General features: G+C 38.7%; 15 protein-coding genes and 1 long non-coding RNA gene across 22 annotated transcripts; 10 read left to right on the top strand and 6 right to left on the bottom strand.

Annotated features, from left to right (window-relative positions):
- The first annotated feature begins 8,373 nt into the window (after positions 1 to 8,373).
- Positions 8,374 to 35,255, top strand: c1ql4b (complement component 1, q subcomponent-like 4b). The gene is made up of 3 exons (XM_008410128.3): positions 8,374 to 8,885; positions 9,723 to 10,807; positions 32,114 to 35,255. Exons 2-3 carry the CDS (start codon positions 10,268 to 10,270, stop codon positions 32,291 to 32,293), a joined length of 720 nt encoding a protein of 239 aa, XP_008408350.1. The 5' UTR covers positions 8,374 to 8,885; positions 9,723 to 10,267; the 3' UTR covers positions 32,294 to 35,255.
- Positions 35,256 to 38,942: 3,687 nt separating this feature from the next.
- On the top strand, positions 38,943 to 54,137 carry smarcc2 (SWI/SNF related BAF chromatin remodeling complex subunit C2). Of its 2 annotated transcripts, none has more exons than XM_081607230.1 (26): positions 38,943 to 39,097; positions 40,982 to 41,101; positions 41,194 to 41,279; positions 41,447 to 41,522; positions 41,929 to 42,021; positions 42,173 to 42,242; positions 42,334 to 42,403; positions 42,768 to 42,843; positions 44,158 to 44,402; positions 44,956 to 45,080; positions 45,192 to 45,245; positions 45,687 to 45,724; positions 45,880 to 46,010; positions 46,548 to 46,619; positions 46,730 to 46,843; positions 46,935 to 47,088; positions 47,175 to 47,291; positions 47,580 to 47,642; positions 47,725 to 47,983; positions 48,816 to 48,977; positions 49,062 to 49,123; positions 49,777 to 49,897; positions 49,983 to 50,146; positions 50,239 to 50,373; positions 51,033 to 51,396; positions 52,227 to 54,137. In XM_081607230.1, the coding sequence occupies exons 1-26, from the start codon at positions 38,987 to 38,989 to the stop codon at positions 52,289 to 52,291; spliced, it is 3,147 nt and encodes a 1,048-aa protein (XP_081463356.1). In that variant the 5' UTR covers positions 38,943 to 38,986; the 3' UTR covers positions 52,292 to 54,137. The 2 variants fall into 2 exon arrangements, with proteins under 2 accessions (XP_081463356.1, XP_081463355.1); XM_081607229.1 differs by having other exon boundaries at positions 41,441 to 41,522.
- A 968-nt stretch (positions 54,138 to 55,105) lies between these two features.
- Positions 55,106 to 58,962, bottom strand: myl6 (myosin, light chain 6, alkali, smooth muscle and non-muscle). Its single transcript, XM_008410130.3, has 6 exons — positions 58,813 to 58,962; positions 58,605 to 58,632; positions 56,944 to 57,087; positions 56,578 to 56,751; positions 56,371 to 56,448; positions 55,106 to 55,472 (listed from the first exon to the last, which is right to left on the bottom strand). The coding sequence occupies exons 1-6, from the start codon at positions 58,813 to 58,815 to the stop codon at positions 55,444 to 55,446; spliced, it is 456 nt and encodes a 151-aa protein (XP_008408352.1). The 5' UTR covers positions 58,816 to 58,962; the 3' UTR covers positions 55,106 to 55,443.
- Positions 58,963 to 59,555: 593 nt separating this feature from the next.
- On the bottom strand, positions 59,556 to 64,449 carry tsfm (Ts translation elongation factor, mitochondrial). The gene is made up of 6 exons (XM_008410134.3): positions 64,300 to 64,449; positions 63,936 to 64,088; positions 63,723 to 63,851; positions 63,507 to 63,629; positions 62,584 to 62,665; positions 59,556 to 60,240 (listed from the first exon to the last, which is right to left on the bottom strand). Exons 1-6 carry the CDS (start codon positions 64,345 to 64,347, stop codon positions 59,852 to 59,854), a joined length of 924 nt encoding a protein of 307 aa, XP_008408356.2. The 5' UTR covers positions 64,348 to 64,449; the 3' UTR covers positions 59,556 to 59,851.
- endou (endonuclease, polyU-specific) lies at positions 61,672 to 72,996 on the top strand. Of its 2 annotated transcripts, XM_008410132.3 has the most exons (10): positions 61,767 to 61,791; positions 65,814 to 65,888; positions 66,001 to 66,114; positions 68,132 to 68,254; positions 70,841 to 71,006; positions 71,097 to 71,302; positions 71,755 to 71,868; positions 71,959 to 72,065; positions 72,177 to 72,319; positions 72,794 to 72,996. In XM_008410132.3, the coding sequence occupies exons 2-10, from the start codon at positions 65,831 to 65,833 to the stop codon at positions 72,906 to 72,908; spliced, it is 1,146 nt and encodes a 381-aa protein (XP_008408354.1). In that variant the 5' UTR covers positions 61,767 to 61,791; positions 65,814 to 65,830; the 3' UTR covers positions 72,909 to 72,996. The 2 variants fall into 2 exon arrangements, with proteins under 2 accessions (XP_008408355.1, XP_008408354.1); XM_008410133.3 differs by lacking the exon at positions 68,132 to 68,254 and having other exon boundaries at positions 61,672 to 61,791.
- Positions 72,997 to 78,657: 5,661 nt separating this feature from the next.
- LOC103465377 (neurogenic differentiation factor 4-like) lies at positions 78,658 to 84,261 on the top strand. Its single transcript, XM_008410135.3, has 2 exons — positions 78,658 to 78,858; positions 81,976 to 84,261. Exon 2 carries the CDS (start codon positions 81,982 to 81,984, stop codon positions 82,981 to 82,983), a length of 1,002 nt encoding a protein of 333 aa, XP_008408357.2. The 5' UTR covers positions 78,658 to 78,858; positions 81,976 to 81,981; the 3' UTR covers positions 82,984 to 84,261.
- Positions 84,262 to 90,738: 6,477 nt separating this feature from the next.
- Positions 90,739 to 132,504, top strand: LOC103465378 (zinc finger protein 385A-like). The gene is made up of 8 exons (XM_008410136.3): positions 90,739 to 91,213; positions 111,040 to 111,185; positions 117,249 to 117,359; positions 126,698 to 126,872; positions 127,334 to 127,642; positions 129,891 to 130,078; positions 130,157 to 130,243; positions 130,334 to 132,504. Exons 1-8 carry the CDS (start codon positions 91,201 to 91,203, stop codon positions 130,553 to 130,555), a joined length of 1,251 nt encoding a protein of 416 aa, XP_008408358.1. The 5' UTR covers positions 90,739 to 91,200; the 3' UTR covers positions 130,556 to 132,504.
- Positions 132,505 to 135,765: 3,261 nt separating this feature from the next.
- Positions 135,766 to 139,992, top strand: LOC103465379 (G-protein coupled receptor 84-like). Its single transcript, XM_081607228.1, has 2 exons — positions 135,766 to 136,068; positions 138,816 to 139,992. The coding sequence occupies exon 2, from the start codon at positions 138,823 to 138,825 to the stop codon at positions 139,945 to 139,947; it is 1,125 nt and encodes a 374-aa protein (XP_081463354.1). The 5' UTR covers positions 135,766 to 136,068; positions 138,816 to 138,822; the 3' UTR covers positions 139,948 to 139,992.
- An 8,945-nt stretch (positions 139,993 to 148,937) lies between these two features.
- On the top strand, positions 148,938 to 153,289 carry LOC103465380 (G-protein coupled receptor 84-like). Its single transcript, XM_008410138.2, has 2 exons — positions 148,938 to 149,016; positions 152,113 to 153,289. Exon 2 carries the CDS (start codon positions 152,120 to 152,122, stop codon positions 153,263 to 153,265), a length of 1,146 nt encoding a protein of 381 aa, XP_008408360.2. The 5' UTR covers positions 148,938 to 149,016; positions 152,113 to 152,119; the 3' UTR covers positions 153,266 to 153,289.
- A 9,110-nt stretch (positions 153,290 to 162,399) lies between these two features.
- Positions 162,400 to 170,549, top strand: LOC103465383 (G-protein coupled receptor 84-like). Its single transcript, XM_008410143.2, has 3 exons — positions 162,400 to 162,669; positions 167,057 to 167,260; positions 168,610 to 170,549. The coding sequence occupies exon 3, from the start codon at positions 168,617 to 168,619 to the stop codon at positions 169,802 to 169,804; it is 1,188 nt and encodes a 395-aa protein (XP_008408365.1). The 5' UTR covers positions 162,400 to 162,669; positions 167,057 to 167,260; positions 168,610 to 168,616; the 3' UTR covers positions 169,805 to 170,549.
- A 2,429-nt stretch (positions 170,550 to 172,978) lies between these two features.
- On the bottom strand, positions 172,979 to 186,786 carry stat2 (signal transducer and activator of transcription 2). Of its 2 annotated transcripts, XM_008410141.3 has the most exons (24): positions 186,509 to 186,785; positions 185,930 to 186,071; positions 185,688 to 185,832; positions 185,276 to 185,371; positions 184,859 to 184,951; positions 184,667 to 184,745; positions 184,456 to 184,535; positions 183,930 to 184,081; positions 183,682 to 183,840; positions 183,464 to 183,553; positions 182,853 to 182,912; positions 182,698 to 182,718; positions 182,518 to 182,611; positions 182,273 to 182,320; positions 182,113 to 182,196; positions 181,900 to 181,998; positions 181,681 to 181,816; positions 179,125 to 179,177; positions 178,793 to 178,878; positions 177,403 to 177,539; positions 177,115 to 177,303; positions 176,580 to 176,634; positions 176,284 to 176,375; positions 172,979 to 173,960 (listed from the first exon to the last, which is right to left on the bottom strand). In XM_008410141.3, the coding sequence occupies exons 2-24, from the start codon at positions 186,058 to 186,060 to the stop codon at positions 173,743 to 173,745; spliced, it is 2,397 nt and encodes a 798-aa protein (XP_008408363.1). In that variant the 5' UTR covers positions 186,061 to 186,071; positions 186,509 to 186,785; the 3' UTR covers positions 172,979 to 173,742. The 2 variants fall into 2 exon arrangements, with proteins under 2 accessions (XP_008408363.1, XP_008408364.1); XM_008410142.3 differs by lacking the exon at positions 176,284 to 176,375 and having other exon boundaries at positions 173,816 to 173,960; positions 186,509 to 186,786.
- Positions 186,787 to 189,428: 2,642 nt separating this feature from the next.
- apof (apolipoprotein F) lies at positions 189,429 to 193,207 on the bottom strand. The gene is made up of 2 exons (XM_008410140.3): positions 192,904 to 193,207; positions 189,429 to 191,856 (listed from the first exon to the last, which is right to left on the bottom strand). The coding sequence occupies exon 2, from the start codon at positions 191,817 to 191,819 to the stop codon at positions 190,539 to 190,541; it is 1,281 nt and encodes a 426-aa protein (XP_008408362.1). The 5' UTR covers positions 191,820 to 191,856; positions 192,904 to 193,207; the 3' UTR covers positions 189,429 to 190,538.
- Positions 193,208 to 201,036: 7,829 nt separating this feature from the next.
- LOC145551716 (uncharacterized) lies at positions 201,037 to 205,244 on the top strand. 2 transcript variants are annotated; one of them, XM_081607226.1, is made up of 6 exons: positions 201,037 to 201,250; positions 202,118 to 202,232; positions 202,311 to 202,404; positions 202,511 to 202,555; positions 203,473 to 203,545; positions 203,629 to 205,244. In XM_081607226.1, exons 2-6 carry the CDS (start codon positions 202,122 to 202,124, stop codon positions 203,645 to 203,647), a joined length of 342 nt encoding a protein of 113 aa, XP_081463352.1. In that variant the 5' UTR covers positions 201,037 to 201,250; positions 202,118 to 202,121; the 3' UTR covers positions 203,648 to 205,244. The 2 variants fall into 2 exon arrangements, with proteins under 2 accessions (XP_081463352.1, XP_081463351.1); XM_081607225.1 differs by having other exon boundaries at positions 203,470 to 203,545.
- Positions 205,245 to 206,018: 774 nt separating this feature from the next.
- On the bottom strand, positions 206,019 to 213,714 carry c1galt1lb (core 1 synthase, glycoprotein-N-acetylgalactosamine 3-beta-galactosyltransferase 1, like b). The gene is made up of 4 exons (XM_008410144.3): positions 213,042 to 213,714; positions 212,669 to 212,931; positions 208,575 to 209,239; positions 206,019 to 206,836 (listed from the first exon to the last, which is right to left on the bottom strand). Exons 2-4 carry the CDS (start codon positions 212,883 to 212,885, stop codon positions 206,546 to 206,548), a joined length of 1,173 nt encoding a protein of 390 aa, XP_008408366.1. The 5' UTR covers positions 212,886 to 212,931; positions 213,042 to 213,714; the 3' UTR covers positions 206,019 to 206,545.
- Positions 213,715 to 215,028: 1,314 nt separating this feature from the next.
- Positions 215,029 to 227,095, bottom strand: os9 (OS9 endoplasmic reticulum lectin). Of its 3 annotated transcripts, none has more exons than XM_008410147.3 (15): positions 226,882 to 227,094; positions 226,315 to 226,497; positions 225,043 to 225,106; positions 224,320 to 224,396; positions 223,846 to 223,944; positions 223,393 to 223,594; positions 223,043 to 223,192; positions 222,794 to 222,912; positions 221,479 to 221,527; positions 221,231 to 221,313; positions 220,933 to 221,136; positions 220,050 to 220,245; positions 219,520 to 219,687; positions 219,048 to 219,157; positions 215,029 to 217,412 (listed from the first exon to the last, which is right to left on the bottom strand). In XM_008410147.3, the coding sequence occupies exons 1-15, from the start codon at positions 227,047 to 227,049 to the stop codon at positions 217,275 to 217,277; spliced, it is 2,010 nt and encodes a 669-aa protein (XP_008408369.1). In that variant the 5' UTR covers positions 227,050 to 227,094; the 3' UTR covers positions 215,029 to 217,274. The 3 variants fall into 3 exon arrangements, with proteins under 3 accessions (XP_008408369.1, XP_008408370.1, XP_008408371.1); XM_008410148.2 differs by having other exon boundaries at positions 221,231 to 221,310; positions 226,882 to 227,093; XM_008410149.3 differs by lacking the exon at positions 219,520 to 219,687 and having other exon boundaries at positions 226,882 to 227,095.
- Positions 227,096 to 227,895: 800 nt separating this feature from the next.
- LOC145551717 (uncharacterized) lies at positions 227,896 to 231,195 on the top strand. The gene is made up of 3 exons (XR_014087603.1): positions 227,896 to 228,741; positions 229,764 to 229,912; positions 230,840 to 231,195. It is a non-coding gene; the product is annotated as an uncharacterized LOC145551717 (long non-coding RNA).
- Positions 231,196 to 231,766: the final 571 nt, after the last annotated feature.

Genomic DNA, 231,766 nt, shown 5'->3' with positions numbered 1-231,766 from the left:
AAAAGAGTGAAAAGACGAGGAAAGAGACACCAAGTCAAGTCACACAAGTAGGCCTGTCACGATAACAAATTTTGCTGGACGATAAATTGTCCCAGAACTTATTGCGATAAAAGATATTGTTGTTTTGAGACCATTTTCATGTAATATGGTAGTAATAGTGGCGTAATAATGCAAGAGCACATTCTCAAAGATCAATAAAGTTTCCAATGAACATTTAAACACTGGAATAAAGAAAACAACAAAAATAATAAATAAAATACATTATGAAGTCAGTGTAAACAAAATAATCTTTCAAAAAAAAAGGGATAGTTGAGAGCAAAGCAACAGACTGAAAACTTTTATCACTCAGCTTTTGGTAAAAACAGAGAAACGATAAATCAAGCAACGGAAAATGATTGAGTTTCTTTCAATTTATCATGAGATTAATTTGTTTATTGTTTATTGTGACAGGCCTACACACAAGACCAAAACTGAAACTCAGTTGTGCAGTTTTTATACTCTCAGCATAATAAAGTTTATCCAGACTGTCGTGCTAATATAGAGCTCAACTCAAGCATTGTTCAAGCCTGTATCTTTCTGTGTGTGTGCGCGTGTGTGTGTGTGTGTGTGCGTGCGGGCGGGCGTGCATGCGTGTGTGTGTGTGTGTGGGTGAGTGTGCGCGTGTGCGTGTGTGTGTGTGTGTAATGTTGGGGTGTGCGTGTGTGTGTTTGTCATTTAGCTCGTGTGATCATTCTCTGCCTTTGCCATGTTGGAGAGATCCAGAAAGCAGATTTCCTGATGGGAACAGCAGGTTCTGGGACAGACTAGAGCTTTAATTAATGCTCAGTGTGGGGTGGAGAATTTCTGACACTGCGGCTCAGTAGGGATTCACCGGAAACATTTGATGCAGCACTGCAGAGTTTTATCCTTATAATGCTACTTTTCTCTTATTTCTGTCCAGACAAGGTGTCAGTCATCTCAATGTAATCATTCTGCAACTGTATTTCAGTGAAAGTGATTTGAAGTAGCTATATTATACAAATATTTTTGACAATATGGTTACTTTATGAAGTAATAAACTATTTTTCTAAAAGAAAAAATGGGAGCAGAGGAAATAGCTTAAATAAACCGCCATATGGCTTTTAACAACGTAATGAGAAAGCAACACATACGGTTATTAATTGAAGTTATAAATCATTATTTACCCATGTAAGAGGGCTTATTTAACCTTGATGTGCTGGCAGAATTAAGATGTGGATTTCAGGGAGGAAAGCCACTCTGTATGCTTGGCCATACTGTGGAAGGACACAGATGTGGGAGGGAAGAAAGAAGAGTAAAACCTCGAGTCAGAAAGGGCTGGAAAGGGAATCTATACAAACTGAAAAGAAATTCTGGTGAAAAAAAAAACTAGTTTTAAAGCAGGTAAGAGAGGTTGGAATGAAGAGGCGACATTTATTAAGAAGATGGGAGAATGGGCCAGGAAGAAGAGGGGGTGTGTTTGTATGGGAGGAGGAGAAAAGGAGGAGGAGGAGGAGGAGGAGGAGGAAGAGAGGAGGGCAAGACGGCGAGGGTGGAGAGCGCAAGACAGATGACAAATTGTGATTAATAGATGGGGTCCGGGGCAGCAGTGTGGAGCTCAACTCATTAATAGAGAGAATTAGAGAGGCTGTGCAACTCAATCTGCACACTGTCACTCGCAATCAAGGACCATAATCAGATCTGCACGCAGACAGAGGTACATGTCCCGGAGGAGCGCGGTTCATGCACGTACACACATTTTTCCCAACACTTATCAGGAACGCTCACTGCTGCATTCCCCATACTGAACATTTAATCCTCTTCTCGTCATCTGCTATCACAGTTTTAGCAGTAAATTCGAACTTTGAGAGCTGCAGGAAGACTTGTTTGTTTTTCTGAAATGACCACAATTTAGACATTCTTAAAAGTGCATTAATTATTAGGGATACCACAACAAACAAAATAAAAAAAAATAAAAAAAACCTTTTCTTACTTTTAGTTATAATTTTAAAAAGAGTTTTATTATGTTGCTGTCATGCATTGAGAAGCTGATGGTCAGACGATGAGTGAGTAAAGGAGGTAACGCTGGTACACTATGAAGGTAAACTAATAAATGAATAAATGTAACTCATGCTTTGTCCTAATCTTTTTCTTTAAATCATACTAAAAAATAAATTTATATTGACTATATTGCCAGGGAATCTCAGTTTGGGAAGAAACCAATTTATAGGGATGATCTGACTCCAGCCAAACTACAACCTTTATGGAGTCACTGTAGAAAAGAAAACAAAAATTATGAAGTATGAAGACGACATAAGCTTCATTACCGATACGAACATGCACAAAACTTTGTGTGTATTCTGCTAATGTAGAAAAAACACAATTTCACCGTTGCAGTGTTTCCACAAGTAAAGTCAAACGTGGATAAGTTTGTTCATGAGATAAGCCAATGAGAAACACGCCTCATCATCATTATACAACCACTTCCTGTTGTGTTCTTCTTCATGGAAACATCCAGCTGTTGATCATGTGACTCGTGTGATGTGGAAAAAGTGTTTCCATTGCAGTTTTGCAAAATAAACCAATTTTGATTCAGCCAAAAAACACCTCAACCTAAAACCAAAACTTTTTATTGAAAAATGTTTTTTTTTTTTCAAAATTGCTGCGTTTCCATTAAGCAATTTATTTATTTGAAATGTCAACTTGTGCAATTATGTGGCCGATGGAAGCACAGCTACTCATTTTGAGCTCGCTAAAATGGCTGAGTCAAAAAAAGCTTTTAAGGCTGTGAGTCAGACTAAAGCAGCACCGCTGTTGACTAACTCAGTATTTTAGTTTGAAAACTATAACATGGTAAGTAGAAATAAAGTCAAATAAATCTGTCAAGAGATTTGTTACTTAATGGCTCCAAAACAATAAAAAGTCCAACTGAACTCAACCTAAGTCCTTAACTTGAAAAGTCAAGGATTTATTGATTCTTCTTGGAGTTTATGCAAAAAAAAAAAAAAAAAACAACAGTAATTTATGGATCGCATGACAAACAATAATTTGCAGATATTACAATGTAAAAAAACAACAACCAACAACTCACATAGCTGTCCAATTAACCCTTTCATGCATGAATTATGATCCTTTCTCTCAGGATTTTTCCCCAAATTTTATTTGGATCTTCTTAAGGCATAAAAAAACGGTAGGACATTTTTTTTATTTTATTTTATTTAGGTGATCAATTGTAATTTTTTCCAAATACAAAGTTATTTGAAAAATACATCAGTAGTATTGTTCTTTAGGAGTTACTTGATGTCACAATATTTTTTCTACCTGCAAGAGTCGTCTACAGTAGAAGGAAGGACCGGGTCGGTTGGCATGCTTTTCTGTCTGTCTGCCATATTGGATTTGACAAAAATAATTTCTTGTATTTGCAGCTGATGGCCAGTAGTTGATAGTGTATTTTATGATGCATTAGTGTCCACTTCAGTGGTCTGTGTGCATTTATAACATTAAAATCCACAAGAAGCACAAGAAAATGACTTTTAGACAGCTGTCCACTGTAGTGACCACTATGCATGAAAGAGTTAATTTTTCCCCAAGCTATACATTTTCATGACAAAATATAGCATGTGTTCTGCACAGATGTCCTGTGAATATTTACAAAAGAAAAATCTGCTACGTCCTTTTATTCCTTAGCAATGTTTTTGATGTACGACTTGGTGTGCAAAATGGAAACTTCTTGTGTATTTAGACAGTTTAATGTGTTGGATTCCAAGTACTAATTAGACAAATGTGGTGAAATGACTCTACTTGATTTTTAAATAAGTGCGTATTAATCCCACAATCAAATCAATCAATGTGCGAGTCATCTAAAAATAAATGACTATAAAAATCCTTTTATTTCTGAAAACTTTACCTAGATAATTAACGGAGGAATAAAAGTTGAGAAAACGTCTTTTATGCACACTTTCATACAGATGAATTTACAAGGTCTTTCAGGACTTTGCAGCAGCCGTGCTTTATAAACACATGGAACCCAATGAAGGAATTATGTATTTTTCAAAATTCCTGCTTATGTTTGTTTTTTCCCCCCAGTTAAAACAGACTTTGAGTCAGTGTGGGTTAAATGCAGCAGCCTTGTTGAACCTGGAATCTATCTGGTTACTTTGGTCCTCACAGCTCAGCGTCCTGTATCCTCCTGTAATAATCATATTTATGCAGCTCAGAGACCTGAAGGTCAGAGAGCTGGAGGATGGATACCAGAGTGAAGGGCAAAATAAAATATGTAACATGTAACTGGGTTAATAAGCAAAGACTTAGTAATATATTTCATCTAAAAATTCAGAGTGTGTAAAGCATACTCAGCATATTCGTCCTGTAAACTTGATTAAACTCAAAACAAAGAGCAGACAGGAAGACGATGGAAGCCGAGCCACACATTATCTCTTCACAGCTTATTCATTCATCCGCTTACTTAATATTTCATGAGGTCCTAAAAAACTCATTCTCTCTAAATTGTCCTTCCTTCTGAGCAATTATAATTTGAATGCAGGGAACCTCTTGGTGTTTAACCATCGTGCCGAAGCCACATGCATAGTATATGTGCATGTGAGTGCGCTTGAAGAGGCACAAACAAACCCAGGCAGAGGGTTTATAGCAGAGATGTCATATTCATGAACACAGAAAGTCCTCCAGCCTTTATATATTTCATTTGCCAGTTTTGTGAAATAAATAAAAAATAAAGCAAGGACCACATAGTTTCCCTCCATCTGACAAGCAGTAGTTATTTTCTATCTCCAAATGCAAATGTGACCAGAGGCTTGGCATCTGCCTGAGGGCTCAGTAGGCTGACAGTATGCATCCTAGGGAGTGATCTATTGATCCATATTCAATATCTGCTACACTCTCCTGCTCAGTAAAGTTGAAAGATGAATAAATAAGGAGCAGAACTGACAGAGCGCACACGTATACTAACACTGAGTGGCTAAATGGTTTTACTGGTCTCTTTTTGTGTGTAAATGAGTAACACGTCCTACTATGTAGAATCAGAGGCAGAGCAGCTGCGTTTCATGTGCTGCGGTTTGAAAAAGCCTTCATACCTTTAGAACTTTTTCTCATCCTCTGACGTTACCGCCTCGATTGGAGGCTTGATTTGAATTGTGGATATGATAGACCAACATAACAAAACTGGTGATGTTTTTTAAAATTTTATTCATTTAGTGCAACTCTTAACATAACAAACTCTACAACTTCATACTCTAAATCTATGCGTTTACAGGAAACTCTTAATAAAATCCAGTGCAACCATTTATGATTTGCAGTGATTTAATTAGAGTTCATCATTGTGTAATTTAATCCAAGTATAAATGCTAATATTCTGTCTAGGTGTGTTTGTGGACATTCATGAACCAACAGAAGACCAGGAAACACAAGGCAAGGCAAGGCAAGGTAATTTTATTTATATAGCACATTTTCAGCAACAAGTCAGTTCAAAGTGATTTACATGAATTAGAAGTTCTCAACAAAACAATGTGAGGTGAAAACCTTCATCTGCCCTGAACGCATCACTCCCATGACATGCAGAAACATGATGGTAGCATCATTATGCAATCAGGATGCTTTTCTTTAGCAGGAACTTTAGGAATATTATTTACAGATAAAACATTTTACTAAAAAAGTATTGATTGAGGATATAAATGATTGAAGTGCATAAAACTTTTTGATTGGAAACTCTTATTCATAAAGAATGAGGGCAGAATTGGCTCTTCTGATTGCAAAAATTGGAGGTTAAAACATGGTCATGTGTTAGAATGGCCCAGTCAAAGTCTAGACTTAAATTTTGTTGATAATCCACAGGAAGCTTGGAAAACTTCACTGTGGAATGTGATTGAAAAAGCTAATGCATAATTCAGATGCACTCGTTTATACATTTTATACGCAAATAAAATTTAAGACCTTGCATCCTTTTCCATCCACTTCACAAATATGACGTTATGTTGGTCTGTAATATAAAATCTCAATTAAATAATTTGAGTTTTGGGGTTTCAATTTGCAAAAATGAATTGAAAAGTTCAATGGGTGTGTATTTATTTTTGCAAAACGCTTTTTATCAGCCTGGTGGGGAGAGATGAAAGACGCTGCAGGGTTACCAAGAGGACAACATGGAACAATGTCCACTCTGAGGATTAATTAATTTAGCTCTAAATGTACAATCAGGCAGAGGGAGAGAATAAGAAAGAGACCATGTAGGAGGAGGTGGAAGGAGGGGAGGAGGAAGCGGGGAGTTGTCACTATCAATACATCTTTCATCACTAACGAGGTCTGAAAGCTACAAAAACACTGAAATTGACGGCAAACCCTGAGAACAACCACTCTCCTTCTTTCTTTTTTAATGTCTTCACCTGCCTACACGTACTCCAGCTTTGTGCTCCTCAGTCTTTTCACACGTGCCGCTCTTCATCTCCTCCACCAGCTACATTTTTTTTTCCTTCTTGATTTTTTTTTTTTTTTTTTTTTTTTAATATTCAGCTAATCAAGGCTCCAGTTCTGGAAATGATAATCTGCAGAATGAATCGATGGACTCTGTTACACGTAGATCATTAAAAAGAAAGGGGACAATTCAAAATTTAACAATTTGAAAAAGCTAAATTTAAATACCCCAAAGTAGCTGACCGATGACGTGTTTCAAATCTAACTATAAGCACTGAATTTTATTTTTTTTAACTTAATGTTGAAATAATCTCTTCTAGCCATCAGTGATAGTGATAGTTGAAGATTAAAAGCTGTTTTCTTACAGTCGAGACCAAAGGTATTTACACCTGTAGCAGATTATTGCAATCTTTTCATTTGACCAACATGTTTCTTCTGAATGGAAATAATAATAATATGGAGTGGAAGAGATCTGCAGAATGAGATACTGATTAGGGTGATGATACAGAGGCCTTCTAACTCTAAGATGAATTAATTAAAAACAATGAAAACTAATCAAGAGAAAAGTTTGACTGGTGTGAGACCAATTGAATGTTTTTCACTGCAATAGATATGAAGTATTTCAGACACGCCTTTTCTTTTTAAAATTTAAATGAAAACTAAGGAATTTTGTTAAAACTGCTCTGCCCTTTACATTGTCTGATCATATTTTTTTTGAGAGAAGACAGTCCAATCTCAAATCAGAAGCAAACTTTTTGCAAATTTGCCCGGAGTTTGAATTTCATTTATTTATTTATTTCGAACAGACATTAAAAACAGTCAAAAAAGACTGTCTACTGGCTGCTTGACTTACAGTCAAGTTAATTCGTTGACTTCCGGTTTATCACTCGATTGGCTGCCACCTATTGGCAATTCAGCGTCATTTCATCACAAATTAAACCGAACACCGGGAAAATTTCTCCATAATGTATCCATATAAGAAGCTAATACAGGTGGGAAAAAACAGTCAAATAACATCAATTAACAGCTATATACACATTATTGGTACAATTTTTAAATATTAATTTTATGCTGGGGGAAATCAACTGACAACCTTTCAATTAAAGTGGACATCATGTGATATTAACTAACATTTGTAACCAATGCTGGTTGGTTATTGTTTTACTGTTCTGGAAAATGATTCCAGAGTGAATGAATGAATGAATGAATGAATGAATGAATGAATGAATAGGTTTTAACTTCTAATTTTCTTGACTGAAAGTATACTTCCTGCATTTTAATGTCATTTCGTGAGTTAATGTTTATATTTATTTTGTAAGGCAGTACATGACCTAGCAGGAAAGTGATGGATATTACATTTAAATCATATCAGGATGATTAAAGTGGCTGTGCGTATAAAAACGTCTGCTACAAATGTAAGAATTGAAAAAAAAAAAACTAGGTGTAGCTAAGACGGAGATGCTGAAGGGGGAGATAAGGATGCTCTGGTAGCAGAAGAGACTGAAGAAGCGGAGGGTTTTCTAAGAGAGCTCAGGGACAAAAGAAAGTAAAATAGGATGCAGCTGGAACATAAAAATGAAAGAAAAAAATGTTTCTGATGAATGGGACAGGAGCATGCAGAGCTGAGGAGTTGGAGACAAGAACCGTGTTTTTCATTACAAGCACACTGAACAAATATTAGAAAATGGTAAAAAAAATATATATGAAAGCACGATAGTTAAACAGCAATATTTTTATATCATGTCAGGGATTTCTCTGTGATTGAAAACAAGTCGGATAAAAAGAGAGATTAAAGTGAGCGTGAAAGCGTTAAAGAATGAATAAATTCAACATATTTAAAGAGAAGTGATAAAATTGGATTAGAGAATTAATTAATGTAGTTATTTGATTTGTGAAAAGGTCACATGCAGGCTGAGACGATGAATCTCTGTGTGTGAGAGAGTGTGTGTTACACGGAGAGGGTGGGGGGAGCAGGATAGTAGGCAGATGATGCCGAGGAGAGAGAAGCAGGACAGAAAATACAACAAGTGACTGAACTGTTGCTCTGCAAATAAACTGACTGCGCGCCGGCATTTACGCACATCTAAAGTCTGGAAAAGTGACCTATCAGAGCTCGCACGCATTTTTCTGTCTTTTTCAAGGACTGTATAGAGCTTAATTAAACCATATTATTAGATTTATTTATTTTTTTCTCTCTCTCTCAATCTGCTTGAGTTTGGACTCAGGGTGCAGAACTCATGGATGAGACGGTCAAAGTTTAAATGCTGCGCAGGATTCTGGTTGATTCGAGCTGAGTTTGGACCGAAGCGCAGCAACTTCGAACCGATGCCCCGGTGAAGGCGGCTCAGTTTTCCGGAGGATTTTGGTCCGGGTTTGGAGCGGAAGCGGCGTTTTTCACCGTGAACCCCGCAGAATGAACACACACTGAACTCCGGGGCTGAAACGCAGGCGGGGAAAGCAGAGTTTTGGTAAGTCGGTTGGTTGATTTGTGCACGACTCTTTCAAAAGTTTTGCTTTAAATCACTTACTCTCTGATTCACCCGTGAATGCGCCAAAACCTGTAAAATAAAGTAAATCATATTAAGTTTTATTGCTATTAAAACCTGACGCAGTTAGTGGAATAAAAAAAATAACACTATATTTCTGTTTACTTATGTACTTAAAATATTACTATATTGTCGAACTGAAAGTTGTCTTAATATCATCATTATTTGTGTTATTATTATACGTTTAATCTAAATAGAATATTTGAATGCTTTATGATCTCTAAGTCTATTTTTAATGCAGAAAACTGTCAATTAAGTGCAAAACAATTTCCATTTTCGCATGCATCTTTTCCCGTGTTTGCATTCCTGAGTTGATTATTGTCACTTTGCTGCATGCTTCATTCCTCCTTTAAGTTACGAGAGTCACTTGATTTGATGCATGCATTAAAATGTTTCATGCTCCTTGTGAGCTTCTTTTCACTCAGTTTCCATTCTGGAGATGCAACCCCTTCCTCATGATGATCACCTCATAGCATGTACTTTTATCTTTCCCTTTTTTTCTCCCTAAAGTTGTAAGAGAATCCCTTCCCCATGATGTGTGTAATAAGATATTTCCTACTTCACTCAAACTACTTTTGAAAGAACAGATTCAACTCCCATTCCTCAGATTTAACCCCCTTTCTTTTACTAGCCGTAATAAATCTGTGGTGTGAATGCAAGACCAGATTTCTGGAATAAATTCTTGAACGCGAGCGGGAGAAAAATAAAAGCAGTCAGATTTATCCGCTTCCTTGTTCTTCTCTTCTCGTTTCTGGACAGACAAGCGAGGCGCCTTTCCCTGAATGTGGAGGGTGAGATGAACTCCAGTGGGAATTTTGAAGACCCCACCTGACAGCTCCTCCCTGTCTGAGAAACTGAAGGATTTTCCACTGGAGCGTCCACAGCCACAGAGCAGGGAAAGAATAAAACCCCTTAAATTTAACATTTCGTCAGCTGTGAATGTTTTGCGACGTATCATGTGTTGTTTTAAATTGGATAAGAGTCACCAGACCATGTGAACCAGAGAAAAGGGAGAAACAAAACGGATGTACAAATGGGGAATCTGTCATTCCCTCCCCTCTGAGTACTGACATTCCTCTACTCGTCTGTGACTCTTAGAATCCTTGAAAAGACTAAATTTCTTCCCCCTGTCAGATAACATCCGACGTTGTGTCTGACGCTTTCCCCTTTGAGTAGCTTTCTGACCCGAGGTCAGCCTGGCCGGCACAACCATTCCAGCCAAAGGGGAGGAGGACTTCCTCACGCTGGCCGCCTCACGGCTCAGCCGCAAGAAACGAGTCATTGGGGCTGGAGTCGGAGTGGCCATGGTCCTGGTCCTGCTGGTGGCCATTCCCCTATTGGTCCACACCACAAAGGGGGCCGGGTCCGGAGGTGGTGGCACACACTATGAGATGCTGGGGAGCTGCAAGATGGTGTGTGACACGTTGAGCCCCCCTCAGGGAGAGCTGACTGCCGTCTCCCCGCAGCCTCCGGACTTCCCAAACCGGAGAGGCAAGCAGGGGTTTAGAGGAAGCCCCGGACTTCCTGGTCCTCCAGGGCCTAAAGGTCCACCTGGAGAGCCTGGTAAGCCCGGTCCGCCAGGCCCGCCGGGTCCTGGTCCAGGTGGATACGGTTCCTCCGTTTACACTCCTAAAATCGCCTTCTACGCCGGTCTGCGGAAGCAACACGAGGGGAACGAAATACTGAAGTTTGATGACGTGGTGACCAACGTGGGGAACTACTATGAGCCGAGCACAGGCAAGTTCACCTGTCCTCTGCCCGGCATCTACTATTTCACCTACCACGTCCTGATGAGAGGCGGCGACGGGACGAGCATGTGGGCTGACCTGAAGAAGAACGGACAGGTGAGAGTCGTACAAGTGTTCTCTCTCCTCAAATGAGACTCTAATTATAAACACAGAAATGATTCTAGTGACACACTTTTACACACATTTACGCACAATCACCAACTGATTTTTTGTTATAGTCATGGACAAAGTGGTGGCATGCGCTTGTATTTAGCCACCTTCACTGTTTTATCCCTAAATAAAACCAAGCACAACCAGCTAGCTTCAGAAGTCAACAAATCAGTGGATAATCCATCAAAACTTAAAAGTTTTAAACGTAGCGGCGACGAGCCTGCCAAAGTGGCAGTACCGTAACTCCGCCACAAGTTGCGCTATCTGAAAAATTCAAATTCAAAATTCTGAAAGGAGAGACGTTGCGCTTTCCAGCCCATCTCAGGTTATGACAGTAATTTCACCCCCGCTGTAGCAGTGAGTGAAATTAATCTGAGGGGCAATCTTTTAATAGACGGTAAATTGCGAAAATAACTTGCTAGATATTAAAAGTTTCAGTTGTTATGGATCAATGGGCAAATATATATTTACTCACAGGACATTTAAAGAACTGCGTACAATTAAAATAAGTAAATATATACATTTTAATTTAGAACATACATTAAAATGGATAATCCATTCTAGTGAGCCTTGCACATTTTTACACACATTTACACACAATCACAAACTTTGATATGTTTTTCTGGGATTTTTTGTAATAGTCATGGACAAAATGGTAGATCATTATAAAATAGAGGAAAAATCTATTTTATAATGCCTCCAAAGCAGGTCTATGGTAACTTTGGAGGAGCTGCAGAGACCCACTGCTCATATTGAGGAATATATTGACTTGACATCCATTAACTACACAACCCCATTTATTTTTATGGAAGAGTGGCAAGATTGTTAAATCATTGACAGAAAATCAAAAGTAGTTAATTGATCAGTTTGCCTTAAACCTCCCTGATGACTCAGTCCTGATCCTGGTGGTGGCAGCGTCAGACTGTGGGGATGCTTCTGTTTTTCCAGGGACAGGGAACCTAATCTAGAAGTTTTATACGGGGGTAGAGGTTCTCTTACTTATAGTCTGGACTGATGGCCCAGTCAAAGCCCAGGCAAAAAAATTAACAAGAATAAGAGGCTGTTGTTCACTCTCTACAAAAGGTTAAAACACAGAGGCCCAGCACAAACACATGTCACACTTTTTAAATTTTGACTCACAAATATGATTTCAAATCATGTGTTGGTTTATTGCAAACATCCGCCACCCCCAATCCAACAACAAAAACAAGATGTTTGTGGTTGTAATATGTAAAAAGGTCCAAGATGTCCTGATACTTTGTCAAGGTACTGCAGGCTCAAAAATGTGAAGTACTCTTGCAAAATACATCAGAAAGCTAAAGTTCTTTTTGCAAATTTGCCCGGAGTTTGAATTTCATTTATTTATTTATTTCGAACAGACATTAAAAACAGTCAAAAAAGACTGTCTACTTCAGTGTTCTTGCAAGTTTCAAAGTTAGAAATGTAGTTACTTTACTAATATCAGAAATATTTGCTCTAAAAAACTTTAGAAGATATTAGAAACTTACTCTAAAAGGCTAAATGTATTAAAAGTCTAATGTTTGAACAGAACTGCTCCTCTGCTTTTTGGGATGGTAACCAAATAACATGAAAAACAAATGTTTAAAAACTCAAAAAAAAAAAAAGGTCTGACGGGTAAGTTGCAAATAACACAACAAGATAATGACTATGTAGGAAAATTAAGTATTTAACAACAGGTTTTATTCAAAAGCTACCTTAGAAAGAAGCTTTTTTTTTGCACAACTTACAAACAAGGGAAGAGGAACGGAGTGACAGCCAAGCGATCAAGAGGATAACAGTCCTCCTCGTCTCTGTGGAACGAAGCCAAAATGCAACAGCTGGCTATTGTCCTCTGAGGGACTCTGACTTTAGCACTAATAAATAAACAAGTACAAATGCCTGGAAAACGCCTTCCATCTGGAGAACAGGGACAAGCTTGAAGTACTAAGCCTTCAGTCGGATTTTGACGTGTGTGCTGCACTGAAAAAGCAACGGCCAGGGGATTGCAAGAGAGAAAGAAGAGAAAGGAAATAAAAAGAAAGAGATGCTTTGCGTTAGCACAAGTGTTCACTGGTGTAACGTTTTCTGTACATAATTTACACGGTTCATGGACTAACAGCGTACAAGAAGACACCATTCCTGCACCAGATACATATGTTCAGTCAGATGATTTATTAAATCCACACTCCGAAAGATGTTAAAAAATGTGGATGCAGTCAGAGAATTTGGCAGCCGACGACCTAACACTGGCGAGAACGATTTTGTCGATTATCATCCCTCCAGATACGTGAATAGAAAAAAGATTTCTATTTTCAGCTTCATACTGCAAGTCCACACCTGTTATTTAAAACAACAAAAACACATTTTATTTGAGAACCTATGCTAGATTTTCAAGAGTTTTATTTGTCCAAATCTTGCAGAGATTTATAAAATCATGAGCTGGAACAGAGATCTCACTCTCTGGTCGCTCGTCCTTTATCGTAATGTTAAGGTCTTTCTCCTCCATAATTGTTCTGCAGTCAAGATTAAATAGAGAAACGACAGCATGTAAGAGCTGTTTGAAACGACACCAAAGCTGTACAACAGTATGAGTCCTTGTGCTGTAAATAAGACAAAGCTTTATTCTCTTTTATCTTATATATTGCAGCATATATGGAGAAGTTCTGGTTCTGGTTACATTTCAATATTTCAGATCCAACTCATTTTAATATCAGGCAAAGATGAGCTGAGTAATAACCAATGTTTTCAACTTTAGATTTTATGTACTAAAAAACATATCCAAACCAATTTGATCATTTGTGAACACATAATTTCCCACCGTGTTAAACTATGACTACTGTTTTTTCCCCCCTCTATTTTATTACTTCCAGACACATAGAATCAAGAGACCACTTTTAATAGAATCTGTCTGTCAACATGCAGTAGGCTAAAGACTCGCAGTAAGATCCAGGAAGCCTCAAACGAACCCAGAAGAACATCTAAACTCACTGCAGGTCTCAAATGCTTCAGAAAAGGTCAGTTTTCATGATTTAATCAAAAACACTGAGCAACACTGGACTGGCCCGTCTCACATTTGGCAGATTAACAATCATCAAGTCTCCCAGGAAAATAATCTGAGAGGCGAAACACTTTTGTATGTTAATTAAAGAGACCACTGATTCTGCTCTCAAGCAGAGAAGACCTGAAGGAGTTCTGATCGGTTTCTGACCTGAAGCTCACCTGGGTTCTGCAGCAGGAGAATAATCCAAGGAACGTCGACAAGTCCACATCTGAATGACCCAAGAAAGCATCAAGGTCTTGGACTGACGTATTCAAAGGATCATAATCCAACTGAGAGTCCGTAGCATTATGTTAAACGTGCTATTTTTGTTATATATAAAAGAAAACTCCAATATGAATGACTTAAAACAATGATGAGAAGCAAAACGGGTCAGAATCTCTACGGTTCTGTAAAAGACTCACTGCCAAGTGGTTGTTTGGTCGTTAGGGGGCGATTACTCTTTCACATAGGGTAAAGTTGAGTTGGATAGATTCTTTTTTCCTTTTCAGAAGCAAAATAATTTAAAAACTGCTTCTTATATGTCCACAGGTCACCTTAATCTGGCATTAGAATTAGTTTTCATGACATGAAATGCTTAAATGTTACAAAGAAGCAAAAGAAATCTCTAGGGTGGCAGAAACCTTTTCACAGCACTGTAAGTTATCATAGTTTTAAAAATGGGTTTATTTATGAGCCAGAGGCAGATTTTTCAGGCTCTTGGTGGGTTCGTCTCAAAATTATACTGTATTTGTAGAATAAAAACTTCATCTTACCTTTGTCGTTACTCACTAAGATGAAACCTGGATGTTTGCACAACTTTGTAACAAATAAATAAATAAGTAAAACATTTCCATTGTTTATCTGAGTAGGTCGGGACCATTTAATTAAATTTAATAATTTCTGGAGGTGATCACATCACAACTTATTTAAACTCTGATTGATAATTTTGTGAATTTAATTTAGTATTTAAAGTGTCTGTTTTGACTGAATAATAACCCAAAGCGTCTTGCAATTATATATGTTGTCATAATTGTGTTGAACTTTGGAGAAAAAAAAAAGGAAATTAGTAACTACTATTTTTATATCACACCAATACACCAAAAGAATCAATTTTATAATTTAGACCTGGAGATGTCTCAGCATAGTATCTTCGAATTTATCAGCTTAAAAATATACATAAAAAGAAAAACACAAAGTTATGGTTAGTTTGTCTTGGGTCAAACCCTCCTGAACTTCTCTGTTTTGAGGTGATCTGCTAACAAAGAGCTACAAAAAGCAAGATAATGTCAAGTTTGCTGTATTTTTTAGTGTGATTTGTGTTCCCCAAATGCAAAGATCAGCTCACTGTGCATATTTTATGTGACTGACCAAGTCCATAAATATAGTTATTCTCTTATTTCATTGCTTTTGACGGAACGAACAGGAAAAGTAAAGAGGACGGACGGCTAAATGCCAGATATAATTGGGGGTCTCGGTTAGTTGCGTGTCTGCTCTGACATTGTCATTCCTGTCTCCTCCTGCTGTTAAATCTTTCATTGCCTTTAGATGAGATCTTCTCCCCTTCACCTGTGCCCTCCTTTACGCACACATGCACACACGCAGGCACTCACCTCCTACTGTCCCCGTCCACACTGTCTATTGACTCCTTCCCCATTAATTATTTTTCCATCAACTAAATTATTTAACTCAATTTATAGCTGAACCTGGCTTACAGGTTCATTGCAGCTGCTGCATATTCCTGTGAACAGAGAAGTGTTCGTGCAGAACAGTGAAGTGACTCTGTGGAGACATAATTGTTTAATCGCCAGGCGAAGGCACAGCTTTCTTTTTTTCTTTTTTTTAAAATAAGTTATTGTGTTAGCTTATAGTAGGATTTGTATTTATAGGATGTCTTTGTTTTAGACTCACCAAACGGTTGTTATTCCATTTACTATCTCTCCGAGTGTTGGCAAGCAAGAACAAGTGTTATGCAGATCGAAACAGAAAGAAATTAAGCTCCATTTGGAAACATCAGCTTCTGTATTGAATGTGTGCTCTTAATGATGGGTGTTTGAATTGGGATATAGGGCGAAAAATCTATAGTTATAGTTTAAGCTAACTTAATCATGATGTCATTTTTTTTTCACAAAAGTTCAGTGTCCTGTAACGCTGAACAGCCAGACACAGAATGTTGATTTTGTCTTGGACATTTATCTGATTACAACCATGAAATAAAAAAATTAAAAATAATGTAATTTTTGCCTTGAGGAAATTAACCCACCAGGTTGTGTCTCATATCTGGATTCTACTTAAGCATATTAGCAGACAAAATCCTGTAAGTAAGTTAAACGCATCTAAGTTGTTCTTTCAGGAACTTAGATTCAGAATTGTTGGAGAGAAATGTTAATTCAATTTACTTTACTCAATCTTCTGTTCATGGAGATAAACAACAAAACACAAAGGTTGGAGGTTCACATCATCCATCCATCCATTTTCTTGCACCCTTTTTCCCTCAGTGGGGTCGGGAGGGGTACTGGTGCCCATCTCCAGCCAACGTTTCGGGCGAGAGGCGGGGTACATCCTGGACAGGTCGCCAGTCTGTCGCAGGGTGTCACACTCACACCTAGGGACAATTTGGAGAGGACAATTAACCTGACAGTCATGTTTTTGGACTGTGGGAGGAAACCGGAATACCCGGAGAAAACCCACGCACAGGGAGAACATGCAAACTCCATGCAGAAAGACCCCAGGCCGGGAATCGAACCCAGAACCTTCTTGCTGCAAGGCAACAGCTCTACCAACTGCGCTATTGTGCAGCCGGTTCACATCATATTTTGCATAAAAACAAAGTCACAGGCGGCTTAGTTAAGACTTGAGGCCTAAATTACCAATATGTCCTCCCAAAGTTGACCTGCGACCTGCTGCTCACCTGCACTCACATTCAGCTCGCCCCTAAATGTGAAAAGCTGCATCTCTTTCTCAGAAAATTATTCTAATTTTGCTACTAAAATATACAATGTAGATCTTCTGTTTAACCCTAAAAAGAGCCTCCCTTCAATGCTCCACACCTTAAAACCTGCATCGTTCAGTTTAAAGTCTTCAAATATGTGAGGTGAGCTCATGAGTGCATTGTGCATAACGCTGCTCCCAGTGGCCTCGCCACATGCCTCGGTTTTGGACTCGACATCCAGGGCAGGAATGCTTACCTTTGTGTTCTGGTTTTTCCAGACGACGAGGGAAAGGTGCTGGTGTGCTGCACATCCAAGTCAGAGTTTGTGGAAGTGTGGGAGCGGTCTGTATGTCATGATCTGAGTTATGACCCTGCTGATTGGATAGTTTTTTGCTTAGACCTTCATAAAGAAGCACAGCAGAGCACAAGATGCTGGTTTTTACCAGGCTAATCCTTAACATGCCATAAAATTAATACAAAGTGGCTTTCAGACAACAAACCAAGGTTTCAGAGCCAGCTACACTAAGCCTGGAAATTTGGGAGCAAAGCTGAAAATGTGTTTGAGGAAAGCGGCCTGCAAACCCAACTCAGTCACAATTGACCAAATTCAGTAAAGTATTCAGACAAACCTGCGAAAGGATACCGTAGTTGGGTATTTTAAAAGTAAATTCTACCAAACACTGATCAAACCAATGTAAACTTATGAATTTAAAACATTTCATAAAAAAATCTCAAATAGAAAGTGGAAGTAGTTTCAAAAGTCCTAACTGACCAAAAATGGGAAAAAGAAATTTCAGACTCTTTAAGTTATGGTTGCTTTTATGCAGTGTCTGTAAATATTTGGTTTCAACTATAAGTTATAGTTGTAGTTTTTTTTGTGATCAGTAACTCACATCTTTCTTTTGTGTATAAACCAGATTTAATGCAACATCTAACATTAGCATAATAGGTATAAATTAGTGTAGAAGGACCAGGGGCTTATTTTATGCATCTGTTTCATCTTTTTTCTTACATTTAGCAGAAACAGCAGAAAAGATTTTGGATGCTAAAAATGCTCCAATACACTGAATAAAATTAGGGAAATGATTATAGTTTTTAGTGCCTGTGTGTGTGCCGCGTCTTTCACAGCATGTAAGGATGGATGTGTGAACATGTGTGTATTAGCTCAGAGCAGTTGTCAGGCTGATACGCACTGTTAATCAATGTCTTGTCAAAGGGAGCTGATAACGAGACACATCCCATGGCGAGATCACTGCAGGGACAGGGAAGCTGCAGACGAGAAGTCTGACATAAAGAGGAGCGGGTATTTACAGGACGGCCATTTTTTTTTACGCCGTGAGGAGTTGAGGAGCAAGAAAAGCAATTTGGTCGTAAATATAAGGGGAAAATGGATATATCAAGCCCCTGTCTCAAACACTTGCTAATGAATCACGGAGCCGATGTGCAAGTTTACAACTCATTTGCTTGATTAAGCGCTCAGTGAATTGAATCTTTTTTCCTCAGTATGTCTTATAATTCATAAAAAGATTGGTGTTGAGGTGGATGACCTTTTCAATGGATATATAATTCACGACCAATATGTATTTTGCCCTTTACAGTGAGGAACGTGGAGGGAGAGTATGAATATTTATAGCTGGTCCAGAATCGGTGAACCTGGTCAGCTGGTCAGTCTGCAGGTGTGGAAGGACTTATGGAAAAACTGGGTTTTCACAAGAGCACACTGTAAATAAGAACACCCCAAATCTACCCGATAAAATTAAGGCAACACATTACAAAAAATATTGTTGATTCTGGACAAGCATCATATCCAAACAAGTCCAATATAACAGCTTAGAAATGTAAGTTAAATGACAGATAAGTGCGATCAATAATGTCAGAAGCAAAGTATGAAAAACTACCAGGCAAACAAAAAGAAATCTGAAGTAATTTATTGAAACTGGAACTTTGTGTTTTCAATATTGTAAGAAAACACAAGAGCACTCAGCTACTGGCTTTTTACTTAAAAACAGTCTAATGTTAGGTTAAATTCACTGACATCATGGACCTAAACAAAATTATTTTGTTTTATTTATTTGGTTTTTAAACACTTTAGTTTCATATTTAAGTAAATAACTGTCACAAAGTTAAGTAAGTAACTGGGGTTGCCAGGTATCAGGCTGAGCTTTGGTGGGGTTGCTAGGGGTGCCTGCTGATTTGTGACGTTACATTGCGGAGGTTTTTGAAACAGCTCATTTTCCAGACACAAAAAGCATTAACTTATTGCTAAAACCAGCTGGGTGGTTTGTTTTGAAGTAGTAGAAACCCAAATGGAAGTACAAAAATTTGCAAAATGTAAATTTTGCACAACATCTCCTCTTTAAAGCTGAGTTTAAGCGCCCTTCGGAGGGAGTTTGTTTCAGCCCATTGTATTCTCATTCCTTCAGTCATGATCCATCCATCCTGACTACAGGGTTGAGTCAAAACGTAGATGGACCATTAAGTCAAGAGCTTTGCTTTTGTTGCCCCAAGGGAGCAATCGACCTTTATGAACCACGGCTTCGCAGTAAGACAAGATGACTCTCCTTCTGGCTCCTTCACTCTTTGCTCTGCAACAGTGCATGTTGAAGATGAAGGCCTGAAGACTTGAATGGAAAAAAAAATCAACTACAAAAAGCAGATATGAGAACCCGACGTTCTCAGTCCAGAAACCTTCCTCTCCTCGATTATCAGTGAGAACAGAACAGCCCAGGTGGAGTTTAACCTGCACAGGCAGCAAGCTTTCTTTTTAGTGTTATCATGCAGAAACATCGCTTGGTTTGGACATACACGCACCCATTACTTCCACTGAACGCTCCATAAAATGTATTGAGAAAAATGGATTTGAACCTTGTCTAATTCCACGAAGCACCAATTGACTCCTGTGAGTCTGTGAAGATAAAGATCTGGTCCGCTGTCCCACAGCAAGAGCGAAATCCACACCATTCCTTCTGAGTCGCATGAGCAGTTTGTTTTGCTTCCCAACGTCTGGAAGTAAAACATATCTGGGAGGCAGAGAAATGTGATTCATTTACAGTTTTTACTAAAAAAGAGTTTGGTGGCAAAGACTGAGGTTTCATGCTGTAAAACAACAAGAAAAAGAAAGGCATAATGTTAATTAACCATATTTTCCACAGGTAACAAAAGGTTGGATTTAAAATGGCTACCTATATTAAGGAACCTGCAGAACATGTCTTGCTTTTATGTCTTTTTAATCCTCAAAAAACACGAAAGCTGAAACCAAACTTGGCATCAACCAGGAAAAGCCTGGTCTTCTCTAGAAGCACCATGGCTGTATTCTCCATATAGTCATTAAATATTTCCCTAAAACATTGCTTAGCGTCGCCACAATTAGCCGTGTTCAGATCAAACTCTTCGGTTTGAACAACAGTCTCTTAGGCTATATTTGAATGTGTTCATTTAAGTGTTTGAGCACAAGTTATAGCCTCAGATAATATACGTATTTTAAATGTTTCTCTTTGGATTTATGCAATACTATTGGTGTCCAGACTGAAGAGGCAGACGTGAAAACTGTTCCAGCTTCGTTGTGGTTTGAATGAACAATCTGTACATCATTGTTCTCTTATGTATATCTTTAAATGCGAGGGTTTAACCTGAGCAGCTACATGAGGTAATTAATGAGATCTTTGAGCTAATTAGATAATTAAATAAAGCACTCAATAGTTGTGCTGATGACAGGCTTGGACTCAATTAGAAGGGAGGAACGGCTCGCCACCAGACAGCAGGTTCGATGCTACTGTGTGAGGTGGAAGCCGCTAATTAGAGTCTGAGTCAGACAAGGTGTCAATATGAAAGCACTTCATTAGACAGTTTTAACTTTATCTTATTTTGGCATATTTCAGCTGCTTTTTATTCTGCTATCTGAGTCTTTCCAGAATAAATCATATACTTATCGTTGGTATACGATTACATGGGAGACACAATGTGATATAAAGGCGTAAGGAGATTATTTCAGACCTCATTTCTTGCTTATAAAAAAAAGAGCCTCCTTTATATCCTGCAGGTTTACATCTCTGTCCTATTGTCTTCCTGACCACACACATTCATGCTCATGCTCACAGCTATTATTTGACTATATGTTTCCCTTTTAATGGCCGAGGCCATTATATTCTGCAGACCAAAAGGGCTCAGCTGGTTGTTGGCTGTGTTTGGCCTTTGCCTTTGTTGTGCCTTCCTGTTTGCCTCCCCATTATATCATTGTTCCTCCTCATCAAGGAAACAGAGGTTTGTCTCATTTATAAGCAGCAGAGTGTCACAGCGCTGCTGACATTTTCAGGTTGAACAAGAAGAATTGCAGAAAGTTTAACATTTTTTGAGACTACAGTATGTAAATGTGATTTAGAATGATGTTAAATGTGGATGTTTAATTAGGATTTTATGTGATGAACGGCATTTGCTCTGTTAGTTAAATTAGGGTGGTTTTTTTGTGTCTAAATGCGGCGTTTGTGTCTACACACAGGTGATTTGAGGGACACATATTGGTAACGGTGTTACCGACACAAAATCCCAATCCAAGTAATCCACACATGCACAGATATTAACACAAATAAATAAATAAATAAATAAATAAATAAATAAATAAATAAATAAATAAATAAATAAATAAATAAATAAGTAATTAATTTGGTTATGGGTGACAAAAGGGCAAGCACTGATCAAATGAAAATATGAGATGCACCGGAAGCAAGTAAACCATGTGAAAGTGTAGAGGAATACAATTATGTTAATAGTTAAACATAATCTTGTTTGGCTGATTTCCACTATGGTATGCATTTATCTAACATACATTTACTGTGTCATTCTGACCTAGACATGTGGAATAACAATCACTGAACTGTTGTAAACACGTATCCAGCCAAATGCCAAAATGTCCCACCTGTGGACGACTCCGGGAAACTCCGATAGCCTTTCAGCCAAATGCGAGCCAAGAGATCTGCATCAACCAAAGGAAGAACTGGAAAGTAGGGCTGCACCGATTGCAGTTTCCTGGTCGATTACCGATTACTTATCTTTTAAAAAGCCTAACTTACCGATTTCGATTTTGGCCGATATATTTTTTTTATCTGAAATGTTGCTTAATATATCAAGAAAGTTGCTGAATTGGCAACTACGGGGTGACTATTGCTAACTGTAAATGTGCAGACATGACCTGGTTGGCCGGTTTGTCAGTCAGTCCTCTCACAGGAGGAAAGAAAAGCACACCGGTTGACCTTTGCCGAAGGTTGATAACATCGGTGGATAATAACGGCTTCACATGTAAAGATCGGCCGATCACTGATCTCCCAAAATTGCACTCCTAAACTGGACTGATTGAGAACAGCACATCCACATACAGGGACAGACTTGAGTATAAATGCGCCCTGCTCTCTGCGAGAGTTGAGGGTTTCTGTGAGAATATTGATAATGTGATTTGTGATGCAGGAGCGCCCAGAGCCCTCCAACTTTGGCCCGAATGAAGCAGACATAAACGGAGTCTGGTGTGATGTTTTGTTTTGTTAATAGCAACCTTTACCTCTCCAATTAAAGTCAGTAATTAGAAGACAATTCTTTGGCCTCTCACTGGTGGCCATTAAAAAGGTTTCTCATTACTTTTGAACCTTGTTGTTGCTAAACATACATATGTCATTGGTCACAGACTGATTGAATATCCCAGAGAGCACCGTTGGGGCAATGGCCATGAAGCAGAAAGAATTACATTTCAACATAATCCAGACACGATCAGGATCTTGAAATGTTTTGGCAGAGCAGACAAAAAATATAACAATATTTGCCAAAGAGCAAATTATCTTTCATAGAGCACTTCAGAAATACCTGAGATCAGCGGGTGCCGTTGCTTAAATCAAATAAATTGATAATGCATTCAGCAGCCATGGACTGTCTGCAGAATCACTGTAAAAGACTCCACTGTTGAAGAAAGAGCTGAAGGTCATTTGAAGGTTGTTGCTGAACATTTGGACAAGGGTTTATGAAATACTGGGAGAATATCTTGTAGAAACAGACAAAACCATGAGAGAAGGAAAATGACACTGCACTTCAGCCAAGTTTTTTTTTTTTGTGCATTTTGGTCCTCGGTGTGAATGAAATTTACTGAGAAAGCTTTTTTACCGGTATGTGGGGTCACTGTAGCAAAACAATGACCCAGACAATCAAGTCAATTCTCAGTTGGTTTAAGAGAAAACATACTAAGCTTCTGAAAGGTCCAGCTCATCACCTGATTTGAGTGCAATCAAAAAAATATGGAAAAAAGCTAAACCAGAGAGAGCAGGAGACGCCCCCCCAAAAATGTAAAAACTTCAAGAGAGTTTGTTGGGAAGACTGGTACAAAATCTCACCTGTGCAATGTTGAAAAATAAAGGCTTTTCTATGAAGCATTACGCACATTTCAGGTATCCTGCTTTAATATTTACCTCCCATCTCATTACATTTTACAGTGTGACTTACTTGGGTTGGTGGAAATTTCATTTCTATATCACCATTGAAAATATATATTTTCCCCATTGCATGTCAACTTCTGTACTACGTGGTGAAAGAAATATTATATGTACATATTTAGAAAGAAGTTCAGAACAGAGGGTTGGCTGAAACTGGAGAGCTGTAGGTAGACCAACCGGAAAACCCCCTTTATATCCAATTAAGCCCTCTCCTCTTCCCTCAAAGGTTTCAGTCTAGAGCCAATTAGAGACTTTCTAATCAACATCTTGACACCTTGGGTCTTGAGTGTCATGGCAAAATATTAGCATTTAGTATGCCAATTAGTGTGTGAGTCAGCAGTGCAGGAATAGGGTTATATGTCGACCTGCATAATAGAAACAGCTGGTAAGGAGGCAGCCATTTAAAAAAAAAGAAGGAAAAAGGCCATTTCAATTGCCCTTCCTCTTTCTCCCAGTTCACGCTTAAAGGTCCCTCAGGTAACTTTAAGAGACCCTGTCTCCATCGCTCGCTCCGCTCCGAGAGGTCTGTACATCACAGTGAATGAATCCTGTCAGTTTTATTACCAGCGGATCAAGGTGCCACAGCAAAACAAAACAAAACTGAAAAAATAGGGCCTTACATGGAGACCTCCATCCCCCGACCTCATTTATACCCAATCCTACTGTGAAACAGGCATGCTTGATCAGTTCCTTAGCTCCCTCTCCATCACCCATAGCCTCTCTAAACTTTGGATTTGTGTACTTGAATCTTTGTCTATACAAACCAAATATTTCTTTATTATATATATTTTCCCCTGCAGGCTACTAAAAGTGACATCAATCTGTTTGTGAAATATATTTAAAATAAATTTGTCACACGAAACGGTCGGGCTCGGTCGGAAATACAGATTTTACCAGACATTTATCCTTGTCAAATAGATATTTCTACGCTGTCACTTTTTTTTTCGTCTCTCACCCCTCCTCCCCACTTCGCCCATTTAATGTTGCCCATCTAATGAAAAGTGTTGGCAGTGTAATCTTCTCTACTGTCTCCTGGGTCTCCCCTTCTTCCCCGTAGTAGCAGATCAAGTCAGAACGGCGTTGGCCCAACAGACAGAAATTCTCTCCCTTGTCGCTATCAATCTCCACCGCTGTTGACAATAATCCTGATTTGCCTTTCCACTCTTGCTTTCACTCCCGAAGCCCCAGTGCCTTCTCCTGCCCACTTTAAGAAAACAAGATTTCACTCTGATTGGTACTGACAGCTGCACCTTCGGACTCATCTGTGCAGGTTTCATTGTTTCGGCACACGGGCGTTATGGTGCAAGAAATTGATACATGTCCTCTGGCAATGGGTTAAACACTCACATATGAGACGCAATTATTTAAACAAGCTTATGCTTTGCACGTTTAAATTAATCACCAGAGTAGAAATTTATGTGCACATTTTGATTGTTTTTTTTTTCTTTTTTATTGTGCCAAAAACTTACACAGATTTTTATTTTGGGGTCGAAGACTGTTTCTTGTGAGGGATGAGAAAACATTTAAAAAGAAAATAATAAGGAATTTTTGTCATAGGGTTCTTTGCAAAAGTATTTATACTTACATTTATTATTATTATTATTATTATTATTATTATTATTATTATTATTATTATTATTATTATTATTATTATTATTATTATTATTATTATTATTTCAACATGTTAGAAATACCAAATTTAAAGTATTTTGTTGGGATTGCATAAGGCAATGTAATCTGCAGAAATCTGTTTTTTTTTGTTTTTTTTTCCCCCATTCTTGTGTTCAGCCCATTTTAGCCTAATGCCTCCAAGTAAAATCCAGCATAAGCAGCGTTCTCATAAGTCTACTAGTTATTACACAGAATCTGTGTGTCATTTAATCTCAGGATAAGTACACAGCAGTTTTTTTTTTTGCATAGCACATTTCAGCCACATGGCAGCTCAAAGTGCTTTACAAGATCAAAACACGACAAAGCAACCAACCGTGAAACGAGCAACAAACAGCAACAAACATTTTGTCAAATGTTAACATTTGTGAAGGCTGCAGGGGTTTGTCAGAGAATGTTGGTGAACAAACAGTATCGTTATGAACAGGGAGCACAGCAGACAGGTCAACAACAATGTTGTGGAGAAGTTGGTTGACCAGGCAAGATGACAAATAGTCAGAGAATCTGTGAAGAAGGTAACTCTGGAGGACCTGCAGAGCCAAAAACTCAAGTTGGATAATTTCTCACCAAGCACTAATTTTGCTCTTTTTATATCAGAGCTTTGTAAAAAGTATGAAAACTTGAATATAAGAGAAAATCTGTGACATGAGTAGGAAATTGCTGTTCATAGACCCTCTACATTTGGTATAAATGAGTGGAAGCTATTTTACAATAATATAGATATCAATGTCTACATTTGCAAACCTGCTTGAGAAATACCCCCCTAGACTCGCCTATGTAATTGCAGCAAAAGGTGATTCTACAAAACGCTACCTCGGCAGGTCAAGAATAAATGCACACCGCACTTTTCAGAATCTTATTTCTAAAAACGACAACCCCCGCCCCAACATTTTCCAAGTTTACAGTTGTGACATAACGCGTTGGGAAAAACTTGTAAATACCTTTTAAATGCCCTGTAGCTTTGAATTTCAAACCAATTGAATTTAGAGGGTTTTGTTTAGTACCAAAAAGTTTTCAGAAAGAAAACATGACAAATTTAACAACTGCAGGGGTCTCGTCATGCTACTGCAAAATGACTTAATGTGAGATTAAGACAGTGTATCTTAATCACACTGTGTCAACCGATGGTGACCACAGCTATATCCTAAATGTCAGACTCTTGTAAATATGTGTTTAAAACGTCCGAAGAGGAGGATGTGTTCCCTGGGTCACTGTACTTACAGAAGGAGAGAGGGACCATGAATTAATCATAAACACACCACAATAAATGTCAGCATCTCCACTGTCTGAACAGAGGCTGAACAAACCTGTGTCTTCTAAGGAAGTCAACCATAAGCCATAAATAACATTGTGTCCTTTTGGCTGGCAAATATAATTAGCTGACGTTCATATTTAAAGGCCATTTCACTGAGGTAGTGTGAATATCACTGCGGCAACATTTATTGGTTTGTACGGGTTACTCAAAGCATGATTTACGGTACTATTGTTCATTTCTACATGCATTGTATATATTGTAGGCCAAGCGAGGGTTAACTGGAGTTTTATGTAAATTTCAGAGTAACATCCAGTTGGGAGATCCAGTAGATTCCCTACATGCTGGCTCTTCTCTCTGAGCCATCTACAGATTTTTTTTAGCCTTCAGATCCTTTAAGTGATCAGTAGAGGCTTTGTTTGAGTGGTTTGATGCAAAGTTATTAAACCTGCTGTTTGATCGACCTCAGTGTGGAGAAACACATCATAATTCTGATGGACAGTCGAGTTAAGTGGTAGTTTTCTAAATAATTTTTGAAATTTTAAAACCAACCCTGTGAAATTTAGATATTAGTTTAAATCATACACCTAAACCAATAATTAGTCATTTCTGTCACAGATTTAAACCTAAATGATTTTTAACCCCTCTCCTTTTGAACTTGTAAAATTCTTATCCTTTATGGTCGTTCTTCTTTTTCTTGCATTTTGAATTAAATTATTTTCTTTACATATATGTTTATGTTGTTTTTTACAATATGTTCGATAAACTCAAACTCATTGACGAAAGAAGTTTTATTCTGATAGAAAATGATGCATTTCTCAAGTAAATATATTTTTGTGTGAAAAATATAAATACATTAAAAAAAATAGTATGCCATAAATTATTCATATGATTCCCAGTAATTACAGTATTACAGTAATAAAAACCTTCCTATAATTGTCACAATCCACTCATATTTTGACGATTTATCACTGGTGATGAGTTTAACGTTTTTTAACCTTTACATAACCATAATCTTACAATTTTCTATCAGGGTCATGTCAGGACTCTGGTCTGGCCACTGCAAAACATTAATACAATTAGAAGAAATATGTTAAAACATTATTTTATCCCTCGTCCTTGGGTCATTGCTGAAGTCATGGGCATCTTTTTCCGTATGAAACGTAAAGATCTGATCGTTCATCTGTTTGCACCTGCGTTGGGTCGACAAACAACAATTTACAGTTATTTTTAAAAATATATTGAAAGTCTACAATATATAGTGGTTTTGCCTCCAGTTGATACAATTGAAGGTCGCTCAGTAATTTGGTTTGATCCGTCTTCATAAGAGACAAATGGCCTCAACTGGAATTAGAACCAAAGCCAATAGAAAAATGTAACTAATGCAATTAAATACACAAGATTTGAACATTTTTACCACTGTGGGATTGCTTGCATAAGCGAGATTAACAAGTAGGCAACAGTTTGATTTTTGTAGGTAATAATGGAAATAGGCAGGGGTAAAATGGTAACACATAAATAAAAATTGGGGCATGAAATGGTGATGGGGTGAACTGACACAATTTGCTGATAAAATTCAGAGAATCACATAATATTGTACCTTTATGTTCTCATATCCAGTGGGCCTGCTGTTTGCCCATTAGAGCGTTACGCAGAGGTAACTGGGACCAGTCCACAGAACTGGTCATTATACGCTCCGTCTCAGGATTTAAAAGTTCGAGTTATCAAACTCACACATCAAATGCAATGGTTTTAATAAATAGTCAATGCAATTTGCTTTGTCTATAAGTGGTTTTGACGTTCTTTGTTCATCAGTGCACTGTTCTCAAAGCTAGTTATATCTGGCTGACAGCCTTTAGCTCAGCTGACAGTGCCGTCTGGGGAATTTCGCCATTCAGCCATGCAGACAGATGTTGGATGTACAAGTTGTCAGAATCTTCTTGTTGTTGTTTTTTTGTTGTTTTATTTTTCTAAAACCTATTAGGTTTCCTTCGGGGAGCTGTTCATTCACTTTGGAGCATGGCACACTTGCTCTTTAAAGCAACAAAGAGCCACGAATCCTGCACATTTTGTTCCTCAGGTGTTCGCTTGAGATTCACAGAAACAAAAGGAGAAGAAGAGCCACTTCATCCAGTGTGTAGTATCTCATCCTGGCCTCCCGCTCGTATTTCATCGGCCCGTTTGACCACTGCTGCCTAGCCTTCTCCCCCATTTATTGTGATTGTATGGAGTTATTGAGGAGTTGAACCTATTAGGCGGGGATCTGCCATGGCTGTCAGACTACCAATTACTGTAGCTTGCAGCCATGTATAGCCTGGCTTAATGCATCTGGACAATATGGGAGGGGTGAGGGATGTTGCAAGGAGTTGGGGGGTGGGAGGGAAGTAAGGGAGGACGTCTTGGTATTTTGGGGGTCGGGTAGGGTTTCTCTGGAGACCTGCTATAGTAGCGTGTCGTTAATCAATCCGATTTAGACCGGACAGGGACACACTTAGTCGCTGCTCCCGCCAACACTGGCATGGCGGGGGAGAGGAAACGCGTGCGTGACCTGCATCTTATTCCGATGCGCGGACACAAAAAGATGGATAGATGGGCCGAGAATGAAGAGAAAAGGATCGGGTGGGGAAGGAGAGAGGGATGATGGAGCGGGTGAGAGGTGTGGTGGGGGAGACAACAATTAATGGAGAGATGTGAGCTGAATTAAAACAAAGGATATGTATTGATTTATTTCCGTCTTTGGGAACGAAGCAAACATGTTCACCTTGTTGCTGTTAAAAGAATGTTTTTGGAAAAAAAACATAAATACGTTCAGTTGTATTGAAGAAAGGCGACAAAGGTGGGATGTGAGGGGGAAAAATAGCTATTTTGGACTTATTTGATTTATCTTTCTGATCACATGGGAAGCTTGATGACTGGTGGAGATGATGAACCATATCCTCCATCAGACTGAGACCCAGAGGAGGAGACAGAGGATGGAGTTGGGGCATTGTATTTGCATTCATTAATATGTATGCAGATACATGCTTTATTCTCCACTGTTTGTCTGCTCGGGTAGTTTGTTACTTGGCCAGTGAAAGCTCAATTTATTATAAGATTTGCTTACTGATTGTAAAAACAGACTTCAGTGAGGGTGGATGAAAACAGCACCTTCACATTTTTAACTACAGAATTGATAAAGAGGCTGATGTGCAACTTTATATCTTTACTGTGGAACTGTTCTCTGGAAATATACAGCAGAAATTGTGTTCATGACTTTGTTTCGAGCTTATTTAACTACTGCGACATTCATTCTTGTCATTTCTCAAGACAGGGGCCACAGCTAAATCACTGAAACATTGCAGTAACAATGTAAACTGTTCTGTAAATATAGCCCTCATCAGAAGACTATTCAAAAAAGAGGGGCTTGCCAGGGGTGTTTGGTTGTTGCTTCACAGTAGGTGATATGAGGGTTTCGTATCAGTCAAAATTGATAATTATTGATTAGTTTTTTTGTTTGTTTTATACAGTATTTGAGATACTGAAAACTGGTGATGTGAACTTTTCTCTTTTATTCACAGTTTTCACTCCATAGCGTTGTTTTTATTATTATTATTATTATTATTATTATTATTATTATTATTATTATTATTATTATTATTATTATTATTATTATTATTATTATTATATATTTTTTAAGCAGTTATGAAGTAAAATCTTAAACTGCTGCTGTTTCTCAGCAAGTAGTCGCTAGGCAACCACAAGCTACTCAACGGGTTGTTGCTGGGTAACCAGAGTGACTGAGTTAGTTGATTCCACCAGTCTTGCTTTGCAGTTCTGAATCTGAGGTCAGTGAATATTTTGAATATTCTATTATCTTATGACAGCGATGATCATGTCTCTACTGTGAGACATATTATTGTTTTACAGTCAAGCCCTACTTCACATGTATCATTTACATATTTTACCTAAACTATGCACTAATAAACACCATAACACTTTGCTATGGTGTCCAAATAACCTAAAATTATAGCCCCACATTTTAAAAGAACATTATTCATGAAGTTCTGGTTTATGTCTGGTTTCTCTCTTGCAAACTTTGGTCTGATCATGTTTTCTTTTTTAAGAGAGCAAAAGGCTCTTAAAGCTCCAGTGAAAGTTGTAGAGTTTCTTTCTGATTGTGCTTTCACTTTAATTGAAGCTGCTGTAGGCCCTGGCTGGGTAGCAATGTCCCTATGGTGATAAGATTGTGATTAATATCAATTAATATTTGGGTATCCATCCGCACATATTTCATTTTTTTCTCACAGAATTTTTTACTTTAAAAGGTGTTTTTAAAGTTATAATTGTTTATATGACGTGAACAAATTTGAACTTTTTTTTTTTTAATTTATGTTAAATATCCATGTACTCATATACAGTTGTTGATTACTTTATTCCAAAAACTTTAATAATAATTATTGCTATACAAAACATTAATTTGGACTCAGAATAAGTCCAACAAAGTCTGTATGAGCGATGAGATCATGCGTGCCAGAAGGATTTGCTGTGTAAGTTTTAAATGCCTGATAAATTATCTGATATGTCCCCTGACACCTTCATCCCTCTGCAATCCCCCTCTGCTACAGGTGGATCAGCTGTGAGAGCAACAATCCTCTGGGGAAAAAATTGATACTGACTAAGAATGTGCTCTCAGATGGAGGTTCGAGGCCAAAGATCACTGAACATCTCATTTATCTACCCAGTGAGCAGGAAGGGATCAGCAATGATGACATTAGCCCCAGATCACAGAATGAGCAAACTGGACGCAGCATCTTCCAAATAAACTGAATCTCATGGTTGATTGTGAAATAGTTGTCTTTTACAACAATCTTCCTGTAGAGCTTTGCTTTTAAATAGAAATATAAAGTCAAAATGACAAATCTCACCACACTTTAAAAGCTAAATGAGCCCCTCAGAGGTCTTGGCATTGTTTGAGTCGCAAGAAAAGAGATCCACATTTAAATTTAACATAAACAAATGTGCTTTCCAGGATCAGAAGCTTAGTGGTATACTGGTTCATGAACTCCCAGTTACGGTGTCTGTTTAGGATCATTATTCCTCTGTGGAATTGTCTTTTTCCACTTGGTCCTTGTGTTGCTCTGCTAACCAATTCCTTATCATCCGAGGGTAAAAGTTAGAGTTTGGGGTTTGAAACAATTGAGTTGTTATTGCTGTATAGAAGTACCAAAACTGAAAAGCATAACCAGAGTCGAGGCTCTGGAATGGTTCTGACATCATTCCAATTAGATATATTTGTTTAATAAATAGATCAAAGCAGGAAACCAACCAATTTGTATTGAATTTACACATGCTGCCAAAAACAAAGTGATCAAATCTAGAATTGTGAAGCTTGCTGGTGGCTACAATAGTATGGTTTAGGTGCAGTGAGCTAAGGGGAATTTATCCAAATCTTAGTGGGGGTGTATGTATATATTTGGACCAATATGTATAATTTTAGTTATGTGGAAATTATACAAAATCTACCATGATCTCGTTGAATCTCATTGTATGTTGTATAATCATCTAGAAGTGAAAAAGAACAAGATTAATGCATCATTGAAATCTATTAATTTAAGTGCTATTTAAGATGAAGATGAGTGCATGTAATGAAGAGGTGAGTACTATATATTCAATAGCGTTGCGAGGTTGTTGAATATGTGGATTAATTTGTCTGAATAAAGTTTCATAATTGAAAATGGGACCTAACTGAATAGAGAAAAGAGGATTTCCAACAAGAAATCAAGATTCTTATGGTAAAAATACATGAAAATAAATTAAATGAGCAACATGTAAAAAAAACCCAAAATAACTGATGGGTTTTCCCTTTGCTTTTAATCTTTACTTCGAGCCTTGATCTACGTTCTTGTCTCTATGCCAGGTGAGAGCCAGCGCCATCGCCCAAGACGCAGATCAGAACTACGACTACGCCTCAAACAGTGTCATCCTGCACCTAGACGTGGGCGACGAAGTGTGTGTTCAGCTGGACGGGGGCAAAGTTCACGGTGGAAACACCAACAAATACAGCACCTTCTCTGGCTTCCTCATCTACCCCGACTGACAATATAATCCCACCTCCTCCCCTTTTACCCTGTGATCGAGCAAAGAGTTTCCTCCTGTTTCTTCATCTAACACATCCTGCCATCCATTTATCCTCTCTCCATTTAATGCATATAGTGACATCATGACAACAGAGTTAAAGAAAGCTTGTGGAAAAAGAATATAATGTACATATATCAGACAAGATTGACTCATGATGCATACACCTTTTATGATCTTTAATAAAAGGCCATGTACAGTATGCGTAAGCATGGCTAAAATAAATCATCGTCACCTTTACTCCAATCATTTTGCTGTTTACACGTTATTGAACTTCAGTTTTTGCTCCAAGACAAACCAACTGAAATGATCTCTGAATGTAGACTGTCAATCCGGGCAGAAGTATTCGGCTGCAGCCTCTTGCCCTCACTGTGAGATAGATTTCCATTGCGACTGTAGACACAAAACAAGAAAAAGGCATGAATATATTGATCGCAGCTGATAATTCAGCACACCTCTCGATTATAACGCTGTGTGTTGTATGTCTGTGTTAATGCCTGTGCGGAAGCATACGAGTGTTTTTTTGCCCTTTGGTTCTGTGGAAGTGTAAAAGCATCCTGTTGTTGTTGGTGTAATTTGCACAGAAAGGGGGAAGGAGGGAGTGGAGCTGCTGGTAACAGTCCCTCAACACACACAGTTTATCAATACCCAGGTTTAGCTTCCAGATTGATTCCTGAGCCTCGGAGCAACATCACGTTGTGGTAACAAGCTGAGATTTCCTCTGAAGCCCATGCTCAGTTACACATTAAGTTTACGTCTACAGCGTGTCGTATTGATCGAAATGTGCTCGTTTGCTGTTTTTTTTCTCAATGAAATGAGATGAAAAAAGGTGGATAATTGTGATGTCATTTTTGATACAAATTTACTTTCTTCTCAACTTAACTTACTTCATTTTTTTTCCACAAATGCAGATTTTAATATGTTGAGAATCAGCTGCCCAATTTCTCTCGTCAAAATTTAGCAGCGTTCATCTAATTGTTTCCTGTCACACTTGGCTTTTAAACTTCGTCGATACATTTCCAATAGGCTTGAGGGCAGCACTATTCCTAAACTTTAATGTTTGCATACTTTATTCATTCCAGTTTGGTTTGGGATGCTGGACCACCCAATTATGTCCAATTTTAGCCATCTAGCTGGTAATTTACCATAAAGTTAAATAATTTGGAGGATATTCTTAATTTTTTTCATCTACTTGGCGCAATTAGCAGCAAAACAGACTTCAGTATGATGATGCTTCGACCGTGTATTAAGGTTTGAAAATATAACTCTGACGCCTTGATACACACCTCTCAGTGTCACCAAACTGCTCCATTTTTGTGATATCTGACCTCAAAGACTCTCTAAAGAGGGTATTTGGCTTGTTTATGTGGGCAGATGCGAATTGTTGTCAAGCTTGAGCATACTGATTTAAGGGAAAGTGGTTCTTGTTTTCTTGTGGACTGTCACAGTCGTAATTCAGCATCTTCCGATACATAACGAGCTCCGGACTCGATAGGTCTCAGTATTGTTCCTGAACGTTCAAACCAATTTCCTTTCATGTGAAAATTAAACACAAATGGGTGTTTCAATGAGACACTGATAAACCCTGGCAGTTTGCTAAAGGTTGCCCTTCTACAAGATGTTAAAAAAACTAAAAAATACTGTGTAAAGGGCGTATTTTAGCCTACATCCACCCCTTTGAGGCCTGGGATAAACAGCAAAACAGACGGCATGCCACATGTGAAGTTTTCCTTCCAGCCATGAATCATGCAAAACCACTTGAGTGGCATCCTGAAGCGCACTCAAACACATAGCAAGCTGAAAAGGAGCATAATCCTCTTAAAACACACGTCATGGAGGTTCTTTACAAAGTGCCAGAGCTCCTTGAATTAAGAGAATAGAGCAAGAAAGGCTCAAACCTCTTCCTTAGCTCGGCACAGAAAGATGGTTACAGTGAGGCAGGGATGAGCCTTTACTTTAAAATGTGTTTTTCATTATTTCATTGTAAACGGACACATATTAAAATGTTTTTCTTTTCAAAATGCAGCTGACTGTTGTTGACTATTACTGCCATTTGCCATAAGTTTAGGTTCTTCGTGCCTTACATATATTTTTTTCCTTTCGAATACATTTCTTTCCCTTATTAAAACAAAGATATGTGCAGAAGTTGATCCACAGGATGCAACAGAAACAGAGAGGGATTTCATATTTTCAGCCACAGGTAGTCCTTATGAATATTAAGCAGAAGAATGCTACTATGAATCTTTGTTTTATAACTAGAAGAAAATAAGTCCTGTAAACGTTGGAAAAGGGGATAATTATCTAAGGAGAGACAGAAAAAAAAAGCTATTTATAAGGCAGTTTATTTTTGCATCCATAAAACAAGGATGCTTACCCCTAAAAAAAATTCTGTGAAGAAATGCAACTCTCACTTGTAAACACAGTGAAGGAAAGAGTTTATAATTATGCCTAATAATTGACCTCAATACTGTAAATGTATCGTATGCCTTCTTGTCCCAAATATAAAGCATGACTCGTCCCTCATGTGAAATTATCCGTTCATCTCATAAATTTCTTGCTGTAACAGAAAAACTCCGCCGACTCCAGGATTTTACACCTCCAGTTCCCCCGTCTGAGGCTTTCACAACACCTCGATGACATGCTGCATCTCACTGTGTGTGTTATTACCGGAACTATTACCTTTGATTGGAAAAAGTTTGAATAATTGTCACTGTGCATTTGCAAGCTGAGTTGTGTGTTTTACTTTGTTACTGTGATCTGCAGTGTTTCCCCCCTTCTACCCCTGAAAGACCATAAAATACAATAAAAAAAAAGGAAAATTCTAAAATATGTCACTGTAACTAAGTCCAACAAATGGCTTCCCGGGTTTTATTATACACTTTTATTATTTATTCTGGGGGAAAATAAAGAACCATGTGGTAAAATCTGTTGTGAAGCGGTAACATTTTTAAAGTAACATTGCATTTTTAAAAAGAAAAGAATCAAATAAACTTGATTTATCTTACAGCAGAGCTTAAATATTAATAATTTACTACTTTGACAACAAAGAGCAGGTAAGTACAAATTCATTTTTACAGTGTAGAGCAGTCAATACTCACAAGTCCTACACAGAAGTATTAATGAATAGTCGTGCATTTTCTTTCTTTATCTGATTTACCTGAAATGCACAACTTTCTAAACTATGCAGCATTTCATTTAATTTTTCATTATATCCTTTTTTTTACATTTACGTGGACTTGCTTGGATAAAATGTAAACAAAGAATTAAGAAATATCCTCTTTGTTCCTTTTAGAAACACATTGGTGTATAGTGTGCTGAGTACATTCTGTCACAAAATGTAATCAAAGTAAAAACAAATAACATAATAAATGAAGCTAAAATGTTTTATTTTAACAGTCTAATTAGACTCTGGCCTAATTATATCATTTTTGCTATACCTCTTCAAGGTTTGCACAACTGGTTATTAAGTAGGTTTTGATGCCTTTCTCCCGCCCCTAAGAACTTAAATCACCACTTATAAACCTTGTAATACCTCGTTATCTTTGATTCTAAAACGGGTTTGATGATATTAATCATGCAAGTGGGATAAAAAGGCAAAATCAGAAGGAATCTGTTACCATAGCTAATTACGAAATCAGTAAATTACATTTCATTCTGTTGTTTTCTGTAAATTCACACAAATGCCATAGAAAATAAAAGACGTACACTAAAATATTGTGAGGGACTAGAAAGGCTTTTCTTTTCATAATCACATTAAGTAGGTCATTAAGTTAATTAATTGAAAGATTTCTAGTTTTGATGTTGATTTTTCATCCAAATTTCATAAAATGTGATAACATTTGACTCTGCTTTGATACTTATTAAGATTTATGGTCTCCCTTGCTGTGTATCAAGGAAGTATGAGAACTCAAAATGTAAAATATACAATCTTCTATTATGAATACAGAACAATATGATGATGCAGTAAAAACAACAGCTTTACTGTTAAAATGAGAAAAATGTTTAGAGTGAGCTGAAGTATTTAGAATATTTTTCCATCATGTAGCAAATTCAACAGATGCTGTAGTGACTGTAATACCAGAAATAATAATAATAATAATAATAATAATAATAATAATAATAATAATAATAATAATAATAATAATAATAATAATAATAATAATAATAATAATAACAATGAGCTTATCAGTTGGTGGAAAGTTTGTTGAGTTTTTGAGATGCTATTAAAAATGGATCCACTTGACGTATCTGCAGTCTGGGATTCATTAGAGGCAAACATATCATTATGTTTTTATAGCAAATCTGAAGTATTTTCAGTAAATTGAAATAAATAATAAGCCACATAAATTAAGTCCTTTTGATGTTAACCACACCGCTTTGATTCAGGTGAAGCATCACAGATTCTGCTCTGAAATCCATTTTTTATTAGAGAGCTGAACACATTTCTGAGACAAATATTAAATGTCAGAACTACAACTATACAGCAACCTGTGAGAAGGTGACTCTCCCATTAAAATGTGTGTTTTCTCTATTTCTGCTGGCTCCGCCGTCGGGCTGCCTGACCGGCCTGTGAAAATGAACACTGGAACATAAAAAAGGGAGTTCTCGGCTAACCAGAGTAAAAACAAGGAGATGGATCTTTAATTAAAGGTGAGAGGTAATACTATTCTGGGCGAGGGGTTTCTTGCAGAATGTGGTGTAGATGACTGTTTTGAGAAACGCTGGACTGCAGCCTCCCCCCACCCCACTTCATCCTAACCCCCTCACCCCTTTCCTCTGAGTCCCAGCGCTCCCTCCCCTGCACATTCCTACGTTCAGTTAATTGGACAGGGAGAGTGGGCTGAGGAGGGAAGCGTTCAGGCCCATTAGCAATCCTCCTGTGGAAGGCTGAGCCGAGAGGATCACAGACTCACAAATAGGAGGATTAAAATAATCAATAGGCTCCTCTCTCTCTCTCTCTCCTTCGGCACAGACGACGGGTGGACGGCACACACACACACACACACACACACACACACACACACACACACACACACACACACACACGCACACACACACACACACACACACACACACACACACGCACGTGCGTGCACTTATACAGATATGCTCACACACGTTCAAGAGCAAATACAAACACACCAAGAGTCTGAGGAATACTCGTTCAAGGAGCAATTCTCTGCTCTCAGTGTTGTCTCTGGATTTTCACAAATTAGTCTGGGTCATATAAAACTCACAAAACGCATGCAGACACACACACACACACACACACACACGCAGACACACACTCACACATATACAACTATTGTCTGTTAATGAGGGTTAATTTTAACTTCTGACTAAATGAGAACCACTGAAAAGGTCAGAGACATGAAAATAGTCTCACATGTCAGCCAAGTTCTAGTCTTTCTGCAGTTTTTTATTTATTATTTTAACTTCCAATGCTTAGAAAGGCTTAGCTATGTGGATAGGAGCTGAACATAAAGCTTTTAAATGTATTAGTCTCATGTAAATATCGGGACATCTTCCCATGTTTTTTTTTTTTCATCTCGAGGTGAGTCTTATTCATTAAATTTTTAAGGAACTTTCTTTAATGTGTCGGTCATTATTATTATTATTATTATTATTATTATTATTATTATTATTATTATTATTATTATTATTATTATTAGCAGTGATGGTTTTGAGCAATTTATATATACATATATACATATTTACAACTATTAAGAACTATGGAATTTTTTTTAAACTATTTCTCTATCTCACCGTCTCACTCAAAAAATACTCAAAGGGTAAAGATAGAAAGTATTATCTTAAATAGTGTATAATAAACTTACTACCTTCGTATCAGAATAATTGCTTTTCTTTATTTCTTCTAATTGTTCACTTTCACAGGCTTTATTACCAGGCTGTAGTGAGACAACTTGCTTAATTTTTGTTGGGAAAATAGAAGAAACCATCAGAATTAACAATTTTTTTTTTATTTCTTAATGACTTCTGAAGAAAAAATCCAAATAACAAAATGTGCCCCAGAGGGAAAAACAAAAGAAAACAAACAAACAGACAAAAAAAAAAAAACCTCTTGAAATGTCATTTTATAGATAATTATGTGAATCTATTCTAGAGGATTTTCACAAATTCCTCTAATTCTTCCTAACTGCAGCCATGGCTCATGTAATTATGTGAAAATTTATTCAAAAACAGTTAGTTGTAGTTCCACTAGTGTAATAAAACATATGTTTATATAATTGTTTAAACTATTGTACTTATGGTTCCAGCATGACATTTTATTCTTCACAATTTGTTTGCTTTTAAAGTATTATGACAATTTAAAATGTCAATTCCCAGCTGACCGATGCAGTTACAATGCTGAAAATGTTCTTAAACACTGTTGCTTATTTCAGTTCTAGACATACAATTAGCTTTAACCTTTCTTATTAATTTTGTAAAAGACCCGAATATTATCAGCATACTAACCGTGTTCTGGAAAACTGTAATTTGCCCCCAAGACGCGCAATTAAAAATATTATCTGCACAACGCTGCCCCCTGCCGATCTCTCCCTGTCATCACAACCTCTGTGTCATCCACCAGATGCAGTAGCCGGTTCTGTCCGCTGGGTGGCAGGCAACGTCGACTGGTTGTCTGCAGGCAAAGATGGCGGTGCGGAAGAAAGACGGCGGCCCGAATGTAAAATATTTTGAAGCGTCTGACACCGTTTCCCAGTTTGATAATGTCCGCGTCTGGCTGGGAAAGAATTATAAAAAGGTACTGAGCGCACGTTTTATAAGCATGCACACGGGGCTTTCTTTTTTCTGTCACCCTTAAACGTAGAGCAGAGGCAGTGACAAAGAGAGGAGGGAGGGTGCTGCTGCTGCGGATGAGCATCCAGCTGTTTGATTCACAAAAGGATGCTGAGCCAACAGATGCAGCAGATGCAACCGCAAACTGTGGTGTCTGTGTGCGTTTGGGTAGCTAAACGAATGAAAGCCATCACAAAATCTGACCCGAGAGGGAAGAATTTATAAAGATAAAGGTGTCTTTAGCCAGGCAGACGGCAAGCTAGCCAGCTAATCGGCTAACGGTTAAAGCAGCTCGGATCCAGATGTTGGCTCTGTGGCGCGCCTCTGTGACTGAAGTCCTGAACTGGGCTTGATTACAGAGAGCAGCTTTCTGCTTTGGACGAAATGAAACTGAAATAGTATTAAAGCGGTGATTTTTTTATTTTTTATTTTATTATTTATTTATTTTTCTCTCACCAGATATCCAATCACATCCCGGTGTAACGTTTTCACTGATGAACGTAAAAGCGCTGGAACTTCTACACTGTAAAACTAGATAGGTTGTCTCAATTTGATAATCCAGACACGTTGGTGCTGTATCTCAACTCAAACAGTTTTATTCTGTAAAAGAATTAGGTACTTTTCAAATTACTTCATCCTGTTATCCTAATGGATAACAATCCATTAGGATTGTTATAGCATTTAAAACCTGGACTCCTGGCGTGATTTCTATAATTCAGTGTACACAAAAATGAGCAAAGCTGTAGCAGAAATAAAAAATATATCAATGAAAAACATTTACAACCATGAGATCCACTTAAACAGAATATGTGTAGAGCCATAGAAGCTACATGAAAAAATTGGCTTGGTTTACCCTAGGAAAATTATTATTATTTTTATTAAATAACAATTATTATTTTACTTACAAAGGTTTTATAATATAGGAAATCATTAAATTGTTATAAAAAGTGCATTACTGTTTTTATAGAAAAGATAAAAGAAACATAGTTTGAAACCAAAAGGCAAACAAAGAACTTTAAACATTCTTTATCAGGTTAGTGTCTTTCTTTGATAGACATGCTTTGTATATAAACAGAGTGCATAAATATACCTCCCTCTTTGTATTTTTATGTTCATATTATATTATAGGCCCCTGCGACACACAGGTTAGGGGATTCAAGTTAGATAAAATACAACTTTGATCCAGAATCTCAATATTATTTTTAATACTAGAATAAATATAGAAAACCTTTGCTGTCATTCAACAAAATAATCCTTGTTGCAAGTGCAGTAAAAATATGAAGTCCACATTCAAAGTGCTGTTTGTTTCTACTATAAGTAAAAGAAAAAATAAAAACTATACTAACTAAAGAAAAGCATGAAATGTTCAGGAATTTTTATTTTCCCCAATTACTTGATGAAGATCAGACTTAGCTCAGGCTGGAAAAGTAGGTGCCCATGTATACAATTAGTTAATACCTATCAGTATATACTGTAGATTGTTGAAAAAATAAACAAACTTTTGATTAATTGAAAAAAAAAAACAGTATCATCAGATAAATTAAAGTTGGTTTTGTGGGACCAAACGGTCAACATTTGTGCTCTGTTTGTGTCCCTAACAAATAGATTATTATAGATTATAGATAACAAATAGATTATTGTAGATTGTAGATAACAAATAGATTATTAATGACGCTTCAGAGGAGATGGAACAAGCAGTTACACAATCATAACCTGATCATAGATTTGCTGATATAACGCATACAAACAAGGGCTGCCCTAAAATATTAAGTTGTTTTAAGAACAAAACATGACAATCTTTTAAGCAGTTGCACACTATTGAGACATTTCCTCTCTTTCTCCTCTTCAGTACATCCAGGCTGAGCCTCCCACTAACAAATCTCTGTCCAGCCTGGTGGTCCAGCTGCTCCAGTTCCAGGAGGAGGTTTTCGGCAGACATGTCAGCAATCCTCCCCTCACAAAGCTGCCGGTGGGTTCATTTTCTCTCCCTGCTGAGATCTCTGAACAAACACTCTTCAGGGCATTGATTCGCACTCAAACTTTTGTGTTTTCTGCGTTCAGATGAAATGTTTCCTAGACTTCAAGTCAGGCGGGGCTCTGTGCCACATTCTGGCTGCTGCCTACAAGTTCAAGAGTGACCAAGGATGGTAAGACTTTCTTTCCACCTGACTTTATTATTATTATTATTATTATTATTATTATTATTATTATTATTGTTGTTGTTTATTTTTGTTTAAAGTTTCACAGCTGAGTTGGATTTTGCCTTTCTTGCTGTTTCGTGTGTAACTCCAGTCTAATTTCCTGGTAGGCGCAGGTTTGACTTCCAGAATCCGTCGAGGATGGACCGAAATGTGGAGATGTTCATGACCATAGAGAAGTCCTTAGTGCAGGTACTAATCTTTACTGATAAAACTAATTTCTTGGACATGCAATGTGCATTAGTCAATGGTTTTATTTTTAATCTAATTTCGTCCAATATAAAAAGAGATTCAATTTTTTTAATTATCGTATTTTGGTCAAATTTTCCTCGCTTTGGGCAACAGATACACGTAAGAATTAAAAAACATTATTTAGGAAAGTTAAATGTCTCTACATTCTTTATCACATTTGACACACTGAGGATGGCTCTGCTGAGCTTCAACGATGGAAATAAGGAAACAAATTACAGCAAGTCTGCTTTAATATTCTAAAACTCAAGATCACTCAGAGGAAAACATTACTAATAAAAGGAGGAACCACTAATTGTTTATATGTAAATGTTTGTGAATTTAAGTTTTGTGTCATAATTCGCTGCAGAACAACTGTCTGACTCGACCCGTCATCTACCTGAGCTCTGACATAGAACCAAAGCTGCTCGGAAAACTGAAAGACATCATCAAAAGACACCAGGTGGGCTTTTTGTTTGTAAACAAATTTTCAATGTAACCATTTTTTTTATCAGTGTAGTAAAGCATTTGTCGTGCTTTTTCACGTCAGCCCAGCTTTTCTTGCGCCGCCCTCTCTGAATTAGCGTCGGCTCCTCTTTGTGTCGTCTTTTCAGGGCTCCGTGACTGAGGACAAAACCTCCAGCTCCCACATTGTGGTGCCTATTCCTTCCAGTCTGGAGGAAGGTGAGGTCTTGATAGGTGTGGTGTGTATTTGTCAAATCTTCTTCGACGTGCACAGGTTCTGCTACGACGTGAATTGATCTTCTCTGTGCAGAGGAGTGGGTGCGTCCTGTGATGAAGAGAGACAAGCAGGTTCTGCTCCACTGGGGATATTTTCCAGACAGGTTTGTTCTGGATTCATGTGTCTGGATCATAGTGTAAAAAAAAAAAAAAAAAAAAAAAATAGCCTCATTTGTATTTTTCTGTTGATTATAAACAATTGTAATTTATTTTTAGTGACACTGTCGAGCTTATTGATTACAAACAAGTGAATAGACTCTTGCTTTTAAAATGGTCACTAGAAGTTAGAGCAACAAAGTTTCTGTAATTTTTGTGACACAACTGCGGAACGTCTTTAAGTTCCCAACCCGCCTCCTGTGTTTGCTCCTAAACATTAAGCTGACACGTCGTTGCTGTTGCAGTCGTCTCTCGCAGGCCTGACCATGTTATTTGTTCCCTTGGCCCGACTTTGCTCCTCTCGTCGTTCAGCTATGACACCTGGATCCCGGCCAGTGAGATCGAGGCTGCGGTGGAGGATCCTCCCAGCCCAGAAAAGCCCAGAAAGGTCATTTGCTTCGTCCTGATTTATTGCTGTTCATTTTAACGACCTTTTAAAAAAGTTCTTCATCTTAAATTAGGAATGAAAACTTTTGTAAAAGTGCTTGGAGGGTTTTACGTTTTGCCACTAACGTTATTGTGTTTCACTGGGATTCTGCGTAATAGAGCCACATGAAGTAGCATGCAATTATGTGGCAGGAACACGATTCATGGTTTTCCCCTTTTTTTACACCTAAAACTCAGAAAAATGTCTTTTTATTCTACCATCCTGCGTCAGCACTTTTTTTAAAACCACCCAGCTGCAACCTGTTTCAGCTGCAGGTCTCTGCACATTTAGAGACCCGTTCTTTGCAGATCTGCCTCAGTTCAAGTGAGGAAAGAATCTCTGAATTTTAATTTTGAAATCTTATACAGATCTGGACATTAACTGTGCCGTTCTAACATTTGAACTGCTTTAAACTGAACCGGTTCGTTGTGGTTCTGGTTGCTGGCACAGGAACCTCTGGTCAACTTTCAAGCTTATTGTAGCCTCTAATAGGTTTTTGCTGTATGTATTTAGCTCTGTCTAATTCTGACCAGCTCCTCTATCCCTGCTAAAAAAAAAAAAAAGAAAACCAATCCCATAGCATGATGCTGCCACCAACATGTCTCCAGATCAGAGACACGGTTTGTTCAGGATCATGGATAACAGCATGGATAACAGTTTTGGTTTGAATTGGTGCCAAAAATCTTCCCTTTTCATATGAATAATCAGTGCTGTGAAACTTTGTATAATATTTTATAAACTAACTCTGCCTTAAGCTTCTCCTCCCTGACCTGCTGTGGTCTTCATGATGCTGTTTGTTCACTGATGTTCTCTAATGTAGCTGGATTTACACTGAGATTAAATTACCTTCACTTGAATGTTATTAGCTGACCAGGGGGATTTTGGTCAAATTGTCCTTGCTTTGGGCAACAGATACAAATAAGTAATAAGTATAAGGGATTTTGAGTAGGCTGCACTGCATATTATTTAAGGGTTTCGCAGTACAGGTTGTGTGAACAAAAAAATGCAGGCCACACTCTTAAAACGTTTATTTGTTTTAAAAAAATAAATGAATGAAATCCATCTTTTCCATTCCTTCTGCTTGACAGTTACACTCTACTTAATGTTGCTCACTCAGATGATATTTCAATAAAGTAAATTTATGCCTCTAGCTGCACAAAATATTAAAAAAGTAAAATGGGTGCAAGTCACTCTGTGTCTGAAACAATAAGCAGAAGTATTTCCCTCTTGTTTGTTATCTGCTTACTGAAAATGTTTGAATATTGCCATTGACAGGTTCACGCAAAGTGGATTTTAGACCTCGACCAGTACAACGAGTGGATGAACGAGGAAGACTATGAGGTGGGAGACGGCTGTCCAAAGAGGAAGAGGATCTCTGCCAAGACGTTGACTGATGAGGTGACGACACCAGATGAGCGAAGGGACAAGAAACCCGGCAGTGCCAAGAAAAGAAAGCGATCGCCGTCACCTTCACCAACCCCTCCGCCTCAAGAGAGCAAGAAAAAGAACACCAAAAAAGGGTAAGAGCTCAGGTTTGTTCGATTCGTTTAACAAACAAACCAACAAGTCGCATCCATCCTTCTGTCTGCCTGTCCAATTCAGTTTCATTTCACTTTACTTATAATTATTCATAAAACAAACAGACGTGGTTCATATCCAGAAATATTCAGTCACGTCAAACCAATACAACAAGACCTATTGTTTCAAGCATTCAGGTTGGACTCCATTTATTATAAAACGCAGTCAAAATCTTTTACTGGTTGTAAAAATGTTTATATATATCAGGAAGCCCTGCTGGTTTTATAAAGTAATTGACTTTGCCGAAACATCCTGTGTTTATGCACTCTAGAGATTTTATTTTATTTTTCCAGATTCACACCAAAGAGTAATTTTTTTAAGCTCTGCCACTGCTGACATCTTCTGAACCAAATTTATGAGTAAGAATCTGTAAAACCTTTCAGAAAATGGCTCAGAAAGTCAACATTTATCACAAAAAAAAACCCTTTTCAGTCACTTACACGCACTGTGGGGATACACTGGGTGGTGAACAGGTGTTTTCGTGTGTGTTGCCAGGCCGACGACCCCGTACACCAAGTCTAAACGAGGGCAGAGGGAGGAGGAGCAGGAGGAGCTGTCCAAGGATCTGGATGAAGCCTCACCTGCTCCTGCATCTGAAGAGGGAAACACAGCAAAGACAAGTATATTGATATATTCATTAAAATTTTAATAGATTGTTGGAAAACTACTATGTAAGCTTTTTTATACTGTCAAACATTTCAGTGGATTAATTTCTTGCTGTCTGCCTGCAGACAACACCAAGAAGGACTCTGAATCGACCCCAGTAAAGGGAGGCACTGACATGGGTATGGATGATAAAACATATATACACTATTTATCTGTAAATCTGCAGTAGGTAACTTTTTACAGAGCAATATGTCTTTACATATTGTGTTAAAACTGTCAGTATGTTTAGCCAGTACATTATGAGACACACAATCTGTGAAAAAATAAATAAATAAAACAATCACACCTTTTTTGGCTTCTCCCTCCAATCTGCAGAAACGTAACGCTCCTGGCCAGAAACAACCAATCAGAGCCGATTTTTTTTTTTATCCGTCTCGACAGTTTAAAAAAAAAATGTAGAAAACACATTTTTATAGAAGTTACCTGCTGCAGCTTTGAAAAATATGTCAGAGCAAACATGACTTTTTAAATATTACTGTAGAGGTGTTTGCAGAGCTTTGTGCTGCTGAAGGTATTTATTAAAAGTTTGCCCTTCGTCTTTTTACATGTGATTTCAACAGACGAACAAGAAGACGAGTCGATGGAGACAACAGGAAAGGTATCGTTAATCTAACAGGTTTAATTTAAAAGAAAATATGCTGAAATGTGTTGAGGTGTAGTAATTTAATTTTAACCAAACTGAAATATTTTTGTTTAATTTTTGTTTCTTAATTTGTTTACATGACTGTTTAAGGAAATGTGTGTTTTTAACAGGAAGAGGAGGAGGGCAGCCCCAGTGTGAAGGGCGAACCGGTGAAGAGCTCCGACCTTCATGAGGACAACGTGACGGAGCAAACTCACCACATCATCATCCCCAGCTACGCCGCCTGGTTCGACTACAACAGGTAACAGCATTTACGCAGTGACTTCATTTGAAACGTCTCCAAAACGCGATTGTAACGTGAGTTTAAGGAATTACAGTGGTTTGACGCTTTATTTCTGAATATTTTACAGCATTGCAGCCATGCAAAGAGTGAGAGATAAAACATTCTTTCCTTAATTCATTCCCAGTGGATTTATCATAATGTTTCAATAACTCATTTATGCCTCTGCAGACCTTGAAAAAAGTGATATTGCCTTTTGATGGCACAGATGATTAATGAAGAGGATCAGATAAAAATAATAGAAGTTGATTAAATGCTGCTATTCAGTGTTGTATTTTTCTTGGATACAGAAAGTCTTGTTGACTGAAAGCTGCTGTTTGTAGGATCTTCATCGGGTTTTGTTCACAACTTTCAGAAAATCATTGATTTGTTTGTGGTCTCGCATATCGAATGAATGTTTGTTTGCTGTTCCTACTGATTCAGCAAAGATTAAAGTAGAAATCATATCTGGCTATGGCTGAGAACATCACATTGACTCTGCTCTGATTTCTCTTGCAGTGTTCACGCCATCGAGCGGCGAGCCCTGCCCGAGTTTTTCAACGGGAAGAACAAATCTAAAACCCCCGAGATGTAAGCATTTGATTGGTGCACAACACAGAGTGACTAGTCAGGCGTTTGGAAGCTACTGTGGCTGTTTTAATGCAGTAGCATGTCTCAGTTGTCTCCTTTTATCCCTCTAGTTATCTAGCATACAGGAACTTCATGATTGACACCTATCGACTGAACCCTCAGGAGTACCTGACCTCCACCGCCTGCCGCAGAAACCTGGCAGGAGACGTGTGTGCCATCATGAGGTAGAGTGGGGGTTGATCTTTATCCGTCCTTCGGCCGTTAATCTAAACTTTCCAGCAGTGGAGGAAACGCCACGTGTCTCCTGTTCTGCAGAGTTCATGCTTTTCTGGAGCAGTGGGGACTGATCAACTATCAGGTGGACTCAGAGAGTCGGCCCACGCCAATGGGACCCCCGCCGACCTCTCACTTCCACGTCCTGGCGGACACTCCTTCAAGTCTGGTGCCCCTGCAGCCCAAAACATCCCAGGTTTCTAAATACTCACATGTAAACATGCAAACGGAGATTGCTGGATGTTATTTTATATTCTTGCTCTTTCACTGCAACCTCCTCAGACCCCCGCCACCCAGCCGATGATATCATTCCCAGACAAGGTGAAGGAGAAGCCCACAGATCTGCAAAACTTTGGGCTGCGGACCGACATGTACAGCAAGAAGACTGGATCTGCTAAGGTGAACACAAGAGTGGTTGCTTATAACGAGGGCTGAAGTGATTATTGAAACAATCATCAACTAATTTAGCAATCAACTAATCATTAACTGGAGTATACAGACTCAAAAAAGGCCATTTTTGAGATAACATTTGCATTTAAGAAGAAAAACTGCAGCTTGTAAATATGTCCTACCTAAAATTCCTCAAGTAGCACAGTTTTAGCTTCACAACTCATGCACAACTCTTACTGTAACCCTTATTGTATGTCTGGCACGCAAATAAATTTGTGGTGATATTTTTGAGTGCAGAGCAAGAGTGGAGCGAGCTCTATGAGGGAGTGGACAGAGCAGGAAACACTACTACTACTTGAGGTATTTGCAATTTGCTGACACTATTAGGCACAATTCCTCTGTGGATACAGCAATGGCTGAATGGCTATCCCGCGTCTCTTAGGGGCTGGAGATGTATAAGGACGACTGGAACAAGGTCTCTGAACACGTGGGCAGCCGTACACAAGACGAGTGCATCCTGCACTTCCTGCGGTTGCCGATCGAAGACCCGTACTTGGAGGAAAGCTCGTCTACTCTGGGCCCCCTGGCCTACCAGCCCGTTCCGTTCAGCCAAGCAGGAAACCCCGTCATGAGCACCGTGGCCTTCCTGGCTTCTGTAGTTGACCCACGCGTGGCCTCAGCTGCGGCCAAATCCGCTCTCGGTGAGAAGCAGCTTCTTTTGAAAATTTCATGATGAACAGATATCCAGTTATGAGCAAAGCGTGATGTTTTGTTGTGTTCTTTTTCACCATCATTGTAAATATGGACGTAAGGTTTTAGTGCATTTCTTAATCCAGAGATTTAAACATTTATCAATAATGACACTGAAAGGGGACCCATTAGGCAAAATTCACTTTGTTTTTTTACTTCCATTGGAGTCTCAGCTGCTTCTAAGAATAAGAACAGCCCAGGCGCTTAAAAAAAACACCCAGCCATTTTCTGGCCATAAGTTAATGTTTTTTTGGTGTCTGGAAAACAAGTCATTTCAAAAACCTCCCAATTGTTGAGTCACAATCTATGGTCACTGCACCTTTACCTAGCAACCTCAGCCAAGCCCAGCCTGTCACCTAGCAACCCACGCTGAGCTTCAGGTCATTTGGTCACCTGGTTTTACTGCTGTATGCGCCGTACAATGGCTGATGGGGAAAAAAAAGCGTTTTGTTGTTGCCTTACCATTCATAAACCCCTTGCTGCATTCTTGCTGGTTTTCCAGGAGGCTCAACTTCTGCTTTTCATGGATGTATAATTGTGCATCTGTTTGCTGTTTCAAGTGCGAATGCAAACGTTGAGATGGGGGTGCGTGGTCAGCAGCCGCTTCTTTGGATTTAAATGAATGATTTTATGCAAATAATGTGATGAACATGCTTTGTGAAGCCCATACACCTATCCTAGCCTTTTCAAGCTCACCTTTAACTAAAGCACAATGTGCCACCTGTTTTATTTAAAGTAAACAACCTGAAGTCTTGACAAGAACAATGTGTCTCTCCATATTAGAGGAGTTCTCCCGGATGAAAGAGGAGGTTCCTGCAGCGCTTGTCGAGGCTCACGTACGGCGGGTGGAGGAAGCGGCGAGAGTGAGCGGCCGACAGGATCCCCTGTATGGCCTGGAGGGAAGTGGCATCGCAGGGACCGGCCTGGAGGAGGGAGACAGGCCCGGTAGGAAGAAAACACAAGAAGCTGGAACAAAAACAGCTGCAACGATTGCAACGATGAATAAACAATTCTTATACTTCTCTTCAGATGAAAGCAGCGATGAAAGCAAGAGTGACAGTCATTCGAGTGAGGAGAAAAGAGATGCTAAGGTATCGTGCTTGCTCATTTGAAAGATTGCAAATAAAATCTAATTGTGTTATTTTGATCATTTTCTTGTGAGCCGTAGTGCAGCTAACTTCACTGTAGGTCTGAAACGATTAATCGTGACAAATCAATGATTGAAATGTTGATTAATCGTCAACTGGAGTCTGCAAACTCAAAAAAGGCAATTTCCTAACAGAACAACACGGTCAGAACTGCTTTGCATTTAAAATAAAGGAAAAAAGTCTTTATCTGTAAATATGTTTTCTCAAGTGGCATTGTTTTAGCTTGACTTGGTTCAAATTCTGAAAAAAAAAAAATCTCCCGTTAAGCACTTTTTCTATTCAATTATTCTTTGATTAATCCAGAAAGGGCTGAGCTCGTCACGTATGTTTTAGCTGCAGATCCAAATGATCAAGAGTTCACTAAAGGAATGCTTTATTGTTGCATTTTAGCCAATAAAATGTTAATTTTCTTATTTAATAAATGAGTTGAATTGCCTTTTATTTACATCTGTCAATGTATTTATAACATTGTATCTAAAAGGCTTAAGTGGTTACATGAAAAATCTCTAATTTATTTGATTAATCAAAATAATCTATAGAATAATCGATTATTTTAAAAAAAAAACAGCTGAACCTACTGTTTTTCTTTCACATAGGAGAGCAAAGATGGAGCGATGGAGGAGGAAGAGAAGCAGGTGGAGAATGGGAAGAAAGAAGAAGAAAGAGGAAGAGAAGCTGAAGGCGAGAGAGAGGCAGATAAAACAGAGCCTGAGATGGGTACGCAAGGTTTTATCTCTGAGATGTCAGATGCATAAAAGCCCGATTAAAGCTCAGACGTTATGCTTCTCTTCTCTTCTCTCAGGTGATGGTGAGAAGGAGAAGGATGCTAAGGAGGGGACAGAGGAGGGACAAAGAGAAGGAGAGATGGAAGGAGAGAGGAAGGCTAAAGTTGAGCGCGATGTGGGAGAGGGAAACCTGGCAACTGCTGCCGCCTCCGCGTTAGCAGCTGCTGCCGTCAAAGCCAAGGTGAAGCTCAATTTATCACTCCTGCCTCTTCAAGACACTCTTTCTTATTCTTTACCTCCTAAAAAGACAGATCCCCTGCTCTGTGTTCACAGCATTTAGCTGCAGTGGAAGAGAGGAAGATCAAATCGTTGGTGGCTCTGCTGGTGGAGACCCAGATGAAGAAGCTTGAGATTAAACTGCGACACTTTGAAGAACTGGAAACTATCATGGACAGAGAGCGGGAGGCTGTGAGTGCGGGAACCTGGGATATGTGGTCCTGTTAAACAGCACACAGTTTTATTTATAGTCCAAATATTGTTTCACCAAATAATCTAACGCTACGTTCAGACTGCAGCCTGAAGGGATTCAAATACGATTTTTTTTGCTCTTACGTTACCTGCACCTGATTTTTTCGTGAAATTCTGAACAACACAGATCAAATTTTTATAAATGTAACCCAAACCTCTTAAATTTGTGGCTCTAAATATGATCTGATCTTTTCAAATGTGACCTGTGTCTGTAAGGCCAGGTCACATTCATCAAACGTCACTAATCTGCATTCTGAACAGGGTGGAAACAACAACCACGGCAGACAGTAATGAGGATTAAGTGGTTAATGTTCGTGCTCCGGTTAGACAACAGCCTTAAAATCACAAAATATGCTCCACCATTAGCATCCATGTTTACTTCTGCAAACACTGAGCATGCTCTTTTCCTGATGTTAGCGCGTCCTCCACTGCAGATGCGAGATTCTTTCAGGTTGTTTGCAAATCACACAGGAGATCCTATATAAGTTGATTATATTTAAAAATATGACTGACGATGAATAAAAAAATTTTTTAAAATATGATTTCACAAAAAAAATCTGAATTGAGCATCATGCACTAAGTTGTGTTTGTGTTTTCAGCTGGAGTACCAGCGGCAGCAGCTGCTGGCTGATCGCCAGTCCTTCCACATGGAGCAGCTGAAGTACGCTGAGATGAGGGCCCGTCAGCAGCACTTCCAGCAGATCCAGCACCAGCAGCACAGCCAGGCCGGAGGCCCTCACTCCAACCAGGCGGCCTCGGCTGCACCGCCTCAAGGCCCCAGTGCCAGTCAGCCAGCTCCCAGCACACCAGCTCCACAGGCGGCCCCCAGTCCTGCCCCACCAGCTTCTTCTGCCCCGGCCCCCGAGTCCCAACCTGCAGCAGGCACTCACACGTCATCTCCCTGCCCCTCAGGCCAGCCCCCGGCGCCTCACTCCAGCTCCAGCACTACACCCGTACACCACGGTGAGTTAAGAGGTGGAGCTCATTGATCACATTTGTTGTTACTCAATACAGTTATAGCAGGAATTCACAACAACACTTAGAGTTTTTGCTGTGGTATTCTGGCATTTGCTAGCTGGATTCCATCGGCTAACTCACTCACTCTTTGGTTACCTAGCAATAGCCTGTGGAGTAACTTATGCAGCAGCAGTTTAAGGTTTTTGCCACTGTGCATCATAACTGCTTAAAAATAAAAAACACAATGGAGTGGTGTGAAAAATTGTGGATAAAACAGGAAAGGTCACGTCACTAGTTTGGCAGCATTTTCCATATTTAAAACAAATAATTGATCAATAATTATCAATAACCACTTATATGAAGTGATCTTTTTCAGTCATATCATTCTGCCGTAATAAAACTTGGATTATGAAAACTAAATTATAAAAACCTGCATTTTTGTGTTATATCTACATTTAAGAATGTTAACTGCTTTATTGTAATTTTTAGCCAAAGTTGTTAAAAACCATAGTGGAAGACCCAACGAGGTTGCAGGCCCTAACACCAGAGGAATCTCTTGAATTAAATCAACCTTCTTCTTTGCTGTTGATCTTGAATAAGCTGGATAGTTTTAGGTTAAAAAGATGGTTATAATTTGCTCCGCCCACCATAATAAGCTACTAGTCAACATCTCACTGACTGAGCATGGTGTCTGAATGATGCCCATCTCAATAAACACAAACATTATTGTTTTGATAACTTTTGTAAAAAGAGAATGAGTCCAACTTATAAATAACACAATGCTTTCCACCTGAAGTCACAGCTGTTATATTTTTCCCCTCCTGCTCCTCCCACAGAGCCCAGCGCTCCTCACCAAGGTGAGTCACTCCACCCGTCAGCTCCTGTTCCTGCACCACAGTGAGAAAAACACCCATAAATTGCCTGCGAATCCAAATGACTGACCATTTTGACGCCTGCCGATATCTGAAATGAAGAAGTCACCAACAGATGGATGAGAAGACATTTCACATGTTTAGTTTTTGTTTTTCTACAAGGCAATCGATGTGAAGATCAAAATGTAAATGAATCCACCTCTTTGTTTGAAAGTAAGTCGTTTTAAAACACAACTGACTCTCTTAAGGGAAAACTGATTTTAATCTTTTGCTGCTGACCAAAAGGCAGCGAGGCGAGTTCACGGTAAACACCTTACTCAGCTTCGCCAACGTGTCAGAGCGTAGGAGAACAAAAGCTTCCTGTTGTTTCATTTAATGTTCTGCAACATTTTGCGATAGCTCATGAAGCCTCATAGTTCATCCAGTGGCCCTGCCTCCTTGTACTTTAGGTACGTTTTAAAAAAACATACATGTATGTAAAGGAAAAGCACTTTTCTCCTTGAAAGTCTCACCGAAAGACTTGAAGCATCTGTCGTATTGAACTCTAGCACTTATATCTTTGTTTTGTGGTCTTAAATACTTCAACCAACAGGAAGTTTCAAACTTACTCATGGTTCTTTAGATCCACTTGTGTTTACGTCGCGTGGATAAGTCGTGTCTACAGGGTTGAACCTGAAGGTTACATGACTGAGAGTCTGTAATGAAGGAAGAGATTTAAATCGCTAAATTAGCTGATCTAAGCTGTTAAGGAAAGCGTACTGTAAACTGGATTATCTGTTACAAACATCTATTTTGTATCCAGTTATGATGCTGTGGAAACTTAAAGTACAGCCTGAAGTCCTGAAAAGACTTTTCTTTGATTTTTTTTTTCTCGTTTAAACTCCCATCATGCCAGCAGGACTTAGAGTAAAACCTTTCAGTGTGGATGAACTCTAAGCATCCAGTCAAAAAATGTTCACTTATAGCAACTACATGCAAAACAGTATTAGATGCTGTGTTATGTAAACCAAAATATTTTTTCTTTTATGATGGTTGCTTGGGATTGCATATGGGATTTTTTTGTTGTTGTTTTTTTTAACAACTTTTGTTTTTTCATACAAAACATTGGAAGAAACTCCAATGCTGTCAAAAACAAGGGAACACCTTAAAACTCTCTAGCAGAGAATCCTTGAAATCCGTAACAGTGTTTTCACTTTATATCCTGTCGATTTTTTATATTTTTTTACATGTAATTTTTCCATATTTTTCCTTTGATATGTCAACATTGTAACTGTATATTATTATCTTTGTAGCCTGTATCTACCTTTGCCATCTTCGTGTGCGATCTGGACTGTTTTTGCCGGATCTGTCAGAGACGTGACTGTGATCATGTGTGCCCACGCCATTAAGACTTGTAAACAACATTACTTTTCAGTTGTTTAATTTTAATTTTTTTATTAAGTGCCATCAGTCGTGTGATCACCAAGTTTGGAAAGCTTAAAAAAGAACAAAAAACGTTTTTGCTCCACACACTCAACACGTCACATCAGTGTCATGATATATAATCCAGTCAGATGGTGAACGTTTGCAGTTAATGTCCATCTAGCCAGTATTGCAGTCCTCACCTCCGCCGTGAGCATAAATGGACATCTTTTATCTGTGTTATTACTACATTGTGTGAATTTTGTGATATGAAATAAGTGTCAGCTCAGTTTCTGTATGTTTTTCACTTCGCTCAAGGTAGCAGCAAGTGCGGTATTATACAGTAGACATGAGTTGTTTTTTTTCCTCTGTAAATCATCACATTAGTGCTGACAGTTTATTAAAAAAAAAAAAACACATCAGGACTGGTTTAATTACGAAATGTTTGAGGAAAAAATAAAGATGTGAAGAGGAGTCATTGTGTGGTGTTTTTTTTGTTTAATGCAAATACTCATCACATTTAAAACTAATGATTTTTCAATTTTGTTCATTTTGATGCTCTTCCAGTTTTCAAAAATAATATTAAGCGAACTCAGAGCAAGCAGGCCTCGTTCATATTCAAATACATACAGTAGAAATGTGCAATGTGCAAAATGTGCAAAAAAAAATTTTTTTCTCACTACATGATTTAAGATTAGACAAAACTCATCTCGTTTTAGGTTTAGTTTTATTTAGGATTACCAAAATAATTTCTGTTCGCTAAGTACTTAATCTTTTATCACTTCCATTCAATCCTTTCCGTTTAAAGGTTTAATTTCCTTGCTACCAAGGATTTTATTTATTTTGTAGAATTTGTAAAATGAACCAAACTTGTGGAGGTTCTCAATCATTTCTTGACATCTTTGGATTAATTTAATTGTGTCGCACAAGAAATGTTTAAGGCGTTGCTTTACAATACATTCACATCTGTGCCTCGATTTAAATGTATAATCCAATTCAGTTTTATCCAGTTCAACAAAATTAATTGATCTAATCTGATCAAGATGCATTTAGCATTAGTTCAGAAAATAATATGGATAAATTTAGTTTATGAATTAATGCTAGCTTAAAAAGTTTCTGGGTTATTTTTATAGCAGCAGCTTCTCATCCAGATCAAGTTTTATTCAGCTAGATGTATTTTTGATATATTTACATGGATTATCTCTTGACTGAGCAGGCTGAACAAAATAGGCCTGTATTTGTATTTGGCAAAACACTAATAATTACTTTATTGCAGCATGATCTTACATTGTACCAGCATGCATTGAGTCAAAGCTACTTTGAAAACCTCCTCAGACAATTTTAAAGAAATCACAAATCCATATCCCCACATTTCATCAACAGAATCCATTTTACCCAACTTTAATCTATTTTTAATTTCACTTACAAAACTTGGAGGCTAATTAAAACTTTGCAAACCATTTTATTCCATATGTTTAACGCAACAAGTCTCATTATCATATCCATCCAAAAGAAAAGAACAACACATACGCTGGCTGCCAGAGATGATGAAGGTAAACCAAAAAGAGGAGTTGTACCACTGATTGTGCCTGCAAACGTCAACAGGAGTTAGGAATATGAGGTTTTCACATTAGACAGGAAAAGGCACACAAAAAAAAAGGTTCAACAGCAACAAAACAACAATGTTGGAGGTAGAATGACGTGGATAAAAGAGAAAGACGAGACAAACGGCACAGAAAATATTCAGGAATAAATTTAAAGATGGAGGCGTCTGACGTCCTTAACCACTCATCACCACCCTGACGAGTTCTGCAAAGAGACGGGAAGAAACTTGGCGTCACTATGACAGGAGCACACTTCATCAGCATCACTCAGTGGAGAAAAAAAAAAGCTTTCTCCAGCCAACACACCAAAAAATAATGAGTTATAAAACAACATAACAAAATATGCAATGACCAGTGAGGGAAAAAAAACCCCGCAAACAAACAAATGCAGTAATCTTTACAGTTTTAACAAAACTGGCAGTGAACAGAGAATAAAACGTATGGTTGAGTGGTTTTTCTTTCCTAATTCCTTTCGCTTGTTGTTGGTAAATTAGATTTTACTTTATCTTTATGGTCAACAGGCCAGCAATATTTAATACTGTCGTGTAAAAAGTAATTTTCCTCTTCCATTATGTTTGACATGACTGAGATCATGCCTGGGTTTGGTCGTCTGCTTGCCTTCAGTGCAGGATCAGCAAGAAAGTATTTAAAGTGTACTTGGTTACAAATGTGAAATTTATCAAGCAACATAAAAATCTAAATCTGTGAATGTTGCACTTTCCTTACTGCACATTGCAGTAAGCAATGTTTCACTTGCTTACTGCATTTTTTAGGAGTCAAAAAATATTCCACATATTTTTTGACTCCTATAAAATGTCCACTGTGGGATAAAGATGTCCACTGTGGGATAGTGTTTTGTTGTTGTGTATAGTTTGAAAAAAAGCTAAAGAAAACCCCCAAAAGGATAATTACATTAGAAATATATATATATAAAAATAGGCCTGCCATTACATTACGTTCACCTGGATGGTGAAACTATACTGGTACTCAGACAACACTTGCATAGTAACATTTGCTTCAGGAAATACTAAACAGACTGTGAAAAGTGTGTGTTTTTATGCCTGTATTTTTTGCACGATGCATTTCTTATCCATCAGATTTACCTTCATAATTAATGCAGCCATTGGCATCTTCATGCCCTGCTAAAAGTGTCTCCACTTCTTCTTCTGTCATCTTTTCACCTGAAACACAAACGTAAAATTCAAATTGAGAGATTCGTTTGAAAAATAGACACTAAGTGTTGACCTAAACACAAACATCTGAGCTGTACAGAGAAACGTCAAGCCGAGCTTTTCTGCTGCAGGTCTTACCCAGAGTGGTGAGGACGTGACGCAGCTCTGCTCCCATCACTGTGCCGTTTCCCTCCTTGTCAAAGACGCGCAGGCCTTCGACAATATCTTCAAAGGAGCCCTGGTCCTTGTTCTTAGCGATGGCGTGAAACATGGGAAGAAACTGCTCAAAATCCAGCAGCTTGTTGTTCATCTCTGCAGGCGGTAAAAAGAAAGCAGGAGGGAAACTTTTATATTCCAGAAATGTAACACAAAGCAGATTTTTCCACAAGTAATCTGGTGAAATTTAAAAATAAAATGATCCAAAACGGGCCAAACATCCGAGTTATTATTCCATCTGGATTTTTACATTCCCCGTTTGTGCGACTGGTGAAATTAGATGCTTGCCTTCCGTTTTGGGGTTTCCGAGAATTTTTAGCACCTCTGCGTTGACCGGGTTCTGTCCCAAGGCTCGCATCACGTCGCCACACTGACTGTAGGTTATTTTCCCGTCACCGGTCCGGTCAAACAACAGGAAGGCCTCCTTAAACTCTGAAAAGCGAAAAAGAGAAAGAAGTGCGGTTCAGCTAAACGGCACATGCTAAGCTCAACATCTGTCGGTGACAAACCATCCAGGCACAAAGAAATGAGAGCAAAACATTCAAATGTGTCCGAGGGCCATAGATAAATTATTGAACAAACTTCTTCAGCTTCATTTGCCTAAAGTTGTTCAGACATCCAGTTAGTGCTGCATCTCCATAGAAGGGGCAGTGCAGAGTCTGCTGGTTAGATAGGTCATATCTGAGCTGAAAAGCAAATAAGCTCCACACAACTACGCAGATGAAATGTCCCTAAAAGAACTGAAGTAAGTTTCCTGTTGGTCCTTTTTTAAGTATTTGGAAGAAGTGAAAACGATAGAAAATGTTTTAGTATTTCCCGATAATGCCAGCTTGCATTTGCAGACTTGGCCATGACTTGGAGTTGGTCTTTTATACAAAGAAGTGTCTATTTAGTGGCAGTTCTGTAAATCCACATTTATTACTGGGGACCCAAAACTTGGTACATTTATAATTGATAGTAACAAAAGTTGTATGAAAATGTACTTTTTCATGCAAGATTTAGGTGATTAGACATGTATGACACACTGAATTATGAATCTGTATGATATAATCTCTTTAGCTGGCCTTTGTTTACTGTGATGAACTGGTGACCTGTTCAGCGTGCGCCCTTTGTCTTTAGCGAGAAGAAAATGAAAACCCATGCTGTTGGTTGATGCACCTACTGACTGAAGTCAGAAAAGTTATTAGTTTTTATGCATTTAGTATAAAAGCAAAAACAGATACCTACTGGTGCATCTCTAGAAGTAGTTTTCATCTCAACTTCACGACCAAACTTATTTTGAAAAAGAACACAAGCCACATGTGTTTTTGTTTTGCAGGAAAAACAACATAATCATGTTCATCATGCTTTATGACCGAATAAAGGACGAAAACTTTTATTCCAGCAAACAGATAAACACGGAGAATATTTCGCCAATGTTTGGGTTTTTAAGTTTGAACATATATTACAACAGAATCTGAGCTAAAATTATACAACTCTATAATTTAAACCTACATTTGTATTGTATGAGAGTTATTTAAATACTATTTCAAACATAAAGTCTCAAAAGATGCTAGCACATGTATCACAGAGGCCTGTTAACCTTCTGCATTTTTATAACTTGTTGAATATCAACACACATTTTTGAATGCGTATCTGTGTGACTGTAACCACATCAGTGACTTCATGTCTTGGTTCACACCCTGATGCACACAAATGCACTCCCATGCAAACTACCACACAGTTCTTCAGCAGACTGTTAATGATGTCAAAACAAAACAACTTTTCCAGGTCTAGAAAATGACTCCGTTCATCGTTATTTACCTTCAGGGCTCCAGTAGTTTGTGGGGAGCTACAGGGTCAAGATTTATAAAGTTTTTTTTTTTTTTTTTTCAAATCTGCGCTGCATCACACCACATCGTACAACATTTAACCATTAAAAGCCAAACTATTCATAACTATGAACTCACCAATGATCTGGTCTTCTGTGAAGTCAGACTGGCAGAGGCAGATTTAAGATAGACGAGACAACGAAGGATAGACGTTAAAAACATGGAGTAAAGCAGGCTACCATTAGCTAACCTGCTTTATATTTATTCCACATTTTACAACCTTTAGAAACGAATTAACAAAATTGTATGCTATAAAACATGAATCCAGAAGAAAATCTTTACTCACCATGTCTTATTTTATTTTATTTTGGTGTTTCTATGACGAGGATGTCAGTCTGCGGAGATAAACGGACAGCAGCAGCTAACCAGTTTGGTAGGTACGCCCCCGTTGACGTCACACGTCTCAAACTGAATCAGCCAATCACATTGCAAGAATGTCAGAATATTTGACATATTTTGTGGCTTTCAACAGCAGCTTCGAACCCTGGGCAAAGATTGTACTATGCACATTATTATGCCACACCCTGTTAATATTCACACATTAATGTCTATTTCTTCATGTTTTAATAGGAAATTAGCTCGTAGCACTTCTCAAAAACAAAGAACTAGGAAATTCAGAATCACCCCTTGACAGAAGTCTTATTTTTCAGCCTCAGTAGTGGAAAAATCTGTATCTTAAAAGGACGTGTTATGTAAAATCGACTTTTCTCTCATTAAAAATCACAACTGGAGTATTGCTTTAATTCTTTCATGAATCTTTCAGAAATCCTTGATTGTCCGGTGGGGTCCATTGGAGGGTGCCCAAACGCTTGCTGTCTCAAGTTCTCCTCGTTGGAGCTGCAGTCTCCAGCTGAGCTTCAGACAGCCCTTCCCTCACTCAGCTCCACCAAACACCAGGTGGAACTGAATCTGCTGAACTTATATAAACTACTTTTCAGTCCAACGCTCCAAAGAATGGTTGTGAACAGCATACATTGACCAGAAGGTGGAGTGTTGGAAAGAGCATGAACTCCTTAAAGAGACAGCGACCAATTTTAAGTACAATTTATTTTTAAGTCATATTTGCCATTTTAAAGCACACTACTTGATTGTGGTATGGAAAATACACACTGCTGCCACTTTAACATTGGCAAAAAACAAACAAGCATGTTTTTAATAAAAAAAAAAAAGTACTTGAACATTTACCGTTTTAAAGTTTGTTACATTTTCAACTTCATCACCTTCAATGCCTTTTAGTCATCACATTTGTCACACCATTCTGTGACTCCGTCTCTTGCACTTCATCTCTGTACATGAAAAACACAGAGACATGTTATGGGAACTCCTCATTGCTCCCCTAGTGTCTCTCCACACTGAAATCGGACAAAGTCCAACACTCGAGCCTGTTGACCCTTGAGGAACTGTGCCACAGTCCTAGTGGGGTCTCCCAGAAAGGTCTGAGGCAGCAGCCGTGTCTCAGATTCACCACAAGGCAGGTCGTCCTCGTTCCCTAGAGACAAAGGGGCCTCCCCCACCACATGCTGGCCGAGTTTACGACCTAAAGTATCTCGTTCTTCATCCTTTCCACCCTGGAATACGACCAGTGCGCCGTAGCGGCCCAATGTCACCTCCGTCTGACCGCTGATGTTGCCATGTACGTATGAGCCTATGTGCCATTCAGCAGGGACTCTCACGGTCACTGCCCGCTTTAGAGACATGTTCTCACCAAGACGTCCTAAGAGGAGCAGAAGATACCCATTTAATGAATGATAATACTTCTAAAACCTTTATACATTTCTAACCAATATCATATTTTCTGAAGTACAAATCCAATTTTAGCAATTCCTACTATTGAACTGGGAGCTGGAACTAGTCACAAGCAGAAAACATGGTCAAGTAATCTGTTCAAATCTGAGTCGAGTTACACAAACACATTATTCATTAGTAATTAATTTATTGAATATGACTGCAGCACTCTGGTTTTAGTTCATAATCAGGCTGAAATAATCAGGTTGTGGACCAGGCCTTTAATTGTAATATTGCAAATAACATTTGAGCGTTTGTTTCCCCACAGATGGAGAAACCTTCAATCTTGAAAGAACCTTCCTGAAAAGGTGGTAAATATGTGGACTTCTTTACACAAAAACTGTTGATGTGCAAAAAGTTAAACTTTTCTTTTGACAGAGTGATTGTTATTTTTTAAATCAGCTTTAAGTCTGTTTTAATTAAATGTAGCATGGTGCATATTTTGAATTTAAGAGTTTACTTCCTAACCCAAAGAGGATCTAATTGATGAGGGAGCTCGATCCAAAATACTTTGTAAATGCATATTTTTCCCCTTCAATATTTTGTCTGTTTTTACTTTGTCATACTTAAACGTTTCAGATTAAACCAACAGCAGTTTCCAAATTATAATCGCATTTTTAAACCAAGAACTAGATGAAGCAGCCTATCTTTATTTGAAAAAGAAATTGTCGCCTAACCATATTACATAGTTGACAACACAGTTTTAGGCCATGAACTAAACCAGGAAAATAGGTTAATAATAATAATCAGTTCTTGATTTTTTCATGATGAGATACAGCTTGATACATTACAGGCTACTTAAGACTTTGCAGCATTTTGTTAAGCAATTACAAAATGTTATAATTTTATTACACATTACTTTTGCACGACATGGGAATTTATCTTGTAACAACAACTGACTGCTGCAGAAATATAGCCAGAGTTTCCCTGGCAGGCCACCAGGATTTTCTTGTGCCCCACCCTGCTTAGCATTGCTTATTTATTTAATTTCTTTTTAAAATGTTTGCATTTTTTAAGATTTTATAGTTGGTGTTCAGGTGTTAATCTTCCAATCTTTCAATAACACATAATTACCAAGGGATATTTTTACATTTCCTGTCAACTTTAAACATTTTTTAACTCAAAAAAAGGACAGGCTGCTGGATGAATGACTCCCATAGGATTCAACCACCAGGCTAAGCAAGTTTTCTGGGAAAAACCCTGAAAAATGTTACAATTACATAATTTTGTGACATTTGATTTTGTAACAGTCTTCCATAGCCCGTCCTAATAGACTGACTTGGACATCTGGCCAGTCAGGTTAAGGCAGAAACGATACTAACTCAGTCTTTATTCAGCCCTTCATCAATAGGAGTGGCAGACAGGAGAAGTCAGGTGGATGAAAAGGAACAAATATTCGTGACAATAGAAGAAGGAGAATACTTTTGGGAAGAAGCTTTAATCCAGTGAAACCTATCAATCTGCCGAGTTGACAACACTGGTAAATTACCCCTGTAAAGGGGTTTCTCTATAAAAAAAATGCTGAAATATGCTGTTATATTTTAGCAGAATTATTTTGATTAGCTTGTGGAGATCATATTTATTTTTTGTCACTTGGTGATAAATTTCACCACTAAGTAATTGAAATCCTTTCTCAAATTTGTTTGACTAAATTAGAAATCAGTAATTTTTAATGTTCAAAAAGTAAATTTTGGTTTTACCTTGAAAAGCTTTTTTTTTCTAATTCAGAGATAACTTTGCATGAGTTCAGGTAAATAAATTAAAATTTAATGAGGTATATATATATATATATATTCTAAGGTTAATTTTGATTCGTCTTAGAATAAATTATTTATTTATTTTCATCACATCTTCTAAAACACCTGAGGAATGTTTGTCTTTTTTTAATTTTCAGTACTATTTTCTAACATTCAAAATGCACATATGAATTACATTTGCATACAGTTTTTAAGATCAGAATCAATGTCACTATTTGTTTTTAGTCTGTAATGTTGCCATTAAAAACTTCCACTTTGTATGTATGATATGGGAAGAACAAAAAATAAAAGATTTCTTCAAAAAGCAAGAAAATCCAAATACCAAAACTGGAATTTAAAGAGTTAAAATTATCCAAAATGTATCAGTGTCTGTAAAGCCTGTAGCCCTGTAAGGGTTAAATTAAAGAACCTCATTTTTAATGCTTTTTTACAAGATGAAGCAACATCACAGAGCAATAAGGTAGAGCACATCTGAGCTGGGATATAAATATATAAGCATGTGTTTGTTTACTGACCTATTGTGAGAGCCAAATGGTCAGCTAGTGAAGATCCTTCTCCCACACTGAGTTTATTCAGCTCGTCACCAGACAGGACACTCTGAAAATAAAAGAAACAAACAAACCAGTCTGTTTTACTGGGATTTATGTGAAACAACTACTACACAAAGTTATGCATAGCTGTTAATTCTGAAAAAAATGTTTCCTGTCTATTTTTAGCTTTTTTTCCCCCTTGTACCGTGAAGAACCTCAAAAAGTATGTGTGCATTAGTTTAAAGTCCCTACATGGCTTCTATAAAATTAAACAGCAATGCTTATAGCTTATTGGCCAACAAAAACCAGATTTGTGAAAGGTAATGTCAACAAATTTCTCCACCCAAGCTATGAATTTCTGTACCTTTCAGGTTACGGATTAAAGAGTGCTCCATGACATATTAAAAGTTACGTAATGCTGTAAAACTCTCCACAGTTTTATCCCTGCCTCTGCTGTGTTACTCTGTCTTTGTGATGCGGTCTTATTTATGTAGCGGTTTCAGAGTAAAATGGAATAAGATTTCTTCTAAGAGTTTTATTTGAGTAAAAACAAAAAATAAAACCATGCAGATTATGACAAAATACATCGTCAGCTCTAGTCGTTACAGGAGTAAATGCAGTAAAGTTAAATTGGTACATATAGTTTTGCAATAGACTGTTCAGGTTTGGCATCTTTGCACCATTAGTTAGTAATAAAAGTTTGATAAATCAGAAACTCTTTCTCCAGTCCCTCAGTTCATGTCTTGGTTTTAAAAAGGCACAGTTCTTAGTGAATGCTGTGGCACATGACCATTGAAATTTAAACAATTAAAATCCATTACATTATAAATTGTTACAGGAGAACATAACCGTCTCCCCAAATTGTTATGGCCAGGAACAACAAGTGTGTAAGTAAACGATATGTTAACCTTTAGGTATCCTGTCGGGTTTTGATTTTTATCCTGATGGTGTGCCAATGTGGCGAGAGTCGCATCCTTCACCAGCTGCTGAAATTTCTCATTACGGGCAACAAAGTCAGTCTCACAGTTCACCTGCAAAAAAAAAACAGAAATAAAGCACAAAAAAAAAAGTCCAACAAGCAGGGGATAAAACCTGCTGGTACAGTAGATCTCTGCTGCCCTTACCTCCACCATCGCTGCAGCTTGCTTCCCCACAAACAGGCCGATCAGACCCTCTTTGGCTTTTCGACCCTCCAGCTTGCTGGCTTTGCTCCAGCCTTCTTTCTGGGCCTGCTCATGTAGCCAGCTTTCAGCCTGGAGGTTCAGCAGCACAGTCACACATTGTTCCTCCACCAGTCAGTATTAGAGCCCCCATCCCCTCTAGAACAGACAACACACCTGTGCCATGTCATTCTCAAACCTCTGCAGCGCTTCCTTGCATTTAATGAAGGTGTAGCCGGTGCTTTTCCTCAGTTTCAACAGCAGGGCTTTGTCTGCAGCCAGCAGCTGACATCCTGAGTGCAAACTCTGCACAGGCTGACTGACGCTCACCTGAACCACACAAAGGACAAACACGCAAATACTACTATTCAATGTTCACCCTTTTTAACAATTACAGGAACATAAAATCCCAGTAATGGTAAAATGAGCCACTGGAACTGACCCAGGGAAAGCCAGGAAGACAACAGTCAACCATTAACGACAACAGCTCTTAAAACACGGCTGAAGCTAAAAGTGAAATGAAGAAGTTTAGTCTGCTCACCTTTACGGCTTCTCTTGTAACAGCTCTAAATAAAAAAGCTAAAGACATGATTAAAAACTGGAAAACACAGCTCTCTTATGAAAGCTTACAATGTCATTGAAATCCACGCTGTAGACGGAAGGAAGCCGACATAGAACAAAAAAAAAGTTACAGACCGGTACTTTTAATTAGCGCCATCTACAGGCCTGGAGTTTAATATGCAGCTGCTCCTAATCTGCTACCCGCAAGTTCAGCGAGTTCACAAGAAAGAAAGAAAGAAAGAAAGATAGAAAGAAAGAAAGAAAGAAAGAAAGAAAGAAAGAAAGAAAGAAAGAAAGAAAGAAAGAAAGAAAGAAAGAAAGAAAGAAAGAAATTTGTCTAATGAAATAGAATCGACTATTCACATCATTTCTTATCTAATAGAAATACTTGCCACAACATTATACAATCAAAAGAAAAAAAATAAAACTATTATGATTATATTTAATATTTTAGTTAATCCAACCTTTCACATCTACCGTGACTTGCCACAAATAAACAACTTTTCACTTTATACCTTCCTAAATCATGCAGGTATGTAATTTAATGCATATCTGCTTTAAACGGCTTTCCATTGAAGCCATTTATCAGAGTTGCTACAAGTAATATAAACTAATATAAATGGGACTGAGATGTACTTTACTTGTCTTTTCTCCCTACCCACTCTGAATGAATAAAGTAAAAAAAAAAATTAGTAGAAGAGAATAAACAGATAGTTACACTAAAACTAATAATACTATAGTTTATGATAATAAAATAAAAACTACAATAATAATAATCAACTTGTAAAATGTGTTATTTAAAATGAATGAAAAAAAAATTATTTTAAAGCTGCAGTAAGAATCAAAACATCGGTGTTTTCTGCCCACACCTAACGGAAAATTTCCTTTGTAGACATTTGTGCAAATATTTCATTATGTCAACACTAAAATGTTCCATTGATCTGGAACCCAGTGTGTAGAACATGATTGCCCCATAATGTTTACAAAGGGCCAGCTAACCTCAACGTGATCAGGGACGCTGCACCGACAACTCCATGTTTTCATGTTGGATGGACCCTGAGAAGTAAAACATCTGATCAAATTGATTTGATAAAAATAGAAAAAGGCTCATGACAGATACTGATTTCGCTGTACTTCATAGTGAATATGCTGCCATAAGAGATCAATAATTTAAACAATAATTTTTATCAAAATGTTTTTGAAATCCGACAGGTGTGCACTTTCACACATGAGAGTAATATCTGAATTATACATATTTCCAAATGTGTTACCGTATTCAAACATTCAACAGTTTTGACTACTTTAGTATGTCTCAGCATACAATCTACAGAACATAAATAGGATCCATGACTCATCAGAAAAAGTTTTCATATGACCATATCTAGATTGATATGATTGTGACTGGGTTGTGTTCATGAGGCTCCCTCTGGATTGGCTGAGATAAAACTGCTATAAAAAGATGGATGTGGTAACAGCTGGGTCACCTTGTTTTAGGGGGCTGCTGATCCAAGATGAAAGTCGCTGCTATCCTTCTCCTTTGCATGGCCCTGTTCCACCAGGGACACAGCAGTAAGACTCTTTCCTTCTTTCACAGCATCACTTTACAATGAGCATCTTGAGCCGGTAGCATGTGAGTGAAATGTTGCAGTCGGTGTTGTAAATGCTTCTGGTGTGGTTTCAGACTCATGTCAGGGCCGGTGCGGGTCTGGAATAGACAGTAGTTACTCCTGTCAGTGCAACACGGCTTGCGAGAGGTACAATGACTGCTGTTCCGACTATTACACACTATGCAAAGGTAAGTAGCAAAACCAGGTAAAACCTACTAAAATATAACACTGTTTTTTGTAAAATGTAAATTCCTATACAGCAGGGCCGTGCAGAGACCACTAAAGGGGCAGGTGCTCAAAAATAAAAAATAAAAGGGCACATCTAACCTCATTCTAGGACAGAATATTAACAAAGCCACTCAGCTTTCAGAGTTTAATAAACTATGATAAATTACAAAATTGTGAGATATACAATCAAAGCTAAAAAAATCTCTACATAGAGCATAACACTATGCTATATTATTAGTAATTTATTTCTGCAGGTCTATTTTGTTATAGAAAAGTATTGCAATATTCAAACCCGCAGTTTAGCAAGATATGTAAATCAGAGTTAGACCATCAGACATATTTTGTCTTTACAGAATTATACTATGAAAAATATAAACAAGGGCACAATGCAACGTTTTAGTGACTGTAATCTATAAAAAAGAGCTGCCTGTTTGCTACACTTGCAGTGGAGATGAAGATGGTCCATTCAGGACAGCAGAGCTGCATCAAACTTTAACATGGAACTGCAGAAAAAAAAGAAAAGCAAATATTGAATTGTTAATGCATGTCACCATGAGAAAAGCCTACTGAGTTTTGCTTATAAAAAATCTTGCTTTAAAATTAAAATCACACATTTTTGTCTCATGAAGTGAAAAAAGTATTTACAAAACAAACTTATTTGCGCATGTCAGAAATCTTTTCTTGCTATTCTAAGTTTTTGTTTGACTCAAAGTTTTGCTTGTGATTCTCACATGACATCGTGAGCAGGGCCCAAAATCACAACAAAAGATTTTTGATGTGTGCAAATAAAAGTTTATGTTTGGCAAATAACTTTTTAAGTTCACGAGACAAAAATGCGTAATTTAAAAAACGTTTTTTAAACAAAAGAAATCATTACAATTCCAAAAGTTTTGATTACAATTTTATTTTACTTAACTGAGATTAGTTTTTTTCTTTCATTGAATAATTGGGAAAAAAAAATTACTTTACACTCTGCAAACCAGACCCTAAACTTACTTAAAGTCTGGGTTGAGTTTTTTCCCCTTCATTAATGTCACACTTTTATTACATTCATTATATTTATCATGGTAATTCAGGGTGAGTTATTTTTAATTCTAAATGAATATCCTTGTTGGACTTTTATTTAAGTGCTATTCTCCTTCAAGATACGTTTACCTAACGCTAGAATAAATGAAATGTACATTATGCAGCAAAGGAAATTAGAAGACATATATCCATTATGGTGTTGATCGGTTTTGGACGGGCGATGTGCCCTTATTGCATAAGCAATACTAAAGAATGACTCATATCATTAACGACACAGGGAAGAAGGTTTTAGTTATCTTGCTTTACTAGCAAAGTCGTTAGCTAGCAACTAGCTAATAGCACAACAACAGCCTAATGTCTGTAGGATAAAAATACTGAATCGATAGATAAGAACAGTTTTTCCTCACCTGGCTGTCTCCTCCTGCTCAGTAGTTCTTCAGAGAAAGGCAGACGCAGAGGCCTGTCAGTGTCTGTTGTATTTCATTACCTCTCTGCTTAAACCGCTACTTCGTGCTGAAGCAGAAACGATACTTCAACGTTTTCCGTCATCTGACAAGCAGCAAGTCTACTCCACTTTATTCACCAAAAACATTTTTTTTAATTCACCAAAAACTGTTCTGTAATTGGAACGTTCGCTACGTTGAGCTCCAGTTAGAGGCCTTATCTCACTGCACGAGAGGCAATTGCGTCATGTGTCACGGGCAAAAGGTCAAAGGTAACAAGGTGACCGGAGGGCTTATTATGTTGTATAAAAAAAAACCCAACAAAAAAACAAATAATTTTAGTACATATTATGTGTCAGAAGAGGGCTTAGGAAATAATAATACCAACAAAAAAAAACAAAACAGCCAAAAGGGCACTTGGCAAGGAGCAAAGAGGGCAGGTGCTCAAGCCCCCCTACCCACTCCCTCTGCACGTGCCTGCCTATGCAAACCTTTCCTCTGCTCCCAGAGGCGGCTCTGTCTTGTAATGGCAGGTGTGGTGAAAGCTACAACGCACAGAACCCGTGCCACTGCAACTCCCTGTGCCCCCAGTACAACAACTGCTGCAGCGACTACTCCACCCTCTGTGATGGTAAAACCAACAACACTTCAGCTGCTTCTTAACACTTCCCACTCCACATGATCCCATCAGAAGTTAGTCATTTGTTCATATTTATGGGAGTGCTTTTGTGATTTGTTTTTTACACTTGCTAAGTTTCACATTTAGGAAGCTCAGTGTATTACTCTGCATTTAAACAAGTTATTGCACCTAAACTAATTAAATTGTTTTCCTGTCTTGTAAATGTACCCCGTTTTTAAGTAAAGTAAATTCAGCTGTGTTGTTTTGGCACATATCTTTCTTAGTTTTCTCATAGAACAAGTGACTGGTTTAACAGATTTATATACACTGTAAAACGTTATTAGGAGAATAAAGACAACTCTACTGAGTCTAATTTTTGTTACGTTTAGCAGTGAAGTTCAAAGACCCTACTCAATCATTTAATAAATTACTTATTTTAAGTTAATTCAACATAAAAAAATTATACTTTCTTATCGTTTTTACACAGATAAATCTAAACTCACCCATTTCTACAGCTCTGAATTATAAAGACTGCGTTGAAATCGATGTAAAATGTGGGAACTGCATTTTTCCATTACTGACAAATATGTAAATAAAAATATGAAACTTTCCTTTAGCTGTAGTTGGACCCACATCTTGTAATGGCAGGTGTGGTGAAAGCTACAATGCCCTTGTCACTGCAACTCCCAGTGCTCCCAGTACAACAACTGCTGCAGCGACTATTCAGACTACTGTTCAAGTAAGACCAGCAGTGTTTCTCCTCGCTGTTAAAGGCTCTTTGCTGCCTTTACTCGATCAGTTTCTGTCTCTCTGTAACACCTGGTTGTTTTCCCATGACTTCAGCTAAACCTGTTCCTCAGCAGTTTGTTGGTGCATTTTTGATTTGCTGTTCAGAGCACATGCCTCGCAGTATTTTTATTTCATCTGTCAACCGCAAGATGCTTTTTTAGCAGATAATCATAGCAGATACATGGAGACTCAACATTTGTTGCACAAAACTGCAAGACAAAGTTTTTCAGTTTGGGGGGAAAATTTGGGAAAAATATCAGAAGTAGATCATTTATTGGTTGTTAGTGGCGCTTTTTATTTACAGTTTGCTAAGTTAAGAGTAAGGTAAGCACCTTTGAGTACCCTAAAAAGCTATTAAAGTTTGAATGTTATTATTATCAAATTAGCGGAAACTAAAAGGATGGTGCTTAGCCTTTACAGAGAATTAATGCTTACTTCCCATAACATACCCTAGAAATTAGGACATGAAAAAAGACCATCTGTTCCTGCAAAAAAAAAAACTGAATATATTAATGTGAAAAAGTACGTACTTTCTTACATAGTTAATTCTTTTTGTCAAATTAAAATTTTGCAGGTCAAACAAATATTAACCTAAATAAATATAGTATGCTGATATGTTTTGGGTGGTTGTTGACTTGATTTATAGATCTGTCCATGGTGAAATATGCACAACAATGTAGGTAAGAGTGAAGTGAAATTTCTCCAGAATAGAAATAAAATCCTTAAAGTTAGTTGACAGGACAAATAATTGGTTTTATCTCCCATAATTTGTGTATCTACATTGGGTCTTTCACCATTATTTATATGAATATTTCCCGAGCTCTTTATTCGTTTTTCTCAGAACTGACCAGTAGGGGTCAGTGTTCAGCCTTCTTTGAGCTCTAAATTCACCTTGTTGTCTTTACCTGTTCAACACGTCGTTCTTGTCGAAAGTGCAGTCTAGGAGACGATAAAAAATAAACAGAAAACTTTTTATAGTAGCAGACCCAAAACATTTTTGACACAATACGCCTTTCTTTAAAAAATTCAAGTATACAAAGCCTTTATTAAAGTTCAGTCCCATAATTATTACTTTTTGGATTATTTTTCTTGTGACACTTTGCGTGAGTTAAAATTGTTTTGAGAATGATTGTTGAGCAAGAGAAAATTAAGCTTTTAGAATAAATCGTTTTTATATTTTCAATTGAAAAAAAGTGCTATAGTGGTCATTGACTTAGCAATTTTGGCCCGAGTGAAAAAAAAAATCCTATTACTCTATAGACAATAACTTTACCTTTGAAAGACACTATTTTCCTTTCCAAAACTCAAATATTTCCCTCAGTTACCCAAAAATACTTAATCATTTTTATGATTATGTAAACCTTACAGTGATCTCTTTTGTTTGAAAGGTGCCCAAATTATTTATACCCCATGGTAGATTTAGATGTGATGGCAAATACTCTGGGCTAATTGTAAAGAATGAAGGGATATATACCAGTGGAAAAACGCAAAAACTTGTCAGCAAATATTAGAAGCACTAGATTGCTGCAAAACCAATAAAGACTTATTAATAACTGAGAACAGTTTAAGTAACATATGACATGTTGTTTTTGGTCAAAATGCAAATAAAAATGCATAAATTATTCTATGTAATAATTGCACCCCTTATGTATAATATTATCATCTTTTACCCATCTAATTTTATATCAGAAACATTTTAATTGAATAAAATAACTTTCATCAAAATTTTCTGGAGTTTTGAGGATTTATCTGTTTAAAAGCAGCTGGATAAATAATGAAAGTGAAAACTTTTGTGTTTGTCGTGTCCAGCTGGTGATTCTGGTGCTACCATCACTGACGCTGAGATCAAGTCTCTGTCTGAGACGCTTTTCGCCCTGGACACCAACAAGGCCTCGGCCTCTCAGCTGACCCTTGACCCCCAAGCCCTGGTGGCTGACTCCCAGACCGGCTCCCAGTCGGATCTCTCTTCCAGACCGTGAGGACCTTTATGCTTCTCAGCTAACCCGTAGAAGTCTTTCTGGAGATTTCTTTTGAAGTGTAGCTGTTTTGCTTTTTGTGCTCTCAGGTTGTACAAGTACGTGGATGAAAACACCCTGTTCTCCCGCCCGACCTATGCAGCCCTTCTGAATCTTTTCGACAACTACAAGAGGATCACTGGACAGGCAGAGAGCTTCACCTCTCAGCAGCTCACCGAGCAGGACACGTTCCTGAAGGAGACGATGTTGAACACCCAGCTGGGCAGAGAGCTGTTTGCTTTCCTTTACACCAAGGGTAATGTGGTCATGTATTTAAATTACAATACCTTGAAGAAGTACCGTATTTTCCGGACTATAGAGCGCACCTTACTTATAAGCGGCACCCACAAAGTTAAAAAAAACAACAAATGGGAACGTACATATATAAGCCACACCGGGCTATACGCTGCTGGTAGTATCTCCGCCGCTCTCGATTTTCCACAAGTAAATCTGCTATTAAGGATGCAGCCCTGCGTCTCCAACACCGAACCTTGAGGTATCATGGTACCATGAGGTACCATGGTTCGATGTTGGAGTCAATAAGAGACATTGGGATTAGTGGTTGTCATGTTAAAAATGCTTAAACATTACAAATACTTTTGCTTGGCTCTCTTCCTTCATAGTCTGATCTCTAATTAATCAACTAATTTTGTCTTAAAAAATGCCATGATACGGTTTTCATGACACATGGGGTCTCTGCATTTGAAGGTGTTTATAAATCAGAGGCAGAGTTCATTGAGGACCTGAAGAACATGTGGTTTGGTCTCTACTCCCGCTACAACGGCGCTATGGACTCCAGCGGTTTTGAACACATCTTTGCAGGTTTGAATGAAGCAGACCTCATTTGAATGCTGCAGTCACATTTAATTTAAAAATAGCTTTTTTAAAAAAACAAAAGTAAAATATCTGCAGGTGAAATCAAGGGAGGAAAGGTGTCTGGTTTCCACAACTGGATCCGGTTTTATCTTCTTGAGAAGCAAGGGGAGCTGAACTACTACAGCCACAGCTTCAACGGGCCTGTGAGCATCCTCCATCCTCCATCCTCCATCCTCCATCCTCCACTGACAGTGACTGAGTTAAGCTGTGTGTCACATGCTAAACAGATATCTGTTCATTTCTTTTCCTTGCAGTGGTCTGGCTATCCTGATGTTTTGGGACTGCAGTTCCACTGGGACGGCTACTACAAGCAGGTGGGCTCTGCAGTGATTGGCTGCAGCCCTGAGTTTGATTTTGCCCTCTACAGCCTTTGCTACATTGCTCGGCCTGGGAAATAGTGAGTAGCTTTGCAAACACATCGGGATCCTTCAGACGCCACTACATTTTATAATTTCTCAGCCAGAAACTTTATGTTTTACTGGGATTTTGTTTGATTAACTAGCACAAAATCGCTGTGAAATTGTGAAGGTATAATTTTGTTTGTTTATCACATAAAATCTTGGACAAAATATGTAAGAAATCGACTGGTATTAGGAATCTTCCAAGACTCAGTACCAGTGAGGTGAAAATGCAGATATCAGAACCAGTTGTACCAGAAGAGCAGGGAGTCATTTTAGGATGTGAGAAAACTAAACTCGTTATTTGAAAGTATTTTGGGCTCCTTTATAAGCTGCATTAAGATTATCTAAGAAATTTTGTTCATTGAGTTAAAATACAACAAAATAATAATAATAATAAAAAAATCATATAAAATCCATGATTTCTTTACATGTGGACATTTTCTGATGGTTTTCATGTTCTTCCTTCTCAGTTGTTACCTCAGTCTGGGAGGAACACAGCTCATCCTACAAACTTACACCTGGGACAACTCTTCCTATGGAAATGGAAAGAAGTACATCGGCTCAGCCTATCCCGTATCGATGTAAAAGAGAAAAGAACTGAAGTGGAAATTACCACAGCGTTACCATTTCATTCTCTACATGCCGCAATAAAGCAAAAAGTCATCTGAAAATCCGATGCCTTCTGTATGTTTTCCTGATGCTCAGTGTGAGAATAAATCTGCAGCAAAACCCTTTTTAGAGCAGCTCAGGGCTGCATGAGAATGCGGTTCTCTCCCAGTGGTACAATTTCTCAGTGCCTAATGGGGCAAAAAATGGGCGTTTACACACCCAGAGAGGGCACAAAGCTGACACCAGCCCTGCAGTGGCAGGGGCAGGGGCATGCGTGTATTGTGCAGCTTCTCATTGTCTTATGTAAGAGCAAAACAAAGCATAAAAAAAGCTGTACTTGTGCTATGAAATGAAGAGACAAAAAGACATTAACAGATTTTATTCTGCTTGACCTGCTCTGAACAGAAGCACCAGCACAAACCTGTTCTTATCAGCTGTCTGTGAAGCTGTGTGTGTGTGTGTGCGTGTGTGTGTGTGTGAATGGCTGCATCTCTGTGTGCATGACCAGCTGGACTGGGGGTTGATTTTGCTCTTTCACTCATCTAGGGTGACTAACAGGATAAATTCTGGTCTGCCGACAGAACAGGGGGACACACTTGCTGGCCTGTTTAAAGAAAGTATTACAGGAGATGGATCTGCCACTGATCCTATTGTCCGCCGGTCTGTGTGCATTCACGCAAAGTAAAAAAGAAAAAGAGCACGAGAGCAGTTATTTTGGAGGAAAACTCAAGCCAGCAGTGATTCAGCCGTTCGGGCCTCACAGGCAGCAGGACAATAAAGTCAGTTTCGATATTTTGTCAGAGCATATTACATTTTCTGAGCTGGTGGCTGGAAATTGGAAGAGTAAATCTTCTCTCTTTTCACACTGGACTCCTTTTAGAGCCCCAATGGAATCAAATTAAATCATGGAGTGGTAAATAAAAGGAAAAAAAAAGGATTCAATTGTGTCCTTTGTCGCTCACACAACTTTATAATCAAATTATAGCTGGCCACCCGCCAGCGTGTCCTCGCATCTCCCCCAATGGGTTTTCTCCCTGCAGATCTCGTGAACCACCTGACTTTTGTTTTGTAATTATATTATCCCGCACTCTTTTTTTTTTTTTAGCGTGTTGTGGCTAATGGCTGAGCGGGGCTATCCCAGCTGCACATGCAGAAACAAAGCTGCTTATGGGGCCAGACAATGGAGCCATGGAACAGGGACGCCTGAAGGCGGTCATCCAATGAGCACGCACAACAGGGGGGCTCGCAGAGGGTTTAGGAAAGGGTTAAGAGGGTTTTCAGGGGTGATCGCAGAGGAGGGTGTCAGTTTAACCCAGGAGTCGGGGGGCCTTCAATGAGATGGTTAGTGGAGGGACACATGGTCAACATCACCTCTGTCTCCCCAGGGTCGGCGCTTGGCTGGAGGCTGGTTCAAGTTTGGCTTAGATGCTGGCCATTTCTAAAGTTGATGAGAGACCATGAAATACAGAGCAACGTTCATTCTCTGCCGCTGTTTTGTGAGCTTTCCAAACAATTTGGCTGAGCTGACCATATTGTCATTGCTCTCACCAGTGGATACAGACATATGCGGGGAGACGGAGAGAGATGCGATTGGTCTGCTGAGATGACCTTCGCACTGTCATTCGAGGCTGCGGCTCTTGTGTTGCAAAAAGCCTTTCAAACTGCTGCTCATGCAGCATATCCTCGACTGCTTACAGAGCCTTTGGAAATGTTTTCGTGCTCCTGTAAGCTTTACCGTAGTTTGTGGCGTTACAGCTTCAGGTCTAAATGTATTTAAACAGTTTAACAGAAAATATTGCATGAGTTTATGGGGTAGGAGTTCAAAAGTTTCTCACTTCCTCCTACTCCTTTTCGAGCTTGTCAAGATTACTATGGTACAAAAATATGTGTCTTTTGCATTCCTTGCTCTTGTGTGCGATTTTATCCTACTATCATGTTTGAAATAAATAAAATAAAACAATGTTTATGTGGGGGAATATAGCTCCTAATTGTGGAATGCAGGTAAAGACTTTCTATTTAAAAGATATACATTTTGCATTTGTTTTTGGCTCTTTAAATCAACATGTTGTTGAACAACCTTGAAATTATAGCTGCACATCTTTTAGACGAAGGTTGGAGGCAACATTTGTTGCCTCTTCCTTTCTGTGAAACATTTAAACCTCGAAGTTAGACAGAGAATGTTGATCTGGGCCGTTTCTTTGTAGGTTTGGTTGAATGTTTAGTGCAGCAGTCAAGCCAAGTTAAGTTTATCTGCATAGCTCATTTCAGGAACAAGGAAGCCTGAAGTTTTGTACATCATAAAAATATAACGTAGAAACTAGTTAGGAAGAAGGAATAAACATTACATTTTGTCAAATGAAGTCATGGTAATCATCAAGCAAATAACCATCAAATATATTGGTCGACGTTCCAGTTTTTATTAATCAGATACAACTCTAAAGTCCTCAGGATTCTGCAGTTTCCCTGAAACAAATTATCACTCGTTACCAGGCCTTTGCATAACTTCACTACATACTCAGGAGGAAATTAAAGCATTAAATCGACTTTCCTGGAGCAAGGATGCATCTAAAAGCGTGCAGGATTGTTACGGACTGGAGTTGGACACCTCTGGTCGTCAGTCTCCTATTATCTCAAACACAATCTGCTTCCCCGTGTTGCTGTGCCCCTTACTTGAGTGTTGACGATGTTGTCAACATATCTCTCTTTTCCATGAAAGACCAAGTTTGTGGAAAGCATAACAAATAATTGCCATGTCAACAAATTGTCCCACCTGGGCTGTGGACCTGTGCAGCTCCTCCAGAACTGCCTCTTGTCTGCTTAATCTGTCATTGTTGGTTCAAGTGGACGGTCATGTCTTAGTGTGGTTCGTAGCTTTACCAAAGTTTTTCTATCAATAGATGATGCATTGCTCCAATGAAATCTCACCAGAATCCTTGAAGCTACTGAAGAAAATAATCCCCTCTGCCTTATGGTGCCACTGCAGTGTTTGCTTATATTTTACATATTTAGAGGTATCACAGTAAAGACAGATGGATATAAACGTAAATTTTCTCTTTCAATGTGTGGAAAATTTATTATTTTATGTTTATGATATAAATTCATGTAAGTTCCCCTAACAATTTGAGGGGCATAAATACTTCTGCGATACTTTTTTTTATTGAGAGCGGTCATATCTGCACACTGCTGTACCCTCCGCGCAGTTTGTCTGGCTTCTCTCAGAGGATTTCCAGTATGACAGATGGACGAAACCCACTTTCCCCCCACTGTCACACTCAAACACTCTGGGAATTAACAGGAGGGTCATGTTTGTGTGTGTGTACTGAAGTGAAGTTTTATATGTCATTCAATTTCAGGAGATAAACTAAATTCATATCCTGAGAAAGGTAAGGAAAGGACGAAGCAGCCGAGGGAGAGCGGACAGGCATCTGAGCCACAGACAGAGTGGGCCATCTGCAGCAGGACTTCGTCATGTGTGGACACCGAGGGAGAACCGGGGGACTTCACGGTAACAGCTCCGCTCTCACGCAGCACCTGTGGAGCCTGATGACTAAACTCTAAAGTGGGTCTACCTGGAAAAAAAATCAAAAACAAACAAAGGTAAGTTTTGAAACCAAAACTAGTAGATGTATATGTTCTGATGCAAATAAAAATTAACATTAAAACCCATGAAGCAAGCGTGTGCGGTGGAGGCACTGAGCCTCAGCCATCATGCTCCCCTGCCGCTTCGTCTCTGGGGATGCAGACGCCGGGCTCTGCTATTCCCATCTCAGGCTGCAGGTGTGGAGTACGACAGGAAAGGATGCAGGGGGAGGAGCGGCGGGCGAGGTGGTCGGCTGGGGAATGAGACAGGAGAGCGTAGTTCTCATTTATGGACCAAATCGTTACCCAGCAAGTCTGTCACGCATTTCAGTGTTCTCACGTCTGGCACACATAGTCACTGTTTTGACTTTGAATCAGGATTTCAAACCCAAAAGTTGTTTTACTCAATGAACAATTTCCTGAAAACAGAGAAAAAAAACACATTTAAAAACATTAAAGGTTTCAAATGTTTTACCAAACATTGAAAAACTTGAAGCAATCAAAACAAGTTCTTATTGTTTACAATATTCCTGTTGTAAATAGGAAATTAGTTGTACATTTCTCAACGTCAATTAGGTTATACATTAATTTAATGAATAAAAGTCATGTGATTTTTAAAGGGAAATGAACCATTTGGTTAAAAAAACTCAACGTTTGGGAGTTAAAAAGGACTTTTGCAAATTATATAGAATTTTCTTTGTTCTAATCAGTCGATATTTAAATTCAACTGATCGTGCATTGCACATCCACTCAAAAGGATGTTCACTGAAAACCAACCGGATTTGAAATAACAATTTTGTTTAAGGCTGTATCCACATAATAACCATTTCCTTAGTCAAAGTGTGAATGTTGACCATCTTTTTCTAGCTGCAAGTTGAGATAATATAATGTTGGGTAAACAGCTGATGTTAACTAAAGTTACAGTTTTTATAGCTTCTTAAAAAAATCAGGATAATCGGCAATGCAAGAAATTTGGATCACACAAACCTTTTATTTTTGAAATCAGACGTCATGAAACATTCATCAATTATAGCATAATTCTGATATCTAGTTGAATGATGTTTGTTTGAATATGTTGGATTATTCTCGAAGGTATTGTGTCTTGAAAAATGGTTCTTCTGAACTCTGACCCCAAATCAAAAAGCCAGAAAGGATGTTTGCAGGTGGGAGCATGATGATCTGGGTCTTACTTAGGACATTTGGTTGGAGAATTGATGGAAAAAATGGCCCCAAACACAGCTGAGAAAACATCTGATTCCTTCCAAAGAAATAACGTAAACAAACTTCTAGAATGTTAATGTCACATAAACTGAACATCCAGAGGAAGGAGCCCAAGAACCTTCAAGACTTTAAGGTAGGTGAGTCAAACTCACATGACATTTTATTCCCTTTCATCCCAATTTTGAATGGTTTGATTGATGCACAAAGACTGAGAAAAAAAGCTTAAGAGCGCAATGCTTATTTGGTTTATGTTTTAATACAGTAAAATTGAGCTTTCAGGAATCTATTTGAATGTAAATTGTGGTTATGCATGTTCCACATTTTTGAAAGTAGATTTCTGTGCTTTAGAATTTCTCAAAGAGTGAACCATTTCTCAACTAAAGCCTTTTATTGACAATGTTATAACGCTCCAAGCCCCCCCACCCCTCTCCCTCCTTCATCTCTCCTTCACTGCAGAGAGTCGGGGGTCCCTAAAGTCATATCGGCCATAATTGCGCGTCTCATGCGCCTATGTGGCCCTTCTGGTCAGAGCAACCCCTCAGGGAGAGAAATGAACTTGTTCGACAGTCCATCTCCGCACTGCATTGGGATGGATGGAGCAAACACCTGCTCACACGCAACTTCAAGCTGTCACATACAGTTAGGCTCAGACTGCTGAGCGCGTCTCCCCTCAGCTCAATGCGGCCGCGCTGCGGATTTAGCGGCCGCCCTCGCAAGGCAACAAAAGCCTGGGCCTCTCCTGTTTGTCTGTCTGCACAGCACAACGTCGGAGAGCTTTTGCGCAACTCCCAAAGACACAAGCACATAAACCGACACACGCATGCACGACGAGTGGAGCGCCAGGGGGTGGAGAGGGCGGGTGGGCGATGGGGGCGCGTTGAGCCACGGGCCGGACACGCGCGATCTCCAGCGCGTTAAAAGGAGTTGGGTGGGAGGAGGAGCTTGACGTGGAAGCTAAAACCAGGAGCCCCTGTGGAGTGACCCGCACAGTGAAGGGCTGCTCTGCTTCAGGTCACAACTTTAGCGCTGACTGATGTGCGCAGACCGCAAACTGTGATCCGGGATCAGAGCAATAAAAAAAAAAAAAGGCCTGAAAAACTTCCTTAAGAGGGACCCGAAAGTGCAGGTAGGCTTCCAAATAATACTTTAAAACACTCAGAATTTATAAAGTTTATATCGTGATTAGTATGTTTGTTTTCATTTGAATTTGCGCTAACATCATGCAGAAAAAAGAAGAAGAAAGAAATACGAGGCGAGAAGCTTTAGTAAAATCGATGGAAAATCTGCATCTAAGGTTTAGTTATTTCGCATTTACCAAATACGACACATAATAGCCAAAATGCCTGTTTTAATTCAGCCGGAGCCCTCTGTTAGGCCAGTGATCTGGAGGATGTCAATGTTTCGCTTAATCCTCGTGGTCGCCGCTTCATCCACTGAGTAAATCCTGCGCTGCCCCAGTTTGAAGTCCTGTCAGTGACTTTATCTCGCTGCAGCATTACCAGTTCACAAAATGACCGGGATTAGGCTGACCCCGAGCGGGGTGGTGGGGGCAGAGTGTGACAGAAGACAATGGATTCGTTTAAAAACACAGACAATCTACTAATTTAGAGAATATTTCGTATATTTTAGGTTTTAAATTGAGTTTCGGGCAACTAGAGGCACCTATGGGCAGGGAGGGTGGAGCTGTCCGGTGCTGAAACAGGGCATTGCAGATTAAATGTTATCTTTTATGCAATGGATAGTTACTATTAATTATTGAAGTAATTAATTATATTAATTATTTAGGATGTTCTTCTATAGGAGTACAACCTTTTTTTTTAGATATTTCACAAACATTTTAATGAATATTGGCCTATAAGCTATAAGATAAACAAATTCTCCTTAATCTGTTCTAAATAAAATGAAGTTATTAAGATATTGCTTAGTAGATGAATATTCAACTACCTACCGATGTTCGTTTAATTTGTGTATAAATAAACTGAAAGGTTCATCCTTGTTATCTCAACACAGGATCATTTATAGTTGTTTAAAGGCAGAGATGGTCCCTGTCAGTTCGGTTTTGTTTTGTTTTGCTGAGCTCATTTCAGTCTACATATATCAGTACATCATTTCACTCCACAAATCATTAAAACTAAATTTACATAATGATGTACGAGATCTGGTGATGGACTCTAAATGGGAGTCCATCACTATTTAAAGTTGTGAACCCAAAAAAACAACTACTTCACACATCGTCTTTCTCAAATAATAATATCCAATGTCCTTATAATCACTTATATCACTTATATTAAATATAATAAAATCCAAACTGAAATGCACATTTACTTCAGTGCAGTTTTATTAATAAACTTTTAAGATCATTTGTGATTTTTGTAACTTCTTGAAAAGCATCCAGACAGAAAGAAAAACATCTTATTTGTTCAATATGGAGAAAATGATAAGGGTTGAAATTTAAATGTTTAACTACATTTTGTTTTACAAAACATCCACCACGACATTCATGTTTTAAAAACATCTAAGAAAGTGTTGCATTTTAACTGTGTTGTGTAACAATATATGTTATCTCATAAACAGTATTTCTACTAGTATGTGTAATCTGTGCAAGCAAACCAGATTTCCTTGCATTGCTTTTGAGTTCTAGAAAATGCAAGAGAAATTAAATTCTCTGCAAAAGCAATTTCAGTTTCTGATCTGTTGACATGAGTATCACTATTTGGATGGGAAAGCAAAATTGTGCACTGAAAATCTTTTTCTTGGAAAAACCAACAACATGAGCTGCATAAGCTCATAGTATTAACTTAGTAGTGGTTGAGTTCTAAGAAAAAAATATAACATAATGCATAAAAACAGGCCCATAAACAGATCCATGCAGAGCTGCTTGAACTGCACTGGTTAGAAATTACAATAATCTGACTTTACTTGGGACGTTCTTCCCTAAAAACAAACATTTAAAAAAGAGTTTTACCAATAAATACACACAAAAAAACATAAATATTCATAAACTTTATAAAAAGACAGCAATTTAATTCCCTACTGTCTGACATTAAATCATAATCTTTTGCTTTCCCGGGTCAGTTAGAATTAACAGCATTGATTTTATTTGCTAAATGCCAGAATAATGAGACAGATAAAAACAACAACTTTTGTTTCACTTTATTCAAATTCAGAAGCTTACATACGATGCCTTTAAATAATCTGAGAAATCCTTTATCACGGTTTAACAGGTTTGTAAGGCCGAAAATATGTCTGAATAACATTTCATTGATAAAAGTGTTGAAAAAGCCTTTTTTTTTACAAAAGTATTAATGCAAATGCAGTCAGACCATAATTTTTGTAGACATGAAGAAATACCAAATGCTAAATGTTGAAATTGGAACAAATTGGTATTTTAAATCACCAACAACTTCAAGTAATCCATGTTTCAGAGCAGAAATCTCAAATCTAATTCCAAGAGAAAAGTTATGTAGATTGTTGAAAAGATCAGTGCGAGGAACAGCCTACAAAACTAAGAGTTGGAGTCGTTCTGTCAGGAGGAATTGACCAAAATTACAGCAAATTATTGTAAGATGGATAATCAAAGTCACAAAGTCTAAATGGAAAGAAGGTAATGCATGTAAACTTTTGAGCTTGAAGTTAGTTGGTCTCACAAAAATATGTCTTTCTGTATTCTGGCATTCAGTAAGCATGACCTATTTTGGGGGTAGGTGATATTGACTTCAGGTTTTGTTAAAATATTCTGTGGTACTATTGCGATAAGGATGAAAACGTTGATAAAAAAACAATTTTTGAGTTTATTCTTTTTAATTGTTTGGCTTTGACTGCACGGCACAAAAATAATCTCTTGAGAAACATTTGCAACGTGCTTCTTTAGGACACAAGTCATATTTTAAAAGTTTGATTTCTATCTCTAAGCTGCTCACAGTGAGGAGAGTGATTTTTAAATTTTCTGGAATTCTCATCGAATAAACGGAGAAAATAGTCAAAAATAACAATTATGATATTATGGACAGTTTTGGGCGGTTTTACATATCATTAACTGGAACTTATCACGACAATGATAAATCAGAATTATTATCATAATAAGAAATTTATCACAATAAATGATAAACAGTACAATTAATTTATAACATTAAAAGTTTGGTGAAACTTTTAATATTTGGCCAAACATTAAAAGGTTTAAAATGTTTGAATATTTGTAAACCTGTGCAAAAGCATATGTGGTTGACAAAGCTCTTGTTTGCAGAACATCATGATGATTAAGCCATATGTGAGACTAGCAGAGGGAGAGGAGGTCATCAGCCCCCTGCAGTGGATGGATGGAGATGTGAGCTCACCGGACGGGAGCACCTCCGTCCCAGCGCACCACTACGGCGCCGGCGTGGCGTCCCAGCAGAACAGAGAGATGGGAAGTGAAGATGCAGAGGAGGACGAGGAGGATGCAGATGAAGGACTGGAGGATGAAAATGAATCCAGGAGACGTGGGCCCAAGAAAAAGCGGATGACCAAAGCCCGGCAGGAGCGCTTCCGTGCCAGACGCATAAAGGCAAACGCCCGGGAACGCTCGCGCATGCACGGCCTGAATGACGCTCTGGAGAACCTGCGCAGCATCATGCCCTGCCACTCCAAAACGCAGAAACTGTCCAAGATTGAGACGCTGCGACTGGCCCGCAACTACATCTGCGCTCTGTCCGAGGCCCTGGAGGGAGGGCTTTCCACTGAGAGCAGGGCTTTCATGGAGACACTCTGCAAGGGGCTTTCTCAGCCCACAACCAACCTGGTTGCCGGATGTTTACAGATTGGATCAGGCTCCAGTGCTGGGATGAGACCTGAGGACAGACTTGGAGTCCGTCCACCACCTAATCCTCTGGGAGGCATGGTGGGGTACACCTCCCCAGGCCTGCCAAGCCCCCCGTACGGCACCTACGACACGGCTCACATGCTTCACCTGAGAGCCATGAAAGGACGGCAGAGCGAGAACCATTCTCCACCGGAGTATAATGCTGGAAGTGTGGGAACCCCTCCGTATGACGGCCCCCCCACTCCGCCTCTGAGCATCAGCAGTAACATGGTGCCCAAACGGGAGCCTTCCCCCCACTACCCACCACCTCCGCACCAGTACTCCCCCTCCAACGTGGACCAGGTTCTCTATCAGACTCAGACCAGCTATGATGTTCACTTGGAGGGTCCGTATGACTCCTACCATCCACCGCACATGGTCCCAAGACAAATAACCTCAGTCTACAGAGACTGAGACGAATCCAATGCACCACCTCATGAATCACTCCAACCTGACTGATTCCAAGCAATGAACCCTTCATGACCTCTTTAAAAGGGATCTGTTATGCAAAATTCACTTTTTGCACATTTTTATACTTCCGTTTGAGTCTCAACTGCTTCTAAAAACAGCCAGAGCGCTTAAAAAACCCCGAAACAAAACATTGATACATTTTTTTGACAATAATGTTTTTTTGGTGACTGGAAAATGAGCCGTTTCAAAAATGTTCCCATTTTTGAGGCACAGTGCATCATTACCTAGCAACCTCAGCTGAGTAAAGTCCATTACCTAGCAACCCAAGCTGAGTTCAGCTGGTTTCACTGCTGTACAATGGCTTCTGGAAAAGACGAGTGTTTTGTGGCTGACTTACCATTCATCAACCACATATTGCATCCTTGTTGGTTATGCAGAAGCCTCTACCAATGCTTTTCAAAGTTGTACAGTTGTATAGTTAGTAATCTGTTTGCAGCCATTTTCACATGTGAGTGTAAACAGAACAAGGCAGACTAAAGTTTAATTACCTAAGAATGATTTTGTTCAGAACATGTGATGAACATATTGTGTATAACCCATAGACCTTTCTCATCATGTTCAAGGAAGCATAATAAGTCACCTTTAAGACTGACCAATCTCTTCATGAAGAACTACTAGGATAACTTTAGGTTTTTACAAACACAAGGTGCATTTGCACAGTAGATTAGTACTGCTAAGTATGATTAGAAAATACTTGACTGAAACCAATACAATATCTCCCAAACTGATTACCAAATGATCAAAGGAGTGCTCAGGTCCTCAGCTGATGCTTCAGCCATTTTGACCAGATGTTCTAGTACTGTACAGTAAGCACTTCTAATTTTTGCTTAGGTGACACGAGACCTGCTGCATAAAGTACGTTTATTTATTCTGTAATTTAATACCGTGTATATGAAGTTTGTTTTTTACTTGCATACGTTTTGTCAATGCTTTTATTTGTTTGCTTAGTTGATCCTATTAAGCTGTTTTTGTGTCCAGTTTCCTTTTTTGTGAACTGTTTTGATGTTTTGCACTAAAACACATCAAAAGGTACATTTCTCAACATGATGTTCTTGATTTTTTATTTTTATTTATTTTTTTGTGGATACTAGAAGAAGAAACGCATACAGTTCTCAGGTTGACAAAGCAGCCATTTTACATTGGATTTTGTGTTATGTATTAGACTTATTCACTCTTGTTTCTATTTGGAAAATGTATCATTAAAATATTTTTGAAAAATTGTTCAACTCTGGATCTTTCATGGGTAGACATGCACACATTAATCTCTGCCATATTTGGGCTTTAGAAGATCTACTTATCTGTTTTGCTCTGACTTTATATTATTTACTTGCCAGTTCATGTTTCATCAGACGTACTTTGAGCTAATTCAGAAAACTGGTTGATCATTGGTTGATCAAATGATTCACACATTTACCTACACAAGAGAAATTCAGGATTCACTTGGCAGTAATTGACCAATTCAAGACATATTTAGAAAAAAGTATAATTAAATGTATAGAAATATGCTTGACATATTGTGACAACTTGTTCATTCAGTTTCCATGTTAAGATTTATACGGCAAACGTTTGATTAAATGTTGTGGAGGTTGAGACTATTGAACAGAGACCTATATAAAATTTGATCAATATGATTTATGCAATTGAAAATGTAGGAGAAAGCAGAGAATTTTACATTTTCTCATGCATGTGGATATAAAAAAATATTTGCAACTTGTTGAAAGAATGAGAAACTTAGTTTTTGATGTTCACAGGCGACAAGAAGATTTTAATATTGAACAAGTAGTTTTGAGAATTTCAACTCATGAGAAGTTCATCAAAGCGACTGAGAAAAACTGCAACCTGCAAAGCGCTTTTTAGTCATAACTCAAAATACTTACGTGACAAGTTTCACGGTTATTTACTTATGAATATTCATACATTCATACACGGACATGGAGGGAGTGAGATGATTTGGGAGTGTCTAACCATAATCCAGGATGAAAACAGAAAACAGCAAGACAGACAGACAGACAGAGATATATCTCTCTCCTCTCTCATTTTTCTCTGCAGCTCTGTGGTTTAGCTGCCCTAATCCCAGGGTTGTCTCTTAATGAAGCCTGGATGCGTGAGGCTGGATTGTAAGATAAAGATTTTATGATTAACGTGTCTACCCGCCTGTGCAGACTTTTCTCCTCACCGGCTCCGGGTCAGCGTAATCCCGTCCTGACATCGGACCACAAACTAAATACTCACATGAATACAATTGACTTCACACAGAGAGAGCCAGTGTTGGAGCCAAGAGAAAGAGTGGAAAGCGTAAAAAGGGACGACAGAAATAACAGATCTGATCTGAGAGCGTTGGTGTCGGTCAGTATCAATGACCACCCACCGAGAGGTCAATGAAAGAGGTCACAAGGCCACACCGGGTCAGGGCTCAGTGGTGAGAATGGTCACTCATAGCATCGTTACTTTTTTCTCATCACTTACTTTGTATTTTTGTGCAGAGTTGCAGCAGCTCATCATTTTAGATCAGATATTTGTAAGTATGATGTCAGAGGTTGCATTATGGGAGACATTTTCCTAATCCCGATAAACACACTGATGAACATCCCACTCCTGATCCGTGTGGGGAGAAATATATCGCTTTGTTTTCACAAGGATTAGTATAAGCCTCTGTGTGCAAGAGTGTATTTGTAAAGCAGAAAAAAGCAGGGACTGTGATGAAGGGAGCGGATGAATAACAAAAGAAGGGCATCTCTCCGGTCAACGGACACGCAGACACTCACAGACGTTTAGCTCTCACATGATAAATGATGGATTTGATAAAGCGCCGTCTTTAGAGCAGAAAACATTTTAGAAAGAAGAAGACAAAGAATCATCTGGAGCCCCAATAAACCTTTTTGACCACTGACATCTAACACAGTTTGATGAAGGAACATAAAATGATTTGGTTGCACTGAAGATCTTTATTGCTCGTATCCTTCATCAGCTGCTCTACATTCTCCTCATAAATCTCTCCTGGTTGACCATTGTCCGTGTCCTCAGTGTCCGTTTTTACGGTGCATCTGTTGCTTTGCTGTTTCCAGTCAATTTGTTCCTCTTTTTCCTGTTTTTTTTATTCCAGATCATGTCTTTGCTGCAGTTTTCTAACATTCTAACATCACATCCCTTACCATCCTGTTCACTCTGCATGGTTAAATATGGGCCCTCATCCAGTCTAGTTAGTGCCTAAAAGAACCAAACCTCTGTCACATCAAAATTTTCTCCATTAGAAACAAATTGTAAAAAAAATAAAAATAAATCTGATATAAAAGAAAAAGAATGCTTCAATTATATTCATTTTACCAGGGTTTTTATGAATACCAGCACCTGTGCCACCAATTATTTAAAAAAACGTGCTTCCTGCTCTTGAAGCGTCTGCATGTCAGCTGCGTTTGTTGCGGTATGCACAGGTTTGTCTGGCATCATGTTCATCTTACATGTTCACGCTGCCGGATGTGCTGTTTGGGATAAAACACAGCTAAGCTGATGATCAGGGCTCAGTGTCTGAACGTTTCCATTAATTCACTAATCCTGATGAAGAGGGGCAGTCAGCGCTGTTTGCTGAGGCTCAGCACTGCAGTGTCTGACAGAGCGACAGTTTTATTTCATGTCAAGAAGGGCAGCTGTCGAACAAAGAGGAAGACGAACACCGCCACCAAGTGGTGAGTACTGTAAATGCAGAGTAGTTTAGGATTTTGACCACTAGGTGTCACTGTTAGACCACATTCCTGAAGCGCTGACGTCTCCTGAAAACATTGAAGTATGTATGGTGTATCATCTATTAAACATGATCAGCTGAAAAATCTAAATGTGCAAATTAGATATTCCAGTAAGATGTTTTTATATCTCCAGCAGCATATTCACACAAACACATATTAAAAAAAAAAGACACATTTGGTGGGAAGTCATCTTTTAAACACCACATGCCTTCAGAGCGAGGGGGGATTTTGGAATGAAATTAACCTATTTGCATGTAAACTGGCTGATGGAGTTTGTTTGGATCGGAATAATCAGGCTAATGAAGATACCTGGGGACTTCGCTTCATGAGAAATCTCCATGCTGCCCTCTCTATCCTGCGAGCAATCATATCTGTAATTATTTACTGTGAAAGTACATGAAGCGGGATTAATCAAGGAAATCTGACTGATTAAATCTTCAAAGGCAGCAGTGATGCGCAAGGGCTACCAGGGACAGAGGGGTGTAGTCGGCGCTTTTATCCTTGACGTGGAAAAAAGGGATGAGAGTAACCAGGCGGTTCTTTTCAGGAGCCTCGACGTACTTTCAGAAAAGTCAGCCACAGTTTGAGGGAGAACGGGTCATCTGAGTTGAATGTAGTTGATAACTAATGAGAGATACTGGAGACAAATGTAATACTTTGGCTATTCAAGAATATTGTAAAAATAAAGTTGTTGAATTTTGGGTTTGTAGTTGCATTTTTAACATTTTCTATTAGAAAATGAGAGATGCAGAAATATAATGGTTAATACTTAATAGTTCATGGGTACAGGATTTGAGTCTGCTTTTCTCCAGAGTCCCCTGAAAATATTTTGATGGACTTTAGATCAGTAGCAGTATGAGCTAAAAGCGGTACCTCTTCAAATTATTTGTATTTTTATCACCTTGAAAAGCTATCCTCAAAGAAATAGTTTTATTTTTACACTTTATTACCAACAACATAAATAACATGAATTAATTAGCTTTAAATACTAACCCATGGGTTAATATTCAGCAAATATTAATATTGGATATAAAAAGCAGCTCTAGGCATGATGTGTTATTTTATCTACAATGATTTAACTAGAATTGCTAGGATATTGGGCTTTTTTGTAGTTTGATTTGATTCTATTTTCATTATTATTGTGTTAGTTTGTTATTTTGGTTAGATCAGTCTTGTTCCTGTTTTCTTTAGTTCAGTCCTTCCTTAATGACTCTAGTTTTGTTATGTTTAGTTTGCTTTACTGCTAGATTCATTTTCTAGTCTCTTGTGTAATCTCCCTCATCTCCATGTGCCACTTTCTCTTTCTCTCTCCCTCTCCTCACTTTGCTTTCTTATTTCTCTCCCCTCACACCTGCAACCCGTTAACTAATCAGTCCAGGTCCATTGTTTCAGCATTCAAGCTCCCAGTACTTAAGCACCTCTTTCTCAGTCACTCCTCGCTGGTTCCTCCCATCTCTTCTTTCCCTGCTCTACCCCGTGTTCTGCCCTGGCTCCTTGTAATTTTTATAAGTTTGTTAATTTTTTTGTAGGTTTGTTTAAATTAATACTCCACACTTCCACCTGCTGTATTTGGGTCCACTCAACAAGAATACAACATGACAATAACTAGACATCGTCTTTGTGTTTTCGTCTCTTACTGAAATAAATGATTAGGAATCAGACCTTTGCATCATTAATACAGTAAATCCCTGATTACATATAGTTAAAACGCTTTTTTCTCTAAACTGTTTGGTTTTTCTGTAATATTCTATGATTTCTTCTGGTGGTGAGACAAATTTCCCTGCAGGGATGATAATAAAGTCAGTGAACTTTGAAAGTCAATCTTAATTAGGTCAGTTTTCATTTCATTTCTCATTTCCTTTTTAAATTTATGAAATAGCTCACTCAGTGGAAATTAAGAAATTAATCTTTTAGATAAAAAACTAAATGAATACATTTCTCTGTTCTTACAGAAAACGTATTGGACTTTACAGGAGCTTCAAAGGGCATCTACTGTTTTAGAGACGCTAACAAAATCTTTGTATCTGTAATCTTGTGATTAAAGGAGAAAACGGAAACAGAAACTGTTTGTTTCTGTTCATTTAAAAAAAGAAATAGCACTCCAGCACATCTGGTTCTAAAACTAATGAGCCATTAATTAAAAGTTATGGGACTGTTTGTGAACTCTTAATCAAGATTTATCAAACGGAAAAGAGTTAGACAGATAATTATTAGAATTATATTGTGGGAAGATTCATAGTTTTTCAGTGAATCTTAAAACAGCTGCAATAAGTGACAGTCACTCAAAATGTCCAGCTTGTCTTGGTATTTTCTAAGAAGATAATTTGTTAGTTTAGATAAACAAAAGTCCCTGGAAAGGGTATGTTTTTCAAATCACCTCAATCACCTGTTTTATATAAATTTATATTTGATATGCATCAAGTATAAAGCCGATCTACACATATAACCCAATGTAGACAGAATAATAAAGATTTATCAGTATCCTTTGTGTATTCAGCTGTCATATATATGTCAGAAGTTATGTCACGGCTCTGCATTTGAAGGGCGTAAACACTGCCGGACCACATATAGATCAGAGACACAGAGGAATGTAGCGTCCTGCAAAGCCTTACAGATGTTATGTTGCGTATTCATGTAAAAGTTTTATGACTGAGCGAGAGACCAAATTGTTTGGAGAGAGCAGCGTGGTCAGCTGTCTTTACACCAACAATGCTGTCAGGACATAAACATGTTTACAAGCCTATTTAAAGCCCTTCTCCGTTTTAGCCAGAAAAAATTGGTTCATGGAACATTACAGTAAGATGTGGTTGAGAGATAGAGCTATTTATGCTAATGGTTGGGTAAGGCTTTGGGAAATTTATGCAAGTGTGTGCAATTAGTTTTTAAGTGATAGAGACACATCTTTGTGTGTCTGTGTGTTAGTGTGTAACTGTGTCCCCTGATGAAATGTGCTTACTGCTCCAGTTCGCCGTCCTTCCCGGCTGTCCCTGAACCTAACCTCTACGCGGCACGTTGCCAGACGGAGCGGGTGCATCTGTTTTCTGGGAGTTCGCATTATTCAAATGGAATAAAAGTCAGGGTGTGTGCCTGGAATAAAAGGGGAATATGAGTTTAAATGGATGCATTGTTAAAAGTGCAATGGGAGTCTGGCATGTCCAGCAGGACAATTATCACCATTTACACAAAAGGCCACTGTTACATGTTTATATTTCTGTAAGATTAACCACATATTTATTTCCCACTTTGCGTCAAAGCAGAGAGGAGCTGAGGCCGTCCTGTATATCAGAATTAGATTGACATTTACTCGACGTTGCACCATTTCACCTCGGCTCTCGTCTTCTGCTCCTTCACTCTCTCCTTGCCTACCTCTTTAAAATGACACATGCAAGCACATTTCAGATATCTGATCTGAATCTACACCTTAACTGGCAGCGAGGAGGAATTGACATGTGGGGACGGAGAACTCCCACAGTATCAGGTTTACACGGTTTGTGGGGACTGTTTTAATGTCAAAGTTGTGCATTTAATTTTCAGCGTTGCTTTATGTGTGCTAGTTTCGCTTACAGTCCAGCTTCGTGTGCTGATCCTGTGCTCCATGTTTCAGTTTAGTAAAGCCTGTGTGGTCCTGCAGAAAGTCTCCTCACCTTTTTAGTCACTAAAAATTCATCAAATCAGATGATAAAAACTTGTTAGGCTGCAGAATTTGCCTGGAAACTCAGAAGAATTACAGCCTGCAGTTCATCTCTGTGTCCACCAAGTCATTTTTGCATTTTCTTCTTCAACTGAAATCTGTAAGTCTAGTTTCAGTGACTCAACATCCCTCCTGCACCCAGTCTGCAATCCCTATTTTCTTTGATCTGCCATCCGTTGCTGGGTTTTCCCTCCTCCGTTCAGCCCCTCCTTCCCCTTACATTCCCTCTCTCTCGCTCTGCCTGTATCTCCCCCCTTCCACAGTTGTCCTCACATATTAGGTTCCCCTGTCCTAAGAAGCAGAATTAGCCTGGAATCTTGTGCACTTGTTTCCTTCAATCCTAGGAAGGAGGTGACGGCATGAAGGGAAAACGAGAGGGAAATACAGACTCTTAAGAGGCTTTCAGACAAACTTAAGGAAGGAGGATAAATTGTGTGAAAGGAAGATGAACATGCAGATGCTTGTTGTTTGATGCGGCTTCATTGAAGGCATGTGGCTGCCTGCACACAGTGTTTCCCTCCACACTCTCCAGCCGACTGGTGGAAGATCTGCATTCATGTGGCTGAGTGCTACATGATTTATCCACCCAAAATAACGTGAGAATACTTTCTTTGCTCCACTCTACGCGGACGTATCCGTACTACTTTATGCCGGCTGACGCACTGAGTTCTGGAGCTGGGGAGAACGGATCTAAATCAGTCTGAACAACGTGAGGACCTGAGGCAGCAGATGTGGGGCTCAGGTAAGGCTAAGAAAGCACCTCCAGGTAGCAGTACCTGTCCTTTGATCACTTTAGAAAGAGCTGAGAGGCTGCATCAGCTGGACTCCTCTCATAGCTGACTTTTTTCTGAGCAGAACCAAAGAGCAATTGACATAACACGAGAGTTCGGGCAGTTGTCGGCAAACATCGGCGTGTAACACAGGTCTGTCCCCTTATTCCTGTTCTGGCCAGCGGGTTTGATGCAGTAAAAGGAGCGATGGAGAGAAGGAGGGGGATTCAGGGAGGCAAGTTTTATCTGTACACAACTATTGGCTCGGCGGTGTAAATTGGTGGCGGCAGAGTCATGCTGAGAGGATGCGTTTCTTCACCAGGAACAGGGAGGACGGTCAGAGAATATCGAACCACAAACAGTTTGAATCAAATGTGCTATAATGGTCCTGTCAAAGTCCAGACCTACACTGAATCTGTTGCGAGACTTGAAAAGTGATGCGCGCTGACTCTGTTCAGTTAATCATACTTCCCCTTTAAAAACATGTTTTTTTGTGTTGGTTTATCACAGAAACTCCCAATACAATCCATTGAAATTCCACAGACTGTGACGAACATGAAGGAGTATGAATATTATCTCAAGATACTGTATTTCCTGACATTCACGCTGTCCCTCCTGCAGCTTTACAACAGAAATATCATGCACACATACAGAGAGCCCCAGGTGGTGGAAGCAAAAAGTCAATAATACTGCTATTCAGTGATGGCATTCTGCCTGAGGACGACATGTAGCTGAAATCACCAAAACAACAAGAATTTCAGTCTGTGTGCTTTTGTCTTGTTGATGAAAAGATGTCTGGTGGCGCAGAGCTAAGAAAAGTTTAAAAAAATCAAGATTTAAGATTTTAGAACTAAAATATGGAAACCTTAAGAGTTACTTAAGATTTTAATGTCAGCAGTAAAGTTTTGTTACCTACTATTAATGTGATTTCATGTATCAAGGTAAAATCATCTAATCATAAGATTTTTTTAGGATGGGATGGTAAAGATAATTTTATTTATATAGCACATTTTTAGCAACAAGTCAATACAAAGTGCTTTACAGGATTTAAAAGGAAATAACAAACCAAAGGAAAGAGCAAAAGAAGAAAAAGCTAATAATGTTGATCCAAAGTGAATAAATTAGGCAGGTAGTCAGAGCTTAATTAGTTTATTCTTTTAGAAATGTAGATAAAATTCACAATAACACTGCACAACAAAAAAGGGTATCACTTATTGTTTTTATTTACATTATGTAAAAAACGTTACATGTTTCTTGATAATCAGCAACAGAAGATGTGTTATACTTTCTCTGCAGCTTTTTAATTGATTGTTTCCATTGATTATTTGACAATGACCTCCAAGTGTTTGAGGTGTGAAGACCTCCATGCCGTCACCATAATCCTTAGCTCCTTCCACCAGCTTTATATCTACAAGACGAGGCATATTGGTAAAAATAAATATATCTAAGCAGCATGTATCTATGTATTACTTAAGTCTGTTAGTACTTGAATACTTTGGGGTTTAAATATAATCTTTTTAATGCATCTAGTTGTCATAACTTCTACAGTCCTTTTTTGTTTGAATGTGCTTATAAGGTGATCAACTTATAGATATATTTTCTTCATATCCAAACAACTCTCCTCAACTGAACAATTTGTTCTATGTGTAACAACATGAGACAAACCCCATGGAAAACTGTGAATCAGTTTACTTTGCTAAAGAAAACAAATCATAGAGACTAAATCTAAATGATCCTTTCGTCTCCTCAAATTAAAGCACTTTAACCTGTTTGTAGCTGATTATAACACATGCTTAAAGCTACTTCCTTGGGAGTTACACATCGAATGAAGACATCATTTAGCTTTGGCAGGACTCTCATCTGGACTCTCTGCTAGCGGCTGAAGCTAATTTTAGTTTAACAAGGCTGTCGACACAGTTATGGCCTCTTGGGGCAGATTGAGGGAGTGAGAGGATGGCAGAGGTCACAATAAAGTAATCCTGGCTGCACAGCTCACAGCCAAAAATTAGTCATTACACTCTGACTCAAAATGTTTGGACTCAACATGTTGGATGTTTTTCACAACCCAACATTTTTCTTTTTCTTTGGCATTTTTTTCGTACAATCCCTCATACCTGACAGTTTGAGAACACACAACAATGTTCAGACGTAATGAATACTATGAAGAAGTATTTGCTCCGTTACAAACTTCTTATGTTTCTGCGTAATTTGTTTAAATATAGTCTGACAAATAATATAAAAGCAGTTTCAAAATTATTCCATTTATTAAGGAATCATAAACCTGTACATGAAGAAGACGAGGTTCAAGAAAAGTAAAGTTACTAACATCAATTAGTCTGTAAAGTGTTTTAAAAATATATTCCAGAAGCTTTGGGATTCAAAGAAAAGTGGATCCATTCACCACAAATAGACAAATCATGGAAAAGTAATGAATCTTTGCAGAAATACACAGCCAACCAAACTTACTTCTAGAGTGTAACAACAATTTGCCCAGGAGGTCACAAGGTCAGAGTTCATGATTCTTAATAATAAAAAAATGGGAACAACAAAACCTCGCAATTATCTATAAAATTTCTAGATGGCTCCCAAGACTTTCAGACCAGCAACAACTGGAGCATTTTAAAGTGTAGTTTTTCTTTTCTTGTGCCTGTTTTTTTGTTATTGTGCCTGTGTTGTTGTTTTTGCTTTTCTTCTAATTCATGAAAGGACTTTAAACGAACTTGTTGCTGAAAAACTGCTTTATAAATAAAACTTCTTTCTTTTCTTCTTCTTGAGTTATGTAACGAACCAGCTGTTTACTGATTTAATGTCGCTCCCTCAATTATCTTCTTAACTTTATTCTAAAATTTAGACACAATAACTGAAATATATCTTGATAATATTTCTGTATTTTTAAAAGCTCAAGCCGTCTTGAAGAACACATTAAGTGAGCTCCAGAAAATGAAGAGCCTTTCATTATGACTTTGATGAAGCCCTCAGACCATGACTTTTTCCTTTGCATATATTTGAATAATAAAAGCTTATTAGAGCTTCAAAGACCACAGTGTCGTGAGCTGTGTAAAGTAAAGGCTTGCAATAAATTTTTATAATTAACAGCCTTGTAAACATCTGAAAACTTTGCTATAAATCCCCAATGGAGCAACACCCAAACGCTCCCGCAGACATGCAGGGCGGTTTGCAACATGAGCCCAGTGGTCTGGTTTCATCCTCCCATGGTGACATCCATTAAAGTCATGCTGCGCCTGACCCTGCACCCTCAGACAGCCATATTAGCACCTGGCCTATTGGCTACAACAATACACCTGTCTGCATTATGCAGGCCGACTCTACTAATGAGGAAACCTTATCAGTCATGAGCGCCGTCCCAGGCTTGAACAGATGGGCTGACGTCGAGCTGCTGCAGGCCTTTCGGATGTCCTCATTCACAGAGAAGGTTTTTTAAAATCTGATTTATATGACACAAAAACACAAAGTAGTGTATAACTGTGAGCTGGGAGAAAAATTATTTAAAAAAAATAAGAATTAAAGCTGAAGTACGTAACTTTTATTAAAAATATATGTTTTTTGTACATATTTGTTAAAATTATCATTATGTGGTGATAGTGTAATATAAAACAAACATTTTGTAAAAAAAATAAAATAAAAAATCTAGCTCCTCTGCCTTCTCCCAGTCCTCCCAGTACTAACTGCAGAAAAACACCACTGAGTCAGGAACAACCAATCAGAGCGAGGAGGAGGGTTTTAGCCTTGTCAATCACCTCATGCTCAGCTCATCCCGCTTGCTCTTTGCTAAGCTAAACTGGTTCACTACAACATAGCTTGCCAGAAATGCTAAGACTAGTTAGCATAGCCACCAAACAGTTTTCCTGTCAGAATAAGTTGTTTTTCCACCATTAGCTCATTTAGCATCGTTCAGGAGGATGATTGACAGCGCTAAGGCCCTCCCCCTGACTCTGATTGGTTGTTTTTGACCGGTGCAGACTGCAATAGTCACATGGGGAGGAGATTATCTCTCTCATATTATATTGTCACAACGTGGTGACAATTGTAAATTTTAATCATTTGCAAAAGTTACAAACTGCAGCTTTAATATTCAGTCTCACTGAACCAATATTTTAACCTTCAACTGCGGTGCTCCAGTTGTAATTCTGGCTGTAAATTCCTGCAGGACAGATTATTGTAGGATTGCTCTGTATTTTGTTGTCTCTGCTGAAGACGAGCGTTCCCACAGCATGATGCTGCCGCCAACGTTTCACAGAGGGGACGATGTGTCCAACATTACTGCAAATCTTCTATGAAACATATTTTCAGTCTCAGTTTGCTGTTTGCATATGAAGTCTGTCCAGCACTTTGGTCAGTTTTGTTGTTTTAAAAATGCTTCTGAATAAATCTGGCTCGGCTGCAGACGTATCCTGGACCTCGTGGTTGATTCTCTGATTGATGCTGCCTCTTCCCAGCCTGTCGGTTCAAGTGGACAGACACGTCTTTGTCTTTCTGTCAGGCTCTTTCAGATGATGGATTGAACTGTGCTTTGAGATCATAAAAGCTTGGGAAACTATTTTAAACTCTAATTCTGATTTAAATTTCTCCACAACTTCATGTCTGACCTCTCTGTTGTATTTCTGTCTTCTTAATGATGCCCGTTCACTGATGTTTGCTAACGAGCTTCTGAGGTGTTTAAAGAATAACTTCATACTGAGATGAAATTACACACAAGTGGCTATATTTACTAACAAGGTGACGTTAGAATTTGTACTTAGGGATGTGAAAAATATGATTCAATCTGTGTTTGCTTATAATAAAGTAGTTATAATGTGACCAAATTCTTTTGGCACTGCCTCTTTATTTTACGGACATACTTGCTGTCAGTAAAACTCTTATATTACCTGAAGCTGAGGCTTTTGTGACACTCTAATGTGGTTTATAAAACCCTTAAACATCCATTAGCATAGAGTTGTGCTTTTATTAGGCTGCATTGTTCTGCTTCACGTTGCAAAAGATGTGCATGCAAAGACTATTTGAGCTCATTCGGCAGCCTTTGCCTATGACTGTCAAGCAGCTGTCAGCATTTCTCTTCATCCTGCTGCTTCACCACATCTTCCACGTTTCCTCGCCCAAAACGTCCATGCAGGAGTCAGTTCGCATTAACCTCAATCTCTCCTCACCTCCACACAATGTTTCATTGAGTCTCTGAAGCTGTCAGTCTGTGTTGCACCTTTGTGTCTGCCTCCCTTTTTTGTTGTCCTCACACAGCTTTCAGTGAACTCTGTCAACGTTTTCTTTTCTTTTTTTTTTGTTGGGGGGAGACGAATATGCCTCCAACCTAAAAGTCTAAAGACAGGTGGACACCAGTGGAAACATCCAGGATTATAGAAAGAGAGAGAGAGAGAGGATGTTGTCAGAGCCGGCTTTAATGCACCTGAGAGACGAGTGAAAGGAGGATGGGTGTGCAGCGAGACAAGGATGCATGAGTGAAAAATGACCTGTAGTAAACAGCAAAGAAACGGTGACAGAGAGAAAAAGAGAGCAGAAATGACAGCCGCATTATCACTCTGCCTCCTGATTCAAACACCACAAGTAAACGCTCTGCTCTGGCTCGTCTCATTGGCTGCACCTCCAGCCAATCGTAGCTCGGGAATGCAAGGTGCCTTTAGGTTATACCCAACCCCAAAATATGAGGGAGAGACAGAGAAAGGCATGCTGTAGTGCAGAGGTTCCTCCTGTGAGCCGAGCCTCCGTGTTGCTGGTGTTCCTCCTGCATCACAGAGAATAAATTACAGGCTTCCTTGCAGCAGCTTGAGTGCATGTTGTGTTGCAGCTCAGGCTGCTGGGTTTCCTCCTCTGTCAACAGCTGGCTGAGCCGGGTGTCGAGATCAGAGGCAGAGCGAGCTTCTTTCAAGGACGAGGAGGACGAAGAGGGGAACGAGGTTAGGGGCTAGAAAAAGTGAAAGTTGTGATGGTGATTGGGCTTTTCCACCTTGAGTTGTACGAGTCAGAGATGTAGGGCTCCAAAGTTTTGAGTCATCCCTTTAGCAGACTGAGGAGTGGAGGAGTGAAACGGGAAGACAACGTGGGAAACAGAAGTGGAAGGATTCAGGATGATCCTGGGTAAGACCGCATTTCAGAGCTCTTGCTTCTTTGTGCCGCTATTGATCTGATTGACTGGCTTCTCGCTGGCACACAGCTTTCCTTCAGATTGGTCACTTAATTTGGCCATTTTATCCATCTCGTTCTACAACATTTTTAGGAATTTTTACCTTCTATGAACTGCATGGTTTCAAGATTGTGGAGTCTTTGGAGAATGTGGGCATTGTTTTCTTATAGGTTGGGGTTATAATCCGAAGTTTCTCCTGTGATCAAAACACATCAAACCTATTAAACCTATTAAAACCGGTATTACACCAAATTTAGTTTTTCCAAATGTGAGCCAAATAGGTTCATTTCAACAACATGCTCTTTATCTGAGTTATCTCTCTTCTGTTTTCACTTTTGACGAATGAAATGAGCTGTTTCACATTTTAACGCCTAAGCCTGCTGTGGAACGGTTTCCTTATGTTACCACATATGGAGCTGTAACTAGAAACCCGCTTCCTGTGGGTCTTCATGTCAAGAACGTCACGTTTTGTGGACATTACCTCGTTATGTCTATTAAAAGAGGGATGTCACATGAAATATCATGTTTATATCATGTTTTAATGTTATTTCTTCATCAAAAACATACCTGGAGTTTTCTATGGCAAACATTCAGGGTGCTTAAACGCTTACTCTCACAAAGCGCCGCCTATTTCCACAAATCCCCTCCTTGGAGTTGCAGTCTCCAGCCAAGCTTCAACCTCACAGAGCCTCTCAACTCAGCTCCTCCAGACTAGCGACAGCAGCAATTAGCAGGGCTTATAATACAAACTACTTCTCAGTCCAACGCTTCTGAGAACGGTTATTAACGGCATCATGGAGCAGCATTGTTGAGATGACGTTTTGTAAAGATCAGGAGCTTCTAAAGGAGATGGAATCAAATTACAAAGTCAGATTTCCTATAAGTCGTGTTTGATGTATGCAGCGTTTTATTAGCTGAAGGAAACGTAATTACTTGATTAGTACAAACAAAAGTTTCAGAGTGAGGTCACAAATTGACCCTACAGACATCCACTGTATGATGATGTATGGTAGAAAGACAGACGGCTTCTCTTTCAAAGAAAACATCCAATCGGCCAAAAACCTTGTTAGCGACTCAATATGATCACATGGAGATTTATTAGAAAAATCACAAATAGTTCAACATTTCGGTCTAAAGAAGAAGATGACTTGTAGTTTTTATCACGTAAAGTGACTTTAACCTTACACTGAAAATAAAAGGTGAATTTAGGTTTTGGAATGACTTAAGTCTAAATCCAACAAATCAACTGTGAGTGAAGAGGACAAGAGATGTTCACTTTGTGTGAAACGTGGGAAATGTGCTGCCAATATCTTAAAAAGAATAAAAGCTGAATGTGAATGAAAAACTGCTTCAGCAAACTACGAGTGAAGAATCTGACTTTTCTGCAGAAGAAAAACGGTGAAGTCAAACATTTTTAGACAAGATTGGCTGCTAATGTCATAAAATCTTGAAGAAAATTTTACCTCAGTAGTGACACGGACAGTCAATGCGTCACGTTTAATTAGCAAGGACTCAAAGGAAGATTGTTGATGAAAGGAGGTTAAATGATGACATGCAGCCTCACTTCCTGTCAGCGGTCAGACACTTTTAGACCTCCATCACACCATTGAACATCAGCATCGCATTTTAATTAGGCATGAAGAAATGTCAGTAGCGTCAGCAACAACATTCTACTTCCTGTTTTCATTTTGCAGCTTAAACCAACCATTCCATACCCATGTTTTTAAACCATGATGCATCAGGGAATGTGTTCATAATATCTATTAAATATGGAGGTAGATGTTACTTAAAATGCAAAAACAGAATTTTATTCAGTTGTTTCTTTTAATCTGAAGTGTTAAACTGAATCATTATTCATTTTAATTCTGATTTCCATCTGATTCTCATATAATCATCGTTATATAACCAAATGGTGTTACAGTAGACAATGAGTGGAACATAATTATTTGTGAAAAAGGGTGAAAAAGTTACTGAAACTACAAAAATATGAAGGAGTTAAAATGACCCACTATACTTTCTGTGTTACAAACACAAACTTGTATGATTTTTTTCACAGCTTTGTCCCTTATATATATATGTATGTATATGTATGTATATGTATATATGTATATAAACTTTCGATGCAAGCTCCAGAAATGTTTGGGGAGAATCTTTTAAATATTGAGTCAAAAACAGCTTCACCTAAACTCACGTATTGATGTCGTCAACTTAAGACTCGCTATTACAGCATTTCTTTCTTCACTTTTTATGCTATAATCCCATGACAGTGTAGATGCAATTTTTAATGCATATTTTTGTGCAAATACAACTCAATTACCACAGTAATAACTAAAGTGATACCGTTATGTTGCCTTATGCAGACTCTCTGTTTGCACCGAGCAACATTTACTAACTCCCACATCCAAAATAATTCTTGGGTTCCTTGAATATATTTTCTGAATATTTTACATAATTATTATTACACAAGATGGCTTTAATCAGTGTTTTAAACTCTCATCCCAAGTTGGTCTGGGAGATACAAGGATTCCTCAAACATGCAAGAAGGAATCAAAACAACACTTCACTATAACATGATGCAAACTTAAAAAAAAGTCACATTTTTCAAAATAAGTAAAGGATGCAAATGAGAAAATGTTGGGGAAATCGCCTTAGGACAGCTGAAAGTTGATCTAAAATTGGTTTAATCCAAGTGTTAGCTTAGGCAACCAGGTGATTGCAGCTTTTATTTTTCCCATTTTTCTCAGCAACACATTTATGTTCAATTATAGTCACTTTATTGGCTGATTTTGGTTTGATGCATCACAAAACCTGGTATTTCTACAGGGTTACGTAAACTTTTACATTCACTGTCTACACATGGAAACATGAAAATATAACTTGCGATAAAGAGGGAAGCAATTTAACATTATACACATATGAATGCAGACAAGTTGGGTTTTGTGTAACAGAGTTAATCATGATTGTCCTCTTTATTGCATCGACAGCATTCAGTGTGAACCAGTAGTATCTCTAATTTATAATCCATATCATTGTGATCACAGTGGAGCCGTTCACTTTAAACGTCTCATCTTGTCAGTGTATTAATAATCATAATAATAGTAATAATGAGTCCAACGTGCAGCTTCTCAGTAAATTTGATTAACTGCAGTGACCTTGTTCCGCGTAGGTGTTCGCTGACTAAATATTTGCTTTATTCTCAGCCCCACTCGGGTCTTCCTGTGATCTGGCTTTAAGCTCCAGCTCGCGGTAATCCCCTTCCCGGTGCGGAGGCTTTAACTCTGCGTGTATTATAAACACTGAACAGACAAACTCGTGAACCTGACAACGTGGGTAGGTGGAAGTCCGCGCACCGTATTATTTTCCTTTTAGAGTTAGACGCAGGCACCAAAATAGCATCAATGACATTGACTGCAAAGATGGAGGGATGAGCGCCTCTCTCCACGCCGCCGTTTTATCATTCCTTGCGTTCCGCTAATCCTTCCTCATCCATCTATTGCTTTGATGAAAGGAAAATATGAAAAAGGTTGAGACTGGGAAATTTGTGCCGAAGCTGGCTCCCTTGATGCAAAGACGAGTGGAGCTCAGTTTAGTAACTCGTGTGATTTTTTTTATGATGAATATTTCAGACCCATGGGTTTTTATTTATTTAAAAGTGAGCCGAAGCTTCCTCCAGTCTGATGCAAAGACCTCACTCAGCAGTATGTGAAACTTCGCTGCTTGCATCACGGTTTGCTGAACCAGTGTGTCTCTCTCTCTCTCTCTCTCTCTCTCTCTCATACACACACATAGACATTAACACATCACAGATTGCATAAAATATGTTTCCTTGTGTTTGTTTATTTACAACCGGCGCACAGACACACATGCATTTCAAACAAATAAGTCCTCGTCTCGTAAATGTCCCCTGAATAAATCGCAGGTACACGTTGTCCCTGACAAACAGGGTGACCTTTAGACCAGGGCGATGCAACGAAGGGTGAAAAGTATTGACATTTGAATTGGAGAAATGCGCCCGTCGCTCTGCATGTCTGACAAACCGGTGAACATTTCAGGCGTCTGGGAAGCTTGAAATTTGTGCAAACCGTGACAAGCTGGTCAAATACGTCAGATAAGGGAAGGTCAAATCAAAATGCCAAACATGCAGACGACATACAGGTAACATAATCCTACACCAATTCTGATACCGCAAATCTAAATCTAGAGCAGCCTCTTACCTATCTGTTACCTCGTTAGTACATAAAAATGACGTCATTTGATCTCAGTTTACATGCCGCTGAACTGTTAAGCCCAAAGGATTGGGCTAGAAAACGTGAACACACAAAAGCTTGAGGATGAAGTTTTGGAGATGTTCATGTCACTAAACAGGAACTGGCTTCACAAAAGACTGGCAAGAAAGAAATTATTTTTTTTAAAGAAAAGCAATAGGAAAGCCTTTCTGCAGTTTGAGGCAAGCCGGGTAGAGGACGCAAGAAACTTGTGGACACTGGAATAAAACTTGTAAGAAGCTGCAGAAAAGTTAAATCTGGGGTGGAGTTTTCCAACAAGAACAACCCAAAACTAAACACACAGCCGGAACTGCAGCATACCGAGCACCAACGCTCCTGAATAAAACGGCGTGGAAACGATGGCTGGCTGGATTGTTTCAAAGAAAGTGTTAGGGATGTAATTTTTTTATGCACATCTCCTGTCACATTAGATTCACTCTTATTTTGCTCTCCTCTCGTCTGCTTTCCTTATTTTCTAGAAAGAGTGTGATTTCAAGGTCAAGTACAAGAAATCAGCTGGAAATTAGAGAAAGGGATTTGTTTGCTTTTAAATTTAAATTTATTACAACAAATTGCAATTTTTTTTAACCATTTAAAGAAAAATGTGCAAAGCAGTTAGGCTTGTGGATAAATGGATGTGAAAACGACTTTGGGTGAAGAAGCTGATCGTTTTCTCACGTTCACCCTGTCGCTGTGTTGTCACTGCCAAAACGCTTGTCAACATCCTTTTTTGTAAGCCGACTATGACAAGGTGTCACGTGGCGCCATGTTTACACACCTGTAAAAACAGCAAGAAAAAAAAAAAGCTGCTGGTGCGACTCTGCTGGAGCCAGGAGGGAATCCTCCACCTTTATTTATCGCTTTTAGGACCAGAGTTCATATGGATTGAGTCACTTCTGAATATTCGAGTACAAGTGGTGCAAAATGAATGTTTTATATTTGCAAACGCAAGCACGACAGCTGAGAAAATTGTCATGAAGATTTTATTTATTCACTTAACTGCCTGAACATTTAGACATGTCTGAAGACGACAAGTCTTGACTCGTCTGGATGTTAAAGGTAGCTGGAGGACACCAGTGTTGACATTTTTTAGATAGAAAGTATGCAAAGCCTTTTGTCTCGCTTCAAAACTTTTTGCTCAAAATATATTTGTGGTCAGCTTTAAAAATACACTCCAGTAAAATATATATTTACTGGTTTGCTTATTGCTATTGTGTGCTCTCTGTTTATCCAAGGCCACTGTTTGCTCTTTTTGCACACGGTTTCTTTTGTGTGCATCGGTCTTGTATAACCTCTCCAGCTTACACTCCCCGGTTTCTATAGGTTCACATCTACAGATAAGTGCTGCCCTGCTGTTCCCAGCAGGTGTGCGGGTTGTTTGACAAAAGAAGCAATAATGCAGTGCTGGTTGTTGTGTTGACACGGCGGAGCTCTTGGTGATCCTCTTTCTGCTCGACGTGGCTGCGTGACAAAAGATGCGCCTGTTTGCTTTAACCTGCAAAACTTTACGTAAAAATCCGAGAAGTAAATCCGTCCCAGATTCCGGGCGTTTCAGCATTTTTAAGATGTCGGAATGGCAGACGAACCCGAGCCCTTTTTATGTTCAAGCCATCAACTTGAGCTCAGTAAAACTGATGCAATTAAAACGCTGCATTACTACAATAAACACAGATGGCTGAAGGTCTTATGAGGCCATTAAATATAATTTGATATGGGTCCCTTCCCTCCTTTAAACTCATTATTCACCACCAACATTAGCACCAAGTATACTCCACTAGAGGAAAATTAAGCATGCAGAAAGAATGGTTGGTTTTCATATAATTCGGTGCACAGGCGGTACTGCGGTGGGAATGCCAGGAATTTGGAGGACGTAGGTTTCACAATGATCTTGGAACGATTGGGAAACCACACACAATCACACAGCCTCCAGCTAGACAAAATACGACCTCTGACAAAGTCCATCAAAAGGCAGAAAAGCGTCCTAACGCGTCTATGAGGCCTCGTCTATTTTTGGCGACCTTCATTAAGTGTTTTCTGACAAAACGGTTCGATGCTCCAGGCGATCCAGGAGGACCGGTTTCTGCCAAGCGCACCACTTAATGGCTGGTCGGCATATTTACCAAAATATAATAAATGTTCTGAACTTATACCTGACCTCTAAAAGTGTTCAAGGTTCCAACTCATTTAATGTCAAAGTGGCTTCAGTTTCCAGACTCCAATTCTCAGTGGTTTCTCTTTCCTCGTGAAGTCCATTTTTAGAGTTGGCTTTGAATTTAAGGCCTTTCTGTGGAGATCTGCCTTTAAATACACTTTAAATGTTGTAGACTCAACAGATTGACAGCTAGATGAAGAATTTATGGATGCAGATTTTACAGAATAAGATGAAAAAGAATAGAAATCTTCTCTTGAACTCATTTTGATTTGAGTCAAAGGTTTGAGAAACCTGCTGTTTTGTTGAACAAGAATCAAACTCACAACCTTTCGATTGTCAGAAAACTACTCCATCAACTAAACCATAATCACCTGCAACAAGTTTAGATCAGACTGTATCTTCTAGGTGCTTATTTATTTGTATGTAAATTGTTTGTAATAATAATTTGCTATGAAGGACGAAAATCAATAAACTTAAAGGACAAAAGCTGGATAAAAAGCCCATTTTAAAAAATGTTTAAAAAACATTTTAGTCCCAAATAAATCAATCAGCTCTGCATTTAGCAGTTTCAAATTTCACATAAGAAAGACGAAGAATTTCCTTCGGTAAACTTTGTTCATTACGTCTTTCTTGATCATTTGGTTCAATCTCAAAGCCTTAAAAAGGTTTTGTAACCTTTCGGCAACATTATTAGTAGCAGATGTTCCTAGTCTGCTACTAATTTCTCGAGATCAGAGCAGGCTGTGATAGTTTAGGTCACTGTATTTCCTCAGACAAATTCTGTTTCAGTCATTGTTTAAAGGTTAAAGTCAGGCGGCTCTTTGGTGTGGTAAGAGGAATTGAACTCGGCTAAAAGGAGTGGATGTTATTCAAAATTAATTCATGATTCAACCAGGAAGGCAATTAACCTTTCCTAGCTGGTAGGTTTGAATAACTTCTTCCCTGTAATAAATTCAGTCACAGTTTGAAAACTGCCTTCCGTATTCACTCAGGTTAGAGTTAGGCATTAAAAATGTAATCTAAGATATTTAAGTCCAGAAACAAGAGAAATCTGTAAGAGTGGTAAAGGTTGTTTACGTCACCGTTAGTGGAAATATGAAATCAGATCTGCCCACGAGGAACAAAGCCAACATGAAACAAAGTAGTTCATGCATGACATTGTGTAGTGGACATGACAAAGGTTAGACAGAGGTGTTGACTGGACAGCTTTCTCCGCTTCGACAGCGCTGCATGTTGTTCTTTAAAAAGACGCACCGGGGACTGGGACTGCCTTCAAGGCAGCTGGCGTCCGTTCTGTACATTAACCTGCAGGTTAACAGCCTGCTTTACCTGCGCCGCTAACCTTGGACTCACCTCGAAATATGCGGCTCTCTCTCTCTCTCTCTCTCTCTCTCTCTCTCTTCGCATGCTTTCCCGCTCGTTCCACCTCATCTCCCCCTCCGCGTCCAGACCTCTTTTTCTCGCTCGGTTGATTCCAGCCACTCAACATACCGTTATTATGTCTCAACCAGCTCCTGCTTTTCATCTGCAGGTTCTGAATGACCGGTTTTTACAACCTAATGATGCTTCAGAACAAGAAAACGATAAAAAAAAAAAAAAGAATTAATAAAAAATAAATAAAAAGACGCGGAGGAATATTAAGAACAAGACAATCTAGAAATGATGATGAGAGCGGTGCTAAAAGCCTTCGGGGCCAAATAGAAACATTTCTTTAATTACCAATTTTGCATAAAATCAGAAAGTCGACTGGAAAATGGACTGGCTAATCTTGTGAGCACACGCACACATTTCCAGAGAAGGACGACTGGAGCGAGTTCTCTGGGAGCCGGCATTTAAGTTGGGCTGCTGGAGTGCAGAGCATCTATCATTAAAACAAAGTGCAGTCTGGAATCAAGCGCTTTCTCCTTCACCGGCACTCGGCTCCCATCTTCACTCTGTCCTTTCCTCGCCGCCTCTCGATCTCACACAGAACAAAACTCAACATTTATCACCCCAAAGCGCATAAGTTACTCTTTCTAAAGCACCCAGCTTCATTCACATTCCAGAGGTTTGTGTGTGTGTGTGTGTGTGTGTGGTGTGTGTGTGTGTGTGTGTGTCTGTGTGCAGAGAGCCGACACACGGCCGTCCATCCCCCGCCTAGGTTGAAATAGCTGCCTCTGACTTGAGGGTATAAGCTGAGCTGCAGTAAATTGGATTTCATGCTCAGTCCTTCGCAGTTGCAGCAGCAAGCGACATTAAGAAAGAACCATCCTCCACCGCGAAAGGTTAGGAGCCTCAAACACAGCTGCACTGCATTTGTACCTCGCACTAGAAGCGGGTTTGTGTGACAAACAGTTCGGAGCACTTGATTTGCTCACGAGGGGGTTATAAATGTCAGCTGTCAAAGTGCGTCGACGAACAGCTCAGCACTGCTGCAGCAAAACTAGAATCAAGAGTCGTAAATCACAAACATACAAATGATGCCATCTGCCACCAAAATGTGCAATCAACTCTTTTTGCTCAATTGTTCATTATTTTCCTTCATGAAACCGTTTTGGGAAGACAAACAGAGTCGTCACGTGGGTTTCTGGTTAACAGACTCACTCCCACCCTGCCGCAGTGACAGTAAGCGGGGCATTTTGTAGGGGGGGGAGGCTAATCCACCGCAGACTCTCATTTCAGAGTCATCTTTGCACAGCAGGCCATTTAGATGCAGATGTGCCTCTGCTGCCATCGTCGAGCTGACAGGCCTGTAACCAAACGTGGCTTAAAATCTTTTCTGTTTTTCTTCTTTTTTTTTTTTTCTTTTTTTTTTTTTTGGAGCAAAGTCCGCCATGTTTCTGACTTGAATTTTATTTCGGTAGTTCTGTCGGCGGTCCATCCTGAAGCCGTCGTACAGCAGGGAGACGGACGCAGCCAGGGAATGCAGAAAGGCTCCGAGGACGTCTCTGGCATTGGCGTTACCTCTATGATCATTAAAGCTAAATTGGCTAAATGAATTGCCAATTTAGGAGGCCTTAGTCACATCCAATGGATTGTGTGTGTGTGTGTCTGCAATGCAATGTAGCTTGGGAAACTGAAAAAAAAAAAATCTGTTTATCTTTAGTTTTCTCTTCATTTCTGACCAAACACCCTTTGATCACAACTCACAAAAAAATTCAATAAGCCATTACACGGGCATTGATCTTTTTATCACCCAAACATTTGCATTAGAAAAGGGAAAGTCGGTGAGATGGCATTCGTTTTCGTGTAGTGAAGGAGCCGTGGATAGTGGTGCCTGGATTTATTGAGTTTGGCAGCTCTTTAACACTTTAACGCTCCTCAGAATGTGTCCAATCAATGCTCCCACCCCTCCCGGCGTGTTTGCTGCTGAAGAGTCACGCCGTTTCGCTTATCTGATGTCATTGTAAATCACTCAGAAGGAGGGTAGGTCAGGGGGGGACGGCGCTGCCACGCTCGCACACACACCAAACCGAGCGGCTCTGCGATGGTGCAGAACTGTAAAGAACCTCCCTCCAGTGCAAGTGTCTGCATCTTAAATATAGATTTATAATAGAAGACGGGCTGTGACCTTTCACTTGTAATGTAGCGTAAAATGAGCTTCAGATTTACCAGAAGCATGTCAGGAATAAGCTTCATTAACCCGAAGGGAAACAGTGATGATGTCGGTATTAAACCTCACAGCTGAAACATTACAGACGAACCGCCTGAATACAGTTTAGATTAAACGACCACCTGGGTGAGCTGCTGTTTTAAACGCGCTGCAAGCTGATCTAAACACAGTCGACTGCAGATTTCCACATTCTGCTGAGCAAAACATATTGAGGACAACATTTTGGGAAGTTCTGTTTTAGGTACATACAAAATATCCTATTTATGCTCAAAATTAGAAAATGTGCTAAAAAGAGATACTTACAGATGTATATCTCAAAAATAATTCAATATTTTTTTCACTCATTTCAGAGAGTGAAATTCATGTATTAAATAAATTCATCACACATTGAGAAAAATATTTCAACAATATCATGTCTTGTAATGGTTAAGATGCTTATAATGTTGTTTCTGGTTCAGGAGTGATTTGACTTTAGGAATGATTATCCCTGTGCACTTTTTCCTTCCACTCAACTTTCTAAGAATATGTTTGGATACAGCACCTGCATTAGCTCTGACCTTTTGTGATTTATGTGATGTGGAGGCTGTCAGTTCCTGCCTTATGGACATCTTTCAAACCACGCTGTCTTCAACCATGGTGGTGTCCTGCTGACCCAGACTGAGGGACCATTTAGAGGCTCAGGAAACCTTTGACATAATTTGCTGATGAGGGTGTGACACAAAATGTTTCTCTTTCACAATATTTTAATTTTCTGACACACTGAATGTTGGGTTTTTATCATCTGTTGGCTCATTACCATCAAACTGTATTTGTGTGCTTCGTTATCTGAAATATTTGACTAAAATACATCTTTTAAAAGTATTTGAGATGTACCTGTGCATACTCAGTAAGAAGAGACACAACATTAAAAAAGACTAAACTTTCTCATTTTAGGGTAGCTGGGATTACATTAATGTCTTGAGATGTTGAGACAGAATGAGACTGACTGACTTCACAGTTTGGATGACGATCTCAGGCTTCCAGGCTTCACACTTTTACTCTTAAATTTAGTTTAATCAGAACACTTAACTTCAGATCTTGCGTTAACTTTTAAGTTGCATGTTGTGTGTCACTCCATTTCGAAAAAAGGCACATTTGTACAAATGTTAAAAAGGCCAAAAGTAATCTGCCATCCCTGCTGACAATGATCGAACTGCGTGTGTAGTATTTTTAAAAGGTAAGGTCCCAGTTATGGACAGCAGAGTGAGGGACACACAGACTGATAGAAGCTGGACACTATTAAATTGCCCTGCGTCAGGCTGAATATTACATATTAAATCTGCCACACTCCACAGAATAATGTGTTACTCTCACACTTTACTTAAGCCTGTCAACATCCATCGCTGGTATTGATCCACCTGCTGGCATTTCTGGTTCTGCAGATCTGAACAGATTTGTCAAAGTTCAGGAGTTATTACTCTGTAAAAATGCCTGTAACATTAGTTATTATTGCATATAAAGTCACGCCGCGCTTTTATATGCAAAAAAAAGATGTCCCTTTCTGGGAACGTGGTGACGTCTAACCTTTTGCCTACATGATCCCAGACGCTTTGAATTTTGTATTTTATTTCCCCGTTATGCTCAAAGCTCCTAGTACAAATGTTTCCTAACATCCTGATTTATTGCACAGTCAAACAGGGATGTTCCCTTCCTGAGTTTGAGCATTTACAGCGGATTGTCAAACTCATTTTCATTTTGGTTCATAAGAAGATCATGAATCCTCAAAGGACCAGATGATAAAATGACCCATTAACAAACTGTTAACATACAAATGAATTGTTATCTCTGCATCTGATGAATACTTGGCAGCAAATTAGACTTTGATTTGATTGATAAAATGAATTTTGAAGCACACAAATGTTGCTCAAATGTTACGTGGCCCTCTAGACAAGAGGGCCACGTAAAAAAATGATGGGTGTAAATTTGATCATTTTGTTCCACAGAAAAATCCACAAATTGCTTTGTGAAGCACTTTGGTCAATTAGGCGACTGAACATTTCAGATTTCAGACTTTAGTAGTTTTGGCACCAATTCATTCCTGCATCAGGGATGTTTAATATCAACTAAAAATGAGATGCAACACAAATATCCAATAACTAATAAATTAGAAATGAGCTCTATATTCATTTCAATGATGGTTTATGATCATAGCTTATCAATATCCGAACCACCAGTAGAAATAAAATAATTTGCAATGGTTACATACATTGGAAGAAAATGGAAGCAGGTTGAGACACAAAACGGCATCACCACAAGCAGGGTTTCCCCTCCAATTCCTGCAAGTCTTTATTGTTGCCGAAACAAGGAGCATCCTCTTTTGTCATCAACATTTCCAGCTTTTCTGAACACAAAATGTTGAGTATTCATCATAAAATGGCAGAATTAAGCAATGCTGACTGTCTATAATGACCACAGAAAACGTTACACCGAGTTCTTTGACCGATTATCTACAAAATCCAGAAAAGAAACATTAGAACAACTGTGAAAAATGTAGATGAACAAAACACAAGAATCGGTGCTGGGCTGAGAGGGCGAACAAGGGAGCCAGAGGCAGGTGGAGTAAGCGACCATGAAATGGAAACAGAAAACAGAGCTTGGAGAGAAGGAGAGAGAGAGAATTTGAGTATAGACTGATATCTGCAGCGGCCCAGCTGCGAGGCTTAAGGAGCTTAGCCCTCCTGCCCGTCACAGCAGACTCCTCAAGAGCAGCGTTCACTGCCACTGAGCTACTGAGAGTAAAGTGAGCAAGAAGCGAGGAGAGGAGAGGTGAGGGTGGGAAGAGGTGGAGAAGATGATGGAGTGGGTTTAGAGCAAACCCACTCCATTTTAAACACCGAAGGAGAAAAACAAATGAGTTCTGAGTTGTTTTGCATTCAGCATCAGTCAATAAAGCTTAATTCAAACTTTGGTCTGGGGGCCATTTGTGGCCCTTGGACTAATTTCTCTGTGCCGCCCCCTACTGCAATTCAACAATGATACAGATTTGTTTATTAAACGTTTTGTTTTTAATCAGGGTAAAATTATTACCAACACAGTTTCTTTACAGTGGAAAATGCTATGAATAACACAAAATATTCATATTTTTACAATGAAACTTTTACAGCACATTTATCTACAGAGTTTTACTGAAAAGCCGACCTCTGCACCCAAATCGCCTTGTACTTGATTTATTAAATTTGGCTAAATGAAGCAAGTTCTTTGAAAGAAAAGTGACCCAAACCGCATTGATATACCAGAGATTAAATACGTTCAATTAAGTTTAAACAAAATTAGAAAACTACATGCATTTCTTTTAATGCAGCAAAGTCCTTTGGATCTGTGATGAATACAAAAAAATAACAATAATGCTGTAATTTGTGATTTTTTTTATTGTTGGTCCATGAGTCCTTTTGACTTGATGATTTTTGCTTGTGTGACAAAAGTTTCTTTTGGAAACAATTATTGAAAGCCAGGCTGGATGATTTAGACAGAAAATAAACAAAAGTACTTTTCCATAATCTTGTTTTCTGTTTCCGTGGTGATATAAAGGGGCTTAGATGTATTGATTTACATCATCTAAGCATGCAATGTTTTGCTTTCTTTTCTATCTACAACAGGAAGTGTAAACCGACCGGCGCCGGTCCCTGCCTTCCTCAGGAACCCACCTGTCCTCCCGCCGCCTCTGGACATGAAGCCTTTCCTCCAGTTTCCCCTGGAGTCGCCTCATCCGGCCAGCATCGGCCTCTTCCACAACTTTAACGCCGTGAGTTCTCACACACCAGCATGTGGACACAGCGATGTGTCTTTGAATCACTACCATTTAGCTCAAAAGGCGAGAATGGACGAGAATTTAAAGTTTGGATGTTAATAAAAATGGACAGGAACAACTTCTGGTACTTTTAATCAAAATAGAAATTGCTTTAGCAATATTTATAGAGGAAAACACACAAATTGCTATTGGGAGACTATGAGATAAAACAATAAACCACCCAATTAACACTATGCTGCTGGTCGCCTACTACAAATAATTTGAGAATAATTTGAGTTTGTTTTATTAAAGGCTCAGTTCTCATCAGCTCTACTGCAGACTGAATGTAATCGTGTTTTTATGAAGAAAATCTGAACACCAGTTCAGAGACAAGCACAGAACAAGACAAGCATTTTAAAACCATTTATTCAGACTTTTTGTCCATAAGCAGTTTCGTTAAAACTTAAGAGCCCACTGCACTGAACCCCATTGAAAACCTCCTGGTTATTCCTCCAAATGTTGATTTCTGAGCTCTTCCTCAGTTAAAACTTTAGTTCTCTTGTTTCTAAATAAGCATGAACTTGTTTTCTTTGCATTATTTGAGGTTTGAAAGCACTGCATTGTTTTAGTTGTTTTGACCAATTCTTGTTTTCTGAGCTACGTTTTTGCTAAGAAGTTCAGAGACATGCTGTCAGTAGTTCATAGAATAAAAGAGCAAAGTTCATTTTACTCAAACATCATATAAAAAGTGACATCAGAGAACTGATCATTTTAAGTGGTTTTCCAGAGCTGTAAAAAAGAGATACCAATAATGCAAACAAAACCCAGATGCTCTTGTTTAAATACCTGTTTAAATACGTCAAATCAAATTTGGTGTCAGTTTTGATATTTTGACTTATGGCTCTCCACCAGAGCGTCATTCCATTCATTAAAGGGAAGCAGAAACGCCTATCATGAATTTAAATGTTCATTTCACAGCACACACCTTTTCATTTGCTTTATTAAAAATTGTAATGCAAGCCTTAGATTTGGGAATGACATTAAGAGTTCAACATGTTGAAAAACCACTGGGAGATGCTAATTGTTGTAGCGCTAACTAAGTTCAAAATAACGCAACTTTCACTATTTTACGATTTTAAACACTCGAGGAATTCATTCACAAATAGGGATGGTGCATTACTATATCTACCTCTGGTTAAATGAGACACAAACCATCAGAAGCTACTAAATACCTGCAGCTTTCACTGTTTTATGTCCGTGGCAGCCATGCTGAACTCCAGGCTGCAAAGGTTCCCAGTAGGACAACCAGCAGCTTCTATGTTGTCAGCTCTACTATCACGTTTCTGAGTCCAATGAGATGCACCATATATAGCTTTTATGCTGAGAATATTAGGTTGTACAGTTCAGATATCATGACAGTAAAGTTGGTCTCAGTGATAAAGTAAAGGTCTCTTTTTGAAGGAATGTGGCATTTTGGAGCATCTCCAGTTCAACATCTGAAACATTTAGAGTGAACTGGAGTTTTCTAGACTGAACAGAGGTTTTTTACAAAGTGTGGAGACAAAAAGGAGAATTATCCCTTCTTATTTTACATCAGCTTAGACTGCAGCATAAAGACCTGAATGAACTATTCTACATTGATCGAAGATTCTGTAAAACCTGAACCAGAGTACAATTCAGACAAAACCTGACTCTAGCATCATTTACGCCCTTCAACAATAACCTAAAAGAACATCCTCTGTTATTTCTGCAGCAAGTTGGAGGAAATGCTGATGTTATGGAAACATTAATTTGGTGTCTCTGATTTTCTGTGGTCATGTATTGACACAGAAATACTCAATAAATCTCTATGTTACTGACAGACATATGTTGAAATATATACATGTATAACAAGAAGTGAAGAATACTGGATTTTAGATGCCCGAGAAGGCAACAATGAGGTTTATAGGTTTTAGGTTTATAATCCAGTCTAATAATTGATATTACCCAACTTTGTCACATATTTGGGCTGAAGAAATCCTTCCTGTCTTCAAGAGACTCAACGTAGACACAGCAGCTGAAAGCTCTCAGCTTCACATCATTATAGGCTGAACCAACGACGCCTTAGAAATACCATCTCACTCCTAGCAACCAAAAAGTCAGACTTAGAGAGATTTGCTGGCTGAGGTCACCTGACTTACACAGATCCCCAAAACACTAACTTGTAACTTTGCCAATGTTCCAGACTTTAGGTCATTTTTTTCATAAGCCATAATTAGACAAGTTTATGGAATAATATTAGTTCCTAGCCATGTGGTTCAATTCAGAGTATGAGATTCATGCTTCGGGCCCGCAGTAAAAGGCTCCCCAGAGACGCAGTAATTGCTTCAAGCATTCCCTTGTCCCTTTGCACTTAGGTTAAAATATGTACAGTGAGTCTGTCCCCGTCTGTTTGTGTCATTAACTCTTCACTTGCTCTGCAGGGCAAACGTCCTAGAGGTGGTTGCACAATTTACAGTTTAGTGCATTGTTTGTGTTTGTGTTTTATTTATACCAAGGCGGGTTTTTCCCAGCGGGACAATAAAGCCCATCTTATCTTGTTGTACATTGTGTCATCTGAAATGATGGGGGTGACAGCTGTTTTTCTATTCAGCACAGCCGGTTTCAGCGTGATTGAAAAGAAGCACAGCCGAGTGGTTTGCTGCAATAAAATGAGTTACAGCTAATCAATCGAATAAGAGGCACAGGCTGTGTTCTCCGCAGTCAGCGTTTTCTGCGGCTCCTTTTCATTTCCAGATTGGGTTTCATGTGAAGGTCAAGCTGGTCGCAAACAGAGATGCATAAACACAATATCAGTGTTCTCATCTGCATGCACTCCGACAGAGCGACCCCTGCAAAGCTTTGTGATTCATCCTGCTTCGTTGACGACATTTAGGGTGACCACTAGCGTCAAAGTGCCTTAATTCAAGTCATTTTCTCTTTGTGCTGGGAAAATATGCAAAGTCTATGATTTTGCCGTCCTCAGCTACATATTTAAAACGTAACATCTAGCCTGAGGTTTGGCTTTAGAGGTTACAGAGAATACTTGGTGTTTGTATGGAGGCAAACGTAAAGTTTTTCTCTTCTTTTTGAAATCATTAGCTGGAAAGTCTGCAGTCTCAAAACAATTGTATCAAATTAACTTAAGACAAAAAAAACAATTTATTACAAATTTCATAAAAACGATTTACCAGTTTTATTGTTCATTAGGGCTGCAGCGATACACTAATCTCACGATACAAGACGACATATGAAATTATGTTCACGATACGATATATATCACAATATTCAGCAAATTAAACAATTAGATATATTTTTAGGATTTTCTGAAAGATTTTAGAGGGACGGAGTGATTTTGGTGACATTTTGCGGCTGTTTCATAGACTTGGATTAAATTAATTGAACTGATGGTGTAATAAATGTTTTGTTCAAATGTTAATTGTGTGGTTTTGTGTATCTGATTATGCAGAAAAGGAACATTTTTGTCTTATTCACCTATATTTAATAATGTAACTTATCTATTACATTATTAAATTAATTGTAACTGTTTTGTTACATGTCATTTTTAATCTACATGTGCAACTGGGTAAAAAATGTCATGTGTGATAGTTGTCATTTAATTCATGTGGATTTGACATAAAACTGAAAATAGGACTTAATGTATCAATACTCGCAGATAAAAAATCGATACTTAAATATCAATAAATATCATAGAATCGATAAAATTACACAGGCCTACTGTTAATTATCAATTTTACGACACTTGCTCATGATCTTTAACATTAATGCACTGATCAATAAAGAATGTTTCTTAACTTCATATTTTCTGCTTGAATCATACCGTCGTTACTTTGACAGAATGTAATTTATTTTGATTTGTCTGTGATGTAGAAATAAACTTAAACTGTCATTAAAAAACACACAGATGAATGGAACTAAATACTCTTATTTTAGCTTCTTATAAAGGGGAAACTGACTTTATTATGTCATCCTCACAAAATGAGTTTCATTACTTCAATGAGAAAGCAACTAATCTCAAGATGACACAATAAAAATCTAATCCTAAACTGTGACATTTTTTGATGATCTCACAAACTGAATTACTCTAGAGTTTTTCCTAAAGAGATCAAAGAAGAGAATAAGGTAAAATGCCAGAAGTCAGGATCGTTACCTGAAGAGCAGACTGAAGATGACTAAATCTTTAATGCGCCAATGCAGTAAATGAGTTCAATCTTATTTAATTTAGGATTTACAACAATTAAAACTAAGTAATGTCAACCAATCCAAGCGCCTCATAGTGAAAAATGCGACACAAAGCGAACAGGACAGAGTGCAGGTGCAACAAAAGCTCCAGTGTATGAGAGAGTGAAAGAGGAGACAAGGAGTAGATAAAATAAGTTAATGAGGTCGTAACAGTGGGGACAGGTGCACAGATGGAAAACCTGACGAGAACAGGTGGCCAAAGAAGTGCAGCGAGGAGATGCAATGCGGGAAACATCAATCAGACTGTGGACAAAAGTAAGAAACAGAGTATGTGTGTCATTGTTCCGCGCTCGCAGCTACTAAACCTGAATTAAAAACATGAATGCAGCAGCAGTTTCTTAGAGTGAATTTGACTCTTTGGTGCAGATGGACATGGTTGCTTCGTCCCCACAGTGGAACAGGCAGCAGCCTGTTGTTTGGATAAACACTTGAACGAATAGTCTTGTAAAATTACTATTCATGGATGCTCAATGTTCAGTCTGATTGAGTTTGGCCCAGAGAAAAATGGGCAAAAACAGAGCAAACAGGTCTGCTATGCATCCAGAACCAAACACGGAGAAGCAGCATCCAGCTTCTCTGTGCCTCTAATCTGAAAGAAAGTTCCAGAAAACTGCAAAAATGTTTAAACACTGAATTCCTTTAAATCCTTTGTTTAGCCTTGCCTTTGATTAATAATAACTGGAACGTCAATAATTTTGTCTGTAGTAACTTCTCTCTATTTTCCTTTACTGTCCCACAGCATTGTTCTTATTTTTCCTTCTTATGTTTTTCTCCTGTGAATCACTTTGAGTTGCTGCTGAAATGTGCTACACGAATTAACAGCCTTCCATAAATAACACAACTACTTCTATAGATATCTTGAAGGTATTTGCAGTTTATTGAACCAACGTTCAGGATTTCAGACCAATTACAGAGCTCCTGAAACTGCCCGAGGCTCCATGGTGCAAATGATCTAATATAGCAACATGCATTCAGCGTGAGCCGGAGATGATAGGCTGAGTAAAACCTCAATGTACTGTTGGCTGTTTAACCAAGGCAACACCCAGATCTGTGGTTGTTCAAACCCCACCAACAGGTCAGGGCGCTCAAACGAGTCGGCTGGAAAAGAATGGCAGGAAAACCCTTCAATGAAAATAACAGGCCACATGTATGCACTTCATTTAGAAATGACTGGGTTAGACACTTTAATTTTAGGTTATAGCACAATGTTTTAAATATGGAATGTATTAAAAAAACGTGCATGTCTTTACATTTTCTGTGGGTGTTTTCTTCATTCCACTGTTAATTTTTTTGCACTTTTTATCCACTTTTCTCATAATTTCAGTCACAAAGGTGCATTTTATTTTGAATTTTTTTTTTTTTACAAAAATTCACACGTGTTGTGTGCTCTATTTGTATCTTTGTATTTTTATGATGCAAAGCACTTTGAAATGCTTCCTTGCTGAAATTTGCTATACAAATAAAATGAGTTTTTGACAAAAAAAAAAGAAAACTAAATGTTTGGTACATTAATCAATATCACCAAGAACTGTTGGGGTTGTAATCAGGGCTCTCTGACTCTGATGTGAATGAAAAAGATTGCTGACGTTAAATCACTGATCGATCTCCAGCTCTCTGTTAGACCTGCTTTCCTCCTCTGCTGCAGCTTCCCCTGTCGTTCACCTTCACTCTTTCAACTCCTGTCCACATTTCCTCAGTGGAAGCTTTATGTGCTCTAAAGGAGGGATGAACGACGCCGTCTGAATTTGCCGTGTGCTGCTGAATGTTTGATGCGACCTCTGACTCGTCTCTCCTCAGATGGACCCGGTCCAGAAGGCTGTGATGACGCACACCTTCGGGCCGCCTATTGTGAAAACAAAGAGGCCGATAATCTCCTGCAACGTTTGTCAAATACGCTTCAACTCAGAGGTATGAAAGCTTGCACTGTCCGCAGAGCCTTACAGAAGTATTCACACTCTTTAAGCGTTTCTAACTTTGTCACAATAAAATCACAAACCTATGTTTAGTAATGATTTTATCTGATAGACCAAGCCAAAGTAGTGGATCATTTTTGGTTATCTTGTATGTAAAAGAAAAAGTGTGAAATGTATTTTCACTCAGGCGCTCCTCGGTAAACAAAAAAAAGAACAAAAAAACTGCAGAACTTTTGACTGCGTCTCTACCACATCTAGGAACTGAAACTTTAATCCACTCTCATTTGCAAAATAGCTGAAGCTACATTTGATTGGATTCCCTTAAATTCAACTCTTGCCTGTATTGGATTTAGTTCTGGACTTTGATGAAAACTTTCCCATTAGAGCTCTGGCTATGTGTTCAGCATTCTTGCTATGCTGGAAGGTTTTTTGTAGATTTTAATAACTTTATTTCAGAGGTTTGTTGAAGAAAAGCATTCTCACACCATTGTCCTCCATGTTTTCCCTCATGAGTGGTTGTATGACTAGGATTCATTGTGACATAAACAGTATTTTGCTGAATATTACGTTTTAATGAGGCCCCTAAAAACCATGCAAAACGGCAATAAAAACTTAATTTAAAAGTTGTTTTTTCCACTATTGAGGCTATATTTATTTGTGTGAGGTGATGCTTTTTTTTGTTTTTGCTTTTGCTCACCAAATGCTTGGCTGACTTCAGATATCTGAGGATGTCAGGCTGAGAGTTTGGAATAATTAATAATATCCAGATGGCATTGCTGCTTGAAAAAGAGAAGTTGTTTTCAAAATAAATATTACGTCACATTTGTAAATGGCTGAAAATCATAATTAAAACAATCTCACAGATGTGCTGAAATCATTTGCATTTAGAGAAAACAGGATGATAAGAGTTTATCCTGTATGAAACGATGATTCAAAGCATTCAGTTTAATTTTTAGTAGTCAGGATGTTTATTTTTTGAAAACGGTCAGCCGTACTTGAAGGAAGAAGAGTTGCTGAACATCCACCGGTGGACCATCATGTACCGATATTTTTCCAAATCCTCTTAGGGTCACTGCACCAGAGCTTCATTTATTTAAACGTTGACCTAACGCATAAATTCTCAGAATCCTGTGTAGGCCGCTGACTGACAGCACAGCCGGGGAAAGTGAAAAGTCTTTCTCGGTTCTAATTTTAGCTTGTTGCGTTGGGGACAGAAATCCCTGCTTGCTTAACTTGCGCCAGCGTCTGGGGGAACCTTTCCTTTGGCCGACAAGTGGCATCAGCATGTAATGTGGAGAGAGATAAAGTCAGGCAAACAAGTTTTACATATTTCAGAGGCTCTACATTAGAATACCTCCAGAGGCTCTTGACTTCAGCAACATTTCCTAAAGAGTTCATTGCAACCGTGTGAATATGACAGTACTTGTTTGTTGTGCGTTATGATGGGATTTTAATGGACTGTAAGATGTTTGAGGGTTGGTGTGAAGCAGGAGGAGGAACCGCAGCTCGTCCTCCAGGTCACCCCGGTGCTGATCAGGCACGTTTTCTGCCTTTCAGTTTTGACAGGCAGGGCTTTGCTAACACGGGGCAGAGGCACTGAAACTAAAGAGGCCTGAAGTCATGAAACTTTAGATGAAAGATCCGAGTGTCCCCATTAAGGAGGCAGCAGCGTTAACCGAAGATGAAAAGCAAATAACTCGTAATGCAAGGCTCCAAAACCTACTGCTTGACATGACTGACATGAGCTGAGTCCACTGGACTGTTTATAGAGCGTAGCGTTAGTGGTCACACGTAAACAGGGGAAGCTTCGTGTTCTTCACCGCACTTCTTTACATGACGAAAACTGATTTTGTAAAAACAAATTCCTGATTAGCACAGAACTTTTGATCAAGGTGACAATGTTACTTTCAGAAGACAGTACTGTAATTTAGCATGTTCTAAAGATTTGAATGTGACAGTATCTTTAAAGGGGGCCTGTGACATTTTGCGTGTTTTTATACTTTCGATTGGGTCTCGACTGCTTCTAAAAACAACCCAAGTGCTTAAAATCAACTCTCAGTAATTTTTAGGCTATAGGTTATATCTGGAAAAAAATTTCCTTTTCAAAAACGTCCCTGTTGTCAAGTAACAATCGACAGGCACTGTGCCGTTACCTAGCAACCCAAGCTGAGCTCCAGGACATTTGATCAGCTGGTTTTATCTCTGTACAATGGCTGTTGGAAAAGACAAGTGTTTTGTTGGTGACCTGCCATCCAGATACATGACTGCATTCATGCTGGTTGTGCAGGAGGCTCTACTTCTGCTTTTCTAAGATGTACGGTTGTTTAACTGTGCATCTAATTGCAACTATTTTCATGTTGTGAGTGTAAACGTTGAGTTGGGGGTGTGGCCAGCTGCAACTTATTTTGATTTAAAGTAATAAGAGGTCCCAAAACATTTCATTATGAAATTTCACATCTATGAATGTGCAAAAAATGTGATGAACATGATTTGTTCAGCCCTGATATCTGATATATCCTGTTCAAGGAAGCATAACAAATCACTTTTAAGACTATGAGGGGATAGTTCCGATTTTCTAAAATGAGGTTCTGTTAAGAGCTTCTAAGCAGTAAGTATCTTACCTGCAGTAACTTTTTTAGGGTCTTTACTTAGCATAGATATAGATTTGTTGGCGCCAAATGCAGAAGCATGCAGCTAGTCTGATTGGGGCCAAGACCAAAGTAGACTGATTGGTCTTAATACAACTCCAGTTTTGAGAACAACATGGTGGTTTATCTAAACCTTATTTGTGAAACCATGATCACATTTGTATTTGGGGATTCCCAGTCTGGCTAAGCCAATAGGACAAAAGAAGCAAAGACGCCATTAAAAGATCACAAAAACAGATTCCCTCAACACCTTGGCTGAAAAGCAAAACATTTTAATCATCATAACGGAGAGTTCGTTTTTTGTTCTCCATGTCAATGGTTCTTTAAAAAAAAATACCACTAGAAGTAAGGTCAATGCTCTTCTGTCTTTGACAACTACGGCTTTAAGAGATGGAAACATCTTGTATTTATTATTTGTTACAGTAACCTTTAACCTCAGCATGAACAGGAATCAAACAAACACCTAATATACAGCTTTGGCTGAAAATAGGATTCTTTTCTTGGGGTCAAGTGTGAAGAATTTGTCCTCTAAACTAAGTTGTGTGTAAAAGAGAGCGAGTCATTTGAAGCTTAGCCCTGTTCTCTCCTTAAGGAGGCATCAATTATGTGTCCCTCTTGTGCAGACCTGCATGTTCCCACATAATCTACAAGAGTCTGGTGTTCTTGACAGGAGAGTACTTTTATTCACACCAGCCTGTTTATGTTTACATTCTTATCCATTGAGTTCACTTAGTACTCATGTATAAAACAGATCCTTGTGGGGGCTTCTTGATGGCCGCGTGTGAAGTCTTAAACTGAAGCACCTGTTCGTCCGCGCCGCTCTCGTAACGCTGCGTGCAGCGTCTGCTCTGCTGCAGCGCTACAGCTCCTTCCACAGAAACCTGAGACACTGGGAACTTAAAGCACTGTGGACATTCTTTAATAATGAACGGACGCTCTGCTTTCAGTGCAGTTCTTGGCTTACTCACCGTAGTGGGTGTTTGCAGCAGTTTAAAAGCAGACACGCGCCTTATTTTTCGTCATGGCGTTAAATATTCAATACAAAACATGGAGATATTTTTGAGCTTGAAACATAAATAAATAACCAGAACTCACTTGGATGCTTAGGGCATAATTTAGTTTAAAACCCACTTTTCTTCTGACACAGAATGAGTCACACCAGGAAGGCACGATGATGTTAACACTGCGTCACTAAAGACTGGTACCGCAAACAGATAACTGATTGTATTCTAGACCTAAAAGTTTTTTTTTTAAATGGGAATACATAAAATTGATGCATGTCTGTTTATTTTTGGTACAGAAAAAGGATATCGGAGGCATTTTTGCAGCATTTTTGCTCCTCAATAGATATTTTGGATTTAAGTGTAGCAAAAAAACTAAAGTAATAGTTTGTGCTGTGGCTACTACAGGTCGAGCAGGAAGTGACAAAACCTGTTGTTTATAAAGTATAAACTCAATGAGATAAGAAAATGCTTTACTGTTTTGTTTGTCAGTACAAAACAGCTGCTGATAAACGCAGACCGCCTTATTAAACCAATCGATATCCAATCTCTCTAAATGCAACTATTACCTGCAGTTATATCTCACTTCATCTTTGTGTTTTTCTTAAGTGATAGAGAGAATATCAGACAATGCAGTCAAAACATTTCCCCTTCTCATCTGTCTACCATGTGCAGCACCATCATTCCCACTTTCATGCAGCAGTAGCTTGAAATGACAAGTTACAGTAAAAAACAAACAAACAAAAAAAACCTGTTGGACTTGGAGTGGTGTGACAGAAAATGTCCTAGGAATTGACAATCCTGACAGCTGGAAATAAACCCTGATGAGTAAAACTTGGACTGATTAGCCCCTCGGTTAAGGTGAACCAGCCGGACTGCCTTTAGACGAAACATGCAGCTCAGTCCTTAGCACAAGTTACAACACCTACCAGAATGCTGCCAGACTTTTATTATTTTAAATTAGCTTTTGTCATAAGGGGTCAGTCAGACGGAGCTCTGTTAAATCAGCAGGGTGCTGGTTTGATAGATCTCCAAGCGACCACTATGTTTCCTTTTTGATCACTGTGAATCAACACCCGATTATGAGGTTTCAAACATAACATCACTGCTCCTCATCAACGTGGCTCCCTTGTGCTTATGACTAAATTCATCAAAACTAATATAGATATTAGAAGAGACATTGCTGAGCAGCAGAAAAACAAAACTTGCACAATTAGTGATGCCTGATCCTTGTGTTGATGTATAACAGAAGTATTGGCTGCAGAGTGAAAGAGGTCAATTGCCTAAGCGAGGCATTTGAGAGGCAGGTGCTTTACCCGCATGTGTTGTAATTATAACACTGCAATTCATTGCAGGCCACAGAGGACAGATTAGCCTGCTAGTGTTGAGCTCAGCTCTGCTGCAAGGTTGACGTCACAGTGTGCTGCATTAGCCATCGTCACCGCGCCATGCCGGACTCCTCTCGCTCACCCCTTCCTCTCTCTCTCTCTCTTTCTTCCCGGTCTGCTCCATGTTTCACTGCCTGTTTGATAATGTTTTAATTTCCCTCATCAGTTTTCGTCTTACTGCCTCTCCCTTTGTCAGGGTCCGCATTGTGCACCGTCTCCTTCTCTCCAGCTTCTTCCCACCCCCTCTTCCTGTCGCTGCTGCTCGTCTTCAGCGCAGTAGATTTGGCTCCTCAGCCCGCTCTATCTGCTTTCTGTGCCTTTGTCGCTTTGGAGATAAAACATCAAAGCACATCCTGCTTAGCAAGAAGAAGGATTTTAGTAACATTTTCTCGCTCTCATTTTCTCCTTAAATCCCTTTTCTTGTTCCTCGGTCGTTTAAATATTCCTTTGCGTGGCTCTGTCTGGCTTGTGACTATACGCTGGGGAAAGAATTTTATATTTTGTCCCCTTTAGATTTTATTAACATCGTCACTGAGGACATCAGTTGATACGTGGCATCTAATTTCTAACTCTGGAAATGTATGATTTCATTAACCTGCAAATGAAGGCCATCAGTAAGAGCCGGACGGAATCCACCATCTTCAAAAACAAATTATTTACGCGTGCCAACATCCTCATATTGTTTCCTGCTTGAATTTGACTCATTTGTGGAAATAAAATCTGGTGTTGTTGTACAGCTCGACTTTACCTCATGCCCATTCAGCTCTCCATGCAATAATTAATGGCCTTGTTCACAAATTAAAACGTGCTTTTCAGTGCTGGATAACTCAGTACTTACTGAAAACCTCTAAAACTGATTTGCAAAAGTTTTCAACAACACAATTTATCTGAAGCACAGTGAATACTCAAGCATTTTACCAAGTTTAAGGTTAGATATTTTAGAAATGTAATTAAATTTGACTCACTTGTAATTTCTCATCAACAAAAACATAAGAAAAGAAGCTTTTAATTTATCGGCCAAGGTTTTATTCGCCATCAAAAATGGTTGCTTGAGCAAGGCTCAGTATTTTTGTTTTCTCCTTTCACTTGAGGATGAGAGCTAAACTAGTTTCTTCATACGTTGTATGATATATGTGGAAGGACAATAATGTGCTTTTCAATCTTTTTTTCCAGTCACTAAAGGTCATTAAAGATTCATGGTGTGTGAGTGAGCTCCAGTGCTGTTATGCCACCTAAAGAGCTGATTCAGATTCAGCAGCTTCACCTGTCCTCTCTGTGGCCGTGAACTGTCTGAGTAAGCAGATCACGCTAGGATGAAGCGAATTTCGTTCCCAAATCAGACAGTGGCGCACAGGCTGAGTTAGGCTGAAACAACGCAGAGGAGAAGCAGGATGAGACTAAAATTATGGAATAATATTATGTCATGAGAATTAGAAGGAGACCTTTTCAATTGGTCTGACCGCAGCTGATTATTGTCTTGGTCTGAAAATCTGTTTAAATATGGATGAGCAGAAGTCCAACTTGCTGGAATTTGATTAATTCATTATTTCAAAGTCCTGTGAACAGTGAACTGAATCTGTTCAGTAAGTGTCAGGATCATATTTTGCCCTAATAATTGTACATTGGTGGATAACGCTGGCTTCACGTTAAGGAAAAAATATGCACACCTGGCTGCAGAAAGTGAACTAACACACAAAAAAAATGCAACGCTACAAATGCAGGAGAAAAGGAATATTGTATATTTTCTCCTCTGTAGCTTTTGCATGTCGAGTCGCAGGCCTTCGTGGGTTTGGCTAATTGCAGGGCTTCAGCGAACAGAAGCTGGGGGAGTAGAGTTACTCTAGCAGAGCTATATCTGCCGATCTGTCATCGCCAATCAGGATGAGGGCTACACTGGTAGCCATCACTGGTAGTTAATACCTCAGACTTACGGAGGCATCTTGGACATGTCCCAGATGTCCTCCTTGCTTAGAGTCCCCAACACCTTTGACGTGCTTTATTTGGGTCCCTGAGCTGTGTAATGGATATAATAGGAAACAAGTATAACTGTATGTGTTGTCAGGCAGAAAGGGAGTATGTGTGATTCTGCTGTGTGACAGAGCTAAGATTTAAGTCAGCACTAAATAAGACTTACTTGAAACTCACCAAACAGTAATGATTTGTGGTGTGACTAAAAACTCACTAAAAGTTTCTTAGACTTTAGTGACTTCCATCGATTCACGTTGTCAGGCCAGAACAGATCGCCATTCACACCAGGCAGACGAACACAATCACGAAACCAGAGACGCTCTAATTTTAACCAGAAACTGTTTTACTGTGAGGAAAGGCTGCTAACCGCAGCACGACTGTGAGGCGCTACGGAAACCACAACTTCAACTTATCTGCCACAACAAATACATTTTCTTAGCCACTAACGCGCCATCATGAAGGGACATGGCTGAAAGTAAAGCTAGTCACATACTCTTGAACTTCTTGACATTTTTTCAGGTTACAACCACAAACATAAACGTATCAAATATGTACCATGTTGGAAAAATGTTTATTTGGTTATGTTGGTTTGGTTTATCTGTTTTTTGACCTTGTTCTTCTAAATTTAGTCTATTTTCAGAATAATATTACATGTTGATGGTTGATGTGAAACTTGCACATTGCAGCATTTACAGTATGTAGAAAGAATAAGTTCCTGTTTCAGACCAGGACTGTCTGCAAAAACATCCACCTTTCATCCATGCAACAAGCGTAAAAAAAATATTTTGGAAATATATTTAAGATTTGTTCCTTTGTCAGAAAATGCTATAGTTGCAGCCAGTGGTATTTCTAAAAGTATTTATTCAGGTTTGCTGAATACAGATACAGACTCTGAGTTTGTCTTTATAAGACCTGTTGAAAATAATAATGTTTCTTTTTTTAGCGTAATATTTATGCACTACCTTGTATTGTTTTCTTACATAAACTCCCGTCAAATTACACTAAAGCTTGTGGAAATAATGAGGATTATTTTGAAAAAGTGTAAGCACTACGAAAACTTTACTTTCCAGAACATTGAATTGAAAGAATGTGAGCTTTATGTAAACATGTTGCTGTATGAAACAAACAAATAAATCATTTAGGACAAAAAACAGTTTCCACATCACAAACTTTCATATTTCCACCAGTTCTTTTTTTTTTTTACTCTTTAGCTTGAACATCTTTTGCATTGGCAGTCGGATGCCGACTGCTGCTGGCAGAACCCATTTTAGATAATCTCTGCACTCAATAATCATCGTCAGCTCACCACTGTAGTTTGGTGGCAAAGGAGGACATAAAAATGCAGAAGCTAATCCTCACTGACAGCCTCATCAGCACATCATGCCAGCTTCGGCCGTCACCAGAGAGACGCTCAAACCGAGGAACAACTCGGCGCCTGCAGTGGACAAAAACAGGGTTCACAGGAGGTCACAATGAAAAATCAGATTTTCTTCCCCCTGTTGTTTAAATGCATCAAACTCCCACCATTTTCAGTGTACGAAAGCATCAACCCACAGCAGGCACTTTGATGCACTTTGCTGAGTTTGATAAAACTTTGATAAAGGTTACGGACAAAGACTGTGAACCATAAAACAGAATAGTCTTTTTATTCCTTCCTTTGCTCTTTTTAGTAAGAGTATCTAGAAGAACTGGTTTTGATCGGTGCATCTTTAGTTGGGGAACAGAAACACTTTGATTAGCAGAAGACGATTAGATTTCCATGTTTTAATCTGTTTTAAAATCAAATGTTTGCATCAAATCTTCACATCTCCACAATGTTGCAGTTTTATTTCTGATCTCTTGATTTTCCTTTTGTTTCTGCCTCCAGTTTTTCAGCCAATCTGTTTTTTTGCAGACATATTGCATTATCTCTACAGCCATGCAGAGATTATTTTGTTTTGTTTTTTTGATTTCTCATTTTCCACAGTTCTCTGTTTCTGAGTTTTGTTCTGTACCGTCTTGACTGAAACTGAACTGTTTTTTTGGACCGGATTGTTTCTGGTGGTTCCTCTCCTTGTTCCTTCATGAGATCTTTTTCTAAACTAAAGATTTTAAATTTTACTTGCATTTTATGAAGACCACATATTTCTGTCTGTTTTTGAGCCATTTGTTTAGGTGTATCATAGTAGTATGACTGAAAGTCTTGGTGGTTTTTACAACCATACCTTCTGACTGAGGCGTAATCCAGTTAAATCTGAGTGTCTGGTTAATATTGATGTCAAAAAAAGAAGCTAAAAAATATTTCAAATACATAATGCAATAATGCCATGTATATATATATTTAAACAGAGTCAAGCAGAGGCGCACTATAAAGGAAACCGCCACGCTCGAAGGGTGAAGGGCATTGAGACGTCAAAGACATCGCGTCTCCAAGACGGAGACAAACCTCAGCCTCCATCCTCGCCCTCCCCGCCCGGCCTCACGCCGTCCAGCCCGACGTCTGACCCCAACCCCAACAAGCAGGGTGAGACTGTCACGTAAATCATGGAAGCTGATGGAAAAATTGGTCAAAAATCAAATAATCTGTTGAACAAAGTGAATATTTATGTCACTTATTTTAAAAATTCAGCTCAGTGGCTGCTAGTTTTACAAATAATTTATGTTATTTGTGCTATTTTTACCTGCACACCTGCTATAGAAATGTTTGGTTACACAATGAGTCCTGGAAACGAACCCCGCCAAGCTCCATCATGTAAACATGTCCTGTCACAGTGGGCTGGTCAGACCTGCTGTTTGCACATCCAGCTGGAGTCTCACTGCCGTCTATTTGACCTCAGGGAAACAGCAAGCGCAGCACTACTGCTGGAGGCATTGCATGGGATGTTTTTTTAGACTTTTATATCACGTCTGGATCATCGCCGTATGACTCATGCTTGGTTTTGCGATAAATAATTCATTGACTAGAAATATTTCTGCTGCTTACAGATGATCCTCAGGCCTGCCCCAGCCGAAAAGACTCACCCTTGACCCCTAGCCACCTCCCGACAACTCAGATGAACTCGGCAGACGCAGAGTCGTCTGTCGGCACACCTCTGCCGTCCTCTCCCTCCTCCTCGGCAGCCCTCAGCGGCTCCTCTGGGGACCCGGCGGCGGCTGCTCTACCTGACACCCCCTCCCCGGCACCGAGCCCGACTTCAGGAGAGTCAGAGGAAGAAAAAGCCAAAAAGCTGCTATACTGCTCTCTCTGCAAAGTAGCTGTTAATTCCCTTTCACAGCTGGAGGCGCATAACAAAGGTTGGTCCAATCTGCAGAAGCTTGACTAGATCACAGAGACAACTGTGGGAACTTAACCTCTTCAAAATGCAAGTTCAGAGCTCTTAGAAGAAAATGGAAAACTGATAAAAGTGTTTCTGTGCCTCTTGATGTGAAATTCTGAAATGAATAAAAATCCCACAACACACTGAATAAATAAGATGAGTCCTAATGAGGCTCAGTTCAAGCAAAACCTGCCTTTTTGGAAAAAAAAAAAAAAATCACGTATTAAACATACTTTTCATCGATCCTACATTTATGTATTAAAGCTGCAGTGTGTAAAATTTTACAAAGGTTTTTAAAACTGTCGCCGCATCGAGATATTATGAGACAATCGGTGAAAAAATCAAGTTCCTACTCATCCTCTTCCTCACAGAGCTACTATTGCCATCTGAAGAAATGCACAGCTCCCGGTCAAAACCAGCCAACCAGAGACATGAAGACGGTCTCAGTTCTGTCAATCAATCTCATGTACTCGCTGCTAAATGTGCTAATGGCGGAGAAACAGTTTACCGTTCCAGAAAACCATTTATCCGCTGTCATTCCTGGTAGGCAATGTTGTGGTGAATCAGCTGTAGCTACGCAAAGACAAGGGGGGCGGGGTGAGCACAAGAGTGATTGACAGCACTAAGACCCTCCTCCTGGCTGTGATTTGTTGTTTCTGAGTGAGTATTTCTGTAGTCAGTGATGGGAGGTCTGGGAGAAGGAACTCCGTTTTTTCACAAATTACTGTTACGACATTATGATCAATTAAAATAAAAATATGAAAAACATTTTTTACTAAAGTTACAAACTGCAGTTTTAGAAATATATTCCCATTAGTCTGATGTAATGTCATATTTTCATTGGGTATGTAAAGTGTGCAACATCTGCAAACGCACAGCAAACAGCAGAATGTGCTGCAAACACGTGGATGATGCAAAACACAAAACCACAAAGCAACAGAAAAACGCAGCACACAAGCAGAGGAGACAGAAGCAAAAACCTACAATGAAAACAAACACAAATAAAAATGCTGCTTCAGGTCTGGAGTCCTTCGGTTTTGTGGAGTTTGCAGGATTTCATACCTACTGTTGTTTTTACTAATTGCGGCGTTTCTGCTCTTCTTATTTCATGTGTTGCAACATTTTGTTTGTGATTGCATCGTTTTTTGTTTGCAGCGTTTTCCTGCTGCATTTGTTTTTGCACCATTCATGTGTTTGCAGCTCATTTTGCCTTCTGCTTTGCACTTACACCTGTTCGCAGTGGGTTTCACTTTGTGCTGCACGTCGGCCACTGTAGCTGAAAGCAGAAAATCATCACAATTAACAGAAACAAAGGCTTGAAAACTTGAGTTTATGTGTTTATCTATATAAAAGTATTTCATTTAGTGAATTTTCTTTTGGGAATAAAGTTCATCTTTCAGTAATATTCTGCTTTATTGAACATTAAACTTTAAAACTAAACTCACTCGCTTCGTGTATTCAGACAAACAATCTCACATCTAAAACCCGACTCCTCCGTCCTCTGTAGTTTCATTCATTTCAGCTGAAACCCTCGAGGTTTCCTCAGCTATAATAGAAACAATTTAACGTCGTACCACTTCAAGGGCTTTTAAATCTCATGAGTTTAAGAAATTATTGCAGGAGTCAAAACTGTAATGTTCCATTATAAATGGAGAGCTAGGACAAGTGGTGTGGAGCACAAAATACAGTGTCTGCTTGCAGCTTTTACTATTAATTTAAATTTAGCTTCTCTCATATAATTTCTCTAAAGAAACAATCTGTGTACAAACATGTACACAGATTGTTTCACAATAGAAAAGTGAAACAATTTTTCTCTATAAGTATTTCACACTCTTCTTCAAAGTTATTGGCACTCTTGACGAAGAGAAAGTCAAAAGAAAATGAGTCACAAACCAAACAGTCAAAAAGCAAAAAATCTATTTCCTCAGATTCATTGTATAGATATTATTGGGGTAAAAACAGCTGTAGCTCCAGACATGTTTGTGTTTTTCCCCTCACTGAATAAATGTACAAAGTATATCCTGGAAATTTCTAGCTATTTTAGTGAAATTAAAGATAAAATTACTGTAAGAATTTAGCAGAAAATAGCAATGACGTTTTAAGAAATGATCACGTCTCTGAGATTGTTATACAAAACAAGATCACTCTAAAATTAAATTATGTTGCTGTAAGCAGTGCTTCGTATAAACTTTCAGCCAAATGATCTCTTCTTCTGCTGTCCCCAGGAACCAAACACAAAACTATCCTGGAGGCTCGAAGTGGACTGGGACCCATCAAAGCGTACCCTCGCCTGGGTCCCAAACCCAGCCCTGAGCAGGGAGGGGAGCTCTCCTCCGACCCAAACACTCAGGAACGCACCTTCCACTGTGAGATATGCAACGTCAGAGTCAACTCTGAGCTGCAGCTCAAACAGGTAAAAACACTCAAAACGAAGAGCTCATGATGAGAGACGGCTTCGTAAAAACGTATCGTTTGGTCGTTGGTGTTGCAGCATATATCGAGCAGAAGACATCGGGATGGAGTTGCGGGTAAACCTAATCCTCTTCTCAGTCGACACAAGAAGCGCACAGACTTTATGGTAAACATTTATGTTGCCTTATAATGTTCCGGGGTTTATTTTCAAACGTATCTAATGCGACATCCTCCTTTTTTCTGAACTTTCTCAAAGGAACTTCCAAAAACTCTGGGGCCTGGACTTTTACCCAGTCCTCTGGCTGTCGCCGCAGCGATGGCGGCAGCAGCGTCGTCGAACCAACTGGCCCTGAGGCCTCCTGGGCCGACCTCCCACCCTCACCCACACCTGCTACAGGGAACGCCCCTCAGCCTGCTGAGGCCGGCCCCGGGGCCCATCCGCACCACACACGGGCCCATCCTCTTCACTCCATACTAACGGTGACGGAATGGAGAAGAATCAGGAAGAAGCACACTGTGAACTGGAGGCAACCATGTGCCATCTAGAGCCAAACTGGCTGGTCTGGCTGCACATTTTATTTTATTTATAGAAGATATAAATACTACTCCTCATTGTGTTGAGATGTTTCCATCCATCCTTCATCGCCTGAGTGTCGGCTGGTGATCAAAATCTACGATCTGATCATTTGAAGAGGACGTCTTCGAGTCTGCAGCTAGATGTCTTCAACTCAAGTGTCCAAAAATTCATTCATTCTTCTTGACGTTTCTGAAGCGTTTCACTGGGATGTTATGTGACGGACCAACACAACGTTCACAAAATAACACAAAAGAAGAAATCTGAAAACGGTAGTGGTCATTTGTTTCCGGCCCCTCAAAGTGAAAATTTCTAGAACCACATTCTGTTGCTGTCTTTCTATCGACTTTGTAAATCAAAAAACACATTATTGCTCATTCATGTAGAGCCTAATCTGAGTCAGACTGGAGCAGCTGCACGCGTCTCACTGGAGAAACTAAACCTGAGTCGGTCGGATTTAGTTCTGGACTTTGCACCATCACTACTGGTAATTTTGGTATCAATCTGATACTAGGTAAATACAGGACCGGTATCGCTGATACAAATACCGATATTAATTATTTAAGTATGACAACATCAAACTTTTGTGGTTTTTCCATTGAATTATTTTGTTAATTCAAAACAAACAATTCTAGGACAGAATTTGAATAATCTGAAAAATAACCACTTTTGTGTTGGTCTGCCACTTATAATCCCAAGAAGAAAAAAAACCCCAAAATGTTCAAAGAAGTTCAAGAAGTATTAATATTTTTGAGGCACTATGATCCCATGTGGCGGACTTCAAACCCTACCTCTCTTTTGTTTATTATGTTCATCTCTCTGCATTACAGTTTTACAGCAATTATATGATAAAAACACAGAACTAAATGTAGTAGATGCGTCTGAAGTTAGCTGGACTCATGCCATTAGCTGTCATCGTAGATTGGATTATGCCACTGTAACGTTCTGCTCTTGTTGCAATTAGCAGATGGCTCTCTGTGGTTTCTGTCTGGTCACCTGTTGATGGCTGACCTCTGTGGGACACAAAAAAGAAGAAAAGGGGAAATAGCAAATGATAGGACTTTATGTTGCATCTTAAAGCTGAAGTGATATACATAGGAATTTGTAAAGAAGAAACTGCTGTTGCACTATGCAGATGTCAGTATTTGTTTTTGTGTTACGTGTAAAATGCAGTAAGGCTGGAGAAATTGCTAAAAGAAAATCATTTTCATTTTATTTTGTTTTGTTTTTTACTCAGTGAAGACGTACCAATGAACTCTTCCTCCAACCATTCTGTCAGAAATCTTGCTGAGCACACAGGACGACGACTCATTCATGACTTCAACCGCGGGGCTTTCTAATGTGGGCACACGAAAACAGAACCACCTTTCACCAGGAGCGGCAGTGGAGGACAGAGGAACCAGTGGGAGGAAAGACACCAGCATCACGGGACACGTCCAGGACCACAAACACTGCTGAGTAGACGTATGCAAAGACAACTAAAGAAACCAAAAAAAGGTCACGTTTTTGGATCATATTGGGTAGCAGTATTTTTTTCTGTGTACTCTGATCACCAAAAGTAACTATCAGAAACTTTCAGTAAGGAATTGGGAATCATTGGAAGAAAAGTTTAGGAAACGGGAAATGTAGCAATACCGTAAGCACTTCTGTTTCTTTTTTCTTGTCAACTGCAATAAAAAAGATGTAGAGAAATGTAATAAATGTTCCTTAGGAGAAGTGTATTGAAACTTTACTGTAAATGTAGATTATTTAAAAGAAAACAACCAAAAAAAAGATAAATTGTTCATGTTGGGGCTTCCTTATTGTTAGATTTAAACTATGAAATCATTAAACTGAGTTTATGGTTGAAAGAAGTGTTGATTTCTGACTTATATTTTATTTCTAAACATTTTCATGCAAGTGCTTAATGTAACGCATATAAAGTATTACATATAAAGTAACAGACCAATCTAAATTAATTTTAGTGCTCTCTGTACTATATTCACCCCTTTAAAAGATGTTTCAAAAGGTCTTAAATTAATTAATATTCAATTGCTGTAAGTTGTGAGTTAAATTATTCAAACTCCTGAGAGAAGAAGAGAGATTAAATAAGACATAAATTACTCCATCCATCCATCCATTTTCTAACACCTTTGTCCCTTAGTGGGGTCTGGAGGGTTACCGGTACATAAATTACTCAAAAAATAAAAGTAAAGGAGTATCAGCTTTGAAAAGTTAATACATCTTTTTTTTATTCATGTTTTTATTTTCATCTGAGTCACAATCTAATTTAATTGGCTCAAAGTGTTTCTGGGGGAGGAGACATCAGGAAGAACCGACCGGCCAATCAGAGGCAGGCTATTAATAATAATTAATGTGATAATGTCACATTTGGAAAAAATAAATTTTTGACTGGAAAAGAGGAAAAATGTCAACAGTTTGTTACTGCAGCCAAAATGCTGTTTTCAAATTTACAAACATATAATTATGGTTATTGGAAAAAAAAAGATTCTCATTTAAGGTTTTACATTTTATCATTTGTAACATCACTAACTATTAAATATTTCTGGGCTGAATTGATGAATTGAGTTAGTCTGTTTTTGTTCACATTTCTATTAATAATTGTTGAGGGGCAGCGAGGCGTTAAATAAATTTATGTAGGTCAGTGGAGAACAAAACATTTGAAAAAATAAAATAGATAAGAAGTTAGAAAAATCCATCATGAAAACGGTACATAATATTTGTCGAAGCTGCATTATCAGAGGATGAAATAGTTTTAAAGAATAAAACTAAATTTGTTCATCTGCTGATTTTAAAGAAGAGCAAATCTGACACTGTAAGGCAGTCAGACCCGCCACACTGTTTGTCCAAGCTGTCAGTAAAGAACATTAGAATTAATAAAAAATAACTTCCGTGTCATATATTTCCTTGACAGTACTATAATAAACTGCAATTTCTACAATTTAACCACAGGCAAGAGATAATGTTGCATAATTGTACTTCTCCTTTTTTTGCTCTTTTCAACATGCATTTAAATTTTTTTTTCCTTTTTATGATTCATGGCGAGTTACAACATGTGCCAATGGATTGTTGTCAGTCCTAACTGTGCAGCTGACTCAGGGAGCAGCTCCAGTGGTGCCTGGGATAAATGAATCACTCAACCAAACATCATCAGTCCAAACTTTGCTAGGCAACAAAGTCACAAAAGGCAAAAGCATCAAGAAATATAAATAATTTAGCAAACCATCGTATGTGGAAGAGTGAGTTTGTGTGTGTATTGTAAATGCTACATAAGTGTCCTGCATTGTGACATATTAAAAAATATATATTTATTTTGCTGTAAGACAATATTTGTTGTGTAACGAAATAAAGGAGTGTGCAGAGTACAAATATGCAGAGCAGCTTAGAGGACCAGGATTGGTTAACGCTGCATGACATACGTCAATTGAACAATTAAATAAATGTTTGTGCAAGACAGGAGATATTTACTCCCTCACATCACTGGATTAAGGTGAGAATATTAAACTTATCCCTTGTCTTATTTATCTGTATTATTTCTGCTATGTTTGCAACATTTTCTTGACTTAGTCTTTTTTTTTTTTTTTTGCAACTTACCAGAGGCCTCATCAGGATGGTTTTAATGGGAACTAAAACCTAAACAAATAAAACAAAGTCACTGCAATAACAGCAAAAATTCATAACTTGTCTCAGTTGACTCTGAAAGCCATGAGGTTAAAAGAATCAGCCAGTAAAGTACAACAAACTAACAAAAAAACAGCTCGTTGCCAAAGTAGAAACAGTGAAAATCACAAACAGGTGGGGACATGTACAGCAGGAGAAGAGTGAGTTTGGAGGACAGAAAGAAGAGATAGACCAATAACCAGACTGGAAGTTGGAGAAAGACGACTCTCAAGCAGCACTAGGAAATTTCTGCAGCCTCTTCATGTTACGATTATTTTCTGCAGCGTCCTGCATCGGGAAAGAAGTGGCAGAGAATCAGGGTTGGATTTAGGTTTAGGTTTAGGGTTGGTCTGGATAATTGAATGCGTAAATTGTTCAGAAAGGAGGGATGGATGGAGTGTCGGAGTTATGGTTTGAAGGATGGATGGAATAAGGTTTGGAAGTAGGGCTGGACAGATTGAGTTTTTTGTGCAGACTGAGCATAATGTGAGCAAAAAATTTTCAGAGGGATTTTTTGAAATCTGTAAAAGAAAAAAAAAACTGTGAAAAATCTTAAATGAGCCAAAGTAGTTAAAGGATTTAACTGCAAAAGTTTGAATGGTGTTTCTAGTTGAAAGTATGTGGAAGAGCGCAAAGTTTTTAGTAGAATATCTCAACAATGACAGGATATTCGATTAATTTCAGTGATACCCAAGGTGATCACAAAAAGCTGAATATTTTATATACTGTAGAAGATTTCAACAACACAAGACATGGCTGTATCCTGAATGAGTAGAAAATGGTAAAAGTGTAATTGTTGAAAAAACATAAAGTTTGCAGAAGTTTTTTTAAATAAATAGGTGTCCTAATAATACATAGCTCCATATTATTTTGTCCATATGCATTTTGTGTTATCTCCCGACTGATTCCTTGTAAATGAGGTAATTTTATATAATTTATAATTTGTATTGTCTCTGCAAAATATGGCTTTGAGCGAAATGGACAACAGGAGTTTAAACATTTTGACTTCTGAAAAGCTGAGCATGTACTAAAGACAGTAAATTTATTCTGGACTATGCTTTAATGCTGATTAAACTCTTTTTCTGGGGAACAAAATAAACCTATAAACTCCTGGATGTAATACCTTAACCAGTTTAGTTGAAACCCAACTTGCTATTAAAACTGTTATAGAGGTCTTTGCCTCCATCTAGTGGTTGAGAACGTTTTCATTTATCTTTTGTGAATCGAATTAAAAGGTCTTTGACTCTTCTTGATATTATTTGATGTAATATTTAATTTCTTATATATATAATTTTCTAAGTTTGAATAAGGTTTTTTTACAGATGCATCTTTTGACAGCTGAATACGTTAGATTTTTTGTAGTTTGTTGTGTTGTTCAACTAAAATAAAAATAAATGTTGTTGCTTTAGTTTTCCATTCAACCTGGAATCAGGTTTGCTCTGCAGAACAGAAAAAAAAGAGTAGGTAAACTTTGTTTTAATTTTGGAAGTTCACCAAAAGCTTTATACTGCACAGTGGTATTTGCAACTAGCAGATAATCAGTTGGGAAAATATGTAAGAAATTAAATATCTATTATGGTGTACAGACTATAAGATAAAGATGCAAAGAACAAAAATAAATAAAACAAAAATAAATAAAATTTTAAAAAATACAGAACTCTGGGATGGAGCAAAAACCTTTGTACAGAACTGTCAGGAGATAATTCAAATAAAAATAAAAAAATCAGGGAACTAACGTAACACTGAAAACACAGAAGGTAAGTTTTTAATAAATCTCTTCATATTATGCACAAACGCATTTAATGACATATAATTTTCAAAAAGTCTTAACAGAACAGTAAGCTGGTAGGGGTTTTGTGGTTGTACAGTTAAACCACCACAAGGTGGCGAGCATCAGAACAGTATAAAGTTTGATTTGATCGTCATTGTGAATCATTTCTATGACTTTATAAAACCATGATGTGAACAAGGCACACAGGTTTCCTGTCAGACTGGATGAAACTGGTTTCATTTCATTCTATGTCCAGCAGCTCCAGTTTTACAAGGTGTTTACATGTTTAACTGTGTTTAGCGTTGAACTTAATAAAATGTTGTCTAGTTTGCAGCCATTGTGGTAACTATGAACTTCAGCTTGGCTCTACTTTTGCTTTGTTGTCTATTTTTATTTTTGACCCATGTCTTTACAGGAAGGTCTGTGTTAATCACACAGTGACAGAAACAGGAAGGCCAAGTACTTTATAATAACTAGTCAAAACCTGAAATGTGTACAATCAGATTTCACCTGTTTGGTCTCCATTTGATATAAATTTGTGCTCTTTGACCTGTAAAGTAAAGTATTTTGGGTTTAATTATAACAATTATTTGATACTCATTGAAAACAAAAAACATGTACTTCAGATTTTATTTTACCGTAGTTTTGAGATCTTGTCCTTAGTATTATAATTTGTATTCATGCTGGTCTGATTATTTTAAAGTCTCTGATTGTGTCTCATTTTCCCTTGAATAATCATCACTCCTCACTTTTCTGTGCTAAATAAAACAGGCTTGGTATTTTGACTTGTATGGACTTTAAGTGTTTTATTAATATAATTTCCAGTTTAACAATCCTAGTTTCTGTATACATTTATTTGTTTAGAGACTGTAAATCAGTAAGGTTTGATCAAATATCTAATATTATTATTTTCTAGTATTATAGGCTACAGGGTAATACACAAAGAAATTATATTTTAATCCATCCATCCATTTTCTGCCGCTTCATCCGGGATCCGTTTGCTTGGTCAGCAGCTTCAGAAGGGAGGCCCAGACTTCCCTCTCCCCAGCCACTTCTTCCAGCTCCTCCAGGGAAATCCCAAGGTGTTCACAAACCAGCCGAGACACTTAGTCCCTCCAGCGTGTCCTGGGTCTTCCCCGGGGCCTCCTCCTGGTGGGACATGAACTCCTCACCAAGGAGGCGTCCAGGAGGCATCCTGACCAGATGCCCGAGCCTCAACTGGCTCATCTTGATGTGGAGGAGCAGCGGCTCTACTCTGAGTCCCTCCTGGATGACCGAGCTTCTCACTCTATCTCTAAGGGAGAGCCCAGACACGCTGTGGAGGAAACCCACTTTGGCCACTTGTATCAGTGATCTCGTTCTTTCAGTCATGACCCAAAGCTCATGACCATAGATGAGGGTGGGAACGTAGATCGACCAGTAAATCGAGAGCTTCGCTTTTTGACTCAGCTCTCTCTTCACCAAATCCTCCCGCTTCATGGCACACGCTGCCCCAATCCGCTTGTCGATCTCCCGCTCCCTGCTTCTCTCATTCATGAACAAGATCCCGAGATACTTAAACTCCTCCACTTGGGGCAGGACGACCCCCCTGACCCGGAGAAGGCACTCAACCCTTTTTCGGCTCAAGACCATGGCCTCGGATTTGAAGGCACATTTTAAAATCTTCTCTGAACTATATATACATGTATATTGTTGGGAATTTTTGATCTCATCCTAAATTTAGAGTTGAAGTGAAAAAAACCCTTTAATCATTTCCTCTTGTTGGGTCACTTCTGCATTGTGAAGTAGCTGAGTTGGACTTACCAAGTTTATGTGTGACGGTCTACTTCAGACAAAATGGAAACATTTACAAATGTTGGGTCTTTGCTAATTTATTCCATGACAAGAGTTTAAAAGCCTTTTTGACATCAGAGTTTAATTATAACAGTTATTGAAAACAAAAAAAAACAAGCTGTCAGAATTAAATTATGGTGTCTAGACTTTGATTCATCCACAACATGAACAGCAAGTGATTTCATGGAAGACTCCTGGACTCCTTACGTTGGAGTTTTTAAGAATACTTACAATGTATTCACTGGCTGCACAGTTGGTAGAGCTGTTGCCTTGCAGCAAGAAGGTTCTGGGTTCGATTCCCAGCCCGGGGTCTTTCTGCATGGAGTTTGCATGTTCCCCCTGTGCATGTGTGGGTTCTCTCCGGTACTCCAGCTTCCTCCTACAGTCCAAAACCATGACTGTCAGATTGATTGGCCTTTCCAAATTGTCCCTAGGTGTGAGTGTGTGTGTTTGTCCTGTGTGTCTCTGTGTTCCAGCCCGTGAGCTGGAGATAGGCACCAGCACCTCCCGACCCCACTTGGGACAAGGGTGTATAGAAAATGGATGGACAATGTATTCACATTTTGCTGAGTAACAACCTAGAATGTTGAGTTCTATTCAGGTCCTAAGTGAAAACAGTGAATAGTTTTAAAGGAGAAGGCAAATGCTGCATGGTTTTCAACGTTATTACAGATATAAATCTGAAACAAAATGTTGCATTCTTTCGTATTCAGCTCCCCTGAGTGAATCCTTTGTAGAGCCAGCTCTACAAAGGATTGTAGACCAGACCGCACTGGTCTTTTGGGGTTCGGTTCCACCAAATAAGCAATTTTAGAGAGTGACATTTTTGAAAATTTGTTCAAACTGGTTACCTGCTATGAAATCAGCTAAAGGAAACCAATTTCTTTATTATTTTCACAGCATAAACATGAACTACACAAACCAAATGGAGGACAGTAACTTCTCCTGCTACAGCTCCTCGGTGGTGGAGTACCGGTACTTTGCTGTGGTGTGGGGATGTTTTGTGATCATCGCTGGAACTGTGGGGAACCTGATGACCATCCTGGCCTTCGCCCTGGACTCCCGTCTCCAGACTCGCTTCAACGTGCTCATCGTTAACCTGGCGGTGGCTGAGCTTTTCTTCTGCACCATCCTGCAGCCCATGTGTGTAGACTCTTACCTGCACCTTAGATGGCGTACTGGTCAGGTCTGGTGCCAAATCTTTGCGTTACTCGTCTTCCTCACCAACGGCGTTTCCATCATCACCCTCTGCCTGGTGGCAGTGAGCCGATACCTCCTGATTGCAAAAAGTGCAGTTTTCAACCGCGTGTTTACCAACTTTGGACTTACTTTACTCGTGGTCTCAACTTGGGGTCTGGGTCTGGCCAGCTTCGCCCCACTCTGGTCTGTTTACATGTTTGTGCCTCAGCTGTGCTCCTGCAGCTTCCATCGTATCAAAGCCCGTCCCTACTCCGCCATCATACTTTTCATCTATTTCGTCATCGGTCTAGGATGTATTGGAGTCTTCTACCTGCTCATCTACAGAAAAGTCAGGCGTGCATCAAAAGCTCTGCTCCGCCACAGGCTGAGTATAAGCTGTGCTAGGAAGAAATCTACTACTTCAGCTCTGGGGACGGACAATAATGGAGTGGGAAGTGGTGTATGGAAGACATATAGCTCAGAGATTTACAGCCAAGCAGAACTGGACCAAAGCACACATGGTAACGAAATGGCTATCCTCCCACCTCGGAGCTCAGCTGTGCGACAGTCGGAGTCTTCGATTCCAGATTATAACGAATTTGACCGTGTGACCCGCATGTGTTTTGCTGTGTTTCTCTGCTTTGTGTGCTCCTTTGTCCCATATTTGCTACTAAACATAGCGGACAAAGGAAACCAAGCCCCGCAGGTGTTGCAGATGTTCTTTGTCAACCTCACATGGCTCAACACCTTCATTAACCCTATTCTGTACGCGGTCCTGAACAGACAGTTTCGGCAGGCCTACAGCGAGTTGCTCAGCCGAGCTGCTGCTCCTTTCATCCGCCTCTGCAGCTAGCGCCAAACCTACAAAGTCTGATTTCATAAAACCTACTTTGACTGATCCACGAGTCCATAGTGTCCATTTCAGGCTTCCTTGTTTTATGTCTTCTCTGGGTCTCTCAGGGAAAACATTTCCTGAAAGCTACCAGCATTGACTTTTTATTGTGTTTATTAGGACTGGACTACATGACTGAAAAAACTTATCATGAAGTCGATGTCAGTAATTGTCGATATAGATCAGTGTTTCTCAACCTTTTTGGGGCCAGCGACCCCCAAGCCTTTATCCAGGTCCTTCACCGCCCCCCACCAAAGAATTTGTAGGCTACTTTGCGCTGACTAATTTACTGTTATGGCCTGTAGGATATATTTATTCTCAGTATTAGATATGGTCTCAACAAACCTGTGGTACTTCAACAATATTATTTTACCTTTTATAGTGTCTGTTTATTCTTGCCATACAGTCCTCCATATTAATTATTGCTCGAAAGGTCTTGCCATACCAGTTTATATTTATTTTAGTATCTTAGTTTATTCTTACATTTTGTTCATCATTCATTTCCATTTAGTTTCCTTTGATTATTATTGCCCTCTCTTGGTTTATTGCTATGTCCACTAGTTTAGTTTCTTTCCTGTTGCTAGATTTATTTTATGTTTATTAACCACTAGTAATCTTCACTCATCACCTGCTGCGCCGCCTAATCGTCATGTGTTTCATATCATGTGTTGATTTTTCACTGTTTATCGTCGGATTCTCTGTTTTTATGCCATAATTCACATCTAGTTTGTCGCTCCGTTTTATGTCCCGCCTCTCCTGTTTCAGAGTTTTGCGCAATGTGCCCGTCTTTTTTTTTTGTTTGTTTGTTTTTCTTCTTTTTTTTTTTTTAACCCCCTAAAGTGCAGGGCGGTCGGGAAACGTACTGATGGGGAAAAGGCAGAACCTTTTAAAACAAAGGAAACAATTTCGGTATTCTCCATCCATCCATCCATCCATCCATCCATCCATCCATCCATCCATCCATCCATTTTCTGTACACCCTTGTCCCTTAGTGGGGTGGGGAGGGTTGCTGGTGCCCATCTCCAGCTAACGTTCCGGGCGAGAGGCGGGGTCACCCTGGACAGGTCGCCAGTCTGTCGCATAATTTCGATATTCTGATCATTGAAATTTAAAAGTTCTGTGGTACCGTTGTTCTTTCACACCCGTTTCATACCGGTCTTGTGAGAAATTCTGTTCCCCTGAGAAAATCTGTTCCCCCTGTGTCGGGAGCGCGCATAGCAGCCAGAGAAGTGGATCCGGCGGATCTGACCATATTCACGGCGCTTCTGATCGATTTCTCGGTAAAACTACTCATATAATCACGTCACTGTTGTTACTTTCAGTTTAATCGGCAGCTATCAAAATAAAAATACATACATAAATAAACGAGGTCTTGTGTGGAGGTCTTTTTACGCTGTTTTGTGTTATTTTAAACGCGAAGTGAATCGATCTTTTTTCAGCTTTTGTCTCGTAAGCCTGACAAATAAAAGTCAGTCAACAAACACAGGTTTCCAACACGTTGTGTGCATTTATAATTTTTCATTTCTCATAAAGGAGGAGGAGGGAAGCTGGCCGATAGCAGGGCAAAAAAATAAAGACTTCCTGAAAAGATCAGAGTGTAAACGTTTTGGTAAATCCCGTTGTAATGTAAAATATGACATTACTGGATTAAGGAAATGTCTGGTATCATACATAATATTTTTTGAGAATTTGGAAACAGGTGCTTTTTATTTCACAAAGGTATTGGAGGGGAAGAGGAGAGGATGGAAATTTCAGCTGCCTGAAATAATGTGTTTGCCCTCTATAAAATGGAAACAAATTAATTTACCTGCAAGTCTTTTGCTGTGTTTATTCCCCTTATGATAAATAAGAAATCCTGCAAGTTTGAAAACATTTGCTCTTTTGCCAAAGTTAGGATGGGGGAACAAAATATCTTAAGAGCCTGATAAAATCTGTTCCCCCCCTTAAAATGGAAACAAATTAATTTACCTGAAAAGTCTTTTACTGTGTTCATTCCTCTTATCATCAATAATAATTCCTGTGATTTTCATAACATTTGCTCTTTTATTGACAAAGTTAGCATGGGGGAACAAAATATCTTAAGAGCCTGATAAAATCTGTTCCCCCCCTTAAAATGGAAACAAATTAATTTACCAGAAAAGTTTTTACTGTGTTCATTCCTCTTATCATCAACAATAATTCCTGTGATTTTCATAACATTTGCTCTTTTATTGACAAAGTTAGCATGGGGGAACAAAATATTTTAAGCGCCTGATAAAATCTGTTCCCCCCCTTAAAATGGAAACAAATTAATTTACCTGAAAAGTCTTTTACTGTGTTCATTCCTCTTATCATCAATAATAATTCCTGTGATTTTCATAACATTTGCTCTTTTATTGACAAAGTTAGCATGGGGGAACAAAATATCTTAAGAGCCTGATAAAATCTGTTCCCCCCCTTAAAATGGAAACAAATTAATTTACCTGAAAAGTCTTTTACTGTGTTCATTCCCCTTATGATCAATATTAAATCCTGCAAGTTTGAAAACATTTGCTCTTTTTTTGCCAAAGTTTGGATGGGGGAACAAAATATCTTAAGCGCCTGATAAAATCTGTTCCCCCTCTCTAAAATGGAAACAAATTAATTTACCTGAAAAGTCTTTTACTGTGTTCATTCCCCTTATAATCAATAAGAAATCCTGTGATTTTCATAACATTTGCTCTTTTATTGACAAAGTTAGCATGGGGGAACAAAATATCTTAAGAGCCTGATAAAATCTGTTCCCCCCCTTAAAATGGAAACAAATTAATTTACCTGAAAAGTCTTTTACTGTGTTCATTCCCCTTATGATCAATATTAAATCCTGCAAGTTTGAAAACATTTGCTCTTTTTTTGCCAAAGTTTGGATGGGGGAACAAAATATCTTAAGCGCCTGATAAAATCTGTTCCCCCTCTCTAAAATGGAAACAAATTAATTTACCTGAAAAGTCTTTTACTGTGTTCATTCCCCTTATAATCAATAAGAAATCCTGTGATTTTCATAACATTTGCTCTTTTTTTGCCAAAGTTAGGACGGGGAACAAAATATCTTAAGGGCCTGATAAAATCTGTTCCCCCTCTCTAAAATGGAAACAAATTAATTTACCTGCAAAGTCTTTTACTGTGTTTTTAAAATATTTGCACTTCATTGTCTGATTTAAATCATCTTTCCATAGCTACCTTATATTAATGAAATATTTGGCTTAACATAAAGCAAAAAGTGATAACCTGCCAAACACCGAGCGGACATGGATATTTCCATAATTGATTGAAGGAATAGTGTCACGTGATTTTTGACTTTCCAGAAAACACCGTATGTCTTTATATTGTAATGTACTTTGTTAGATGCAATATCAGAAAAAAAATTCCTAAATTTGTTGATAAATATTTAAACATAAAATACATTTAATAAAGATTGTGAAACAGTCATATTTATTTAAACCATTTTGGACTTCAAACTTTATATGGAAAAATAATAAAGAATTAATAGAATGTATTTATTTATTCCAATGTTACGGGGAGAATGGATCATTACAGACATTTAAAATAAACGGTTCCCCCGCTTTAACACTTTATTTTAAAGAGCAAATGTTATGAAAATCACAGGAAATATTGTTGATAATAAGAGGAATGAAAACAGTAAAAGACTTGCAGGTAAATTCTTTGTTTTCCATTTTAGAGAGGGGGAACAGATTTTATCAGGAGCTTAAAATATTTTGTTCCCCCATCCTACCTTTGTCAAAAAAAGAGCAATTGTTATGAAAATCACAGGAATTATTGTTGATCATAAGGGGAATGAACACAGTAAAAGACTTTTCAGGTAAATTAATTTGTTTCCATTTTAGAGAGGGGGAACAGATTTTATCAGGCCCTTAAGATATTTTGTTCCCCCGTCCTAACTTTGGCAAAAAAAGAGCAAATGTTATGAAAATCACAGGATTTCTTATTGATTATAAGGGGAATGAATACAGTAAAAGACTTTTCAGGTAAATTAATGTGTTTCCATTTTAGAGAGGGGGAACAGATTTTATCAGGCGCTTAAGATATTTTGTTCCCCCATCCAAACTTTGGCAAAAAAAGAGCAAATGTTTTCAAACTTGCAGGATTTAATATTGATCATAAGGGGAATGAACACAGTAAAAGACTTTTCAGGTAAATTAATGTTTTTCCATTTTAGAGAGGGGGAACAGATTTTATCAGGCTCTTAAGATATTTTGTTCCCCCATCCTAACTTTGTCAACAAAAGAGCAAATGTTTTCAAACTTGCAGGATTTCTTATTGATTATAAGGGGAATGAACACAGTAAAAGACTTTTTAGGTAAATTAAGTTGTTTCCATTTTAGAGAGGGGGAACAGATTTTATCAGGCGCTTAAGATATTTTGTTCCCCCATCCTAACTTTGGCAAAAAAAGAGCAAATGTTTTCAAACTTGCAGGATTTATTATTGATCATAAGGGGAATGAACACAGTAAAAGACTTTTCAGGTAAATTAATGTGTTTCCATTTTAGAGAGGGGGAACAGATTTTATCAGGCACTTAAGATATTTTGTTCCCCCATCCTAACTTTGGCAAAAAAAGAGCAAATGTTATGAAAATCACAGGAATTATTGTTGATGATAAGAGGAATGAACACAGTAAAAGACTTTTCAGGTAAATTAATTTGTTTCCATTTTAAGGTTGGGAACAGATTTTATCAGGCGCTTAAGATATTTTGTTCCCCCATCCTAACTTTGTCAATAAAAGAGCAAATGTTATGAAAATCACAGGAATTATTGTTGATGATAAGAGGAATGAACACAGTAAAAGACTTTTCAGGTAAATTAATTTGTTTCCATTTTAAGGGGGGGAACAGATTTTATCAGGCTCTTAAGATATTTTGTTCCCCCATCCTAACTTTGGCAAAAGAGCAAATGTTTTCAAACTTGCAGGATTTCTTATTTATCATAAGGGGAATAAACACAGCAAAAGACTTGCAGGTAAATTAATTTGTTTCCATTTTATAGAGGGCAAACACATTATTTCAGGCAGCTGAAATTTCCATCCTCTCCTCTTCCCCTCCAATACCTTTGTGAAATAAAAAGCACCTGTTTCCAAATTCTCAAAAAATATTATGTATGATACCAGACATTTCCTTAATCCAGTAATGTCATATTTTACATTACAACGGGATTTACCAAAACGTTTACACTCTGATCTTTTCAGGAAGTCTTTATTTTTTTGCCCTGCTATCGGCCAGCTTCCCTCCTCCTCCTTTATGAGAAATGAAAAATTATAAATGCACACAACGTGTTGGAAACCTGTGTTTGTTGACTGACTTTTATTTGTCAGGCTTACGAGACAAAAGCTGAAAAAAGATCGATTCACTTCGCGTTTAAAATAACACAAAACAGCGTAAAAAGACCTCCACACAAGACCTCGTTTATTTATGTATGTATTTTTATTTTGATAGCTGCCGATTAAACTGAAAGTTACAACAGTGACGTGATTATATGAGTAGTTTTACCGAGAAATCGATCAGAAGCGCCGTGAATATGGTCAGATCCGCCGGATCCACTTCTCTGGCTGCTATGCGCGCTCCCGACACAGGGGGAACAGATTTTCTCAGGGGAACAGAATTTCTCACAAGACCGGACCACGTACAGCACCGGTATGGTGGGAAGTAACGAAGTACAAGTACTTGATCGGAACGATCCGATCCAAGTACTTCGTTACTGTACTTAAGTACAGTTTTCGTGTATCTGTACTTTACTTAAGTAGATTTAATAATGGGGACTTTCTACTTTTACTCCACTACATTTTACAGTAAGTATCTGTACTTTCTACTTCACTACATTTCTACAAAAGTGTCGCGTTACTCGTTACATCCAAGTCGCGTTGCGCTTTTTGTCCGTTAAAATGTGAAGTTCAGGAATTTAAGGTGGCGCCGTAAAATCCAAGCAATAACGTGACTTAGTGTCTGTTGTCACCCATCGGCTCCACCTTTACTCGCACTCGGAGCTCCAGACATGCGCAGTGGTTTCCTCTGAGCGGGAGGAGATGTTTGTCTATAATATAATAGCGCTGCATAAATTGATATGGCGACATGTAAAATCAGCAGCGCTTCGCTTTCACAGACGGTGGGGACTTCGTCCAACTTTTAGCGTCACTTGGAAGGAAAGCTTAAAGAAAGGTAAGATCTGTGCTAGCAAAGCTAGCTGTACTGAGACACATGTTGCATCTGATGAAAAAAAGTTGTCACTCATGCGCTGAATTATTGTGTGGAGGTGTTGACTGAGGTGTCGCATATATGGGACAACGCTGTGACCAAAGTCTGCAATATAGTGATATGACATTCAGGAACGATCCGATTCTTCTGGACGGATCTTTACTAAGTCCTAAGGACTGAAGCCTCACTGAGAGCCGTTCTTTGTTCTTGTGTACACTGCGGTAGCTATATATATATATATATATATATATATATATATATATATATATATATATATATATATAGACATTCATTTAATCGCTGAATAAGTAAAAGTTGAATGTATGAATGCAGAGCATGCTCAATGCTCATTGATTGATTTCGTCTCCTGTCATGGTGGCAAACATCGCAGTGGGAGGGAGGATGAAAACAGTCATGATGCTCATTCTGCTTAGTTACTTGTTGCGCCGTTGGACAGTGTTCATAGTTGAACGTTATTTACCGTTAATTGCAATGTTTCAGTTGTGGTTTCTGACATATGCAATATGGGCAACCACCCAGGGCGTTATTTTTCTAGGAATAGCAGGAGACCTCTTCGGATTGTAGAACAGCGATGAAAGCAAAACAGAATGAAGTGAGTTTTAATTGATACTGGTTAAATATATTTCAGCTCTAAGTATTTAATATCTAGGTGTTTTTATGGGAATGTGGATCTTTCAGATCAATCTGAAAGCCAATTATGATAAACTTAATGTTATTGTGTCATTTAGCGCTGGTCTTGGTCTTGGGTCCGGTGGTCTTGACTACAACTCTGCTACATGGCTCCTTGGTTGCATGTCCTCCACCCTGCCCGCACCTTCTTTACATCCCCTTTCAGTTGGATTTCTTTCTAAATAAATGTGACTAATGAAGTTCATGCTATGTTAGGACAGGAGACAAAATGTTTCCATCCCTGAAATTATGATTCATAGAATCACATATCTAAGTCTAAACTGTTACAGAGAATAAACACAATAAGAACATGTTTAATCTGTGGTAGTGTTAATTAAAATGGCACATTTCTGATGTATTAAAATTAAATACGATCGGCACACTTAATGATATTAGCGATTAGGTAATGCATTCAGCGAGTACTTTTACTTTTAATACTTAAGTATTTTTAAAAGCCAGGACTTTTTTACTTTTACTTAAGTAAAATGTTAATGTGGTACTTTGACTTTTACTTAAGTACATTTTTCACTGTGTATTTGTACTTTTACTTAAGTAAATTTTTTGAGTACTTTCTCCACCACTGGTATTAACGCTATAAAATGAACGCTCTCTAACGTGGTAATCCCATGGAGGGATTTTTTTATTTAAATGGGTTCATTTTTCAGAGGGATACACAGTGAGGGTATTGGGATTTTAGTTATTGCATGTTTATAAGAGCGACTTTCTGTTGTCCTTCCGTGGAAGCGGGCAGCTTTCAAACGGAAATAAAGCACTTTTTAATATAAGTTGCTGCTTTGACATGATCACAGAACTGCCAAAACATATGTACAAAAATCCTAAATAAAACACGAAATATTTGAAAATCAGACACCTGACAAGTGAATCACAGCACTGCGCCAGAAGCTACTGAATAGAAGAAGAGCTGCCATCGATATAGTTGCAGTCAAGCATGTTTTAATGTTACACAATACAGTTTTACAAGTTGCACAAAGTCTAAACTGGTATTGTTGTGCATTTAAGGTGTAAAGTTTATCTTCGACCAATCGCCGAAGATATCCCAGCATCCCAAAGGCATCCAGCGCCCGCCTTTTGTATAAATTTCCGCCAGCGCCCCCTGCCGTCCTCTGAACGCCCCCCGGGGGCGGTACCGCCCACGTTCAGAACTGCTAATATAGATCATTATTAATTAGGTTAGGGGTAATTATTAATTAATTAAAATAAAATAAAATAAATTAACTAAACTAAAAGATTTAGCGGGGGTACGCAGTACCTGCAAGAGAGGGGAGCTGCCGTCTGCTGTAAAGAATCAATGGGTTCACTGTGCAGCCGTGAGTTCACCCACTAATTAGCCGTAACTGATTAGTTTTTCAAGAACAATCTAAAACACTACTTAATCAGTTAATAAATAGCTTTTTCCCATTTCATATTGTTTCTGAACTGTTCGTGCTTTGCTAGAGTAGGGATCCAATAATACGTCAATCGCGGAAGGTTTTGAGTCAGCATTAGGTGACAAACTGAACGCCGTGTTGCACATGTTGCTTAGTCATTTACTTTAGTTTTCCATTCAACCTGGAATCAGGTTTGCTCTGCAGAACAGAAAAAAATAGTAGGTGAACTTTATTTTAATTTTGGAAGTTCACCAAAAGCTTTAAACTGCTGCTTGATCCGTTTATTTTTGGTCGAGTAAAATTCAGGCTAAAACAAATGAGTAAATAAAGAAATATGTTGCTGCAAATATGTGTTTTTAAGTGTCTGTAATTCGAAAAAAAAAACAAAAAACATTTTTAATCAGTATACTCTACAAAACTGTTACAGGCTCTACAGTGGATAGAAAAAAAATGAAATAATAAAAAAATGTGTTATTGGTTCTGACAGTATTTCAGCACACAGTAGTATTTGCAACTAGCAGATAATCAGTTGGAAAAATATGTAAGAAATTAAATATCTATTATGGTGTACAGACTATAAGTTAAAGATGCAAAGAACAAAAATAAATAAAATTTTAAAAAATACAGAACTCTGGGATGGAGCAAAAACCTTTGTACAGAACTGTTAGGAGATAATTCAAATAAAAATAAAAAAATCAGGGAACTAACGTAACACTGAAAACACAGAAGGTAAGTTTTTAATAAATCTCTTCATATTATGCACAAACGCATTTAATGACATATAATTTTCAAAAAGTCTTAACAGAACAGTAAGCTGGTAGGGGTTTTGTGGTTGTACAGTTAAACCACCACAAGGTGGCGAGCATCAGAACAGTATAAAGTTTGATTTGATCGTCATTGTGAATCATTTCTATGACTTTATAAAACCATGATTTGAACAAGGCACACAGGTTTCCTGTCAGACTGGATGAAACTGGTTTCATTTCATTCTATGTCCAGCAGCTCCAGTTTTACAAGGTGTTTACATGTTTAACTGTGTTTAGCGTTGAACTTAATAAAATGTTGTCTAGTTTGCAGCCATTGTGGTAACTATGAACTTCAGCTTGGCTCTACTTTTGCTTTGTTGTCTATTTTTATTTTTGACCCATGTCTTTACAGGAAGGTCTGTGTTAATCACACAGTGACAGAAACAGGAAGGCCAAGTACTTTATAATAACTAGTCTAAACCTGAAATGTGTACAATCAGATTTCACCTGTTTGGTCTCCATTTGATATAAATTTGTGCTCTTTGACCTGTAAAGTAAAGTATTTTGGGTTTAATTATAACAATTATTTGAAACTCCATAATTGAAAACAGAAAACAACATGTACTTCAGATTTTATTTTACCGTAGTTTTGAGATCTTGTCCTTAGTATTATAATTTGTATTCATGCTGGTCTGATTATTTTAAAGTCTCTGATTGTGTCTCTTTTTCCCTTGAATAATCATCACTCCTCACTTTTCTGTGCTAAATAAAACAGGCTTGGTATTTTGACTTGTATGGACTTTAAGTGTTTTATAAAATTAATTTCCAGTTTAATGATCCTAGTTTCTGTGTACATTTATTTGTTTAGAGACTGTAAATCAGTAAGGTTTGATCAAATATCTTATAAATATTTTCTAGTAGTATTATAGGCTACAGGGTAATACACAAAGAAATTATATTTTAATCCATCCATACATTTTCTGCCGCTTCATCCGGGATCCGTTTGCTTGGTCAGCAGCTTCAGAAGGGAGGCCCAGTCTTCCCTCTCCCCAGCCACTTCTTCCAGCTCCTCCAGGAAAATCCCAAGTCCTTCCCAGGCCAGCCGAGAGACATAGTCCCTCCAGCGTGTCCTGGGTCTTCCCCGGGGCCTCCTCCTGGTGGGACATGAACTCCTCACCAAGGAGGCGTCCAGGAGGCATCCTGACCAGATGCCCGAGCCTCAACTGGCTCATCTTGATGTGGAGGAGCAGCGGCTCTACTCTGAGTCCCTCCTGGATGACCGAGCTTCTCACTCTATCTCTAAGGGAGAGCCCAGACACGCTGTGGAGGAAACCCACTTTGGCCACTTGTATCAGTGATCTCGTTCTTTCAGTCATAACCCAAAGCTCATGACCATAGATGAGGGTGGGAACGTAGATCGACCAGTAAATCGAGAGCTTCGCTTTTTGACTCAGCTCTCTCTTCACCAAATCCTCCCGCTTCATGGCACACGCTGCCCCAATCCGCTTGTCGATCTCCCGCTCCCTGCTTCTCTCATTCATGAACAAGATCCCGAGATACTTAAACTCCTCCACTTGGGGCAGGACGACCCCCCTGACCCGGAGAAGGCACTCAACCCTTTTTCGGCTCAAGACCATGGCCTCGGATTTGAAGGCACATTTTAAAATCTTCTCTGAACTATATATACATGTATATTGTTGGGAATTTTTGATCTCATCCTAAATTTAGAGTTGAAGTGAAAAAAAACTTTAATCATTTCCTCTTGTTGGGTCACTTCTGCATTGTGAAGTAGCTGAGTTGGACTTACCAAGTTTATGTGTGACGGTCTACTTCAGACAAAATGGAAACATTTACAAATGTTGGGTCTTTGCTAAGTTATTACATGACAAGAGTTTAAAAGCCTTTTTGAGGTCAAAGTTTAAATATAACAATTATTGAAAACAAGGGATGCAGAGTGGCGCAGTTGGTAGAGATGTTGCCATGCAGCAAGAAGGTTCTGGGTTTGATTCCCGGCGCCAATCTTTCTGCATGGAGTTTGCATGTTCTCCCTGTGCGTGCGTGGGTTTTCTCTGGGTACTCCAGTTTCCTGCCACAGTGCAAAAATATGACTGTCAGGTTAATTGGCCTCTCCAAATTTCCCCTAGGTGTGAGTGTGTGTGTGCATTGTTGTTTGTCCTGTCTGTCTCTGTGTTGCCTGGCGACCTGTTCAGGGTGACACCGCCTCTTGCCTGGAACGTTAGCTGGAGATAGGCACCAGCAACCCTCCTGACCCCACTAAGGTAAAAGGGTGTAAAGAAAATGGATGGATATTGAAAACAAAAAAAACAAGCTGTCAGAATTAAATTATGGTGTCTAGACTTTGATTCATCCACAACATGAACAGCAAGTGATTTCATGGAAGACTACTTACATTGGAGTTTTTGGGAATACTTACAATGTATTCATGGGCTGCACAGTTGGTAGAGCTGTTGCCTTGCAGCAAGAAGGTTCTGGGTTCGATTCCCAGCCCGGGGTCTTTCTGCATGGAGTTTGCATGTTCCCACTGTGCATGTGTGGGTTCTCTCCAGGTAAATTGTCCCTATGTGTGAATGTGTGTGTTTGTCCTGTCTGTCTCTGTGTTGCCCTGCGACAGACTGGCAACCTGTCCAGGGTGACCCCGCCTCTTGCTCGGAACATTAGCTGGAGATAGGCACCGGCACCTCCCGACCCCACTAGGGAAAAGGGTGTATAGAAAATGGATGGACAATGTATTCACATTTTGCTGAGTAACAACCTAGAATGTTGAGTTCTATTCAGGTCCTAAGTGAAAACAGTGAATAGTTTTAAAGGAGAAGGCAAACATGGTTTTCAACGATATTACAGATATAAATCTGAAACAAAATGTTGCATTCTTTCATATTCAGCTCCCCTGAGTGAATCCTTTGTAGAGCCATCTGTTGTGATGACAGCTGTAGGTCTTTTGGGGTTTGGTTCCACCAAATAAGCAATTTTAGAGAGTGACATTTTTGAAAATTTGTTCAAACTGGTTCCCTGCTATGAAATCAGCTAAAGGAAACCAATTTCTCTATTATTTTCACAGCATAAACATGAACTACACAAACCAAATGGAGGACAGTAACTTCTCCTGCTACAGCTCCTCGATGGTGGAGTACCGGTACTTTGCTGTGATGTGGGGATGTTTTGTGATCACCGCTGGAATTGTGGGGAACCTGATGACCATCCTGGCCTTCGCCCTGGACTCCCGTCTCCAGACTCGCTTCAACGTGCTCATCGTTAACCTGGCAGTGGCTGACCTTCTCTACTGCACCATCCTGCAGCCCATCTCTGTAGACACCTACCTGCACCTCAGATGGCGTATTGATCGGGCCTGGTGCCAAATCTTTGCGTTACTCGTCTTCCTCACCAACGGCGTTTCCATCATCACCCTCTGCCTGGTGGCAGTGAGCCGATACCTCCTGATTGCAAAAAGTGCAGTTTTCAACCGTGTGTTTACCAACTTTGGACTTACTTTACTCGTGGTCTTAGCTTGGGGTCTGGGTCTGGCCAGCTTCGCCCCGCTCTGGTCTGTTTACACTTTTGTACCTCAGGTGTGCTCCTGCAGCTTCCATCGTATCAAAGGCCGTCCCTACTCCGCCATCATACTTTTCATCTATTTCGTCATCGGTCTAGGATGTATTGGAATCCCCTACATGCTCATCTACAGAAAAGTCAGGCGTGTATCAAAAGCTCTGCTCCGCCACAGGCTGAGTAGAAGCTGTTCTTGGAAGATATCTACTACTTCCGCTCAGGGGACGGACGATAGCGGAGTGGGAAGTGGTGTGGGGAAGACATGTAGCTCAGAGATTAGCAGGCAAGCAGAACCGGACCAAAACACACATGATAGCGAAAAGGCTATCCTCCCATCTCAGAGCTCAGCTGTGCTACAGTCGCAGTCTGCGACTCCAGATTATAACGAATTTGACCGTGTGACCCGCATGTGTTTTGCTGTGTTTGTCTGCTTTGTGTGCTCCTTTGTCCCATATTTGCTACTAAACATAGCGGACAAAGAAAACCAAGCCCCGCAGATATTGCACATGTTCTGTGCCAACCTCACCTTTATCAACACCTTCATTAACCCTATTCTGTACGCGGTCCTGAACAGACAATTTCGTCAGGTCTACAGCAAGCTGCTCAGCCGAGCTGCTGCTCCTTTCATCCGCCTCTGCAGCTGGTGCCGAATCTACAAAATCTGATTTCATAAAACCTACTTTGGTTGATCCATGAGTCCATAGTGTCCATTTCAGGCTTTCTGGTTTTATGTCTTCTCTGGGTCTCTCAGGGAAAACATTTCCTGAAAGCTACCAGCATTGACTTTTTATTGTGTTTAATTAGAACTGGACTACATGACTGAAAAAACTTATCATGAAGTCAATGTCAGTAATTGTCGATATAGATAATTATTAATTAGGTTTTTGTTTTAAATATCTGAAATACTCTCAATGCGGTGGCATAACCTTTCCTGTTTTATCCTCAGTTTCTACTCCACGCCATTGGTTTATACGTCATTGGTTTAACAGTTATGAGAAACCTTAAACTTCTACTGCGCCAGTTGTGTTGTTGCTAGGTAACTGAAGTTGGAAAGAATTTGAAACTGCAGTTTGCTAGGTAACCAAAGAATGTTAGTTGATTCCCTAGACATCATTTCACCAACTTTGAGAGGTTTGCCCACATTTCCCAGAATGCTGTGCGGAAGTTCTTTGATCAAGTAAAAAAAACAACAACAAAAGGCTGATTTTAAATCACATTTCCTTCACTTATATTATTTTATCTCATAGATATTTAAATCTATTTTGAAGTATAAATTTAGGTCACACTTTACAATTCAATGAGCAGATATCTTTGTACTCCACTGTATGTTGTTTATTGTGTAATAAATTGTATTAAGAGGTTAACTGTGTCGTGACGTCATTCAGGATAAGAAGGAAAAGCAGGGTGCTTTGCAGGGACGGCTGGTAAGTGGGCTGGTAGGGCTAAGCCTTCCCTGACATTTACAATAAAGTTGTTAAAATAAACAACTTAAAAGTTACTTTAAAATAAATACATTTTATAAGTAATGTATCACATTTTGTTGCATTTTCAACAAACCTGGTGTCAAACAGCTTGGGAAAAATCCCTGGGTCTTTCCGAACAGTGATGTTATAACGCGTTACTGACGTCGGGCCACTTTTTTAAGTAACGAGTAATCTAACACGTTGCTGTGTCAAATCTAGTAGTCAGACTACAGTTACTTATCGAAATCAGTTTGCATTACTGTGCGTTACTATCTTCTTTTGGAATTTAATTGTATTTTCTACGCGTCTTGTCGAGTGACCGACGTCTCTGTGACCGTATCAACAGCGACAACAATGGACGGAAGAGGGAAATGCGCATCATGTTGATGGAAAAACAGGAACTATTTTGAGTTTCTGTCACCAAGCCCGGTTATTATAAGTGGCTTTGGGCTTTTTTTTAAGTCGCTTGCAAATTTAATGAGTCGCCGGTTGCGCCTTTTTGGGATCGTTTTTGAACGTAAAGTTACCCATTTGGGCTTGGAAATAAAGAGACTCATAATAAATCCCCAAATTTGTCCTCTTTAAGGCTCTGCCTGTCCATCATTTCCCGGATGATTCGTCCCGCTGTGTCTTTGTTGATGTCAAGTTAATATTTTACTTGTGAATTACGTTGAGCTATTCAGAAAATTGCAAGCATCGAGACTAATATGAACAGCGCAATAAACGTGAAAACAGCCATGAATGAACGTATAACTCCCTCCAGGCAGAAAACGGACACAAGGCGTTCTTGGTTGGTTACTGGCATTTAATAACTTCGCCGTGAGAACTGTACAAAAGATAAAATACATTTACATAAAGAAAGACAATCCATTTACAAACAAAACTAAAATACAAAATGAGTACCTCATTGGCCGCTTCAACCTGAAAGGGTTAGTAAACTTTGTGTAGCTTCTTGTAACACGAGCCTCGGTGCCTCACCAAATCTCTCCAACAAAGAAAAGAAGAAAAACATGCTGCCCTCTGCAGTGTGTGGTGTGTAACTAAAAATATGTACCTAAATGAAACAACAAATTAAACATTGGTTCCACTCTGGTAACCTTTTCACAACTTAAAATCATAAAATTAAACCAAACTGTATAACTGCCGCCGATGGCAGCCACACTCCCACCAAATCACAGGTGATTTCCTACTAAACCTGAATACAAAAGAAAAATGCTTGTGGTCTAACATGAGTTATAGAAAGTCACGTGTTCTGAGCTACTCAGCTTCGACAAGAGTAACTGTTTTGTGGATGGGTCTCTCAAGATATACTGGCTTGTTAACTCTTTTTCTTTGGTCATCAAGTGTTGCATCACTCATCAACAATTCGAGTTTCCTAATGACTCCATCTTCACTAGGGTACACTTTAGTGACCTTGGCCAGTTTCCACTCATTTCTGGGTAGACTATTGTCCATCAGAATCACAATGTCATTGATCTTGGCATTTCTCTGTGTCTTGTGCCATTTGTTTCTTTGCTGAAGATTCAGCAGGTATTCCCTTTTCCATCTGGTCCAAAATTCATTGGCCAAGTACTGTACCTTGCGCCATCTTTTGTGAAGATAAAGATCTTCTTTCACAAACTCACCAGGTGGTGGTAAAATCACTGAAGACTTCATGGTCAGAATGTGATTCGGCGTAAGAGGTTGTGGAGAAGTGGGATCACTTAGCAGGTGAGTTGTTAAGGGCCTACTATTTATGATCGCCATAACTTCATAAAGATATGTACGTAAAGATGAAATGTCAAGCCTTTTGGATGAATGATCCAAAATGGATGTCAACACACTTCTTACTGTCCTGATCTGCCTTTCCCAGGCTCCACCCATATGGCTAGCAGATGCTGGGTTCATGACAAATTCACAACCTAGTTGTTTTAGGCTTTCTTGGTCCATTTTCTTTACAGATTCCAAGAACTCTCGTCTTGCTCCAACAAAGTTGGTTCCCTGATCTGACCGAAGCTGCCGAACATTTCCACATATGGCAATCAATGTTCGAAGAGCATTAATAAAAGCGTCAGACGTCATGTCGTCAAGTAGCTCTATATGCACAGCACGCGAGCACAGGCATGTGAATAGCAGACCGTAGCGTTTAAGCTCCTTTCTTCCCTCCTTAACGTAAAATGGGCCGAAGCAGTCCATTCCACACTAGGTAAAGGGAGGCGATGTTTCCACTCTTTCACGCGGTAAATCTGCCATTCTTTGTACTTTGTACTTTCTTCTGAACTTCCTGCATTTCGCACACTTATAAATGTAAGAAGACACTGTGTGACTGCATCCTAATATCCAGATGCCATTTGATCGGAGCTCGTTCATGGTCATCCCACGTCCTTGGTGATGAATTTTTTGATGGAAATGATCAATGAGCAGCTGTGATATATGGGTTTTGCTTGGCAAGATTGCTGGATGTTTAATGTATGCGTGTAAAGAAGAACGTTCCAGCCGACCTCCTACTCTGAGCACACCCTTTTCATCCAAGAAAGGATTCAGTTTATGCAGCCTGTTTGTGCTATTCTTTGTTTCCTCCTTGGATTTTAGATCTTTGATTTCTTGAGAAAACACTTCTCTTTGGACTGTAGCTATGATGAAAATCTCAGCCTCTTTTCTCTCCTCAAGACTGGTGACTTTGTTGGTTCTGGAGAGCAAACCCTTGACCTCTTTGACACATTGCATGAGTCGTGCAATGGCTTTAACCAGTCTTGTCCAGTTTTGAGAACCTAGAGAAACGATTGAGCAGAGACTCTTCTGTCGTCAGTGTCTTATGTACAAAGGTTTTTTGTAGTTCTGGATCTTCAGCTTCCAACTCTCCCACCTTAACATCATTAGCAGGAAGTTTGTCATGCCAGAGAAAATCTGGACCAGTGAACCAGTTGGAAGTGATCAGTCCTTTAGCTGTCAGACCTCGCGATGCATGATCCGCGGGGTTGTCTTCAGAGGCCACATATCTCCATTGATCTGGATCGGAACCTTCTTGTATGCGCTGAATGCGATTCGCCACAAATATGTGAAATCGTCTAGCATCGTTGTTAATGTATCCAAGAACAACCTTCGAATCAGTCCAGAAGAATTCTTGGGCTTGAATCTCGAGCTCTCTTTTAAGCAGGTCACTTGTTCGAACAGCAATAACAGCTGCTGACAGCTCAAGTCTGGGTACTGTGGTGACTTTTGTAGGGGTCACCCTGGCCTTGCCAATAACCAGAGAACAGTAGACTTGGTTTGATATACTGACAGCTCTCAAGTAAGAACATTCGCCGTATCCTTTAACACTTGCGTCTGAGAAATGATGCAACTCATATCTTTCGACTTTCTCAAAACCCTTTGGGAGATAACATCTTTGTATTTTGATGTAGGACAGGTTCTTTAGGTCAAACAGCCAAGACTCCCATCGTGGTTTGAGATCCTCAGACAATGGCTTGTCCCATCCAATCTTGTCTCTACACATCTCTTAGAGTATTTGCTTCCCGACCAGAATAAATGGTGCTACAAACCCAAGAGGGTCATAGATGGATGCTACTGTTGATAAAACACCTCTTCTAGAAAGGGGGCGTTCATCCACAATCACTCTGAAATGGAACTGGTCCGAAACAACACACCATTTGATTCCCAAAGCTCTCTCAATGTGTGACTCTCCAAGAGTCATGTCACGATTTCTTACTGAATCTGCACAGTCATCTTCTGGAATGGATGCAAGAACATCTTGGTTGTTGGAAATAAACTTGTGAAGTCGCAGCTTGCCAGCACTACAAAGTTGTCTTGCTTCCTTCACCAACTTTATAGCTTCATCTTTGGTTGCAACACTTGTCAGTCCATCATCCACGTAAAAATTTCGTTCAATGAACTGGACAGTTGTTTCACTGTAGTGGCCTTGACCTTGGGCAGCAACGTGCTTCAACCCAAAGTTTGCACATCCTGGCGATGATGCAGCTCCAAATAGATGAACTCTCATGCGGTAGATGGCTGGTTGAGCCTGAAAGTTTCCATCATGCCACCAGAGAAATCTCAAGTAGTCCTGATCCTCTGTTTTAACATGAAATTGATGGAACATGCGCTCAATATCACACATTATGGCAACTTGTCCCTTACGAAAACGGCAGAGAACACCTATCAGGCTGTTCGTTAATTCTGGCCCAGTGAGCAGGTAGTCATTTAATGACACACCTTCAAACTTTGCAGAGCAGTCAAATACGACCCGTATTTTTCCCGGCTTGTGTGGGTGATAGACTCCGTGATGAGGAATATACCACACAGGACTTTTGTTAGTTTCTTCTTCTGGGACTCTTTCTGCATCTCCATTTGTTATGATTTCACTCATAAAGATTGTGTAGTCCCTTTGGTATTGTTTATCTCTTTCAAATCTCCTTTTCAAGCATCGGAGTCTGTGAACTGCACACACCTTATTATCTGGGAGATTTGGTCGATCTTTCTTGAAAGGAAGTGGCATTTCACAATGACCATCTGCTTTAATTTTGACTCCTTTTTCCATTATAGATAGGAACCGCAAATCCTCCTGAGATAAATTTGCATCTTCAACTCTTCTCTCACTGAAGTCAGACTCAAGCATCCTCAACACATCTGGTGGAGAAATGAACTCTTTAACTTTAGTTCTGCAAATGTATTTCACTTCGTTTGTGAGATTCTTAGATGTCTGAGGTTTCACAGACTTCATGATGATCTTATGGCTGCTTCCAATTGCATCACCATAGTCGACACACGGGCTAACACAACTGACTATGCTCCATCCAAGATCTGTTTTTTGAGCAAATGGTTCGTTATCTTTACCCGGCACCACTTCTCGGGGTAACAAAGCCTGTGGACAGTTGTAACCTATGAGTAGTTCTACATCACACTCTATCAGTGGAGCAATCTCCTCTGCAAGATGCTCTAGATGTGGCCATACTCTCGCAGTTTTTGGAGTCGGAATGTGACTTAGATTAGCAGGAATGAACTCTCTTGAATAGGTTACAGGTAGAGAAATCTTCTTTGATGAATAAAAACCTCTCACCTGCAGTCCAACTAATCTCTGACTTGGGATGATTGTATTTCTGGACGAAAGTGTGAAGAGTTTTAACTGCAAAAGTTCTCCTTTCGTGTCCAGAATGTCTGCCTTATCTTGCACGATGAATGTCGTATCGCTTTGGTTATCAAGTAGAGCATAAACAAGAATTTCATTCTCTGGGTTACTTGACGTAGATAACCACACTGGAACAACTGTAGAAGAGTACATGTTGTCCATGCCTTGCACTACTCTGTTTGATGTAGCTTCATTTGAGGGTTCAATATTGTGGTTGTGCTCTGTTTTTTCCTTTGATTTTTTATTTTCAGAGGTTTTTACACTTTCCCCATACTCATCACTGCTTTTCTCTTTTCTATTTACTCTTTCACGATCTTCGTGTAAACACGTTGGATGTTTTCCCTTACATGTTTCACAAAGGCTTCTTCTTTTGCAGTTCTTATAGTGGTGTCCTGGTTGCAAACATCCAAAACACAATCTTTTCGTTTGGACAAACCTGAGACGTTCCTAAACTGGTTTTTCGTTGAATTTCCAGCATTTCTGAATGCCATGGTTTTGTTTTTCACAAAAGATGCACCCCATCTGTTCTGGATTCTCTTCAGAGTTGCTCACAAGCACCTTTGCACCAACATTTCGTGTCTTTGTTGTCTTTATTTTTTCACCATCACCAGATTTCAAGGCGTGAAGAGAAGTTACTGGATTGCAAGCTATTTTTGCTTCTTTTGTGATGAACTCCACAAACTGACTGAATGTAGGAAAATCATTACAAGTTTCTTCTATCTCAATCACTTTTCTGTTCCAACTGGCTACCAACCAATCAGGAAGCTTTGTGAGAAGTTTCTGATTTTCATCACAGGTGTTCAATACATCTAGACTTTTAATCTGGAACATTGCAGCCTGGCAGCCCCTGAGAAAGTCTGAAAAATCCCTCAGTTCAACACTGTCTCTGGGTCCTATTTTGGGCCATGATGCAAGCTTATCCTTGAAAGCTTTAGCTATCACAAATGAACTTCCAAATCTTTCTTCCAGGATAACCCATGCTGAATCATAAGCTGCATCTGTTCCTAATAGGAAATAACTTTCAATGGCTTTTCTTGCTGATCCACCAACGTATTTACGAAGGTAGTAAACTCTTTCGTTTACTGGGATGTTTTTCCTGCCTATTAGTGTTTGAAATGACATCTTCCAGTCCTTGTATCTTAGTGGGTCTCCAGTAAAAACAGAAGGTTCAGGTACTGGGAGACGGCTCACATTAATAGACTCTGCTATTGCTTCAGCAAGAACTGTGGCACTGTCTGCTTGGGGTGGATGCTCATAGGAACTTCTTTTAGCTCCTGAAGATCGACGTCGTTCAACTGACCGGTTATGAAGTAACTCTGCAATTTCTTCATCTGAGCTTGCTTCTTGTTCATAAACTTGCAGCTGTGCCTTTGCCGCACTTAACTTAACAGTCTGTAGACGTTCTATTTGTCTGCGTTTTTCTTCCAGTGCTTTCTTTCTTGCTACATTTTCTTCCTCTTGTAATGCCATCCTCTTTCTATCTTCTTCTTCGAGGTTTTCAAGTTCTTGTTGTTCACTTTCTATCTCTTGCAGAACCTTTAAAGCAGCCTGTGTAGCAGCTAGTTCTGCTGCAGCCTCCTGTCTCCTAATAGAGGAAAGGCTCGACTGTCGGGACTTAATGCTTGAACTGCTAGCAGAGATTGAACTTCGAGAATTTTTACCTGTGGCTTTAGAGACTGAAGATAGAAACACAGAACCAGACTCAGGCCAGACAACATCCTCTGTCTGATCATCTTCGTCATCCTGGTTGTGAAGATAACTGGATGCATTTTTCAAGATTATTTCAGATACAGCATCACAGGTGTCTACTTTGCGACGGATCTCACTACATGGGGGAACACATTTGCGCAGTTCTTCATAACTGTGCTTCACATCTGCAGATGCACAACTTATCTTACTCATCAATTCCTGCACAACCTCAATAGAGGGAGTTCCGTTTATCACCTTTTTAGCTTGCTTTGCAGTCACTTTCCATTTATCGTAAGTATTGGTAAAACGATCCTGCAGTTTTTTTGATTTGTCATCATGCAGTTCTTGAGCCTTTTCAGTAAGCTGTCTAGTCCTGTGGCTTCTTCTTGGCTCTTCTGTTTCAGAAGACTGCTGTAGAGCTGCGCTATTACTGTCTTTAAGTAAGTCGCCCTTCTTAGTTTCATTGTCAGTCATTTGCTCCATTATGCAACTTTTAGTTATTACTTGGCTCAAGATAACTTTTAGCTATAGTTTACAGAACTAATGACTTAACAATAACAACTCAAGTAGTTGAAATAATAGCTACAAACAAATGAAAAATAAGAACGAATAATAGAAAATATTTTTCACACCACTTCAAACCTTAAGAAGATGCCTGAATAAATATCAGCTTAAATTACATAAACGTGAACTGTTTCGAGAACCAACAACGTACAAAACTGAGCACTTGTTTATTCAACACTTTTAGCATCTAAATGACAGGAATATGTAAAATGACTTCACCTACAAAAATCTTAGATAAAACCTTTAACTTGGACAAAAAAATTATGCAGAGCACCAGATTACTCCTTAAAAGTACTTAACAAAGTTGATCCACTTCCTAACATTTAACTTGTTTTAAATGTATCACTTGTTGGAACATCAATGTAAACTTTAAAGCGCTTGCTGCTTCGGTTTCTGGTGTAGCACAATCTTATCTGTGTGATGCTAGAGTGCGATGAATCTTCTTTGCTGCTCAGTGGCTGGAAGGCACAGTTCCTCGTCTCCTCACCTCATGTCGAGCAGACTGAGTTCTCACTATAACTCCCTCCAGGCAGAAAACGGACACAAGGCGTTCTTGGTTGGTTACTGGCATTTAATAACTTCGCCGTGAGAACTGTACAAAAGATAAAATACATTTACATAAAGAAAGACAATCCATTTACAAACAAAACTAAAATACAAAACGAGTACCTCATTGGCCGCTTCAACCTGAAAGGGTTAGTAAACTTTGTGTAGCTTCTTGTAACACGAGCCTCGGTGCCTCACCAAATCTCTCCAACAAAGAAATGAAGAAAAACATGCTGCCCTCTGCAGTGTGTGGTGTGTAACTAAAAATATGTACCTAAATGAAACAACAAATTAAACATTGGTTCCACTCTGGTAACCTTTTCACAACTTAAAATCATAAAATTAAACCAAACTGTATAACTGCCGCCGATGGCAGCCACAGAACGAGTCCGTAAAGTTGTACACTAAACGCCATTATAATTATTAATATTAAGATAAGTGTCACAAATTTGTGCAGTAGCCATCTGAATTGTGGAGCTGCAGGAGGAGCTCTGTGCGCTGCGCTCTGACACCAGACGCAGGGCCGTAACGCAGAACCTGGAGACTGGGAGGGCTCTGGCCCGGCGGCATGGGCGGGCATTATGGGGCATTGCCCGCCCACGGAGTCAGCTGTGCCCAACCCTCGGACCCCCTGGACTGGAAGCTGTTTGTTGTTTTTACCTCAGAATGGCCAACTCTTTGTTATTCCTACATCGTTAATACAGTAAGGGGTTTTACACTTCTCATATCTGTGTCATCTGTCACTTTTTTCAGCAGTTAAAACTGTTTAATCTGTTGTTAGCACGTCGTAACCTGTTTTTCGAGCCGCCTTTATAAACGCAACATGAGTGCTAAGACTCTCACGCTGGATTTACACCTGTGCGGCAGCGAAGGAAACCTGCTGCTGCTGTGCAGAGCTACGCAGGAGTGTGTTAGAATCATGACAGCAAAACGCAAAAAACTTTGCACAGTTTTTTCCCCCAACTAATCGACTGAGTTGAGTAAAGCTGCTGGATGCAGGTAATGTTAGCTGACTAGCTAATACCAGTACAGCACAACGCTGATGTTGTTGTTTATGTTCAAAAGTGCATGTTACATTGAGTAACTTTTTTGGGGGAAAAAAGCGTTTATATGAGTAGTTTTACTGCACTGTACCGTTCTTTTACTTGAGTAATATTATTATTGTTATGTATTCATTTTGCCCCCCCAAAATAAACCGATCCCCCCTGTTAAACTCGTCTGGAGCCGGGGCTTTTTCTTTGGGATTCTATGAGATATGATTTATATGAATTGTATAATTGTGAAATCGAACCAAATTGACACAGGTATGTTAATTTTTCTATATGAATAAACATCTGAAAAATTTTTTACCATGAATTTATATTCAATGCCCCCTGATCTTTTATATGTACATATATATCTGGAAAAATAAGAGCCCACTGCACTTAAACTAATTGAAAACCTCCTTGTTCTTGCACAAAATATTGATTTCTGAACTCTTTCTGAGTTAAATCACTAGTATTGTTGTTTCTAAATGAATATGAACTTGTTTTCTCTGCATTGTTTGAGGTCAGAAAGCACTGCATCATTTTATTTTAAACCATTTCTCATTTTCTGTAAATAAATACTAAATTTTAGCTTGGAATTTCAGATACATGTTGTCAGTAGATCATAGAATAAAAGAGCAATATTCACTTTATTCAAACATATACCTACAAAAAATAAAATCTGAAAAACTGAACATTTTAAGTGTTTTCTTAATTTTGACTAGCCATTCCAGTACATAAAATCTTTAATTTAAATGATGCCATTGTATCTCTGCTGTATTTTAAGGTTTGAATCTCCACTCTTAGCTCAACTAATATGCAGCCTCTAACAGGCTCTCTTTCCCCACCACACATAGTGTTGATTCAAAGCTTGTGGTAAAATACAAACTGAGGCTTAATACCAATGCATGCCACATTTTTTTTTTTGTGTGTGTATAATAATTTGCGAACCACATATCATTTTGCTTCCACTGTAACTCAATGTGCTAGTTTGTGTTAATTAGTCCTGTAAAATCCCATACATATGTAAGTGGGATACTATAAATGCTAGCATTTAAGTGTGTAAAAATATTGCTAAACGCTTCATGATAAACACACCTTAATGATTCACAAATGCATGATGAAATCACCATACTGTAACAACATTAAATGGTTGGGGCATATGTGAGGCCCATGTTGCTGCGGGGTATCAAATCCAGAGCAGTCACCCTTCCCTCCAGATCTGGGAGTCGTGCCCCACAGTTTGGGAACCTGTGGTATAAAGTTTGATTTGATCGTCATTGTGAATCATTTCTATGACTTTATAAAACCATGATGTGAACAAGGCACACAGGTTTCCTGTCAGACTGGATGAAACTGGTTTCATTTCATTCTATGTCCAGCAGCTCCAGTTTTACAAGGTGTTTACATGTTTAACTGTGTTTAGTGTTGAACTTAATAAAATGTTGTCTAGTTTGCAGCCATTGTGGTAACTATGAACTTCAGCTTGGCTCTACATTTGCTTTGTTGTCTATTTTTATTTTTGACCCGTGTCTTTACAGGAAGGTCTGTGTTAACCACACAGTGACAGAAACAGGAAGGTCTTGTAGTTTATAATAAGTAGTCTAAACCTGAAATGTGTACAATCAGATTTCATCTGTTTGATCTGACATAAATTTGTGCTCTTTGACCTGAAAAGTAAAGCATTTTGGGTTTAATTATAACAATTATTTGGAACTCCATCATTGAAAACCAAAAACAAGTTGTACTTCAATTTTTTTTTTTTTTGACAGCAATTTTGAGATCCTGTCCTGAATGTTTACTCCTTGGTATTATAATTTGTATTCTTGCTGTTCTGATCATTTTAAAGTTTCCTATTGTGTCTCTTTTTCCCTTGCATAATCATCACTCCTCAATTTTCTGTGCTCAATAAAACAGGCTTGGTATTTTGACTTGTATGGACTTTAAGTGTTTTACTAATTTAATTTCCAGTTTAATGATCCTAGTTTCTGTGTACATCTATTTTTTTAGAGACTGTAAATCAGTAAGGTTTGATCAAATATCTAATATTATTTTCTAGTATTAAAGGCTAAAGGGGAACACACAAAGAACTTATATTTTAATGACATGTTAAAATCATCTCTGAACTACATAAATACATATATTGCTGAGAATTTTCCATTTCTCTCATCCTAAATTTAGAGCTGAAGTGAAAAAAAACCCTTTAATCATTTCCTCTTGTTGGGTCACTTCTGTATTGTGAAGTAGCTGAGTTGGACTTACCAAGTTTATGTGTGACGGTCTAGTTCAGACAAAATGGAAAAACATTTACAAATGTTGGGTCTTTGGTAAGTTATTCCATGACAAGAGTTCAGAAGCCTCTTGAGGTCAGAGTTTGATTATAACAATTATTGAAAACAAAAAAACAAGCTGTCAGAGTTAAATTATGGTGTCTAGACTTTGATTCATCCACAACATGAACAGCAAGTGATTTCATGGAAGACTCCTGGACTCCTTACGTTGGAATTTTTGGGAATCTGAAGCTTGGTGGTGTAGATGCAGCTCGGGAATATTTTGACCTCCACATTTTTAAACTACACAGCAGCTACATGAACACATATCAGGACTCAGTAGTTCGTCTACGTCTCAAAGACAGGGGATGTTGTTTTGTCGGAAAACGGAGGCAGTCTTAAACACAGATGGCCTGAGGCTCCATCAACTAAACGTTTCTTGTCCGACCCAGAAGGAAACAGCAGATGGTTTCCCTGTTATTCGCACCTTGAACCAAGAGACAGAAACTCTTCATGCATTGCTCTCCTAAAGATGCACCTTCAGGAGGGAAAGACCGGCAGTGACTCACAGAACAAACCGGTGGGTCAGTGAATCACGTCACCTTTTAGCTCCCTTCAATTCATTTCATTTACATGATGCCAATTCACAACAATTATCTCAAGGCACATAGAAAACGTGACTATTTAATAACACAATTATATCACTGGAATAAGTGATCTATCCTGATTGAACTGAGTAATTGACCTTAAACAAACACTCCTACTCAGGAAGCATGTGGCTACAATAGAAAGGAATGACTGGCTTACAGGAAAGAACAGCTGTCAGCAGAGCCAGAGTTAAAAGAGCTAATACAAGTCCTACTTCAGCTAAGCTGAGGATCAACTGGGTTACCACCCGTCCCGTAATTGGCTGTTAAATGTAGCGTCCCGTATTGAACCGATAAGGGACGAGAGTTGTTCCGTATTCAACAAATGTGTATGTGTATAATAATGATGGTCCCCGAGTACTTTATATAGTAGGCTGCCCCAGTTATTGTTTGACTCTCTGTGTTGGTGTTGCGATATTGTGCCCAACTGCTTTCTGGGTAACATAGACCAACCGACACGCTGCCGCCGCAGCCCCCCACCCCCTTTACACATATAGGGAATGGTCCCTTATTTTAATTTCTGAAAGGTGCCAACTCTAGGCTCAACAGATAGTTTTGTAAGGGAGACCTGACCATAGTGTACCAAGAACCTGTAACACGAGTCATTAAAATGATAAACTTCTTGCTTAGTGAAGCAGGAGAACTGCTCTTTCTGTAAACTTTGTCCTTAAATGGTAAACCAGAAATGAAAAAATGCAGAATACTATTTTTCTGCTTAAAATCAAACATACAGTTTTTCTTTTATATAAATGCTTCCTTTTCACTTTTATTTATTTTTCATTTTGTAGCTTAAATGGAAAGAATAAAAAATGTGAATGTAAAGTTATTGGCAAAAGCTGCCAGTGGCTTCCTGTAAAAAGACCTAGTTAAAGTTTCAATGGGCTGGACTGAGTGTCATAACTACTTAAAACTCATGATCAGAAACATGTTTTAATGCTCAGTGATTAAATGTTTTCTGGATTTGCAGTTTTGCTCCTCATCTTGTCTGTGAAGTGCCACCATAACATGATTTGTGTTTTACTTTGGACTGTAGTTTAGGGTGTGAGTTTCAGTGGTTATAAAGGCTTTGAAACATTAACCATCTGAGGATTTCTTTTCTCAGATAGGATCCCTCTTACTAATCTTCTGTTTTTTCATTGTGTGTTAAGGTCTACATTGACTTATTTCAAGATTCTGCTTGAGAAGACAAGAATTTCCGCCTGCAGCAAAAAACCCCAAGCGTATTGCAGCATCGCAGCCTAATAAAGAGGATCCACAAGACCGGTGATTTCAGCAGGAAGAGAAACACGCAGCCCGTCAGAAGAGGTGAAGAATTACTAACATGCACAGCAACTACTAGACAGACAGAGCAGGTAAGAGCTGCGTCTCATTTCCTTTTGATATGCTTAATTTTCCGTCATATTTAGGTCAGATGCCTCATTATCAACAACTCAGGCGGTTTTCTGTGTTTATTATTAAATGCATTTCACTGACTGAGAAGGAAAACATAGATGTGACGTTTACAGAATGTTTTATTTCAATCCTTTTTTCAAGAATGCTGCAGTTTTAATTTTAAAACCATTACACTTTTATTGACTTTGTGATTGAGTTCAAGGGTTATTTTTTCATTAGTTGGAGTGAATTTTAATAAGCTCTTAAAATTACTTTTAAAAGTACTTTTATTTATGTAGAGAGGTTTGTGTTATGATCATCCCCACTCCTTCCGTTCAGGGTGTCGATACGATCTATTCATCATCATTCGGTGCAAACTAATGATGGTACTGTTGGTTTTATTAAAAACAGATGTCATTTAAACTTTTGAAATTATATTGGAGACCATTCAGCGTAACATGCATTGCATCCTGTGTGTTTTAGTATGTATTTTACTGCAAACATACAGTGCTTACAAAGTATTCTTTTTCACATTTTGCTGAGTAATAACCTCAACTGTTGAGTCCTAAGTGAAAACAGTGAATAGTTTTAAAGGGGAAGGCAAATGCTGCATGGTTTTCAACGTTATTACCGATATAAATCTAAAAAAATGTTGCATTCTTTTGTATTCAGCTCCCCTGAGTGAATCCTTTGTAGAGCCAGCTGTTGTTGTGATGACAGCTGTATGTCTTTTGGGGTTCGGTTCCACCAAATAAGCGATTTTAGAGAGTGAGATTTTTGCAAATTAGTTCACTCAAACAGATTAAAGGGAGACATCGACTTTCAAATCTTAAATATATTCAGATATATTTTCACACACTGATTTAACTCCTCTATTAGTAAGTAGTTTTATTCCAGGATTGATCATGAACAACTGTCTGTTGTTCATGATCAACTGTCTGTCTGTTCATATATATATATATATATATATATATATATATATATATATATATATATATATACTTTTATATATGTATTTTTTTTTCTTCGTATTATAAAAGTGCAGAAAATAGTCAATAGTCTCTTGTCTCTTCTGCTGTGAATTATGAGCCACATTTATGTAAATATTCTACACACTGCAACAAAATCAGAAGTCTATGTTCCTCCACTCAGCTAAAAAGAAACCAAAGTGTTGTCAAAGCTAAAACCTGCACCAGTTGTTTCAGGCAGAGCAGCAGAGAGAAGTGGTTAACTTATTTTGTCTACTTGCTATATAACTTCCTTGTCAGACAAACCAGTTACCTGCTGTGAGGTCAGTTAAAGGAAACCAACTTCTCTATTATTTTCACAGCATAAACATGAACTACACAAACCAAATGGAGGACAGTAACTTCTCCTGCTACAGCTCCTCGGTGGTGGAGTACCGGTACTTTGCTGTGGTGTGGGGATGTTTTGTGACCATCGCTGGAACTGTGGGGAACCTGATGACCATCCTGGCCTTCGCCCTGGACTCCCATCTCCAGACTCGCTTCAACGTGCTCATCGTTAACCTGGCAGTGGCTGACCTTCTCTACTGCACCATCCTGCAGCCCATCTCTGTAGACTCCTACATGCACCTCAGATGGCGTACCGGTCAGGTCTGGTGCCAGATCTTCGGGTTGCTCCTCTTCCTCTCCAACTCTGTCTCCATCATCACCCTCTGCCTGGTGGCGGTGAGCCGATACCTCCTGGTTGCAAAAAGAGCCGTTTTCAACCGCGTGTTTACCAACCTTGGACTTACTTTACTCGTGGTCTCAGCTTGGGGTCTGGGTCTGGCCAGCTTCGCCCCGCTCTGGTCTGTTTACGTGTTTGTGCCTGAGGTGTGCACCTGCAGCTTCCATCGTACCAAAGGCCGTCCCTACACCACCATCCTGCTTTTCCTCTATTTCTTCATCGGTCTAGGATGTGTTGGAGTCTTCTACATGCTCATCTACAGAAAAGTCAGGGTTGCTTCAAAAGCTCTACACCGCTACAGGCTGAGTCGACGCTCTTCTAGGAAGAAACCTGTTCCTTCAGCTCAGGGGACAGACGATAGCGGAGTGGAAAGTGGTGTGGGGAAGACATGTAGCTCAGAGATTAGCAGCCAAGCAGAACCGGATCACAACATACATGATAACAAAAAGGCTACCCTCCCACCTCAGAACTCATCTCTACCCTTAAAGTCGTCAGACGACAAGCTAGTGACCCAAAGCGCTGCTCCTGCTTCCCAGTCTGCGACTCCAGATGATAAGGAATTCAAACGTGTGACCCGCATGTGTTTTGCCGTTTTTCTCTGCTTTCTGTGCTGCTTTGTCCCATTTATTCTACTAAACATAGCGGACAAAGAAAGCCGCGCCCCGCAGATGTTGCACATGTTCTGTGCCAACCTCACCTGGCTCAACAGCTGCATTAACCCTATTCTGTACGCGTTCATGAACAGACAGTTTCGGCAAGGCTACGGCGAGCTGATCAGCCGAGCTGCTGCTCCTTTCACCTGCCTCTGCAGCTGGCGCCAAACCAAACCATAGAGTCTACTTTGATCCACCGGTCCACAGTGTCCATTTCAGGCTTCCTGGTTTCATATCTTCTCTGGTTCATGCAACAGGGCTCTTTCTCTCAGGGAAAACATCCCCTGAAAGCTACCAGTGTTGACTTGTTATTGTGCTTATTAGTCCTGGACTTACATGACTGAAAAAAAGCTTATGAAGTCGATGTCAGTAATTGTCAATGCAGATAATTATTAATAAATTTTTTTTGTTTTAAATATCTGAAATGCTGTCAAAGCGGTGGCATGACCTTTTCTGTTTTATCCACACTTTCTGCTCCACGCCATTGGTTTTTATTTTTAAACAGTTATGAGAAATCTTAAACTCCTACTGCGCCAGTTACTCTGCAGGTTGTTGCTAGGTAACCGAAGTTGGAAAGAATTTGAAACTGCTGGCTATCCAGCAGGTTGTTGCTAGTTAACCAAAGAACTGTGGAGTTAGTTGATTCCACCAACTTTGAGAGGAGGTTGGTAGTCTTTTCTCTTCCCACATCTCCCAGAATGCTGTGCGGTTCTGGGTGGGACCTCTTTTGATCAAGTACAAAAAAAAAAAAAAAAAAAAAAGCTGATTTTAAATCATAGCTCCTTTGCTTATATTTTTATATCTCATAGATATTTACATCTATTTTGAAGTATAATTTTAGGTCACACATTGCAATTCAATGTGCAGATATCTTTGTACACCACTATATGTTGTTCGTTGTGTAATAAATTGTATTTTTTTAAGAGGTTGCCTGTGTCGTGATGTCATTTGGGATAAGAAGGAAAAGCAGGGTGCTTTGTCATTACAGCTCGTGAAAGTGTCCATTACATCACCCCAGAAAGAGCCATTGTTGCTTAACTATGTCAGGACAGTCCCAGCTGGCACAACACTCCAATAATTCAGGAACTTGCTCTGTCTCAACACTGTCTCACTTGTGCTGACAAAGCATGACTAAAGCTCAGGGCTCAGGTGATTTGGCCTTTATGATGATGTAAAATGGGTGGAATATGCGTGTGCAGACATGCTAGCCATCTGTTGAAGCCTCCATCTGAGAACACAGACGCCGTTGTCTATGGCTGTTTTCTTGACCCAGTTTTGTTTAAAACACTTTTACAGCAGCAAGTCATGTGACTCAAAAAGGTAATAATACTTAGACACTCTTTCATCTGTAATTTACTTCTGTCTGTTGACTAAGTGATTCATGCACACAGTGATGAACTCTGTGAGAAAACATAAACACATTCATGCAGAAATTATAACATCCACTCTGAAACATATTCAAGGTTATTTTTAAACATCCTTTTCAAGTTTTTGACATGTCATCTCAAGTGTTTGAAATGTCTGGCTAGTTATCAATAATATTGAGTAAAAGCAGAAAAATAACAAAGTGGCCTAATATTTTACCCTTTTCAAATTTTTGAGGTAGTAGCAAAAAGACAGTACACTGACAGTGAGTCTTTACATTGTATGTTCCTGTATTGTCTCTCACTTTAATAAATAATTATCTAGATTATTCTAGTTGATATCTATAGGTTGTTAATATTATTGAAATTCATTGAGCCTGTCAATATAAACCTCTGGACTCAGATGTTGGGTCCACTACCCTCCCTGTATGTCTCAATGAGGTACTGCATCCAGGTCTCACAAAATGAAAAACTACAAACTGTAACTCACAACTGAACTGATTTACAAAAAATATGACAGGGTTAAAAAACAAATGCTAAAGATACAAAGCTTCAGTCTTTTAACAAAAATAAATTTTTAAGACAAAAAAAACATCAACTTAAGTATTTTCAACATTAAATGTACAATAATTAGTTGTCAGTTCAGATCTACCCAATGATCAGAGCTTAAAATTTTAATTTCCTGTCAATATTAAGTACTTTTAAAATTTAAACCTTTATCAGTCCTTAGTTGAGTGATGTTTCCAATATGTGTAACAGTGTCATGAATTATTCTATTGACTGATTTGTATTGTAAAATGATTTCATCAAACAAACACAAATATAGAATTATGTGGAAATTCTGGAACTTTAAAAAACTAAAATGAAAAGACTAAAAGGCATATCTAAGAAAGTAAAAGGTATGGTGTCATAAACTGCTCCAAAATGTAAAAATGTTTTATGTCGTTATCCACCACACACACGTGAACAGCCTTCGAACAGTGACCCACTAAGAAAAGATCAAGAATGTGGCATTTAGACCCTGGATTATCTAGAAATGGTTTTGCCTCTTTTTTTTTTGCTATATTAATTATTGAGCGATGATAAAACATCTATCACATGCAGCCCCAGTTTCAACTTTGGTCTTTTTGAGACTCCATATGTGCAATAAGCTAGATTACTGCTACACATTTCAAAACAGGAAAGTTTTGGTGAACAAAACTTCCACTTTAAGCCTGAAGCAACAAGATGTGCAAATAACAAAAAGGTGAACAAAGGTTACTTTTTTATCACTGTTGGATTAGATGAAAATGTGTTACCAAGTACAAGATTTGAGGCTTCTTTTAGTATCTGTAAGGAAGCGATCTAGTTGTGCTTAAAGTTCAGAGTTTTTAACATTTTCTTATTTTAATTTTGAATAATGTAATTTTTCTACAAACTAATTAATGACAGTTCTAGTCTGTTTGAACCTCCCACATAAGTAGAATTAAGGAGTATTATACTATTCAATATACATTTATTCAGAAGGGGATAAAAGTCACATTAAATTTTTGTTTTTTCAAAATTCCTTGAGACAAATGTTCCTATAAATCTAAAAAAAAACAACCTAATGTAACTGAATGTATTGTCTGTTTTTGAGATAATCAGTTTCAAGTTTTAATTAGTAATCCATCACTTTCTGTCATGTTTATCTTGCAAACGGATTGAGAAACTTATTGTAATGCATAATATAAATTTTAGAAAAACTCATTAGGGAATCTGAATGCAGGTTTTTGGAAATTATTCAATTTGAGATTACGTTAGAAAAATTAACGGTGAGTTTAAGATCATCTGCATGTCTTTAATAGTCACGGTAACAACTTTGTCCACATCTATAATGAAACATTTAAGCAGAATATTCCTTTAACGAGGTGGATATTTTTTATTTTTATGTTATGCCAAGTAAATATGTATGAGCTGTGATCATAAATAACTTGTTCAGTCTGTAAATCAAGACATGAGACAAATCAAATTGTTTCCTTTCAACAAGCTTTATTACATAAACCAAGTGAATTAAACTCTCCAGAAGTACAACAGCGTAAAGAACAACTGGATTTAAATCTGAAAAAAGACAGCTGATTAGAAACAATTCACATTTCACCGAGAAATATAAAGACTGAGATTAAATAGAGTACTATAGTAGAACAGACTTTTTACCAAAAATGACAAACTATTTGAAAGTGCAAGAGTAGAAAATATATGCAAAAAGAGTTTATACAGGTAAATGAATGTTATAAATGCAGAAAGGAAGAACCAAGCTTTGGGAAAACAATATGTTAGAGGTAAAACAAAAGGAAAGGGTGAATTTTTACCACAGTTTCACTGAGATTATGTTGATTAAATTGAGTGAATTCATATAGACTGTATATAAAATAATCAAAGGAGTGCCTTGTTCTAGGACAATTCTTCACAGGGTTTGTGTACTTCCAGCTAAAAACATGAAAAAAAAAAAATACAAGTTTGAACCCAACAATAAAATAATTTAAGAGCCACATTTTCAAGATGAAGGGATCTTCAAAGTGCTTCATACAATACTTCCCACCATTAAATAATTTGTCTGCTCCTGATCTTTAAAAAAAGTGAGTTGATACAATTCCAGGTTTAAAACCAGCTCCTTCAGTCTTTGACGTTTTGTTTGCACAAATATTAACGGGCGAAGAAGATTGACAACGATTTACCCACATGATAGGAAAGTCAATGAGCTGTTGTGTTTTATATTCAGCTGCATACACAGATCTACTGGAAAATGCCTCCACAGGTTTGTGCAGGCAGGAGGCTGGGTGCTAAAAGGTTGTTGAAATCAGTCAGGAATTGGTCGGGCTGCTGTATGAAGTCAGAATCGGTGAAGCTCATGTACAACAGACCATCGTCGTCCAAGGGCAGAGAGCTGCTCAGCATGGGATCCTGAAAGGTTTCCAGCTGTGACTGCAGAAGACGAGGCTCATCCTCTTGTTCTAGGCGGGAAGAAAACCAGGAAAGCGAAAGTTATTGCTTCGCTTTTGGTTGCTGCGGCTGCATTTGGGTCGTTATGACTCTGATTTCAAAGGGGAAGTGAGAGTTATAAAAATGGTATTTGGTCATGTGCACAAAATAAAAAAAGAAGGACTGATTCTGCATGAAAGCACAGGAGAGAAGAAGTTGAACCAAGTATAATTTATCACCTGTAGTTCATACAGCTGCTGTATTCATGCTGTAATACAGCAGCAGCAAGGCATAAACAAGTATGTTAATAAAACTCAAAACAAAAGATTTGAGGAAGTAAAGACGCGGTAAATAAGAAGTACTTCAGTTGAAAAGGTGAAACCAAGCCATTCATTATTTTATTACACCCCGAGGCCTTTTTCCAAGTATTTGTTACTGTTAACTTTAATGATTATGACTTCCAGCTAATGAAAACCAAAAATTCAGTTCCTCTGAAATCAAAGCATTAAAAAAGGATTCTGTAAAATAAATAAAAGCTTTCTGAAAAGTTTGTCTGTTTACTCCACTGTGTAGACTCAATAGCTTTTGCACGAATTACTGCATTAATGCGGCATGGCATGGAGGTGACGAGCTTTGCCACTGCTGGGTCTGTTAAGGAAGCCCTGGCTGCTCTGACGCCGGCCTTCGGCTGGCTTGTGTTATCTTATCTGCCGCCTCATATCTTCTTGGCAATACTTCACAGATTTGGAATGCAGATTAGGTCAAACCAGTCAATCATTCATCGTACTATTCTGGTTATTAGAGCAGGAATTTGGCAGTAGGGGCTGGTGCCAAGTCCTGCTGGAAAATGAAATCAGAAACTCCGTAAAGCTTCTCAGCAGAAGGAAGCATGACGTTCGCTAAAATGTCTTGCTGGACGGCTGCTCTGACTGTGGACTTCAGAAAACCCAGTGGACCAACACCAGCTCCCCAAAGCATCACTGTCTGGAAACTTAACGCTGGAAATAAAGCAATGTGGATTCTGTGCCACTCTCCACTGTTCCTCCAGACTCTCAGACATCGATTTCCAAATGAAATTTAAACCTTGAAAGTAGGACTTAGGACCAGTTTTCCTTTTTCTCCTCAGCTTAGATAAGACGCTTCAGTAAAGCCTCCACCAGCTGGAGTCTTCCACTTGTGAATCGCCTGCAAATTCTTGAACAGGCTTCATAATCCGCTAAAAGCTGTAGTTATTCCTTTTTTTGACCAGACTTTTTTCTTACATAAATTACTGATGGCTTCCCCATCAGGGTAGCCCATAATAAGGTTCTGTATGTTTTTTTTTTTAGTCTAATGAACCATGTATTTGTTTTCATAGGCTGTAAGACATAATTATCAAAATCACCAGAAATAAACACGTTTTATATCTCTGTTTGTAATGAATCTGTATGTTTGTAATTCAATTTAGTTTTGAATTGTATTATAGTTCTTTTACAGCTAAATTACTGAATTGTAAAATTACTTTTACGATTCAAAAGCAGCTAACTTTTGAATTGAATTTCTGAAAAAATAACTTAATTTTTTCAGAAATGTCTATTTTCTTGAAAGGCATATGGACTCGCATTCCCCTCAGGCAAGGTGTATTATTGCCCCCTTCCAAAAATAATGGACTAAGTCTTTTTTTTTATTTAATAATAATAATAATAAAAGATGACACCAACAAAAAAAAAAAAAGAAAAAACACTTTTGGAAAAAAATTGACTTAGGCCTTTATTTTAGGAAGGTGTCACACAGTGGTCCTTTCAAACAATTTAACACTAAATGGGAATAAGTATGAGTGTTTAACATAACCCTGCAAAAAAAAAAAAAATAGAAGTATACTATTTGTTTTAGTTATCACATAATCATTTTTCTAAATCAATACTTGGTTCATTGCTTCATTATGCTAAAAAAAAAAAAAGACTAAAATATCTTTAGTTTTCCCAATTAATCTCCACTCATTTGGATAAAATGCAGATTTTACTTTCATGAAGTGATATGCAAAAAGCAAAACCTACATGCAGCCAGACTGAATGAACATGTTAGTAACCATCTTATAACCCAGACACCTGAGAGGTTTTGTGAGAGCAGAGGACAACAGGCATGAGCATGCAGAAGAAACATCCCACAACGAGAGACATGCTCAGCGGTATCTTAGCCATCACTTAGTGCATGCTCCCCACCGCTCTCAAACACCACAAAGTCAAACTAAAGCAGTTTAGCTTTAGTTTGACAGTGCTAAAGCAGACTAAAGCAGTGACAGAGCTCTCTGATGATGGGGTTGATTGGTTTGAAGGTTTTCAGCTGGATTTGACAGCAAGGAGAGCCAGGACTCACCAGCTGCCTCTCCATACAGGCCATTCATTGGCTCCAGACAATCGCCCTGTGTCATGTCACAGGACATGGGTGACCTAGCTTCCAGTGAGTTCCTACATGACCAATGACAAACAGCCATTACAACCAGTAGCTCATATTATTAAAAAATTAAGTGGGTAAACTATTTCTTTTGTGGTTTTTTTCTGTTATAAAAGGGAATAAAAGGGTTAGGGTTTTATTTCTTTTGCTTTTTTTTTTTTTTTTTGACAAACAACCCAATGCAAGCCAGCCTCATTCAAGAAAAGAAAAACACTTACTCTTTAGAAACAAACATCAGCTTGGTTTTGATGTACTTCATGTAAGGATTGTCAGCTGAAAATTTCAGAGAAAACATGCGATTTTATGCATTTGGCCACAAAAACATGTAAAAATATCTACACTGCAAAACCTTACCAAGTAATTTTAGTCTAAGTTAAGCACACTTGAAATTAGACAAAGGTAACTTGCAAGAAACTTTTCAGCAACATAAAAAAGCTTCTTTTAAATCAATAATTCCTTAATATTGACAAAAAAGCACTAGCTCAATTGGCAGATAATTTTACTTGAAACAAGACATTTTTCCCATGTTATAAGCAAAATTGTCTGCCAATGGAAGAAGTGAATTTTCATCAATATTAAGGAATTAGTGACTTAAAACAAGCTCAGATCTCTTGATGAAAAGTTACTTGAAAGTTAGTTTTGTTTTATTTCAAGTGTCCTAGTCCAACAGTACTTGGTAGGATTTTGTGTTTTTGCAGTGTAAAGAACATTTGGGTGTAAATTAAATTTTGCAGTGGCATGTGAAACCCATACCTCCAGTCTTGCCATTGTACCACTTTCCAAAAGCTTCATCTTTTGGAGTGTCGGGATACAGGAAAAGTAGAGGACTTTCCGGGATGTTTTCGGCTTCCAAGATCTGGAAATTCCTGATAATTTCGTGGAATGGGATCTGGCAGAGGTCAGTTTTTGTGAAGGGCTGGACTGTTTTTATATCAGGCTCACCTAAAATTAATGACGAAGATACAAGAGTGATAAAATAGAAAGAGTAATAAAACAGCTTTAATTGGTGTTGAATGTATTGTGAAATAAAAAATGTCAAACCAGTTGAGTCCATTTCCACCCAGGAGAAGGTGATTCCTCCCACCACACTTTCACTGAAGCGCAACAAGAAAGTGCCTCTTTTCTTCTTCTTGAGAAGCAGTTTTTCTTTTCCTCTGCTCACAAAACCCATAATGAGGCTGCATAAAGAAAGAAAGAAAGAAAGAAAGAAAGAAAGAAAGAAAGAAAGAAAGAAAGAAAGAAAGAAAGAAAGAAAGAAAGAAAGAAAGAAAGAAAGAAAGAAAGAAAGAAAGAAAGAAAGAAAGAAAGAAAGAAAGAAAGAAAGAAAGAAAGAAAGAAAGAAAGAAAGAGAAAGAAAGAAAGAAAGAAAGAAAGTTACTCTTACTCTTTTGTGTTTGTTTTTATGTTGAATTATGTAAGGTGACCTTCACTGTGAAGAAAGGCGCCTACAAATAAAATGTATTATTATTATTATTATTACATAAAACCAAACTAGATCACGCTCGTCTTACAGGTCATTTATCAAAAACATGCAAACTGATTTTAAGAAAATCCCGTATCTGTAAAATTCTGGTTGTTTTGTATAACATTTTGTATTGCATGTTTGAAAATAAATACCAAACAGCCACATACTTTACAGAACTTCTAAACATATCTACACTGCAGGCGCGGAGCTATGGGGGGGGGTTGGGGGGGCGGCTGCCCCCCGGCCCGGCCAGGTGCCCATGGGGGCCCGGGTCGGGAGGTGCCAGGGAGGAATGGTTTCAAGTCGCTTTAATGTCTAATTATAGACGGAGAAAGTGCGTCCTCGCCTGTTCAGAAAGGTATATGTAATGTTAAAGTTACTGGCTCTCAATGGAATATATACTAGTCAGTCCCCGTGACTGTTTGACTCACGGTTTAGCCAATGTGCTTCCTGGGTAAAAATGAAACGAGAAACGCGGACCAAACCGCTAGCCATTCCAGTACATAAAATCTTTAATTTAAATGATGCCATTGTATCTCTGCTGTATTTTTAAGGTTTGAATCTCCACTCTTAGCTCAACTAATATGCAGCCTCTAACAGGCTCTCTTTCCCCACCACACATAGTGTCGATTCAAAGCTTATGGTAAAATACAACCTGAGGTTTTATACCAATGCATTCCACATTTTTTAGATTTTTAGTGTAAAATAATTTGCGAACCACATATCATTTTGCTTCCACTGTAACTCAATGTGTTAATTTGTCCTGTAAAATCCCACTCATTTGCAAGTGGAATACTACAAGATGTTAGCATTTAAGGGTGTGGAAATATTGCTAAACGCTTCACGATAAACACACCTTAATGATTCATAAATGCATGATGAAATCGCCGTACTGTAACAACGCTAAATGGTTGGGCCTCATGTGAGGCCCATGTTGCTGCGGGGTATCAAATCCAGAGCACTCACCCTTCCCTCCAGATGTTCTCCAGGTAGGTTTTCACCATCACCAGGATGCCATCAAACCACACCCAGAAAGTGTCAGGACCATTTTCCTGAAATGAACAGATGAAAAAAAAAATTAAATAAAATTATCGATATAACAGAATAATAATACAAGTTGTGTAAATGTAAAAAGTTCTTAGCATTTTCACAAAATCCAAATGTGCACACTAACTATAATTATACAGGAAAAAATGAAAGACAAATCAGAGTTTAGGTGCATAGACGCAAATGTTGCATTAAACGCTGAACATTGTAAAACGTTATTTTGCAACAAATTATTTACTTTCCATTCTCACCTTTGAAAACTTTGACCACGTCACTTGGCAGATGTCGTAGTTCTGCTGCTTCCCTGGCAGAGCACAGAGAGAAAGCTGCATTATTCATGTCCATTCAGGCCCACTAGCTCTTAGGAAACATGCCTGAAGCCAAAAACACTGAACCGTGCTGCACAACCCTTATCATTATGAATTCCTGTGGAAGTCTCAGCAGGTTTTTACAGTCTTCTTCAGACTTTTTCTTTTTCCTGTCCTAATTCTTCCATGTAGACCTTAGGAAAATCACTGATACAGCTACAAAGAACAGAGAAGTCAATGTTTTTACTATCAAAACGCCCTTTTTTTAATCTCAGAGAGAAAACAGAGAACTGGAAACCTACAAACTTGACTCAGTTACACCAACTGGGGAGGATTGTAGGAATTGGACAAAATATTGTGAGAGTTTTAGGAAGAGAAACTTAATACATTTCACGCGGGTCATGCAGTTTAAAAGGCAACTATACCACTTAGCAAGGAAATGTATAAAACCTCTGAATTTGAAGACAGTTAAGAAACTATCTATCTCTTCTTTTTCTGGCATTCAGAAGTAATTTTGGTAACTAATCTAAAACTGGGAAAGTTTAGTCTAAATTAGCGGTTCTCAACGTGGGTGGTACCGCCCCCCAGGGGGCGTTCAGAGGACGGCAGGGGGCGCTGGCTGACATTTTTACAAAAGGGGGGCGCTGGGATGCCTTTGGGGGGCGTTTGGTCGAAGGTAAACTTTACACCTTAAATGCACAACAATACCAGTTTAGACTTTGAGCAACTTGGTAAAACTGTATGTGTAACATTAAATCATGCTTGGCTGCAACGGCATCGATGGCAGCTCTTCTATTCAGTGTTTGTAGCTTCATGGCGCAGCTCCGCTCCGCATCAGTTCAGCGTTACACTGGCTGATGACGTTGCTGTGATTCACTTTGCCTGGTATTTTTTTACATATGTTTTGGCAGTTCTGTGATCATGTCAAAGCAGCAACTTATATTAAAAAGTGTTTTATTGTCCGTTTGAAAGCTGCATGCTTCCATGGAAGGACAACAGAAAATTGCTCTTATAAACATGTAATTACTAAAATTACGATACCCTCACTTTGTATCCCTCTGAAAAATGAACCCATTTAAATAAAGAAATCCCTCCATGGGTGATACCACGATAGAGAGCGTTCATTTTATAGCGTTAACACCGGTGCTGTAAGTGGTCCGACATGAAACGGGTTTGATGGAACAACGGTACCACAGCGCTTTTAAATTTCAATAATCAGAATACCGAAATTGTTTCCGTTGTTTTAAAAGGTTTATGTCAGTCTGCCTTTTCCCCATTGATATGTTTCCCGAACGCCCTGCACCTTAGGGAGTAAAAAAAAAAACGACACGCACATTGCGCAAAATTCTGAAACATGAGAAGCGGGCAAAACGGAGCGACGAACTAGATGTGAATTATGGCATAAAAACATAGAATCCGACGCTGAACAGCGAAAAATCAACACATGATGTGAAACACATGATGATTAGGAGGCGCAGCAGGTGATGAGTGAAAATTACTGATGGTCAATAAACGATAAAATAAATCTAGCAACAGGAAAGAAACTAAAGTGGACATAGCAATAAACCGAGAAAAGATAATTCTAATCAAATGAAACTAAATGGAAATGAATGAAGAACAAAATGCAAGAATAAACTAAGAAACTAAAGTAAATACAGAGGAATAAACTGGTATGGCAAGACCTTTCGAGCAATAATTACCCCCCTCCTCCAGACGCCGATACGTTTAGGGCAAAACTCGCTACATTTACCCCGTTATGTGCGCGAGGTGAAGGAGCGTAAGGCGTAAGCTGAAGTGTACGGGAAAACATAATCGGTGCGCAGATTCAAAACATCTACAATAATGATAGTAACATTAATAATAAAATAATTGTCAGTGCAAAGTAGCCTACAAATTTTTGGTGGGGGGCGGTGAGGGACCTGGATAATGTCTAGGGGGGCGCTGGCCCGAAAAAGGTTGAGAAACACTGGTCTAAATTAATCTTAGGTTATATTATGTCTGACCGTGGGAAAACATGTCTATGTCTTTTTAAATCATGTATATATTTTGTTTCAATTAACCTAATGATAATTGAAAACAAGTCTAATAATTTCCATTTGCATGATTGTTTTTCTCGTGTCTCTCCTTCTACCAAAGACGGATTGATTTCAACTGGCCCCTTTTTTTGCAGGACGATTTGGTTAACAGAGATTTCAGTGTCTATTTTTATTTGTTGTTTTGTTTAATTATTTTGGATATTTAAAATGTCTTCCGATTCCATTGTTAAATGTTTGTTAGAAATTTAAGTACTTGCAATATTATGTAATTATCCTTATATTCCTTGAAAATCAACTCAAAACAAAATGATTGTGTATTGCAGTAACTTCTGGGACAATTTATCTTCCAGAAAAAGTCATTTTTCTGACAGGCCTAATTATACATACTGTATGCAACCCAATACATTACAAACGACACATTTCTCTCAGAACAAACTTCTTAATTAACTTTTTAAGCATTTACCAAACAGCTTGTGTGCAATCATTTTGCGCTGATCATCATCCAGACCACGTTTTGTGGCAGAGAGAAACTGCCAGCTCAACATCTCTCCAAACTGCGGCCAAGGAGCTGCAGGAACGGTGCCGAAGAACATAACATCCTGGGCAAAGATGTAAATATTAACATTGTTGACACTGTTAACAATATGCAAAGTGGTGTGAGGCAAAGAGTGCGACTTTTCACCTTTGGATCCAAGCTAAGCATGTTGAACCAGAGGATAGACGCCCAGGCACTTTGCTGCTGGCTGGAGTTTGATATGATGACCACAGGAAGGGAGGAGGCCTGCAGGGGTGAGGGAAGGACAGGTTTAGTGCAGGTCGTGGCTGTGTTGATGATTAACATCTCTGCTGTTTGTTACTACGAGATATAAATCAAAAGAAGCAGCAAAAACCTCACCTGCAGCTCCACTGAAAAGCCCTTCAGGTCAAAGACAGTGTTGAAGTAGATGATGTGCAGCTCCTCTGTAACACTCAGAGAAATCTGTCCAAGAACACACCGTCAGATCAAACCCATGACAAAAAAACAACTGAGGGTTTATCGATTTAATTTAACTCACCTCACTGATTCCTTTTCCACCTCCTCCAGACTTCTGCTCCTTCAGAGACTAAAAAACAAACACTTGAGGTTAAAGTTGTTCTGGCTATGAAAGTTTGCCAGTGACTACTCTGACAATTTGACAAGATTTACTGTTAAACATGTGGCATAATTTAAACATGGATGTCTCACTGTGTTAAACTTAAATGCTTTAGAAATATTAACTGGTTAACATTCACCAACTCTTTTCAAACCATTAATACTCACCAGATGTCTGAAGTCTGCAACCATGCCTCCACTGAGACTCTCAGCCATGTTCAAATCTTTGGTTGCAGTTCCCAGCACATTGAAGCGCCGATATCTACAAACAGACCCGCCATTAGTGGAAACAAAAGAATCTACCAAGATGTTCTTGTTAGATTGAGGCTGGAGAGAAACAAAACTCACCCTTTGATCTGAGGAGCCTCCCTACATTCAAGGACGCAGAGAGGAGGGCAGCGACCAGACAGAGGAAATAACATGTCATTCGTTATCACATGAAAGAAAAAAAAAAACTAAAGGCAGAGGACTACTTCTGTGAGCACCAATTAAAAATGTCTTACCTTGACATGGATACTTTCACCTTCATGGAGTGGTTCAGTTCAGCAAACTTAACCAGAAGTCTAAGATTTGAAGTGTCAAAACAAAGAACAGCTTAGATTGAAGCTTATAGTGCAGAACAGAAAGGTGATAGATCTAAGTAATATTTACAGAAACAAAACAGCAAACAAAAAATCACTCAGAATTAATGTTATTATTAGTTATAAGCTTCAATAAAATTAAAATATTTGTAAATTTGCATTTTTCATAAGTCTATAGAGATACACGAATCAAATGGTCAGAGATCGGATTAGGATGATTTTCTGTTCTGATTGTTGATCACAACTTTTGATCTGGTATAAAGTATTAATAAAGATAATATTGTAATTTGTTCATTTTCTCTGGATTCAAAACTAAAACATCTATAAAAGAACCTGCAGCAACTTGCTTAAGTTTTTATGGTTTTTAGGGAAAAAAATCTGAAAGTATCAAAACTGGTTTCAGCAAACCAGACCACAAAGAAAACCATTTTGCACAACTTTATAATTACAACTCTGAAAAACAACCAATAACTCTCAAATCTCGTTTTAATACGCATAAATATTCAAAACACTTCACATGGTGCAACACTGACCTTGTCTTAACAGAGAACTGGACATTTGTACGCAAAACCAGGGGGCCCTTTCCCTGAGGCATGGACGGCTGAGTCTCGACCACAAACGAACTTGGAAGTATCAAAAAAATAATAATAAATATATATATTATATATATATATATATATCAGTGCATTTTCACAAATAAAACGACCCCAAACATCAGCAGAACAAAACAAACTGCCTTGTAATGTCATACCTCTTGAGTAAGTCTTTAAGAAGTGCATCAGTTCTGTTATTCAGTGCAGGTTTTTGGGCCTTTATGGGGTCATTTTCATAGGACATTTTTCCCACCAACTCATCCAGCTTATTGAGAAACTCCCGGACCTGGAACAGACACACTGCCACGCAGGTGAACCTGGAAGACAACGAGAATCAAGACTTAAAAGCTGTAAATGGAAATAGCTCATTCATAAAACTTAATTTATAAGGGGAGAGAAAGCATGCCATTTCTCCAGCTGATCCAGGCAAACATTGTCTGGAGCGCCGATGCAGGATTTCTGCTGCCTCCTCTGCCAGTCCACCAGCTCTTTCCGCACCAACAGATTGATCAGGTCTTCAGCCCGGTCCAAAAGCTTGTTCAAGTCTGCTAGAGTGTTCTAAATATTAAATATACAAGATAAATAAAACATTTATACAATATGCAGGGAAAAACAGAGATACACTGATATGGCTTTTCATGTTTGATATCAACTTGAAGTTTTTCTGGAGCTCTGAACTGCTGATTCCACCAGAACTAAAACCCATAACTTGTGCTGTAGATTCCTTAAAATCAGCAATCGCTCTTCATTGAACATGATAAGATAAAATATAAGTGCCTAACCTTTATCTGACTTTAATGAATTCAAGAACAGTGCATCAGAGTATAAGTTTGTAGACTGAAAACATTAGGAATTCTTACATGTTTAATGTGTTTTATTAAAGCTGCTTTTAATCGCTGGTTCACAATTAGTAAATAGTAACAGCTTCCCACCTTTCTATAGTCATTCAGTTTGTTGATTAGTGACTGAAACATTTTCATCCGTTCATTCTTCTGTGCCTCATCTGTCACAGCTGCATGAGAATTTCCATTGTGGGTTGAAAGTTTCCATGTAAGACAAAAGAACATGAAGCTGTGATTCAGACCACAGTATTACTCAGTGTCAGAGAATGAAAATAGAATTATTAGTCTTTAATGTCCTGACCTTCCATCTTGTGGGTTTGATATTTAAAATCAAACTCATCTTGCTGCTCCTCCAGGCATATAATCGCATGTTCTAAACACTATGTGCCAAAATGTTCAGCATGAGACAGAAAATGAGAAAAGATCAGTGAACACGATATACTTTATCAATACAGAGCAAATCAGTCACAACACAAAATAACACTGTCTTCACCTGCACATCGTTTCTCAGTCCAGCCATTTTGCGTTGAAGCTCCTGCTGACAGGTCGTCTCCATGGCTTCCTGCTCAACTTGCAAAAGCTGCACCTGAAACAAAGGAGCAGGGAATTAAAGGCTGGGAAAACCTACAGCAATGTGATAAAGTGTTAATGTAAAAATATCAACAAACAAAAAGTACAAAATAAATAGCAGTAATCAAAACAGTCTTTGAATTCAGATTGCAATGTTGTGCATATTGAATGCATTGTGCATTCAATTTCTGACAAATCTCTGACAGATCTCAGTCATGCATACATCAAAAGAAACATAAACAGTGAATGCCACTTCTATTATTGTGTTGTGCAGCAGGGTGTGGCATGTCCCCTTTTCGTTGCATGTACAGTACATTAGTAAAATACGAGTTGCCCAAACCTGTTCACTCAGCTCGGCACTGTTCAGGATTTCCTTCTCTTTGTCCAGAAACCACTGGATTGTGCTTGCCAAAACACAGGGCTCATCTTGATGCCTCTGTAAGACACACCGGTCAGGTGAGGATTTAAAAAAAGAATGAGGAACCGTTACGCAAACAACCTAATGAATGTAATTAGAGCTGCAATGCTAATTACTTTTCTAATGCTTATCTTTACAACCAAATACACCTGAGGTGACGTCAACGAGAACTCAGTTGACGTCACCTCAACTGAGGTGATAATGCATTATGTTCATAATTATGAATTATGTTCAAAGAATGTTCCCTTTGAACATAATGCAAATATCTATAAAGAGACACAAAGAGCAATTCAGAAGTAAAACAAATACCTGGGTGGCGTTTATTTTTACACACCTGGAAGCTTTGTTTATAGCGTCTGATGTTGTGCTGCTGTAAGAATGACTCCTCCTGAACAAAGCGGCTGTGCTGGATATCCAGATTCTCCAGCAGAACCTGGTACAGCACCATTGCAACATCGTAGTCCCTAGCTGCTCGTTGCCTGAGAAGAATTAACACACCATACAGACGGGGAGTGAGTTATGTGCAAGATACAGTGTAGTAATAACCAAACAACATTATAGGTATTAGTGCCTTACCACTCCTGCTTCTCTATCCAAGCCGACAGGTAGTGGCGAACATCCATAGGCAAACCATCCCTGTCATACAGCTCATTAAGCTGCTGCAAGTAAGTAGCAGAGAGCTGCCTCAGTCTGTCCCACTGGGCCATCCTGAGATTCACTGGGAGTTACAACAACATGCAAAGAAAAACACAGGCTGAAAAAATAAGCAACAAGCAACTGATCTATTACTGTCAGCAATGGCTTTCAGATAGATCTGACAAGTTGTAAGTCACATGCGAGGGAACAAAGTGCAAAGCATTGAACAATCTGGCGAGTTTACTTCACTTATTTGTCCCACAGTAGGGAAATTCAAGAGTGATAGCAGCAAAGTGTCTAGGCATCGAAGCATATAGGTTCACACAACGATACAAATATTACACAAAATACGTAATACCTGACTCCAACTTCTTTTTACAGCAACATATAATGACCGCAACTACATGCTACAAAACCACTAATACTGATTCCAATTTATTTTCCGAGCTGCAGGACTTTCGAGGGCATGTCAACACCTTTAACCGCGTTAAGCACCGCAGTAGCAATATGTTTACTCACCTTTAGTTAAGTTGTCGCAGTCTACGTAATTATCCAAGTAACTAGCAGCTAAGCTAGGACAAATGCATAGCTAACAAACACTTTAGGCTTCGCAAATAGCCACAACTGCTGCTGTATGTTAGTAAAACTGCCGAGTCGGAGAAAGTGTGTGAATGTTATTTCCCCTTTCTTTTCCTCTTGTTCTGTCTCTAATTGGACAGCACTTTCCCCTCCCAATGTGTTCTCGAGAGAGAACCTCAGGCGCCATTTTGGCTCTTGAGTATCAGACGCTGGATGAAACTCCAGAGCCGAAATGCCGTTACCCGTCACACAGTTTCTGTTCCGGCTCAGAGCTAGGACCTGATTGGTCGAATAGTTCAGAGAGCACTGTACTTAATTGGTCAATTTTATACGTCAATCAATAGGGAGGCTAAGAGACAGCAAAATAGAAACTTACGGCGCTGTTGTTGCTATTATCGTTTCCCAGAAATGACGTCGAGAAAGTGACTAACCAACCGGAGCATGTGACGCACCAGAAATCACATTAGATTGATTTCAAGATTATTTATGCAACGGTAACTAAAAACATTTAATTTGCTTCCATTTCACCAGCTTTATATGTGACCGCAGACAGAGTAAATGCGTGACTTTTATGTTGTAAATCCATTGTGAGCTGTAATTAACTTTAAGCGGAATGTTAAACAACTTGTTCCTTTTTATGTTATTTACGATAGCTTGTAATTTACACCATAATTACGTTAAAGTAAGGTATTACTATGTGAAAATGGTGTATAAAAAGTTAAAGTTAAAACACAATCAAGCAACAATGAAATAGTTCACATAATTTTGATTTCTTTATTTTTTATTAAAAATTATTTCTTACTTTTGTTCTCAATAAAAAACAAAATCTGATTATTAATTACTCCCGGTAGTGCCAAAACACATATCACATCTCAAAGAAAATCGTTAATCTGTATTGGACAGAAAAAGAAAAGTAAATGTGCATCTGTTGCATTTCTGCTCCTTGATAATTCTTAGCATATAGTGGATATTATTTTAGAACCATACATTTAATTGACATCATATCACTAGATGTTTTTCTTGTTCAAAATTATGTAAGGAAAGCAAACTTTCTAATCCACAAAAACACTATTACAGTGTACATATACAGGTAGTCTGTTTTCTTTACATAGGTATGCTATGGTCTCCATTTCAGCTACAGCATAAATTGTTTGCATGGCTTTAGCTGCAATTGTGAGTGTCAAGTTCACATATTTACATAAAATGATACCTTTGGGTTTATAACTCAGATTTATTACATTGGTAAACATGTACATAGAGCAAAGATCACAGAACAACTCACAGGCCACAGTGTCGGGTGTGTAACCTACGTAGGTCTGTTGCTCACTTGGGATGTTGACAGAAAACTTAAAATATGCATCAATGACTTGTTAAACAGATCTGCAAAAGTTATTTTTTTATACACATCGTCTTTGTGTTATCAGAGCAGCAGGGAACACCAGGAGTCATTTTCACTGGTGTAACACAGCTAGGGTCAAAATACACAAACCACATAATTTACATGGAAAGAGTTGATAAAGATTGGGCCTAAATCATGCAAATTGTAGAAATGTCTCTGTAGTTGGGTTTAAATTAGCCACAAATGGACATTATGACAGAACCTTAAAGTGGAGACGATGGTTGTTTAACCAAAAGAAATCAAGTCCTCAAAAAATGTATGAGAGCTTGGGGATTCTGTATTGATTTGCAATTCCATTCATTCCTCTCTGCAATAGGATGGAAATGAGCATTTTATTTGATCCAGGTGTGTTTGAGCAGACAACACAAAGACATGCACAATTGTGGAGACAAAGAATTGACCAAAGTGAAGTTAGCACCCAAATTTTGATGTCAAAATGCTTTGATGTCATCTTCTTTTTCCTTGCTCCCGCCACCATGTTTAACCGTGTAGTCAGAGTGATGTACAGGTTTAGTTTTTAAACTTACCCAGAGTGTTAAATGTTGCCCAGAGATTTTAGTTTTAGTCTCATCTGTCCAGGAAACCTTTTTCAACAAGTTTTCTGTACTTTATACAAGATGTTAGAATTTTGTTGAAGCAATGAGACAAAATGTAAAGAGGTTCTGGAAGCATGAAAACTTCTGCAAAGCTGCTGCACCTAAAGTCAAACACAACAGATTTTTATGCGGTTTTTATTTATTCTCATAAAGTATGGCTCAGACAAACTGCAAAATATGCTATGCCATGTGTTTTCTTCTGAGAAACTGAATTTTAGAGAGTAAATTCTCTCTAACAATTAAAAATATTTACTCCGTCTGTTGCAGCTGCAGAGTCAGATTTATGTTTGAGCTGATTGTACTTCACTCTGCTGGGCGTTAGGGAGGGTTCAGATAGAGTGCCAGGAGGCACCACATGCAGATAAGGACAGAGCTCTCCCTAAGCTTCAAGTTTTAGTCTCGGTCAACATTTTTTCTGAAGAGTTACAATCCTGCTCACCAGAGCAAGGCTGACGATTACTGAGTTACTGTGAGGTGACACACCGCTCATAGATCACTCTGGTGCAGAGGTAGTGACTCCTTTTGTCTAGTTAGAGCAGATGCTGAGCGCTGGCATCTGCTTTCTGTTTTGGAAGAATCAATAAGGGGCTGGTTGAGCGCTTTGTAGATAATATTGATGATTAGTTAGTTTTTTTCAGCATCTTTTTTTGTTATCATAGACCTGGTGCTCTGTTTGCAAGATTTCTAGAATAAACAAATGAGTACAAAACTAAACTAAAACAAAGAACACTGAATATGAACTTAATATGCAACTTATTAAAATAAAAATAAAAGCATACAAATTATAGGCATATTAACATATCAGTTTACTCTCCCTCCAATGTTAAGGAAATTAGGGAAACAGGACAGAAAGTCAAGATCAAAGTTTGAGGAGTAGCAGGTTTATTTTCCTGAGTCTTTCAGTGCTGCTGCAAAATGTACAGATCATTTAAACTGATATCCACTTTGTAAAAAAATGGTGATAACTCTAAGAATATATAATATAATAACTCTAAGTTTGTCATTACGTAGGATAGAGTGAATATTCACAGTTTGGTATAACTAAATGAGTCAGTTATTTAATAAAAACATTTGTTTCTTTATGTGAAGTCATCTAGTTTCTAATACATTTTATTCACAGATGTTGTCAAATCAAGAGTTTGAAAAACATTAAGACAGATTTTTCTTTTATTAGTGAAACGTTTTGAAAATTCTAACCTTTAATTTTAGTACATTTATTCCAAAGGAAAACAATCCTATGGTAAGAAATTCCTGGTAATAATGACTTTAAAATAAACTTAGCTACAACAGTATTTACACTTTACTTTTTAATGACAATAACCTTCATAAAAACTATGGTTTTTAAATATCTCTTTAAACTTTCACAATGTCTTGACAATTTAATATAGAACAGATCATTTATGAAACAAATCAAGCTCCTCTGTCTCCTCCCAGTCAAAAACAACCGATCAGAGCCAGGAGGAAGGTCCTAGCACTGCCAATCATGCCTGTGGATGTGCTGCTCAATGTGCTAATGCTGAAGAAACAACCTACAGGAAATCTATTTATCCATGTTCCTGTGGGCTCCATTGTGGTGAAGGAGCCGTAGCATAGCAGAGATCAGAGGGGAGGGTGTGAGCAGCACATACATACAGGTGATTGAAAGCACTAAGGTCTGCCTCTTGGCTTTGATTGGTTGTTTCTGAGTGATGTATTTCTGCAGACGACAGAAGGACCACAGAAAGAAGGCTAAGCAGTTCAGATGTCAGGACACAGTGAAAGTTTGAGAAAATATGTTATAAACTTTTTTCTTTTATAAAAGTTACCTAATGCAGCTTTAAAGATGGAACATTGTTATACAGACTATCGGCAGTATGACTAGCCACCTATGTTTTTGTTTAAAATATTTATTTCTACACATGGGATTTTTCACCACCAGATAAACTTGACGATTAGGTATTCCTGCATTTTTGCAAATTGCCTGAAGTGTTCTTGTTCACTCGACAGTAAAGGTTCCCCTCTCCAAGCCGGACTGGTTCACCAGCACATCGTCCTCTGCCTTCATGGAGTTCAGCAGGTACTTGACTCCGGCTTTCACGCCGGTCTTCACTCCTGCCCCCACAGCGTACCCCGCCACCCCGACAGTCCCGCCTGTGGCCACCATCAGGGCGTCTGTGCCCAGGTCCACGGCGCTGAGGATGGCTCTCTCCTTGGCCGTTGCCGAGCAATTGATGGAGGCGTAGTAGACCGCCGTGCCGAGGCTGTAGAGGGTGCTGACAGCAGGGATCCACTCCACCACGTTGTACACGCGCTCCTCGTCCTTGTTGATGCAGCTCCTCTGCGGGCTGCGTTTCATCCGCTGACCTGAGGATCGAAAAAGCTCGTCCTGGGAGCTGCACTGGCGGATCCAGCACTCAGACTCCAGGGGTGTGGATGGAAAGATGCGGCTGCCTTTCTTCAACACGGCTTGGTACATTCCAGGCATGAGAGGTCCACCACTGGTCACACCGGCACACAGGACTCCGAGTCTTTCACAGCTTCTGACAGCGTCCTCCAGTCGACCCGCAGCTCCTCTCACAGCCGTTCCCAGTAGCATGGTCCCATTCACTCGGCTCCAACCATCACAGTGACCCTCCTGTGATCCAAGGCCACCGTCTCTCACTAAAGCCAGCTGCTGAATGTTGAACATCACTCCATCTATATGCTGACTTGCTTCTTCTCCCTCGGAAGTCGATGCTGATGTAGATCTGCTCATCTTCCTCTCCATAAGAGCCACCAAATCCATCAGCAGCTCCTCAGTGTCAGCCTTCCCCAGCAGGTCGTACAGCTTCAGCACCAGGAGCTGGGCCTCCTGTGGGCAGCCTGACGCCACCAGGACAGGCACCAGTGAGAGTCCCAGCAGCTCCTGAGGGAACACAGAGGATAACGGATCATCCACCGCGCTGGCATGCAGCAGCTCTGCACAGCTGATGCTTCCTCGAATCTGGAGGTGATCTCGAATCTGACCCTGGAGCTTCGCCGAAACAGTCGATGTCACGAGTTGAGCAGATCGGATCTTCTCCACGTTTTGAGAACGAGTCGACGTAGGTTCAGATTCGCCTGGCTGTGGACTGGAAGCAAGGAGAACCCGACTGTCCTGTTCCTGCTCAGCATCTTCGCTGGTGGGAGTTGCTTGAAGCAGATTGTCCGTTTTGGGTGGAGGAGGCGGGACTCTGCACAGGCTCTGTTCGGTCAGCAGGAGCTGGATCAGAATCAGCCACTTCAGCTTGGAGAACATCCTATCTCTCTCTTCACAGGGATCTTCCTCAAAGCCACTAATACAAAAGCAAGACGATACAAAATATCTGTCAGTGAATAAAGTTTGCAGAGGTTGTTGTTAAATAAACAAGTTAAAAATAATCTTAAATGATTCTTAATCAGGTTTGTCTTATAGACTTGCAGTCACAGTGGCTGCACCTGGCAGGACCCAATGGACTCCTGTTGGTTCTGTACAAATGGTGGATACACCTTTGTGTTTTGTCATGGTTAGTATTTTTGCTACCGTTTCTCCCTGGTCTAGTTGCTCATTCCATGTCAATTAGGCCAAATCAGTTCACATTAGCCACTTTTTTTTGTGTTGATGTTCACATTATAACTTTAGTTCACTTGCAGCCAGACCTCTGTGAACGGCATGCAGTCCTGCACACAGCAAGAAGGATGCAAAGACACACTTTGCATGCTGTGTTTACCAAAGTAAAATAAAGGATAATTATGTTTTCATGTCTATTAATTTTGATGTGCAATCAGGCCCGACTCGCTCCGTTAACACATTTGTGAATACTGTTGTGACAAAATTTTGATTTTTATTATGTTTTAATTGTTTGGACCTTTGAATTATTTTGTTTTGCATATTTCAGCACCGGTGTGAAGAAATATTTAATTCAGTAGTTCAGTGTTATAGTTTCTGTTTTCTCTTTTATGATCTCTTTGTGACTTTGTAAACTGAGTTTATCTTATTTTTTATTTATTTTGCTAGGTTTTTTTAGTCATTATCTTCACTTATAAGTCTGTCGTCTGCCTGCCTCCTGTTTGCATTTGTGGCCACAGCAACTATTCATCTTAAGGCTTCCTTCTTTACAGACAGTAACAACATCATGAACAAAGATGGGGTTTTTTTTAGTGGTGCACAGTAAATCAGATCAGTAAAAAAATTACAAAAAATTAAAATGCAAAAGCAGCAACAGTGCAACAATGGCAATAAATGAAAACATTAAATGTGTGGTTCTTATTTCGTCTCGCTCACAAATTACATTATTCATCCTGTTCCTGACAGTTATGAAGTTAAGTTTTTGCTTAATCTGAGATAATTTTATCCCACCTACCTTAACAATAACCACGTCTTGCAGACTGCAGCGTGTCAGATGGCTTCAGGACGTGGGAGGCTGTTTCTTCTCGTTCTCTCAGCAGCCTCTTTTTCTGCCTCCAATCAGAACCTGCTTCTCCAACACGGCATCTCAGAGCCCTCCCTCTCCGCCATCCGTCTTTTAGCCCCCTTTTCTACTTGGCCTCATTGCTCAACAGGGAGCGCAGGGCTTGAATATTGATTCACGTGGGGGAAAGTTCATGTGGTCTAAACCAGTTGTTTGTCCGTCCTGTTATCCACTCATCCCCCACAGTCCTTCTGCTCACTCTCACGCAGCCGCTCGGTTTTGTTTTTGACCCACATAGTTGAAAGAAAATGTCCCCTCTCCCGCCCCACTCCTCACGCCGTGAGCGAATTTCTCTCTTTCACTGCCAACAAGAGGAGTAGAGAAAGTGAGCTTGTTTTGAAAGTAAAGACAGGATTTCTTCACATCGTGGCATCTATTTGGATCTATTTTCTGCCTTCGTTCGATTTAATCGTTTGAGGTCTGCAAGTGGCAGCATCTATTCTTTGTGTAAATGTCTAAAAAGGCCTTTAAGAAATTTTAGAGAAATCTACTGAGTTATTAATCAATTTCATTACATTTTTATAAAATCACTGGTGCCACAACCTCAAACAATTTATATAAACTTAATCTAGCATAACAGTTTTTTGTAATTTATACTTTTTCAGGCTGACTTTCGGCAGTCTTGAAAAGTAATCCTTACATTTCTGTTTCTTTGGGGTTTAATAATGAGGCCTGGATGAGGATTAATATTTATTTTACCACCAGGCAAAGCAAGCAGGATGGAAAAAGTCTTACATGTTCAATGAAAGAGCATAATTTAGGGTCACCAAACCCCCAGTCTGTATGTTTGAAATAGAGTTCGCTGTCCTTCCATCACCAAAGCAAACATGTTGTGTTTGCTCTGCTGGGATTTTAACTGGAACAGTGTGCTTTGGTCAGAGGAGATCGAGCTTAGCTGGAACATAAGCTTCAGGTCGATCTGGCCATGGAGAGGCACTTCAGGTCCAGTGTTATTAATGCAGCAGGATTTTTAAAAAAATGTGGTAAATTGAAAACATTCAAAGGGAGTCTCCGTCCAGATCAGATGAACCGCATCAAGTGATTTTCTTTTGAGGCAGCGCAGCAGCTCTGCTCTGAGGTCCCTTCAGATGACATGATTACGTGACTTGTCTTTAATTTCTGGTCCATCTTGCACTGCATCTGCATGTGTGATCTCATTCGCTTATCTCTCATGACTACAAATGAGGGTGAAAAATCACCCTGGATTTACTGGAACACAGTTTGTTTTTCAACATAACAGACTAGAGCTGCACCTACGCTTCTCTATCCGACCATTTATAGTCACATTCGAGCCTGAAATTAGAGATCAGGCCTGAAATCTGGATGTAGTGTTGGACTCTGACCTGAACATTCAGAGCCACATAAAGACAGTTACAAAGTCAGCCTTCTATCAGAACATTTCTTTGATTAGAGTACAGATCTATATATTTTGGAAAATGTCGGTCTCATTGTGACGATGTCTCTATTTAGTATCTTTGCCTGTTTACTCTGTTTATCTGCTTTGTTGTATTTTTTTTTCTTCTGATTTAGCAGCTATTTCGATTATCAACACTAGGGGGCGATGTGTCTCCAAAAAAGACTTGAGATTGTTTTCTGTAGAAAGAAATCCTTGTCTGATTTGTCCCGCCGGTGACAGCATTTGATCGATCTGTTTCTAAACCAGAGCCAGCTAGAACTATGATAATAGATGCTGTCACAAATGGGTCCAAGGCATGAAAACACATTTAAAAGAGAGAGGACTTCATCGTGTGCTTTGTTCATGTTTTTATAAGTCTAATTCTTGGTTTTAGCTCGGTTTAAATGGCGGTTACTGAAAAGACTTTGCTTGTCTCCCTGAAGAAAATGCCAAAAGATTACAGGTAAATACAGATCAAATTGTGACAATGAACATGATTGTATTAACCCTTTTTTGACCTTCTTCCAGTCCTTAAGTAAATAGTTGCATTTCATTTCAATTAGCGAGCAGATTTATCCAAATAATGATTTCCATGCACTTCATTTAGTGATCACTTTGGAATAACACACAACAGAGCAAACCCTTTTTTTATTATTATTTAAAAGCAGAAACTAAGAAAAAAATATTTAAACTCAGAAAGACTTTGCACAGGAAAGCAGCCTCATGGGTTTCAGCTTAATGTGGAAAAATCAATCACCACCTTGTGTAATATGTAAAGAATATAAGTTAATTAGAGGGGCTACTTACGCAATTATTTCTGTAGGGAGCTGTGAGTTGACACCTGTTAATAGAGGAGAAACAGCCTCAGTAGACCAATCAGAAACCAGAGGAAATGTGTTCACCCGGCTCTCCTCTCCAGAGGGTTGTACCTTCAGTGACCCAGTCGGGGCTTGAAACTTAACCAAGTAGCCAGAGGCAATGACACTGTGAATCTGTTGCATGTCAAAAGCACCTGAGCACAAACATCGATGCCTGACTGGTTCTTTAAATGGATGAACATCATGTTCATACAAAGGAAAACTTTTATTAAGTTCAAGGCTGGGCTGGGACACTGTGGACAGAAACAAATGGCAGCCAGGATCCCATATGAATTTCTTCAAACTCTTGAATGTCCTGAAAATGTTTTGTTTTCTACTTATCGTCTTGAGGCTGTTGGAGATTTTAGGAGCTTCCCTGAAAGCCATGACTTTCATTTGAAACGTTAAGAGAAACTCTAAACATTTATGTTTCTCATAATTAGTCCCCTAGTAAAATGTGCAGAATAAATTACAGTTTTAAATAGCAAAATAACAAGAATAATGTAACTGCAGTTGAGAGAAACTAGCAAAACGTTGATTCAATGCAAAACAAATACTGGTCACAAACTGCAGTAAATTTCTCTATCAAGTTGGTTTGATCAGAAGACAAATGTTTAGTCTAATATTGGGAGAATAATTTTGTATGTTAACACAGATGCTAACAATGAACGACTGCTTAATGTTAGGAGAGTAACATTAAGCAGCTGTTTTCATATGTAATGTAGTTTCTTTTTACTTTCTCTAAACATTAAAATCCTCTTTGAGACATACAATTTATGCTGCAGTGTCCTCATCCGTTCTCACCATCGACCTTAGAGGGATACTGAGCAAGTTATCTTGAGATGTAATAAGAGAAACATTTCTCTTTAATTCATTAGCGGCATTTTAACACTGCTACTAAATGTTGCACTCTTGAAACAGTTTCTGCAACTTTATTTGGCCCATGCTGTGTGTATCTTTTTCTGATTGTTCTCTCAGAGGCGGATGGGCACCGACGCACAGAAACAAAAACCGTTAAAACGTTTCTTCTCCCAGAGCTACAACGTTACTCTCACCGGCTAACCCTATTTCCACTGCACAGCAAACCGTGACGCTTCCAGCAGCTCAGATTCTGTAAAACTCATGAGCAAAAAAGAAATAGGCAAATAAAATATATTTTGTGAATGAATAAAAGAGTGTTTCATCCATAACTAAAAAAAAAACACAGTAATTTAAATAAAATACTTCTGGGGTGCAACATAAAGGTTACATCCGCACACAACTTTGAATTTTTAAGCAGTATCCGTGACTGAAAGTGTAAAGATTAATATTACTTAATTAAATGAAGCATCAATGTTTCTCCTCGGGGTTTCAGATATGTTTACTGTTTGTACCAGAAGAAAGCGCCACTAATGTAATGTGAATATATTGCTCTGTTTTTTTTCTTATGATTATAGTTAAAGTTTAAAACATGCTAAGTTGTGCTGTTTTCCACAGTAAATAAATGAGTGAATTTATGGTAATTTTAATTCCATATCACCGTAAAGTTGTCGTTGCCAGACTTATTTTGTGTTTTTTCAAGCTTAAACTTTCATGCCAGTCACCAAGGATTGATCTCTAGATTACGTTCATCGTCAGGAATCAAACCAAATTATAACAAGTGAAACATTGCTGCAGCAATTCATGGTTGTTTTAAGCAGTATCCATGCTTAAAACAATCATTCTGAATGTTTTGAATCATTCAGAATGATTCAAAACGGAGTCATTCTGGCAGGGAGGATTAATCAAAGTTTTCCACTTTTGTTCACAGAAAGCCAGTCAAAGTGTGTCCACTTGTCCTTTCAGAGTGTGGGAGTTATTTGGACTCTTACACCCCAGTCAATGAGAGCGTAGACTGAAGAGCAAACATCCGCCTGCAGGGCGTACGGTCAGCTGCGGTCAACCAAGTTACAAGCCCCATTTCCTGTGACCAACACCCACTATTATTTAATCATTTAATATACTTTACAGTTGTAATAAAGGAAAAAAATCCTGACTGTAGTTAAAATAGCTGCTCCACATAATGTCTTACTGCAGTGTGGGTTTTCCCTGATCCACAAATGGTCAAAATAATAAGCATTGGGAACAGAATATACATACAACCTCACTGTTATTTGGCTAAATGTTCCTTTACAAGTTGTACACTGAATAAATATTTTGCAGACATTAACAGGGTTCTGGGGTGATTCTGGTATGAAACTGAACCATTATTGTAAGCAAAATTGATAGAAGACATTTAGATAGGAAGGGTTTTGTCAAGCCTTTGAATTTCAGATGGAACAGAGGTCAGAGTAAATCCACCAGTATCATGTCTGCCTGCTTTAACTTCTCCAAACCCAGTATGTTTGTGTTTGGGATCATTGCTATACTGAAACATTCAGTTGTGAGAAGAAGCTGAAGAACTCGGAGGTGATTCTACGTCAGCATGACACTGCCACCACCATGCTTAAGTTGATACAACTTCAAACCCTCACTTTGACTCAAATAACTGAGTCTTTATCTTGAATAACCCTAAAACTTTCTCTTAAGGGTATTTGGTTTGTCTGTGTGGACAAATACAAATTTAAATTCAGCTTGACACTATCTGTTGAGATTATTGAAATTCAGGCATAGTTAGACTTTGAAATTTTGGGAGGGGGTGGATTATATATATATATATATATATATATATATATATATATATATATATATATATATATATATATATATATATATATATATATATATATATATATATATATATATATATATATATATATGGTGCATATATATATGCACCATATATAGCTCGATGGGCAAGTCACCAGTCTTTCACCTGGGAGACCCAGGTTTGAATCCAGGCTGGGGCAAAAAAAGATACAACAGTGACATCCAGTGTGGGTCCTTAGGCAAGACCCTTTGAGCTATATAGCCTACCTCATACCATGAGAGACATTGATAAGCATGACATGCCGGCTTGACATGCCGGCTCAGACGTCGCCCGGTCAAACAAGGTCTGCGTCAGGTGCTGGAGAACCAGAGCACCTTGATGAAAAATGGGCTACTGGAACAAGATGGAAATGGGCGAGAGGTGAAAACATGGATCTGTTGGAATGCTACTACTCAAGTAACCCTAGGCAGAGAGGCTACATGCAAAGAATGTGGAAGGAATGGTTAGTTCGACATCCCCAGTCAACACTAACTGCCAAACAACTAGTAGCTCAGTGTCCCAACATTCACAAACGGCAATGAAAAGATCAGTACAGCCAGATGTCCAAGCCTTGGCTAGCAATGCACAGTGGTTAACCACAGCAACCTCTCTGAACAAGTCCTGGTAACAATCACTGTATTGCAAAACCTGCAAAACCCAACATGCCATTACAAGATTACAAGAAAGCCTATGACTCAATTGAATACTTAGAGATGTACAACATGTACACACCACCAGGATCTACAGCACCGACATTGGGACGTCATTCGGACTAGAGAAGTGTGGTCAGATGGTTACAAAGAGAGGGAAGGTCATAGCAGACCTTGAGGACAGTTACAAGTACCTAGGAATACCACAAGCAAATGGCAACCTCGATAAGGTCACAAGGAAAGGAGCCACAGTCAAATACTTCCAACGAATATATAAGGCAAGTCCTGAGAAGCCAGCTCAATGGCAAGAACAAGATCCTTACTAGTAATCAGATACCCTGCAGGAATAATTAGCTGGCCAATGGAGGAGATAAAGACCACAGATGTTAAGACTCGGAAGCTACTAACCATGCATGGAGGGTTCCTGAGACTCTGCACACGAGCCGTCAGGAAGGAGGCAGAGGACTAGTGAGTGTGAGAGGACGAAACATCCAAGATCCATAAATACATCAAGGACAAAGCCTCAACAGACGATGTGCTCAGCGAATGTCTCAGACAATGGGGACCAGAGGATGAGGTGCTGGAGGTACCATCATGGGAGGACAAGCCCCTACATGGGATGAACCACAAATAACTGAAGTGGCTGATGTCAGGAAAACCTACCAATGGCTGGAAAAAGCTGGACTCAAGGACAGCACAGAGGCTCTCATCCTTTCCGCACAGGATCAGGTCCTAAACACAAGAGTAACAGAGGCTCAGATCTACCACACCAGACAAGACCCAAAGTGTAGGTTGTGCAAGGAGGCCCCTGAGACAGTCCAGCACATAACAGCAGGGTGCAAGATGCTGGCAGGGAAAGCATACATGGAGCGACATAACCAAGTGGCGGGCATAGTGTACAGAAACATCTGTGCAGAATATGGACTGGAAGATCAAAGTGGGGAACACCCCCAAAGGTGGTGGAGAATAACCGAGCTAAGATCCTGTGGGACTTCCAGATCCAGACAGACAGGATGGTAATAGCGAACCAACCGGACATTGTGGTGGTGGATAAACAGAGGAAAGCCGTTGTGGTGGATGAAGAAATACCAAGTGACTACAACATCAGGAAAAAGGAGCATGAGAAATTGGAGAAATACCAGGGCCTCAGAGAGGAACTGGAAAAGACCTGGAAGGTGAAGACCAAAGTGGTGCCTGTGGTCATCGGGGCCCTCGGGGCAGTCACCCCCAAACTGGAACAGTGGCTAAAACAGATCCCAGGAACAACATCAGACATCTCAGTCCAGAAATGTGCAGATACTGCGCAGAACCCTCAAGCTCCCAGGCCTCTGGTAGAGGACCCGAGCTCAGAGGATGAAACAGACCACCCACGGTGGGTGAGAAGGGAATTTATATATATATATATATATATATATATATATATATATATATATATTTATTTATTTTTTTTAGGTGATCAATTGTAATTTTCTCCAAATACAAAGTTGTTATTTGAAAAATACATCAGTAGTATTGTTCTTTAGGGGTTATCTGATGTCACAATATTTTTTTTACCTGCAAGAGTCGTCTACAGTAGAAGGAGGGACCGGGTCGGTTGGCATGCTTTATGTTTGTCGGCCATATTGGATTTAACAAAAATAACTTCTTGCATTTGCAGCTGATGGCCAGTAGTTGATAATGTATTTTATAATACATTAGTGTCCACTTCAGTGGTGTGTGTGCATTTATAACAAAAATCCACAAAAAGCACAAGAAAATGACTTTTAGACATCTGTCCACTGTAGTGACCACTATGCATGAAAGAGTTAAGATAAAAAAAAGCAGGTTAACATTTCAAAGTGCTTTCCTCAGGCGGATGTTGGAAATAAAATATAAACAAAAACCATATATATTTTTATTTCTCCCTCATAATAAGACAACACCACATTTTGGAAATATTTCAGCTTTGTACTGGGTAAGTTTAGACCAAAACATTTCATGTTCTGGGTTGTTAGACCAGAAATAACATTTTAAAGGTAATTGTGAACACGTTGCTTAAAACCGCTTAACAAGATGTTGAAATAACATTTGGTGAATTTATGGCCTCTTTTAAACAATGAATTACTGCAAACCTCAAGCTGTTGGTTAAGCAAATTACAGTGCAACTAAAATTACTTCTCATGAAAATGTGAAACAAGAAAGTCGAATATTTATCAAACAAATAACCTGAAAGACGAATGATCCAATAACACAGTGACCTTTCATCGTTGTGACCTTTGCCTGATCTGCTGATGTTTCTGCAGTGGCAGCTTTGTTTGGGTGGTTCCCTGTTTTCATATTAGAGAGATGATCGATAATAATCAGTGTATAATTTCAATGTACTTTATATAATTCAAATAAGTACTAATGACTGACGCACATTTGCCCTATGAAAGATAATAATACTCCATCAAAATGAAGTATGTTATTTAATTAAACATGTCTGATGACAGAGATGCGCTACATTTCTTTGGGAGGCGGTGGAGCGTTAATCGGATTACTTATGAGCTCAGAAGAACTATATTAACTGAGATCCTGAGCCCAAAGAGTCGCGTAGCTTGAACTCCAGAGAAGCGAAGCTGATCGGTTTATACTGGAGAACTCCAACAAGGTAAACTTTACATTCTTTTATTTTTGAACAATATCAACACATTTTCTAAATGTTATAATATGGAGAGAGAAACATCCTGTAGCAAGTACTTGTACGTATTAGAATGGTTTTGATTTTTTTTTTTTTTTATGTCTCAAACAAAAAGCATATGCTGTGTGCTCTGCAGCTCTTGTTGTCATTCTTGCAGGAGCCTTTTACAGGAAAGATAATGATTGAGAGCTGAACAACCGATCATACTCTTAAGATGCATTTTATAATTTAAAATAGATTTTCAAATTAGTCTATGTTTTTGATGAATTAACCACAGGGTTTTGTCATGTTCCCGATAATAATACAGAAAATCTTTAATAATAATTTCTGAGGAAAAACAAAGATATAAATAAATCAATTAATTACATGCCCATCTCAACCACATGAATTGATTCATGTTACAAAGCCAGACTGTTTATTGGTTAGAAATTAAATATCTTGACTTGTTTTTACTTTCTCCAACCATAAAACTTCCCTTTCAGACAAACAATTGATGTCCTCATCCATAAAATACCCCATAAAATACCAATTGAACAGCTTTTATATTTTTCAAAGTTGCTCAATATTCTCATGATGGTTTCTGTAAAAAGCACAATGGGGCCTGAAGCAGAATTTGATTTTTGATCAAGAACTAGATAATTGGTCATTATTTGCTGAGATGTACTTGTGAACAAACCGAGCTCAAACACAAATATTAAACTTATATCATCAGGTTGTAGCTATTAACAAAGATTATTTTTTTGCATTTTTAGAAGTAAACTGGACAATTCCTTTACATTTCCCTTAGAAATCCCTTGATGTTTTGCCAGCATTTTAAATTGTATGATTTATTTTCAGAGAAATGGAGGAAAATCGAAGCTGCTGTAATCTTGCTTCCCTGGTTGTGTTGGTCATTCTTATGTTTCCTGTGACGTGTTTGACTACAGGAGACACATATAAACCACTCAGAGAGGTAAACGGACCATTTTCTTCCTAAGATATTCCCTCAAAATGCTTTAACTCCCTCAGCACGTTTCCTCTTTGCTTTCAGAGAAGTGAAAACAAAATACTCAAGAGATTTTATCCCACTGACTACGACAACTTTGTGGGTCTCATGGGAAAGAGACAAGCTGCTTCAGCGTTGAGTAAGCATTTCCCATATTAATCATTAATCTCAAAACATTTCCGTTTTCTTGCAAGGCAGTGTTTAAGTTGGGGGTTTAAAAAAATAAAATTTTCTGTCTTGCGCAGATTATGCCGATCACATCCTAGCTGACCTGCTAAAACAAGAAACAGGTGAGTGACTCTGCAAAGTCGTTTATTCAGGGCAGTTTAATAACGAACTCTCTTGTTTTATCTGCTCAACAAGCCTCCAGTTTTCTATACAAACTTGAAAGTACATTTTTTTGCTTTGGTGATATTGATAATGGCACATAGATTTTTTTTTTTTTTACTTTTGTAATTAAAACTTTTTTTCACATCATTAAATCAAGAAGTTTGGGATTTGAATTAAAATTTTGAGCTTGTGATTTCAGATTTAATGATGAGGGTGTAAAGGACAAATAAAAACAGCAGTTTTCCTGCCAACGAGCTTCAGATTTTAGACAAGAACTTAGAAATCAGTTTTGAACCTCAACTAGAGTAATTAAACGTTTTATATTTGTAGGACTGTATAAAACTAGTACGCAGACTCCAGACTTTTTTTTAGGCTTTTCATGAAACTATTGGAGGAAAACAACCCTTGAATATCTGACATGTTGATTCTCGTCAAATTTCCCCTGCGGTTGACTTATTTCTTCTCCCCAGTTGAAAACATATTTAACATTCCTGCACCGTTGTTTATCCTGCTCAAAACTTTTTCACATCTCCACCACAGAACCTCACTCCATTTTAAAGGATGCAACCCAAAAGAGATATTTTTGCACATTTTACTTTGCAAAGTAGCTCAAACTCACTTAAAAAGGTTCAAGCCTTTCCGATTGAGGATGATTGACAGCACTAAGACCCTCCTCCTGGCTCTGATTGGTTGTTTTTCACTTGGACTGGCACATTTATTCAGATAATTCAGGGAGGTGATGGAAAACATGGTGACAGTTTTAACATGTATGGAAAAAAATATTTTATAAAACGTTATATACTGCAGCTTCAGCAACTAGAATCCCAAAAAGAGACTTAATACATTTTATTAAGGATTTAATCCTTGTGTGCAGCAGGAGTGGGTTGTGGATCAGTGCCAACATTTCTGCAGAAGACGGGGTTCAAATTCTCCAACTGTGTAAAGCAAAGGTGAGAAACAGACTTCAATCTACCATAAAGACAAATATGATACTGGACTGTTTGACTATTGAACCATGTTTGCTTTTCCACAGAAGACAACGCTCTCTGTGATGCAGATGTCAAACATCAGTGTGTGACCAGCTGCCATAAAAGCTGCAATTTATCAAAGCTCTCCTATTCAACAAACAAAGTCACCCATTGTTAGCAGCCACAGAGGGATAAACATCCTGGTTAAGCCAATTAAATCCCAACTGTGACATCTGTTGCAAAAATGTATCGCGAAACAGTACAGTGAAATATTTATTTATAGTGATTAAAGTACCTTTCACAAAAAAAAAAAAATCATATTTTCTGTGCTCTCACAAATCTCCACACTTAAAATTCCAACTAACATATAAATACGTGTCAAGTGTCAATACAGCACTGTACATTTTTTCCTTTGAGAAAAACCTTAATATTGACAAGATTGTCAAGGGACCGGTGTCTCACTCTTACCGTTAAGAAAAAATTCAATGCAGCAGATATTAAACATGAGCCCGAGCAACGTCTTTAAAAGAGTCTTCAACGTAAAACATCCCAATTCGACTGACACCGAGACGTGTGAAATCTTACAACCATCTCCTGTTAAAAAACAACGGATAAAAAAGGGAATCACGCCGTTCACACACAAATAATCAGTTGCAACACAGAGTCTGAAAGGCTTCCATGTAATACAAATTTAAAGTGATTGAAATCAAAATCAAAAGTGCAGTACGTTTTTTTTTTTTTCAGCCACTTCTTGGTCATCACTTTTTCACAAACATAACATTTTCAGTTTATCAGACACTGTAAATAGAAACTGCTGGAAATACTTTTACACATTGTCATCTAAAAAAAAAAGGTTTTCTCCAGTTAAAATAAAGCATACAGAAGCAAAACGGTGTCTAAAAGAAGAGGTAAACACACTATGAAAGGCTTGAATAAAATTATCCTTCATCCTCCTTTTAATCCCCATTTTAACGTCACAGTGCAAAGTCGCGTGTGCAGCTCATGGCTCATACATTCTCAGTTCGCAAGGCACATTCTTTACTCGTCAGCTTGGGGAGAAGGATGCAGGAACTTGCCAAATGTACGTGTGTGTGTGTGTGTCTAGTGGCAGTTTCAGGAAGTGCAGACAAATATTCTGCAGCTGTTTACTCACAGCAGACCTGTTGTTTCAAAGATAAGAAAAACTTATTCAATCAACTACTTCCTCATCCATCAAGTTTTTTCAGCTGCGCCAGGAAACGCGGCTGTATGAGTGAAGCTGCTGGATGAACTGAATTAAGAAAACTAACAAACCTGTATTTGTCTTCCCTCACTGGGGAATCTTTGGTTGGATTATATAGATCTGGATTAGGGATATTGTAGATTAGATTAGATGTTATGGAACAAAGTAAAACAATTCGTCATCAAGTTGTGTCTAAATCTGTGTTTATGTTCCCTTTACAGTGCTGTGAAAAAAGTTGTTGGTACTTTTTGTGTTTTTCTAACTTATTTCAGATCCAATAAGTTTTAATAGCCGACTGTATCAATGTGAGAAGACAATTGAATCAATAATCAAACTAAATCATTTAACTAAAGTTGACCAGGACATTGTAAATGGTGACTTTTGCTCTAGCAGAAATATTCTGATGTCCGGCCATCAGAACGTGACCTAAAGCTCAAGCAAACATTTGAATGGTTCAATTGGTTTTATTCAAAGTTTGAGTTGAACCTGATTGAGTCATAGCATCACTTTAGAGCAGGGCTGTCCTACTAAAATCAAGTAAATACAGTAGTCCGTGTTATTCAACACTTGAGGATTAGACATCGAGTTTTCAGATTCTTTCAGGCTCGGTTGAACAGAATTATTCTCAGAAATAAAAACAGGATTTGTCTTAAATTCTTTGAAAAAGTTTGATATATTTAGCCAAGTTTAATTAAATAAAAAACTGACTTGTGTGCAGCAAATGTTTCATTATGTGCATTGCTGCCAAAAACTCTTGGTGTGTAATGTAAGGATTTGGTGTTTCTCTTTTTTTTAATTGTTAGCAAAAAAAGGCAATTTTTAAAGTTTCTGAACCTTCATTAGGATGCTTTTATACATAAGTTAATAAAAAGAAAAAAGCAAACGAATAGTCTATGACAGCCATGGCCATCTGGGCAAGCTTGAACATAAAAACATTATAAATAGATATTTCAGACCAGACTAGCTTGGGCATCTCTTCAGGAGGATTTTAAACTGTGGGAACATGGAGAGCTTTAGCAGGTGTAAAACTTCACTATACCATGGCGAACAGCCCTGCCTGTTCCGGACAGACAAGATTTTCTTCATGAAGCATAAGTAAAATTTGCCGACAATAATAAAGAGTCCCACGAGGAACGTTACGCTTGGTTTTCCAGCTGAAAAAGGCTCTGAAACACAGCCGACAGTTTGAGAGGTAGCTCATGCAAAAAAACCAAACACAAACGTGACTCTGGATATTTTGAACTGATGAGAAGGTTTTATGGCTCAGAACATGAAACCAGGGCATTCTTGGCACAACCAGGTCCTTCCTTGAAGATTTATTGTTCTCCATGAGGAATGAAGTCAGACAACTTCTGCGGTTGTGACTGAGAACCAAATGGCGGTTTTCTTGTTGTGACTGCAGATTTAAAACATAAAACACAATGCTTAAATGAACATTTTTTTTAAAATGCTGGAACAGGATCACCCTCTCAAAAATCAATATAGACAAACACAGGTGTCCAAGAACACAGTTGTAAAACCACTTAAAAAAAATAAAAGTGTAAAAGCCTCAGCCTGAGGAACAGCCTTGCAGTCACAGCTGACATTAAAAGCAGTCGCTGAGCTCCAGGATCCTCAGGGAATGCACTTGTATGTGGAAGAAACTTAGGATCAAAGTGGAGCCAATTTCCTGCTTGTGAAGAACTGCAATCCCAGATTATCACAATGCATGGGTAGCACGAAAAACACCCATTTTCTCCAACTTAAAATCCGTGATATTATCAAACTGGCGCTTCAGCGGGGTCTTTAGCAGCCACAGGTGCAGGACCTGCTTCCTGCGCTGAATCATCTCCAGCCCCGGACTCCTTCACCCCAGACGCCCGCTCTTTTAGTCTTTCGGCAGAATCCCAGGGATTTGGAAGTTCAGCTCTGTAAGCCTTTGGGGTTGGCGGCTGGTAGCGGTATCTGTAGCCAAAGGCACGCAGGTGATAGGCGTAGTACTCCAACAAGTACATGCCGGTGGCGTCTACATAATGAAAAGACACCGACACATCTGAGCAGCAGTTTGGACCCTACAACAAAAACAGAGAAAGTATGTAAGTTATAGATGGACCAGCACAAGTTGTACATGACTGGAAAGTAGGGCTGCACCGATTGCAGTTTTCTGGCCGATTACTGATCTTTTAAAAAGCCTTACGGATTCCGATTTTGGCCGATACCAGTTTTTTTGTCTGAAATGTTGCTTAATATATCAAGAAAGTTGCTGAATTGGCAACAGTGGTGTGAATATTGTTAACTGTAAATATACAGACATGACCTGGTCGGCCGGTTTGTCAGTCAATCCTCTCTGACAGGAGAAAAGAAAAGCACACTGGTTGATTTTTAGACCTTTGTTGAGGTTGGTAACATCGGTGTATACAAACGGCTTCACATATAAAAACCGAATGATCTCCCAAAATTAAGGATTAACTAAAGTAGACCAGATAAGAGTTAGTTGAACTCTCGTCAAATTAAATTAAAGAGAGACAAACAGGAAGCCATTAGAAGTTTCACAAGTAAAGGACATGGAGGACACAGCAAAGACGTGGATCAATAATGATTTTTCAGGTCTGCATTCCACAGATTATTATGATTCAGCTGGACGACAGGAAGCTTTGCTTCAACAAAGACAAAAATGCTGATAAGTTGACATGATAGAGCTAAATACACACAGAAAAACTAGTCGAACACGTTCAAACTGAAAAACACAGACAACTGGGAGAGACGTTCACCTTCCAGCAGCACGACAATAAACGAAGTGGCAGAGTTATGGAGAGAAAATAGTCTCAAAACACCTGATTTTCTCTGATACAGAGGGACTAGGGAATTGTTCAGTTGTATCTTTATTTATGATGATGCTTGAGCTGCTTTTTAAAAGAATAATTGGCAAAAATGTGTTTAGATCTACAAAGTGGGAAAAACATTGAAATTTACAGCAAAAAGTGGATTGTATAAAGTAGTCAGGAGGGGGGGATGAATGCAGGTTAATCCGTGATAAAATAAAGATTTTATTTTACTTCACAACATTAAGCTTCTGTGTTGGGTTATCACATAAAATTTCAATAAAACTCATGAAAGTTTGTGATTGCAACGTGATAAAATATGAAGCAGTGTGTGCAAACACTCGTTCAACAGGACAGAATAAAAGCCTGTCAATGTTGGGCTTGTCGCAGTAAATTTTGCTGGATGATTGACTGTCCCAGTAATTATTGCAATGACAATATTGTTTTTTGAACAATTTCCAAGTAATAAAATAGCAAATATGCTTTAATGCAAGTTCTCCAATTGTTTATTGTGACAGGCCTAGACAATGTAGTCCAATGAGCAAAACATTGGTGAGTAAAAAAAAAAAAACCTTTATTACCTGCAAAGTATAGAGCAATTATTTATCAAAAATTAAAGTCTCCTTTTAATTATGAACTGAAAGGTGCATCTTTCTTTAAATTGAGGCTTTTTTCACAGCCTGTATTTTCTCTATGCCTATACACGCCTCAGTCTGGAGAAACAGACACATTGCTATGGCAATTTCTGACAGGAAAGCAGTTCACAAGTTGACACAGCAAAAAGACAAATGAGTAAAGTGCACATAAGCTGAAAAACATCCAGCGCTTTTGCTTTGTGGTTGTAATTATAACTGTTTGTGGTTCTTCAAGACAAGATTGTGAAAACCACAATCTAACCTGCCATGTCTGACTACCTCACTTTATCCCTTAGTCCCATAAGCATGCTTTATAACACCTTAGATCAATGCTGGGATTTAACAGCACTTGCCTCTGAGATGGGGTAGTAGCAGTAGCTCCAGTACCAGAAACTCTTGGGGAACTTGGCAGTGAGGTGCTGCTCGGGGACGAAGGGGTGGAACGTCTCCCTCTGTGCAGTGTCTCGGGAGTCTCCTGCCAGCACCCCGACCTTCTCCATACACTGCCCCATCGCCAGGTCCTCTACAGACGAAGTGTGAGTGCACACTTTGTTTTTAAAACCTTCTACGAATCTCCGCAGGGCTTCTCTGCTCAGTACGTATCCCGCGCCGCCGCTCATGTACCCCTGCTTGGTGTAGGGCTTGAATCTTCGGCCGAAGTAAATCGGCTCGTCCGGCGTGTGGTTGGCGAGGATCCATCGCAGATTGTCCACTATCACGTAGGTGTCGTCATCCGCCTTGAGGAACCAGTCTGCCTCGTTGGCGTAATGCTCGTAGGCGTAATGGAAGGCCCTGATGGTTTTCCAGTACAGCTGATCGCGCCCCTCCTTAGTGCCAAGTCCCACCGTGGGGAAGTCAGGGTCATCCACAGAGCTCATGAAAACAACTATGTTGCAATGGCGGCTCCATGTGTACTTGACATGCCGAGCCTTCGTCTCCAAGTTTGTGGGACCAGTCATCACCCAGCAAAGGATTCGCACCTTGTTGTACAATTCGTCAGCCATGCGGCTATCCTCCCCTGGAGAGGAGACAAAAACACATTCATGTTCTTTTATGTGTAATGCCTATTTCCACTTGTGAACAAATCAACAGAGTTCTGGATTTCATCAAGACAAACACTGGAAACCAACCATGCCATCAAGTTGCTGGGTTGACGCCCTGGGCACAGAGACTGGCATGTGAAACTCATTGTTGCATCTGGACATAAAGTCTGCTGAGGAGCTTGGTATGTGTAAAGATTTATTTTTACAGAATAGTAAAAGCTAGTCGCCAGCACTGTTATACACAGTAAACATTGTCCATTGACAATGGAAGTATTTTACCTTGTTGTTAGATATAGTTTACCTTCTGTATTAGTTTGACATATTTTATATTGAAAAAAGTTTTTTTGAGTCTTTACAAATAACTTTATTTTTGTCTGTCATCATTTTAAATTGTTTTATTTTACTTAATTTTTCTTTAAAATCAAAGTATTTTTTAATTTGAAAATTGTCAAATCTGACATTTTCCTTCAATTTTTCATTGTTAATGTTTTATTCCAAAACAGCATTAAATTGACACTCTTTACCATGTAAATGTTTCTAATGAAAGTTTTACCAATAATGCCTCTTATGTACATATATGTTCAGCAGAAATAAAGTGATTTTTTATCATTACTTTTGCCTTGGTAGTCTTTAGTGTCATTAATACCGGTGCCTCTTGTCTGAAAACGTTCAGTGAACATTTCTGTGGGAAGGTTGTCTGAATGTTCAATATCAGCTGAGAAACCACTGCACAGAAGAGGATGATGGTGTGGCAGACGTTTTGCCAAAGTCAATTAAAATGATACTTTTCAATGAAAACCATGCTTGCAGTGTCACCAAAATCAAGTTATACTAGCCTCCATTTCTCTCCTTCAACCCACAGCTCACAGACGACTCGGTGACAAAGGCTCACAAGATCGCAGCCTTGTTGTAAAAATGGACAAAAGCTAAAAACCAGTCTGTTAAGGTAAAGAAAAAAGCTGGCTTATCAGAGCTTTAGTCTGAGGCAATGCCTACATGTTGGGGGTAGGGTTACTGCACAATAATGTAAATAAACAGCCTTGTTGAGCAGCGCCACATGCTAAACTGGTTTGTGGAGAAACTCTGAAAGCTGCCTTCTCAAAAAAAAATAAAAAAAAATGCATTGGGATACGCCAACATTCAAATTGTCAAATCTTCGTAATTTCTTTATTGATTTCCATGTGTCTGACATGATTGGAAAGCTTAAAGTCTAAACTTTAAGAATCTGTAAATAACTCAAAACAGCCCCAAGTAGACTAGTTCATACTTTGGCTCTGACCAGTCACTTATGTAGAAACATTGAAGCAACATCTAAAGATATCAGCCAGGGCAGACATTGGGCTTTCAAATGGACAATAACCCTAAACATACAGCCTACGTGGTTACAAAGTGTCTTAAGGACAACAAAGTCAATGTCTTGTTGTGGCCATCATAAAGTCCAGATCTCTGTCCTATGGAGAAGTTGTGGGAAGATGTGAAAGAAATCTGAGGTGGTCTACAATAATCAAACCAACAGCACACATTTTCACAAAATTTGTGCTGTGGTCTATTGTGTTATTGGGATCAGGTGTGTCCCTTATGTTCTCACCACCCAAATCCTTCATTAAATAAAATTAAATAATGCCTTTACCACCATTGTTTCAAACAGCTATTTATTCAGTTTATTTGCCAAATGACAACATGTCATAGTAGTTTATTATGTCCACACCTTTCCTAAAGATTTGAAAGAAAACATTTGTGGCAGCCTAGCTTATTTAATGGCAGTCATTTTGACTTTGATGAGTAGGTATGTCAACAAGTTTACATTGTACTTCTGCATCTTCGCACATTGTTTTGTACAGGTGGAAAACCTGAAATTCATCTAAATGTAATGCTGTCCTCATAACAAACCTGCTTTTCTCTGCTCCATTATATCAAAATGTCGGTTGAAAAAGAAAACAGCTTCATGTACATCGTGCACAATGGGGAAAACGCAACATTTTAGTCATGCTACTGTACAAACAATGCTCTCCTCTTTTTTAATGCACCGAAAGGACGCATTACTGAATGTCCCATTAGCTGTTAGCTGAGACAATGTCTTTACGTTATTAAAATCTCGTCCTGCTTTGAGTTCTCAGTGGGGTTGAACTGAAAGCCGGCAGGTCTTGTTGTCACTTCAAACAACAGATAAACCGTAGCATTTATTTCACTCCTACAAAAAACCCAAATTTGTAGCTACAGTAATATAAATCCTATAAAAGTAATACAAACTCTATAAAAAATCCTACAAGTCTTTAAGAGAAACCATAAATCTCTACCAATTAGGAATGTTTCTAATCATACCTGACTTGACAAAAATTTTTGGGCACATTACTTGCAAACCGGTCTGCAGTCTGAAGCAGAACTCTAAGGTTTAGCGACAGAGTGGTATCTCAATCACACACACTGCCTCAACTTCACAAAGAGCAAGGTTATTTTTAGTGTCACATTACAGACTTATAAAGCCCCTTTTATACATTCAGCACGTTGTCTAAACCCGACAACCACTGAGAGTTTCAGTAGTCACATGTGAATTAACATCCTGGTATTTTGCTGCAACACTTTGTGATGAAATTTTAAGCAAATTGAGATAAGCATGGGTTAATTAACATATAAAAATATAGTATACGTTTTAAAAGTAAAAGAAAAAACCCACTAAAATCTTCTAGTTTCAACTGTTAGACTTGTTCCTAGTCTACATAAAGCAGAGTGGTAGAAAAGGGTAATTTCACCTTTTCTACCACTAAAAACTATTAAATATAGCCGTTTTAAAATCACATTAAATATAATAATTTTCATAATCAATGATTGATCATATTTTAAAAGCAGGAATAATTTTAGATCTTTCGCTGTCACTTAAAGCAATCAGATTGTGTTATCCATTTTATTTTTATTTGTGTTTAACCTTTTTTTTTAAATCCAAGGCTACACTGTAAGAACCTACACACATATTTAGAAAATGATCTTAGGAATTAAACAAGCTTGTGTATGCATCTAGCTTTATCCAGTGAAAACACATTCCAGACAGTCACGCATAAATGCTGCCTGGGTTTTATATTCTGACTCAGAATAAGTAGGAAGTGGATTAATGCAAAACTCGCCAATGTTTAATGAAGCCATTCAAGTTACACCCAGTGCCATAAAAGGATTTTGTAAAGCTTTTACAATATATTAAAAGGTGATCTTCACAATAATACCCAGGAAACTGCTAACTGATAAACATCTGAGATGCTTAGGTAGGTAACATCAAGTATAAAAATAAACTTCCTTTAATTTTGTCTAGTCAATCATTAACGTGTGTTCAAGTTAACCCCTCTCATTAAGGCTCAACTGATCTGAAATCTTACTTCTGGAAAACAAAGGTTGCTCCTGGAAAACGAACATACCTGTATGATGAGGGTGATCCAAGTTAAACAGAGCGGACCTCTCTTTCTTCCATATCCCCTGGTCTTCGTCCAACTGTTGCTGCTGGACACCAAGTTTCACATAGCCTTCGGCCTGCTCAGACCTCTCAAACCAAACCTGCCGCAGGAACACGTATAATGTGAAGGTCCCCACCACAAAACCCGCATAAAAGGAGAAGCTGGAGCCCAGGGCCTTCATGCTGGACCAGGTGTCCTGCAGTTAATCACTGTGGCAGCAACTCAACCTAAAGGAGGAGAGAACTGGAGTGAACATAACGCTCTATGTTGGAGAGTTTTTGATGCATCTGTGGCTGTACATGTGTCACTCCCTGTGTTTGAGGTGTGGTTAACTCACCAGCAGCAAAAGCGGAATACAAAACATCGCAGCTGAAATATCCAACGGCCTATTTCCTCTAAGCGATCGTAGCGCCTCGGCTCGGGGAAGCGAAAGCTGAGAAGAGACGCGACGTTTCCACTACAAACAATAACAGCTAGCCATAATTAAAAAAAACAAGCTAAGTTCTCACCCAGCGCCACAGAGAACGGAGCGACCAAATCCCAGAACCGTTGACTGAATAAACTCCCAAGTGAGAGAGAACAAACAATGACACTCGTGTCCGGTTAAACATTGACTCCAGCTCTGTGTTGGAACCGTGGGCGAAAGCTAACTGGCTAGTCCGTTATTCAACCGACAGTGCTAGCGTCAACTTCGCTGTTAAGTTATTTAGCAGTCGTGTCGCGGCTGCGCAGCTAACGGAAACTCCACTGACGAAGGAGGGAGGCTAATGTTTCACTTTCACTTAAATAAAATCCCTAAGAAAACCTGGAGACAAGAAGTTTAAACGAGCTCCACGTCGATGGAGGATTAACATCTAACTTGTGTGACTGACTGCTGTCTTCCGTCCAGTAAAAACCGCTACTTCCGGTCATATTAGTCAGAGGGCAGGGTCGGACTTTAACCCTTGTATACGTGACTTGTTGAAAACAAATGGTTAAAAAGTTGTATTTTCCTCCCTGGCCTGATACTTTTATCTAATATAAAATGGGTTCAAAAGACGTTTTCAAATAACCTGAACGAATAAAATAAAAAAACTTTTTTGCTTTGCTATTTTATGTTAAAATATGTTACACGTAAAGTACCGCGGATGGATTAAGGACATCCGGGTACTTCGCCCTTGCGCAACTTTCACGCCCTCTTTTGGGGGAAAGTTTCAGTCGTAATAAATCAGAACGCTTTTCAGAGAGACTTGTCACACACAATATGTTTTGGAAAATAACGCTATCAAACTTCTTAAAACAAAATGTATGTATTAAAATGTTTTTGGTTTGTTTAGTTTTTTTTAACTGGTCGGATTAGTGTTTTCATTAAATGGGAAGTCCCCTATTGCAAACACCTAGTGATGGAGTTGCTGAAATAAATTGGTAATAATCTAATATATTGACTAGGGTTTGAATAAGTCAACACCAACGATGGAGTGTTTGGAGTCGAATAAAACTAATCTATGAGTTTATTTTACTTCCATACAAAAGTGCTTTGTAAGACAACTGTGCAACATTATAACACCAATTTAGTTTTTTTGTTTTCAACATTTTAATGGAAAAAAAACAACACAGAATTAAGACCGTCACTTCGAGCTGTGCATAGCACAGTACAAATACTCAAACATTAAAAATAACCAAAAAGCAAAGTAGAACACATTAGCAAAAAACACTAACATTTAGGAGATAATTGTACATCATTGCACAAGTCTATGTTGAAATGTCTGTGCAATTATTGCAGCATATTTACACTAGAATTGACTGGTTCTTAAATAGAGATCTATGTATGAAATCCAACAGTTTCTTATTAGGTTTGGGGTAGAGACTGGTTATACAATCTAACATTTGGAGTATTTGCATCAGATGCGAGTTTTCCTGTTTTTTCCCCTTTTACTTTAATTTCAATGATCACATTTAGAGATTCAGTGATCAGAACTTTCCTTTCAATATCGACTTCTGGTTTAATTTGAGATCTTATCTGGTGATTTGCACTGCGAAGGACCATAATACATGTAGTAATTTTGAATCCATTGGAAGACGGAGCGCAAGCGAAAGATGACGTGTCAAACAACTAAAGCATTTTGGCCCGATGACTTTTTTTTGTTTGCTTTATAAATACGGTAGCTGACAGTCAGCAAACTCATTAGCTCTAACAAAGCTAGGTTCTTCACTAATTTAGAGACTATGTAAAGAAATACACCCCTATTACCTGAATGCACTTACCATGCGAATTAAACCAGTTTACATAAAATACCATTCCACCATTGAATTTGGAGTTGTATAACAAAAGCACAGAGTCTGTATTGTTAAACACATTTACTCAAGGAGTTTATTCTCCACTTAATTTGTGTTAAAACACAACAGAAACGATTTAATGTATAATCGACAATTATGTACAAACAGAGCTCCAAGAAGCAGAATTATTCACAAACTATACAAATTCAGCCCTTTAAATCCAAATCTGAATTCATTCATTTCACAAGATGAACTTTACAGAAAATGGTGGCATGTATTTTGCTAAATTAATATAAATTAACTATCTTTGTCACAAACGAATAGAAACACACATGCTTTGAAAACCTTGCTGCACGACAATGGTTCATCGAACCGTTTAGAGTTCCTTTCATTTGTATTTGGCAGAAAAATCATACATATTTGGGGCAAGAGTTTGTGCACATACACAGGGCCGCTCAGAAGTATTCATATCTGTTAAACGGCTTCATGTTTCGTCACGTTATAGCCGCAAACGTGAAGGTGTCTTATTGGGATTTTAAGTGACCAACCAACACCAAGTTGTAAACTTTTGAGAAATAGACAGAAATGCGAATGGATTTCAAATACAAATCTGAAAAGTGCTTTGCCTCTTTCACTTTAAAATCCCTAAATAAAAAAAAACAAGCAACTAATTGGTAAACAGTTTTGAGTGTGATTTAATCTCCCAACAAATACAGCTGTTCTCTTAAGGCCTCAGAGGTTTGTTGGTGAACAAACATCATGAAGAGAGAAAGAGGACAGACGACGGGTCAGAGATAAAGTAGTGGAGAAATTTAAAGCAGAGATAAGTTACAAAATACCCAGTGCAGAGCACCATTCAAGTCGTCCGAAGATGGAAGAGGTGCTGCACAACTACAGCTAAGACGGGTCCGGCAAACAGAGCATTTAACTGGTAATTCTGGAGGAGCTGCAGCCATCCACAGCTCAGGTGGGAGAATGTATTGACAAGACAACCACAAGTCATCATTTCCACAAGACTTCCCATGGAAATGGCAAGAAGAAAAGCATAACAAAAAAAAAAAAGACATACGAAGCTCTGTTTAAAGTACACCAAAGGCCATGATAGGAACCCAGTGAACATGTGAGAGAAGGTGGTCTGCTGAGTTGAGACTACAACTTCATTTTTTTAGACAATATGTGATAGAAAACCGACACAACGAGCACAACATCAATGTGACGTGAAAGTAATTATATGGAAATGTTTTTGTTCTGCAGGGACAGAGCAGAGTTAATGTGAAGTGTGGTAGAGCTAAATATACAAACAGGAAAAAAAAAACAAAAAAAAAACGGTTGCAGGATGCATCAGCAATGAGGCTGGGGCGGCACAGGTTCAGTAAAGCAACAACCCTAAACCTTCAGCCAGAGCCACCATAAAATGACCTAGCTCAAACAGGCCAAAGTGCAGACTTAAATATGATTGACACGCTGTGGCAAGACCAACAGAGCCGCTCCATTCTCTGATTTCAAGCCATTTGTCATATTTCAAGCCGATGGAGTGACTTGAATCGAAAATTTAAACAAACTGTGGATCAACATTGTATTAACTCAAGAGACTAAATACAAATTCAAGCCACAATTTGTATATTTTAATTACTTAAACACCTCTGAAAACAACGTGCATTTCCTTTCACTTTGGATTTTACACTGTGTTGATATGTCAGATAAAACTCAATAAAACAAATAAAATATACAGCTGTGAATAATTGTGATTTTTGTCGTTAAATTTGTTCGGTTTCAACGTTGCTTGTTGTTGTCGTCTTCGTCATCGTATACTTTTCAGCATGACAAATATGCAGTGCAAGGTACAGAATTTCACACGTCTGATAAATTAGCAAGTAAGAATTGAAGTGAATGGCAGCATCGCAGACGGCGCAGAACTGATTGCAGTTTCAGAAGTCGATGTAAATGTTCAGCGACGCCAGAAAATGTTTCTAGAAACATTCTCCTCATGCCATCAGGTTCCGTCGGCCTTCTACAAACTGAATCCCATCAAAAAAGGGAAAATGCATAACTTCATTCAACTGCACAAGTGCAGCTCACGCAAACTTTGTGCAGCATCTGAACGTTGTCTGAACACCGACATTATTGCCTTTTCAGTTCACATTAAGTTATTTTCTGAATGTGCAAACAGCGGAGTTACATACCACTTATCAGATTCAACAGCAATAATTGATTAGGCTTTTCAAACAAACTGTGGTAATGGTTTATAGTCCCTCCACCTACTGGTCTCCACAGGAGTTCATTGCAGCAGGGGCAGTGAATGTACGCCATGAGCTCAAATGTCCACGTCGTCCGAGTCCGACGTGCTCGATGACTGGGTTTCCTCTTGACTTTCTCCCCATACAAACCTGTAGTTGTTCTCAAGCTCCTGCTGTCTCTTCTGCTCTTTATAGACCTCCTCTGTGCCTCCAGTCTGTGGAGTAAAGCAAAAAACAAATCAGACAAATGCAGTGTTAGTGGAGTGACTTGCAAAGTTAAAATTTGGTTAAAAGTGCATGCTTCTAAATCTCTACGGGTTCAACACAGAGGAGTGGCACGATGCAGACTCCAGAGTCAACAGCAAACGCTGGCAAATGCAAACCAAATTAGCTGTTTTTGCCCATATGTGACTGTTACACTGCAGTCTGAACGGCCCAATTCTGATCTTTTCACTCCAAAATAAAATCAGGATTCGTTCCACTTCCATATGTGGTATTGCATCGGATAATCATCCAATTGTTTTCAAACGCCTGAACAGTCATGCATTAAATCTGGATGTAAACATTGGCTGAACATTATGTGAGCATGATGTGCCAGAAACTGGACTTAAGTGACTGGAGTTTGACCCCTTTGGTGAATGTTACTTGGTGAATGTTACACAGGAGTACACCAACCTCTATTTCTACCTTTAAAAAAAAGAAAAAGTTGTTAGTGGCAGCCCTGTTAAAACAAACTAAAATAGCTCTCTGATTAACTGACTGTGAAGCCAAGTAATGCCTAAAAAGTAATAGTAAAAGAGAAGATTTCCGTTTTTACACATTTTAAATCTCAGTGATGTCAGCAATAACAGACAGAGAAAAGGGGAAGGAACTCTGCGCCACATCGCGCCCGGGCAAGAACCTTGAAGCTGAAGCAGAATCATCTTTGTGCGCAAACTGGATCAGTCAGCTTGTAGATTTAAAAAAAATAAATAAAATTGTCCAAGCTATGGAAAGCATCCACCAACTACTTCAAGAAACGAAAGACTTCAGTTTTTCTCAGTCAGAGGAATTAGGATCTACTTACAGTCACCTATTTTCTAAGAATGCCCCCCCACACCAAAAAAATAAATAAAATAAAGTATTGCTGAAAACCAGAATAATCCACACAGAGACGCTTTATAATTTGCAATCTGAATCAAGGATGTTACTTAATTCTGCCTCTATGAATTTGGACACACATTAATCCTGAGTGTGGAACTGTAAGCTTTGAGTTGGTTGGATCCTAAAAAAATAAAAAATAAAAAATAGAAAGACTTTATCCATCCAAAGGGACATTAAATAAACATTTGTTTCAACTTAGATTAAAGCTAATATGAAAACTGGAGTCAGGACCATTTGATTAGAGTCTAATCTGGGTCTTGGAGGTTTGGAGTTTTGTGGTAAATGATGGCCTCACGTTATGTTTCAGTTTTCACTTTAGTTTTCAAATTAAGCCGAGAGAAAACCTCAGTTGGTTCTGAGGGTTTGAAACGTTAGAGTTTCCTGCGTGAAACACAATAGCAGAATGTTGTGATTAAGGTCAGCATAAATGATACAAAGCTGTTCAAGTGATTTTTACCTGCATAAATGATATTCATCTTATCGTAACTGTTGTTAAGATAAAGTTAAATTATACGCTCCATCATCAGTGCATTTCCCAGAAGGAAATAAAGATCATTAGAGGCACAAAGATGCTCTCTTTAATTTTCCTGTGAAACTAAATTGAGTTTTTCAATAATAATCTAATTCAGTGACTCAGTCTGTAAACTCCACAGCCCGTTTCAAACAAAGTGTTTAAATTTAGGTACAGTGACTTATGGGTAAATTACCAAGAGGTTTATGAGCAGCTCCCTGAAGGACTTGGTGTCTTCTTCAGTCAGCCACTGATCGCCTGTATCCTCTGCATTCTTTCGTGTCAAAATCTTCACCTCAATTTTACCTTTAACAAGGACACAAGGATAAAAACACGATCACCCAGACAGTTCAAGAGCAACACAGCTGAATGACAGATTAATACGGATGAATGGAGCGAACAGAAGAGCGGATGAAAGGAGACACAGAAATGACAAACCCTTCATCTCCAAATATCTTTTAAACAAGCTTCGGCTTACAGCTGCCGTCTATTTCCATTTTGAAGAAGCACAGAGAGGATTTGTCGCCATTTTCATGGCTAAGCTGTTACGGAAAATTACTATAAAAGATGTAAAGATAAAGACAGAAGGAGACAGATAGCAATAAAGCTAAAGACAGGCGATGGAAAAGATAAAAGGCTGTGTGTGTCGCCGCACTGCCCCTTCATACCTTCAGCCTTCAGTCCTGCCTTCTCTAGCTGTTCTTTAACCACGTCCTTTATGTGCTGCCACTGGGGGTCTCCTTCGCCCATCTCCTCAACTTTGACCTCACCATCAGGGCTGCTGCCCGTCTTATACTTAGTAATTTTGATCTTAACGTGGTCGTCAGCTGCTTGGTCTGAGGTGACAAGAGAGGGACAGAAGAGACAATTCACCTCAAAACCCGTCAGCAGCGTCACAGGCCGAAGGCGCCAAATAAACTTTTCAGGAACATTTCTGTGGCGCGGCGAATTCAGGTCAATGGGTTTGCTTTCATTCATTTCAGTTTTGAGTTTATTGATGAAAACTAAGTCACCCACATCTAAATTAATGGCAGCAAAAGACCCCAAACCGACTAAGAGTTTAATCTGAGAACATCTCTTATTTTTGCATCTCCGTTTTCTGAGATGAAGAATATAACGGGTGATCATGAATGGTTGTGATGATGACAGACATGCACAGGATGACGGCGGCCCAGGGCTTCAGGCCCGTGGCGGTTACCTGGCTGCTGAGGAGCCAGGCTGGGGCTGCCTCTACTCGGGTCGCTGGTCCGTTGGACCTTCTGCTGCTGGGCGTCTTCAACGTCCTTCTCCTCCAGATGATCCAGTAACTTATCCAAAGTCGTCTCCAGAGCCTGTGTTGCCTGAGTGCGATCAAACTCTCCTTTAAGACCCTCGGTTTCCAGCTCCTGCTGGGCCTGCAACATAAACACATTGATGACATTCAGTTTCGCTTAAATGCCACAAATTAGATCTCTGAGGCAACATTCACACTGCAGGTCTTGATGCTCAATTACAACTTATTTTTTTAAGTTCAATTTTTGTCCCCATATTATTACCGAATGATGCGACTGCAATAGGACTTGGGTGTGAAAGTTTTACAAAGCTAAAACGACTCGCATGCGCAGAAGAAGACGGTAAATGTCACAGACTAAGTGTGAAGTGAAGTGTGCAGGTGAATTAATACGAGTTAGGGTGACATTTATTTATTTAAATAATTTCATTTAGAAACTGGATCTATTACACGTAAAAATGTTCCTTTGGGATCGATAAAGTACTTTTAAATTTGAAATGTTATAACAAATGCCAGAATCACCAGATCAATTTAAAGCAATGGGAGATGATAAAACAACACGAAGGAAGCAGAATTATGATCAATAACAGAAAGAGAAACATGACTCTTCAGACTGCAGACACTTTGAAAACAATCAGACACGCATCGCACAACTCAATTTGTTTGAGGGGTGGAAAAATCTGAATTGTGTGTGAAAAAAAAATCTGATGAATGTCACATTTGGGGAAAAAAAACAAAAAAAACAAACAGATTTGGGTCTTAATTGTCTGCCGTGTCTAATGTAGTGTAAGGTTTATCTTAGGGTTCAAACCTCATCTATGATGTTGTCAAACTCCTTCTGCATTTCTTCTTTTATCTCTTCTATCTTCTCAGAAGGCACAGAGAGGTCGGACATCTCATCCTCGAACTCCTCCAGCAAGTTCTCGTCTTCGTCTCTCTCCTCCCCCCTGAGTTTCCCTGGATGCCTGTCGCCTGTTGATTTCTCTTCTCTATTTTCAGCCTGGTTTTCTGCTTTCTGTAGCAAAAGGATTTATGTATTGCAAAGTTTATTCTCTGCACCACACAAAAACAAGGAAATGGAGAAAACGAGATGTGGGGAAAGTCCTGACCTTCCTGTTGCTCTCCTTAAGGTGTTGAACAAATTTCATCAGATCTGCTGGGTCTGTGATGATTTTAAAGTTGAATCGTTCTGCTTAAAGGAAACATAAAATCACATAAACCATGACCACAGGGTACGTAGACATATATGGTTCTAAGACATAAGTTACAAGTAAAACATATGTTTAAAAGTTTATGGTTGTAAATCAGTGACCTGAATAGTAATAAATTATACTCTTCATTGTTTAAACAACAGTACCTTCTTCTGCTTCATTGTCTGCTAGTGAGTTATAGTCGCCATTCACCACCTTTCAAAAGGAAAACATTTAGTTACGGCCGTGAAAGATTGAATAGAAAAAGAAAAATCCCACACCCTAGTGGTAAATAATGGAAGTGCAAAAATAATTTTTAAAAAGGAGATATGAGGGTTTCTATAATGAGAAAATGTAGCTTGTTTGTCAAATGATTTTATGTGTTTTAGTCAGATTAAAAAATATTATAGCACAAACAACATCTGATGCAGCCTCCCTGTGATTTCCTACTGAAGATTTGGAGTGTGCACTGAGACAAATGAAATAAACAAACAGAAAAGGAAAGTTGGAGTGTCAAGGCTGCAAAATTGCACTAAACTTTGAATAAAACCTTCAGTTTACAGTTCAAATACACAGGAAGTCGAAAATACATCAAAAAATATGTGAAAATACATCACAGCAAATTTAAGTAGTGAGCTGTACTCCTCCTGAATGTTTCAGTAAGAAGGTTTATGGAGGATGTTGGTTGTTTTTCACGTGAACAAACTTTCTGACAAAAAAACAAAAGTTTGGTGAAGCCTTTACAAAGTCTCTGGATTGAAGAACAGCATTAAGATTAATAATCTTATATTTTTCTATTTTGTATTGGAAAGGTAAGTATTTGTATGCTCAAGAAAACTACTGAAACATATTTTTACTGAGGTCAATATATTTCTATTATCGGTAAATACGTTGGACATAATCTGCAGCACCAAACTGCTACTTTATTCTTTCATTTCATCCTGAACAAGCAATATGCTTTAAAAAAAACAAACAAACAAAAAAACATTACTGACTCTCTGCCAATTTCTCCAAAAGTAAATAAATCTGTTTTATACTGGATAGGATCTGATATATATTTTTTTATTACATCCTGATAAGTGAAACTGTAAATTGAAACAAGAACTACTTTAATCAGTCCCTCCAAAGTTGTTTTTGTGATTATTTAAAATCAAAATCAGTGATTTTTGTGGTGCCACTTTAGAAAGATTTGCATGGAATTTTGCTATATTTGCATTTAAAATGCAAATATAGCAAATGCAAATGGGACTTTTTGTTGCTTGCCATGTCAGTCACACTATAACTTGACATCAACAAATGCTGTGGCAGCAGAGAAGCAGAGGTAAGAAATACTACCACCTACTGGTGGGAGTTAGCATCTCTTAAACCCAATGTTTTTGACCATTTCCACAGAAAATTTGCAACAAACTCATAATAAATTTGCATGAAAAACGTGTGATTTTTCTCAACGTTTAATCTTGGTGTCGCTGTATCATTCAGTACCTCCTTGTCTTGATGGGAAGCTGTGGATTTTAATTTTCCAGGTTTTGTCACTCCTTCCCAAAAATCAGCATCATCCGTCTCTTCTGACGGTGTATCTTGAGTCGCATCGGAATTTCCCGCTTAAAGACAGAAAACAGACATACATCTTTGTAAATAAGAAAAATACTACAATTTGCATCCTGAATAATATGTTATTTTAATATATGTAGCTGAAAAATATTGTCCAAGTTCTTTGAGTTTGCGTTTTACCATTTGACGTATCTTGGTGGCTGTTTGGTGTAGGAGTGGTCTCCTCTGCCGTTACCTCGACTGTCCCATCTGCGCCTTCATTACCAGCCAGCATCTCATCAAGATTCTTCAGCTCCTCGGAGATCTGCTCCACTTTACGCTTCGTGTCCGCTGGGAACAGTCGGAGGAACAGAGCAGCAACAGACATGTCGTCACGCATCCTGTTATGTTTCACACTTGTAAATAACGGATAAATTAGACAGATTATTTCACTCTATATAACCATACTGCTACTGCACCAATATAAAGCAAAAAAATAAATAAATGAAATATGTTCCTGCATTGTGAACCTGGTGTTTGTGTTCACTCACAGACTTGAGCCTTCACATAATCCATGTACTGTTGTGCACTCAGAGCCGGCTGGCACACGATGCCCTGCGGCTTGGAGGAGGACGGCGGGCGCAGAAACGGATGCTGGCAGGTGCGACTGGTGTGAACTGTCAACACGTAGCGGCACGACTGTGGCTCGTCCACACGGGCGACGTAGTCACTCGAGCCATCTTCACATACAAACTGGAAATAGTAGAGTCAATAATAGAGTCAGATTGTGACAACACAGGAGAATAAAAGGAACTTCTGAGCCCATTGTAAGGGAAGCCTACAAACATTTGAAAGTTACACAAGGTGCTTATTCAGTCGTGCTCAGTTTTACACATAAATAAATCTGGATGTAAAAGAAACTGCAAATAGGACGCAAGCCCTTTTTGACCACAGCTACTTGGGTTACTCATATTACAATCATTTTGTAAATTTAGATGTCTCACCCGGACTTCGGTCTCTCTAGGATTTCCATTTAGGTCACACTTGGACCCATTTACATAGGTCTGGCTGTGGTATCGTTTCAGTTTGTGCTGTTTAGAGGCCTGCAAGATGAAGAGATATGCTGTAACATGATGTGTTAGAGATGATTATTAAAAGAAACACGCAAGACACTCAGTGCCTTGAAAAAGTATCAAATGTACTATGTTCCTATTTTATCGTGTTACAACTGTGGGATGCATTTTGTCTTGAGTCGTGTCTCTGATACCTTTACAGTTTCCACAACAAAAATTACAATTAATAAATGTTTTCACAATTTTTTTCACATCGACTTCATTTAAAAAAAAAAAAAACAACTTTTTTTTTTAAAAAAAAAAAGTTTTTTTTTAAAAAAAAAACTTTTTAAAAAAAACTTTTTTTTAAAAAAAAACTTTTTTTTTAAAAAAACTGCAATTCATACAAGAAAAGGTGAGTCTCACCTTTGCTGTTTCATTGTTCCAATCAAATTCAGACTCATAGTGTCCCAGAAAGAGAACATCCCCTTTGATTTCTGAGTCTGAGAAGAAAACACGTTTGTCAAACAGGTTTCATTGGCAATGTAGGTTTAAAAAGAAAACAAAACATTCCTCTGGAAAAAGAGGTTTTCACACCAACATGAGAGCTCAGACAAACATTACTGTAATAAATTTAATTATTAATGATTATTAATAATTGTTTGGTGGCATCTCAGAACTTTGTTCAAAACATTCATATATAATTTAAAGCAGGATCTCTTTCATATTCTTTGACAATTCTGATTTTTTTTTAAAAAGCAACTGAATGATTTAAACACAATCCTGCAAGGAACCGACACCAAGTTATAACCCAACAGAGCAGCGTATGAGAGAAGAGTCCCTGGTTTACAGCATTGTATGAAGTCAAAGGCTGGTGTCCTCCATGTTTTAGTTCTCTCTCTGAATCAACACAAGTGGATCAAATGGTGTCAAATGGAGGCCTGTAGCAGGCTTCTGCAGAACATTAACATGCTTTAGCAGGTAGTCACCACCACCGAGAGAAATCTAAAACATGTAGAGTACCAACAGTTGAGGACCGACTGGAGACACACCTGGTTTAACTCACCTGAAAAAATTTAGGTCAGAGAAAAACATATATTTTTTACTTTACATTTATGCTCGTCAATTAAAGAAATGAATTGTTTTTACCTTCAAGGTGATACTGTCTAATATGATGACCGTAACAAAACTCGTATGTCCACCAGTCCTTTGTCTGCAATAAACAAAGACAGTAGATTATCTTTTCAATGCAGCATTTCTTTTGTCATCTGAACACAGAAAAATACACACAAAAAAAACAATTTTGTGTGAACTTGGAAGGTCTTCTCATAAAACTGGGGAAATGCTGGCTACTGCGTTTTTCTTCACTGCAAAACTTCCTCATTTTTGTTGTCTCTGTTGATAGCTGCCAGACGAGAGATGTGGATTGAGCGAAGGGGGGAGACATGCAGCAAAGATTCCAAGGTCAGGAATCGAATCCAGGGTGGATCTATAGCCTCCGCATGTGGGGCGCCCCAGAACTTCCTTTTTTGTTGTTGTTAAAAGCCGACAACTTTAAACTTGATAGTTCATTACTTCTCCAAAAGGTGATTGTATCCACATCTTTCCCACCTTAATGACTAAAGACTAAAATATCTATCCAATAAACCTATGAGAGTCTGGAAATGTGTCTGCATCTGTAGATTTTTAGGGAGGAACTGAAAGAAACTGAATGAAAAACAAAGACAGTTATGAAAGTGAAATCCAGATCTAGTTAAATAAATTATGAAAATCTATGCTAAGGAGGATTATGTGTATTTTTTTTAACAAAATACCAACAAAAACACTGCAAAGGTATGTTTATCATATAGGTAAAAAGAACAGAGAATACAAATCTAACAGCACAAGACTTTTTCCTTTTCCATACTTGTCCGGATCTGGAAAAGACTTCAACCAAATTCTTGATTTTTCAAGGAAAATGTGTTATATACTAAGATACTATGTACTGTTTCCAAGAAAAGAAAAGCATTATGCCTGCCAACCTTGCATCATTTTTGTTTTAAAGATAAAAGCAACAGTAAAACAATTCGGGTTACAGGAAATGGTGTTATCTTGTAGAAATAGTAACCAAATCCAAAGAGGTAGTAGTACAATTACAGAACTAGTAGTTCCCATTACACTGAGGCACCTCTGTATGAAAAAATGTATAAGCAGTAAAGTTGCAAAAAATCATAAACATTTATTAGTCAGTGTAAGAGCAACATGTGCAATAGCACATGTATTAAACTATTTTCCAGCAAAAGCTCAACTGTGAGCCACTATCACTGTGCTGTAGTTTGAAACGAACGCTTTCTAATCGCTTTATTAATTAACAGGTTGAGCATCTGATAACTGGATTACACAGATAAGCAGAGGCAGACACAGATACGTTTAAGCACCAACCTTCACAAGACAAGGGGCTTTGTGCATTGGCCTCAGCAGCTCCGGGATGTCTGGTCCAGTGTAGCCCTGCGAGTCGGGTTCAGAAGCTGGATCCTGATGAAACCGGACCGCCTGGGCTGGAAGTCGACATTCATAGAGCTGCTTGTATTTATTGGACACCATCATGACCTCCTCTGTCTTGGTCTAAAACATTAAGAAGACAGCCCCAACAACTGTTTTAGCTTTTAATATACACACTGAACATTGATTTTTAGCAAGCAATCTTGGTGGTTTGCAAACAGTTAAGTGTTTGTGATGTAAACACAGTGGAAATAGAGAAGCTACCTTTGTAAAAGATGTAGTGACAGCTGTTGCAATGAGCTGCGCATTGCAACAGCGCAAACTCACAACTACTTCGTTAATCTCCAGGTCAAGATTTAAGAAAATGTCTTAAATCCAAACGAACCAACAGTCTTGGCGTACGTTAACAATTACGACTATACAAAAACATTATCGCTAAAAACAGTAGCTTTCGTCCTAGCCAAAGTGCTACATGTTACCGTTAGCGTCTGAAACGCCTTGACTCACCTGCCCCAAGATGACGGGGTCGGAAAGAATTTGAATCCCATATTTCATTTCATTGAGCTCCTCTAAGTTCAAAAAGGCTGAGACAAAGAGGGGACATATCAAAACAACAAGGCACAGTCTCTTCAGCCACCGTACGGAGGAAGCCGCCATCGTTAAACCTCTGATCATAACCACCGCCTCCTCCCTCTGGCGCTCCGCTGGCAACCAAACACACAACGCCTGACATGGTAGACGCTGATTGGTCACTGAAATAAATCCTGTGCTGTCATTGGACCACATTCCTGTTCGTCAGCGGGCTTTACGTTTCCGAGGTGTGTTTGTTTGAAAGACTGGGTCAGATTTTGAAGGGGCGGCGCTGTGGACACCGCCCCTTCAGCAGACACGATTAGCTTTCGGCGTTTGTCTTTTTATAAAATTAACACACGTTTTTGGAGAGAGGCACGCATAACCACTTGGGCTGTATGTTTTGCTGTTTTGAATATGCCACATTTTAGACTGTCTGGATCCACAATTTAATTAAGTGTAGTTTTCACCGACTCCCTTTCTTACCAATCTCTTCTCCCACTCTGCCTCCTGTTTCCTTTTCTCTTCCTCCCTTCCTTGATTTATCCACACACATTGTCTATATGAGAGTTTAGCTGCAACACATGGAGTTTTATAAAGTTTTGGGTAGGTCTGAGTCTAGACTGTGACCTGACATATTCCATCTTGCTTGTTTTTTCCCCTCTACCTCATCACATTCATCCAAAAAGGGGGACAAAACCAAATCAGATTTGGTTCTACAAATCAGATTTTCCCTTTGTTTTCTTGTTTAATAATGCCCCTTTTCCACCGGCTCGACTTGGCCCATTTACCGAGTAAGTGCTTTTCTGTTCTGTTATGCCCAGAAAAGCACGCCTGCCCAAATTTGCATACCCTGTCGCGGGAGCGCGCATCGCTCTAAGCTCTCGCATATTGACGAGGAAACGGATAAAAATATGACCGAAGAGGAAATTTTAAAGATATTTGTAATATTTGAGGGGAATAGAGAAGGGATGCATATTGTGGCAGGCTCAAAATCTATATTGCCAAAACATGCATCCCTGTGCTAATTGGGGGAAATAAAGAGCTGAAATGATTTAATCTCTTCTACGTAATGACACTTGTTCTCTGAGCTAATGCTATAAGTTTCATATCAACAAGACGGATGCAAATATTTTCAGGCTCATAAATTAAGTTGCATTTCCTCCTACATTAACAGACTAGAAGTGAAGCATGATATAAAATGTTCTACATAATGGGTCTCTGTTGCAATGCTTTTGAGCTATTATGGTATCAAAAGACAAAGCAGAGAATTTCAAACCATTTGTGGAGAACGTTTACAACAGACACGGACTGAAAAAAAAGTTCGACTCATATGTGTCAATAAAAGTGTAAAAACCGTATTTATTTCAAATAATTTGCGAAATAAAACCCACCGTATTAGGGATTACACGGTTGAGAAACGTGATAATGTTACAATTATCTTTAAAATTTCCTCTTCGGTCATATTTTTATCCGTTTCCTCGTCAATATGCGAGAGCTTACAGCGATGCGCGCTCCCGCGACATGGGATGCAAATTTGGGCAGGCGTGCTTTTCTGGGCATAACACCTGCTCCGCTCGCTTTCCTAGCGTTTCCACCTGCTTTTTTACGGGGCTGGCCCTGCTTTTTAGGGTCCTGCTTCGGAGCACGGCCAGCCGGGCAAGCTTCACTGCTGTTCACTGATTGGCTGAGGGCGTGGACAGACGGAGCAGCAAAGAGAAGAAAAATGAAGGAGCAAAGTTTGAAACTCAACACGGAAGTGATGGAAGCAGTGACGTGCGGTGATGTTCATTGCTGGTGAGACACTGACTTATGACTTAGACACCATGCATACTACCTACGGAAATTTCGGGCAGGCATACGATGCTGGGGGGCAAAAAGACAAATCTTTTACATGTCATCCATAGCCGCGTTAACTCAGTGAAACTTAAAAATGTAGGTATTGATTTCGTGCTGATCCACAGCAAAGTGATCTGTATTCGCCAAGCTACGCAGACTCGTTGCCATAGCAACTGACAAAAATAACACTTCATATTTTAGGATTTAACACAAAAAAACATTCAAGAATTTTGCACACAGAACAGAACATTTTAGTTTGTTGTTGTAGTACGTTTTAGGCTTAATGTTTTATTAATAAATAATTGCTGTGGTAGATTAGCTACCGCTTCTACTTTACTGAATTAAACATTAACTGTAGCCCACAAAACGCACATTTAATAAAAAAAAAAAACTTAACTAAAACATCTTATTGCTGTCTTATCTTTACGTATCAATGAAATCCATGCACTCCTAATTCTGCACAAAATATATTTCATCCAAAGCCAAGTTTATCCTCAGCATGTCTTCTCTGCTCTGTTTGAGAATCATCAAACTGTCTTGAAGTAAAACTTTCAGCTCCGGTGTTGGTCTTCCTTTAGTTATCATCTCCTGCTTCAATTGAAAATCCACTTTAGAAAACTGTTTAAGTGTAGAAATGTAGTCTTTCATGTTGACGTCGGAAGAGAGAAGAAAACAAATATATCGCTGTACTTTACTTGTTTACTGTGTGGCTAGCTCCATGGCTAGCTCACTGTGTCTTACTCTGCAGTTGTGCAGTCTCAATATCTGGGAACATGAGCGCCCCCAGCGGTGACCTGCCTCACCTCGAGTCTGATCTCTGCAATTTCTAATCGCTCCTCCGCACACAAAACACGATACACACACAGTTAGTGACAAAAAACACTGTACATTATATACATGAGCGAAATTATGGGAAATCAGTCCAAATATTGAATGTTTCTTAGCCATTTTATTTCTTTGCATCGGATTTCAATATTCAGCGGCAGCTCGATGGAGCCGTGAGGAATGAGTCGTTTTTGTCACCGTAGTGGAGAGAATGGAAAGCCTCGTTAGCCGCTTCGGAGCCGACGCTGCCCCTCGGTGAACACCGACTCAGACGCAGCTAACGCTGCTGCTGCTCTCCAGCCAGGTGATATATCTGTCTGGTATATACCAGACATATATACAAAAACGAAGGACTGTCTGTCCTTCGTTTTTGTCTCTTGTGGGGTTGTAGTCGTTTATTTTAAAAGATACTCCGTCCGCGAGGAGATCAGCGATCGCTCCGACGCAGGCACAAGAACTGTTCTAATCGGTACTGGTGTTTTTATTCTGTCTCGGTTTCTTGCTGTGATTTTTATTTTTATTGGTTTTTAAATCCCCGCTTCACTTCAGTGGCGGCTGATTTGAACCGCAGCACTTTAGATGTTCTTTTATCTTTATCGGTTTATAAGATTTAAGGTTTTAAATGTAGTAAAAACCTTAAATGGTTTTTACTACATTTAAGGTTGCATGCATACAGTCATGGAAGACATTTGAAACATAAAGTCTGCTGTATTTTTATTGCTCAAAAACTACATAAACATTTTCTGAAGACAGTTGCATTTTACAGTTATAAAGAACTCAATATTGTACAGCATGTTACCTTCTTTTGTTTCTTTGTGTGAATCTACGTGCTTCAATTGTTTCTCATTTTGCTGTTGCATTTGAGTTTCCCCCCTTTGTGAGATAATAAAACATGTTATATGACATCCTATTGCAAAATGGCTAGATATCAGTTCTCTAATCAAATTGTTATGAATTATTAATTGTAGAATGAACAATAAACCTGAAGAAAACGATAGTGGTATTTTATCCATGGCTGTATGCCTGCATAGGTCTAAAACTTACAAGTAATTATATTTTGTCTTTAATTTAAACAACTATTCCAGTTATTTATAATTCTGTATAGCTGGATGAAAAAAAAAGTGTTGTATGTCGGTTTTAAATAATTCCATATGTGTATGTAACGTCCACATTAGTAACTCTGTTATTTATCTACATTTATGTGCTATACGCTATATCATCTCATCACCAGGGAGCAGAAGGAGAGCAACATGGCTGACATGATGGAGAACCATCAGAACACCTGGATCTCCTTCAGGAGGAAGCAGCTACCAGCTGAGATGGCAGAGCTCCAGGGAGAGTTGAGACAAACAAAAGAAAAATAAAAGTTGTTGTGTCTCAGTGAACAAAGTCTCATTATTTCTGCTCACTCCATACATTATTGTACTTACTGTAGTCTATATCAAGGTCCTAATACAATCCTCCCAAAATGTGAGGAGCTTAAGCCAGAGTGAAAATAACATTATATTATATAAATATTTCATTGAACTTAACATTGTAGATTACCAATGAAGCCATCCAAAACCGAATACATTATTCAGCAAACCAAACATTTTGACATTATTATCAGGGTTGCAATTAACAAGAACCCAAAATACAAATCATGTTTGTTAGTTTCTAGTTAATACAACATCATTCTATCCACTCACTGTTTATCTGTCTTCCTGCAGAATCTTCAATGTAAGAAAGTGAGAAAATGTATCCAAAACCTGTAACCTTAATTAGTGATAATTAAGACTGAGTTTAAACTTTTAATTCTTAGTGTTAAAAATGTGAAAACATGGAAGAGGAACCAGTCGGATTAGAAGGAATAAAGCTTTATTTGTTCCCAGTATAACTTGGACATCAGGTGAATCATAATTAAACGTATTGAGAAGTTAAAAACAACAGATTGTTAATGCACTTCAACTCTGTAAGAACATCAGACACATTTTTTTTTTTTATCAGAAATGTTTCATCAGCATATTGCTGATGAAATACTCCCGATTCATGTGATTCCTGCTCCAGAAAGGTGAAGGTCTCTGGACATCCTGAAGGTAAACACCGACTGGCAGGAAGACGAACACTGATGAGACGTCCTACAACCCAAAGGGTGCACGAAGAACCACGATGGTCTGTG

Source organism: Poecilia reticulata, chromosome 5 (genome assembly GCF_904066995.2).
Source record: "Poecilia reticulata chromosome 5, P_reticulata-male-v2, whole genome shotgun sequence".
In the NCBI taxonomy this organism is placed as follows: domain Eukaryota; kingdom Metazoa; phylum Chordata; class Actinopteri; order Cyprinodontiformes; family Poeciliidae; genus Poecilia; species Poecilia reticulata.
This window is presented reverse-complemented; position numbering and strand designations above follow the sequence as displayed.

Coding starts and splice junctions, on each gene's coding strand:
- c1ql4b (XM_008410128.3), top strand. CDS start 10,268: ATGGTCCTGGTCCTGCTGGTGGCCATTCCCCTATTGGTCCACACCACA. Junction 10,808..32,113: donor ACCTGAAGAAGAACGGACAG/GTGAGAGTCGTA, acceptor TCTCTATGCCAG/GTGAGAGCCAGCGCCATCGC.
- smarcc2 (XM_081607229.1), top strand. CDS start 38,987: ATGGCGGTGCGGAAGAAAGACGGCGGCCCGAATGTAAAATATTTTGAA. Junction 41,280..41,440: donor TTCAAGAGTGACCAAGGATG/GTAAGACTTTCT, acceptor ATTTCCTGGTAG/GCGCAGGTTTGACTTCCAGA. Junction 41,523..41,928: donor TAGAGAAGTCCTTAGTGCAG/GTACTAATCTTT, acceptor AATTCGCTGCAG/AACAACTGTCTGACTCGACC.
- myl6 (XM_008410130.3), bottom strand. Junction 57,088..58,604: donor CACAGAAGACCAGATCATTG/GTGAGTTCATAG, acceptor TTCGCTTTTCAG/AGTTTAAGGAGGCCTTCCTG. Junction 56,449..56,577: donor TCACGTCCTCACCACTCTGG/GTAAGACCTGCA, acceptor TTTGTGTTTCAG/GTGAAAAGATGACAGAAGAA.
- tsfm (XM_008410134.3), bottom strand. CDS start 64,347: ATGTCTTTAGCTTTTTTATTTAGAGCTGTTACAAGAGAAGCCGTAAAG. Junction 63,630..63,722: donor AAGCTGCAGCGATGGTGGAG/GTAAGGGCAGCA, acceptor TTTTTTTTGCAG/GTGAACTGTGAGACTGACTT. Junction 60,241..62,583: donor CCATTTGGCTCTCACAATAG/GTCAGTAAACAA, acceptor TGCTCCTCTTAG/GACGTCTTGGTGAGAACATG.
- endou (XM_008410132.3), top strand. CDS start 65,831: ATGAAAGTCGCTGCTATCCTTCTCCTTTGCATGGCCCTGTTCCACCAG. Junction 68,255..70,840: donor CTACTCCACCCTCTGTGATG/GTAAAACCAACA, acceptor TGTCGTGTCCAG/CTGGTGATTCTGGTGCTACC. Junction 71,869..71,958: donor TTTTGAACACATCTTTGCAG/GTTTGAATGAAG, acceptor AAATATCTGCAG/GTGAAATCAAGGGAGGAAAG.
- LOC103465377 (XM_008410135.3), top strand. CDS start 81,982: ATGATGATTAAGCCATATGTGAGACTAGCAGAGGGAGAGGAGGTCATC.
- LOC103465378 (XM_008410136.3), top strand. Junction 117,360..126,697: donor AAATACGCTTCAACTCAGAG/GTATGAAAGCTT, acceptor ATATTTAAACAG/AGTCAAGCAGAGGCGCACTA. Junction 127,643..129,890: donor GCTGGAGGCGCATAACAAAG/GTTGGTCCAATC, acceptor TGCTGTCCCCAG/GAACCAAACACAAAACTATC.
- LOC103465379 (XM_081607228.1), top strand. CDS start 138,823: ATGAACTACACAAACCAAATGGAGGACAGTAACTTCTCCTGCTACAGC.
- LOC103465380 (XM_008410138.2), top strand. CDS start 152,120: ATGAACTACACAAACCAAATGGAGGACAGTAACTTCTCCTGCTACAGC.
- LOC103465383 (XM_008410143.2), top strand. CDS start 168,617: ATGAACTACACAAACCAAATGGAGGACAGTAACTTCTCCTGCTACAGC.
- stat2 (XM_008410141.3), bottom strand. CDS start 186,060: ATGGCCCAGTGGGACAGACTGAGGCAGCTCTCTGCTACTTACTTGCAG. Junction 184,082..184,455: donor AACTGAATGACTATAGAAAG/GTGGGAAGCTGT, acceptor TTTAATATTTAG/AACACTCTAGCAGACTTGAA. Junction 183,554..183,681: donor CTTAAAGACTTACTCAAGAG/GTATGACATTAC, acceptor GATACTTCCAAG/TTCGTTTGTGGTCGAGACTC.
- apof (XM_008410140.3), bottom strand. CDS start 191,819: ATGTTCTCCAAGCTGAAGTGGCTGATTCTGATCCAGCTCCTGCTGACC.
- LOC145551716 (XM_081607225.1), top strand. CDS start 202,122: ATGGAGGAAAATCGAAGCTGCTGTAATCTTGCTTCCCTGGTTGTGTTG. Junction 202,405..202,510: donor ACAAGCTGCTTCAGCGTTGA/GTAAGCATTTCC, acceptor TGTCTTGCGCAG/ATTATGCCGATCACATCCTA. Junction 202,556..203,469: donor CCTGCTAAAACAAGAAACAG/GTGAGTGACTCT, acceptor CCTTGTGTGCAG/CAGGAGTGGGTTGTGGATCA.
- c1galt1lb (XM_008410144.3), bottom strand. CDS start 212,885: ATGAAGGCCCTGGGCTCCAGCTTCTCCTTTTATGCGGGTTTTGTGGTG. Junction 209,240..212,668: donor GGATCACCCTCATCATACAG/GTATGTTCGTTT, acceptor TCTCCTCTCCAG/GGGAGGATAGCCGCATGGCT. Junction 206,837..208,574: donor GCTACTACCCCATCTCAGAG/GCAAGTGCTGTT, acceptor TTTTTGTTGTAG/GGTCCAAACTGCTGCTCAGA.
- os9 (XM_008410147.3), bottom strand. CDS start 227,049: ATGATCAGAGGTTTAACGATGGCGGCTTCCTCCGTACGGTGGCTGAAG. Junction 222,913..223,042: donor CCACCAAGATACGTCAAATG/GTAAAACGCAAA, acceptor TCTGTCTTTAAG/CGGGAAATTCCGATGCGACT. Junction 217,413..219,047: donor AGCTGCTCATAAACCTCTTG/GTAATTTACCCA, acceptor TTTACTCCACAG/ACTGGAGGCACAGAGGAGGT.